This window comes from Astyanax mexicanus, chromosome 5 (genome assembly GCF_023375975.1).
Source record: "Astyanax mexicanus isolate ESR-SI-001 chromosome 5, AstMex3_surface, whole genome shotgun sequence".
Lineage (NCBI taxonomy): Eukaryota > Metazoa > Chordata > Actinopteri > Characiformes > Acestrorhamphidae > Astyanax > Astyanax mexicanus.
In genome coordinates, this window is record NC_064412.1 from 24,279,149 (window position 1) to 24,567,506 (window position 288,358).

Here is a 288,358-nt window from a genome sequence, read left to right on the forward strand (position 1 = left end):
AAAGAGCATTGGGTAGTAATGATTGTCACTACTGGTGTCTGGCTAGACAAAGACAAAAACTCTGGCAGAAATCACATTTACAGACACTGCAAAAATCTTTAGCAAATTCCTGTTCCATGACTTTGTCTATACTCAATAACAAAAAGAATCTTAAAAAAAAAAAAAGAATCATGCAGTTTTTCAGTATAACCTCAAACCATCAGCTAGATGAGTAAAACCTGCACAACTCTGTGTTCCAACAAGGCAACTGGTTGTGGAATGGATAAAGTAGGCTAAAGCTAAGCTTGTGGAATTGTGTTCCCAAAGCCCTGACCTCAAATATGTGGATGTAGCTGGAAAAACCTGGAAAAGTCATGATATAGCAATATCCAGGCCTGGATAAGTTTTGGAAAAAAAAAATACCCAGAAAGTTTTTGTACGGACAAAATCTATTTTGAGATAAGAAATATATCAGTTATCAGAAATATATTAATATCAGTTCAGAGTTAATTTAGTAATTTAGCCCTACACAATGGAGCTCTCAGGACCTGACACATATTTTAGTATTAAAGATTGTGTGTCAGCATTTTATCTGATTCATTTTAGACCTGCTATAATCAATTTTGATTATAGTTTTAGTTGTTTTTTGGTTTTATTGTCTGCACTGATGTTTTAAAAATCATATGGTCATGAGAATTTGCCTTAAAAGCATGAAAAAGTTATTAAAAAATAATGGAAATTATTATTAATATTTATTGGTTAAAACGTGTATGAACCCTGAGCTTTGAAGTTGAGATTGTGCCCGAAAACAAACTGAATTAAAACAAGTGTCCTAGATGTCCACCTAGATGTCCAGTATGTATAATTATGACCTCGGGTATATCATTTTGAAATTGTACAATAGAAATGCTCCAAAATAACTACCATTGAAAATAAAGAAGCCTTTTTTCTTCCCCTTGTAAAATTGCCATTTTGGTGATACGAGGTTCAGCACTGTTGCCCTGGAAATAACAAACTTAGCACAGAGAGACCAACGTCGACTACAGAACTACTTTAAACAACATGCTGGCGTGGTCCTGCACAGTCATATCTGAAAACCAAGACCCTGAAAATAAGAAATGGATTCTGTTCAAATCATAATAAATCACACAGCTGTTCTTAAAACAGTACAGACTGGCCCCCAGTGTGATACATTGCTTTTAATTTCTGAAGATAAAAATGATAAAATATTCAGGCTCAGCTATTCCCAGACTTACAAGGGCTTTTTTTTCAGGATATTTCAGTTTTATGCAAGATTTCAGCAAGAATACACGTCTTCTTAGATATAAGATAATAGTTGACATTCGGTAATCTCTACTGTCCTCTAGTGCCTATTGTTGTAGGCATTCAATGTCTTTCACAATGCACATCAATCACTCTTCCTCCCACAGCCCAGCATACATGTCCATTTCAGTCTGCTGCGTCCTCGTGCTGGAGGAGGAGGAGGAGCTGGGAGCACAGCGATGCCCTGCGTTCTTGAAGTATTATAGCACTGTAATAGTCTGTAAATCTGCACGCCTGCAACTGTCCACTGCAATCCAGACCACGAGGAAAGAGGAAGGAGGCACCTGTCTCTGTCTTCTGATGCCTCTCTCCCTCTTTATCACTGTTCCTCAGTGTAGATGCAAGATGTGTTCTCCATTTTTTTATTTCATTCATTTATTTATTTATTTCAAAGATTCAGCTTCATAAGCAGATCTTACCAGATCTTACCAGTCTTTTTCTTACGCAGAGACTGCACTGGAAAAGTAATGCATTGAGTTTTCTCATCATTTACACGCAAATAATATACATCAGCATAATTCTGCCATTAGCTACTTAACTCTTGGCAATGTGGAAATCTGGTAATCTTGATTAATTTGTCTTATAGGAAACGTACACAGTTCCGCAAACACTGCTGCACTGGACTGCAGATACAGATGAAACTAATGACCAATTCCCAAACACTCAAGACACTGAACAAGACACATCCTCATTATGGCTGTGTCACATTACACAAAATAAAAATTAAGAAAATTAAAAGTGAAAAAAATAAAAATAAAAACAGACACACTCAGCTCTTTAAAAAGAAAAGCAAATCAGGATCAACAGAGGAAAGTAAATCAGAACCCTTCTAGCATAGTCCCATAGACTTACAGAGTGCTCTGAATTTATGCTGTGTTCAGACTGCAGGCGAATCCGATTCGGTTCTCAAATCTGATCTGACGAGATGACTGTCCGCACTGTAATGTACAAATAATCAGATCGGATTTGTGTGTCTGAACATCACAAACATACATCGCATCTTGCATGGGTTGCTGTAATAACGAGGTTGGTGCCATTCTTGGACCCCCACACTTTGTGGATTCACGACAATGTGGATTTGATGGGGTTGTTGTTTGTTGCATTGTGAGCGACACAAAAAAAAGTTTAAAACCGATTTGATTTGATTTGAGAAGTCAATTCAGCATGACCAACCCGAGCCTGACTCGGCTCATCCCATAAACTGTCATTATGAGCCCGAGCTTGATTTAAACCCCACATTGTTTAGTGAGTAGAGCGTTAAAACTGACCTTTAACTACAATTCCGGGTTTCAGGTCACTGTACTTCCTGAATCTGAGCTGTGCAGCACAGCGATTGGCTGATGTGCGGAGCTTTTAAATCAGCCACGTGGAAGGTGGAGTGGAGATGCTTGCGTGTGCTCACTGTGCAGGCCAGTGCCAGGCCATGGTGATCATAACATTGTCACTTTTTTATTTACGATCTCAGTGTGACCTGTTACTTTGCTATATTGTGACTATCAAACCGTAGCTTTACATAAAATAAAAGTAGGCCTTAAAAAAACTAGGACTACCTCACAGACCATTTTCTTGAGCACATCCATCATGACTCAAGGAAAGTGGTGGGAGTTCAGGTCGGTCATTGTCTCGAGCTCGGACAGACAATCTAAAACAACAATCTAGTTCAGATTCAGACCTAATAAGCAGATTTCATGTAGTTTCTGGCTGTTCAGACTATTAAAAATCTGGATCCAGATACACCAAATCAGATTCGGACTGGCAGTCTGATCACAGCTTCAGACTCTCCATAAACAAGCAAGACATGTGGAGGAATATCTGTAATGAATGAATGAAGTAAATGACTGATAGTTCTCCACCTGCACACTTGCAGAGTGCAGAGGTCTATCTGCTGCCCCCTGCTGTTCATTCGAGTAACCGTTAAACCTTTTATCCTTTTAACCAGTTCAGTCATTTAACAGTTTAGTAGCTGGCTGGATGTTCCTCAGCAGCAGGATCGTTATTAAGTGTCTCTATGTGGTAAATAAGGTGAAATACAGTGGGTGAATACAAGAATATAAGAAGATGTAATGTGACTGACGATCCAAGCAGTGAAAACTTCTTCTTCTTTTTCTTCTTCTTCTTGTTTTTTGATATAGAAAAAGGTCATAGCGCTGACCTCTCGCATTGTCTCTGGTAAGGGAGGTGTAGTCTATAGCACATCACATTTCCATGGTTACATGCTGTCGCCAAGCATCTGCTGAAAGGCTGCGATCAGGCCTTTGAAGTCTATCCTTTTGTCAGGTGTGCTCTCCCAGCACTTCTTCATTAAAGCGTACACCTGACAGAACAGAGAGTGGACACACACACACACACACACACACACACATGCACACAGCCAGTCGTTAAAGGAGCACTTCAGGCAACAGCCTTGAGATAATTAAAATCAGCTGACAATTTTTGTTCTTTCTATTTCAGTAGCTTTGCATTTCATCACACTGTGTCATATTTGTTTTTTGCAATGTTGTAAATGTTTTACCTGCTCTGGGCAGCCCTCTGGCTTGGGCAACCTCTTCCCCTCTTCCAGAACTCTGACCAATCGGGTGACAGTCATCTGGCCTTGGGTCGGGCCAATCATCTTGAGGAAAACCTGGTGGGGGTGAATCAGAGTGTCATCTGCTGTCATCTACAAAACTGAGCTTCCCAGCTACTGCCAACCACTATCAACACAAGAGCAGCCCTGCCACTGAAATACTGATTTAGTGATGCACTGAAAATATATGCATATACACTGCCTAGCCAAAAAAAAAAAAAGGTCACAAAAACGAATATTTAATTGGACCGCCTTTAGCTTTGATTGTGACACACATTCGCTGTGGCATTGTGTCAACAATCGTCTGCAATATCACAAGATTTTTTTCAATCAAGTGTTACGTTCATTTTTTTTTTTTTACCAAGATCCTGCATCTGTAGTGGCCAATCCTTGTGTGAAAATGATGATCTCATGCTCCCTGAATCACTCTTTCACAATTCCAGCCCCATGAATCCTGGTATTATCATCTTGGAATATGCTCGTGTCATCAGGGAAGGAAAAAATCTATTGATGGAATAACCTGGTCTATATTCAGTATATTTAGGTAGTCAGCTGACCTTATTCTTTCAGCACATACTTTTGCTGAACCTAGACCTGACCAACTGCAGCATCACCCCCACATCCAGGTGGCGACTTTTTATGGTCAGGCACAGGCAGTGTATTATTATTTGAGTGTATATGCATACATTAGTTCTGCTGATACTCTAAGAAGGGAATTTTCAAAAAAGAAACAGACACAGCCAGATAACTCTATTAAAATAGTCTTTTCTTTTAAAGTAATGACAGATGAAGCCAGAGAGTGGTGAGTACTCTTTCCTACACATTAAAACGCCTCTTGGAAACTGGAGAAAACTGGTACAGAAAAAGTCTCAGTTTCAACAGTGAAGAGTAGAGTTAGAGGTCTGACGGGTGAAGCGCAGGTATAAAGTTATTGCTAAGATGAGAAAATCAAAGCAGCACTGTTCTAAAACTTTTGACCTTTAGTGTATTATGATACGTATTATTCTTCTGCTAGCCATATCTTCTACATTTTGCAAAATGCTAACATTGATTAATTATCTCCTAAAGCTGACACAAACTAAAAGACCAACTTGTGCTGACTGTTTTACAACAAAGGTTAACGTAACATTTAATTTAACTTCAATTCAATTCATCATCTTTTAGAGAATGTTACCCAGTCATTCAATATTCATTTGAGAAATCCCGTAATACCCTCAATAGTCCATGCAGTGGGGGCACAGAGTGTTGTGTGGGACTAGTGTACACTGATCTGGCAGCAAGTGCGCACAGCCTTTGGGCAGGGCATCTGCCACCATGGGCACAGACTGGCACCATCTGCCAGAAAGAGACTGCGCCTGTATCACCGCCCGTCTGAACAAAGAGCTCTTTCATTAGCGGAGTAAAGTACAGCTCTGTTCTACTCAATGAAAGGCCAAGTTCAATCAAATCTCTACACAACATTCACACCTAGCGTTTAATCAAAGTCGAAAACACATCATTTAGGTCTGGGCAGAGGACCTAATTCCGGAAATACGGATCTGCTTTAACCCTTGTTTACACTTAAGTCTGCCAGTGTTACAGCAAAGGAAATGTGCCAGTCCTAGTTTCTTAATAAACCGGCACGAGGCTTCATTTTAAATGCTCTTTTACACCCTTTTTAATGGTTTCATTCAAGTCAAAATATAAATCAAGTCAAAAGAAAAACAAGTAAAAGAGCAGAATGCTGGCAGTGGTGAATCATTCAGAATCATTCACTGCCAGCACAGACTGGAGTCAGCAGGGTTTTATAGGCTGCTTACCGGCATGGGGCTGCACGAGCCGTCGCAGTAGGTCAGGAGCTCGTACATGGTCACTCCAAATGACCAGACGTCCGACGCTCTGTAGAACTTACAGTGAACCAAGCATTCTGGAGCGTACCTGAACCATGCAGAGAGAGGAAGACACAATGCATTAGTGTGAAACGCACACTCATAATCAGTTCCTACTTACAGCAAATACAGCAAGAAGTAAATTGCTCTAATACTGAAGATACTGTTACTGATAGTGGTGTCAGTTGACTAAAAAAATATTAATCACAATGATAAAGCTATATTCTGTGATTAACTATGATTAATCATAAGTTTGAATGCTTAAACTGCCTTGTATTTCTGGGAGGGAGAAATCAAACTGCACTTCAAACTGTCTAGAGTATTTTTTTTTTTTTTTTGAATTTTACTATAATATCTCAGAGTAGTTTTATTTTAAGTACTATTTTTTAAGTTTTAAGTAAAAGAAGATCTCAAAAAAAATCAGGTAAAACGTCTATTGTTTAAACAAGACGTTAACAAAAAAGAAACTAGTGAATTAAAGGAGAACTCTTGTGTGAAATAGGATTATGAGTACAAACAGACCAGAGCTTTTGTAGAATTGCCCACCCCCGTTCATCCCCAGCATCCTGAAATACAGCGCTTTATTTTAAGACAATGCTCTCAAACGGCTTATAATGCTAGTAATAGGGGCATAGCATTGCCCGTGCATCACTATTTTGCACCATTAAGAAAGTAGCTTAAAGTAGCTCCACATCTCACTGGTAGAATTCTGAGGGCCCATGAAGGAACATGATGTAGTTCTCCACACATCATAATTGTACAAGCATATAATACAAGTCTGGTTACAGGTAGCTATCTTGATGGAAAGACAATTTTATTCGGTTATGCAAATAAATCTAGCTGTGAACGAGATAGAATGGTTTGGAAGTACATTCAGATATATCATTAAGAAAAGCAGATGTAGTGCAGCTGTTCAAAGGCTTATCTGTGAGAGTAGTTTATAGTTAAATTGACTTCAATACGACTGGAATAGAAATTTCCATATAAGTACAGAGCCAGAGATCAGCTCTACTAGTATTTCACATCAACCAGAGGTTCCAGAAATACAATATCTGGATAAAAGTATCCCCAATCCCCAGCTCATCCTGAACTACATGATAAAGCACCTCTATCATGCCCTTCTAGCCCATGATGCCAACAGGTACATGTTTATCACCTCCAGAATGTCATATTCTCTATTGGCAGTACTTCTCTACAGGGACTAGGCAAGCTGTGTGTGAGCAATGGAAAGCATTCATTAGAAAAGGTGACCACAGAAACATTCAGACATATAGTGTATGATTTCACCCCTGTCTTTAGCCTATTTCTGTATGTCCCCAGGTGTTCTCTGTTAGCTGCAGAAGAACTAACCAGAAGACGGGGCTGTCCAGGTCATCCTTCACTGTGTAATAGCCTTCGTTGTCTTTAATGCTTTTAGTCAGGCCGAAGTCTCCGATCTTCACCGTGCTTTCATTCTCCACCAGAACGTTCCGGGCAGCGAGGTCTCGGTGGATGTAATTCCGAGAGCCCAGGTAATCCATACCCTTTAGAAGAGAGAGGAAAATAAAGAGGCAAAGTCAGAAGCTGCAGTCAATAGCACTACATTACATGGCCTATGATTTAATCGTGGTTGCAAATGAATTAACACTAAATTCCCCAGCATTCTAAAAGGTTCTACAGCCCTAATGTGGATGACATATGCAGTATCTTACCTGGCAGATCTGTACAGCATAGTTGAGCAGGGTCTTCAGATCTGTCTGGGCTTTGTTTCTGGGCAGATATTCCTTCAGGCTGCCTGCAGGCAGGTACTCCATGATAAGTTTGATGGACCTGCCACCTGAAACAGAAACGAAGCCAGTTTTTTATCAAGTGCTTATGTTATGGAGCACTATCATCATTCCAGAGAATATCTGCTGCTCAACAGCTCAAATACAGGGCTTTATACCCCCTGAATCTGCGCACCGCCAATCCCCCAGTTCCATTTCCACACTCAGGGATGCCAGGAATAGACAACAGCACGTAAACAGTGTACAGAAGCCATGGACACGGGCGAATGTTCTGTTTATAAAAAAGTAATGTAGTTGTATTGTTTGAACATGAGGAGGTCTCAATCCCGCAAGTGCAGAGCAAAGAACCAGTGGGCGTAAGCAAAGGGCAGATAATATTGGTGGGGGGGGGGGGGGGGGGGAATGTAAAATGCAGCCAAATTGAAGTACAAAGTCACCAAAAAACGGAAAACTTAAGTAGAGATACACAGAAACCTATTCAAGCTGAGTAATTAATTATATTTCCATTGTTACTGTTACTCTAGATTGCCTAAAAAAAACAAGTGATCAATTGAGAAATAGCAGAGCACAGTAGTTTGTTTACGCTTAAAACAGTACAGGTACCATTTATTCAAGGTGCATATTTAATTGTTTATACACTAAAGAAATAAAAAGAAGAAAAAGTCTCCTTAATAAAAATGTTCCAAATATTGTGAGAAAATCAAATCGTTAATCTAGAATTAAACCAAAATATAAACAGTGTAAAGTTACATAATATATATATATATATATATATATATATATATATATATACATATTTACACATATACACACACACTGCATATGTTTGCTGCATAGACAAGTCACAAAGCGAAAATGAAATCTCAAAACACATTTTCACACCTTTCAAACAACTGCTTGCCTTTAATGCGTGCACTGTGTTTATGTTCAAGGTTTTACAAGGTTGTTTACACCAGTTCCATTCAAGGCAGGTGTGCGTGTTTGTGTGTGTGTGTGGTTTATATTTATTACCCTCCTCCTGGCAGATGCCCTTGTATTTGACGATGTTCTCATGGTAGAGCTCTCTCAGGATGTCGATTTCACACCAGAGGTTGCTGCTCTGTTCCTCTCTGCTCTCTGGTTTCAGGGACTTCACCGCCACCAGTTCCCCTGTCCGGTCACCACGCGGGTCATAGCGGCACAACTCCACCTTTCCAAAATGCCCCTGTCACAAAAAACACAGTCAAACAGTCAAACTTTACTACCTAGATAAACAAATCAAATACAAATAGTGTATATGTTTACCCAGGATCAACTTATTAGTAAGAAAGGACTTGTGAGGGTAGTATTTGGAATGTTTATGTGAATTTGCAGTAAATTTGTTTTAGTATGTGCCTATATACTTTTGAACTTTTATATATTTATTGTATTATGCATAACTGTGTTGTGATGTGTGCTGCCAATGTGTTGCACCAGTACTTACTTATCTATTTATCTATCATATTCAGATTTCCCGGAGTCATTCGCCACACTTTGACAATGTTGCATTCTGTCTGTTCTCCATAAATCTCTGAAACATGAACTCTAGACATTTTCTAATTGCTTCCACTGCTGGTGTGGATATTCATCTAAACACAGCCATTAGACATATGTGGAGGTATAATGACTTTTAAACATTAATTTATAAGTTGTCTAACCAAAGGAGGATAGGTTTTATATATTATATATTTAAATACATGCCTTGATTGTACATGTGATAGTACAAGGTACATGTTAAGCCTTGGTTCCTGCCAAAATTCTTCCTCCTCCTGCTCTGAGGGAGTTTTTCCTTTCCGTAAATAGTGCTATATAAATAAATTTGATTGGATTTGATTTGATCCAAAAAAGAAGCTGTAGTAAATAAATCACCAGCACTGCAGACATTGCTAAGACTTTACCTCTCCCAGGTCTCTGATCTTCCTCAGGAATCTCTTCTCAAACACTGTGGGGTCCACCTCCAGTGTGGGCACAGGCTGAATGGAGGGGTCTGCAGTGAAGATATACACAGGTATTATTCAATTAATTATATATGTCCCATTTATCAGTCACTCTCTAAACACACAATCTCTAAATAAAATGATAATGTGGTTAATGTTAACATTAACTCAAATCACACTTAGCACTGGAAACTCTGGAAACTACAGTACTGGTATATGGCCAAAATATTGGGATATGTATTTAATTATTCATTGCCCAGCCTGCCATTCATACAGGATGGAGCATCATCATCATCATTCCAGAGAACACAGTTCCACTGCTCTACAGAGTCTATTCCACACCAGGCATTAGGGATGGTGCCAAGAGGTTCATGTCCATCTGTTCCAGAGAATTTTATTCTATTGGCAATACTTTTACTAAAGGGACTAGGACAAACAGATGTGTGAGCATATTTGCACATATATTTCTCTGGTCTGCATGTCTTATTTTGATCCACAAGAGGTCAGTATTTAGAGCACTGATATACTGTAGACTAATAAGGGGCTCAGCATTGTATTGTACATCCTAAGCCTTTAGATATGAAATGTGAAATACATAGTTGTGAACATGATTTTAGCAGGTGTTTCTTACTTTCATATTTCATAGTATACAAATAATTACTATGAACTGAGTAATAAACTTTTTTTTTACAACTAAATAATAATAAAATGAAAGTTTAAGTTATTCAGAGCAAACACGTGAGTTTATTCCTCTTTTGCCCTGTAGCCATTTTCTTTTCTTTTTTTCTTTTTTTTTTTTGCTTTACCTACATGCATGATTACAGATTGTAAGTAAATTGCCCCCAAGGCATCCTGTTTGGGAGTCCTCATTAAGGTGGCAGTGCTTACACACAGGTTCCAGACCTCTATCAAAAAGTTTATTTCTCTAAATATGCTCTGTGCTTGTCAGGCCAGAGAGCTCAGATCAGTGTATGCAGATGTTCTGGAAATTCCTGTCTGAAACAAATATTTCTGCAGATGCTGCAGCTCTCGTTGGCAGAGTTCCTAAGGTAAGCTAGCTGCTTTTCATAACGAGTAGAACTGCTGGTCACATTTATGTAAAAGCATACTGGCAAGCCTTCACCTCTGGCAAAGTCATTCTGATTGGATGAGTAAGAGCATGTGCAATGAGTGCCACTTGTACAATTGTATGCACTAGTGGTAAACGCAGGTTTTGAATGTATATACAACTTGAATGCAACATACTTATCTCTGGTGTAAAACTGCAATTTCCTTTGGGATTAATAAGGTACTTTAATTCTATTTTAGACTTTTGAGCCATCAAATAAAAATAAAAAACAATTGCAACTTTCTCACATGCCCCTTATCTCCAATCTTTGCACCAGCACAAGCTAACTAGACTTTTTAACAAGAAAAACAAAAGTGCACTCTAAACCCAATTAGTTTGAAGTCTGTTTTATGTCAAATTAAATATTTACAAATATTAATCAACTATTTTAAGTTGGCTGAATATTTGTGTGCACATAAACATTCAAACAGAGATCTTTGAGTTTAGTCTGTTGCAAATAGCAGCTTCTTTTTCATTGGCTTCTGGCACAATATATTTGAATACTGGGTGTGTCCCCCAGGTTCTGACCATCACTCAACATCAGTGACCATCAGTCAGTGTGTAGTAATTACCCAGGGCTACCTGAGGTAAACTTGTGGATCATATATTATGATTAAATGCCTGATCTCTATGTTGTAGGATATAAAAACAAGCATCATTTTCTGAACTGTGTTCTAATTCTGTGTTGGCTGAGATCTTCTTATCTGCTGTTTTTTTTTTAATGAAACACACCTCTTCTCTGTACATAACAGCCTGTGTGTCTGATTTGGTTCTAAATAATTACATTTCTTCTGATATGACCCACTCACCCCTTCTGGGAACTCCTTAATTTTATTTTACAGTACATAGTTTTTTTTTTTGGTTCCAGCAGTAGGGCTGGAATTCCACTGATCAGTTGCTTACACTTATGACACGCTCTGCTGAAAACATTACTCATAAACCAAAGAATACATGTACCAGATACACTACTGATAGAAATACTCTTCTTTTGACTCTGCTTTAGCTTTGCTTTACCAACTCTACATGTTTCTCTTACTCTGTTTCTCCACCATGTCGATGTCTCGGACGATGGCCCTGAAGAACGGTCTCTGGTGCGGGTCGTAATTCATGCAGTGGGTCATGAGCTTGGCTAACTCCTGACAGTCCGGTGTGGCCAACTGGCACTGAGCCGCGTAAAACCTCTCTTTCTGCTCAGGGAGAGGGAGAGACATGGAAAGAAATTATATTTCCAATGAACAATGTCAGTAGGGGAATGACAATGTCTGTGTGTGCAGCTGAATTGTGTGTGTTTACCTCTGTGAGTTTCTTTTCTTTGAGAGGCGTTTCTCCATTATAGCATATCTCCCACAGAGTCGTGCCAAAACCCCACTTATCTGCCGCTACGCTCAAGTTAGCAGTGTCCTGCACGCACTCGGGAGCGATCCATGGAATCCGGTCCACACATTCTACATAATCACCCACACACACACACAAACACACACACACACACACACACACACACACACATTTTGGGAGAGAGAGAGAGAGAGAGAGCAGGTTAGCTGTCAAGTCTAAAATTCTTTATAGTTCCTTAAAATAAATAGTTTAGTTAAAATAAATTAAATAGTAGGTCTACATTATTTTGGGAGAAATGTACATTGTCTCAACTTTACATTCTGCGATATGACTAATGCACCTGTGTACATTATGATATCAATGCTAAAACGATATATTGTGCAGCCCTATTCCACAGTGTTATAATGAACTATTGAACAGTACACAGCAAATTCAGTTTTTTTGGTATAAACTCCCTGAGACTTAATATCTTAATAATAATTTTAAGTGTATATGTGTGACCATCGAATACACTCTATAACAGAGTTTGCTAGTATGTCCCCACGCCCTTGATTGAAAGAAAAGGAAAATAGAAGGGGGGCGAACTCAGATGATTGGGCAGGAGTTCGGGGCAGCTTCGCTGGAAAAGCGTGAAGCTGAAGCCCCCCCACACAAAGAGATACAGGAAGAGAAGGGGAGAAAATAAATGAAGGAGGAAGATGGGGAGGAGGTGGGTGCAAATCATTTTAAGAACTACTGTCCAAGATTTTAACAAGAGCTAGTACCAAGTATTTACAATAAAATATTAGACAGACCCTACTCTCCCTTGGAAATAATCTTTTAATAGGAAAGGGAACTGAAACATCTGGCATTGCAGACTATGTGGGATGAGATATGGCCTAATCTAACACTGATTTTATTGGTGCAATGCTGTAGTGGGATTGCTAAATTCTGGGACTTTTAACAGGAAATATTTTGCCCCTGCCGATAAATCGCTTTTTACACTGTTATCCAGGCTCAAAGTAGTTCCACACCTTATTGGTAGAGTCCGGAAAGCCATTTTAAAATGACATTTAAAATGAGGCATTAAGAACTTTAAAACTGCACAAGAAGCTTATTAAAAACCACTGTATACAACCGGTAGCATAAGCTAAATCTCCGGGCACTGACATCTTAAGTAAAGTCATGATCAGTAGAGTGACGAGCATGTAATGTTGATGGAAGTATATGCTGTACACATGAGAAGAAGGTGTTCCAGGGATGTGTGCTGTGCTCAGTCGGCATAACAGAGGAGGAGGAGAAGGAAACAGAAGACAAAAGGTTTCGTGTTTGGGTCTTTCCAGGCTGAACATTATGTGCTCGTCACCTTACTGACCCAGAGATGTAGTTAATGCACCGGGTTGTAAACAGTGTTTTTTAATAAATTTCTTGTACTTTTGTAAAGTTCTTAATGCCTTGTTTTAAATGTCAGGGCTCTTCAGATTCTTCCAATGAGGTGTGGAGCTATTTTGAGCCTGGATAACGGTGTAAAAAGCAATTTATCTGGAGGGGAAATTTATGCCCCATTAAAACCCATTCTAGCCTGTTTGGACAAACTGCAAAAAATCTTGGAAAGCTGCAGGAGAACGGCGGTGGGCTATTCAACAAAGGTTAAGAGTCTTAATCATGTGTTACTACACCCAAAGTCAGTTTCACACCGGAGTTCTCCTTTAAGGACGTGCTTCTATCTTATTAGCCAATATCAGACATTCACCTTGTACTTTTTCTACTTAATGGGATGATTTATCTTCTATATCTGTAGTATCTGTTTATGTTTTATTTATTTTTCTTTTCTGTGCCGAATTGTAAACTTTATACATTTGTACAAAATAATTTAATAATTTAATAATTACAAAATAACTGATCACAGAACATTTAAATTTAGAGCTAAAGAACTGAGAAGCAAGTTGCTGTTATTTAAAAACCCAATTGGAATCCAAGCTTTCAGTCTTTCTTAGTACAGTGTTTTTTTCAATCCTGGTCCTGGAGTAGCACTGTCTCACAGGTTTTACAGTTTAAACTAATTACAGCATGTTTAATCCAACTAATGAAGTAATTGATGAGCCCTTGCTGAGGTTAACTGGCTGTGCTTCAGCAGTGACAGCACTAAAACATGCTAGAAACTGGAAGCCCAGGACCAAGCCCAGGTTTTGAGAAAAAAATACATAAATTTGTTGGAGATCTGACTTATTAATGTCCACTGACAGTTGTTTTCTTGGTCATTTTGATGCATTTCCGGTTTGACCTTTTTCCCTAAGAAACACAGTCATGTTGTAGTATGTCTTGCCCATGCATGTTCAAACAGGACTCTATAGGACATTATGCTCTCTACCCCGGGTGCAGAAGCCCAACTGTAAAAGTGGTACCACTGCTATATCTCACAGATAGTTTTGTATTGCGGGAAGACGTAATATTTGTTCTTTTCCCGTTCTCTTTAGGGTGAAAGTCATGCTGTTAAGTAAGTAAAATGATCTCCTGGCAACAGACCAAAGTACTGCCGGTTCAAGTGTCAAGTGTCAGTTCCCATTTCCCAGTCTTTCCTTTAAGAGCCCAGGCAGACAGTAAATAAAGACGCACTGCAGGTCTTCCCAAAGATAAACTGCATGCTAGTGAGCAGAGCTGGTTGAGGGCCAACAGAATTCCTGTCAGTTACATTATCTATCCAAAAGACCTGCATTCAATCTCACTCTGCAGCTGTACATTTTCATCCACAGACGCATCCTACTGCACAGCATCCGACACTGAGTATAAGAATAAGCATTAGACTCAACACAGAAGCTGACATTATGTTGAAGCTTTACAACAAAACATGCATTCAGTTTATAATGTCTACATAAAGTTAAAGATTTGTATTGTAACCTTTCCAAGTAAACTTGATGCAGCACCATGCTTACAGACTTCCTTTTTACATGAAATGTACTTTCTGGAATAAACTACATTTAAAATACACATGCAAACTTTAAGCACTAGAGTGTTCTTATCTCTGCTGTGTTCTGATACCAATTCTGCTGGGCTGAGCAATGAACACTTGAGAGGGGTATCTGGTTAGCAGTGTTAAACATATTTGCTCTGTTTCCTCCAAAACTATAAAAAAATATTACTCTTGACTTTGAATTTATAGTGGTACAAAACAAAGTGCACAAAGCAGATTTCTATACTGGTTTTAATAAGGTTTTGCAGCTGAGATATTTGCCTATATTGCCATCTAGCAAAAGAAAAAGGAACTTCAGCATTTGTGATCTTGTACAAAACTATTCAGTATGCAACAATTTACAAAATATGGTGAAAAAAATTATCAGCATTGGATATATTATCCTATTCGCATATTTAAGTTAAAAATCAGCCAATAGTCAATTGCACCTGTCGTCAATATTTTAAGGGTAGATATAATTTGATTATGGGTCACTTTCCCAGACATGTATTATGTCTTCTCCTGAACTATATATTTTTTGAGCTAAAAATATCCATTCAAAATTCATTGTAGTCTAAGACTAGGCGTAATCCCTGTCTCGGAAATTGCCCCTTTAGGTTCCAGACACATACAGTATCAATTGCTTGTAATGCACACATTAGCTGGGTAAGGCTCTTACCCTCCCCTGTGAGGACAGTAATAGGGATGCCAGGGTCACTCAGCTTGATGAAGGGACCGCCTTCACTGTCCAAACCGTCTCGAGCCAACAGAATGTTCTTAGCACACACATAGCCATGAACGAGCTTCTTATCCTCCTACAGGAGCCAAATACAAACAGAAAAGATTCATTCAGCGAGAGAACACAAAGCCCTCTCACAGGAACATTTTAAGACATTTAAGAGGACAAATAATGTTGTATTGCTTGTACAAATAGCAGGGCTGCAGGGTAAATGTTAAATGCATCTCAAAAGGCTGTGATGAAAGCAAAATTAGGTTCTGTGCCAAACATTACAACACAGATGCTCCTGACTTTATGCAGTGAAAGTATGAGGCCTATTAACTACACAAATAGTCAAAACTATTTTCTATTTTCAAAAGAATTACCATTATCAATTCTACTAGATGAATTGTAAAATGTTTTAAATAGTATAGAAAAATGTACAGAATAGTATAGAAGATTATTCAATAAAAATGTTTACTATAAGCCAAATTATTATTATTATTTATTCTGTCACCATCATCGCTATATTTAACAACTTTACTGCAAATCACATTTTATCTCCATGTTGTTCAGCCCTAAAGGCCAACATATAAAGGGACAGATTACTAAAGCAGTACTAAAACTAACATAATATTAGGAGCAAGATCATTAATTATACTATTATTGATCAGGTAGTGTTGTATTTAGTACAATAATATGCATTAATGACATTTTGAATGCTTTATGAAGCTGCACCGCCATTAAAACAACCCAAAGATAGTAAAGATGGTAAAGTCATATTCTTTACCATGTCCTTGTGGGCAACATTTAGCAAAGAGTTTCTGTCACGTTCTCCTTCTGCATCTCTTTTGCCTATCTTGTAATCAGCAAGTACAGCCAGGTTATCTCTAGCTGTAATTTTATTTACAATACAAATTTATTCAAATTTTTGCAGCAGATTTGGTTTGCCTCAAAGGCTTGAAAGACTTTCTTCAACACGCAAAGCCCACCTAAGAACTACTGACAAAAACCACAGCAACACTGTTGGCTTAATAGTAGTGGAAAACATATATGATCACTTTCCTAAAATAATCGCCTAATTGTTTTTTTGTTGTTTTTTTTTTTTGCTGAAATCATCTCGTCATGATGCTGCTTGGCCATCTGTGGTAAAAGTTGAGTAGATCATTTGATTCTACTACTTTAGGATAAGGGTCTATGTCAAGATAGTGACTTAAGCTAGTTTATTATTTATTAATCTTTACAAAATAAAATTTTAATAGCTTTCCAAGATGGTGCTACTGTACCTTCAATGAACTGATTTCCACAATTCCAGGATTATCCCCAATTGGTAAGTGATAAGATTTTTACTTTTATAGGTTTGCATCTTTATAATAAAGGTTACAGGCTATAAAAATTGCATGGTAGTTAGTCTTATTACATAAGTCCATAAAGCTAGCTAGAAATCTACAAATTCCACAAACTGTGGCTGTTAAAATGTTAAAACATTAACTGCTTTCTGTCTTTTCAATCAATGTTTTCAATATTTTGAATTAGGATGGTTTCTAGTCTGTATTTTTTAAAGGACTCATTTAATGTTTTTTTTTTTTCATACATTTTGTGGTGCTCCCTAGTATGTATTAATGAATGCTCCATTTTTTGTGAAAAAGTGCTCTGGTTCTCTTGTTTCACGCTGTTTTAATTTAGTAAAGGAGTGGGCGGAGAAGAACGAGAGGATTTCTCCTTATACGGTGCGTGTCCACTGGCTCTTAAGCATCGACCCATCCTATTCATTTTCAACGGAGAGAGCCGCTGGGTTGCACTGTCTCGAACGCAGCCCCGCCTTCCGGCAAAAAAGTTCAGCAGAGCCAATCAGGGAACAGCAGGCTGTGACAACCACATACTACGATCCTTACGCACACAGAACAGGCGCCTTTTAACTGCAGAAGAGAAGCTGAAAATGGCAGAATACGAATTTATAGAACTATAGATTACAGTGAGATTAATTAAAAATCTTGAACTTATGATTGTCTACTTCTGTAGCTTCATTTGAACTAAAAACGTCACAGACATGCGCATATGCATTGAAGAAAAGCGCAAGTGGACACATACTGTTACTCATAAATATTAATGACATGCAATCGTACCGCCTCTGATTGGCTAACAACACTGTAACACTTCTCCCATGGCTCTGCAGTGGGCATTAACAAGCCTAGTTGGGCGAGGCCATTAATCCTAATTTACAGCTTGATGTCAGTCTGAGGGCTTTTCCTGATTTATATGTTTTTCTGTCTATTTTTTTCTATTAGCTAAAACAGGTAATAGGAGTAGAAGAACAGTTTCACATGCAGCATGTATATGCACATAACTACTGACATATTGTATTTTAAAAAGAGCAAGCCCTAAATGCTTTCTAGTGAAATTACACCTTTAAATTGCCACAACAACTGGCATATGTTTTTTGTGTTTCCTTAAAAAATGAGTTAGGTGATTATATGAGGAAGGTGTCGATATACAGCACTAAACAGACCATTCAGCGTGTGCAGTGTGGATGTATTTACCAGATAACTCAGAGCGCTTGCCAGCTGTTTGGCCACCTGGAACTTCCATGAAGTGCTGAGAGGAGTCATCTGTCTGCGCATGAACAGATCCAAAGGACCAAACTGCACAAACTCCTCCACCATGATATCTGCAGACAGAGACAGAATAACATTCATACAGTAAACCATCCTAAACTTGACTGTTTAAACATCAAAGGTTGTGTGTTGAACCACATTTCAGCTGTTCATAATGCATTTATTAGTTTCAGAAAAATTACTGTGAACTGTGTAAAGGGTCAAACACAGCAGAACACACATATGCACGCTTTTTTGTTGTTGTTGTTATGCGTCCTGCTCTCTTGTGTTTGAGGAAGTAGCCTGTATTATGTTGATTGCTCATATTCTGCCAGAGGGCTTGTGAGTGTAATCAAGTGTGTTTCCACTGGCCTCTATTCAAGGCACAATGAACGTATCTATCAGCACGTATAAAATGTAAATTAAAAACAGCTCCGTTATCAGATGTGCATTTAAATCAGCACCTATACCACCCCATAACTGATGAAAAGATGATAAGAAAATGACAAATGTTATGACTTTTTCTTTATTCTTGCATTCTATACTTCTATACCTACAAATAAAAATGTGTCAACAACTCTCACACACGAAAGGAAATGTGCATCTCACTTACTTTCCTGGTGACGCACACACACTCCATACAGCAGGGCAATGTGTTTGTGTGAAACCTGTCGCATCATGCTGGCTGTCTCAAAGAAGGCCTAAGCAAAGAGATATTAACATCATTTAATTTATAAAATATATGTCTATTATTTAACGTATACACATATCAACTTTACTTTATAATTTATTTAAAAAAAACTCTGTAATTAAGTAGTTACCCAGTATTAGATAATATGTTATCATAGGAATAAGAAAAATTCAGTTTATATAAATATCTACAAATGATCCATAAAATAAACACTAAAATATTCATAAACAATAAACATTCAATAAACATGCAATCACACTAGTCAATATCTTGTTTACTCAATAAACAACCTAAATAAACAGGCTTATAAACTTAAATGGAAAATATATTAGTCCTTACACTACCTCAATAAACAGTACTAAAAGATCCATATTCCTCCTCACTACACACTCAACACAAACTTAACATAGTGATCAGTGGAAACACTAATGCCAAGGCAAGACTAGGGAGGAAACTTTGAAGGAATAATTTCAATTTTCAGGGAAGCGGTGATCTCACCAGGGATATGTCTCTGTGTCCAGATCCCAGTACTTTCAGCACCACCTTCACTTCCTGCGAATTCCCGTAGCCTCCAAACTCATCATCGTCCTCACTCTTCATCTTCAGCACACCTGCATAGATGTTGGTCCTGGTGCCCAGACCCAGGTGCTCCCCCTAAACAGCAGCAGAGCAAAAACATTTTGTCTATTCAGTTCTGCATTAAATGCCACTGGTCGATAAACTACCACAATAATCACTATGGACTGGTTGTCCGGACAGGATTTTGTGTTAGGTAAACTTTGCTCAAAGTCTGTCCACCATACAAACAGTTGTATCTTAAAAATGATTGGGCTTCCAGATCTTGTAGGATTTTACCTGGACAATCTCTTCTTTAAGGATGCGGTGGAAACTCAGCTGGCTAACTTGAGGCTGTCTCTGAGGGACGGGCTCTCGGTCTGTGGTCATCACCAAAAGGTTGGAAATCTCTGAAAGACAGAGAAAAGCAGCTAGTGAATAAAAGAGAGAATCCAACAAAATCCCGATCAAATTACATGTTTGTTTATATATGAGTGGTGTAATATACAATAATTGTGATTAATCACACTTGGTCCACTGTGTTATATCAAATCTAAAGTCAGTGCAGTGTTTTCCCAGAAAATCTTACAGCACTTTATGCTTCCCTCTGCTGACAATTTTAATGAAGATGTGGATTTCATTTTCCAGCAGGACTTGGCACACTGCCCACACTGCCAAAAGTACCTACTTAGATGATATTCAAATTTTCGTAGACAGATTTTTGGGTTTTCATTGGCTGTGAGCCATAATCATCAACAATGAAAGAAATAAATGCTTAAAATAGATCACTCTGTGTTTCATACATTTATATAAGTATGTATGAGTTTCTCATTTTCAACTAATTACTAAAATGAAGTAACATTTCAATGATATTCCAATTTTTTTAGATGCACTAATTATATAGTATATATATATAGTATGTAAACAAGACAAGAGAGTGTATTTATATAAGGTGTGTGTTCGTGGTTGACTCTGTGCATGTGGGGTGTTTTAACTTCTCTACAAAACTTAGCATGTGCATATGTGTGTGTGTGTGTGTGTGTGTTGCACATTTGTGTGTTCTTCAGAGCTCGTCTAAGGAAGGAGGAAGTAACCCAGTGTCACACACAATGCTGTGGTAAAAACATGTTGCAAAATTGCTCTGACTGGGGCATTCTAAGGTAGTCCAGTATGTCCTGCCTGTAATTGTCTTGCAACATTATCTCGATTTCGTCTTGATTTACTTAAAAACAAGGCAAAAACACATCCACGCCCATATGTTAGCACCTGAAAGAAGGGCAACATGTTTCACAACATGACCTCCTGAGCTCCTGAAACAAACGAGATCTGAGATCTTGAGGCGAATGACAACGGAAAACCACATTTACTACACTTCCTGCTCGACTCTAATGCCTCAGCAAGAACTCAAACAGCATGTGGATGTAAACAAAACAGTGCAGCCGCCACATATGCGGGAGTGTGCACTTGTTTTCCAGGCTTCTTTGAGTTGGTGGTTACAACTAGAAATGTGATCCATATCTGTGCTCTTAAGACAGCTCTCCATATACAGTACCAGTCAAAAGTTTGGACACAACTTAAATTCAGTGTTTTTTTTATATTTTAAAATTGCATTGTAAATGAATATACTATTAAGATAAACATATGCAATTATATAGTAAAAAATATATATATTTTAGATTCTTCAAAGTAGCACCTCTGGTTTAGACAACAGTTTTGCATATCTTGGCTGGATTTTCTCAGTCAGCTTTATGAAGCAGAGTCACCTTAAATGACTTTCAGTTAACAGCTGTGCTAAAAACTTATCAAAAAATAATTATTTTAATTTCTTGCCTTTTAATGTGTTTCAGAGCATCAGTTGTAAAGTTGTAAATAGGTAAAGTTGGTATACAGTGAATAGCCCTATTTGATTAATGTTCTAACTTATAATATGGCAAGAACTACTCAACTAAGTAAAAATTAATTAAAAAAATAAATTACTTTAAAAAGTAAAGGTCAGTCAACCTATCAAACCAAGTGCATTCACAAAGACCATTAAATACAATATGATGAAACTGGCTATCATCAGGACCGCCCCAGGAAAGGAAGAACAAGCGTTACCTCTGTTACATCAAAGTTACTGGCTCCAGAATCTGCATGTTAACAGAACCCCAGGTAGGAGCCACTAAATGTTTCAAAGATTATTTTGGTTTGTTTAACACTTAAATTACTACATGATTCCTTATGTGATCTTTTATAACCTGGATGCCTTCAGGATTCATATACAATGTAGGGATAAAAAAATATTTTGATTGGACCTGTATATTCAAATTCAAACACTGTTATTTTAGAGTAACAATACAGCAAATGATGCTTCAACAACAATTACTGAAAGACATTTTGGAGGGTGAAAACTGTAAACTGGAAACGCTGTGTGCATCTATATCTTTTTATAGCCTTCCCCTGCATTATAGGCATTGATTGTCTCCATTTTTACATCGTCAGCACAAATATGAGAATTTATTTAGCTGACAATTCCTATTGACAATTCGTGAGCCACCTAAGTAATCAATAAACTCCTAAAAAAAAAGTAAATAAAAAAATTATATAACAAAAAATGAGGCTGTCCTTTTACATTTCTAAATAATCATTTATTTACTTACTTACGTTTGTTTTTTTTGTTAGTGGGATGGGAGTGTCTGCTATTTATGTTGCCACTCCCCAACCACACATATACACAAAGTACACACCCTGAATGTCAGAAATAAAACAAATTTAGGGCTGGATGTTATGGTAAACAAAAATATGTACATGCCAGTAGAGCCAGAGATTAAAAAAAAAATCTATCCAATTTAGCAGGACAAATTACACTCTTTGTAATTAAATGTGCAGTTGGTTAGTGTTTTTTTAGCATTGATAATATCAATGCTCAGAAATAAATAATATAAAATGTATCAAGATACAATAAAATATTGTTATATTGCCCAGCTCTAACTCATGGTAAAAGTGCTCATGGTAACGTATGTATCAGAGAACCTTTAATAGCATCTATAAGTCAATAATTGACATATACTAAACATCCTGAGAGCATCACAGGACAGTGTCTGAATGTTTGTTTGTTCATCTGACCTTATTTACTCAATGTAGGAGTACTGGGTTAATACTGCAGATAAAACAAGCTACGTGGGAAGAAACGCTAACTGATTGCGCCCTGGGTTACCGGAACACTCTGCAGTACTGAGTGTAGCGCTGTCACGTGGCATTTACTAGCACTAAGTGCTGCTAACCCCAATAATATACTGGAAATCTAAGTTTACTGTTAGTAAATGGAAGCACTTTACTCACCCAAATAAACAGTTTTCAGGAGAAAAATCGGTTTAGGTTAACATCCAGCACTCGTTTGACTTTTTTTTGCTGAATTAGAAGGGAAACATGGCAACACCCCTGTTCCTTACTATTGTCATTTAAAATGTGTCTTATAATCTGGTTAATAATACACTTATTCATGAAAGTAGACCAGAAAATAGACATATATTGATAGTGCACTTTATAATATGGTGCGCCTTATAGTCCGTAACATACGATAACTTGTTATGAAATTATTAATATGTATTTTAACCTTAAAATATTTACAGTCATGTGCTTCTTTTTTTCATAGTAAGAACAAAAAAAACGAGTGTGCTGCTTAATTAAAAAGCAGTAACTTTCTGTATTGTATATTCAGGGTTTTGTCTGATTCTCTGTCCTGTAAAGCTGTTTTGTGACACATAAATGTGATTGATTCAATATTTAACTGAGAGGAGTTGTACTAAAATCACTAAGAACAGTGGTACTCAATAGGTGGATTCTGGTCTGGTTTTGGACCTCAATTAATTTTCTGCAAACAAAGTATAAAATCTCAGAGTAAAAAAAAAAAAAAAAAAAACTTTTCACAATCTGTCTAAACTTCATGTGATCAATTTTTGTTACCTGCAGTCCACTCACAAAGAGAGAGAGAGAGAGAGAGAGAAAAGAAAACTTTTCTTGGTAGACTATACTTTGGGCAAACATCATTACAAATGGCCAGACTGTTGCTTTGTACTAAAACAATAGAATATACCTTTAAAAACAGAGGTAATATACCCTAGTGCACCCCAGTGAACCTTCAGCATGCAGTCACTTGCCAATCTCAGTTAGGAACAACTATCCAGACTGGCTTCAGAATATATTCCAGTCCACTTCTCCAGCAGTTTAAGGTCAATGTGAATTTTCTGTGTGTCTACACAAGTGTTTGGGAGTGTGAATGTGTATGTGCTAGCAATGTGGCGTTAAAAGATACAAAAGCCTCAAAAGGAACCATCCCTTTACAAGCACTCAAGTTCCTCATTTAACAACAGCACTTTGTGAGATAGACTCTTCAGTAAGCTAAAGCTCTTTCAGTGTGTTAGCAGACCGCTAGTAGAGAGGCTGAGGATTGAGATTTGTTGAAATAACAGAAGAACCCATATACAGGAATGTTTCAAATAAAGTTTCATATAATTTAAACAATCTATACTAAGACTACAGTTATGGAAATCTTCCATCATCCATTTAGAAAATGCTGACTTCAGGGAAACAAGACCCTTGTATGTGCTGACTGACATTTCAGAGTATTTGTGTAACGTGTGTGTGTGTGTGGGGGTGAAGAACATGTTGTGAAATGAAAGGCTTTTGTTGAACGCATCACATGAAATGTTTCATCATATAATCCTTATCTTACTGCTGTAGCAAAAAGCAACAGACCTTTGTAGTGCCACCTGAAATATTAGGCAATACACTACCTATGCTGTAAATAATACAGGTAGATTAACAGGTGTTAGCTAAGCCTGTGACAATAATTATGCTAACAACTTAATCATGCTATATACTGTAAGGACATGACCTCAATAATCTTGCTGACCTTGATATTAGACACTATGTTTTTTTAGCAAAAAGAAAGCATGGTATAATTCTTATACATTAACAGAGTATGGCTCTCTAAAAAAATGCTAGCAATATTATGCTATTATATTATTGTTAAAGCAGTGGAAATAATGATTGTCATTGAACATATACAGCTCTGGACATAATTAAGAGAGCACTTCAGTTTCTGAATCAGTTTCTCTGATTTTGCCATTTATAGGTAAAAGTTTGAGTAAAATTAACATTGTTGTTTTATTCTATAAACCACTGACAATATTTTTATTTGGAATTTGGGAGAAATATTGTCATTTAGAGCATTTATCTACAGAAAATGATGCAGAGCTTTCAGACCCTGAATAATGAAAAGAAAACAAGTTTATATTCATAAAGTTTTAAGAGTTCAGAAATTAATATTTGGTTAAATAACCCTGGATTGGCATGTTCTCTTCCACCAGTCATACACACTGCTTTTGGGTAAGTTTATGCCACTCCTGTTGCAAAGATTTAAGCAGTTCAGCTTGGTTTTGATAGCTGTGGTCATCCATTTTCCTCTTGATTATATTACAGAGGTTTTTTATTTAGTAAAAACAGGAAATTCAAATTTTAAGTGGTCTTTTATTTTTTTTCCAGAGCTGCATATAGCTTAATGATTTCTGAGACAAAATATTGCCCCACCAAATATAATTGTAGACAGGCTTTGTGTCAATTTGTTTAACCCTAGGTATATTTTTAAGCTTTAATTACTAGATCTTCTACATTATTACTCAGTATTTATTATAAACTATTTAGCAACTGCTAGAAAACTCTTTAGCATTTAAAGTGTTCAGGGACAGTTACTGCAGAGTGGAGCAGGTGCAGGCTCAGCATACCTCTGGGTTGTGGTGGACAGCAACGACGCAGCTGGAAGCGTACATTCTCTGTCCGCAGGCTCTGGCCCTGCAGGTGATCCAGCAGTTCCTTCAGACTCTCTCTGAATGTTTCTGTTCCATACAGCCTATAGCCCAGCATGCTCACCTCGATCTGAAAGTTCTTATATTGGGGAAAGGTTCTGGACTCGCAGAGGTCCAGCTAGAAACGAGAGAAAAACAGAGCACAGGCTTACACACCGTACAACAGAAGACTTCACAGATTCTTATAGGAACCTACTTAAACACAACTTACAATGGTATTAATCATTAGATATCAGTTTAGGAATATTTTACTGTTGCCATACTGTTGTTTTTTGTTTCACCACAGCACATTAGTCAATGTTAAATAAACACTGTTAGTGTTAAATTAAAACTGTGAATGTTACAATTATAACAGAGAAAACAATGTTTTATATAACACTGACAAATTCACTGTTCTTTTTACACCACATATTCCACATTATGTTTCAGTAAATCATAATCCTAATATCTAGATTTCTGCTGATCATTTTATGATAAATGGATTTTCACAAGTTTTCAGCAAAAAAGTCTTTTTTTATTTTGTTTTTTTGCGTGAAAGTAACAAAAGTAACAGATTTTTTTATTTAACTTTTTTGTCATGTTTCAGATTATTAATCAAAGTTTACCATCAGTTAGAGTCAGTGATAATGACTCAATAATAAGAAACAGACTGGGTGAAATGGTATCCATGGGAGAGTTTCAATGCAAAAACCCCTGCTGACCAAAAAGAACACAACAGTCCGTCTCACATTTGCCAAAAAACATCTTGAAGATCCCCAGGACTTTGGAAAAAAATTCTGTTGGCTGACAAGACAAAAATGAACTTTTTTGGATGGTCTTTGTACCGATGCACCTTGTGTAAACCTAACACATAATTCCAGAAGAATGACATAACACTGAAAGTCAAACATGGTGGTGGTAGTATGATGGTCTCGCTGCTTTACTTCTTTAGGACCTAGACAACTTGCTGTAATTGATGGAGCCATGTATTTGGCTCTCTATCAGAAAATTCTGAAGGAGAATGTACGTACATCAGCTCGTGACCATCAGCTTGCTGACTGATATTAAAATCTAAAAAAATGTACATATGATAAAAAAAGCATAAAAATAAGAAATATGTAGACTGCTAATTATTTTTCACAGCACTGTATGTAATAAATTTAAATTGAATTTATTTTGTCGAAAGAATTGATCAAAAACTTTTATTTATTTTACCACTTGAAGGGTTATTATCCATTCTTTAGTAACTAAATGGTGAAGTTATAAGAGTCACCAAATGAAGTATAGTTTAACATGACAACTGCCCATATGTAAATTTACCTCCATGCAGACAACAGTCATGATGATATTGTCGTAGTCTGTGCAGCTCCAGCGCAGAACGTAGGTACCCTCATCATTGCCTTCCTGCCGCAGTTTGTGAATTGCGTACTCTGTGCTGTAATCAGAACACAGGTATTACTAAAAGTTCTATTAAAGAGCTTTTCTAAATGCTTTAGGGAGATTTTGAAACATTTTTATAAGAGCATTTATCAAAAGGGGAGACAGTGCATGAAAGTAAGTGAGATTGTACTATACCAGATGGGTCCATGGCAGCCATTCTGCAGGTTCTGCACTACAGAAGAGGGTGCTACCTCTGTGCAGAGATAATGATGAGCGTCAACAGTCAGTCTGAAATAGCCGTCCACCAGAGCAGCGAAGGCCAGAGCCTCTCCACGATAAGCCAACTCCAGCTCCTACACGAAAAAGGAGATGTGGGTGTTTATGTGAGCTATTTCACAAATTACTATTTATTTAATCAATACTGGAACAAGACACATATATCTACCTTTTAATTGCATATAGAAGTTTTGTGTGTAGAGGTTAGAACAATAACACTAAAAATGTAAAAAAACAACAATAACAAAATGCATAAATAAGCATGAAGGTCGATGTACCATGGTCTTGTTGTCCTGTTTGTAAATGGTAACACTGGACTCCTTTGTGACGATGTGAGTAATTTCATAGAAATCTGAGAAGAGGATCCATCCATTGCTGGCATCTTTTATTTTGTCATTTTTCTGCTTGTTGTCCGTCTTGTTCTTCCGTGATTTGCTTTTGTCTTTGACAGCTAGGACATTCTGTTCAGGAAGAAGCAGAGAACTGTCAGTGGCAGAATAATAGGTATGGCAAATCAAACTCAGGAATGGCAAAGAAAGAACATGCAACAATGTGCGATAATGCACTGAAAAAAGCAATATCTCAATGAGCAAATGTGGCAATGTATTTTGGAGGACAGGCATTCTATTAATTATGGTATCTATTAAGCTTGCATACAACCAGAACCAACCAACACACCACTCTGCTATACTGCTCTTGCCACCACATCCATTCTCATAAGCAGATTTAATTAAAATCCATCTTAATTTATCGACTTGTCATGAATGTTTTTGTGTAGATTCTAGTATTTTTCTTTTTATTTACATTTATTTACATTGTACAAAGTGTCCAAGCATTTTTGGATCTGGGGTTGTACATGTGCAGTACTGTGCAAAAGATTTTGGCACCTGGGCTAAAGCTCAGCATTTGAATGTGTCCATTTGCTCAGTGAATCACAAACATTAATAAATATTACAAAAAATATTAATCTAAAAAGCACATTAACTGAGAAAACTGGACACAAACTATGTTCTTTAAACTAGCTAACAAAATCTACTTAATTCGAAATGAGAAATTCCTGTTACTTAAAGTGACAGTCTATACGTTTTGGGTAAGAAGTGCACTGAGCATGCTTAAATTATTTTTAAAACTTGCCCTGTGGTACAGTCTCTATTCAAAGTAATTAAATCTGGTAATTTTAGCGAGGATTAGCGAGCACTTACCAGACACCCTGTTTTTGAATGAAATAAATATGGCTTTGCAGAAATGGTAGCAGAAGCACACTGATGCCATTTATTATACCTTTTTTATTATACTTCTATCCACTCAGAATTACCACTACTTTCGATTTAAAAGAAAATATCTTATATCTAATATCTTTCCTACATCTATAGTAGGATAATCTGAGTTTTTACAAGCAAAACAACTCGTACAGTATTTCTAAAATAAATTGTGTAAAACTGGGTTAAACATTGCATGAATGGCTTCACCCACCTGCTGGGGCTTCTTTCTCCAGGATATGCCAACTGTGCCAGAAACCTGCACCTCATAGGCCAGTCCCTCTTCTCTCGTGCTGGACGTGTGGACAGGTGAGCCCTCCCCCTCCCCGGACAACCGCAGACTCTTGGTCTCCACCACCTCTCTGCCCAAACCCCACGTCAGCGTCTCCAGGGTGGAGAGGTATTTCACTTTCAGGTCATAAAGAGAAATATTGCTGTCCTTGATGGTCTTGCTGTTGAACTCGTTGAGGAAGTTCTTAAAGACATTGCTGATGCGCAGGCGGGTCAGGAAGTTGCGCTGCTTGATGGTGCGGTTGAGACTTTCAGGGATGAAGCGCTTGTAGCTGCAAGTGAATGAAAAGAACAGGAGGATGAAGAGCAGAAACAAAGAGCAGAAACTTGTATAATTAGCCCTATATATATATAATAAATTCGGGACTGTGGGACCAGCTTAATAAAACTTTTCAAAAAGATTCATTGGCCTTGGTTTATTTTCTGTGAGGAACATAATCAGTAAACATTTTCAATTTAGAGCCTGACACTGAGACACTGAGTTTGAAGAAGTACATACGCAATACACACATAGTGAAACTCTGTCCCTTATGTTTGGTATAGTCTGGTAAAAAAAAAAGGCCCAGTTCAATAAGGCTAATGTGTTGTTAAGACTGATTTTATGTGTAAACTGACCTAATTAGTTAAATAATACACAATATTATTTACAAAATAGTTTGCTTCATTTGTACATTTGCTGATTATTTTCTTGTTATGCCTGTTTTATAAGGCATTTTTATACATTTTAATAATAAAAATGGGTGGTATATTTATTCATAAATGTCATTTAACAAAGGAAAAGGAAACAAATTTAACATATATGTTGTTTCTATTACTTGCAATTGGGATAAAGTAGACATTTGCTGAGTATTTTAACAAAACAAGTTTGATTATGTTGAATTAAAAGCCCCTAAATGCAATGGGTTCACCAGACCCAGAAGGACTCCCTGTGTAACAAAAAAACCCTATAAGAAAGTAAGGTAAAGAAAGTAAATATTAATATATATATATATATATATATATATATATATATATATATATATATATATATATATATATATATATATATATTATTAAGTTAAAAAGTTACTCCTTTTCCAAAACTACAGATGTGTCTGATGTAACTTTTAAGTGAATTATTTACAAGACAAAAAAAAGTGTTAATAAAAAAATGTTTTATATTTTAGATTCTCCAAAGTTGGCACCACACGCTTAGATCACAACTCCGTCAGCTTTAAGAGCTTTAAGCTGTGATGAACTTATCAAGAGTAAATTACTTAAATTTCTTGCCTCTTAATGTGTTTGAGAGCATCAGTTGTGTTGTAAAGAGAGTTGGTATAAAGTAAATAGCTCTATTTGATTAATGTTCTAATCCATATTATGGCAAGAACTACATCAAAAACATTATGACGGAACTGGCTCTCATCAGGGCTGCCCAAGGAAAGGAAGAGCAAGAGTTGCCTCTATTGCAGAGGATAGGTTCATCAGAGTTTACAGCCTCAGAAACTGCTAGTTAACAAGTTAACAGCTCCACAGATAAGAGAACCTAAATGCTTTTAAGTTACTACATGATTCATGTAGTGTTCCCTCATAGTCTGGATGGCTTCGGTATTCATTTACAATGTAGAAAAATACATTACGGGGAAACTGAATAGAAATGTAACATAGCAATCACTCTAAAAAACATAAAAGGGCTTGTGCATTTAGTAACAAGTATAGGTGCAAAAAAATCACTAAAATTAACAACAGCTTCAGTGTGCAGAGAAGCCTTGTTCACTCACTGCAAGATGCAAATCTCACAAACATCAAAGACCATCCTCCCAAAACTATCTGACCACATTACAGTATGCCACAGAGCCTGCAATATACTATGCTTTTCTTAATACATATAACAAACTGGTTCCAGTGGGGAAAATAGCTTTAGGATGCTCTCTTTAAATAAAGACACTTTTTAAAATAAATGGGCTTCAAGTGTTTGTCATATACTTTTTATAGATCAGAGCTTAAAACAACCTTTGGACCATTAAACTTTAATTCACACTTAATGGCATCACTTTATTTTTAAGTGCAAGTGCAAGTGCACACCTTCATCTGTGATGCAAGGTAAAGATAGCACTGTGATGCAGGACAGCATGACATAACCTAGAACTGACTCATTCCTCTTTATTCATGATGTAATTAAATAAAAAAGAGCAGTGGCTACAGAAGTTTGCAGTGCATCACTGCTCAGAAAACACAAAGCCCCATACACATGGCCGAGGCAACACATATCTTGTCTTAGCTTAAGTTTTCAGATTTATATCGAACAGGCATGGATTGTGATTGCACTAAGAGAAGTGAAAGCAAAAGGATTTGGAATACTTTCATTATGAGAATGAACTGAAATTGCAGGAGCAGAAAGACTCTGCAAACGGTATTTTAGAAGAGATAGAAGGTATTATTAGAAGTCAACAAACTGTATAATTCTTTTATTTCTTCTGTAAGCTTATAACGTTATACAATAACAGAAAGAAAGAATCAAAAGAGTAATGTAAAATAAAACTGTTATTAGAGCCAAAAGAAGATATTCTATAAAACTGCTCCAGAAAACCCTTTCAGGTAACTTAAATATCTGTAACTAAAGTCACATTACGCTCTTTTTCAATCATTTTCCATTAAAAACCTTACTTTCTAAGTCATCTTTGAACTGAATGGCACTGAAAAGCAAATCTAGCAAAAATAATAATAACACATAAATAAGATATTTGTAAAAATACGTATCAAATATAATGCTTAATATTCCAAGCAACATGTTGTACAAGGACTCACCTGGTTTCAGCACCAGATCCAGACAGGGGCAGGTTGTTGCTCTTGGCGTGGTGAGTGATGGCTAGCACAGCCATTCCCAAACACTCGTTTTCAATCTCATGCAGCTCTGCCTCATTCTGGGGGCTGCGCACTGGAGCCAGACCCCTTAGGAAGTCATACTGGCCCTACAGAACACAAACACACAAACACAAATAATGTGTTTAGCAGATCCAGATTGAAATTCTATGGTATTACTACCAACACTGGCTTTTAACCCTTGTGTGGTGTTCATATTTTTGTTACTCGTTTACTTTGTTACTTGTATTTAATTCAGCAAAATTAAGCAATTTTACATTAAAATGCTTTACACATGCTTGCTTCACCTAAATTGCAAGCAATATAAACCGCTTACATGGTTAATATTTGCCCTTTACCTTTCTTATGTTACATTTCTCTTAAAAAGTGCTACTCTTTTTTTATTAGTTTTTTAATAAAATGTAAAAGAAATGAATTAAACTCAAGATATGAGAAGAAAATTTGTTTAGTTTCAAATTTACAAATGAACCAATGTTTATTAGCCCTTGGCCAAACATACTGTATGTAACATAAATGTGTGTGTGGGGGGGGTGTACAGTATGTGTTTATCGAAAATGTGTTTTGATATATGTTTTTCACAAAAAATGAGCCAATGAGTTTGAGTTAGAAAAAAAAAAAATTTTGTATCATTTGATGAAAAATGAAAACGGGTCCCACAGACCCGAACACCACACAAGGGTTAAAATACACATTACAATAACAGCTTTATAACAGACCTGACTCATTAGACAAAAAAATACATCTAAAATAAGATGTACATGAAATTAGCATGTAAATAATCATATCAGATGAAAAATTAACTGCAGATAAGGAAACAAGTGATTTGAATAACACACAATCAATATAATAATGATTTAAAATATGAAAACAGAGATAAAAATGCACAAGAATGACGTTTAAAATAAAAACGATAAAAAATGGGAAATACATTTAGTTAAATTGTACCAGAGTATTGCGGGAGAAAGTTGAATCTGCCGAGTTTTCTTTTTTGTTGTCTCTCACTTATTAACACAGCACTATTAAAGCACAGCTCTTGTTGGCATTAGTCTGACATGAGCCTCAATGCTACAAGCCAGTGAAGGAGTCTGTGGCCCTATTTTAGCAATTTAGCAATTTATTTTTAGGCAAGTTGTCGATTTACAGTGTGTCAGTGTGTCTTTGCTATCGCAACGAAAGAAAAAGTACACCTAGAAACATGCAAAAGGCATTTACTAATTTTCTAAATTAATTATGGGTGTTTTTTTGGGTACTACCTGAAACCTAAGCCAGGAGCACTCTGACTTTGGCTGATTCCATTGTCAAGATAGCAATACTTCAAAAATTTATCTGAACAATTCAATTCAATTCAATTTTATTTCTATAGCGCTTTTCACAACAAAAGTTGTCACAGAGCAGATTAACAGAAAAAAACAGGTCTAGGCCTCTTATGAGCAGCACCACAGAGATGCCAATTATTGTAGTGACACAGTGGCAAAAAAACCCTTTTAACAACTTGTAACAATTAGTCGAAATAATCGACAATGATTATTTAAATTTGTTGATTACAAATTGAATTGTCGACTAATTGTTCATTTGTAACAGTACCGCATTACACAAAGTGCTGAGGACAGAAGCACAATGGGAGATGGGTAAATGGCTTATTCGCACCTTACGTTAAGTTGCGAATAAGCCAGTTACACTTAACTTAGTCTGTGTCTCCAAAAGTGCCCAAACATAACAGAATACATATTTACTCCCTGAATATCAGTACTTTTTACATTTAAACATCCAGACATTTAAATACCTTTTAAATCTCATGTTCAGCTGTTTCTATCATGTTTTGAAGATAGAGGACATGGAAGAAATAATTGTTGACTAATCGACTAATCGAAAAAATAATCATCAAGGCTATTCAAGCTTAATTTAAAAATATGCGCTGTCTCATTATTGCACAAATACATATGACGGCCTAAGATTAGGCTGCAATTCAGAACATTAATCATATGCTTTGCCCTATTTTTTTATGACATCTTTTAAAAATATTTTCTAATGACTCTTTTTTTTACAGAGACAATCTGCAGTGTAAACGAAGCACAGGGATTTTCTAATTGCTAGATAATTATATAAGGTGAAAAAACATGGCCAAATCTGATTTGACTGACAAAATTCTGAGTCGGGTACAGTCCTAATCAGTTTCTTCTGCGCAACAGGTTACTGTTTTTTCCCCCCTGCACTCACCTGAGCAAACAGGTAGTCAAGCGAGGCAGCGTCCAGCAGAGGCGTCCCGCTGAGGCTTTTCTGAGTGCTTAAACCGCCCTTCTGTTTGCTCAAAGAATGCCGCCACACTGGAGAATCGCTTTCAGACGTGCCGTGCCAGTTTGTAAAATAGAATCTGCAGGAAGAGAAAGTTTAGATTTGTATAAACTTGTTAAATGAAGCGTGCACATACAAAAAAGGAAGCATTCAGCAGTATTCAGTAGAGTTGCACAAATGAATGACTTTGAATGACATTCTATGCACAACATGATACTGGAAATATAAAATGATATGAAAAGAATTGCAATAAACTATTAAAATACATCAAAAACCATGTGCTAGAAAACATACTTCATACAACTCCTGCACTATACATTTACATTGCACTGTAATGTAGTTTTTGGCTTCTATTTGTAAACAGCGGCACTTCTCTTGTATTGTATGTAAATAGTCAGGGTGCCTGCACCACAGAGGTGCCACATGAGCAGAGAATCATTGTAAACAGGAAGTTACACAGGTAAAAAGGAGAGCTGTGTAGCGTGTACCACAGCGGAAGAGAGTGAGTGCAAAAATTTGACCATAACCTGTTTGTGCGCACAACAGGAATACTACACTGTTCCAAGAGCAGAGTTTAATCTAAGCTTCCATGTTTAAAAAAAGAAAGGGAAGGTGGATTTCTGTACGTAATACGTTTACTTTCATTATCTTACATACAGTTTTTTTTTATTTTATTAGTCAAGGCGAGAAAATGCAGCGCAGAAGTTATTAATCGATGCAAAACAGAAATACAATACAAAAATAGAAATGACAAATAAATAAAAGAGGAATAAAACAAGATTTTAAAAGAGAAACTATAAGAGGTCATGATAATCTTCATCAAGAGTTCTCATTTTTGTTTCTAGTACACTAGTACGCTGCTTAGGCAATCCTAAGCAGTTCTCTTTTAGCTAAAGAAGAAAAAAAAATAATTAAGTGGAGGCCCAGTCTTTGTTCTGCACACAATGGGAAAGCTCTGATGAGAAGACAGGAAGGCAGTGGGCAGAAAACATACGAGACAAATTATTTTCCCAAAGTACAATTTCCACTGGAAGCCTGTGAACAAAGCACTAGTAAAACGCTAAACATTTCTAATAGCTATAATTAGAGTCTGATTCGATCTAAACTTCTGATGACGGACACATTTTTGAATAATTTTGTTTTAAGTTTTTGCATTAAAACAGTTTTTTTTACTCTAATGTTCTCATTAAAACACACATTTGTAAATCTACAAAAATACAGACTAAATATAACATACAAACTGATCAAATTTTCCAAAATAGCTTCCAATACTGTTTTTTACCACTTCACCCACAAACGCCCAAACCCATCTAAGCAGGGTTAACAGTAGGCAAACACTTCATGACTGTGTGTACATTCTTCTAGTGAGCAGAGTCCTGGCTCACATTGTTTGCAATACCACAGTATGTTGCAAAACCTCTCAGGCATGTTTGCTCCCGTTTGGCACTTTGGTTATGCCACAAGCAGCAAACTGTAAGCCCAGATAAGTTTAACTAATTTTAAAAGATTTAAAATTTAGTTAAGCTAAGATACAATTCTTTTGTCTGCCACAAACAAAACTCTGAAACCAGACAGTAAAAAAAACATCCCTACCAAAAAGAAGGTAGCCTGCGGAAGTGACTTCACACTAACTCACAGTCATTTACCGTATTTTTCGCACTATAAGGCGCACTTAAAATCCTTTAAAATCCTGCAATTTAATTTGAAATTTGATTACCTGTTAAGCACTAGCCATTTGGACTTTCTAAGGTGGGTATTATCGGCCTATAGCCTGCTGCTAATCCTGGCTAGCATTGCTGGAGCAGCACTAGCATTACCTGCTAACCACGCTAGGTCTTTCGCTGTTCAAAGCTGAGTACTATCGACCCGTAGCCAGCTGCTAACCCCGGCTAGCATTGCTGGAGCAGCATTTGCATTATCCGCTAACCGTGCTACCTCTTTCACTTTTCAGAGGTGAGTATTATCAGCCTTCAGCCTGTGTGTTTACCAGAACACTTAGCGTTCCTCAGTTTAGCGTTGTCAGGTGGCAGTTAGGCAGCATTAGCGGTTAGTGATTATCTTGCATCTTCTCCCTGTACCTCTAACATAGTCCACTCACTAAAATAAGTTTGATAAGTTGGCTTCCCTTTTTTATTGAAACTACTTCCGTTACTAAAGCGATAAACTACGAACGGTTAACATATCAAGAACAGTATTTAAAGTTGACAGACTCATAAAACTAAATGAACCCTAACTGAAAACGTTTTAAAATTATTTTAAGTGACAGAAACAAAAGAAAATGGGGTCTTAGGGACCTGATGAAGAACTGTATGAATGTAAATGAATTGCTGAAGGAGACAGGAGAGGGTGATAATAAGCATAGTCACAAATCTAAATATCACAAAAAGGTCTAGACGGTTTAACAGGTCAGAGATTAAAATGAAGGCAGTTGACAGGTAACATTAAAAGTTTAAATACAGCCTGGATTAAAACCAGATTATTCCTCTTCCCTCATGACCATAGAAATATAATCACATTAACCAAAGTCCAACCAAACGAGAATAGGTTTCTCACAAACACCGGGTTACTGGTGATACAAGTTTTTTGTTGTTGTTAAGTCTTTAAACTGATTTCTTACCTCATTCGGTAATGAAGCTTAATACTGGTGTCTTCAGTGACCTTGAATACGTGATTTGGAGCATACCAGAGGTTCTGACTCTCTTCGTACAGCGCAAACAGATTGTGGCACAGGGGTGAAATACCTGAAACAGTGACAAACATGACAGTATTATTAAGAAACAGCAATCAAATGTTTTATTTTCCACATACATGGATGTCTACAACGCAGTACTAAAACACTAAACGTCAACAAAAAACTAGGGTTAAGATTTATCTGGCTTTATAGAAGCAGATGAAAGCTATGATTGAAAGGCAAGGTGTATAAGTCAGCAATTTGTGGCTATGGGAAAAATAACAGAATAGCATCTTAAGTAAAAAAAATGTATATAAATATATAATCATTAATTTTACCATTTTTCACAGATTTTTTTTTAAATACATGGAATTAAACTAACAATAGCAAGTGGCAACTCTGAATACAATTAAACTGCTGCATTTGCATTCAGCAATGAAATTCTATGAAATTCTAATTATCTATGAATAAATCTGTAGTTTAGTTTTGTTTAGTGTTATACTACAATAATTTCACTACAGTGCATTCAGTTGGCTTCAGTGCGTAACATTTAATATGAAGAAGTGGAATAAATCCATCCATGAATGCCCACAACAATGTGCTGTTCCTCATTAAACAAACACATTTTTGGAACATTGGTACAATTACTCAAATAAAATGTTTAATGACTTAGATTAGATGCATTCTGGTGTGTTTTTAACAGATTGTTAAACATCTGATTTACCTAGAAACATGACTAATTTTAGAGTCAGGCACAGCTCCCTTGTCAGCAGCTCACTGGGCTCACCAAAAACACTGTCTGTGTTCTGTATTTGCTCAATTAAGCTAATCTAAGCAACATTTTAGCCACATTTCAACACATGCAGCTACATATCATACTTTAACCCTCCTGAGTTAGCTAGCATGGTTGTTAAGCAACCAAATACACATGTAAAGTATTATTACGTTGACCATGTATATATACATTCAACAGGAAATTTAACAGGTCTACATAATGCACAATGCAAAATGGGGAGGTCCAAACATGAAATGTGAAGGGGACACCTGAGTTTTAATGGAGGGGACATCCATGATTTAAATAATGTTTATATCTGAATCTTGCCAATTTAATCTTCTATTCCTCAATTCCGTGATTCCGTTGATGTTAACTACATTACAGAAATCATAGGGCCCTTATAGTCGGATGTATGCTGGCAATGTTTGAGTTTTTAAGTAATTCAGACAGTCTCTTCAAAAGGTTTGGACTATTTCATAAACAGCAGCTTACCAAGAAGTTTTTTTTATTATGTCATAATTTTAAATCAGATTATATCTGCATATGATTCGATATGGCACACCCCTAATAACAGCTTTATAATGTAATTACACCCTTTTAATGAACAATGACCTTAATTAACTGAATTAATAACAGTTTAGGTGATAAGCTCATTGTGTTGTGTATGAAGGCTCTGTTATTTAAATATTGTTCATTATGTGAATACATATTTTGTTCTTAAGTCAATAAAGGAACTATTGTGACAGGCCCACCAAGACCAAAATTATATTTACCAAATTACTGATGCAGAAATGAACATTACTTTCCATACATACATTCACACTATGAGCAAGTGTAAGTCATTTAATTTGTCTGTGTTATGTATAGCCATGATTACAGTCTGACATAAATGACATACACAATCAACTGTGTGTTAACACAACGGAGAAGCCCATTTATTATACATGAGCGTCGCTCCCAACACAGTGATGACCGCTGGATGAGTAAAGGCTTCACAGTGCTGTTTCCATATGAGATCATTTACTAATGACCTTTTCTCAGGACCCTGTTTTCACTAGAAAGTATGACTGTAGTGTGAGGCAGCTAATGCCTCCTGTGCATCGAAAGCATTTAGCTGAATTCTAGTCTTGCATAAACTTCCCTTTCCTCTCTCACTGCCCAGGCTAACCCGTGGTCTCGGCCACAGCACAGCTCAGAGGAAACTCTGGGCCTGGCTTCACAACACAGCAGCCATTTTATGTCTAAGAAATTGACTGGGAGCCAAAAGCTCGAGCATTCCTTTCCACTTGGAGAAGACGTGGGGGAGTCGCTGCATGCTTCTACATGTCAAACAACAAGCAGGAACACTAATACTTCTTTTACACAGCCTCATTTGCATGCAGGTATTTTTCTTTCAGCTAACCTTTGTGACTATAGCTCACTCTACAGTTTAGAGATGATGATTTGCATCCTGCCTTTCCATATGCAAAACTGCTTCTGCTATAAGACAGTGTGCTCACACAATAACATACAATAAAAGACTGGGCTTTGTTATCAAAGGGAACAAAACACATCATTATACAAACAGATCTCTGGTAACTCAGCCTTAAGCTTTCTTCAAACAATGATTAACAGCTTTGATATCGCATATTAATATCTATAGAATGAATAAACACAAACAATCTTATTAAAGTCTTAAGAGATTTTTACATCCACAAATACTACATACACCACACCATACCTTATTTTCTATTTATTTATTTGTTTGTTTATATCTAATATAATGTTGCAAGGAATATCTAGGCCCAATATATTGACATGTAAAAGTGTGTCATGAATAAATAAATAGATATGTGCAAGAATATGTGAAAAAGTATATATGTCTGTTTATATGTTTACTATATTCTTATTGTAAACTTACAAAAACAGCGTTTTTTCATTTGTTAAGAGAAACATAATGTAGAACACTCCTGCATGTTCTACATGCTTCCTTGCTCTAAAACATCTGATTCATATGATCAGTTTGTTATCAAAAGTTATATTTGATATATTCACAGGGACCACAAAGCTTTCAAAATATAATTCATGCCATAGAGGGTTAAAAAACTGAGCTATGAACCACATATATATATTGTGGTAGGCCCCTGGGGTTAGGGGCGTGACCACTGTGACCCGGAAGGAGGAAGCTCACAGAGATACACAGACACGGGGAGTAAATGAACTCAAATCATACCTTTTATTTTAACCGCCCTCCACCACACCCAAAAACAACTCAAAACATAATTCAGCCCAATGGGGCTCTAGAGTCTGTAGAATTACTTAGTTTTACTTTAAAGGCTAAATACGAGTCCGCGCAGCCTCAGCCCTCAGCTCCCCAGTCAAAGTCCTCCCAAATGATGGCGGAGGCTGAGTATATATGCCTGTCTCAACTGGCGGCTCAATCAGCCCTCATGCGGGCCAGCTGAGACAGGCATGGCTTTGCGCTCTGGCGTGGGGTGGACCCACAACTCCCCCGCCTCCTCACGCCACAATATATATATATATATATATATATATATATATATATATATATATATATATATATATATATATATATATTTTTTTTTTTTTTTTTTAAATATACATTCAATCCAATTAATTGCAGTACCTTAAGCTAACTGGGGTTTCCATCTCTCTCACAGCAAAGCATGCCAGGTTGCATAAAATCTGACACTGGTTTAAAAAATTTCAACTACAGAGGTAAAAAAACCAATACAGAGCCAGTTGCCAAAAAGCTATTTCCCCAAATCCTGACAATTATACTGGTGTAAACAGAATCAGTCTGCAGCTTTAAAAACTCAAAATTAGATTTAACCCAATTTCAAAAACTACTTCCAAAGCTGCTTTCTTTTGCAACAGAAACTACAAGGTAATTCAGTACAATTAGACAGGAAATGAGGGTTTAAAATTAGAGAATGCAGAACATATATTACTCAAACACATTACACAAACACAAAAACATTGCATTATAGTACCATTGATTCACAGCAGTGAATGAATATCTGACAGTTACTAAATAAACAAATATCTCTCAAAGACTCTTTCTGCTCTCATTTCCAAAAGCAAATAAAGCAAAGCAATAAAATGAGAAAACAACAGCATGCTGAGCATCTGTTTTAGAAGAGGGTTTTGTCTGTAACATTTGGAAATAATGCTGTATATATGTATCTGTCCTTGGTGGCTAAAAAGCCTAAAGTGTGCCAAATGATGACCTTGACCTTAAGTCTACAATAATGTTACGGCAGCATCACTCCCACGACCTCCGGGATTCTTTCACATATTAATAGCTGCCCCTTGACTTGTGCTAATCACATAAAACATCCCAGAAATGACTATGCCACTCCAAAGTCTTCATTTTGTTTTTCTTCAGCCATTCAGAGGTGGACTTGCTGGTGTGTTTTGGATCATTGTCCTGCTGCAGAACCCAAGTTCGTTTCAGCTTGAGGTCACGAACAGATGGTCGGACATTCTCCTTCAGGATCTTTTGGTAGACAGCAGAATTCGTAGTTCCATTTATCACAGCAAGTCTTCCAGGCCCTGACACAGCAAAACAGCCCCAGACAATCACACTACCACCACCATGTTTTACTGTTGGTATAATGTCCTTTTTTCTGGAATGCAGTGTTTCTTTGACGCCAGATGTACTGGGACACACACCTTTCGAAGAGTTCAACTTTTGTCTCATCGGTCCACAGAATGTTTTCCCAAAAGTTTTGGGGATCATTAAGATGTGTTCTGGAAAAATTGAGACGAGCTTTAATGTCCTTTTTACTTAGCAGTGCTTTTCATCTAGGAACTCTGCCATGTAGGCCATTTTGCCCAGTCTCTTTCTGATGGTGGAAGCATAAACACTGACCTTAACTGAGGCAAGTGAGGCCTGCAGTTCTCTGGATGTTGTCGTGGGGTCTTTTGTGACCTCTTGGATGAGTCGTCGCTGCGCTCTTGCGGTAATTTTGGGCGGCCGGCCACTCCTGGGAAAGTTCACCACTGTTCTATGTCTTCGCCATTTTTGTGGACAATGGCTCTCACTGTGGTTGGCTGGATTCCCAAAGCTTTGGAAATTACTTTATAACCCTTTCCAGACTGATAGATTTCAATTATCTTCTTTCTCAATTGTTTCTGAATGTCTTTGGATCTCGGCATGATGTGTAGCTTTTAAGGATCTTTTGGTGGACTTCACTTTGTCAGGCAGGTCCTATTTAAGTTATGTCTTGATTGAGAACAGGTGTGGAAATAATCAGGCCTGGGTGTTGCTAGAGACAGTGTACCTAGGTGTCAGAAACCACAGTGATGGTATCTTTTAACAAGAGGGCAAACACTTTTTTTTACACAGGGCCATGTAGGTTTGGACTTTTTTTTCTCCTTTAATAATAAACTCCTTCATTTAAAAATAGCATTTTGTCTTTACTGGTGTTGTCTTTGACTAATATTTAAATTGATGTGATATTCCATAACATTTAAGTGTGACAAACATGCAAAAAATCAGGAAATCAGGAAAGGGGCAAACACTTTTTCACACCACTGTAAATGCAGCATGAGAAACCTTCACAACCTGCCTGCATGTGTTTACAGTGGCAATTATAAGGTGTTTAGAGATCCCCACCTCTACTTAGGATTAAAAGTGCATGTGTATCTGTGCACGTGTGTTTGTGAGAGAGAGAGGGAGCGTGTGCATGTGTGTACATACGACATTTCTTGGCAGCCTCTACACACAGGTCCTCAGCAGTGTGGCAGTCTTTAAAGTACTCAAGCTGGTTGGTGTCGGGCAGGTAGAAGTGAATCTCCAGGCCTCTCATGACAGCAGCCACTGTCAGCTCAGCCTTCTTCTGCTTCTTCATCTTCCCACACAGTTGCCTGCCCAGCTCCATGACTGCTAGCGTTGGCATCCAGACACTGCAGAAGAGAAGGGAGAGGGAGAGCACAGTACTTACAGATGTGTCCAGTCAAAACTTTCAGATGATGATGTTTGAGGCCTGAGGCAATCTGGACTTATGAGTAATAAGGATGTAAATGTAATAACACTCACAAAAAAAATTATCCACAAATTATTTTTTGAATAATAATAAAATAATTCAGCTGGACACTCTGTCACATAGATAGTGGTAGAGATTTCCACAAAAAACAGTAGGGGAGAGCGGGGTAATGTGAGACAACCCTTGTATCTTGGCAACTGAACACAATTGTGGTCATGTGACCATTATGTTGTCAAGTCCCTCCCATTTCCCACTGCTAGGAAGAGAAAGTTGTTGCTGGTGCTGTAAAGTTTTGGGTTTTTTCACAAAAAGGTGTTTTCTGCATGTAAAAGTAAATTTTCTTGATTTGAATTTAATCAACTATTTTATCAAAGTAAATTGATTCAGGTATAAAAACTAATATCATACGTGCTTATGAACTTTCAACATATCAAACCATGTGATTGATGGTAGTTGAAGATTAGCCTGATTTGCTAGAGATTATGTTTTTTCTAAAATGGTAGCTGTGGGGTTAAGTGAGACAAATGATGTGGGGTAAAGTGAAACACCGTCCCAGCCAATTGGACTGAGAAACATTGTGCAGGTAGGCTAGAGTGTGATTGCATAGATAAGAGATTACATGACTATATGATTCTGTAGGTTAACTTTCCAAAAGCAAAATCTATACTAATGAATACTGAACTTTTTAGGAAAAGAGTGGTTTGGCAGATTCCTAGCATGTCAACATCTCTCTGTATGAACTCCTGAGGCAACATCCCTGCGAAGGGCTACAACTTTTAATAAAACAACAGTGAGGGAGTTCTTCGAAAATCTCGCTGTAGTAATGGACAGGTGACAGAATCAATTCTTTAGTTGCATAAGTTTTATGGAGACTTTACCTGTAATTTTTGGCTTTGATTTCAATAAGGTTCTTCCCCTGTAACTCATCTTTAATAGACACGCATTCCCTCCACACATGATTTACAATGGGGATGAAACAGGTGTCTTTACAGTTCAAAAACCACAGCAGGTGCGCTATACATGATATAACACACTAATAGTGAGTGGGTTGTGATAATGACCAGTGAAACTTTGAACTGCAAAATATTAATGGACTGAATCTCCATGATTCTAACACTAGTCCGATATTAGTTATGGAATGTGTGGTTGTCAATCTAGCTGTAAGGATTGTAATTGTTACAACATGTAATGTTAATGGTAGTTTAAAAGTGGAAAACATAAGTGGAACAGCACACCCCCAACTGGTTCACTTTACCCCCTTAATTTCTCTGGTCTGTCTTAGTTTACCCCTGAGTTGGGGTAAAGTGAGACACAAGACCACTTTTTTTTAAAAACAAACATATTTTCATTGTCCTTTGTCTTGAAGACATTCTGATAACTTTAATAGCTAGGAAACATCCTGAATTAATTGGAAAAAAATTAAATTTTACTTATATATCATTGTAGCTCAGCTAGCAAGGGGCAAATGTAAAAAATGGCTCACATTATCCCGCTCTCCCCTACCAGTCAAAAATGTACATTTTTTTTTCATTAAATTTATTTTCTACATTATAGATTAATGTTTAAGATATGAAAACTATTAAGGGACACATATGGAATTACGTAGTAAACAAAACAATTGTTTGGCCTCCAGAATCCCCTGACCTAAACCTGATCAACTGAGATGGTGATTTGGGATAAGCTGGAGCTTCAGAACATGAAGGAAAAAACGGCAATTATTGTTCATCACCTCTAGGAACTCCTTCAAGATGCTGAGAAAACTATTCCAGGTGACTTTACCTCATGAAGACACTGTGATTAAAATACCAAGACTGTGCAGATCTGTCATTAAATGTGGCTACTTAAACAAATCAGAATTTGTTATATACTTTAGATTCTACTAAGAATTTTTGTTTACAAAACAATTCAGCATGTGGTCCTGTACATCATTAAATTACTTAAAATGTACAATGTAAAAAAAAACAAGAAGAAAAAGAAAGATATCACACTGAAGGGTTAGAAGTGTATCTACATTTTTACTGCTACTGTACATTAAAAATGGGCTGTAAAGTCCTATTTAAATCAAAATTACACAAATAAATATCTTGAATCTGAAATGGTTTCGCCAACTGATATAAAAAAATTATATGTTTTTATATGAAACCTTTTTGAAATGGTCCTATATTGCACCAAACATAGTTTTACTCTTGTTATGAGTGCAAAGAAGAGTTTTTCAGTACCCCTTAAATGGTCTGAACCTTTTTCAGATCTTAAAAAAAGGAAATAAAATGTACAAAGTAATTTTGGTTTCTGATCGTATTTTGTGTTACTGCTCCGTTGGTATTAGTGACTTTTATTTTGACATAGACTGCTTGTTACCTAGTGTTAATAACATTTATTTCAGATAAATCTCTGTATTAAATACTTTTATTTTGACATGAATCTTTTGTTGTTGTTGTTATTTATGCTTTGCTCCTGGTTAGTTTTTTTGCATTGCAATATAAACAACCAACAAAGTATAAAAAAAAAATAAGTAGACTTATTTTGACATTATCTGTTTGTATCAGTAACTTTTATTGTACACTTTGTTTGTTTGTTTGCCTCTTGCATGCTCTGGTTTTTGTTTCTTTTATTCTATTACCATATTTTGCAGACTTCAGCCCACTTAAAATCCTTAAATTTTCCCAAAAATCAAGAGTACTCCTTATGTATGAATTCTACCCGTTAGGTATTAGAAACAGTAAAGCCACTCCACTGAGGTACAGCATTATATGCATCGACATTAGCTGCTAACCGCATGGCAACGATTAGTTGATATAATCGACAATGTCTGTTATTTAAATTTGTTGACTACAAATTTCATTGTCGACTAATTGTTATTTGTAACAGTACACAAAGTGCTGGAGACAGAAGCGCAATGGGGGATGGGTAAATGGCTCACTCACACAGTTTACACTCAACTTAATCTGTTTCTCCAGAAGTGCCCAAACACAACATTTTACATATTTACTCACTAAATATCTTTTTTTTCACATTTAAACAACATCTACACATTTAAATGCTTTTTAAATCTCATGATTAGCTGTTTCTATCACTTTTAGAGATGGAGGACATGATAAAAATAATTGTTGACTAATAAAAAAAAAAAAAATCATCAGATTAGTTGACTACCAGAATAATCATTAGTTGCAGCCCTACTCACTAGTATAACTCTACTCTCCACTAGAGTTTCAGTGATATACCATGGTATGAAACTGCACGATTATCATACCTTGGGCGTTTGCTTTTTACCAATTTTGGTGAAAAAAGGCAAGAGCAGCTTCTATCCACCTCAACCTCCCTTACTAGCGCCTCATTCAAACACAGAGTGAAGAGAAGCTGATTTTACCCACATCCTCTAAAAAACAAAACTAACATCAGCAGTGTGATGATATTCTGATACCCCTAAATTAACACTGGATTGTTCTTTAGGACAGATTTTAAAAACAGTACCGTCAAAAGCTTTGGACACACCTTTTCATTCAATGTTTTTTTGTCCTGCATTGTAAATGAATACTGAATCATCCACACTATGAACACATAAGAACTCATGTAGTACCTTAAGAGTTAAACGAACCAAAATACTGTGAAGCATTTGGGTGGATTTTATAACTGGAGTGCTGTTAACTTGTGGTTTCTGAGGCTGGTAACTCTGATGAACTTATCCTGTTCAACAGAGATAACTCTTGGTCTTCCTTCCCTGAGGTGGTCCCGATGAGAGCCAGTTTCATCATAACATTTTTGACTACCTTTGTGAATGCACTAGAGGATACTTTTTAAAGTTCTTGAAATGTTTCAGATTGAATGAACTTTAGTTACTTAGTTGAGTAGTTCTTGCAAATAATATGGATTAGAATATTACTCAAATAGGACTATTTCCTGCATACAAACTCTACCTCTTCACAACTTTACAACTGATGCTCTCAAACACATTAAGAGGCAAGAAATTCAAGTAATGAACTCCTGTTAAGTTCAGCACAGCTGTTAACTGAAAGCCATTCCAAGTGACTCTACCTCATAAACCTGACTGAAAAAAAAAACAGTCAAGATGTGCAAAGCCTACTTTGGAAGAATCTATATAAAAATATACAATATATTCTAGGTTTAACTTTTTAAACTTTTTTTTATGTTTTTTCTTGATAGTTTGGAAGACTTTGATATTAATTGATAATTCAAAACATTTAAAAATAACGGAAAACCACAAAATTTAAGGTGTGTCCAAGTTTTCGAGTGGTACTGTATATTTATATATTTAATAAACACACAAATGCGTGTAAACAGTGTGAGGCTCAGATTCTCTCCAGATATCTCCAAATAGCGATTATACACTATACAAACCTCTAGCAACCTGCGTATATATCTCTCAGCTCACACCAGTGCCTACATACATATTTAAGATCATTTCCATCTTCTACTGCCCGAAATCACCACAAGACCACCACCCAGGCACAGATGCCGAAACTGAACAACAACCGTGCTGGAACCATGTGAACAACATCTCATTATTAATCTGCAGAGTCTGCTAATTTTATAATAATACACCAGTAAAATTATCAAAGTACCGGTAAGTGTTGTATGTGATGCTTGGGCTACTATTTGAAATCCATCTTTATTTTGCGCTAAGAATATGAATATTTCATACCACTGCAACCCCACATGCCAATAAGAAGACTAGAGAACCAATTGAGGTTTGCCATCCAATACATCTCTAATGTTTAACATAAAAATCAAACAAATGGTCCCTAACTTGACAAATAATAACTGACCAAATAAAACCAACAAATTAGGGCCACTTTTACCTGCTGCCTAAATGCAGTCTACACTTTTATAGCCTACACTATAAACTTTTTCAGAAATTATCGTTTTTAAACAGTTTAACCTCTAACAGGCCAGGACTTTTTGTCAATGTCCTGCCTGACATTACACCAATAAATATTGAGGATTTCTAGTCAAGCAATACATAAAAAGGTTTCATGTTTGATAAGGAACGTTACTGAAATATAGGAAAATCTGCAACTGTCAAAATATAATCAATAAAATCTTAATATTGGCTCTTTCCTAAACTTCATTTTGAAATCAATACAAATTCTGAATACAAATCAACCATTTTTTACATCTATCAAACATGCATAATTTGGGTTGATTCCTGTTTCTGATCTAAAATTATCAAGTAGAGTAAAGAGAAAACAGGCAGCTTCTCTAAGTGTACTGTAGGAGATTTCCAAGTCCTCAAATTTTCAGAGTGTAATAAGTTATTTTACTGCAGAGAAGAAGGGTTTTATATCACCTACACCTGCAAGGCATGTTAATAGGTTAACCTATTTGTTGAAGTAACTGTCTCTACAGTCAAGAAAAGGCTTTTAACTAAATTTTGAAGCACTGTTATAACAATTTGATTGCATTCAGTGACAAGAGCTTTAGTGAGATCGAGATGCTGAGTGATCCCCACCTGACTAGAGGTGTGCCAAAAAATCGATTCACATAAGAATCTTGATTCTCATTTACTACGATTCAGAATCGATTTAAAATGTCCCAAAATCGATTCTGAGGGGCGGGTTTTGGACTGATTTTGGGCTGGGTATTTTTGTTGGACCTGGCAACCCGCTTGTCCCTTCAAACCGAGGTCTTCCAGACCCACACAGAGCGTAGTAGGTGTTTGAGAATCACCGGTAAGATGGCAGAACAAGCACTATATTACCTTAGATTAACGTGTAGTTTTAATGTTTTATGGCAGAATGCTTCATAACAAGCATAAAAAAGATCGCTAGTAGTTTCAGTAACTGTTAGCTAGCTAACAAGCTAACTTTCCAGTTCCACCTTAAATAACGCTACAGGTGGCTGCGGGCTGCAGCATTTAAGGCGGAACGGAAAAATAACAATAAGCTAATCAGAGCTCATTTCAGCTCCTCATCACAGAGGAATTAAGGAATGGACAATATGAATTAATTTCTCCACCTCCTGCCCCCTTTCTGAAGAAATACAACGACCTTAAATTAACTAGTTAATCAGCAGCTGCTCCTGAACTTTAGCGCTCCACTGCTATCATCACATCAGCCCAGCAGCGTCACCTACACACCACCGCTAGTAGCCTGGTAATAAAGCAGTGTTATTTATTATTTATTTATTGTTCATTAACGTCATTGTGATATCCCAGTGATTCCTCTGTCACTGAGGACCCACATTCCTGCACATTTTATTGTTTTTGTAACACATTACTTGCTCCAGGACCAGTGTATATTATGGAGGGTTTTTTTTTCAATAAGATTCATAAGCCAGAAGCAGAAATTTTTATAATTCAAATCGTTTTGAATCAAAAATCGATTTTGAATCGAATCGTGGCCCCCAAAATCGGAATCGAATCGAATCGTGAGATAGTAATCGATTCCCACCCCTACACCTGACCTCATCCTCAACTCCCCAATTCATCTCCAATGTTTGGATGAAGCACCGTCATTCCAGAAAACTCAGTTCCACTGCTTCCCAGATCAATGCTGGAGGCTTTTATACTCATCAACTTTACGCCTGACTTGGGAACAATAGGTTTATATTCATTTACTCCAGAGTGTCCTATTCTATTGGCAGTGGATTTGCGCATCTACATTTTGTGTAAAACTGACCACTAATGCATTACTTGGTTGGAAGGATGCATCTAAAGTCATTCCACAATTATGCAACTAAACAAGTCCTGATGGTATGTGTCCACTAGCACTTTTCTTCAACAAATTCTACCGTGCCAGATCTCTCGGCTCTCCTTGTGGGCGTGTGGCATTGCTGAATTCAAATGAAGTAGGCAATCACACATATTTTTATATATATAAATATATTTTTTAAATCAACCTCACTGTAATTTATAGTTATGTAAATCCAGATTCTGCTGGTTTCAGCTTCTCTTCTGTTTTCTGTGGTTGAAAGGCGCCCACTCTGTGTGTGAGGCTTGTATGTAAGTGATGTAGCAGCCTGGATGGGTGGCTAAATTCATTTGAAAAAGTTGAGCTCTGCTGAACTTTTTTTGCCAGACAGCAAGGATGCGCTCAACGCAACCCAGCATGCATCCCCACAGCATGTAGCAGCTCTCTTTATTAAAATTAATAGGATACATTACGACTTAAGTGCAAGTGGACATGTACCGGTGATAAGTGTCCACTAGTCAGTTTCACACAAACACATAGATGACACAAAGATCCACCACTTACAGATGAACGTCAGATAATTTACATAAAATTGACATGAATCTGTTTCTTGACTGTTTTTAACACCAATATTTGAATAGATTTTTATGTAACTACTTTTATAGATTTTTATGTAACCATTTTCCAACCTCTCTTTACACCTTAGAATTAAACAGATTTTTGTTATTGCACCTTTATTATTGATATTAATTTAAATCAGTTGTGATTTAAATAATTGGTATTCCTACATTAAGTCTCATTTAAAAAAAAAACACTCTCTAGTACTGCAATGAATAGACAGGGCTAAACTGTGAGAAATGCACAGCAGATACTCAGTATGTAAATTAGTTGTTTCTCATGACATCAGAGACACTGTGCTTTCAAAACAGGCTGTTAGCAGATTAGTTTTCATATATGGACTGTAAAAACTGTAAGGGAAAAGGTATGTTTTAAAAAGGCAAGTGTTTATATATTACTTTAAATTTCTTTATTTCAATATAGCATGGTACATGCTGTTTTTCATGATAAGGGTTGCAAAATTCAACCAATACATGTAATAAATACACATACACAAACAATTTGCACAAATTTAAGTTAAGTTTTCTCCAACATCTGCTAAATATCTTCCTTTCCTGACAGATTCTACAAGTAGACTATTTTAACTTCCTTATTAAGTTATGTCTATTTAACACCCTAAAAGTTGCTTCATAATTTCAACATCATGTTGTAGATTCATTTTCTGAATATATAATTTGGTTTCAGAAACCACTTTGAATACCTTATGCTGTTTACCTAACAATGATTAAATTAAGAATTTGGACAAATTATTTATTTTAAATTCATTCATTTTAAATGCCATATTCTATAAAATAAGACTAATGACTTATTTTTTTAAAGGAATGCTCACACATAAGACTTTTCTTCCACTTTAAAAGATATGCCTTCATATCTTAACTGTTAGTCAAAACAAAGAGTTCCATACTACTTTCCCACTGGAGTCTCTCAGGCTGCTTGAGTAGCTTTTATGTCAGTATTGTTATACACCACTTTGCTTCCCGTCTGTGTCAAAACGGAACACTCTGTGACCATCCTTTTAATGCTCTATACCCACTAACTGTTCTACTGGTTTCATCTGACTGATTCAAACAAGTGTACGTGTACGGCAAGCAACCCTAAAGGTCATCCTGTTTGCAGGGTCTTAATGATGATTATGAAACTACTTCAAATATTGATGTGTTTTACAGTTTTTCCATTGGTTTATGATCTTTAAAACAAATCACCATCATCACCAGGACAGAAAACTGTTACTCATCTGTTATTTGTCTTGTTAGGTTGTTTTTTTACAGCTATTTTTTTCTATGTTGTATGTTTATTACTACTTATGTAAAAACATATGACACAGAATCCGCATATAGCTAATAGACAAATCAGAAAGGTTATGATTCATAACCTGTCTAGTATTTAGTGTCCTCTTTTTGGAAGTTTTCGGATCAGTAGATTAACAATAGGAAAAACCAGATGAAAGGTTAATATTTACTCTCATGCCAAAACACAGCTACCATATTTACAATCTGAAGTGACTAAGCTCTAAGCAGCACGTAGAACTGACTCCCCCTTTGGCCTTCTTAAACCTACTCCATCATCTATATCTAAGAAATGATGATAACATAAAAGCTATAGAAAAAAATTGTAGGAGAGAAATAAAGGCAATCCTTGATTTGTAATTTTTCCAACTATAAAAGTACTGAATTTTTTAAGACAGGAAACACATTATTGGAACAGTGACTGTTTATTATACTGTACACAGACAGAAATAAATAAACCAAATGCTGCCACTTGGAAAGTATGGTAAGCTATGTTTCCAAAGTCAACATTTAAACCCATATAGCACATTTTAATAAGCAGAAATATTTTATTGTAAAGAAAAAAAAGCTATATGGCTCAATCTGTTAGAGGAACATTTTGTTCCCAAGACATGAGCTTCAGCTTGCTCTTAATTAATAATGCTTAATAAAGAAAAAATAAAAGCTCAAACACAGAATAAGACTGCTCTGAAGAAAAAGAAAGATGACAACATATATTTAACTTTGATTAAACATGAGTGAATTTATCTCTTTATTAATTACTTAACCCTTTCAGACCCTGCATCCATTACACTGGAAATCATGTATTTTCTTTATTGTTAAACGTTTTGTTGCAAATATACCTATTGGATCAGTGGTTTGGTCCCATCCACTGGACTGGAAAAACAGTAGTACTAGAACCATTGTGGCAACAAAACAATTTTTACTAATTTAATGTGATTTTTTTACTGTTTATAAAATTAAAAAGTCAATATAAAATAATAAATATTAATCATTTTCAATGCAATGAAAATAAAAAAAACTATTAGATTTTTAGTTAATTAGATTTATTTGCTATACAGATTTTTATAGTGTTTTTAAGTCTTCTTTTCTTTGCATTACAGACCGAAAACAGAATTCTATTTCCATTCTTTTTTTTTATTACTGGACAAAATTAGGTCTGAAAGGGATAAATAGCTTTCTCTTATTAAATAATGCTTGTTTTTTTTGACAGTAAAACAACAATAACGCTGCAGGAATACAGACAAGACTTCAGAACAATCTGCTCTGAAGAAAACAGGCAGAAAAAACTGCATATTACAAAATTGTATATACATCTAACGTTTCCTATGACTAAATAATATATTAAAGCAGATTTTTTTTATATAACTTTATTAATTACAAAGTAATTACAAAGAAATCTGCATTCGGCTTCGTTTTAGTTTAACGAGCTAGCGTTAGTTAGCACTTAACGTTACTACAGTTGGTTAACTGGTTAGTTAAAAGTTAACCTGGTTAAAGTTAAATAAAACACTGATAAAACGTTACACTCTTATAAAGAGTAATTAATTAATTTTCTTTCATTACTGTAAAAAAAACTCGCTTCGTGGCTGTTTATTTACACTTTAAAATAATCTAAAGTACTAATATAACCAAGTTATCTATAGATATTAAACTCTCGAAACTCGCGCACTCATCTCAAAACAAAAAGTAACACCTCTAGCGGGCAAAAAAACAACCCACCAGCAAAATACTTAGCTAACTAGCTTTACAAACGTAGCTAATACTGAACTACATTAGAACAATGTGGCTAACTAACTTAGCTGGTTAGCTAGTTAAATAACTGGTATAGTTGGTGCTTTAATACCGAACACTCAGTTCGTGTTCGGTTAGCTATGGGAGCTAGTTAGCTATAGCTGCGTCAGGTTGTCTAGAAACCTTCCTCTACGGAAGACAGACAGTCAGCTATGCTAAGCTATTTTAACTAAACAAGCTAAAGAGAGCCAGCGAGCAAGCGTCTAATATTCTATAGCCACAATACTAAGGCAGAACTCCCGCTGGGTACTGAAACAAAAACCATGGCCCACCACTGCACTGCTGCCATCAAAACGGCTCTGAATCAAGCGTTTCTTCTTACCTCGTCAGGCAGACTGAGTTACTTCCGTTGGTTTTCGATCATCACAGATGTTTAGAGTAAAAAAACTCCTCCTCGGCCTTTATTCATAAGTTGTTGTAATAAAGTTGGCATAAAATAAAGCGGCTTATAAAGCTAGATAATATATATGTCCTCTGCTGTATATATTTCCATAGCAGAGGTCGTCTTTAAAGCGGTTTATCGTCAGCTACTGGCTCGAAGTTCACAATCTAGCTTCGGCTAACCTTTCCTGTCAAGCGTCTAAAGATTCCCGAAAATAGGGGGTCACAGCGAGATGAAAATGCGCGGCGCCTATTAGCTGATCGGCCTGTCAATCAACTGTGATGCCAATTGAGTTAACCCTTAGGCGGGGACCGCAGAGCTTTAGCGCTCTCCACAGTCAGCGCGTTTAAAGAGATGCGAGAGCGTTAACTATAGCGGTGGGTAACCCAGGTCCAAAAGGGAAAAATCCAACCCGGGGTTTTGTACCAACAGCCTGGGCGGCTCTGTGTATAGCTGAGCTGCAGCAGAGCCGTCCAGGCAGTTGGTACAAAACCCTGGGTCGGATTTTAAAGTTACCCACTTGGCTTACCCACTTGTAGTTAAGTAGGAAGGGATGGAAAGTATGGAACTCTTTCTTTGTGGGTTTCATATCTTAAAAGATAATACATCAGTGTTACTCGTTCAGTGTGTAACTCAAAAGATAAAGGCTATTTTTATTATTTTTATAATAATACCAAAGTATTAGAACCTAACTGACTGTAGACATTCTTTCTATGTTCTGTAAATTCTCCTTTAATCGCTGTATTTTTATCACCTGTAATGAATGGGGTACTTATGTTACACGTTGTTATTAAGTCAGTGTTAACATTCATATGAACTATTTGGAACAGGTAGAGGCTGATTTATAAAGTTAATTAATGCAAGATTATTGCTTTCTTTGCATTCTTTTAAATGCAGTGCTTCATCAAAAATAGCCGACGATTTGTATGTGCTCAATAAATCCAGAATGTATTTTGTTTTGTTTGGTCTACTTTTGTTCTCAGTTATCCTTTATTAAAAGTTTTGTTTATTAAAAATGATAATAAAAAACTTTAACTGGATACAATGTAAAAATACTAAATTAGTTTAGCCTTAAAATGACTTAATATGATAGCATACATCTCAACTGTTTCTATTTTACAACGTCAAATAAATAATTTGAATTAAATAATACTATGCAAAATAAAAAGCAGGTAAAATTAACATATTTTTTCAATCTAACACTGCTCCGTCTTTTTACAGTATAATTTACAGAGAAATAAATAACACAAATATTGCTTTGTTTGCATTATTTAAATGCAGTGCTTCGTCCGAGGTGGCCAATTTATTTGTGGTCAATAAATCAGGAATTTTGTTGAATCATGAATTTAGTTTATATTGTTTGTTCTGGTCTGATTTTGTTCTCAGTTATCCTTCATTAAATGTTTTGTTTATTAGAAATAACAAGAAATCTTTAACTGTGTACAATATTAAAGTTCAGCCTTAAACTTACTTTATATGATAAACACCATCTCAATTGTTTTTATTTTACAGCATCAAATGATACAGTATAATATAAAAATTATAAAAGAGATTAGATTAACATAATATTTTATTATCAAACACTGTCCTATGTTTTTACTGTATACTTTATAGAGATATAAATAACAAAAACAAAATTACACATGCAATACAATCCGAATTGTTTTGATGTATTATTAACCAATGAATTATGATTAACTGCATCAAGCCAAAACGTACAGTATTTTTAGCCGGCAACACGCAGCAAAGCAAGGCACATCTAATATCCTACTGTGTTAAATGAAGCAGAAGGTCTTTAAGACCTGGAGGTTTTCAGTCTGCCCTAAAGGGAGGAACTTCCCGTCCTCGCAATCAGATGAGTTGTCAGAAACGTAGGCTGCAATTTCACAAGAAGGCTGGCTGGTGTGGCGGAGCACTTAGGGACCGTGGCGCAGATCAATACTGTATTGATCTGAACATGCTGAGACTGTAGCTATTCCCATCAAAAGCGGTTCAATATCAGCACTCAGAAACACTGTGGCTAACCTGAAAAAAAAAATCACACACAGCTAACTGCTGTCTCATATTAGCTCATATTATGTAATCTTGTTTCAGCATTACTGCATGAAATAAGAGAGCACATGCAGCTATGGAAAAAAAAAACAGAACACTTCCGTTTCTGAATCAGATTCTCTGATTTTGCTAATTGTAAGTATATGTTTGAGTAAAATGAAAATTGTTGTTTTATTCTATAAACTACTAAAAAGATTCCTCCCAAATTCCAAATAACACTATTGTTGATTAGAGCATTATTTGCAGAAAATGAGAAATGGCATGTATGAAATAACAAAAAGGATGCAGAGCTTTTAGACCTCAAATAATGCAAAGAAAACAAATTCATATTCTTAAAGAGTTCAGAAATCAATATTTGGTGAAATAATCCTGGTTTTTAATCACAGTTTTAATGCATCTTGGCATGTTCTCCTCCAGTCTTACACAGTGCTTTTGGACAACTTTATGCCACTTCTGGTACAAACATTCAGGCAATACAGCTTGGTTTTATAGCTTATGATCATCCATCTTTCTCTTGATTATATTCCAGAGGTTTTCAATTTGTTAAAATCAAAGAAACTCATCATTTTTGAATGGTCTCCTATCATGTAAATAATGTGCTGCTTCTGTGGTGTTAACTGCATAGCCAAGATGCAGTAGCATCACTATCACTTCACCACAAAATCACCACTATTAAAATGTTAACAGAAAAAAGATTAATGTAAAGAAAGAAAGAGTTTTTTTTCCTTGCAGTGCAAAATGTATTAAGTGCAAAAAGCCACTTTTATGAAAAAAAGGAAAATGTATTTATCTTAAAATCTAATCTACCTTAACTTTCAGTAGAAAAAAAATAGTCATACTGGAACATTTCCAAACAAAAATTCCTTAGGTTGGATGAGTCACTTTAGAGAGTGGGTGTGTGGAGAAATGCCTTCACGCTTTGGAAAGGGTAATATTGCATGATTTTCACACACAAAACTGGAAAAAAAATGTAAAAAAAAAAAAAACAACATACTGCAGCACGAGTCACACAAGTTTCGATCCCTCCAAAAAACAGCATGAACAGGAAGACAAAAAATAAGTGGAAATGAGAACAGGAAAAAAAGAACCCGGAGAAAGAGGAAGAGAAACTTTGGATAACTTTGTTTACCAAATGTGTGATCAAATGCTTCATAGTGTTGCACGGGACACGATTTGTGCCATTAACTGTCAGCAACTCCCCTTAACTCTTGTTTGCAAGCTTGATAGGAAACTCAAAAATGGAGCTGGAATGCCCAGATGAGTCAGTTTGGGGGATATCTGAGAGCGGTGGTGATTAGAGGCAGAAACACACCAGCTTCCAAAAAAAGATAGCTGTTTTTTTTAAGGCAGAAGTTGCTATTTTACGAGGTAGTAAGATAACAGTATATTAAGAAAAAAACAATTAAGTAAAATAAGGAGACAAGTGCAAATTTAATTAATTGCATTCTTTATTACAGAATACCAAAAAACACACCCTTTAAAAAAAATAAGTCTGTGTAAAACTGTGTTTATTTATTGTAAAATTAAATAAAACACAACATTATTTGTTAGAAAAAAATTATATTTTTAATTACATTCTTTTAAATTAATTAAATTTATACTTAATTTCTTATAAAAAAGTAACTCTAAACATAAGAAACATAACTATTTTTTAAATGTTACATTTTATAAAATAAGAAACCTTGTTTAGTTCACATTACATAGGATAAAGAAGACATCTACAGTTTCTTCGTTAGCACCTGGTGTCAAGATGGCTGCCATCCTTCAGTTATCACAGTACTGTACCTTTAAGACGGACAGCATCAGCACTGTGATAACTGAACCAGGGCAGCCTGTCACATCAAGCAGAGCCAGGACACTGGACTATCCATCCGTTTCCACTTGTTTAGATACCTTACCTTACCTTGAATTAAAATATGTAAAATAGAACAGAACATATGTAAAAACACATCATTACAACTTTAGAATAGAATTACAGTGATATTTAAAAGTACAAAAGTGTATTTTAAAACAAACAACTATGAAAAAACTACTGCAATACTACTGCAAAATCTACAGGTCATTTAGAACAAACTGTGAACAATGTTTAACTAAGGCTAAATTTGAATTGGACATTATAAAGCTACCTTAATTAGTTTTGTTGTTAAATGTTGGTAACAAAAAAAGTACAATGTTAATAGCACTGGACTGCATATACTTAATGCACTTAATAATAGGTAAAATTTACATGACATTATTTCTATATATTTATATGTAACTTATGGTTAACTTTTGAAACGTTGGTTTGTAAAAAAAATAATAAAATTTTGATTAAACAAAATTTGTTTTAGTTTTTTTGTGGAAATAATAAATTGTGTAATTTTAAGAAATGTATATAAGCTGTATATATATAGCTACAATAAGTCTGTATATATTAACTTTATTTAATATGCAATAATATGCACTGCACTCAGAAAGCATCTAATTTCAGGACACTCCACACCCAAGCTAATTCTAACGCTAAGTCAAACACCCAAACCCCACAACAGGCCTCTCAATAATTAATACAAACCATCCTCCTTACGTCAGACTTGTTATTATCTCACCGAACTCCGCCCACGGAGCGCGACACTCCTCCAGCCGTCCAATAGCGTGTCGCTCTCGACCGGGCTCCGCCCATGTCAGCCCCGCCCTCCCTGCAAATCTCTTCTTGTAAACAACTCGATCAGCCCCGTCGTGTTTTGCCATGGCAGGACGGCGCAAGCTCCTGCCAGAACGAGCTAACATAACATCTGCGCAATGGACAAAAAATAGAAGGCACACGAGAAAAAAACACGCATTTCACCTGAGACACAAAGCTATTACATCTTTAAAAAACTTAAAATATTATCGCTCTAAATTTTGTGCGTTAGCTTTTTTTCTCTAAATAAAGTCATGCAGAACGACGCAATGATACAGAAATCCAGAAATCATACCAACAGGTAATAATAATAAAAAATGTCTTCCTAAAGGAAAACATCACATTATTTGTTTATCTCTTAACCTCTTGTTGTAATGCGACTCGTCAGCTTGCTATGTTCATCTATCTACAAGCACGCTGGTATGTCATGCGCTGGCAGCTCCCAGTGGAATGTAGTTAATAAATTATAAATATTACACGCATGTACTTTTACACGTTACATAGCATTAGCATAGAGCAAACAGACCAACCGAAACGCACTGCAAATCAACATAAACAACATGAAATTTTGCAAAGCTTAAACAAAGTGGTAGAAAAGCAGAAAAAAATCTTCCCTCCTGCATGTTGTGAAGTGCGCGCTCCCATTTCGCACAGTGCAGTGCGCGCGTGCTAACGCCCAGCAGCAGCAGCACACACCCCTCTCTCGCGCCCAAAACAAACACACCACTTACATACAGAACAAACGTATAGCACCTTATATCACCCCTTTACCTGAATAGACGTGATGTTTTCCACAATGCAGAGTTACTCATCCGCGTTTTTCCACGTTTCCCTCTCGTGTTTACGTGAATCTATTTTAATGACGCAGCAAGCCCTCAGCGCGCAACGTGACTGTCGCCATTTTTGTGTTGTTATTGAAATCTCAAACCATGTGACAAAAATAAAATAACACGCTTCCGGCTGCTCGTCCTGAAAAGTGCACGCCAGTGTTGCTGGAGAAGACGAATAACCCGTTGTGTTGTAATAAAGCAAAAAAAGAAAAGAGGGAGAGAGAGATAGAGAGATATCATCACCTGATAGAGATGTTGTCAACAAGAGCCCATTCCATTAGGCTCTGCCGCCACCACAAGGTTCCTCATAAGTCAGTTTATTCGCAGGGTGAGTTGAGAGCAGAGCTGAGAGCAGCGTGGTCGACGCGTGTACTGTGTCATTCCAACACACAGAAAAAAAAACGTGAAAACACTGCAAACAATGGTGGCTATCTGGAAGCTTTCCGAATCCAAGCTGCTCTCTATATCAACAAGTGTGCCTCGTCCCAATGCAGCCAGAAAAAAATGGTCAAGTGATCACCTGCAGGTCCATGAAGAAATGACGACTTGTCACCTGACAAGATGTCCCCTATAAAAAAAATCTTCACTATTTGATAACCAGAACTTTCGCTGTCCTGTAGAGGCGAAGGGAGCAGCCCAAACACACAATTAAATAAAAACATAGTTATGTACTTATGAGGTCCAAAAATTCCAGAAGTATCGACTGACTTATGCAACTGCAGTCTTGGTCCACCAGAGGATCTGAAGTGCGTGTGCCTATTTTAAAATATATAAAGATTAAACGCTGTGTGTCAGACAACATGCTGAAGAACCGAACGGAACGGAATAATACTAAAAAAAAGTCAAAAACATCAACAGACAAAATTATGTGGTTGTCACACTCAGGCACAATAAAAAAAGTATTTTCACATTAAAAACCACTCTAAAATAAAAAAAAATAAATACTTATTGCCCAGCAGATCAAGCTTATTATTTTAATAGACAAACTACAACATAAAAGACGGTTTAATGAAAAATATATAAATATAAATAATATAATAAATAATAATAAAAAGACCTGATGTGATAACAACCACATAAGTCTATTTCTATAAGTATATATATATATATATATATATATATATATATATATATATATATATATATATATATATATATATATAATAAATGGTATTAAATGGCAAAGAATACAGGTTGTGCGCAAGCAAAGCAGACCACAAATTGAACAGAACTCTTGCCTCTATTTTTGCTTCATTCATACTTTCATTCTGTTCTATTGCTCCTATAACTCCTAGATTCTGGGCTTTAGCATTATAATTAAAAAGGATACCAGAATGAGAAATAACACCAGTTACTTTCTGTGCTCATATATGGATAAGTGAATGGATAGTATTCACAACAGGGGAGGAAACAGAACAGACAAACTGCTTCAATGACAGTACAGATAAAAGATACACTACCATGAATTCCATGCTGGTCTAAGAAACTGGTTTATGCTGATCTGGTGATCTTCCAGTGTTAGGTACCACTATACAAAACAGAAAAAACTGAGCATGCACTGCTTTTAGGCTGATCTATGCTGTCAGAGAAACAATGGAACTATAAGTATAAAGTTACATTTTAAGTTTAGAAGGTTTATACATTTAAACAAAATAATCCTACACAATAAGTAATATTTAATACATATTGTTTCACATTTACATCAATGTAAAATGTAAGAATTTAAAGGTTTTTGTTGCGTTTCTCCTAAAAATATATATTTTGTAATGTTATAATGCACATGTTAAGTAAATTAACTCAAACAGGCAATTACCTAGTGGGAAACTTCAAAATAGCCAGTGCTTAATCAACAGTGTTAATGTTCAAATAACACTATAACTATTACTGGCAGTATTCATAACTCACAGTCATGCGTTTCGCACAGGGAAAGTTTACACTTGAGATCACTCGACTACAGATTACATATTGGGGTCTTCTCGAGTACTACAAATCCCAGAATCCTGTGCGCGCCTGCATTTTGACTTTTTTTTCATTCGTCTTGTTTTCTCTGCGCTGTGTTGAGTGGGAGGGGTTTAGAGAAGAAGAGGGCGTCAGGGTTTCTCGTCCATTCATTTGCAGAGCCAGAAAGAGGGAGAGAGAGGAAGAGACAGAGAGAGAGAGAGAGACAACCCCCATCTCCACGCAGAAGAGGGTGGAGGAGGGCTGTTAAAATCCTTCAGCCTAACTTCAGTAAAACACGTTTCTCTGTTTCTCAGCGGAAAGGCACACTCAGCTGCAGAAGGGAATATCAGGGTGGGTTTCTTCAGCCTTTTCCTTCTTGTTTCTAAAGTTCTCTCTCTCAGAGTTTCCTATATTTAATCCTCTTTGACCCGTTTATTATCTGCCCATCCATCTGGGTTCACAGCATTATCCTCAGTTACAGATCATGCTCTCCTGCTGTCCTCACTCCCCCTTGTGGTCTGTGGTGGTGAGAGATTGATCAGATGTGTTTTAAACCCTGTTCAGGTCGTTTTGCACCAAAAACAATGTCCAGATTGTTCCGAGCCGTGATCATGGGTCCGCCGGGCTCGGGGAAGGGCACCATCTCGGAGCGGATCGCCAGAGGTTTCGGCCTCCAGCATCTGAGCAGCGGTGACTTCTTGCGGGAGAACATCGCTTCCAACACGGGTGGGTCATTTCCACAATTTAACCACCAAAATATCTTTTTTTACTCGAAACTCCCCGCTCTGCACTTACGTTCCTCGAAAACCCGCTCTAGGGTGAGTTTAGAGGAGTTCATTTGAGGTTAACGACAGTAAAAGCTGCCATGTTGGCACTGTGCCTTACTGTTGCCTTAATGTGCATTTTTGGAAGTGATTTCAGGGTCAGGGCTGGAAATGTACCAGAGTTACACACACCAGTAGTTTGTTACTGGTTTCCTTTACAACATATTGCTTTCTAATAAAACAGATTGCTGGTAGATATTTTTTTTGGCAGAATTTTTTTATCTTATCTTTAATTTTTTTTAAATCTTGCATTTTTACACTTCTTCTTTTGACCAAATCAATTTGGCCAGAATAAATTGTCACATGCAGTCCTAATTTACCACAGTAAGAATTGGTTTTCCAGGCTGGATTTAAACCTAGTCCTTGACTATACAGCACTATAAATGTTGATTCTTCATTGAAAAAGATATACAGCTATGGAAAAAAAAACACTTCAGTTTCTGAATTAGTTTCTTTGATTTTGCTACTTATAGGTATATGTTTGAGTAAAATGAACTTTGTTGTTTTGTTCTATTATTACCATTTAGAGCTCTCAGACCTCAAATAACGCAAAGACAAAGAGTTCACATTGAAGTTCAAGTTTTAGGAGTTTTAAGTTTAAATCAATATTTGGTGGAATAATCCTGTTTTTTAATCACAGTTTGTATGCATCCTGGCATGTTGTCCTCCACCAGTCTTACACACTGCGTTTGGATAACTTTATGCCACTCCTGGTGCAAAAATGTAAGCAGTTCAGCTTGGTTTATTTGGCTTGTGATCATTAATCTTCCTCTTGATTATATTTCAGAGGTTTGTAATTTGGTAAAATCAAAGAAACTCATAATTTTAAGAGGTCTCTTATTTTTTTCCAGAGCTGTATAATAGTCTAGGACTAGGCTTAATCTCTGTCTGGGAAACCAGCTGTTAAGAGTGTGGATTTAACACTGGTAAACATATTATATTTTAATTGTATTTTAAAATATAAAACAAATATTAATAACTATTTTAAAATAAAATAAAAATAATATATGTATTGTTTACTTTTTAGTTTTCAGTTCCTTTTTAAGGTAAAAATCAGCTTATTCAGCTCAGTTGGTCCAGCTAGATAGTAGGTCTGCTTAAGCTCCAGTTTTATCAATTATTCAGTACTTAAATCTAGTGTAAATGGACTTAGGGTATAGTGGAACATGATATGAGTATGAACCCATCATTCTGAAACACCGTACTTTTAGACAATGCTCCCAACGAGCATGAATAAATAAGATACAAGAACAGATTGTTAGCACAGAATTAGTTTCTGTGTCTGGGAAACTAAATCTTAGAGTGCAGATTTAACAGTGGCAAAACATACATTAAAAGTTTAGAGTATTTTAAAATATAATACTTATTTAAATGTTTTAAAAGGAAAGGAAGTAGATTGCCTTCATTTTAGTTCCATTTAGACTCTCTTGTTAGTTTCCAGTTCCTTTTTTAAGGTCAAAATGTAGTTAGTTCAGTTGGTTCAGTGGGATGGTGTGTGTACTGTAGCTCCATTTCTGTAAGTTACTCAATACTTAAGTAAAAAAGCACTAGAAAACAAAACTACTTAAGTTGTTTTGGTAGCTGCTTTCACATCTATGTGAGTCATTAAATCCACAAATAGTAATGCTTTATATAAAAGCAGTGCTATTACTCTGTGGTTTTATTATACTCACTTCTGCAAAATCCATCGAATGGCATATTTTCCTGACCTACATTTATTCCACACTCCTTGTGAAAGGTAAGGTAGAGTTATGTCGAGTGTTTCTATTTAATATTATGATAGACTTTGGAAGCAGCTCTTCAATAGTCATCCTTGGGTCTTTAGATTTGAAGTAGATAATGCAGGATGTTTTCAAGCTGACTTGTGCGCTGTCAGAGAAAACATCTTGAAGGTCACGACTCACGTCTCTAATGAGGAAACTACCGCTGATAAACAGATAAAAAACTGTGTATATTTCTCCGCTCTATTTATGGACCAAGGACACTAGTAGTGTTGGTGTTATTGCTTGTTTCAGAGGCTGGAGTCTTGGCTAAAACCTACATAGAGAAAGGCCTGCTGGTGCCAGATCATGTCATGACCCGCCTGCTGCTTCCACGCCTGGAGGAGATGACCTGTCACAGCTGGCTGTTGGACGGTACAGTAGAGCACTACTCTTCAAAATCTGTAGATGAATTTTTTACCTCTTTTAACATCACTTTGTAGCATTTTCTTAACAGGACTTGAAGACAGATACACTTTCCAGCACACTAGGTTTTTTTTTTAATCTTTATTTCTGGCTTAATTGGACTGAATTAGACAGGTTATCCAATGTCTTATCAGGGCCACCCTTTTTTCTGCATTATTATCTAGTGGCACATTGCTTAATTAGACTAATTGACATAATTATTGCCTGCAGTAACAGCAGGATGGAGTGATTTTAATATTAAAACTAAGTTATTTTGCAGCAGTAGCTCATTGAGAAAATGGATAAGTTCAGGTTTAGTAGCAGATTTTTTATTATGACTTTTTAACATTTAACTTCATGAACATTTAAGTTCTAATAAAATACCTAGTTGTCCAGCTTATAAACATTTCACCTTGATATAAAAACAAGTAGAAAAATACATGAAATGCAGGTTTGAACTGATCATTATGGAATTTAATTGTAATTCATGACCCATCCATCACTCAGCACGATGACAGCTAGTGCAGATTCTCTTTTGGCAGTTTGAAAAGAAATGGTTGGCTGGCTTCACATGTCTCAAATACAAAAGATGGATAGAAACCATAAAACAGTAAACTGGGGGAAAAATCTCCTGAGAAATATATAATTAATGACTTAAGTCTATAATTAGTATGTAATGACATCTAAACTATTTTACTGCAAAATCCCTTTAACCACTCTAGAATTCTAAGATGACCCTGAAAGATGACTTTATTATTTTCACTTTTTTTTTTCATTTATCTGTTCCTGATAAAGCCACTGAATACTGTATTGTTTTGCAGGCTGCCATGGCAATCTAGCAGAGATAGTAGTGCAGTGTTAAATGTTGCAGAAGAACTTGCTCAAGGGCATGAACAAGAATGATTAGAGGAAGGAAAAAGTCAACATTTTTGTTGCCCACCATTGAATCAGACCTTAGATCTTTCAGCTGGACCCCTAAACTTCTGAGTCACTGTGTCAGTAATTAGTACAAGGAGGTGAAACACAGCACATGTGACACTTTCGCTAACTCTCAATGTATCTATTTCTGTATCCGTGTCAAAAAAACACCTGGCAGAGTGCATTACGTTTGCATTAAAAATGCACTACAAGCAGATTTCTTTGAACAGATTATTGGGTGTTTTTTTTAAGTATTTGTTTTAATAATTTTTTATAATGTTAAAAAAAACATTCATAGTCAAATCTGATTTGAAACACATTGATATCTTGTAACTTGCTTGTCTCAAGTACACATTGTCCAGGGTCAGTACAGTGCGTGTCCCACGCGGCAATCAGCTTCAGATAAAAAAAAAATGCCCTGCAAACAGACTTCCATAAACAATTAAAATTTTCCATAAACAACATAATGATAATGCAATTCAGATTTGAAATGAAATTCATTAGATTTACTGTTGACTGTTCAGTTGTTGTACAATGTTTCTCAAACGTTTTCTATCATGCCCTCCCTTGGAGGAAGACCATTGTTCCTGTGGTTAAAATACTATCAAAATTAGAACCATTTCTTTCACTTTTACTTTATTTTATTGCCATTTTTTGTGTACAGACAAAAAAATTCACAATTTCACTTTAACTTTAATAAACTACATTTTGCTTCATCATTATGTTCCATCATTATGTGGGCTTTTTCAAATAATTAATGTGAAAACAGTGCAGGACCAACAAGTATGTTGAATCTGTGCAAAAATAAATAGGCTATAAAAATAAGCAGGTAATTCATTTATCTGCTAAATTGAAGGCATTACATGTGTGGAAGATGTAAGGAAGTATCAGAATGGCACTGCATCACAATATTTTGTTTTGTATAGATATTCAAAAACACAGTATCTTTTTTTATTATTAGTTTATATGGAAATATTGGTGTCAGACAAGGGTGATTTTCGTGTTTGGTTTAAACAGCGACTGCTAAATAGTTTTTTAGCAGTTGCAATTCCACTGTTCTGGATTAAAGGAATTTTCTTTTACTCAAATTGTATAAATATGACGATGTGTTAGTGATAATGGTAAACTGTAAAAGATCGCAATATATCACCTTGCTTACAGTATTAAAATATATCACCATATATTTAATACTAACCCCTGTGTAGTGATGTGTGACAAGTACAGTAGTATATGAAACCAGTAGCTGAGTCAAATAGACAGTGATTCCTAAACAACTTCTGTAAAATAGTGTTTCTGAACTGTAATCTATTAACTTCTATCACTGTCTGTGTGTTTTGAGGAAAGTGCTCCTCAAGACTCTAAAACACACTTCAGCTTACTTTCAAAATAGGTGTTTAGAAAAGGTGTTGAAAAGTGCAGGACCCCTCCTAAGCATGCTAAACACCCTCCACTACCAAATGAGTACATGGCTATAAACAGCCTCTCTATTTAATGCCATCACCATGAGAAAGATCAGATATCAAACACTGGCTGGGAGAGGTGGGTGGTGTCTGACTTAGGCACGAGTCCAAGCTTTTCCAGCCTGCTTTGCTCTGTGGTTTGTAAACAGTGACACTGGCTTAGCTACTCTTAAATAACAGACCTGGTCAGACCACAGTTCATTCCAGCCTGGGCTTCTGGAGGTTACACCTTTGGAGGTTACAGATTCGCAGGAAATGAACTGAGATCTTTGTAAATATGAAATAAAAGGTATTTTATGCTGTATGCTGGTCAAAATAACTGTATGTTTGTATATGATATATTTTCCTGAAACATAATTGTGATAAGAGATATTATTGTCATTTTAAGACCAGTTTCTGACACTAAAATATTAATATTATATTATAATATAATAATAAAAAAAACAATTACACCTTTTTAACAGCAATGACCTTTTTGTTAATAATTGTTCTGTGGCATGTATGTATTTTGGCAGTTTGTATTGCCAAAAGGTTGTATTGTAAAAAAGTTATAGATATGTTTTTTTCTGTAGGATTTTGTTTTTCGCACCCTTTTTCACACCAGAAGTAATACATCTGCAATCTGCTATCACTTTAGATCAGGGGTTCCCAACCTTTTGCAATTTACAGGCCCCATAGCCCACCCCAAAATTTTCCACGGACCACCAATAGAGCTTAGATCGGCCCAAACAATCTTTAGTTTTAGCACCGCAGAGCTTTAATTTTTTAATGGTGTGGAGCTTTAATTTTAGCCATGCGGAGCTTTAATTTTAGCCATCAGGCCTTTAATTTTTAACAGTGCATGGCTTTAATTTTAGCTGCGTAGAGCTTGAGTTTTAGCATCGCCGAGCTTTTATTTTAGCCATAAGGAGCTATAATTGTAGCCACACAGAGCTTTAGCAGTGCAGGCCTTTAAATTTAAATGGTGCGGGGCTTTAATTTTAGCTGCGTGGAGCTTTAATTTTAGCCGCACAGAGCTTTTACTTCTAGCGGTGCGGAACTTTAATTTTAGCTGCATGGAGCTTAAATTTTAGCCCCATAGAGCTTTAATTTTAGCTGTGAAGAACTTTAATTTTGGCTGCACAGAGCTTTAATTTTAACCATGTGGAGCTTAAATTAATTTTAGCCATGCAAAGCTTACGCAGAGCTTTAATATTTGGTGTGTAACTTTAATTTTAGCCGTGCAGAGCTTTTAATTTGAGCCACACTGCAGACAAGTGGAGGAATTCACATGTGCGCACTGCGCAGGTCAGCATTGCTTAATTATTATACCATTATGTTGCTTATATTACCATTCTAACCTGTGCAAAATCACAAAGATCACTGATTTGTTACTTTTGCTGTATTGTGATTATTACACAATAGCTTTAATACAATAATAAATAGCATTAAAAAATAGCATTATGTTGTAGACCAGTTTGTGTCAGACTCGGGGAGACAATCTAAACTTTACATGTACACATAGTGCTGTGTACTCACTGCTGTATTTTCTTCATTTAGATTTATGCTGCTTTTCTTAGTTCTTTTGGTTAGAGATACAGTGGTTGCTTCACTTGAAGCTTTAGGTCTTCGGTTGCCAGAGAATCTGTTTTTTTAAACCATTTATCCATGATGTGTAAAATGCATAACACTTCAATCAGACTCTTATTAATAACAAAACTAATGTGTGTTTATATATTTAAAATATTTATTGAATATTTGAATATTAACATATTTAAAATATATATATAAAATAAATAATATACATATATATGTGCAGCCCCCGGTTGAAAAAAAAGTTTTGCAGAATCGCATTATAGTGATATCATCACTATCATTGGCATCGTATCGTGATAATATCATATCAGGAAATAACCTGTAATTCCCACTCGTATTGTTTTGATGTTAGTACTTATGTAAAAATACATTTAAGTTTAACGTGTTCTTTCCTACCATAGGCTTCCCCCGCACTCTGGCACAGGCTGAAGCCCTGAACAGTTCATGTGAGCTGGATTTGGTCATTAGCCTTAACATCCCCCTGGAGACACTGAAGGAAAGACTGAGTCATCGCTGGATTCACCAAGCCAGCGGGAGGGTCTACAACATGTGCTTTAACCCTCCTCGCGTGCAGGTAGGCTCTTAGCTCATTTCAGGGAGGTAGCTCCTTTAACCCCCCTCTGAAGGTATATCTATAAAGTGCTGTGAAAAAGAAAACAAAAGTATTTCTTTTGTTTTTGCTTTTTTGGTCACACTTACATTTTGCAGATTATATACCAAACTTTAATATCAGACCTCAAAGGAAATACAAAGTGCAGTTTTTAAATGATAATTTTATTTTTTAAAGGAAAAAAGCTATCCAAAAAGGCCCTATGTGAAAAAAGGCCCTATGTGAAAAAATATTTGCCATTCCATGAATTTACTGTAAGTTTAATTTTACTAGTCACAACCAGGTCAAATAACTGCCAGACCTGTAGAATCAACACGAAGCAGGTTAAAGGAAGATATTCAAGAACAGATGAGAAAACAAAGTAAAAAAAAAAAAAGTCATTGACATCTATCAGTCTGGAAAAGGTTACAAAGTCATTTCTAAAGCTTTGGGACTCCAGTGAAACACAGCTATTATTTATATAAACACTCCAAAAGGGCATGGACAACTCATCCAGGAGGTCACAAGAATAACCATAAACAAAAACTAAATAAGTGCAGGCCACACTTATAATAAGAAAGAGACTAAGCAAAAATGGTATCCATGGGAGAGTTCCAAGGCAAACAACACTCCTGATCAAAAAGAACACAAAGGCCTGTCTCACATTTGCAAAACATGATGAGCAGGACAACGATCTGAGGCACACCAGCAATACCTCCTCTGAATGGCTCAAAAACATATTCAAGGGTTTGGTGTGGCCTAGTATAAGTATTATAAGTTATAAGTAAATTATAAGTATAATATTGATGCTGTGGCATTATCTTAAAAAGGCCCATCATGCTCCAAAACCCTCCGATGTTTCTGAATTACAACAATTCTCATTGCCAAAATCCAGTTATCGCAAAGGCTTGATGCTACAGTTGTTGCATGACCCAGTTTTTATGTTATTGGAAAATACTTTTTTACAAAGGGCCACATTGCTTTAAAAAAGATTTTTCTTTTAATAAATGAAATGATCATTTTTTAATTAAAAATACTTTCATATTTAACCATTTGTAAATGTATTTGTTAATCTGAAAAATGTATGATTAAAAATGGGGGGCAAATACTTTTTTACAGCACTGTATACTAGTGCATCTTAAAAATTATAATTTAGATGAAAAGTTACTTTATATAAAATGTGAAACTCATATATTATACAGATATATTACACACAGTGGACCAACACCAGCAGATGACATGTCTCTACAAACCATTATCACTGATTGTAGAAACTTCACACTAGACCTCAAGCAGTTTGGACTGTGTTAATCTCCACTCTTCCTCCAGACTCTGCTCCCTTGATTTACAAATAAAATGTAAAATTTACTGATGGTCAGTGATGGTTTGGAGAGACATGTCATCTGCTGGTGTTGGTAATCATTTTCTCTAGAATGGCAAAGGAATCACTCAGATTGAAAAAATGTTTCTAGTATCCAGTGCCCATCACATCTTTATGAATCACATTAAAGGAACCTTTAATTAACCCATTTTGTGTTCTGTGTTGTATTTTTGTGTTTTTTAGGGGGTGGATGACATTACCGGAGAGCCACTAATTCAACAGGACGATGACAAACCAGAGGCCCTGGTTGCCAGACTGAGGCACTACAAAGATGTGGCTAAGCCAGTCATAGATGTATACAAGTAAGTAGGTGGAAATCATCTGAGCACCTGATGCCTGTTAAGACAGTTACTAAAATAAACTCCATGCAGTTATTGAATTAGTTATTCACGGACAGTTCAGACTTTGTTAGCTACTGGACGAGGACTGAATCCTTCTCATATGGTTCCATGCTTGAGTCACATGCTTAGTGCTCTTCTTTGAACATGCTGAGGTGTGCAGAGCTACTGTGGGAAAGACCTTGTGTAAGCCTAAACTGGTGTGCTTATACCAGTAGTGCAGTGTAGAGTCAGATTAAAAAATAGTTTTGAGTGGGTGATGGTTTAATATAAAGAAAATAAGCTGGTATGAGACAGATCAGTTACATTTTGCTTCTAAACATAAATGCAAAGTGGTTACGTTCAGGCTTCCCCACACAAGGCCACACCCACAACTAATTCTATTGGCCACTGACAGTTTGGTATCTGTCTAGTGCATGGTGATGAATTTATATTTAGGGAGTACATTTATATTACAGTATATTTGGGGAACTTTCTACACTGCCTTCTAATTGCACCTTTTCCACTGGCATCTATTTACATACTGGGTCTGGACACAGCACTCCTCTGCTCACCTCTGATATTAAGTAAATACCATATTTTTCGCCCTATAAGGTGTACTAATTTCCCCAAAAATCAACAGTGCGCCTTATAATCCAGTGTGTGCCTTATGTATGATTTTTACCAGTCAGGTTGCAAGGAGCAGTAAAGCCACTCTGCTGAAGTACAGTGTTATAAGTACAAAGTTTCAGTTTAGTTCTCCAGTATCGAGACTCAAGACTGGAGCAGTATTAGCATTAGCTGCTAACCACGCTAAGCGCTAGCTTATTTGCCGCTCAGAGGTGAGTATTATCGGACTGTAGCCTGCTGCTAACCCCGGCTAGCTCTGCTGGAGCAGCATTAGCATTACCTGCTAACCATGCTAAGTACTAGTATAATATAAACTAATATCTCCCTGGGTTACCAGAACACTTAGGGTTTCTTAGTGTAGCACTGAAAATCTAAGCTTACTATAAATAAACAGAAGTGCTTTACTCACTCAAATAAACAGTTTTCAGGAGAGAAATCTGTTTAGATTAACATCCAGTGCTTGTTTGATATAAAAAAAATGTGCCCTAAAACACACATTCAGTATTGTCATTTGTATAATAATTAATTTGTTTACATGAATATTACTAATTTGACTATTTGAATTGGCCAAATTCAGTTATGTCTTACTTACACAAAGGGTTTTGTGTTGTTCCAAAAAGATATTGTCATGTTAATAAGACACAATTCAGTTATGTTGAACCACTGTCTGTAGTTAATTTTAGTTCATTTAAAGCATTATTTATTATTGTGTGTAGTCAGTTCTGATTTGGACCATATTTGTGTCTTAACCGTTTCGTCAGCCATGGCTGGTCCCTAGTCAGAATGGTCCCACAGAGAGATCTGATTGTTTGGGGTGTAATGTTTCACTTTAAATTTGATACAATCATCAGCTTTAAATATTTAAATAACCAGTTATAACTAGTTTTAACTAGTACATATCTAATCTTTTTGCCTCCCCCAGCAAACTGAGTGTCCCTGATATACTGTCAAAATATGGCACATTGGTAATATGTGTAAATCTACATAAGCTTGCCAGTCATGCTGAGTTAAGCTTGATGTGTTTTAAGGAAGCATACTATGATGCCTTTCCCCCTGTTTTTCACTAAAAGACATTCCACTGTGTCATGCTTCAGGTAGATTCTTCTGTACGACATTTCTGTAGTCAGATTCAGAACATGGAAACTGATGTTGTTGTAAACACTGCAGCTCTCACTAATTATTCGCCAGTACCTCACTGGAATTTTCCATTCCACTTAAAACAGAACAGAAGCTCCAGGCTCCAGAATGTAATTGTGACACTACTGTAAGGTGGAAGCATATTACTAAATTTGGAACAAAAAAGATTACAGTAACATGACGACTATAAAACCTGGTCTAATAGAATATGTTGTGGAGCAGAACTGAAAAACTGGGGTATGACGTTGAGCTCTTTTTTAAGCCATTATTTATATTTATTATATTTTAGTCTGTTCACGTCCAAAAAGAACTATAAACTACAGTATACTATAGTTTCCCTCGCTAATTAGCAATGATAAGAGAACAAAAAAGAAATAGCTTATATTTATGAGAGCTGTGAGAGTTTTTATGTGTTTTTGAGTGCACAGAAAAAAAATCATACTTGATTTTTATGTTCTAGAACTACAGCTAAAAAAAGGCAGTAATGAAACATAGTGTGTATTTATAAAGGCACCACAAAGGCACAGGCATCCATTTCAAACTGTTAGACTTTAACAACTGTCTTGTATTCAGTGAAATTGTTTTAGAAATAGAAATCGCTTTGCTGTGTGTCAGTTAAAGCAGCAGTCCTCAAGAGTTCTTCACCATAACTTACCAAAAACAGACTGTTTCTTTAAGTGGCGTAATCAGTACGGCTGTACTGTATTACTACTGAGAAAAGACTGTGTTGACCATTTAAAAGATAATAACAAAATGCAATATAAGCACGCAGTTTAAGCTATTAAACTTTATAAATGGGTTGCCAGTGTTAAATCAGCACTACAAGTATTAAATGAGCACTGCAAATTTTAAAATGTAACTCTCGCAATTTTAATACAACAACACCAAGGGCCCTATTTTAGTGATCTAAAGGTGAGATGTCAATTGTGCACTTTGATTTAGGGGTCATGTCAGTGTGTCTTTGCTATTGTAACAACATGAAAAGTATGGTTTGCACAGCTCAAAATGCACAAAGTCTACTTTGTGCACAAAGTCTACTTTTTTAATAATGAACTAATTTTACTAATGAACTAATTCTTATAATTAATCCTGGGAGTGTTTTGGACATAATGTGCAATAAACCAATCAGGGTGTCACTTTTCATTCCATTTAGGAGCCAGGTGCTTTCTGACTTTGGAGTGCATCGCTATTTTAGAGATGTTTATTGATGTTGTAAAACTTTCCACAACAAGCGAGGATGTACGCATGTTGGGCACGTGGCTGTTGACAATTCACTGCCAAGATAGCAATGAACGTCAGATGGTTGACGTCTGCCTATGTTTATTTTAGTCAGTAGCCAAGATAACAAAATGCCACAAATTTACCTGAACACACCTCATTTGCAGCGTTGCTATTTAAACAACGCAGGCCTGAAAATAGACTGTTGGCGGCGTGTAGGATAGCAATGAGCATCGCAATCTTGGCCAGGGTGTAAGATAGGGCAGTAAGTGTTGATTTAACACTGGCAAATTTACACACCACACATGCACATGCCACAACATCATTTAATTATTTATTGGTGTAGCCTGCTATACAAATAAAGAAAGCCAGATAAGGTATTCATCAGAATAAACCGGTGGTAGTAACAGCTGTGGGAGGCAAAAGGGCATGTGTACTTACGGTTGAGGTTAGGCGCCACTGGTCTAATGACACATATTTAAATAAAATAAGTAAATACATTCTCTATAGGAAACATATTAAAGAGAACAATATTCTGCATAAATAAAGCACATTTCATATTAATTTGATGAATTTCACATATTAAAATAAATAATCTGTATTGTGGCATTACTTTTGTACAAGCCACACTTAATGTTTTTTTGCAATATGTATGTTTAATTAAATAAACAAACAAAATCTTTAGAATGAGCAGAGGTGTGTTTTCTGTAAAAAAATAACTAATTGTAAAAGACATATGTGGTCTCAATTGGATTAACATTTTTATGACGGTTAAATACAATTAACATAAAAATGAATAATACAAATAATAATAAAACAATGAAAAATTTGACCAAGGGTGCTAAAACTGTAGCATAACTGTATATCTGCTTCTGCTGTTGCTACAGTCTTTTCTTAACACAAAAATAGCATTAACCATTAAATGCTATTTACAATTATTTATTGTTCACGCACATGCTACAGCATTATTATAATTATTATTATTATTATTATTGTTATTATTACTTATTTAGTTTTATTTATTTTTTTGGGGGCAAATATTTTATTGTCTGTTTTGCTTTAACATTGAACAACGTTGTGGAGCAGATTAATTATTATTATTATTATTATTATTATTATTATTATTATTATTATTACAGAATATAAAATACACACATATACTAACCAAAATAAATATAGAATTAAATGGAAATGAACGTCGCCTCGCTTTGCCAAACATTCACACAAAGCAATCATCAGACAGCATCCAACACCGTATCAATCTACAGAGAGAAATATTTTATCATTATTCTGGAATGGCAGTAAGTGAGAGCCTTTTTATAAAAGTGAAAAATAGCTGCCAGGATCTTTCAGATTTTGAAAGGGGACCGTACAGAGTGCATCAAATTCATTCCAAAATGCTATAAAGAAGCACATCTCAAATCCATTCAGAATATGAAGGTGGAACCGGAAATTTCCACTTGCAAAATAAGATGTCTTGCCAAAAGGGTCACAAAAGCTACGAAATCAGAGCGACGTTTCGGGATTTACAGAACACCGATGGCAGAACACCAAATACTAGTGTAACAGGATTAGGATCATATTATTATAATTATTGGTGTAGCAAGTTATTTAAGTGAAGGTGTGATCAAAAACAGGCAGTTCTGTGAGCTCAGTTTGAGTTTTTACTTGCTAACATTGCTACACAGTGCCAAATTCCAGTGAGTTTGCCCGGAATTTAGACTTTTGCCAGTGCTATGTGGCAGTCTGGAGGCTGACACTACAACTGTTATACTGCACAGTAAGATACTGGTGTTTTATTACCTTTTCAGTTAATTTGATTCCAGTTTAACCATGCATTGTGTGGAAATACACACAATAAGAGAACACAGTTCAACAGGTTCACTAGTCAGTTGAGCATTTATAGTTTATAGTTTTTCCAGATCAGGGTTAGGTCAGCCAGTGAGGGGGAGAAGATGTGCTAAATTCTAGAGCGAGGTGTGGCCTGGATTCATTCAGTACAGTACAGAGTGCAGTAAAGTTAGAGAGACTTTGCACAGCAGTACTAATGTTAATTCTAGGTTAAGCATGCAATGTGTAAAGCAATGCTGGCAGTGTGTGGATTACTGCTATGGTTGCAGTATTTTTTTTATAAATGATTTAACACATCACATCTTTAGCTTTGGGATAAAGTGCATGATTACAGCTGTTGTATTTATCTTTCTGAAACAACATCAGGTTTATGGATAACTGTAAAAAAAAGGCATGTCCTATAAAAATAACAACATAACTGATTATATTTAATTTTATGAGTTAACTCAGTTTTAGTTCAAAGTTGTCCACACTCACAATTGAATTTTACAGTGAGAATTTAGTTTTGTGGACAAAATAATGCGGTAAGGGGAGTGCTAACCTGCAGATGAAAACACACAGTAATTAAATAAAATAAGCGGGAAGCGATATTAAATAAATATTATACAAAATATTTGATGTTAATTTATTATTTAATCTATTATTTAATTTCATATTTATTTTCATTTTCTGGTACAGCAAAATTTTCTATGTTTGTTTTAAGTTCCATCAACGTAGGAAACATTGTTAACCAAATGAAAATGCGTAGGTACAAAATGTTTGGAGAACTTTTAACTAAACTGAGATGATTTCATTCAAAAAGTTCTTGCCAATATGTTTTGCAAACATTATAATGTTTCCTGTCACAATAAATAGGTGGACACTGCTCTCTACCATATAGGAAATGAGTGCACATGCTAGCATATAGCATAAATGCTAGAAATGCTGCCTTTACACATGGTCAAATATGTATGTTTTTAATGGTGTGACTGCTTTATTATACCTTTTTTCCCATAATTGTAACATAAAATGGTCTTAAAATGAATATAACACAAGAACTCCAGGTGGTACGGTAGACAAAGATGCTGTAACTGTGATCTGCGGATTGCCTGTTTGGCATCAGCAGCCGGAGTCCGAGAGAGCACAGTTGGTCTTTCTCTCTCAGGGGTGGGTAAATGGTGTGTGACTTCTAGTGTGACATGGGGTCAGCCTTGCCCTCCTAATGTTGGTGGCATTACTAGTGATGGTTACTAGGAAGGGGTGTGTTTTAATGGGGATTGGTTGAGTGGCCTTCCAAACTGTGGAAGATTGTTGAAATAAAAAACACATTAAAAAAAATACTAAAAATTATTTTAGAGAAACTGTTCAGAGTATTTTGCCCAAGTGAACTCCTAGAAAGAGCAGTGGTTGCTACACATTGTACTGTGATAGTCTAATAGTTGCATCAATAAACTACTGTTAATCGACTCTATTTGTTAATTGCTGTTCTAATGTCCGTTTGCAGGGCCAAAGGAATTCTGCACACATTCTCTGACACAGACACAGATCGGATCTGGCCTTACATCAGCTCGCTTCTGAGTGCCAAGATTCCAACAGATATAGCTGATGCACAGAGAGCCTCGACCCACTGAAAGAGCTGCTGCATTAAAAAAACAACAACAGTACAGCATTGCTTCATCTCACATCACTTACATCTTTACCGCATTATTCCATAATAATTCCACAGTCATTCCTCTTTCTACCATATTTAATGCAGAGCACCAAAAGTAAATCTGAACGACAAATAAGCTTTTGATCCTTCAGCTGCATACCAAAGAATTGCTTGTTAATGTATGCTTTTGTCAGTCATTAGCTAATATTTAAAATGCCCTTTGTTTTGATAATTACTGATCGAATTTGAAAGAGACATGGTTGTTAATTATGTTTTTGTATTTTTTTTCTAGGAAGCACAGCCATATAAAGTTTAGAACAAATTTAGACTCCCATTCAAAGATTTATGTGGGTCATAATATGCAAAAAATGACATATTAATCATACAGCCATAATTAATACATTGACTGCTCTAAAAGAAAATGTGTTTTAATCTATAATGGAAATAACTAGGGGTGGGAATCACAGGGCATCCCATGATATGATATTATCACAATACGTTGCCCACAATAATGATGAATCTGCGATACTCAATATTGAAAATTCTCTATGACACTTCATGGCATCTGATTTACTGAAGAGGATAAAATAATCCTCTTCATGTGTAAAATAAAATACCGCATTTTTCGCACTATAAGGCGCACTAAAAATCATCAGTGCATTTTATAATCTGGTGCGCCTTATGTATGAATTTTATCAGTCAGGTTGTAAGAAGCAATGCTGAAGCAATGCTGAAGTACAGCATTATACTGGAATTTCAGTTTAGTTCTCCAGCAACGTGGCTGGAGCAGTATTTGAATTAGCCACTCACCGTGGTAAACGCTAGCTCTTTAGCCAATCAGAGGTGAGAATTATTGGCCTGTAGCCTGCTGCTAACCTCGGCTAGCACTGCTGGAGCAGCGTTAGCATAAGGTGTTATCACGCTAAGCGCTAACTTTTTAGCCGATCAGAGGTGAATATTATCGGCCTGTAACCTCCTGCTAACCCCAGCTAGCACTGCTGGAGCAGCATTAGCCGGTAACCACGCTAGCTCTTTCTTGGTTCAGAGGGGAGTATATTAGACTGTAGCCTGCACGTTTATTATGTTAAAACAAGCTACGTGGGATGAACCACTAGCTAATATCGCCCTGGTGACAACCCCCTGCCTAATAATCCGATGCACCTTATAGAGCGAAAAATACGGTACAAATGAAAAAAATACTAGTAATTTTGGATTTATTGGTGTCAGTTTCACAAAATTTTCACAACCAGTATTTTTCACTGCAAGTCTAATTTGGGTGAATCTTACGGAGTTTAGAATACGTTACAATCAAAATAATACAATATATCGCAATATCAGTATATTGTCCCACCCCTAAAACTCAGATCAACATTCCTGTTACTTTCTGTATGTGATTTATTTGCACCTTTTTTTTCATAGTTAAGCTAAGTTGTGTATGTTACAATGAAATGTTCAAACCCAATAATGTGCCTTTATGAACCCTACAGTTCCTTAGTGCATAGACTTTAATGATGCTGCATTTGCATTTTTCACAGGAGAGTGTGACTGAGATGATGTTGTGTGAGAGATATGGTTTAAGTCAACCTTTTGGACGATTGCAATCAGACCAAAAGACTTTTGAGTATGTTACTTTTTAGTATGTAAAAATGCTTTGATGCTGTGCTGTCAAATAAGAGCTATCTACACTAGGGATGCACCAATGTGGGAATTCTAGGCCGATGTCAATATCCAAAATTATATTTGTTTATATCTGCCGAAGCCAATGCCGATATGAACATTTATAATTTACAGAGAGACTACACAGTCCAGAATAACTTTAAAATAAATAAAAATGGCCAGTGTTGGCCAATTGTAGTAGCGTGGCCATCGTTATTTGGTCCTTTTCCGGCATACAACAAATACTTCAGCAAGTATCGGTTTGAAACATTGGCCAGTACCAAAATATTTCCATTATCACCGTGCATCCCTAATATACTACTAATATACTACATATACACAGTCAAGAATGAACTCTTTGGAACTTTTTTTTTCTTTGCAGCAGTGTTATAATAATATTTTGTATTTGTCATTATGGCCAAGCCAAATGTGTATGTATGGCAATAGACATTTAATGCCAAAATAATCTTTACTAAAGATAAATGCTTTAAAGGTAAAGCTTTTCCCATTCATAGCATTACAAATTCAATTTACAGTTCATCTCTTGGCTTTTGATTGTATAATCACCTTTCACAAATAAACAATACAGAGGCAGAGAGACAAAATAATAATGTATTTGTTTTCATAAGCTCCCCATCTGTGTGTGTGTGTGTGTGTGTGTGTTCATGAAAATGAACTGTATCTACAAGCCAACGGCTGTAATAATGTTAAGGACTAAAGGAAAAGTTTTCCATGCCCCCTCCTGTTGTGAAATGCCACAAAGGATGCATCTACTTTATATAGAAAATGAATCTACAATTACCAAAACAAATAAAAATATTTTTTCAACAATCAAAAACAAAGGTTTTTCTTTTTTCCTTTTTTTCACCTATTGACAATGCATAAATATATATTAATACATTAATATAATAAATATATATTGTGCTTTAAATAGTAATATGAAGAAAACGCTGGAGCAGCATGGAAAATGCAATCAAAACTGTAAAGGGAGAAGTGCATATGCAAATCCCTTTCGTTTATGCAAACATGTCTTGTTGCAATGCTGAGCAAAGACTAAAGTGTGGTGTAAATGCATTGGTGTTGGAAACTCTTACTGAACTCTTACTTTTTCACCAAAATCTTGCACTGATGATGGTGGAGTCTGACCGCTGTGCAAAGCCTTCTCCAGCACATCCCAAAGATTCTCAATGAGGTTAAGGTCTGGACTCTGTGGTGAACAATACATGTGTGAAAATGATGATCTCATGCACCCTGAACCACTCTTTCACAACCCAGACCCATTAATCATTCCATTGTCATCTTGGAATATGGCCGTGACATCAGGGAAGAAAAAATCAATTTGATGGAAACACCTAGTCTATATTTAGTATATTCAGGTAGTCAGCTGATTCATTCTTTCAGCACATACTGTTACTGAACCTAGTCCTGACCAACTGCAGCAAACCCACATTATTTGCATAGTTAAATCCATCTGGCATTTTTATCAGGAAATAATTAAGAAACCACTTTAGTTTCTGAATTAGATCTCTGACTTTGCAATTTATAGGTATATGTTTGAGTAAAATTAACATTGTTGTTTATTCTATAAACTACAGACAACATTTCTCCCAAATCCCAAATAAAAATATTGTCATTTAGAGCATTTATTCAGCAAAAAATGAGAAATGGCTGATAAAAAATAAAAAAAAAAAAGATGCAGAGCTCTCAGATCTCAAAAAAATGCAAAGAAATCAAGTTCCTATTCATAAAATTTTAAGAGTTCAAAAATCAATATTTGGTGGAATAACCCTGGTTTTTAATCAGAGTTTTCATGCAACTTGACATGTTCTCCTCCACCAGTCTTACACACTGCTTTTGGATAACTTTATGCCACTCCTGGTGCAAAAGTTCAAGCAGTTCAGCTTGGTTTGATGGCATGTGATCATCCATCTTCCTCTTGATTATATTCCAGAGGTTTTCAATTTGGTAAAATCAAAGAAACCCATTTTTAAGTGGTCTCATATTTTTTTCAGAGCTGTATATATGTACATGATATGCAAAGTTAATTATACATTATTAGGGCTGGATGATATGGCAAAAATCTGTATCACTATATATTTCTTTGACAATTCATTTCTATCAATACAATATAATTCCAATATCAATATAAACAGAATAAAACCTTTGGTGTACATAATCACACACTGATAGAGCAGGGTGACATGGTAAAATATTATGTTGCAATATTTAAAAACGTTTTGAAATGCCTTTGACAATAAAATGTTCAGTTATAACAATACTATAAAAATCAATATATTGCCCAGCTTTATCCATTATATATAATTAATAAAAAAGGCTAGGTCGTGTGGAATCGCGGTGTGACATCAGAAAGAGAGAGAGCGCAGTGTTGGTTGAGCGGTTGAGCGGTAGGGTTCGCTCTGGGTTTATTAGGAAGATACAGATGATGTACATGATGCTGCGCGTGATGAGAAGCAGCAGCAGCAGCCCGCTGATCCGCTGATGCAGCTCAGCCTCTGTCCTTCAGCCAGCAGCTCCATCTCCCGTGCTCGCCCGAGAATCGCAGCACGCACGACTCCAGCGGGAAGGAGCGAGAGAGAGAGAGAGAGAGAGAGAGAGAGAGATCTGACCTTTGACAGGCAGCGAATGACAAACCAAAGGTCAGCGGTTCTGCAGTCAGCTGAGAATCGGCGGAGGATGCGCGCGCTGAGAGGTAGGGATGCGTTAACAAGATAACATGTTTACTTCTCCGCCGGCTCGTCTCCGCGCGCGTCCCTTCACGTCAGTCATTTCGACTGAGCGGTTTGTTACATAACGAGTCGTGTTCGCTGTTTTTATCATTCAGTGTTTTAATCAGAGGGACGCTGGATGGAGAACCACACTCTAACAACGCGCTGGTGCAGAACATCGCGTGACGCGCTGTGATGTGTTGGATCTGTTTGAATGACACATGATAACAGATAAGCTAGGCGAACTCACAGCTGATGCTAATGCAGTAAAGCCTCGCCAGTGAGCAGCTTTAACTAGTGGAGATCTGTCAGTATGGGGGGATGAGCGGTGATGATTCAGTATGTGCGATTCTGGTTGAATGGCCGGGTGTTCTGCCGAGTTATGCTACCCATCGATAAGTGCTTCCCAAAGGTACTGCGCATGCGCTGACCTACACTCTTTAATTATTTCTCCTGTTTTTTTTTTATAATAAATCTGTTTTGTTTTTTGTATGTGCTTTAACAGTTTGGACTCACTGTCATTGCACAAAAGTGGAAAATAATCGTAATTAATACAATAATACAACATTATTATTGTTAAAAAAATACAAAAGCGGTTTGTATTGAGATCTCATTGGCATAACTTTACCATAATAGTGATTTATGCTATCCAAATGTACTAGCCACATTTACTAAGATTTTTACTGGGAACATGCTCAAATATGGTGCTTCTTTTGTATTTTTATAGTCAAATATACACTAGGGTTGCACGGTTTGACAAGGTTGCAAAACTCGACAGGACACCCGTGTTCTGGCGAGTTGTTCTATGTTTTCAAACCGCGCTACCGCAGTGTAGCATGGCTAGAATATAGATTTAAAGGGAAAATACAACAATGCACCATATTCAGACATGCTCGGTCAAATGCACAGAAGTGGAGGTAGGATATTTTTGAATAACCTAAATCACGGTATGAGGGTAGCCATACTGGGTTAAGGTAGCTTATAGAGGTGTTTAGGAGTTAATTTTTGTAGCTATGATAATCGTTATTATTATTATTGCCCGTACTTATTACTACTAGTGAAGCACTAATAGCCTACTGAAACTAAGCTCAGTTTTTTTGATGCACCGGAAAAAAAAAACATTAGTTATAGCTATCGTGAAAAACACATGAAAGCATTAACGTTAAAGCTGTGTATGTATCAAGCGCATGCGCAATGCCGGTAAGAAGCACATATCGATGGGTAGCATATCTGGACGTAGCACCAGCGCTTATAATAAACCAGCAGTGGGTTTAGCTAGCTAGCGTTAGTTAGGTTATATGACTCATGCTATGTGATTAGCATTAGCGCATTTTATTTTAATGCTCAGAATGTCGCGCACAGCTCGATGGAGCAAACATAACAGTGCATTCAACAGGGAATTCCGTTTAAAATAAAAAAAGTATTCCTGTTTATTTACAGGAAAAATCCAGTTTTCCCTCTGCAGTCAGGGAACGGAAAAGAAAACGGAAGTGTAGCTTTGGGTCGCTGACGTCACCTGCTTTCAGGTTTCCAGAAAAAATAAAATAATTAATATAACAGCTCCGAGGCTCTCTTTACCAGTCCAAAACACACAGCACGAGCACTGTCAGCCCTAACACTACATCTCTTCTATATATAAACGCTAAAAATGTCTGAAAGGTTTGCAGAATTAATAAAAATAATAATCCAGGAAAACCGAGAACAGCAGGGAAATCCTGCCGTCGTCAGAGAGGGAAGCGGAAGTGCGCGTTGCCAGGCTGCAGCTCAGCTGGCTGAGCACAACCACTCCATCTTCACCATTCAGAGATTTCACACCACTGTAAACAGACACGCACACACACAGATATCTCCCCCACACACAGATTAAGCCTAAAGCCTGAACTAAGCGGAATTTGTAACGGTAGTGAAGAAACGCTGCTGAAATTGACGTTAAATCCAAGTCCTCAAAACCAACACTGTTAGCTAGTGTAAAAATACAGATTTATATCAGGTTAAAATACCACAAGAGAGTCTACAAGCCCTAGATAACTGCAACATTTAAACAAACAAAAAAGTCTACTTTAATCCTTGTCCTGGAAACCAAGAATGTTCTTTCAACATTGTTTCCACGTTAAAACACCAACATACATTACTTCAACCATATTTCAACCACATTTTACGTTGAAGGTCATTTGTGTGCCAGCTGGGTTGGTAACTAGTCAAAATTACATTAAAGAAATGTTGACTTAACAATATTACTACTATGATATAATGCTGCGTTTCATTTACCTCGGATGCTGGGAGGTCGGAGATGGGAATGAGGCCACACCTGAGTTTGCTGCGTTCCAGGTAAACAGCTAGTTTTGGTCATTGCTGAGTTTGCTGGGTTCTAGGTAAACAGCTAAGTTGGCTATGGTCATTAGCATTGCCCCAGGTTAGCCTGGCTATCAATATCAGTATATAACGCATTGCACAGTTTTTTGCATGTAAACCCCCTGGAAACATGTCCAAATATAGACGTTAGACTATATGTACTACTGATTAGATAGATAGATAAGTGCTGATAAACACTACTGCTGCTTTTATTACTCTTGATGTGGGGGCAGCCATCTTGGATTTTGAACTCTCTGTTGGTGAGGCTCTGCTCACTTTTCCTTTTCATGTAAAAAATCCAACCTGTAGGAGCATTCAAGATAAAACATCTAACTCAGAACTAGGAAATTCTGACTTCCCAGCTGGAATGGAACACAACATTAGTATAAACTTCATAGTTTATATATCTTACAATTGTTACAAGGCAATTTAGGACATTGCAGAGTTTGTAATGCAAGAGTCAGTAAAGATTTGTTACAGATTGTACTGCTGCATTTCATTGACCAAAATGGCCTGCCATGGATTCCATGTAAATCCACAATGACATATCACTAGTCAGAATTATATTAAGAATATTTTGCAGTTTTTACTACCTTGCTAAAAAAATCCAGTTAAAGACCAGGTGGTAATCCAGAAAAACATACCCAATGCTGATTGGCTAGCCTCTCATTCAGCTCTTGACAAGCTATAGCCTACCAGGGCATGTTTTTTCTTGACGATTAGTTGATCTTGAGCTCTATTTGTTAGCCAGCTAGTAAACAGAGTTGGCCTGAACGACATGCAATGAAGACAACATTTTTAATTACTGAATTTAATTAGTGATTTCCTTTAAGGAACACCCACTTTTGACACATGTTCAAATGCAAATGCAGCACATATTCATAGCCAAATATATAAATATACAATTTTTCTTTGAGCATTGTCAGTAGAATGGAATGGTTTGAACAGAGACCGCTAAAGGTCACTATTCCACTAAGCCCCAGCATTTGGAGTTTAGTTCTTTGGAATGGCAATCAGACCCTCACAGCAATGTCCCAACATCAAGTATAATTCATCCCAGAAGATTAGAGCCTGTTACATCAGAATATTTATAACCTTGATTTCAGCAGAAACCTTGGATGACCATGTAGAATTTTCATCATGTAACAGTGTTTTCAGTGTGGAATTAACACCTACAGTGTGGAAAAGTGTTCAGCTCAGTGTGTATTAACTGGGCATGTTTTTGTCAGTCCCTCATTCATGTGGAGATTTTGCAAATGAAAACTCTGAAAGGATTAAACAAGTTTAAGAGCAACAATGGGATACTGGATTAAACCAGCACATAATGAAGCTGACTGCATCTGTTTGTCCAGCAATGCTTTAAAATAAGTTGAAAATAAATTTACAATGAAATCCTCCTCATTCTTAACCTCCTAAATCTGGGAAACTACGAGTGGTTCCTGGCTTTTTCCCTCACTGGATTAACATTTGAAAAAACTCAGTCAGCTTGCGTTGATTTGTAGGTAGTTACTGGTTAGTAATATTTGGGTGCTGTAAAAGTCACAGAGCATAAAGGGTTAAAAAGCCAAAGAAAATATCCTTGTGACAGACTTAAAAAAACGGGTCTTATTCTGTATCAGATGACACTGGTGCCACACTTCATTTACTTTTCCAAGTGCGAAAATATGCCAACAGTTCTGATAGAGACAAATGCACAAAACTGGTGTGAAAAAAAAAAATCAGTGGTTCACATGCATTGGCATGTTGGCCTGTAATAGCACAAAGGACTTTGTTCAGTCAGGTAAGCTGTGTCATTCTATAATGGCTACCCAAGAGGATATGACACATTTCACAGACAAGTTAAAGACCTCTTAAAAGATCACAAGATCTGTGTTAAACAACCACTTTGCTGTAGTGTTACATTAACTTATGCGTCAGTTGTTTTCAGAAGAGGCTTGAGTGCAATGTCAAATCTCACCGCTGAACAAAGCAATATAAATGAAATATGTCACTATATTTTCAGTTATTTTTATATATATTTAATTACATTAGTTAAACTAATGTATATATTTGAAATAGATTTTATTTTATTAATTCATATTTTTACATACATTTTTGTGGATCATTGTTGCAGTGCCTAAATTGATATGGTTAAAAGTGGACAACTGGTTGCTCATGAATAAGAAACTTGTATCTTTTGTAACTTAAAGACTATACAGTTTACTTGGCAGTACCAAAGTGGAGGGGATGAAACTCCTGGTACCAAAAACACTCCAAAAGAAGAACCAAAAGATTTGGACTCTCCCAGATTCTGCCATACATAGATGGCAGGGGCAGAGCCAATCTAAAACACAAAACATTAGCATCTGAAAGTAGAGGGCTTTTAAATACAGGTGGAAGATGGTGATTGATTGTAGCAAATGGGGAGCATTTTATCGTGGAATATGAAACTATTTGTAACAGTATTTGGAAGAAATTTGTACAGAAAAGAACCATTAATACATTTAAATGGTTCATTAAATTGATACAGTTCTGTGTATGCAGCATTCAGTGCCCTTAAGTCATCAGGATTTACTATGATTACTATGATATAGTTTGTTTTATGCAGTATTTTACTCCACACCAACATGCTTTAAAAGTTAAAAGGCAGATTGTGAATGAAAAAAGCAGATAATTCAATTACACTAGACTGTTACTTGTTTCAACCAGCACTATGTAGCAGCATTAAGCATAATTTTTACATTAAAACAGTAGCTTCAAAATTATGTTAATGCTCCAATGCTATCTCTTGTTAAAATAAAAATAGTATTGCTGTTATTGATACTTGGGGTCAACATGCTGCACTGTGTAATTCTGATAAATTGTGCAAGACAATGCTTGTTTTGCAGCATGCTTCTTTCACTTTACAATGATTTTATATCTCTCAGCATGTGCAAAAATGACTCATAGCATAAAGTACACCTCCTGACTGTAGGGGGAGCCAGGAGCAAAAAATACAAATTCTCACATAAGGCTGCTTTAAAGGAACAATATGTACTAAACGAGAGCAAGTGTGTAGAATGGTTAGCATAGTGCCAAGTTGAGGACACTGAACTTACACAAACGAGCACAAGACAAGTTCAAGTACCTTAGCAGTAGCAATGTATAATTACATTTATAGCTAAATTGAGTTAATATAGAGTGAGTCTTTAAGTTTCTGTTCACTCTAAGAAAAGTAAGTACAGATTTGTACTTAAAAGAGTACAAAGCTTGTCGCTGGGGCTGTACCTTATATTGAGGTACAAAAAAGTACCTTTCAGTGAAAGTCCTTTTTTGTACCCATGGTTTTTGTGCCAGTTAAGATTATAAAGATTATAAACATTATCATCAACTAAATATGTGTCAAGAACTTAATGATGCAAAATTGACTGGCTTTCAAATAAAAAATGTGCAATTAAAATATATATTGTTTATTAGTACAGTGATACAGAATACTGAATGTACCTTTTGTTTGGTTAAATGGTACAAATTTGTACTTATTGCTGTTAGAAGTTACTTTGTACTTCAGAGGGAACAAATCTGACCCTGTAAAGACCAATATTGTACCTTTGAGGGTACAATTATGAAGAGTGTACCTTTGAGTACAAAAAAGTACTCATATCGTACCTCTGTTTTTTAGAGTGTTGTATATTTCTGTCATGCTAGTTTCTGCCAAGGTTTGGCCTGTCTGCTCCTCTGTTGTCACCAATGATTGTAAAACTGCACCAGGGTGTTCCTTACTGACAAAAGGTCCCAATGAAATGTGAACATGTGTTTGTTAGCTATTTTAAATTGCACACTGAAGTAATCCAGGACTGTAATTCACGTGCAGAGATGTTAGAGTGTGTGATTTGAAAGTAACAGCATTTTATAAACAGACTAAATGCTGTTAGGCCTTAAAGTCATTTTGTGCAATTAGGATTCCTTGGAATTTTCAAATGGCTAAAAGACTGTATGCAGAAACTGCCTAGTAATAGCTTTAGTTTGGGATATTTTTTTTCTTCTTTTATTAAGATGAACAGTTGTAGTTAACATGCTGTAGAATAGATTTTGTAGCGTATTTGGCTGCTGGCATTCTCATCACTCTATAATGTGTCATTTTGTTTAGGAAGAGATAACATATTACATTTCTGCTGTGTTTTATCTGCCAGCTTTATTTCATGGAAGTCATTTCTTGGAAATGCATGCAAAATCTCAAATAGAATAAACTCTTTCTAAAGGAGAATATCCACAGTAGAGTTGCAGCATGCAAAATGTAAATCTTTGGCCAAAACTCAGACAGTCTTAAACATTTGGCCAAACATTTGGTCAAATATTGAATACTGATTTTTTTCCAGGTCAAATTTGTCATGTTTTCACCATTTAATGAATTGTATAGTCAATAGTTTATACAGTATTAAAGTATTTAACATTTTGCATTTTATTACCCTAGCAAAATGCCAATAAAGCACAATACATTTACTACATTTACTGATTTAGCATTGCTACTCTAATCATGATTATATTTCTAAGCAGTGCTATTTTAGTCACACATTTAGCTATTGCAGAAATGCAAATTTGGTTATAAATTAACCTCAGCAGTGCCACTCAAGTCAGATGTAAGTGATATTTACACAGAGAAAGGTTGCCAGTCAAGCAAATGCTAAGGCTAAGTAAGTTAGCTCAGCTAGCCCTATACCACTTGTATCGTTCAGCAGGAAAACCTCCAGTTTATGAAGAGGTGGTAAACTCATACTAAACCACTAAACTTGATCAGTGATGTATAAAATGGCTGCAATGATTAGTCAATATAAAAATGTGTTAAATCCAAATGTTCATGGTTGACTAATCGTTAATTTGCAGCCTCACACAATACACTGGGAACATTCACAAAGTTTACACAGAGCTTGGCCTGCGTCTCCAAAAGTGCCCAAATACAACAGATCCAATTTCCTCACTAAATATCAGCACTTTCCACATTTTACTTCTACATTTATAGAGCATTTAAATCCCTTGTTAAGCTGTTTCTGTCTATTTGAAGCGAAGACAAAGGTAGAAATAATCTAGAAATGTTCTGAAGTTATGCTGATGCAACACAATTAAATGCGCAGTCACAACATGCACTAATCATGACAATTCAAGCACTATATTTTTAATTTTATTGCAGTTTTTATATTGTAATGGTAACAATAAGGCAGCATTAAGTTGGTAATTAATGGCAGACAACAACCGGAGGCTCTCTCTGTGACGCTTCCTACATGCTGGGTGCCCAGTCTTTCCTCTCCCCGTTTCCCAGGCTCAGTCGCTGTTATGGGAAAGCATGCCACCCCATGGTTGCCAAACAGTGCAGCCAAAGACGGAAGCGTTTAACAGCAAGTAGCTGACTTGGAGCTCAACCATTCTGCTGGAGAATTAGTCTTGGGTTTAAGAGCCTCTGACAAAGTGCTAAATGGTTTATTTAAGTGTAATTAATGGGTCGCTTCCTAATTCGCTTGTTTCTGTCTGTTTACAGGAAGAGAAAACCAGGTCATAAATGTGGAAGAAATCAGTTACTCTTGTAATAGTTTGAGTAGAACTAATTTAGAATATTAAGTTATAATTAATATGTGTTAGTGTGCTAATCTACACACTAAACAACACTACACTGCAAACAAACATTACTAAATTAAATTAGAAGATATTCCAAACAGCTGCATACATAGCCTACTGCTGAGTTTAGCTGTTAGCTAGCATTGAGCTGCTAGCTGTTTTCTGCTGTTCTGAATCAATAACTAAAGACTTAGGTAAACTAAAGCCATCATCCACATATCATATAAAGCCAGAGAACCTTCTAATCTAACCAGCACAAAGACATCCATCTGTTAATAAACCTCAGCCATTAATTACAAAATTTAACATCATTAGCCACTGTGGTTATTCCGCCTTTTAAGGCTTTCACGTTAATGTACTCTTATAGTTTACTCTACACTGTAAGTGCATGTTAATGTATTCTAATTGTTTACTCTACACTGTAGGTGCACAATAATGAACTGTGTACTGTAAGAGTTATCTCTAAATGTAAAATGCTATGTATTAATTGAACAGGAGAAGTGAATCCATTACTGTGGGTGTTAAAGTACTGTAAGAGTTAACTCTACTCTATAGGTGGATGTTAATGAACTGTAAGAGTTAACTCTACACTGTAGGTTAGTTGTTAAAATGCTATTTCTTCTTCTTAAGTGAATAGGAGAAGTGAATCCAGGTCTGTAGGTGTTAATGAACTGTAAGAGTTAATGAAATGTGTACTCTAAATTAACTTTACACTGTAAGTGTTAAAATGCTATGTAATAATTAAACAGAAGAAGGGAATTCAGGTCTGTATGGGATAAAATGTATAATTGAATCGAGGAAATTAATTCAGGTCTGTAGGTGTTAATGAACTAAAAGAGTTAACTCTATGCTGTAGGTGTTAAAATGCTATGTATTAGTTGAACAGGAGAAGTGAATCCAGGTCTGTAGGTGTTAAAGCGCTGTAAGTGTTCAATCTAACTGTGTACTTCAGGAGTTAACTCTACATTGTAGGTGTTAAAATGCTATGTATTAATTGCATAGGAGAAGTGAATCCAGGTCTGTAGGGGCTGCAGATTGTGCTGTGTAATTCTAGCGCAGACAGAAGCTGAGCGCGCGCGTCCCGCTCGTGTCACGTCGCTGCCGGTCACGTTACGCTGTGCGAATCAGGCGCGCCGTGGCCTCCTATTGTCGTCAACGGTGATGTGGAGGCGCTAGAGCGCGAGGACCCGCCAGTCCTCAGTTAGCGCAGCGCGGTAACGGTAACGGGGGGATTCGCCGACCAATCACACCCCCTGCGAAGGGCGCGCGGAGATGCGGAGACCGTGTTGACTCCTGCTCTACCGTCTCGACTGGAGCTCATGAGCCTGCTGGGCGGTTACAAGAAAAAGTCCGGTTACGATGGATATGAATCTTTGCAGCTGGTCGATAGCGGCGGAGACTTCAGCAGCAGCGGGGGAGGAAGAGGAGGAGGAGGAGGAGGAGGAAGAGCGGGAGGAGGAGGTGGAGGTGTTGGTGCTGGAGGAGGAGGCCTGACAGCAGCGAGTTTCGGTGCCAAAACGCGACCGGACGATTTCAGCACCATGGACAGCTCAGGTAAGCGTATCGACCGCGGCGTTTTTTTCTTTATTCACTCCACCCGCATTCCGACGAAGCCCCGCCCACTTTATCTGGGGTCGGCCGGTAGTTGCTTTTTTCCTGTGTTGGGATTGGTGGGATGGTCGTATTCTGATGTATGGGGACTGAATTTGAGTGTGAAATAGTAGCCAATGTTAGCGCATGGGGCGGGGCTAAACCGGAATACGGGCGGGGAATAAACAGGACGCTTTTTGGTATTGCCATGTCTTCTTGCATGGAGTGTGTGTGTGCTAATTTTGGCATTACAGAGTGTTGAGTGTTGTCTTTGTCTGGATGCTATAAACGTGCATTAAAAACGTTAGTTAGATAGCAGTAATCAGTAAAAATAAGTGCAGCCCATCCCTTTGTAGTGTCTTGTATTATTAGCTTGTGCTGTATGTGTGTGTGCTGCATGTGTGTGTGTGTGCTGTGTGTATTGTGGCCTGTGCTGTTTCATGATTGCTGCCCACATGCAGAATAAAATGTCAGGTCAGAATGGAGCACAAAGGGATACATACATAAAGCTGTACATAAAGACTTAAAGATGCTGTTTTTGACATTGATTAGCATAGCATGCCTGTTATGCTAGGCCTGGGTGGGTCTGCTAGTGCTGGATTAGCTAGCATGCAGGTAGCTAGCTAAGAGTTAAACACACAGCAGGATGGAGAGGACACTGAAAGAGACAGTTGGTGTGCTGTGTGTTTTGTGGGTGGGCTAGCGTGGCTGGCATATTGCAGTGGCCTGAAAGGAGTGCAGCATGAGGCGGAGAGGGCGGTTCTTCCTTAAAAAATACGCTGTCAGGTGCTCTCGTCTCAGCTGGTGTCTGCCACTGTCTGTTTCCGCAGTGTGTGTGTGTGTGTGTGTGTGTGTGCAGTTCTGTCTGTGTGTCTGTCTGACTGTGTATGTGTGTGTCTGTCTTTGTATGTGAAGAGGTGTGTGTATGTGTGTGTGATAGTGTCTGCTCTCAGACACTAGTGCACCACTCACATTCTCCTAATAAGCTGCTTTAGAGTCAACTCAACAAAAAGCCACACTTGTGATTATTAATTCAAATGTTTATATCAAACCTGAGACTGAGACACAACTCTATAGATTTGATTGTAATTGCATTTTAAACCGCCTCAAAATGTGGTTTTAACACCTGAAAAGTCCAGATCAAGGTTTATTATGTTTGGTACATTGTATAGAGTATATATTTGATCCAGATAGTTTTGGTTTCACACTGCAGCTTCCCTTTTTTCACACTGATTGGTTTGCAAAAGGTTGTCAGTTCAGCAAGATGCAATTTTAGTTATTGGACTGGGTTCTGCCTCTTTGCCACAATTTATCTCCCTTTCATGGGCATTAACATCATGCAGCAGAAGAAGTGTGACAGATTTCTCCTCTAATTCCTTTTATTTCTGTTTATAAATAAAAGGGGGATTAATCTACAGTTTAGATACAATACAATACAATAGATACAGTAGATACTTTTGAGCCTGCATGCAAAGTGGAGACCAAATTTTGGTAGGTGTGAAGACACCCTAAGGCTATGTTCACACAGCAGGTAAAGGTGACCCTCATCTAATTTTCTTATCAAATGTGATGTTTTTAATGCTGTTCAGATAATCGTTTTAATGTGAAATGTGTCACACATTTGTCTGAACAGTTTACGTACGTGAAACACGTGCAAATGAGCAATGCTTCACATGTAGGCTAGATTCGGTTTCAATCAGCATCACACGTGTTATCAATAACTTTGATGAGCTTATCACAAAGAATCTGTACAGTATTACTTTGTGCCCTTGGTTTCTTTAAGCTTCTGCTTTGGGCCTTTTTTATTTTCAGACACACCTTCTGTTTTTGTCTTAAGGAAAATTTTAAACCACATACTGTATTTTTGAGGTTCATTACCTGTTATCCGGTCCTTATCCTGCCACTGAACCCCTCATTCATTAGACATTGAATTAGACATGTATTGGATTTCAGTACCACATATTAAAATGTCCCAAATTCGGAATTACAAATGTCATTGTCATTGTGTTGTGTCATTTGCTCTGCCACACAAATGACACTTCTGTGTCACATATGACACAGAAGAATATCAGATTTATCTCATATTGAAATATGTATGTCTAGACATCACAAATAAATCTGCATGCATTGCTGTTGTAATGAAGTTGGGATCAGTAGCCCATTATCCCTGCATTTTCGTCACTCTGGATTTGATTAGGTCGTTGTTTGTTGTATTGTGGGCAATGCAAAAGGCCTGCCGAAATCCGATTTGAGCATCCAGACTGAGATACAGCTGTACAAATCTGATTGGAATGGCATTTCAAACCACCTCAAAACATGGTTCGAACCTGATTTGCTAAAATCCGATTTCATGTGGTTTCTGACTGTCCAGACCATCAAAAAACAGTCTGGATAAAATCTAGATATGGTAAAAATCTGATTTGCCCTGGCAGTGTGAACATAGACGTATACATGCTGTGTGAACTTAGCCACAGTTGGCCAGACCCAAATCCTAAAATCATGTTGCTCTGAAATGCTCAAATAAAATTCATGTTTAATTTGTTACAGAGGATGACACATGTCAAGGCACATTTCAAGGCAAAATTTCCAGTTGATCATTTTCGTCTCGTTGCAAATCCTCTTTTCTCTGAGGTTCATTTAATTCCACTCAGAACATCCAGATGCAATGATAGAACAACACAGTAGCAGGCTTCTCTTTTTAGTTTGCTGTGGCTGGATTTTGTGCTGGATCTCTAGTGACTCTTTAAATGGGTCGCTAAGTCAGCTGTGAACTAACTATCGGAAGTGAATATTAGACCTTTTCTTTACTCTCCTGTGTTGATGATGAATAAGAGACTAGCTTTGTGTCTGCCTGAACATCATCTATTATTGAAGAGCTAGAAAGGGGTCCAGTTACAGGACAGGCACACACATAAACCCACATGCACACACACAAACACAGGTACATATGTTCCATATGTTCCATTAACTTTTAATTTAAAACAATTTTATTGCAAATCTTTGGGCAAAATATTAAGGACAGCTGCCAAAATTAATGCAAAAAGTAGTGGTTTCACAGTTACAGTCACTGTACTCATTAAACATCTCCAAAGCTCTCCTCATTAGAGTGTAATGTTATTTATAGTAATCATCCAACACCTCTTAAATTTACTGTTTATCGATGTTAAATCAGGTGAGCCAGCAGTGGAACTGAACAGTCTGTGCACTGGTGGGACATCCAGTAAAAAACTAAAACAAAACTTTTTTCCTCAAACTAGCTCATAGATCTTAACCACTTCCTTCAAAATGAGAAATATTTTCTGGATTCTTGATTATGTAAATCTGTTGTAATGTAAATATGATAAGTCTCCAAGAAAAACACTCCTTTTTGCCAACATAACTTGCTTCTAATAATGGGCTGTAATGGCTGTAAGCAGTACTGTACATGTACATAAAATGTGTCGTTAAAAATGTTCCTATATTGCATCAAAATGTGCCATCGTTGTTTAGAGCTACAACAAAGGACTATTTTGATATGTTTCCAAATACTGTTTATGTAACTATCGGCATTTTGATTTGTCTTGATTAAAACAGTGCAGATTAATTAAAACAGTGCAGATTAATACCTACTTGAAAAAATCTTGAGGCCTAAGGAAAAAGAAAACAGTCACAGACATTGTGCAGAGACTTTATTCGTAGTGTCATGCACATGGAAGCTGGGCAAACTCTGCAGCTGAAGGCATTAGATCATTATGCCTGTGATTGGTTGAGAGTGTAGGCGACAGGCAAACTAAACTGCTCAAAGGATGCCAGCTCAGAAATTCACGAAGGTGCGTTTGACTTCATGAAATGCTTACAAATTTCATTTTGCAGGGAGTATGCAGAGGCCTTTAGTGAATCTACCTGCTGAGAGGAAAGATCATTAAAAGTCCAATATCTTTTCATGTCAATTTAAATTTAAGGATATGCTGATCGACATCACCCTTTGGAGTAATAAGGGGAAAGAGTGCCATCTACCCACCCAGTGAGAGCAAGGCCAATTGTGCTCTCTCAGGGCTCTGGTTGCCGATGGCAAGCTACATGAACGGGATTCGAAACATTGATGTCCTGATCATAGTGGCAGAGCTAAGCCTGATGGACCACTCAGAGCCCCAGAGATTTTTATTTAAAAAAAAAACAGTCTGTTTGTGATGTAGTGATTGAGTGGTGTGATGAAAAAAAAAATGAGTTTCCCACCAGGAAGCATTATATGAAAACCCTTTTAAGTGGGATCCTCAAGTCTGGTACATCGAAATTTCGGTAAAATCTCAAATATTAATGTCTTATCATTTTTAAATATCCATCAACAACATGTTATTTAGCATAAAATAAATTAAATATAGAACATACACAAAAAAATAATCAACTAAGCTTATTGGTTATTGCAACCATTTAGAAAAAGAAATTTGTAATTGTAACATTTCATGATCAGTACATAAAAAATACAAAAACACCAAAAAAATTTAATCTAATAAACAAACTAATAACATAATTTTAATGTCTTCTTCAAATTAAAACAGAATTCACTTACTTGGATTTACAAAGATTAGCCCTGTTGCTCTCTGCATTAGCTATAAAAAGCAAAAACAAAAAATAGGAACATGGCAACATAAACACCCTGTTGGACAAAGATAACAACAGGAGAGAGAAAGAGAGAGAGTGTGAAAGAGGTGGAGGAAACAACTAGAAAACATGTGAGAGTGATGCTTTATTATTTGATCTTTATTGATCTCCCTGGCCTTATATGAGGCAGCCCTCATGGGCATTTTCACCCCCCTTCCCCACCCACCCATCACACACAGCCTCTCGTAGGATAAAAGGGACTTTAGTGGGAGTTCAGAGGCGCTGTAGTCTATGTGTGTGTGTGCAGTCCTGGTCTTTGAAGTCAGCTGGGCCTCTGTGTCTGCCCACTCCGAATAGAGCCTTTCTGTACTTTTATGGCTGCTCTGACAGGAAGTCCACTATGTGCCCGAGTCCACCGCTCCAGCATGGCCAGCCCACCCTGTTCTTCTGTGAGTGTGAAAAGCCTCAGCAGTGAAGCAGTGTGGACAGTTAATAAAGAAAGTGCTGACTCAGTCACACTGCTCTATAGACTACACTTTTATAACATTATTCAGCGCTTTAACAGGAGAAACCCAAAATTCCAGTTTCTTTTAGGTCATGTAAGGAATGTGAGTGTTAATCATTTAAGTCATTTAATTTACCAACAATTACATACATTTAATTGGCTAAGGCGCTTTGTATATCCTCCTGAGACCTGGTAATTTATTTATTTTTTGTCCACTGTATTGGAAATTGCTCTGGGACCTATAAACCAATCACCATTTATGCAATCCGTTTGAATCCTACTTTGCTGATTTGCTAAACTCAAGTAGACAAGCAGAGCATAGGGACGTTCTTTTCTGACCATCACTGCTTTTACATTTTATGGCAAAAAAAGAGGGGCAAGTGATCTATTTTTTGCAAATATTTTGCTTTTGTTGCCATTATAATTTCTTTGTAAATACATTTTTTTACTTAAGAGACCACTTCAGTTGTCTCGACAACATTTCTCCCAAATTCCAAATAATTGTCATTTTGAGCATGTATTTGCAGAAAATGAGAAATGGCTGAAATAACAAAAAAGATGCAGAGCTTTCAGACCTCAAATAATGCAAAGATAACAAGTTCATATTCATGAGTTCAGAAATCAATATTTGGTGGAATAACTCTGGTTTTTAATCACGGTTTTCATGCATCTTGGCATGTTTTCCTCCACCAGTCTTGCACATTGCTTTTGGATAACTTTGGATAACAACATTTCAAGCAGTTCAGCTTGGGTTGATGGCTTGTGATCATACATCTTCCTCTTGATTATATTCCAGAGGTTTTTAGTTTGGAAAAATGAAAAAAAAAAAAAACATTTTTATACATAAATATACACATATATTTCCGCTTCTTCAGAAAAAAAGGTATCAAGACAGGCTGATGTTGATATTTTTTTTATTAAAGCCATAATTTCCCATTCATTTCACATGCTTGGTCTGTATTGGATATTTAACCAAATATTATGATTGCTGTGTGTATATTATGACCATATATTAGAGCTGCATAATAAAAGACACATTGTAATATTCTCACTGCTATAGTTTTTTTCCCCCTGCAATAAATACATTGCAATATAAAAAATACAAGAACATTTACCAGATCTCACCAGAAGTCAGTCATCCATGTCATGATATTAATAATATGCTCTATGTATTGAGTATGGGAGTAAAAGTAATAATATTGAACAGATATAATCTACCTCTGGTAGATATGTCTAAAAGAACAGTGTGATTTTTTTATTTTGTTATGAGCAGCATGCACAGCTTTTCTAGACGTTTATAGAAATATTGCTAATAGAATAGACTCTCTGGTGCAGATAGGTATGAGCCCACAGCCTACACTAATGGCCTTGGTAAAATAATCTTTGTTTGTCACGTTACTTGCATAAGTATGTTCATTTTCATCTATTACATTTTGTAGAAAGTTAGAATATTTAGACCTGACTAATAGGCCTGAAATTGCTGGATCATGTTGACTAATGTGTTACAGCAGCTCACCTTTTTAACAGCATTACAAATATCCTTTCAGTTTCAGAGATCAGTAGGGCGTTGAGTCACCAGCACATGCTCAATTACACAAAATGTCTAAGAGTGCATGACACAATGCAGCATTACCTCATTCTGTGTAATAAATGTGTCAGTGTTTTATTTGTACAAGCATTAACCTTAATCTGAGTGTGTTAAGTGACATAGCTTCTCTGTGACTATAAAGGTAATATAATAGTATTCACAAATGAACAAATGTAGTTTGATTTAAAACTGTTTTTTTGTGTTTTGCATGATACACAGCTAACTTGTAGCTAACTGAAATAAGGTTGAAAGCATTAACAACAGATTGACCACAGTCCTAATGCTAGCTCAGCCATAATACTATAATAAAGACACACAATTTGTTTCCTTTATAAAACATTCCTTTACACTAGGGGTGTCCCATATCGTATTGATTAATATTATCGTATTAATATTGCCAACATTTTATATATTGTGAGCGATATTATACCTAGAAATATAGTGCCATATCACCCACACCTATTTATCACATCAGGGTACAACTTTTTTGCTGTTTTTTAGCAAAAGAAAAATTCACACTGTTCTCATTTCCCATTATTTATCTACTAGAGACAGATTATATCTATCCAGTATCATTTATTTTACTTTGATCCTGGATATATGGAGATATTGGGAGTGCATTATTAGTATCATGACATTCTGGATCATTGACTTCTGTTACAAATCTGATAAAATTCTTGTATTTTTAAATATCTCAGTTAGGGGTGTGCCATATTATATTGTATGCAATAATAAAATTACATTTTCATTTTGTTGCAGTAGTGTATTCTTGAAATATATTTTTTAATTCAGTGTTTTGTCATATCGCCAAGAGTATCGTTATTGTAAATATTGTGATATTATTTTAAGGCCATATCACGCACTCCTAATTTATACTGTTCAAAATTCTTAGTTTTAACACCATTGCATCCTGATTAGTTTTATTTTGATTTAGGAAATTTAAAGTAATACAGTGTGGAGTGTCCCTGCAGGTCAGCTGCTGGTCCAAAGCCCTTCATGCTTTAGTAAAGCTGGAAATAAAGCTGTACAGAGAGCCAGCGAGCCCCTCTGGGCCTTGATGCCATGTGCAGTTACTTTCTGCTCTTTACACCACCAAGCTGGATTTAATGAGCGTTTACTAACATTTTGTGGAACTAAAAGCTTTTTTCATGTATTTTTTTCATATGTAATATGTTAGAGAGTGATGCAGCTGCACTTAAGTTCTTTGGTAACTCCATGACAGCATGCTGAATCACTGCTGTGAATGCTCTGACCTCCTCTCCAATGAGGCAATTCTTGAAAACTGTGACTGTGGTTGCACAGGGCTGGGAGATATCACTCTAACTCTACGTGCAGCTGCCGGTGTGCAATGACAGAGGCAGGTGATTGGTACAGGTACTGTGATGTAAGTACAGGCCACAGCCGCTGTATTAGAAACTCTTGCCTTATGCTTTTCTCACCAGTATAGTTATGAGCTCCGCCTACTGTATATGTCCACCATGAGAGTGTGCAATTACAGACCGTGGCCTGTAATCTGCTGTCATGCACAATTTATTAGCCACCCTCTACACCATTTATCACAGTTCACAGGGCCACAGCTGTTGGCTGGATTATAGCTATATAACTATAGTGACAGTTGACGTGACAGAGACATGGAGTGTTTCTCAATACCAAGAATGCAAAGAATGGACTTATGTTCTTGAGAAGAATGTTCTTGACAAGTTACCTTGCAAGAATGAGCTCAAAAGGACTCATGAACAGTCTAGAGGACTGTTTTATATTTTATTAGTTATATTAAATTATACTGCTGTAGACTTTATCAATGAAATCTGCCTTTCAGGTTGGTCACTATTATCCAAAGTTAACCAGCTTAGCTAAGGTTACCGCAGCAGTAAAAAATGAGCCTCTACGCATAACAGTCCAAATAATTGTTGCTTGTATCAAATGAACTAAGATTTGCAAATCTGATTACCCACATACAGCTCTGGAAAAAAAAGAGACCACTTAATGATGATGTTTTCCTTGATTTTGCCAAATTGAAAAAAATTGGAATATAATCAAGAGGAAGATGGATGATCACAGCCATTAAACCAAGCTGAAATGCTTACATTTTTGCACTAGGAGGGGCATAAAGTTATCCAGAAGCAGTGTGTAAGACTGGTGGAGGACAATAGGCCAAGATGCATTAAAACTGTGATAAAAAACAGGGTTATTCCACCAAATATTGATTTCTGAACTCTTAAAACTTTATAATTATATATACTTGTTTTCTTTACATTATTTGAGGTTCATTTCTGCGCGGGTGTGTGTGTTTGCGTGCGCGCGTGTGTATGAGCAAGAGAGAGAGAGAGAACTCTAACCGGATCTGAGCTGGAAGTCTGAACCGGAGTGTTACTGCTGGACACCGCATGAGCACGCTGTTCAGTCGTTCAGCCAGAAAATAGATTGGTGTGTTGGGCGGGGGCGGGGCAGATTACAGCGGAAGTAGGAGTCAATCTTGGTGCCTTAATTAACTTGCGTAAAAAAAATAGTAACGCCTTACTGATTCAAAATTAACAGCGTGCGTTAACGCTTTAACGTTGACACCCTTAGCTTAAATGCAACTTTGGCAGTAAAAGATGACGTCAGGCAAGAACACAAAAAGGCAATTTATTAAGAAACGACCATGGTGTTAATAGAAATAAGGTTTCTGCCCACATCTCTGATATGTTGAGAGTGCTCCATCCAAACAAGAGTGGTTCTGTGGTCAGAAACAATTTGTACAGGACTGTGTGATGCTAAAACAAATTGTACTGCAACCAGTAGGCAACAGTCTCTGATTGTACACTAACAAGAGGCAGCTATAAAGTAGGGCTTTCTGACAGTGTGGCCTTTAAGTGAATTTATGTGAATATATATGGCATGTGTTGTGCAGGAAACACTCTGCAGAACTAAGTGGGAAGGAGTCAGGCTGAGTCAGGCTAATAGTTTGGGAGTGGTCCAGTGTGGGAGGATGTACAGATACACACACACACACACTCTTGCACACGCAAAAGAAAAGCAATGGTTGCAAGATTTCTAGAATTCTGAAGGTCTCAGATCTCCAGAAATCCCAGAACTCCACACAATTCTTAATTATAAACCAACATAGGCCAACATTGCTGGTCTGCAACAAATCCACCATATCATCACTGTCAAACAAAACGTGACAGAAGTCTCTAAAATAGCAAAATTAGGTAAAAGCCATCTTCTAAAATTCTGTCACATCTAATGGGACACAGTGTAAAAAGGTTATTTTTGGGCTTTAATATTGGCCCATTCATCATTAAATTATAGTATAATTCACATTATATTAATTATACAATTATACATTATATTATCCAGGTCAACTAGCATGATTATGGGAAGCTTGATTATGCCAAACAAGGTATAACCTCCTTGTTTGGTCTGGATTGTCAAACTAAAATAGCAGGTGGTCTGGACCAACCCATTAACCCATTTGAAACATTTAAAGAGGTGGTCAAGGGATAACCAGTGCAGCATTAAAGCTTAAGTTTGGGACACCTGTATCAACTATAACTGTGGATTAACTATATTTATTAACAAAAATAGAAGTAATAATCACTTAAGTGATGATGACAGAATGTATTTTTTTTCATGTGCTTTCTAAACTGCAGTGTGAAACCAAAACTAAACCTTTTACAGTGTAACAGACAATATATATACTTTATACATTGTAAAAGACAATTAAATCTTAATTTAGACTGGTCTGAATCGTTACTGATTGAATCAGAATACACTATTATGATTGATCAGATTAATAATATTATATATTATGCTTAGCAAGGCAATTCAGAGAATTAACAATCGCTAAATTAATTTTTATATTAACTGCACCTGATTCTCTTTTGTTAACTCATTCATTTGGGCTTGTTAAAGTATTGGTGATGTTGATTGTAAGATATTTTTCTTGCTGTTCGTCTTACTTCTAACTGGCCTCCTAACTTCTTAAGCTTCTGCTAAGTATTAGTAGTTTAATTGTACTTATTTTATTGTACCTTGTTGTAGTTAGTTGTGGATGCACACATGGACAAAGTGTTATCATTGTGCAAGCATATTAGCTATAATGCAAAATAGCTCGTCTCTGCAGGCCCCTAGTGGAAATTCTACTGTTGAAACAGAAGTTGAGTGCCACCAAAAGAGTTGCTTTTGTTGGATTAGCTGTTTTTTTTTTTACTGAATAACAATTTTCAGCACTTTCATCATCGTTAGATCACATTAAATAAAAAGTAAATGCAGTACCAGTGAGTATGACCTTGTTAGTAAAGAAAAGCAGGTGAAACAGCAAAACTGGCAGCCAGCCATCTGTAGGCCTGAGGAAATAACTTAACATGAGGTGCATTTTCATGCACACTTGTTTAATTTGTTGTATCACAATAGAACTGCATCATGTTTGATTAAATTATGAATATTAACTATAAACATTCATGAAGTAAGAGGGTTGTTGCTTGATTATACTGCATCTGTGTCAAGTATGAAAGGAGAAATCTGACCCAATTTTATCCTTTAGAGAGAACCCTCATGCATGACCTTCAGTAGTATCAGTGTTACACAATGCAGACATTAAGCATGGCTTACTGCTTCTGTGTGATACATGCGTTTCTGCATGTTGCATTGTTTTTGGTTTATTGTTTCTGCATGCTGTGCATTTTTGGTGGTGTCTCGTCCTGTGTGTTGTTGTAAGACGTCAAATTCTGATCATTTAAAGGACCTCCGTCTCCAGATATGGACGGGAACTATGGGGGTGGACTGCTGGACATGGTTAAAGGAGGTGCTGGGAAGTTCTTCAGCAACTTTAAGGACAACCTAAAGGATACCATCAAAGACACATCTACCAAGGTTATGCATCAAGTGGCCACGTAAGTCTTTCACAGTGTGCTGAAGTGTGTGTGTGCGGGTATGTGTAAATGTTTGGGTAATCTGATGGTAACTGTAGTTCTACCATATGTTTAATTAAGATGGCGAATGCAACAGATCTGATTTGTTCTATATTATATTGTATTGTACTGTATTCCTTGTGCTTCCACTTACTGAATACTTTATGGGTCAATATCAATATAACGTGCCTTTTGTGTCTGCAGCAAACAGAGCACCTCTTCCCACTGTTTCACACCTGCTCAAACGAACCGCACCAAGTGTGTAAAATAACCTAGTCTATTTTAACCAGACCAAATAGTGCTATAGTGTGAAAGACTACACTTGAAGAGGATACTTAGAATATGTACGATGTAATACAGTGGCACAGCACCTTCCTTTACACCTTGTCGCTCACAGTTTTAATATATATATTTAAACATATATATCCACATATCTATATTTTACTTCTTTCGACTACTGCCCACTGCAATGACTAGTGAATGTCCTGGTCAATTAATCGATTTGTCTATGCAATCCCTACTCTATAGTTTTTATTTTTAATTTTTAAATCAGCTTTGAAAGATGAACTCTTGTACAAGCATGGTTCTTGATGGAAACAAAAAGGTTTATTTTATGCCATCACTCCTAGAACCATTTGTAGCATCTGTATTAGTGTACATAAAGACTTTTCTCTAAACTTCTCTAAACTTCAGAGCTGTTGGTGTCCCTCTTTTCACTACTAGGAGTGACTGACTGGTGTATGTGATTCGCTACCCAGGTCATCACACCAGTGGTTGTAGCATTGGGTCACCCCATATTGTCGGATCTCAAACAGAACCTGACTTTGTTGCTAAAGGTGATAAGATTCCAGTCTGTAGCAGTCTAGTTTTCTCATTAACAAACTGATTAGATGGTAGGCAGTTTGCCAAAATCCTGCTTTTTTCAGCCTGATTATGTGACCCCTGTCAAAGTCTGTCAGATAGGTGAGTTGAAGTGAGTTGTACTACGAGTTGTAGTAGCAATTAACCTTCTTTTATTAATTGGTATAATCTTGCACCAAAAGGGAAAGAGGGAAAGCACTTTTACGCCATCTTGTGGCAGGTCCCAATGTTTAATCAGAACACACATGTAAACATTTACATATATGCTTTAGCCATGCCAAGTTTTGCAGTAGCAATCTAGTATACATTTATTTGGTCAGTGAGTGTATAACTGCAGGTTTACCTGCAGAGAGTCTGCAGAGAGAGAGAGACACTCTGCTTTAGCCACTTACTTGGTTTACAGTCGAATGAGAGTGTAATTTGGGATGCAGTCTAAGTTTCAGCTACAGAAATAACATCTGTTAAATCACAGAATGGCTGCTTTCCTAAATTAATTAACTATTCATGTGTGTGTTTACTTTACAGTGAAGCCTATTTAGACACCACTCTTCAACTTGTTTCTCGATGACAGATTTCCTTTTTATAGCAGGCAGATGTGTCATATTCAAGTAAAAAATTGAATAGACGCTCATAGACTTGCTTGTACCTTTATGCTTTACCTTCTCACTTGGTGTTATATAATAAAGCTTGTTGGCTAGCTGACCCTGTGTCACTTCACACAGCTAGGTCTTGTTTTGATGCAAAGACAGCATGGGGTATTTAAGAGCAGAGTTTAGAGTGAGAAGTCTTGCTGCTAAGGTTGTAAACAGTTTTCTGAATTTTTCCCTGTATTTCTTTTTTTTTTTTTTTGAGTTTTTTACAGGATATAGTTGTAGTGACAGTCTCTGTATGTGTGTGTATTTTTCATCTGTATGTGTGTGTGGGTGTGTGTGTACGTGCATGCACTGTTCACATCTCACACAGAGGTCTAGAATAGCAGACTGTCGACATTACTCTCATCTCATTAGAAGGATTGGAGATATTAGCAGCTTACTCCAATGACTTACCTGTTGCATAATATCTGTAAGGCCAATAGTACCAGTTCAGTTTCATACATAGGCTACACACAGTACAGTGTATTGTACATATTCCTATAGATATTATTTATGTGAACAAAGCATATCAACCTTTTAGTTCTATATATATATAAGATTGTTTAAACCCCGCTGTTCAGTTCTGCTGTAGTACTACAATATATCAAGAGTGCCCAGTTTTTACTGACAGTACACTAGTAGACATTGTTGTTCTTTTGAGATGAATCAATACAGGTCATTAAAGTGTGCTATCCCAGCTGGCACAGGCACAGACAGTATTTTGAAATGTGATTGCTTAAAGATATTTTTGGTAACTTGGCCGTAGCCTTGAATTGCATCATTATCAACCAAGGACAGCTTTCTCTCTTGTGTAACTAAACGTAATGTGTATCGACCAGTTCCAGATGTGTTTATGCAAGAGATATGCAATAGTGAAGGTTACTCATTAATAAACAGCTTACACTGAAAAAAGTATTAGATTTAATGGACATTGTCTAAATAGTCACTGTTTTATTTGTTATTTTTCTTTTTATCATTTTATAGTTAATGTTATACATTTGTAAATAATTCATCTTTGGATAGATTTAGAAAATCACAAGTTTGATTCTAGACTTGTTTTCACTGTTTTCACCAGCTGCACACCTACTTTAAATTAGTGAAGCCATGATTAATCAAACAAGGTTTTGGATAAAAATTACGAATAATATGTGGCAATGGACTAGTTCTGCACAATATATCGAATTAGCACGTTGCTTGATACAAAGAAAAAGTCACAATGTATTTGAATTACTTGATGATATCTATCAGATTAACGTTTGTATCCACCCAAAAAGCATTTTTCTCCAACCATTGATCCACAGATTGTGGACAGTGGTGTATGGTGAACTGTGTTCAGTATTACTTTATTTCTTTATTTTTTTGTTTAATTAACAAAGCAAATCTGTTATTTTTGTATATTTTTTTTCTTGTAGCACTCCTAGAAACTTTGACTGTTAATATCAATAGAGTGTACACATATAAAAAAAAAAGCCAAAAACATATATTTTTCATTGAACATAGACTAAATCTTTGTTTAAAATCATATTGATGCTTCACAGATGCTGTACTCTATTGTTGTTGTTGTTGTTATTCTGGGCTCTGGATGCTGGTAAATGCTCATAATAACTTAAATGAAATCTGAAATCAATGGGTTGTGCCATACGTGTTTATCAGTTTCTGAATATGAGCTGGACAGTACCAGTCTAAAGAAAACACCTCCAACACTGTATTTGTAGTAATGCACAAGCCCCTGATTTCACTGATATTTGATAAAACATAAAAAACTTTAACTTAAATGGTGCAAACATTTTATGTTTTATTATTAACATAACAGAATTTGTACATTTTTGGGGACAAATTGTCCCCAAGTATACAGGGTGTACATTTGAGGATAAAATAAGGGGTTAAATTTCAATTCATTATGGTGCCTAAGATTGCACAGTATTGTATGCACATAATTCCCACATTAATCACATATACAATACCCTATCATTGTTGTCACGTAAAAACCTTTAATAAAATTCAAGGGAAGTCATTGTAAAAACTGAATGTTTACATTTGAAAAAAAAAAGTTTAGTGCAATTATTTTTTAACTGAATGTAGTTTTTAATGTAGTTGACTGTTTCAAAGTAAACCAGTCTGTTCTAAATAATTAATGTCCATCTGTTTCCTGTATGTGTTCCAGTTATACAAAGGGAGAGCTGGACATTGCCTACATCACCTCTCGGATTATAGGTAAGTAAACATTCCCTGTTTATACTGTATATCTAAATGGACTTGTGGCCTCTCTCAAATATTTCCCTGTTCGCTTCTAAAGTGTTATTACAGAAGACAGTGACCTTCCATGGAATAGAGGGCATGCTGGTCACTTAGTTTCTGCGTGATTGTGTTTAAACTCTGTACACGCTCTCAGGGAGTGTAAAATTTTTGACTTATGCCCTATTCTAATGCATCCAGTTATACTGCTAATAGCGCTAGCACCATAAGTTTTACTATAAGACACCTGGTGCATCGGCCACATTTCACCCTCAGGGTTGTGGTAGGTGTAGCGCAGTGGATAACACCACTACCTGCTAGTGACCTACCCCATCATGTGGGAGACTGTGGTTTGATTTCTGCTCTGGATGACTTTGCTGCGCTTCACCAATAAGGGTCCTTTAGCAAGACTCCTAACACTATGTTGGCCCACCTCTGTCGCTCTGAAAAGAGTGTGAGGTAAATCCCGTCAATAAAATAAAATTAAATGTAATTAAATTAAATAGTTAGATGTACTAAATGTGACTTGAACGTGAGAATTTGTTCCCTCCTTGCCAGTTTCATACATTTTGAATGTGTTTTAGTGCCCCTTAGAGGCGGTGCATTAAAATTGCAAATGAAAATTGATTTTTTTTTGTGCGCACAGAAGTTTTCAACTTTAAATGTATGCAACATTTTAGTAAGAAATCCACACAACTCTTAGTACATGAAGCTCTGCTTACTTATTGTTTCTGCTGCATTTTTTGACAAAAGCGAGCATTAGTGTGATCAAACAATAGGATGATAACCATTTCAATCCCCAACTCAATCCAAATATTTTTTTCCCCATTTTCTCCCAATTTGGCCATCCAATTGTCCCACCCCTTTGTGCGTCCCCATCACCGGTGGCACCTGCGACCCTTGGAGGATGCGGACGAGCACACGCCTCCTCCGACACGTGTGAAGTCAGTCACCCCTTTTTTCGAGCTGCTGCTGATGAATCATTGCCTGAGCAGCCAGCGCGCTCGGAGGAAAGCACAACGGCCGCCCAGTGCCACCTTTAAGCGTGATGGGGAGAGAGCGCCAATTTTGCTCCCTCTGAGCGCCGGCAGTTGATGGCAAAGCTGCATGAGCGGGGATTCGAACCTGCGACCTCCCGCTCATAGTGGCAGCGCTTTAGACCGCTGGACCACTCGGCGCCCCTCAATCCAAATATGATTGAGCATCACCATCATCATTCCAGAGAACACAGTTCCACTGCCCCACAGCTCAGTGCTAGACCACTAGCCCACAACTGGCATTAGACATGGTGCTGAGAGTTCATGTTTTTATTTGCTCTAGAAATGTCTTATTTTATTGGCAGTACTTCTCAGGGAGTAGACAAGCGGTGTATGTGAATTTGCACATCTGTGTCAGCAGTGAGTGCAACTTAAAGCAGCTGAATGCACTCATTAAATGGAGTTTCCACAAAGATTTGGACATAATATAAATATGTAAGCTCTGTAAATATGTAAATCTCATCAAAGTTCTTATAAAAAGATTTACATTGTTTAAGAAAATGTTGATACTGATATGAGACTGTGGGAGACAGTGAAAGTGATTGAAAATGTATTTTCTGATTATGTAATCCTGTCCTATTCTTCATTCAGTGATGTCATATCCTGCTGAGACAGTGGAGCTGGGCTATAGGAATCATGTGGAGGACATCCGCTCTTTCCTGGACTCACGTCATGCAGACCACTACACTGTTTTCAACCTGTCCCAGAGGAACTACCGTGGAGCCAAGTTCTCCAACAGGGTGAGATTATTCGTCTGACTTAATCTAGCCAAAACACATGCAGATGTCTGCAAAAATTCTGGGGAGTTTCTCATGAAACTGATAAAAAGATCATAGGCAGTTCTGCAGAATTGTAGATGACTATCATGGACCGTAATATCAAAAGAGCATAAAGCTTGGACTCAAAATGTATTTATGATAGAGGTCGGGCTGCACGCAGTGATCTTTTTCTTTTTTTTTTTGATTAATGCAACAATATTTTTTTTTCAATTAATTGAGTGAATGAGTGAAGTTTTTTTTTGTGTGTGCTCTTTGAATAATGGAATTTACTCACTTACTTACTTACTTTAAAACTCATCTTTGGACAGCAAAAGAGCTAGTGCTTAGCGCAGTTAGCGGGTAAAGCTAATACTGCTCCAGAAGTGCTAGCCGGGTTTAGCGGCAAGCTACAGGCCGATAATACTCACCTCTCTATGGCAAAATAACTAGCGCTTAGTGCGGTTAGCGGCTAAAGCTAATACTGCTTCAGCAGTTCTAGCCGGGTTTAGCAACAGGCTACAGGCTGATAATACTGACCTCTGTATGGCTAAAGAGCTAGTGCTTAGTGCGGTTAGTGGCTATTGCTAATGCTGCTCCAGCAGTGCTAGCTGAGGTTAGCAGCAGGCTACAGGCCGATAATACTCATGTCTGTATGACAAAAGAGCTAGTTATTAGTGCGGTAAGTGGCTAATGCTAAGGCTGCTCCTGCGGTGCTAGCCGTGTTTAGCAACAGGCTACGGGCTGATATAACTCACCTCTGAAGGGCAAAAGAGCTAGTGCTTAGTGCAGTTAGCAGCTAATGCTAATACTGCTCCAGCACACATAAGGCACAATGGATTATAAGGCGCACTGATTTTAGGTGCGCCTTATAGTGCATAAAACAGAGATTGTCTGTTAACATTGAGAAATGCATTGTTCTTTGTCCACAATATGCATTTTTAAGAGTAAATAATTAAAGAAAATATTCAAACAATAAGAGAATGGTTATGGTTAAATTCCAAAAGGATGAAAGCATATAAAATATGCAGAGAAGCAGAAGGACTACAGTTTGTATTTATAGAAACACAAAGGGTTCCTATATGCTCAGTGAAGCTGATAATTTGGACAGTGAGTGTAGAAACAAGAAGGTGGTCATAATATCGTGATTTGACTGTGTAACTTCTCTTTTATAGTGTGTATCTCCATAGGCATCCCCCTGACTGTCCTGTGATTATAATTATAATGGTTTTTGCAGATGGATGCTTTGTATTGGTTGTAACCTTATAGACTCTTAAAGACTCTCTTGTGGTAAAAGCTGAATAGACTCTTTCTTCTGTGCAGTGATTTAATGACTCAACATATTAAAATCGTAATGGCTCCCAAGTCTGTAACTCATGACTCATTTGATGTTATTACAGCAATAAAAGATGCTAAGATGCCTTTCCTTATCTCTTTAGCTTGATGCTTAACCTGCTTATGTAGCTATTGTGCTGCCAAAACTACTGTGTACTGTGTATTGTGCTGTACAAGTAGATAATTTTATCATATCATAACATTATCAAGAATTTTAAGTAAAATTACTTGATGTAATCTTTTTCTCTCCTTTTCTTCTCCAGGTATCTGAATGCAACTGGCCATCCAAACAAGCCCCCAGCCTTCACAACCTGTTTGCTGTGTGTAAGAACATGCACAATTGGCTCAAGCAGAACCCGAAGAACGTGTGTGTGATCACTTGTTCGGTAAGAGAAAATACACATAACCCACCTCTGTTATTATCGCTCTTTTATTTATTAGATCCATATTGTTTTTTTTTTATCTTGTCCTCTCCATCTCTGCCCTTATATTAGTATAGACCTGGCTTATATTGGGGTTTTATATTTTCTACATTTCTGCAAATAGTGTGACCTAAGACTTAATCAGATTTTCACTCAATTCCTAAGAATTGATAAGGAGAACAAAATCAAACACATGAGATAAAAATACTGGGCTTGGTCATTCATTTACTGAGAAAGACCTGTGGATCTGTGGGTGACAAATTGATGTGAACCTTTAGGATTAGCCGATAATTTGAAAGTGAAAGATTTAGGTGCTTGCTGACCTCAGAAGAAGAGTTGTTGATGCGTATCTGCCTGAAAAGGGTTACAAAGTTTGGATTCCACCAATCAACAGTCAGACAGATTGTGTTCAAATTGAGAAAATTTAAGACCAGTATTACCCTTCCCATAAGTTATTGGTCAACAAAGATCACACCAAAGACAAAGCGTGTAATAGTCACAAGGAAACTCAGGGTAACTTCTAAGCAACTAAAGGCCTTTCTCAAATTAGTTAATATTAATGTTCATCAATCCACCATCAGATGTATGAGACCAACATTTTTTTTTTGTTTAAATGAGAAGTTATGCTATGCTTATGAAGAAGAAAACCTGGAGTTAAGCATAAAAATCTTATTTCATCTGTGAAATCCGTGATCTGACTGATGCTCGCAACGCTGTGTTTTACGTTCTTTCTAATAGAAATCAGAATTTCCCTTTTTCAGACCATGTCTTTTTGCTGTGTGTGTCTTTTAGGATGGCAGAGGTCCATCAGGTGTGCTGGTGTGTGCCATGTTCTGCTTCTGCCACCTCTTCGCCAACCCTGTGCCTGCCATGCACCTGCTTAGCGCCAAGAGACCAGGCTCTGGCCTGTGGCCTTCACACAGGAGGTACAGATATCAGAATCAACCAATCTCCACAGTATTTACCATAGCACATAATTTTATCCAGTTTATGCTAGTGATGCATCATATAAAAAATTGAGTTGAAGTTATTTTTTGTTACTATTGTAGGAATTAAATAACCTAAATGTGTTTTAGTGCAATTGCAATTTAATATCACAGCAGACATAATAACAATTACAATACAGTGTTTACACTACATAGCTATATTTTGCAGTGGTGGCCCACTAACTCTGCTTTAGAATGTTGTGAAACTTTGTTCTAATGATTTGTGCAACCTGATTAAATTAAGCTGATTGTGATTATATAAACAAGTATATTTTAACAGGCTAAAACATCATATCAGAAAGGGCTGATAGAAACTGATATATATTGCGTATTAAAAATACATAAGAATAATAAGAATTTATACCAGATCTTAACAGAAGTCAGTGATCCAGCATGTCATAATATTAATAATGATCTCTGTATATTGAATATTGGAGTAAAAAAATAATGTTGGAGAGAAATAATCTGCCTTATTAGACATGGAAAAACATTTTTGTATCGAAACATTAAATTTGACATTGCATGTCATTAAATTTGTCAATTGCACTGCAATATTGATGCTGAAACAATATATATAGTGTAAGTCACAGTATCTTATGTAAATATAAGGTAATTGAGGTGATAAGAAATAATCTTTTGCTTCTTTATTTAATTTGATGTGTATACGTTTCTAAGGTTATATTCATCTTTCATATTTTTTATTAGGGATATGTGTATATAACATAAATTAGTAGATGCTTTTAATGGCGGTGTACTATTTTTCATACCAATTAGCCTGGTTGCTAATTAGCATTAGCATGTAGGGTTTTGGACACTGCCAATCTAATTCGGGATCCTAAATAATGTATCAAAGCTAAGCAGACCCCAACTTTTATGGTCTTCTCATTCATTATCCACACACTATGATTTCCAGCAGTACAAAACACATTATCTGCTTGGGGTTAAAGACTTTTTGGACTACCTGGCCACCCCATTAAACACAGGCCTTATTGCTACACTTTTTAGCTTAACAATACTATGATTAATGTCATGTAAAAACTGCTGCTAGTCTAAAATTCCTGTCTGTTTATATGTGTGTGGTCAGGTACGTAGGCTATGTGTGCAGCATGGTGTCAGAGAAACCCACAGTGCCCCACTCTAAGCCACTGGTCATCAAAGCTGTCACCATGAGCCCGATCCCTTGCTTCAACAAACAGCGCAGTGGCTGCCGGCCCTTTTGCGATGTGCTGATCGGCGAGACCAAAATCTTCTCCACAGCGCAGGAGTATGAGAGGATGAGGTAGGTCAGGCTTGTGTGTGTGTGAGATTGTGTGTGCAGAAAAAGAAACACAGGTTAAATAGTCAACATCTAGCATTTTTCAAGTTGCAGCGTGTGCCTTTATAGCAAGGCTAATGTTATGCTAATATCTCATAATAATAGACAGGTTTATTGGGCTGTCATAATACAACCTTAAATTCAAAAACGTTCGGCTGCTGTAACTGTATATACTAACAATGTAAGTATTCTTGAGCCCATGCAGTCATTTTAGTACACAATCATGCCTGTTTTTAATGCAGTGATGCCTGAGGGCCTGACAGTCTATTGATCGTCTGCCTTGTATCTCTTGTGCACAGGGATTTCTCCAGATTCATTTAATCATTTAATTATACCATGTACTGTAGATGAGTCTTTACAGTTTTTAAGAAATTGTTCCATAAGTTTTAGACACAGTTTTTTCACATATTATTGAACCTCTCATAAGAAGCAACTTTGCTTCTTATGAGACTCTGCTTATCCAAAATAGTCCTTTATACCTATGCAACTTTTTTAGTACAATTATTGTGCTCTTATTGTATTTTTTATTAGTAGAGCTGCAAAACAAAGCTATCCTATGTTCTATTCTATTTACATTTTATGCAGTGTCACAACAAAACATACAATCACACCACAAAAACCCATTTTGGACAAGATACTGTATTCTTTAGGAACTACGAATCATCTTTACATCCTCTTCTTCCTTTGCCCCAATTAGGGAGTACAGAGTGCAGGAGGGAAAGGTACAGTTTTCTCTGGGAGTGAGCGTCCAAGGAGATGTTGTGGTCTCAGTCTATCACATGCGCTCCCATGCACTACAGGCCAAGGTAGGAGTCAATTAATTAATGAAAGTGTTGGAAGATTTTTTTTGACTGATCAACTGTTCAAACAAAACAATAGCCATAACAATAGCTATAACTATCTCTCATTCGTCTCTTTTTTGCTGTTGCGTGATCTGCTCCAAACAATGAGTTTTGTGATCTTGTACACCACTAGTAATTAGGTGTGTCAAAATGCATCAGTTGACTGTGATGCATGGATTTAAAGGTGGTGATTTGAATGGCAAGATTAAAATTTATTCTGGTAAAAAATGCAAACATATTTTGGCCAAAATAAAACTATTATGCTATTTTAAATATGAAATTCAGTCAAATTCAGTTGTCACACAACGTGAATGGCTTAATCCAGACTTAAGATACTAAATACCATTTCATTTCAGTTTAGTTTCAAACAGATTAGTTCTACCCACTTTTTTGCTCATGTTGACAAAACCATTATATTAATCCTAAGGGAGCATAATGATGCTCATTGTTATCTTTCATCCTGGCAACAGTTTATTTTCACACCTTGCACCTGTGTCATCTAAATAGCAAAGGTGCTTGTGAATATATCTATGTCAATGGGAAGTGAGGTGGGTTCAGGTAAATTTCTGGCGTAATGTTATCTTGGAAACAGAAAACTCAGGTGCTCCACTGACTGATTAAAACCCTGACAACAGTCAAATTGCACACACACACACACACACATTTACATCAATAATAAACAGAATACAAAATAAAATAACATTGCTGTTCCTGTAAATTACCTGCTTGCATAAACGTGCAGGTCAGTTTCAACTGCTGAGAAGCGCAGAAGCACTGCACCATTAAGACACCAATATGCCAAAGTCAGAGTGCACCTGGATGTTAAAGGGAATGGCAAGAGACATGCTAATTGGCTTATTTTACCTTACACACAAAACACACACATGATTAATTAAAAGAATTAGTAGATGCTTTCTGTGCATTTCAAGCTGCACAAGGCATACTTTACCCATTGTTATGACAGCAAAGACACATTTACACATGATTTTCTAATCAAGCTGCTCTGTGCACGGTTGACGACTTGCCTTTAGATTGCTAAAATAGAGACCTAAAGCTATTAAAAGTTTTGGATTGATGGTTTGTTTTGTTTGCAGGTGACAAACACACAGATATTCCAGATTCAATTCCATACTGGCTTTATTGCTCCTGGCACCACATTCTTGAAGTTCGTAAGGTAAGAATTATTTGCGTTTTTTTGATTGATTAAAATTAAGCTTTTATCATTTTGTTTCATGAGTTTTTGTGTTTGTGTGTGTGTCAAGTTGTGCCTGTATTATCACTTGCATATACGTATATATTAAATACAGTTACAGTTGTGGTCAAAAGTTTACATACACTTGTAAAAAAACATAATGTTATGGCTGTCTTGAGTTTTCAATAAGTTCTACAACTCTTATTTTTCTGTGATAGAGTGATCGGAACACATACATGTTTGTCACAAAAAACAGTCATAAAATTTGGTTCTTTCATAAATTTATTATGGGTCTGCTGAAAATGTCACCAAATCTGCTGGGTCAAAAATATACATACAGCAACAAAATTTGTCAATTTTGGTGATGTAGCAAGTTGTGTCAATCAAATTAGCTTCATGTCATGGCCTCTTCACTTCTTGTAAGTGATTCTGATTGACTACAGCTGTTGACTTCTCATGAGCCCATTTAAATAGGGCTCATTTGACCCAGTGATTAGACTCAGCTACAAAAGCTACAATGGGAAAGTCAAAGGAACTCAGTGTGGATCTGAAAAAGCGAATTATTGACTTGAACAAGTCAGGGAAGTCACTTGGAGCCATTTCAAAGCAGCTACAGGTCCCAAGAGCAACTGTGCAGACAATTATACGCAAGTATAAAGTGCATGGAACAGTTGTGTCACTGCCACGATCAGGAAGAAAACGCAAGCTATCACATGCTGCCGAGAGGAGATTGGTCAGGATGGTCAAGAGTCAACCAAGAATCACCAAGAAGCAGGTCTGCAAGGATTTGGAAGCTGATGGAACACAGGTGTCAGTCTCCATAGTCAAGCGTGTTTTACATCGCCATGGACTGAGAGGCTGCCGTGCAAGAAAGAAGCCCTTGCTCCAGAAAAGGCACCTTAAGACTCGGCTGAAGTTTGCTGCTGATCACATGGACAAAGATAAAACCTTCTGGAGGAAAGTTCTCTGGTCAGACGAAACAAAAATTGAGCTGTTTGGCCACAACACCCAGCAATATGTTTGGAGGAGAAAAGGTGAGGCCTTTAATCCCAGGAACACCATGCCTACTGTCAAGCATGGTGGTGGTAGTATTATGCTCTGGGGATGTTTTGCTGCCAGTGGAACTGGTTCTTTGCAGAAAGTAAATGGGATAATGAAGAAGGAGGATTACCTCCAAATTCTGCAGGAAAACTGCATCAACCATCAGCCCGAAGGTTGGGTCTTGGGCGCAGTTGGGTGTTCCAACAAGACAATGACCCAAAACACACATCAAAAGTGGTAAAGGAATGGCTAAACCAGGCTAGAATTAAGGTTTTAGAATGGCCTTCCCAAAGTCCTGACTTAAACCCCATTGAGAACATGTGGACAGTGCTAAAGAAACGGGTTCATGCAAGAAAACCATCACATTTAGCTGAACTGCACCAATTCTGTCAAGAAGAGTGGTCAAACATTCGACCTGAAGCTTGCCAGGAGCTTGTGGATGGCTACCAAAAGCGCCTAGTTGCCGTGAAAATGGCCAAGGGACATGTAACCAAATACTAATGTTGCTGTATGTATATTTTTGACCCAGCAGATTTGGTGACATTTTCAGCAGACCCATAATAAATTTATGAAAGAACCAAATTTTATGACTGTTTTTTGTGACAAACATGTATGTGTTCCGATCACTCTATCACAGAAAAATAAGAGTTGTAGAACTTATTGAAAACTCAAGACAGCCATAACATTATGTTTTTTTACAAGTGTATGTAAACTTTTGACCACAACTGTATATACAGTGTTGTATTTATGGTTTCTTCTCATATACTGTGCTCTTAGCTAAAGTTGCACAGCATTGTCCTGTTTATAAGCATAATGTAACGCTGGTATCTAGATAGTAATGTGTTGATCTGAGGTCCTTCCTCTCTATACTTGAATAAAAGTGATTACGGTACAGCGAAAGTTCTATTGAAGTTAATTATCTTTCTCTTGATCTTCTATGTGTGCAGGTCAGACCTGGATGCTTGCGACTCTCCAGAGAAATATCCTCAGCTGTTCCACGTCCTGCTAGATATTGAGGTGGAGAACACAGAGAAGCAGAAAGATCTCACACCACCCTGGGAACAGTTCCCAACCAAAGACCTGAGCCCAAACGTGCTCTTCTCCTGCCACCAGGAACACAAGGACGCACTCGCCATCGCAGGTAACACACATATACTGACTAATACACATGCAGACTTATGCATATTCCCCACAGACTCTGACTGACTGAGAGAATAAGGATTTTATACTACTGAAGGCTCAAAAACAAACACTTTAACAGAAAACCTTTGGATCTCTCTGTATCCTCTGTATTCCACCTTTATTCTTTCCTAAGATGAAATGGAGGGATTGGACCTGGAAGGTAAGAATTAGTGTAGATGTCTAGTGAAAATGTTATATAAAGTAGATAAATAGTGAATAGTTAGTGAATAGTTGCTGAAAAGGTTAGAACATTTAATAGAAATAGATGATGTGATGTCATGTAATGTGCCTGTAAAGCTTCTGCAAAATAATACTGCAAAATAACACTGTCAGAAAAGAAAATAGAATTGTCAATAGAGAAAGTCAATTTACCGGAACACACTGTGTCACTGATGCAGAGCACCAATTTTTCAAGATTTCTGACTTTTTAAAACTTAACAAAATGTTTGAACTTAATTGTGTTAATCCACCACCATAAAGCTTTACGCTGACATGCCAAAATCTTATAAAAGGAACTGTATAAATTGGATAGGACATTCCATTTCCAAAGTAGACAGTTTAATGTAGCTTGATCCTCAGTGTCTTGTGTGTATAAGAAAAAAAGTGCCATAGAAGGCATGACTAAGCTTGTTGACCAGCATGACCTTCGCTGGTTGACCAACAGGACCGGCATGACAAGTGTCAGAATGCTGGAAGACCCAGCATGATCAAAATTAAGTGAAACATACATTATACTGGTCAGGAGTTAACCAGTATGTGGTATGTTTCTCAACCACCTTGAGCATCAAAAACCAGCTTAGAGCATTTAAAAAACCTTCCAGCAAAACCTGGACGTAAGCTTTTTTTAGAGAGATAACTCAGTAACTCAGTAACAGTAAGACAGATATCTGGCTTATGCTGCATTTTTACTTGTCCATAAACACAATTATCATACAAAAGGACATAATATTAGTGAGTTGAGCATTGGAGTAATCATATTAAACTACTATTAAGTTGAATCCCAGTAAATAGCCTCTGAAGAGTATTAGCATTATACTATAAATGCTGCCCTAAAATAATAGCACAATATTTCAGTGATTTTAATTTTGGCAATATTATTGCTTACGATACGATATGGCACACCCCTCAGTGTAGGCCGTGTTGGCATATTCAAATTACTCCTTTAAATCACATACTTTCCATTCTTGAAAACTGATTCTCTTGGTCTGTTGTTTAGATCCTGCCCAGGGACACGGGGGCCCAGGAGGGGGCCGTCTGGGGCCGAATGAAGAGAGCGAGCCCTCCGACGACGAGATGCTTTCCCTCTCCAGCCAGCAGAGCAACGCCAGCAGTGAGAAAGCCAAGGTAGCAAAGAAAGCAGAGGCTCAGGCTGCTCCTGCACCACCGCCACCAGCTGAGGACGTGGACCTGCTGGGTCTGGATGGGGGTGATGTTCAGCGGCCTGTGACTTCTTCTTCACATCCACAGACTACTACCACCACCACTGACCTGCTGGGGGATCTGTTTGGAGCTCCACCTACACAGCCTGCAAGTGGCCCTGGCTCCGCCCAGTCCACGCCCAGGAAATCTGTTGCATCTTCATCGCCCTGCCCCTCACCTCGATCTGCAGATAGTAAATATTCTTCTCTTACTATGTTAGAACACCTGTCTATGGTATTCTGACCTGACCATTTTGATTGCATGTAGGGCTGGGCAATATGACTAAAAACGCCAAAAATAATGTCTAAATATCAATTCTTTTTAATAATAAATACAGCAATACAGTTGCACTTACCATTTCCAAACACTGGATAGAGTTTTCTTCCCTTTCTCCTCCTACACAAAGCTCACGTAGGTTGCCAGATTGACACAGATTGGCAAGTGAAAAGAGACTTTAGACCAAAGGCTTACTCTGTAGCTGATCATGTAGATGAATGTATACGTTTCAGTGTCCAAAATGGCCATCTCTACTATGCTATTGGTGGTGAAATGAAAATGATCTAGCTATGTATAGCAACCTTACTGATGCTCAGTGATTACCTGTTAAGCCGGAAAATAGCTAGCCCGGGCATTTCCTTGACCGAAGCACACTGTTTGTGTGCTTTTGTTTATACCTGGCAACCTGGGGTATGGAAATAGGACTGGGGGGTGGCAGTGAACAGGTTTGGAAGCCACAACCCACACAGGTTAACGTGATGTGCTGCACAGTTCAATTAAGAACATACAGCTAACGAGAGAGAGTTTTGTAATTTTTCCGTTTTTTTTTTCTTTCAGTTTTTCTGATTCAGAAATTATGTTATATTGCCCATCCCTAGTTGCATGGTCACTTACTGGATAAGTATTTCATATGAATGTTTTTTTTCTTTCAGCATTTGACCCATTTGGGTCACAGCCTGCAGCTGCACCTGCCCCAAAACCTCAAGACTTCATGGGGGCATTCCTGGGTCCAGGTAATATGGGGCAGCCAGACCCCTTCCTGCATGCCGCACGATCTCCATCTCCCACTATGCAGAACATAGGCATGGGTAAGGCATGCACCTATGCCTGTTGCACTCTCAGCTGCCAGCGTGTGTTCGCAGTGTGTTTGTGTGGGCAGCTTGTTTCTATGACAGCCACCAAGCTGTTTTGTTGTAAGGTCTGCAGACTTTAATGTGCCACTAACTGTGCAGCCATAACTGTGCCTTTCATATACTGGCTTTTATTTACACTTTTCTGCTATGGACGGAGTGGACGTGCTACTGGTCCTTGTGGTTCCAGCTTGTCCTGGATGGTGGTGCATTTGTATTAGAGGTTTGAAAGTGTATGGATGTCGTGAATAATGAGGTTTTCGTGATGCGGACAGATATTAAAGTGTGTTTTTCTTGAAGGGCGTTATTTGCGTTTGCATGCAAAGGTCAAGTCGTGAGTGTGTTAACAAAATGGTCTCATAGCATCTGTTTAAAATGAATAATTATTATAAGGACCTTTTTTTCCCTGCAATAAATTTTGTGAAAAATCAGTGATCCAGCATGTCGTGATATTAAAGTAGAAATCTGGTGTGTAGTGAAATATGATAACGAGTATGAACTTTTGTTGAATAGCCCACCTCCACTCTCCCCCCACATTCCAAAATACAGCACTTTTAGCCAATGCTTACAACAGGCATACACTGCTAGTGATAGGGGCATAGTGTTGCCCATGGAAAGAAATCGCTATTTTTACACCAAAGTAGCTCCATACTTCATTAGTAGAAATCTGAGGACCCTGAGGGGAATTTACTAAGAGGCACCGAGAACTTTCAAAGGCTTATTAAGGTAGCTTATTAAAAACACTATTTATATACACAGTATATTGATAAGAACAAACAAATATGTAGCATAGGGGGACAGATTGCATAATTAAATGCATCAATCTTTTAGAGATATTTTCAGCAATAGCTGAAATTTATGCATTTTCACATAATTTATTTAGCAATCTGTTCTCAGCACTCTTCACTCAACTTAGCAAAAAAAATAGCAATTCCTATGCCCCTATCACTAGAACTTTTAAGCCTGCTAAAAGCAATGTATTTTGGAACAAATTTTGAATTTGTTACTCTGTCCATTTTTCACCTGATTTCTTCTTTAATAACACACTCTTTTTTATTTGAGTATAAATATTGCTGCTATCTAATCAATATAATACTTATAATAATGGGTTTGCATGACAAGAATTTATTCAGGCTCACTAATTTTGCATAATCTCATCTTAATCTTATGAACTGCATAATGCAATGTGATTTTAAAGAAACATGCCAGAGACCACTTTGTTTTCTCAGTCTAAACAATACCATAGGCCAGGCTGGTTGCTTGGCACCCTGCATTGCTGAATGAGCTAAAATTGCACTGCCAGTGATAACATGCTAATCCCCTGCCCAGGCCGCAGCTCCCCCGGGCCGCCCACTACACCCACAGTTAACATCCAGCAGCAGAACAATATGGGTGGATGGGACTGGAACAGACCTGCTCCTCCAGGCAAGTAAAACTACACACCAACAAAAACTCAACTGGGACACCTGCTGGCAGCTTTATCAATGACATTATGATATTAGACATACAACAGAAAATATTATGGACTGCCTCTAGATGCTTCTAGATTAATTGAGAGCTAGGTATGTATGTGTTTTTTTTTAGAATTTAATATATTCTAATATTATCTACAGTAGGGTAATAAAATAAGATCACTATAATAAAATAATATCACTATATTTCCAGTGTGTTTTTGCAATAATATTATTTTTGATTATATGAAAAAACATGTATTATTTGTTACTATTTATTCATAATTTATTAAGACTATTATATACAAAACATTTAAAGCATATGCTACTGCAACAAAATAAATATAAATGTTTTATTTCGTAGAAAAATAACAGTTTCATACATTCAGCAGAAAAAAAGGTCTAAAAGCATTTGTCTTTTTCTTAAACAGTAGCTTACCAAGTTTTATATAAAATCATAATAGTGTAACACAATTAAAAATTTAACACAAATATATTCATGTAACCACAAACATACAACTAAAGCATATTTAATGTCTACATGTAAACTGCAAACAATTAAAAGTTAGTAGCTATAGTAAATGGCAAAATGGTAAATACAAAATAGACTGCTTTCAGGTATTTTGCAATATCCCGATATGGAATTGTTTATACTGTAACAAAAGTATTGGCGATATTATCAGGTACGATATGATATAACACACCTCTCATCTACAGTATATGTATATAAAAATAAGTAATTACATTTATCGATTATGTAAATTAACTACATTTCTATTTTATTGTATTTTATTTTATTTCATCTTTATATTTATCTATTAACAATTGCTCTTTTGGGTGTAAACTGGACCGTGAGAATACAATTTCATTCCACCTCATGTACCCCATGTAATGCAAATGACAATTAGGACTCGACTTGAATCCTTGAAAACTTAAATAGTGCATTTCATGTACTCTTTAGGTAATTATAAAAAAAATTATAGAACAATATTGATGTTGTTTGTAACATTGTTTTAACTCAAACTGTATTAAAATATTTTTCAATACACACTAAGAAAGTGGGCATATGTTACAAGCTAAGTGTTTCTTTGTCAGCTGGTGGTGGTTTCGGCATGGGCAGCAAGTCGGCTGGGACGAGTCCTACAGGCTCTGTTCACAGTACTCCTACTCACCAGCCCAAACCAAATACTCTGGACCCCTTTGCTGACTTGGGCAATCTTGGAGCCAGTCTAGGAGGTACACTGTAAAATCTGATAAGTTGATTTTACTTATTAGAATTTGGGAAACCACCCATTGTCATTGCAATTAAAGTAAATTTAACTGTTATTTTCAAGTTATGATTACTATATCTGTACTATTTAAGTGTATTTAAAATGCACTTTACTGACAATAAATTGTACAAGCAAAAAATTACTGTAGTAACTAGGGGTGGGCGATATTGCTCTAAAATAATATCACGATATTTCAGGGTATTTTGCGATAACGATATATTTGGCGATATAGGAAAACTAAAATAATTAATTCGTTTTAGGAATACAGTATAATAGTATAACAGTATAATCATAATGTGGCAAAATAAATAATATAGTATTATAGTATAATGCAGCAGATAATATTGCAGAATATTTAGTGCATGCATATAAACTGCAAACAAAAACAATTATACAATAAATACACCCAAAGCTTCACAGTAATTAATAGGCTACTTTTAAGACAGAAGATCCCTATTATCACGAATATAATATCATGATATTTCTGTGTCACGATATATTGTATACGATATAATATTGCCCACCCCTAGTAGTAACTAGTAACTGTAAAATGTAATTTACAAAGTTAATATAGCTATTGGTTGGTTATTGGCATACTCACCCCACAGTATTTGATAATGACTTAAATATGTGCAAGGTGGTTTGGTTAAATTTTTAACTTTGACTTTGTACTGCCACCACATAGAAATCTTAATCTGCACGCATTACTATTCCCATTTCACCTTTTGTGTAGGTGGCTCAGGATTCTCCAGTAAGCCCACCACTCCTACAGGCACCGGAGGAGGCTTCCCTCCCATGGGTTCTCCCCAGAGACTGGCTCCCTCCCCCCAGAACACCAACACGACCACCGCTGGAGGCTGGCAACCCAGCACAGGCTTACCGTCATGGCAGCCGGGCGGAGGCAGCGGGTGGCAGCCCCAGTCCCAGCCTAAAGCTCCAGCACCCTCTATGCCCCACAGCTCTCCACAGAACAGGCCCAACTACAACGTCAGCTTCATGGGTGGGGCTTCACCCGGGGGCACAGGGGTTAAAGCACAATGTAACATGGGTATGTAGCAGACTACAAATCCTTTAAATGGATAGTCTAGTTGTATTACAGTCTGATGAAACAGGTACATTTGGGAAGTGGTGGCTCAGCAGTTAGAGCACTGGGTTTATTGGTGACAAATTTGTGGGTTTACTACCTGGGGTGTCAAACTGCCACTTCCCTTAACCATACCTTAACCATTCCCAGGTGCCTCAGTGATAGCATATGCTCACTGTATTTCACTGTGTGTACTTTCACTAGTGTGTGTGAGTCCATACATAACCGGTGTACTGTGCGATATGTCACAAACCATTGTCTAAATAATAAAAGAATAAAAATGACATACACTGGATAACATACATCCCAGACCACGACATGTTGCTGTTATAAGACAATCAGAGTTCATGTCCTCTATGAGTGGTTTTAATGTTTTAATGTTTTAGCAAATACAGTCAGTTATTTAAAAAGTCAATTTAACCCAAAAGAGACCATGGTAAAATAGGTGTCTCAGACCCTTTAAAAGATGTGTAAAGTTTCTTAAAGAACTCCTTCCTTCAATTCCATCCTTAACTTTAAGTTCTTTAGTGTCATATATTGAACATCCTAAGAGCATCACTACAGGACAGTATGTGAATTTGTTACATGTGAATTTACAGAAGGTAGGAGTGCTGGATTAATCCTTGAAATAAATGGAGCATCTTTTAAAAGTCTACTTTAACCATTAAACCATTCAAATTAATTAAACGTTTTACATTCCATATAAGTTCTTGTATGATTTCTAGAAAATAATGTCAAAATACAAGTTATAAAACTGTTGTGTCATGTATCTTACATCAGGATTTTGACCATAAAATTTGTGTCCACAATAAGAAAAAAAATGCTCACTAAAATTATCTGATAAAATGTTGAGTTTGGCATCATTATTCAGACATGGCTCTGGGCTCTTATGGATTAAAATAAATTACTAAGTAATATGAAGTAGAGCACACAGCAAATGACTATTCTGCTATTAAACCAGTAATATATTTGTGCCTTCATTTTCGTCCAGGAACCAAACCGAAGGCCACAGATGCTAACTTTGATGACCTGCTCTCTGGCCAAGGCTTCACAGGCAGTAAGGAAAGGAAAGGCCCAAGGACTATAGCCGAGATGAGAAAAGAGGAGATGGCAAAAGAGATGGACCCTGAGAAACTCAAGGTAACCGATAAAACAAAACACAAAACAAGCATCATTCAGTCTAGGGATGTCACAATACCAGAAATATGGCAATCAGTACCAATATTATTGAAATTCTATGATTGTTGTTTGTCACCAGTTCCTGTGACAAAAATAATTAACAAAAATAAAAGTCCACTAAAGTATTTCAGCTTTTGGTTAAAAAAACTGTGAAGGATCTGGTAGTTTTAGTACCTTAAATACCACAGAAAACTAGTCACTTAATGTTTTCATAATTTTGGTATCAACTGGGTACCAACATATTAGGTTCTTGTGACATCTCAAATTTATTCAGGCAGCACAATAGGCTATAGGACTTGTACTTCACATCAAGGTTATAAATAATAAATAAATATAAATGATCTATTACAGGATTTGGGTTTTTTCCAGAGTTGAATGTATAGTATCAACATCATTATGTATCCCTGATAAAGGGACTGCAAGTAACTTTTTTAAGTAGAATTTGAGTATGGCCATAGATTTTGTTTGTATTTGTGTGTGCTAGATCCTGGACTGGATTGAGGGCAAGGAGCGCAACATCCGTGCGCTGCTGTCCACCATGAACACGGTGCTGTGGGAAGGAGAAACACGCTGGAAGCCTGTGGGCATGGCAGACCTGGTCACTCCAGAACAGGTGAAGAAGGTCTACAGGAAGGCTGTGCTTGTAGTCCACCCTGACAAGGTGAGAGGATCTCCATTTATGTTTTAAGAGAAGTCCATTTACATTGTTAAAAAAACTGTTATGATTCTTAAGCTACTGTCTATGCTTACTATATGTAAATGTGAAAGTTCTTTAGTCTGTCCTCTACTTAGCTATCTAGCTATTATTTGTTAGCCAGTGTGGGTTGTTCAGTCCCTTTCCTGACCTGGACTACCCACCTTTGTGTAAGTAACTAGGTTTACGTAAGATCTCCTGTAGATTTTGCATTTTACAGATACTCTAAGACACACACAGTCCTTCACGGGACTACAGCAGCATTATACCGGATCACCAAAGCCCTTTTTTCACAGAAAACAGCTCACATGGCATTTATTCATAGTAGAGACCACAACTAGACATTTTAAAATGAATGTACGGTAAAATAGATGGAATGACATATTTGAATTAAATCTAAAAACTCAATTTATTTTATTCACCTGACCTGGCCCAACTTTCTTCTGAGTGACTTTTAGTTATTATGCCTACATTGTAAGTTAATTTGATTGGATTTTTTTGTTACATCAATTGCTTTGCATAATAATTCTACTTTGAATGTTATATTCAAAGTAGAATTATTATGCAAAGCAATTGATGTAACAAAAAAATCCAATCAATCAAATTAACTTACAATGTAGGCATAATAACTAAAAGCCACTGAGAGGTTTACCAATCTGTATTTAACAATTGTGGAAGAGTTTCAGAAAAGGTAATATTTGATTGTATATGTGCTAGTATATGCAATAATAGATACTATTCGTAAATGTAACAGTAAATCTGTATATCTTATTTCTTTTTTTAGGCAACTGGACAGCCCTATGAACAATATGCCAAGATGATTTTTATGGAACTAAACGATGCCTGGTCAGAATTTGAGAGCCAAGGACAGAAAGCTCTGTACTGAGACTTCCAGCAAACGGCACCATTAGAAAGCCCATCTTACAGCTGTTAACAACACAACCAGTCAGCATGTGGTACCCAACTCCATCCTCTCAACACTCCTATCTGCCCTCCTCATCTTCCTGGATCCTGCTACGTTTAATAGACACTCCACAGTCTTCGCCTGTACAGCGTGATACAGTGTCAGCAGACTGGATGACTCAGATTGTGGTTTTCCAGGACTGGGTGAATTTAGGCATGATGGTGACAGACAGGCATAACCGACATATCTTTTTTTTTTTAAGGATCAAAATGAGTATCTGCTCTGTTTTTGTAGCTGGTTCGGTTTCATTGTGGTGGAAGGAATGTGAAGTTTTTTTTTCTGAACATCTTACAGAAGAGAGAATTATGTTGCAGAAAAATGCAGATCACGTTTAGGTCCAGTATGAAACTGAAGTGTAGCCTTAGTGATACTCAGCAAGGGCCTTTCCAGGATTGGAGAGCAAGGATCAGAGGTTTGCAATAGGACATGTTAGCATCATTGTCAGCACTGTCAATACATTACAAGACAAAAGCCCAGCGAAGCTTTAAAGCACTAACTTGCGCACACTAACACAGTGCTGCAGGCTGCTGAAAGAGCGCTACGGACTTCGGATGAACGTTTATAAGCTCTGGGGACAAAAAAGCACAGTAAGAATGAAAGCCTAGTGCATCTAGAAATATCGCTTATCGGTTACATGCTCTTTGGTGTTTCAGAAAGCTGCTTATCTCCCTATTTTTGGCGATGCGTTTAACTAAATCTGTGAAATAGATGCTAGCAGTTGAGCTTTCTCCTGGTTTCTACTGACTACTGTACTGATGTATGTGTGTATGGGATGTGCTGCACTGTATTTAATGATGTTCTGTTTACAAGAGTATATTCTTAAGAGCAATGGTTTCGTCACATCATAGGAAGAAACTGGTGAACAATAATTGAGTAAAAAAAACTGTTATCTAATATTCACACAACAGAATCACTCCAACACACTCAGCTCAGTTAATTAAAAGAGTAATAAACAGCTTCCCTAATTGGATAAAGTGAGGCTAAAGTGAGGCTGTGACCAAAATTAATCCCCACCCCCTTTATTAGTATTTCTCTATATAGGGAGAGACTATTTGGTTTACTAAGTAGCAGTAAAACACGAGCCTGCACTGGTCACATATTCAAGCACATGATTGGCAGAGTAAAGTTAAAGCTAATTTTGGTGGATATGAAACATATATTTGGCTGGAAACTGATGTAAAAATTTGGCTCACTGTCAGCTCAAGTTTTTCCCCTGTTGGTTGTTTAGTAAGGACACTCAAAATTCATTTTGGTCCACATTCAGCTCATGTTGTACTTTGCTATATATTTTTATGATTGCTATGAGTTTATAGTGTCCACAAAATCATGTTAAAATGACACTTTATTCAAATATGGATAAGGAGAAAAACGGCAACCGTACTCATTTCGGTCACAGCCAAAATGTATGTCCAGCAAACCCTAAACCCAAAGTTTAGGTTAACTTTGAAGAATTGAACTCAGATTATTAAATTAAAGAAAAACAGTAAAAAAAAAAAAAAAAAAACCTTCAGCTATCAGTTCACTCAACATTTGTTTTACCTTTCTGACATTTCTTACATTTACAAATGGTCAGTTCTAACTGGTAATGTTTTATAGATTTTTGTTTTCTCAAAAGGCAATAGGAAATTGTCACAGTATGGCAGTAAAGCATTCTACTGTTCATTCATATATACATTACATTATCGTGAATAGACAGACATAGAACTCAGTAGAATGTGTATAATTTATTTAGATAGACTGATATTATTATTTCAAAATGTTTTTTTGTCTAAAATATTTATGCAATATTTCTTAAAATCGGATAAAACTGATAATTCAATATAGTATATAAGTACATACAGTATGTCTTTTTTAAACGGTGATATCATTGTAGCAGGATATTGTCCCCCTCTTAATATTCACTGACCTGACGACTAAGTGTCTAATAGCTAAAAAGTTACAGTGTCTAGTTAGGAGGTATAATAAACTTTCTGGGTCACTTAAAAGACACCTGGGTGTCATATGGAAGTGTATATATTTTAGTGTTAAATTAATTCCAAGGAAAAAAGGTAAAATAATATGTCTGCTCAGTTTCTTTGCTGGACTCTTACTGAACATTTTTGGGGGCTATAAGAGTGTGTGTGTTTAAGTGAGTGTGTGAATGTGCGTGTGTATGAATCTCAACATGACTGTAATTCTCCTTCTATAAGATTATCCATTACAAACAGGTAAAAGCTACATTTCTTCTTCAGCCACAGGTGTCCTTTATTTATTGTGACATATCATTTAAATTTTCACATTATAAGGCGCATTTTAATAGACACTATAAGGAACTTCTAATTCAGCCGGTCTCCCCGGTGGGTTCTGGTGGGGTTTAGCTAACTGAGTTAAGTAAAGCTAAGCTAAGTAAACAAAACTGTAATAAAAAAAGACTTTCTTATAAAGTCAAACAAGCACTGAATGTTAATCTACACAGATTTTTCTTCTGTAAACTGATTATTTGGGTAAGTAGAGTGCTTCTGTTTATTTACAGTAAGCTTAGATTCACGAATTTCTCCAGTACTGAAACTGGAGCATTAGCGGCTAACTACTCCAGCAGTGCTAGCCGGGGTTAGCAGCAGGCTACAGGCCGATAATACTCCCCTCTAAATGGGGAAATAGAGGTTAGCTGTTAATGCTAATGATACTCCAGCCCCGGTGCTAGAGAACTAAACTGAAACTCCTGTATAATGTTGCACTTCATCAGAGTGGCTTTACTGCTCCTTAATTCCTGACTGGTAAAATGCATACACATTGGATTAAAAGGTGCAATTTAGATATTTGGGAAAATTACAGTATTAAGTTTTAAGTGCACCTTATAGTGAGAAAAATACGGTAGGTCTAAATATACACCAGATAAGCATAGCAGTATGACCACCTCTTTGTTTAGACACACTTTTCCATTCGTTTTTATCCACATTTAACTCCACTGAGCACTTAGGATCACTTTGTAGTTCTATAATTACAGACTATAGTCCTTTTGTTGGTCTGCATAGTTGCATAGTCATTGGGGTTTTCCTCCTTTAACCATGTTCTTCAATGTTCAGCACCAGAGAGATATTAGAGATATTATGTGCTTGACACTGGCATGGGGGTGGTGTGTTAGCGTGTGTTGTGCGGGTATGAGTAGATTAGACACAGCACTGCTGCTAGAGGTTTTAAACACTGAAGTGTTACTGCTGGATTAGGAATAGTCTACCAACAGTGGCCTGTGGGCAGTGACTTCTCATCTACAAGGTGGAACAGTTAGGAAGAGGTGTCTAATAGAGTGGTCAGTAAGTGTACACAGTGTTTAAAAACTCCAGCAGAACTGCTGTGTCTGATCCAACACACACTAACACCACCACCACCAAGCAAATCAGTGTCACTGCTTTGTTTAATGAGTAGTGCACCACCCAAATGATACCTGCTTTGTGGTGGTCCTGTGGTGTAACCAAAGAACTACATTCTGTAATTATAGAACTAAATAGCTTGATCAGTGCAGTCCTTGTCACTGAAGGACACTGACGGAGTGTTAAAGCTCAACTTTACACTTCCCTGGTGGCTTGTGGAGTGTGTAGGACTGTAAGTGGTACATAGGCCAGAGGTTGTCTAGCCACAAAACTTTATCTGCCCTTTCTCTCTCAGTATATTTGCACTTGAACGACTCAATAGAAATACAGTTAACAGTAGCTATGTGCTTTAACTTACAGTACCTACATGCCCATTGCTGTTTCACATCATTTTCCTTTCAGATATATCATAGTGAACCACTGGAAGGGAGACTGTTTTTGAGATTTCTGGCCAGTTTTCCTTTTTTGTAGCCTATTCTCACTCATCTACGTCTCTCCATCCACTGGACTCTACAGTTCTACAGACTTGTTTGAATCCACGTAAAACTCTCAGTGGTTTGGTTTACTGAAGGACTATCATTAAAGGAAAGACCCCTCCATTGGGGATGGAGTGTCCACCTCCTTCTCTCCCTCTCTCGTGGACTAAACTGAACTATCTTGAATCTTAAGGATGTCATGTTCTGAAGCTAACCTCTGTGTACAGTAGTGAATGTGTGGTGTTCTAATAATCCTGTCCTCTGTGAGAAAGTGGTTTGGATACAGCTCTGTGTTTGCCTGTCTGCTGTATCAGTATTACTGAAAAAAATGTGAACTTTATTTTCTCGTGTCTTCTCTTTCTGTTCCCCGCCCTCAATCTGAAGCTGTACGTAACGTGCGCTGCACAAATAAATGGGCAAGAGAGAAAAATGTGATCAGTCAAATTCCATCTTGTTCCTTTTTGAATTATGTTGAGTATATTTCACACTTCTACTTAGTGATAAAACTCCTGCATCCGGACTGAAATAAAAAAAAAAAAACCCAGGAGGACCAGTAAGTTTTTTGGCTTTCTTAGTCACATAACGCGTTCAGTAGCTCCTCCATTTCCACCTGCTGTTGTGTTCATGTGGATCTCTGTAGAAATGCACCCAAAGTGTAAATACGGTGCATGACAGTGGACAAGTAGCCATTTTATTAAAAGCCTGTAATTTTCTCAGAAGACGTCTCCTCCAGACCTTCAGCAGTGGGCACTGAATATGACTTTCATGTGAATTATAAAAGAACAAATCTCCCCTTTATAGGGAGTAATTGTGACCCCATGTATAACCCAAATAATTATTTCACATTTATTTAGTTTTTTTCTTTGATTGCAGTATGAACAGTATGACAGTATGACCCCAAGCTATTTCATGTTTTATTTGCTTGACTTTTTTTTTTATATATATTATTTTATAAAATAATATACATCCATTCCTGCATTTCGGCCCCGCAACACATTTCAGAAAATGTTCACAAAAAAAAAAAAAAAAAAAAGGTAGTGTTTCCCACTTTTTTTATGTGGCCATTCTTCCTCACAGCACCTAGGGCCAGTTGTTCAGAGGTAATCTGATCGGATTTTGGTTATCGGATTGGATCAAATCTGGAAAACGGGTTGTTCAAAAGGGAAAGAAGCATTCTGAAATCGGATCAGATCACGTAATCCAATCCTAGTTTGTAAATGGATCAAACCTTCAGTTTCTGTTGTTCAAAACTTTTCAGTAGGATTTGGATAACTTTGATCCAAAAAAACAGGATTACCCTGATCCCAACAAGGGGTAGGATTTCAAGGGGGATTTCAGGAAGTAAATGTGGTAAAACTTTAAAATCAAAGTTTTAAAGTAAAAAAAAATACATTTGTACAATTTAGTGTATATACATTTACTTCTATTTTGCACTTGACCTGTTTAACCGTTACAGTAATAAAGTAGACATTGGCTACCAATTAAGCCTTTTACTATAGTAACGTAAAAATAAAAACAATCTTGACCCCATTAAATAAACCCCCCAAAAGATTTCAATAACAAACAAAAATAATATATTCATTTTTTCATCTACGTCACTGTCATTCATCACTGTACATTAATGTCAAAGAAACATTTATCAGATATGAAGCTGTCAAAAATAATTTCGAACAATTGAAAAGAACACCAGAGTTTGTTCTGGTTCTTCAACAGGCTCAGGTGCATCATGAACATCACAGAGAGGGACATTGCGTCTGGTAGCAACATTGGGCAGGACAATACATGCAAGTGTTATGTTGCATGCTCCCTGTGGTTCGACTCGCAAATAGTTAAGGCATGCAAAGCGTCTCTGCAGAACACTCGATTGCTCGTATTGTTTTGCAATAAGCAGTATCTTGTTACTGCAAGAAAAGGAGTCATCAACCCCTGTTGGTTCTTCTATCTGTTTTTTACATAGCTGGTAATCCGGATTAGGTAATCCTGAAAACTGTGTTTCTGGATCAGGTTGATCCAATCCAATATTGCTTTGAAAAACTGGCTTAAAAGTAAGACAGATCACCTGATCCTGGATAGCAAAAAATGTGATTACCAAATCTGGATAATTTTGATCCGGATTACATTTTTTGAACAACTGGCCCCTAGCGATTAAGTGTTTCAGGTGTTATTTTGTCTTATTTATCCTGCAATCAAGTTTTAAGACGTGTAACCATTTCAAAATTCTCCACTTGGGACAGATCAGGACTGCATGCAGGCCAGTCCAGTACCCCTTTTTCCACACCCTCTTTTACCTGCATGGACATCCCTATAAAAGATGTGGTCCTGAAGGTATGAATTGAATAAAATAAATGATTTGTTTTCTCTTTCTAGTGTATCATGATATTTAAGATATTTCCCCAGAGGCAGATTTTGTGTGTTTGGATTCAGGTCTTTTTTGAGGGGCGCGAGAGTGTGAGAGCGTTTTTATGCACACCAGCCTCCTCCCATGTCAGCGGATATTTTTAAAGGTGGGAGAAGTTGCGACTAAAAAAAAAAAAAAGAAAAACAAATGAACCCCAGCACTGTGGAAAATTATTTATTAATATAGTTAATATATATTTATATATATAAATGAATTACACATGTACACAACCACATCCATTTAATCATGTGGCCACTGCTCCCTACACAAGCATTTTCAATCATACATGAGCATAAAGTTCTTTTATAAAATTGTTTCATATACCCTGTGCAGCAAATCCACACGAGCCTTGCCTATGGAAAAATAGGCAATGGACTAGTAACACATGTAAACGTGTAATAAATTCTGCTTGGGAGAATGCGAATATAACAGAATTTGGTATACATTTACAGGTTAATAACATTGTGAAGGATAAGCAATAATGTGAATGCAATTAGAATTACAAGTGTAGTTTATCCCTTGTGCCTTATCAAGATACAAGTGTGTTATATATTAATTCAAAATATATTAGTGTAATGTCTTATTATAAAACATTAAAATTATTATTATTTTAAAAGCTGTTAATAAAAAAAAAGAAAGAAAAAAAGAAAAAGGCCCCTTGTCCACTCAATACACAAAGCCTTTTCAGGTTTTGGCCACCAGATGCCGGTAATGTCCAATGTGTTAAGAAGCTCAGAGTAATGAACCTTTTTTCAATACAGTTAGGAAAAAGGATTCAGTGCTTCAGAAAGACTCGGTTTGCCATCACTACTAAACAGAGTAGACTCCTACATGGTGTGAAATGTATAGGTGCACCTTTCTTACCTGCCTGAAACCCCAGGTGTCACAAATATATCACCATATAAAACAAAGTTAGGAACTACAGGTAAAACACCTAAAAATCAAAACAGCTCCTAGTAACAAAGAGTAACGAAAACTCAGTAAAAGAAACATGGAGACATGAGGAACATGGTAAAATATCCAACCTGAGAAGCTCCAACAGGCGAGACTTAAAACTAATCACGCAGCACACAGTATGACAACAATACTCTCCACAGCAGCCATCTTGGATACTGCATTTAAACTATTAGCTTCTCCCTCAATAATCCAGACCGGCAAAAATAGGGGAATTGTGTGCACGGTGAAAAGAATATCTCTATCGAGCTTAATTTTTCTCCTCTCGGTTGTTTTATTTTCCTCTCAAACTCACAGTTCTCCTCGCGCGCCATGCAAATTACCTGCGGCTTTTGTTTTTGCTTGAGCAAGGCTTTTGTGCTGATAAAGGTGGTTTTGACAGTTGGGGGCGGAGTCAGTGTCGCCTTCCTCAGCTAATTCTATTGGCTGATATCTCCAGGGTTTGTGACGGACGGACCTACATGAGCCGGAGGAGGGCGAAGAAAAAAGGACGGCAGGAGAGTTAGTTAGCTGGCTATGCTAACATCCAAACAGCCCGCTCTCCGGCGCTGTTAGCCCGGGACCGGCTCTCTCATTCAGAGCCTGGAGCGACCGACCCTCCGGCTCTGTCTGCCCGGAGCGACCGGTTCTCTCGTTTATAGTGATGGGTCTGACGACCCTGAAACCTCGACACATGCGCCGAGCTGTCAAGGTGAAACCCCGTGTCGGTGCGCGTATCAAGTTAAGGAAAACCACGTGACCGATACACTTCCTGTATCGTTTGGTAGCGATGGGTCTGACGACACTGAAACTTCAGCGCATGCACCGAGCAAACAAGGCGAACCCCTGTGTCAGACCGCGTATCATTTTAAGGAAAACCACGTGACCGATGCATTTCTTCGCGCAGTTGCTTGCAATGACTTTCTTAGTCCAGCAGATGTCGCCATTAAGTGATACAGCAACACAGTTTCAACACAGTGTCGTAATTCGTACAGCGCACGAGGAAAACTGTGAATTTGAGAGGAAATTAAATACCTGTGAGGAGAAAAATGAAGCTCGGATATTTTGTCCAGTGCTCACACAATCCCCTTTTTTTGCTCGTGAGCTTCAGATTTCGCTCGCAAGAAGTTAATTTACACACGCAAAATATTAAAACACACTGGTTAATTTTTTTTTACCTGGTATTTTTGCGCTCCTGATGTGACGCCATACGTAGCACTTTCAGTTCAGGATGAGCCAGAAAGAGAGAGAGACACTGTCCTATTTGTTTTTGACATCCAAAAACACATGCAGTTTGACCAGAAGCACAAATGTATAAATACAATCACCATTAATGGTCATTTTTAATACAATTAAAAATATATACATATATGACATGAATATATGTATACTGATATTTTGTTATCTCCTTGGGCCAGTTGTTCAAAAAATGTAATCCGGATCAAAATTATCCAGATTTGGTAATCACATTTTTTGCTATCCAGGATCAGGTGATCTGTCTTACTTTTAAGCCAGTTTTTCAAAGCAATATTGGATTGGATCAACCTGATCCAGAAACACAGTTTTCAGGATTACCTAATCCGGATTACCAGCTATGTAAAAAACAGATAGAAGAACCAACAGGGGTTGATGACTCCTTTTCTTGCAGTAACAAGATACTGCTTATTGCAAAACAATACGAGCAATCGAGTGTTCTGCAGAGACGCTTTGCATGCCTTAACTATTTGCGAGTCGAACCACAGGGAGCATGCAACATAACACTTGCATGTATTGTCCTGCCCAATGTTGCTACCAGACGCAATGTCCCTCTCTGTGATGTTCATGATGCACCTGAGCCTGTTGAAGAACCAGAACAAACTCTGGTGTTCTTTTCAATTGTTCGAAATTATTTTTGACAGCTTCATATCTGATAAATGTTTCTTTGACATTAATGTACAGTGATGAATGACAGTGACGTAGATGAAAAAATGAATATATTATTTTTGTTTGTTATTGAAATCTTTTGGGGGGTTTATTTAATGGGGTCAAGATTGTTTTTATTTTTACGTTACTATAGTAAAAGGCTTAATTGGTAGCCAATGTCTACTTTATTACTGTAACGGTTAAACAGGTCAAGTGCAAAATAGAAGTAAATGTATATACACTAAATTGTACAAATGTATTTTTTTTTACTTTAAAACTTTGATTTTAAAGTTTTACCACATTTACTTCCTGAAATCCCCCTTGAAATCCTACCCCTTGTTGGGATCAGGGTAATCCTGTTTTTTTGGATCAAAGTTATCCAAATCCTACTGAAAAGTTTTGAACAACAGAAACTGAAGGTTTGATCCATTTACAAACTAGGATTGGATTACGTGATCTGATCCGATTTCAGAATGCTTCTTTCCCTTTTGAACAACCCGTTTTCCAGATTTGATCCAATCCGATAACCAAAATCCGATCAGATTACCTTTGAACAACTGGCCCCTTAGGTTTGTCTCTGTATTGTCTGTAATGCAGAATGATTTTGGGTGTTTGTGTGTGTGTGTACCAGAAGAGGGAGCCTTACCGCTGCACTGTAACCTCTCATCTGCTCCACCACTGCAGGCTCAGGATCCATGGCATGGCATCCATGCAATCAGTCTTTGGCACTGCTGAGAGGTGTTTCTCATCTTCCTATACTGACAATACCTCTTAGATTTTCTGTTGGATTTAGCTCTGAAGAGTTGGCTAACCAATCAAGAACAGACATGTCATGGTCTGCATTTGGTAGTTAGTTTTAGCACTGTGGGCAGGTCCTAGGTCCTGCTGGAAAATGAAAACTAGTCACCTCAGTAGTGACACAACTGGCACTTTTTGGCAGGATTATGCTCACCTACACACGGCAAGTATTTTCTAGGAATGTCTAAACCATGCCCAACCAAATGTCATTTTGTATTCAGGCTAGAGACTTTGCCCAACAGGGTAACAGATAGTTTAATTATATACATTTGTGCTAATATTGTAATCACTTCCGTATATATACAGTGTAGCATTCACACATTTAAATATGTATTGTTAGTGTGTTATTTTATGCATCTGCTGATGTCTTGGTGATTTGGATCACATCAGTTTACATGCAAATTTTTGCCTTTCCACCAGGTTTCAGCTTAAAGACTGTTTACCTGTTAGCAGTAGATGTGTTTTACACCCACACAGTGCAGTTATTTTTTTCAGAAGCTATGCTTCACTCCCAAATCACACACAGTCAAGCCGACAAAGCTCTAGCTTTCTCTGTCTCAGCTTTGTTTCAGTCAAACATTGGCATTGTGGTTTTCCCGCCTTTTTTACTCACCTTCAGGCAGAGCTGCAAGCTCAGCTTCTAGGAGAAGAGACACAGAAAAAGCACAGGAAATACAGGCACAGCCATACCATTATCTAATAGAAATAATATTATATTAACAATATTTACACTAATATGACCTAGGTTATGCAATGTTATAAGCATTTGTCTGCCCATTCACCACACACACAGGGGCTATTTGGCATGGCCAATAAACCTATTTCAGGAAGTCGAAGGAACATTGAGTATCCAAATAAAATATGGCAGTCGCTGTGGGGGACACAACATACACTTCACAGACAGGAGAAGACCAGATCCAGAACTCCAGAGATGTACCACACACTATACCTTCAGTGTCACTGTTTTTGCCCACTGGTCTCCTCCTCTGTGCAACTCCTACCTTGCTTTTCTACATACAAAGTAAAAGGTGTGCCAAGTGAATAATTTCCACATAAGCAAAACCTGAATAAAATATATATTAAAACAGTATTACTGCTGTCAATTCAGTGCATCTTGAACTTGGATGTCATTGTGCCATCTGGATCTTCCCTGACGCTTCCCTGATGTGTCCAGGCTTTTGAACTGCTACTCAGACTTATGGTACAACACTAGCTCTCTCTGTTCTTATAGAACCCGCCTGTGTGTGTGTGTGTGTCTGTCTGTCACTAGTTATATCATTAATGGAAGCCCTGTTGATACAAAAGTGATGAAAGGTGTTGAGGTTTGCACACAGAGAGCTGTACAAATCCTGCTGTGAGTTAGAAGGGCTCAATTGTCCTCCAATTTCCACAGTTTGTTGTAATAGATGTTCCTGCACTGAGGACATGCATAGATACAGCAGTTTGTATTTCAGACTGATAGATGCGCTGCTATCAATTCACAGTTCATTTGCAGTTTTTGTCTTTGTTTCAGTTTTTTTTTTCCAAGTACTTCACCACACTGGCAGAAAAACGAACAAAAAAAAAACCCAGACAACATGCTCTACTGGCTGCCCTTCTTGTGGGAAAAAGTGATCGAGTTCCCACAAGGTAAAACAGCAAGTTTTTGTACTCATCAGATATTAAGGGAAGTATAAGCTCTGTCATATCTTCTTAGCAGAGCTTCTTTCCGTATTTTCTTACTAAAACTGTGTGCTACATCACAGAAATCTGTGTGGGTGTGGCCTTTGACTCATCTTGCTGCTTATTCACCAACACCAATTCCACAATGAGGTTAATTGCCAGGTTTAAAAACACAACAGCGGTGCTGCAGCCTTAAAAGCCTCAGCATTTGTCGACAAAGCTTAATGACCAAAGATGAAATAAAACAAATTAATATTGGCAGTGAGTTTGACCAGTGGTGAAAACTTTGAGCTCAGAAGGACAACAAGACAGATGACAAACAGGTTAATTTCTTTAGCCAGGTCATTTATCGCAACTGGTAATTTATCACAACCACTAGGGTAGCTTACTAGGGACAAACATTTAAATTCATTTTAAAAATTGACTGTTCGCATTTATATCAGTGTTCTGTGTGTAGCTGGGATAACAAGCCAGAGGATATTGAGATATCTAGCAAGCTAGCTAGTTAGCAAGGTTAGCTAGAGTGATCTGGACTATGCTGGCTAACGCAGTCATGCTATACATTAGCCTCAATGGCTAATATAACGCTCTATAAAATAACACATTTTACAAAAAAATACTTTGTGACGCATTTATTATTATCTTAATTGGAAGCTGAGCATTGAAAACATTTCAACATTTCAGCCTTGGGTCTTACAAACAGAGGCAACTGTACCAGCGGTTATGTTTTTATACAAAGCTTTTTCGAAGCATTAACACATTTAAACCGATTTTATCAGGAAAAGATTCAGTAAAGCTTTTGACACCTGTCTCTATGTTTTTATTTAGTGTTTTCAGTTTAAGTTCGACACTTATCTGACTTCCAACCCAACACCAGAATGGTAAATAATGCTCCACCAGTGGAACCACCACAACTGAATCTAAATTATATACAAACACATAACACACACACACACTTTTTCCAGAAGAAAATTCAGCTGTTTATCTCTCTCAAAACTTCTAGCACTCTGATGTAACTACTGCGGTAAAAAAAAAAACATGCCTGCTTTGAATTCTTAACAGACCTGATTCATTCTATGTACAATCACCATACACCTTATTAGAAACACCTACATTGCCTACCAGTCTATGGTCACCATAATGTATAATGTCCACCCACCATACGGGTCAGTTTTAACCTGTAGGTGTACAATTAGACACTGTAACACAATGTGTTTTACACCATTTCTCAGCCCCCTTCTACCCCCACTTACTGATGGTCATTTCTATGTCAGCAGTGTTTGCTGTTGACCATGATTTATTTGAGTACTGGACCGTTCCCAACATAAGCAGGAGTGTATCAGACAACATGGTGTTGTCAGGGTTAACACTTGCGTCAATGCACCTGATTGGCTGAGAGCGGTTCACAACCTAAAAATATGCAGCCAACAGCAGCAGCTCATTGGACAGAAACTGACCCCTGGTGAAGGGCAAAAGCACAGCTGACCAGGTCAGACCAGTGATTCCCTGTTAACTATGGCAGTTATTCAGCTGTTTATGTGCTAGAGCAGGAGAATCTTTAAACATCCACCATTTTCAACAGTTCAACAGTTCTGATTGTTAGCCTGTTAGCAGGTCTTTATACTGTATTTTATGACCTATAAGGTGCTTCATATTGTAAGGCGCACTTTCAATAAATCTCTATTTTCTGGTTTATTTTCATAAATAAGGGGCATCAGATTATAAGGCGCATTTTAAAAGCAACAATAGTAAGGAACAGGGGTGTCGCACAGTAATCTACACAGATATCTCTCCTGGAAACTGTTTATTTGGGTGAGTAAAGCACTTCTGTTTATTTACAGTAAGCCTAGATTTCCAATATTTTCAATAGCGCAGTTAGCAGCAGCTTTAGCCACGGTTAGCGGCAACAGCTAGTAAATGCCACCCAACAGAGCTATACTGAGGAACCCTGAGTGTTTCCGGTAAGCCAGGGTGTTATTCGCTAGTGGTTTGTCCCACATAGTATGTTTTAACATGGTAAACATGCAGGCTTAAGATAATTAACACTGTTAACAAGTAACACTAACACTGTGGTTAGAGGCTAATGCTAATACTGCTCCAGCCTTGGTGCTTGAGAAATGTGTACATAAAGCGCACTGGATTATAAGGCACACTGTTGATTTTTGGGACAATTGAAGGGTTTTAAGTGCGCCTTATAGTGCGAAAAATATGGTACATACCATACACCAGCACACTGGATCAACAAGGTGTTTTCTAATAAAGTGGCAGTTATATGTATATGCCCACATTGCTGTTTTCCTCAGTTAAAAAAGGTAAAATATCTGTTTTGCACTTTTTACGAGGTCACATATGAGTCACATTTGAAAACTTAAGAACATTACACAAAGAATTCACTTGAACAAAAGAGCTAAGGAAGAGATGGGTTTATTCTGAAGTTCAAATTAATGTTGTGTCAAGAAAGAATAAGGTCTCTTTCTCTATCTGTCTGAGTTTGTCTCAGTTTCTCTCTGTCTCTTGCAGCTTGGCTGGTTTCCAGGACCACTGCCAGTAGGTACTTAAGACCTGACCACAACAAACTGGACTGCTATTTCTGCTACCTTTAGGCTTTTAGGGTTTCTTGGATGTTACAGATATTATCTTAAGTACAGCATGAGTGTAAGTCTTATGAAACCCACAATTTTGTTTCAATTTCTGCTGAAAGATCAAAAAAACATAGTCAAACTGTCCTAATAGTACTGTAATTAAAGAAACATGTGCTTATAAGCTTTAGTCATATTATATTTTTTTCTCCAATTAAGCCAAGAGTTTACTAATATTAAACACAATGACTGTAAAAAACAACAAAAATCTAGAATCCTAAAATCTAGACTGCATGACTGTTGTTGTTCTGCTGTTGTAAGAAGGCGTGGTTATCCATTTTGGCTGCCCTGCCTGGGTATCTGTGGGCTAGTGAAACGACCACTGTTTGGTCAGTAAAAGAGTCTCAGACCAGTGCTGCTTTCCACTCTGTTTATTCTGAAACAGATTAAATCAAATAATCCTTCACGTCTTGCAATGAACGGCTGCAGGTATAGCACACATCCATCTCAGAGCTCTCACTCGTCTGAGTGTTCTTTTTTTTTAAAACAGTATTTTAACATAACATGTACGTGATCGTATAGCTTGTTTTTCTCATAAAAACATATTCAAAAATTTACAGAGGAAAGCATTTTTTTATCTTATAGCACAACAGCATTAGAAAAATTAATTAATTAATAACATATTTAGAAATATTTAAAGAACATCTTTGGAGGGAAAGTCTAGGGAGCAACATACCTGAAACAGATTAAATCAAATAATCCTTCACGTCTTGCAATGAACGGCTGCAGGTATAGCACACTGAGGTTGTAAAAAGTAAAATAAGATAAAAAGGGATTAGCTTAATTCACATTTTACTTTAGAGACATGAATTATATAATGCGGCCCGCACGTGCGGAGCACATGTCTAGACTAAACTCGATAAAGTTAACATTTCTTATCAAAACTTTATAATAAATAGAGCACTAGATATTTTTATAAAGTTATAGAACAGTGTTTTTAAAGTTTTTAACTAGATAAAGATTAGAAAATATATATTTTAGAGAGAAACTGCAGCAGCTACGAACCATCCATCTCAGAGCTCTCACTCGTCTGATGGAGGTACGGCAGCAGCAGAGGGACACAGCCTGCAGGGACGTCAAAGCAAGAAATGAAAAGCTCCCAAAAATATATTTAACCTTTTTTTTTACAAAAATATAAACTTTCACAAAAAAATGAACTTTTTAGACTTTTTTTTACCCATTTTTATAATAGTAGAGCAATTTTGGTGAAACTCACTAATTATATTATCTGGTAATTCTAACTCTGTTACACCCTCCCCCACTGAATTTCACCAAAATGAACACACATATTGCTTGGGCACTCAGATACAAAAATCACACACTAAATTTTCATTTTCCTTGGACACAGGTAATTCACAATTCTCCAACTTAAAAGAGTATCCCAACCAGGGATGAAAAGGGAAAGAGAATGGCGCCAATTCTCCACCATTTTCTGGAAGCAGGATGCAGCCGACATCCCACAGTAACCCTGTTCCACAATAAGTTACACTCTATCACTGAGCCAAAACAAAAAAAAAAGAAAGAGAAAAAAAGAAAAAAAAAAAAGTTGAGCTAACCCAGAATAGTTTGCAATGTTATTAGAACAGAATAAAATAAAAAAACTTTTTTTTAAGGTGTCTTCTTGACCTTCCTAGAACTGTAAAACATTAGAACTGACTCATTTGAATACTTGAAAAACTGACTTAGCAAACTTATCAATGGCTTTATAACTTTTTCTGTCAGTTACCTGCTTCGACATAGTGTAAATCAAGCGATCAACTGGCTTAACTATGCGACCCACACGTGACCTAACCTCATGTACAGAACTTGAACTAACAGTTTGTGTTGGAGGTTCACTAGTGCGTGCATGTACATGGTTTTCAGATGTGGCTAAATCAGATCTGGTGTCATCACTGAGCTGGTCTACATTTTCTGAGTGAAAAGTCTGTCCTGTGTGTGCCTGACTTGGGACTGGGGACTGTACAGTTTGTGGGGCTTCAACATTTTCAATGCTGCTCACATTATCCTCACTACAAGGCAAACTAGATACCCAGTCTTGAATTCTTGTGCACGTTTCTTCAGAAATGTCTGTTCTGGGCAGACTTTCATCCACGTCAGAGATGTCATGTGACACACTTGATTGGGATTCAGCAAAGGAGGCATCTGACACTGCATCCATGTCCAAGGGAAGAAAATTTGCAAGCATCAGCAAGTTACGATGAACAACTCTGTCCTGACCTGTTACAGGATTATGGATTCTGTATGTGTGAGTTGACTCGTTCACACCGACAACAGTGTAGACTGTGGACTCCCATCTGTCTGCAGTTTTTCGCTTTCCTCTCTCTCTCTTATTTGCGACCAAAACTCTGTCACCAACTGTGATTTGTGAACCCTTCACACGACGGTTGTAGATCTGCTCTTGACGACGCTGTTCTTTGTCAGCATGTTGTTGAGCTACCAGCATTGCGTCTTTAAGGTCTTTTGTCAGAGACTTGACGTAAGGATCATAACTGCCAATCTCAGGGTCTTTCAAGATGTTTTTGAACATCAAATCAATGGGAAGGCGTGGAACCCTACCGAACATCAAGAAGAAAGGAGGGTAGCCTGTTGTCTCGTGCACTGTGCAGTTGTACATGAACGTCAAAGTTTGCAGCTGTTGTGGCCAATTTCTCTTAGCGTCAGGGGTAAGAGCGCGAATCATATTTCCCAAGGTTCTATTAAACCGTTCAACACTGCCATTACCCATTGGGTGGTAAGGAGTTGTGTGGGACTTTCTGACTCCAGCGATCTTAAGCAACTCACTGATCAACTGACTCTCAAATGAAGCTCCTTGGTCAGAATGAATTCTCTCTGGGAATCCATATATACAGAAATACTTGTCCCATAACTGCTTAGCTACCTGCTTTGCAGATTGGTCTTTACATGGAAATGAGTGCGATAACCTGGTAAAATGGTCTGTGACCACAAGTACATCAACAGACCTATTGTTGCGGTCTTCCGCACACCAGAAATCAATGCATACGATCTCAAGAGGTGACGTAGTTTTGATACTCTCTAATGGGGCTCTACCCTCAGGATCAGCAGATTTACCAATGACGCATCTAGGACAGTGTCTGACATATTCACGCACATCCCTGTCAATATGGGGCCAAAAGAATCTCTGACGAGCTATTGCCAAGGTCCTAAATTGCCCTTGATGCCCTGCACAGTCATGGACGCCTTTTAAGACTTCTTGTTTGAAAGAGTCAGGGACAATAAATTGGTGTCTTTTCTTCTTTGAGATTTGATCTTTGCATACTCGATACAGAATGCCACTGCAAGTGACCAATTTATCCCAGTGTTTTAAGTACCTTAGAACCATTAAAGACTCTCTGGCCTTTTCTCGTCTTGATGGTCTCCGTCCTCTGACCACATAGTTCAGCACTCTCGACAACACAGGATCTGTCATTTGGGCCTCACGCAGCTCTCTCTCTGAATAAGGGATGATATCAGCATCAGATGAAATCATCTGGGGTAAGTGATCCAACACGTCTGTAGCACGCACTCTAGCTCCAGAGTCCCATACACTGTGTGTCTCTAGAATAGCCGACACTTCCTCTCTAGAAAGAGAATGATTCTTGTGGCACACTGGTGCACACGTTTTCTGTCCCAAACTTGTGAAATGATCTGTAGGGCAGCTTGAACACCTGAAAGCATTCTGAACTGAATCGTTAGAGACAGGAACAGTTTCTCTAAGCAGTTCATCATAGGAGTCTTTCAAGATCCGCTTGCCGATGGTCTGTTTAACAAATGGCTTGCGACTGAGTGCATCTGCAACAATGTTTCTAGGGCCAGGAATGTACTTGATATCAAACTCATATGAAGCCAACTTTGCAACCCATCTCTGTTCACATGAATCAAGTTTAGGTTTGGTCATGATATGGGTAAGCGGGTTGTTGTCCGTCCACACTGTGAATACATGACCTTTCAACCAGTGGCTAAATTTGTCGCACACAGCCCACTTTAGCGCAAGAAACTCGAGACGATGTGCAGGATATTTCTTCTGAGCACGTGTGAGTGATTTGCTCGCAAAAGCAATGGGTCTGGCTCTACTTTGGCCTTCTTGAACTTGTGAGAGAACAGCACCTAAACCATCTAGCGAAGCGTCTGTGGACAGAATAAAGGGTCTAGTAAAATCAGGATGCGCTAACACGACACAGGTCAGCAAAGAGGACTTAAGTGCATCGAATGCTTGTTGATGAGCTGATGTCCAGTCACTTGGAGACAACTTTCGGTGCTGGGTGCGAACTTTTGCACAGGGTCTACCCCTACGCTTTTGCTTCTGGCCTGCTACCAACTCAAACAGAGGCTTTGCAGTGGCTGAATAACTTGGTATGAAGTGTTGATAGAAGTTAACCATGCCCAGAAATGATCTAATACGAGATGGAGAGGGAGTGACACCGTCTTGCTCCATTAAGTCTTTGGTGCACATCTGGCTGATAGCATCTACCTTGCTGGAGTCTGTAGACACTCCTGATTCATCCACAATATGGCCAAGAAACTTAACTGACCGCCTGAAGAACCAACACTTTTTAGGTGCTAACTTCAGGTTGTGCAAACGCAAGCGACTGAAAACTAGCTCTAAGCGTTCTAAAGCCAGTGCTTCTGTTGGTGCGTACACCAAAAGATCATCAAGGTAGCACAAGAGACTTAGGAAATTCTGGTCACCGAATATGCTAGTCATCATTCTCATGAAGCTGCCAGGACTATTAGAAAGACCTTGCGGAAGTCTGTTATATTCATATAGCCCTATCGGTGTCGTGAATGCAGAGTACTTTCGGTCATCCTCATGGAGAGGCATGTTGTAAAAACCAGATGTCAGATCCATTGTACTGAACAGTGCATTTCCTCCAAGAGCGGCCAGGCAATCAGCCTGATGAGGCAGTGGATGTGCATCTTTCAGTGTCCGCTTGTTTAGCCATCTGAAGTCAGTGCACACTCTTAAGTCGCCATTCTTTTTCCAGACAAGAACAAGTGGCGAGGCATACTCACTGGTAGACTTTCTGATTATTTCCCTCTCTTCCATCTCATCCAAGACACGTTTTAGCTTCTGATACTCAGCAGGAGGCACCCTGCGAAATGGTAGCCGAAATGGCTTGTCGTCAACAAGGTGGATTCTGTGGACAAACCCTTTGGCTTCACCACAGTCAAGATGATGACGAGAGAAAATGTCCTCATACTTGAGAACTAAGTCTGCTAGTTTGTCTTTCCATGTTTCAGAAACATCACACGACTCTAAATCAAGATCGCTCAGGCCCGCAAGCTTCAGTTTTTCTTTCACATCTGCTGTGTTACTCTCATGGGATCTGGAAATGTCAGAGCCTTTGGGAACATTCTGACCATGGCTAGTAATCTGGACTTTGCTACACAGTGATTCTGGACGTTTCATGTCTTCAAGAGCTAAACATGTGAAAACATCTGCAAGTTTGGCATTTCTCCTTATAGTAATAGGATTGGAAGATGCATTCAGCACTTTTAATGGGATCCATTTATCTCCCCATAAAGGTGTCACAACCCGGGCAACCATCAAACCTCTGGGAGCAGCACGTGAGGAGGTGGGTTCCACGATAACAGTACTGCCAGGCGATACTACAGTTTTTCCAGGTAGCTTAGCCCACAACAGATATTCAGTACCAGCATCTAAAGTGACAGCTGTGTTGCATTTTGCTGTACCAACTTTGTCAGGAGCGTCACCACTGGTCCAGCGACTAAGACCAGCAAGAAGAGACAAGAACTGCTCAGATTCATGACAGTCTGAGGTGGGAGTAGAAATCACCTTCCAGTAGTGACTGTTTTGTTTCAGATGACTAAGAACATGCTTAATAACATTAGTGCCAATAATTAGATCATCTGATTGATTTTGGACTACAAGAGCAGGAACAGAAATATTGCAGCCATAAATCTCCATGGTGAGCTCTATTGTAGACTTTGGCTTCACACGGCTACCTCCACATCCAATGAGTATTACATCAGTGTCTGACCGACTTGTTTCAGTCACGGCTCCAGCTTCAACAAGCTTCAGTTCTGCTGCTTCACTGAGCGTACACGCCATGGATCCGCTGTCTAGCATAGCTTTGAGTGGCACTTTGTTTTCGACCATTACTGAAGTATAAAACAGACTGTCACTGCTCCTAATCTTTTGTGTGTTCTGAAAAACAGTTTGTTCTGATCCATCTTGAGCTTTAAATTCATATTGGGAGTGTTCCATCTGACCTGGGCATCCTCCCTCCATACACAGGTCTGTTAGTTTTCCTGCACATTGCTCTGCTGGGACAGTTTGGCTGTACATGAGCTTTTAGTGTGGCCTGGAGAGAAACAGCGGAAACATAACTTCGCTGAGAAACAGTGCGATTTAGTACTATGACCGTTCTCACCGCACACGCTGCAAGTTGTGATGTTGCGCCAGCTCCTTCTTCTACCCTCATGATGGTTAGATGTCACTGCATTCTTTTTCTGGACTTTTTCCAAGACCTGTTCAAGCATTGTCATCATGCGACTTAACATGGCATCACTCTGACTGGCATGTTGTTGGGACATCACAATTGTTTCGCTAGTGTTAGGGACATTATTGCTGCATTTGGACACTGTCTGTCCATTTACAGTCACATCACTGTCTTTCACATGAGCAGCAGTTGCATTGTGTCGTAAATGTACAGCACCTGATGCACTAGTCATAGATCTCTTTTCACGCTGGTATTCATCAATTCTTTCTTGAATCTGTTTTGCACTCCACTCGTGAATCGGCTTGCATTTGAACACATAAGCTAACTCAGGGTCTGGACAGTGCTTAACAAACATTCTGGTTACCTCCTCTGTCATGTTTTCCATGTGTCTGCCTTGACGACGAAGGCCCTCATCAGCGAGGTCTGCTGCTTTGTTGACACGTATCCAGTAATCAACAGGATTTTCTTTGTGTCTTGGAAGTGTAGAATAAAAGTCTGCAAGTGGCAGGCATGACGATGTCTTACTAAAATACTGCAGCAGTATGTTGTAGATTGCATCTGGATTTTCTCTGGCATTAAGTGTGGGATCGCTTCTCAAGCCTATTCGAACTACATCTCTAGCCCTACCCATCAACCTACAGAGTACTTCATCTGACTGTTCAGCTATTGTGTAATTCTGTTTTCTGACATAGGACTTCATCATGTCAATCCACTCTGTAACTGAGCATTTGTCTGAATCATCACCCCGGAAAATGACTGGTTCCCTATTAGGACTGACACTCACATTTATAAATGGCGTTTCACCACCACTAGGTCTGTCTTGCTGTACAGTGCATTGGTTCGTATTGCAATTTACTGAACCCTGTGAAGCTAGTTTTTCAATGATAGCATCACCAATCTGTGAACCCATTTGACTAATCATTTCACTCAGCTGTTGTACTGGATTTACATGAGCAAAAGGTGTAGAGTGACTTGGCCCACCCTGTGCAAACTGCCCCACAGTAGATTCAACTGAATCCTGACCCAACCCTGAATCACCATTACTCTCAGTTAGCACAGAAGTACCTAAATATTTCTCATTAAATTTAGGTGTCACAGGCACAGACATAAAACCTCTACCCCTTCCAAAACTCAAATTGTGATCCATATCAACAGAATACATAGACTTACTTGCAATTTTAGCTCTGAATTCAGTAAACGTTAAAACTTACACAAATCAGGTGAAAGAGAGAAAAAAAACAAAAAAAATGCACACTTTAATAACGATTCAGCAGTCCCCTGTACCTGACTAATGCTTTAAAAGCATTGCAAAGAGCTCCGCAGCGCTGAAAGGGTGCGATCTCACTGTCCGCGCGCTGAAGGAGTTTCGGAAACACACCAGCACACCCGCGCTGATTTCGGCAGCACACCCGCGCAGAGTCTCCGCAGCACAACAGCACTTTCGTGCTGAATTCGGTAGCACAGCCGCGCTGAATCTCCGCAGCACTCCCGCGCTGAATCTTCGCAGCACAACAGCACTTTCGCGCTGAATCTCCGCAGCACACCCACGGCGATCTGCATCAAGCTGACCAGGAATCACGGAGTCGACGGCACCACTGAAACGACCACTGTTTGGTCAGTAAAAGAGTCTCAGACCAGTGCTGCTTTCCACTCTGTTTATTCTGAAACAGATTAAATCAAATAATCCTTCACGTCTTGCAATGAACGGCTGCAGGTATAGCACACATCCATCTCAGAGCTCTCACTCGTCTGAGTGTTCTTTTTTTTTAAAACAGTATTTTAACATAACATGTACGTGATCGTATTAGGGCTGGGGCGACGCGTCGACATAATCGACGTCATCGATTACGAAAATACATCGATTTGCATAACGTGCGTCGGCGCGTCGTAAATATGTTAATTAACACGGTAACATAGAAGCATAGAACTATTATTTAATTAAAATGATTTTTAAGAACAGCTAAACACAGTTCTGCAAGTCAAACGCGGAGGAGTTCACGTGCGAGAGAGAGAGAGAGAGAGAGAGAGACACACACAGAGAGAGAGAGAGAGAGAGAGAGAGAGAGAGAGAGAGAGAGAGAGAGAGAGAGACAGAGAGAGAGACAGAGAGAGAGAGAGACTCTCTGCTGAATCTGACTCCCGCTTCGCGGACAGAATCGGCACAACACCCCCGCTGTAGAACTGCGGTAGTGAAAACAGCTACAAAAAAACGCCAGCGGGCATCTAAAGTTTGGGAGCATTTCACGCAAAAGGGCAACAATGTGGTCCTCTGCCATACGTGCAAAAGGAGCACTTGAAGCGCAAACATCCAGGAGCACTATGTCAACAGGGTCACACAGTAAGTTACCGTTTACATCAGGGTCTCCGCGGGTGTCCTTAAAAAGACTTAAGGCTGTCTACCAAAGGTTTTAAACCTGCCACAGGCAGAAATTATACATTTTTGGTTTATATTTGTGCATGGCATTTCACAGTTTCCAGAAACAGTAGCATTATTCATAAGTTCAGGTGTTTAGCTAAGCTAGCTAGCTGCCTTAAGTTATTTTAGCGCTGCGGTGTTACACCGTTTTCTGTCACCGTCGGAATTTTGTGACCAGTGCTCACGGTTATGAGCGTTCATTGGCAAAACGGAAGCTTTCTATACCTACACCTTACCCTCAGCCCTAAACTGAACCGTTTTGGCCAGTCGGGGTAAACATTAGAAACGAACACGTTTCGAATCGGCCAGTGCACCGGTCTGCTGAGAACTACTTGCCCGTGGTCACAAAATCTAGCGGTCACAGAAAACAGTGCAACACACGGTTGTGGTGTATGGGAGCTTATCCATTTTTAGCGTTATAGATCTAAACGTGTTGTACATGTAAGTGATTATAAGTGTGGGGTTTGGTTTAGTAGGCTTGTGTTGCTGTTGTTGTTATTATATATAAATATAGTATTTTATCGTTTGCTTTAAAACGTAAAATAATAATTATTTAAATATGTTTCTCAATAAATAGATTAGTCGACTAATCGAAAAAAATAATCGTTAGAATAATCGTTTAAAAAATAATCGTTAGGGACAGCCCTAGATCGTATAGCTTGTTTTTCTCATAAAAACATATTCAAAAATTTACAGAGGAAAGCATTTTTTTATCTTATAGCACAACAGCATTAGAAAAATTAATTAATTAATAACATATTTAGAAATATTTAAAGAACATCTTTGGAGGGAAAGTCTAGGGAGCAACATACCTGAAACAGATTAAATCAAATAATCCTTCACGTCTTGCAATGAACGGCTGCAGGTATAGCACACTGAGGTTGTAAAAAGTAAAATAAGATAAAAAGGGATTAGCTTAATTCACATTTTACTTTAGAGACATGAATTATATAATGCGGCCCGCACGTGCGGAGCACATGTCTAGACTAAACTCGATAAAGTTAACATTTCTTATCAAAACTTTATAATAAATAGAGCACTAGATATTTTTATAAAGTTATAGAACAGTGTTTTTAAAGTTTTTAACTAGATAAAGATTAGAAAATATATATTTTAGAGAGAAACTGCAGCAGCTACGAACCATCCATCTCAGAGCTCTCACTCGTCTGATGGAGGTACGGCAGCAGCAGAGGGACACAGCCTGCAGGGACGTCAAAGCAAGAAATGAAAAGCTCCCAAAAATATATTTAACCTTTTTTTTTACAAAAATATAAACTTTCACAAAAAAATGAACTTTTTAGACTTTTTTTACCCATTTTTATAATAGTAGAGCAATTTTGGTGAAACTCACTAATTATATTATCTGGTAATTCTAACTCTGTTACACCAGCCGGGCTAATCCTAAACAACATATGGAGTGCCCTATATCTCCCTGTATAACTAACTATGGTCATGGTCAGCCTGAAACCTTCTATTTTCTTCGTCAAATGCTGAACTGTGGCCCTATATCTAGTTCCAATTGTCCAGAATTTGCATTTTATGCTTGTAGGCAACACCGGCAGCCTGTTAGCTAGCACTTTTTTTTCAGGTAACTCTAATATTACTAGTCAGAAGTGGTCCTAAACCAGTTTCTTAAACTACATTTATAAATAAACTCTCAAAATTATGCTAATATGTTAGTGTATATATCAAAAATGTTATTAAATGTTTCAACATTAGTTATATAAGTTATTTAGCAGTAGCCTTCAAGCTAAACAGCACCAATAACCACAAAAACTCTTTCTTGTAAAGCTGTAGCCATTTCATTTGTCAGATAATGGTAACTAAACACACAAAAGTGTTAAATGATTTACAAAATGATTGTTCACTGTTAAGCTCCATGTAATATTCAAAATATTTTCTTTTAATGATTTTTTGAAAATAGTAGGTAATAATAGCTAACACTGTGCTGGAGGTAATCAAAATCAAATCAAAAGTTTTCCATCCCTGCTTTATTTATTTTTTTCTTTTCTGTATACATATCTCTCTATCTTTCCATTTTTCCTTTTTTATTTAATAATCTATTTCTCTTTTTGCAGGGAAAAGTAAAATTTGTGGAAAAGAAGTTCAGCAGCTCCCTGGATTCCAGTTTTATGATTTGGCTAAGCAAGTGGAAATGTACATGAACATTCCAGTATTAACAACAAACAGAAACTTAATGGTGTGTTTCTTCTCATATTCACAGTCAGTAGCATATCTAGGATTTCCAGAATGCCCAGAGGGAGGTTTTTCTTCAGAAATGGTCCCAAATTGGTTGATTTAGTAGCAGATCTGATGCATTAGATCCAGTTTCTGAAGACTTATTTTACTGTTGTCTAGTGGGACAGCTCACTTACCTGCATCTGCACATAAAATACGGAGAAATAAAACCTGATTTGATTATTTTCTTTTTTAGCATTTTAAGAACTTTTGTTGAAATAAACTACCACCGTAATATATGCAGAGTTTAAATATAATTAAAATTAACTTTTGTATTAGCCTAGTCCCAAAGCCCTGTTGGAATGTGGTGGCAGTACCTGAAATACAGTTTATGCTGAAAGGCCTATAAATGTAACTGAGCTGAAACAGTTCTGCCAGGAGGAGTGGTCCAAAATTACTCCACAGCTGAACAGAGGCTGGATTGGATGTTAAATATTTTATCTTAATATACAGCTCTGAAAAATTAAGAGCCCACTTCAGTTTCTGAATCAGATTCTCTGATTTTGCTATTTATATGTATATGTTTGGATGAAATGAACATTGTTGTCATATAAAAATATTGTCATTTAGAGCATGTATTTGCAGAAAATGAGAAATGGCATTAAACCTCAAATAATGCAAAGAAAACAAGTTCATATTCATAAAGTTTTAAAAGTTCACAAATCAGGATTTGGTGGAATAACCCTGGATTTTAATTACAGTTTTCATGCATCTTGGCATGTTCTCCTCCACTAGTCGTACACACTGCTTTTGGTTAACTTTATGCCCCCCCGGTATATAAATTCAAGCAGTTCAGCTTGGTTTGATGGCTTGTGATCATCTATCTTCCTCTTGATTTTATTCCAGAGATTTTCAATTTGGTAAAATCAAAGAAACTCTTTTTTTTTTCAGAGCTGTATATGATCTTATATTTTGATACCAGCAGTGTCCTGGTGCACCTTTAATACATATTGGTTTGTGTCATTCAAGTTTTCCTAGTAAGCATTTTTTTTATTGCACTGTATAATATAGTTCTCAGAAATTCTCAGCTTTCTCTGAAGGCCTTGAACGCCCTAAAGGTTCTTTACTGAAGTGAGGACATAAAGAGCTGCTGAATGTGAGTGGCAGTACATATGCTGCTGAATGTTTTTCCAGCTCCACTGAAGGCTGTAAAAAAACATCCCCCAACTCCTAATGTATTTCCATTGTGCTTATACTGTGCTGCTGGCACTGGGTGAAGCCTTTACTGATTTAATGAAGCTTGACTAGTGTGTTTCTACAGAGAGAAGAAATTAGATGAGACTTTATTTATTGTGTTCTCCACAAGTGGGGAAGTGCATTAGTGGGGATACCTTCAGAACAGACCCTGCTGGGTCTGGTGGCTCTGTGCTTTGGGGTAAAGTACCTTTACTTAGAGGATTCACTTTAAATAAGTACAAGCTTGTTCTGATACTTCTTTATCTTATGTTGGTATGTCCTCAGGATGACAATGCCCCTCATCCACAGGGCATCACTGAATGAGTTTTAGAAATGTACATAGGTACTGTAAATATGGACATACGGCCTATGAGATGTCTACACATGCCTATGGATTATTATGCAATAGAGCATGCAATTGCATATATCATTGCAGTGCCAATTGATGGTATATAAAAGAATGGTGCAGAATTAAAAGTATGCAGAATATGTACTGGGGTCTCATAAAAAGGGTCTCATAGCTGGCACATGACCCAACTTTAAGATGATTTCAGTTCTGGTTGTAACTGTCACGCCCTTGCTCTGTTTCCCTGTGTTACTGCGTTTCCCAGTGTGTTCCCCAGTTATTTTCCATTTACCTGTGTGTAATTTGTAGCTCCGCCCCCTAGCCCCAGGTGTTTCTACTTCCCGTGTGTGTTCCTGTCTATTTATAGCCCTGTGTTTCAGTCTGTATTCGTCATGCTTTGCACCTTCCCATGTTGTTTGTTTACCCACGGTTTTCTATAGTTATTTCCTCGTTCCTTAGTTCTTTGTTAAATATATATTCTCTGTTTATCCTTGTTTATTTCTAGTTTGATTCCTTGTTTGTTTCTTTGTTCATTTATTATTTAATAAATCCAGTTTGTCTTACCCGCTTTGACGTCCGCCTCCCGTCTGCATCTCGTGACAGTAACATTGAACCTTAAACCTTAAATGGTTGTGAAAAAATTAAAGAAACACTTTTACATACATACATCATTTTATAAGTTTGATCATTATTAGGATTATATTTGCATTTTGTTATATTTTGATCCACTGCAAGACCACTGCAAATATCTAATTTTGCATTTTTAATACCATTTTTAAGAGTGAACAATGTAGAATGAAAAGGGAGCATAATCTATAGGTTTACACTGAAACAGTGTGATATCAGCTTTGATTCATCTTTTCAAAATTTCAATTTAATTCAGTGCTAATTTAATCATTAATACACACTGAAATACTGGATGGGAAGACACTTTTTGTTGCTTTTCTATTGATTGATGACCTGTCACCTGTAAAATGTAAAATTATGTGTGAATTAATTTAGACAAGACAGCTGTATGATACGAGTGATACTTAAAAAAATCCCAGTGCATGGACAATTACACTAACATTGCCTGTCCTTGACTCTAGTATTTACTCCAAAGACTCCACTTCTCAAAATGCACCTGCGCTTAACCCTACGGCTTTCCGGATCACGTGACACATCCCGTTCCGGCTCGCTGTGCTAATGAGGTTGCACACACCTGGACTGTGGACTATTACTAAATAGTTCCCACTCTTACTCCTTCCTTGCCCGGCACTGAACCTATTTCATAATTCTTCTACCTAGCATTTCTTTTGTGTTTTGTTTCTTTTATTGCTGACCCTTTTTGCCTTTTGACCACTTTTTGGCTTAGCCCTTTGTTTATTGCTTCTTTTGGTTCTGACCTAGTTTTGTTTATTGTTTATCTCTTTGCCTTGCCCTATTGCTCTGTTTTGGACCTCTTGTTAATGACCTCCTGCCTGTATGTTGTTTATTTATGCTGCCATTTTGCTCCTTGCTCTGCCTGCCTTTGACTATGCTTACATCCAAATCCAAAGCAGGAGGCCCTCCACAGATCAGTGTACCATTCTTTAACTTCCATGGACGTGTGCCAAAAGTCATGGAATATGATGCTAGTTCTTGCCTAATGACTTGACGTGTCACTGTACAGTGCTTTCCAGTATTAAAAACAGGATCTCAGATTTTAAAGACCTAAATAAAGTTTGCTGCATTTCAGGGCCTAGGGTGAGGGACTTTCATGCTTGGCCTCTCCTCCACCCCAGTGACTCTACACATTTTGTGCCTGACCTGGCAGGAGAGATACATTCCACCGTGCTCATAATGTTACACAACATGCTTTGGGGCTATAAAGTTGCACAGGACAGTAAATGTTATAAAAAATTATATTAAAATGCACCTTGTAGCAAGTACAACATCGTTTCTGATAGAGTTTACAAAGCATTCCTTGTAAATATTTGGACTTAGCAGTCTTGGGGTGCAAATGCCGGGCCCATACTTTTCATTTTATAGAGCTGCTCTATGGAACCACCTTCAAAGATCTTCCTGGTAGTCTAAAGATAGACATGTCTAAATCCACTTTTACTGTCATGGAAGGAAGAGTCCTGCAGCTGCCCTGGTAGAAAACAGTAATTATAGCTGATATAATAAATATATTTTGAGAAGGAAATGTTGTGTCTTCTTTCTCTTTAATAAGTGAGCCGTGATGAACAGGTGTTGGCATCGTTTTTTTTTTTTTTTCTAACGCTGATCTGAATTGCATGTGTAAATTCTGTAACTGGAGATTAGTCAACAGTACACAGATCTGTTTCTAGATGTTCTGGGAATTGATTTGCATTTAAAAATGATCTTAGATATTGCAATAAATAGCTGGTGGAAAGTTTTAAAGATTTTGCACCCACTGACTCTGTGAAAAAGCACCCATGGAGCTTATCACCAAAGCCTGACTGAGACCTGAGCCCAGGGCTCAGTTGGAGGGAGTACAAAGGGATGCCATTCCCCTCAGTACAAAAAATGATCCCTTATGAAACCATAAAACCATCCAGCTCGTCCTTGCAACATTTTATTTTAAACCATATTTTAGATTTACACACAAAGTTGCCATGATTGTATTGAGAGTAACCCTTGTCTGTGCAACCTTGATGAGTACAACTCTTTTTTAAAATATTCTCAATGGGTTTTTTTCATGCCAACACTGAGCACCAGCCCATAATACATAATGGCCATGCAAATCTGTAATAAGCAAGAGTTTAAAGCTCCAAAAGGCATTATTCTCTATAGATAAGGAAAACTCACCATGTACAGATCTTTAGGGCCATGATTTACCCATCTTTTGATGGCTGTTTCAAACATTATAATGCAGCATGTGATGAAGTAAACATCTCTTAAACTGGTTTCATGAACAATGTTGAGTGATCTTTTGTGGCCTTCCCAGTAACTGGCAGTGTTGTGCGTGAATGAGTTCAAAAGAAAGCGTTCATTGAACACGCTCATTTTTTCGTGAGTGTTGAACTGAACGCAACACATTTTTTAATAAAGAACTTGAACGTGAATTAATTCACATTATGTGGCTTGAACGGCAGACATCCCTGTAAATGAACGTTGGCTACAGAGCGCGAAGCGCGAGGGTGAGAGAGAAAGACAGAGAGAGAGAGAGAGAGAGAGACTGAAGACGAGAGCGCAGAACACGAGGGCAAGAGAGAGAGATACAGAGAGATACAGAGAGAGAGAGAGAGCGAGAGAGAGAGAGAGAGAGAGAGAGAGACCAATGACGGGAGTGAGAGAAAGCGCTGCAATTAAAAAAAAATGGCTAGAGGAAGTGATGGCACGGAGACAGACACCGATTCTCCTTGTGAACATTTTCATCACCTGGTAAGAAACTCACAATTGCAGTGTCATGAGCAAATGTCTACAATGAGCAGTTTCAAAGAACGTATAGTGATTTCTAGCTTGTAGTGTGAAAAAAAGTATTTATTTGAATGTCTCACGAAAAAAGTAAAGTGAACTGAACTTTGAACTAGTTCAGAATTAAAATTGTGAACTTTGAACGTGAACTGTTCACTTTGAGCATGTATGAACTGAACTTGAACTAGTTCAGAATAGCTGTGAACTGGCACAACACTGGTAACTGGATATAATTCAAGTAGGACACTTTTGGATGTGGCAGGATATTTGCTGCAAGAAAAATCTGCGTCAACTGTGGTGCAATTATGTCAACATGGACCAAAATAATAAAAAAAAATATTTCAATCATCTTGTGGCAACTATCATGAACAATTTAGACTGACCTCATAAAAAAACAGACTGGCCAGCTCAGGCTAGTCAATCTGTTTAAGCTGGCTGACCAGAATACAGATTGTTTGTTTTGAGGGTTTAGAAAGATCAAGCTGGCCAATCATTATGACCAGCATAACCATAATCAAATTCAACATACACCATGTTCTTAAATAGCTGGTTGAACAGATGAGTATGTATGTCTTTATCTGGACAGATGACCAGTTTTCAACCACCTTGACCATCAAAGACCAGCCTAAATCATTAAACCAGAGTTTAGAGTTTAGCAGGATGAGGTCTGGAATCTGGACTGGATCTACAAGAGCTGGGTGAGAGTAGATGTGTAAGAGATACAGCAGGTTTCTAACAAGATGAAACACACCTATATATAGCTGTCGTTTACGCTCTTTGAAGGCACACTTTTTATGTTAGCAATAATCACTCAAAACACCTGATCAGAGTACAGGCTTTAGAGTGTGTTATTTACTTCATCCTAACACAAGAGAGAATAACACCCTGGAAGAAGAATCTAAAAATCAAAACAGATGTTGGACAGTGTCACTCTGACTCACTCCTGGAACTGGATTTGCTGCTCTCCAGTTTCAGCATAACACAGGCCAGCATTCTGCTCATGTATAAAGGCACATTGTGGTTTTAAATATATGCAAAAACACAATATCACACGCCTTCTCATGTTGAAGAAAGTAGATGAGCCAGGTCCATCAATAGCTCACCTGATCTTTAACAGCATTAAGCACTGATTAATGTTATGATAAGTATAAATAATGCTAGAAAACTTATGAGAAGAGCTTTGGAGATGCTTTAATCATCACAGTTATTTGCGATAACTATTAATTATTGGCTTTTCTACAATTATAGATACATTCCAAGTTAAAATATTTTCTTTCTGTGCTGTAACCCTTTGTGCTAATTTCATATAATTTTATGGATTTTCAACACTTTATCATCAATTAAAATTTGAATGGGAGATCTACTCAATATCACAATAGAAAATATGACATATTATTATTAAAAAGATTGTTGGTGTATCCTCCACATTTTATATAAATAAAATATTGAACATGACATATTGTCATATCCTTGCCCTGTTCCCTGGTGTTTCCCTTCTGTGCCTATGTTTCTCTGTGTGTTTACATTTTCCCATGTGGTCCTGTGTGTACCTCCGTGTCTCCTCCCCAGTCCTGTGTTCCATTACATTTGGCAGACGCTTTTGTCCAAAGCGACTTACAATAGAGGTGCTAAGAGAGCTCTGCCCCTTCATTACCTGTCCCCGGATGTTTCCTGTTTTCTGTTCTGTTTGTGTATTTAGGCCCCTGTGTCTTCAGTGTTAGTTTGTCGGTTCTTGTACATTGTCATGTCAGTTCAGGTTGTGTTTAATTTTCTATGTATTCCCAGAGTTTCTGTTTTTTTGTTTATTATTTGTTTTTTTGTTCATGAATACATTTACTTGCATTTACGTGCAGCTGACTTGTTTTTTATTAGTACTGTTCGCAGATTTTATTCATTTTCCTAATATTGGTCACAGACTTGACAGGACCATACATAAAATTATTTTTTAAATACTTGAATTTACAAATTCTACAGTAAATACATTCTGTGAAATTGAATTTACAGCTGGTATTATAGTAAACACAGAAAAAAAAAAGAAAATTAGTTGTATAAGTTGTATGTACAAATTATGAGGTGGAGACAGTCAATACACACACACACACACACACACACACACACACACACACACACACACACATTCCACTTATTGGTGTGTAAAATCTGGTGTGTGTTGCCAGGTCAACAAACATGGCATATTGCCCAGAATAGACACCAGATATCTCTCTGCCATTTACACACATGCAGACTCAAGCTCTGGTCTTGATTGAGGATTGGTGTGTATTTCTAGAGGCCACTCTCAGTTTGCCTGGAGACCAGAGGGAAGGATAGTTGGGGGTCTACATATTGGCCGGGCCAGAACCAGTTCTATTAACCTTCCACAACACTCACCATGACCACTCACACATCAGCTATTCATCAGCCCCTCTGTTCACCACCAGAAAAACTAACTGAAAAAAGGTGAGTTCCTCTGTTTACTTCTACAAGCAGCGCTGGAACCTTTATTAATCCTCTTAGAGCTCTGTGTTTTTCTCCTGTGGGATTGAAAATAAAGTTTATAGCCATTTTCTTGCCAAATGTTGAGGATTCTTCTTGAAAGAGATGGAACACATACTCAAGCCACTTGAAGTAGAGTGTTTCATTTAAATAAACTGAAATGAGCAGATATTCATCTGAAATTCATTAAAGTATAACTGGGTAAAGACAAATGTGTAATGTATAATTAAACTTGTGGAGTATTGACAGTGGTTCAGCCCATGATAGCCCAGGATACCAGATTGAGGGTTGGTTTCCTGGACAGGGAACAGAGCCAACAGTTTTGGAACAAAAACAAAAGGACTCTATTCTGTAATACGAAATCGAAGCAAAAGGCTAGAAAAGAGAGATATACAGCTCTGAAAAAAATAAGAGTTTCTAAATCAGTTTTTCTGATTTTGCTGTTTATATATATATATGTTTGAGTAAAATGATCATTGTGGTTTTATTCTAAAAACTACGGACAACATTTCTCCCAAATTCCATAAAGAAGTATTGTCATTTAGAGCACTTATTTGCAGAAAATGAGAAATGACTAAAATAATAAAAACAATGCAGAGAGTTCAGCTTTCAAACAAGTTCATATTCATAAAGTTTTAAGAGTTCAAAAATCTATATCTGTTGGAATAACTAAAAAAATCTAAATGTTTTTTAATCACAGTTTTCATGCATCTTTGCATATTCTCCTCCACCAATTTTACACACTGCTTTTGGATAATTTTACGCCACTCCTGCGTAAAAATTGAAGCAGTTCAGTTTGGTTTGATGGCTTGTGATCATCCATCGTCCTCTTGATTATATTCCAGAGGTTTTCAAATAATGAAAGAAACTCATCATTTTAAGGTGTCTCTTATTTTTTTCCAGAGCTGTATTTTAAATAAAGAAACTGTATAATTCAAATTTACTAAATTTATTCACAATAAGTTTAGTCACAATGTAATGTCCACCTCCTAATTTCTACACTCATTGACTCACCCACCAGAACAAACCTCGAATTCACTAGAAGATCCCTAACACAAACTGTGCAGAAACAGATGATTTTGTGTCTATGATTTTATTTACATCTACAAAAGGAACCAGCAATGTAAGAGTGTCTGTTTAAATTGACACAGTGTTCAAAAACTCCAGCAGCACTGCTGTGTCTGATCCACTCATACCAGCACAAAATGTTATAAAACACACTAAAACCATGTGAGTGTCACTTTAGTGCTGAGATGAATGGTCATGTGGGGTCCTGACCAGAAACGGATGAACTGCAGTGATCATAAACCAACAACAAGCTCCTATTTGGCCAGTGGAGCTGATAAGATGGAAAATGAGTGCAGAAAAAGGAGATGTTCATACAAATTTTGACTTGATTGTGTATACATTTTGGAATATATTATATTTATTTGTTTAGCCTACAGTAATTTAGTATTATGAAAATATTATAAGTCTGGGTTAAAAACCAACCAAGGAGTAAAGAGAGGTTAAAAAATATGCTTTCTTGTTTGCTTTGTCTGGTAGATGAACCCACACATATTATATCTGGTGCCAAATATTAAAATATTGCCCAAATAAATTTTTTGTATTCATAGAAAGCTCCGGAGGCAGAAATGTTCTGTGTTGTTTACTTTATCAATAGTTGCTAACAAACTAGCACAAGGAATATATATTTTTTAAAACATAAATTTTACAGGGGAGAGAAAAAACTTCTAAACTTTCAATGGAAGTCAATGTTAAAAGAGATTATGTCAGGTAATTTTGAAGTATATATATATATATATATTTATATATACCGTATTTTTCGGACTATAAGGCGCACTTAAAAACTTTTAATTTTCACAAAAATTGACAGTGCGTCTTATAATACGGTGCGCCTTTTGTATGGATTTTACTCGTCAGGTTGTAAGGAGCAGTAAACACACACTCCGTGCAGCGTTATAGAGAGTTTCAGTGCTATACAGAGTCCAGAGCCGTGCAGCTCCGAGGCTGAGCAGCAATAGCATTAGCTAGATGCTAACCGCTAAGCTAGCTAGCTTATTCACTGAGATCAGTATTATCTAAATTTTACTCGTCAGGTTGTAAGGAGCAGTAAACACACACTCCGTGCAGCGTTATACAGAGTTTCAGTGCTATACAGAGTCCAGAGCCGTGCAGCTCCGAGGCTGGAGCAGCAAATAGCATTAGCTAGCTTATTCACTGTTCAGAGATCAGTATTATCTAAATATTACCCGTCAGGTGTAAGGAGCAGTAAACACACACTCCGTGCAGAGCAGCAATAGCATTAGCTAGATGCTAACCGCTTAGCTAGCTAGCTTTTTCACTGTTCAGAGATCAGTATTTTCTAAATTTAGCACTTTTAATACTGCTGGAGCAGTATTATTAGAGTTAGATGCTAATCGCTAAGCGTTCACCGTTCAGAGGTGAGTTATCGGCCTGTAAGTCTGTGCTGCTTTGCCTGGCTAGCATTAGCTAGATGCTAAGCGCTAACTCTCTCAGAGGTGAGTTTTATCAGCCTGTAATCTGCTTGTTTACAGTGTTAAAACAAGCTACGGGGGACGAATCGCTAGCTAATATCTCACTGTCTTACCAGAACACGCAGGATTACTCAGTGTAACGCTGTCGTTTAAGTTTGGGTTAACTTTACTAGTTTAGGTGACTAGCTAGCGTGCTAGCGGATAGCTATGCTAACGCTGGTGCAGCAAGCCTTAGTGGACATCTGGAAATCTAAGCTTACTGTAAATAAACTGAAGCACGTTACTCACCCAAATAAACAGTTTTCAGGAGAGGAATCTGTGTAGATTAATATCCAGCACTCGTTTGACTTTGAAAGAGCTAGATTTATATATACTGAGACGCTCCACCGGCAAGCGACCACCCCCGGTGGGGGAAGGGAAACATGGCGCCACCCCTGTTCACTTTGATATAGGCACCCTTTCTAGTGTCACTTAACGCGCCTTATAATGCGATGCGCCCTATGTATGGAAAAATAGCAGAAAATAGGCGTTCTTTGATAGTGCGTCTTATAATACGGTGCACCTTATAGTCCGAAAAATACGGTATATAAATTCTGGCACAGTGTAAGGGACAGTTAGTTGTTCAAATTATGTAGACAAATTATGTAAACTAAAATTCTACAAAAATGGAGATACTTGTTTTTCATTGAACAGCGAAGATATGCAAGAGTATCTGCTGTCAGCTTTTATAGTTCTAAATATCGTACAGAGTCGAACAGTGCCAGGAATACCAGGATGTTCCACTCTCTTTTCCACAGTCCATGATTGTGTAAAAGGATATTCTGAACATTTGGCGTGTGTTATTGCTGTAGCTAAAAGGTCAACAGGTTCCTGCCCTCAAGCTCTGGAGTTTTATAGTTTGTGGGGGAGTTGAGAAGGAGAAAAAACATTTTCCTATTTTTATAGTAGAATAATGGAACAAGATTTTATTTTTAGACTGCTTGTGTTGGTCCATTTATCCTGAAATATGAAAGAACCTAAAAAGAATGCTACAAGGTTTTAACCTCTATAAGTTTGTTTAAACCTTGTAAAAACACATTAAAATGTGTTTTATGTTCTGATCATATTTGAATTTACTTTAACTGGATTCCATTTACACCTAAAATGGTCATGGTAATGTTGTATGTAAGTTGATCTTGTAGTGTTACTTCAAGGAATAGCTTGAGACTGTCCATACTTGTGTATGTTGTGAGGCGTTATCTTGTGAGGGAGGTTAAGTTTCTGAGCTCTGAACATTTCTCAATCCACAGTGTCAATGGTGTTCCAGTAATATGTCATAAAAGTTATCACAGCCCATAGTGGACAGCTCAGTGGATGGTGGTATAGATTGTGACAGGTGGCATGTGGCTAGAACTGTCCATGTGAACAGACAAGCAAGTCTAGCATACAGTATATCACATCCACATTCAATGCAGAAGGATCCACACACATATCCCACAGCCCAGTGCAGCAGTTTTTTGGCCTTCTTAAGTTTTGTCAAAAGGCATGGGGTTATGGGGTTCACACAATGTCAGTGTATTTTCCAGTAACCTACTGTTGATACCAGTGAAGAAACCATCTAAAACAGGACATGAATCATCAGCACAGGTGGAAGAGAGAGGCCTTTGTCTTGCAGCAGCTGGGATTTCTGCAGCACCAGTTCTGTCCAAAGGACTTTTAGACATTTGTGAGAGTCATAACAGGTGAACAATAAGGTGTTTGATTTTACTAATACAGAATACTCATCATTATTTTGCAAAAACACTAGTTATTTAAATTAATCTAAAAAAATATGCTTATTTTACTGTTAGCTGAAAATATGGCACTGTCCTTGTTTTACTTCATTTAAATGTATACATCGCTTCCACAAAAACATCAACACGCACACACATATGGGCAGCTGCCACAGCAAAAGGGACATGATCAGGGACATGCCGCCTGCTGGTAGAGGGGATCAAACCTGTGACCTACCCCTTTTTTAAATATTAGGCCAAAGTTTTCCCTGTGGCTATGTTGATTTTTAAGACGCATTCTGTTTACATGTCCGTCTCTTACCACCAGTACCAATGGCCACTTTCTAATTTTTTTTTTCAGTTCTGAGCAGAGTGGCTAATCATTCTAATGGCTTTTCAACGCATACATTGAATGACACAGAACATTTTAAACTGGGCTGTACCTGTTTTTTTTCAGCAAAGTGAACTTACCATAATTGGAGCAACAAAACCTTTTAATGAGTGTCACAGTGGCTTAGTGGTACCTCCCAGAACTGGGGTCTTGGGTTCAAGTCCCTGTCTGGGTGGAGTTTCATGTTCTTCCTATGTCTGTGTGGGTTTCCTCTTGGGACCTCCCACAGTCCAAAACCATGGTGATCAGGTAAACTGGATACTCTTAATTGCCTAGAAAAAATTGGATACTTTAGACCGCCCTGGTGTGTTTGTGTGTAGATGTAAGTGTGTGACTGTATGCCCAGATATGGATTGGCCGGATGCAGTCTTCCAGGTTGGCGGTGGTTTCTGGTTGAGGGTAACATGATTGTAAAGTGTCTTTGGGTTTCTAGAAAAGCGCAATATGAGTGTAACTTCATTCACACACACACAAACACACACACATTAAAGACTTAGGGATCTGCCTATTGGCTATCTGGGCTGTTGGATGCTAATGGTGTGTTAGTAACACTGGATGAACCCAGTCACTGGTATGCTAATGCTGCATTAGCAATTTTAAATGAGACCAGTTGCTGCCGTGCTAACCCGAAATTAGTGATGTTGGATGAACCTGATTCACTGGAACGCTTATGGGTCTGCACCGGCACAAAAAGGTACGCCAGAGCCAATAGGCTCTGCAGTGGAAAAGCGGCAGGCGATGGCTTGGTTGTGTTTACGTGTGTGTTCTAGCTTAAAACTCCAGCCCACATCTTACTGCATCTGGACCTCTGCAGATCCTGCCATATATAGACGACAAAGGACAACCCCCCTAGCAACAGGACAAGAGCAACCTGGTGGTGATGATTCCTCCCAAGGTTTTTTCCTCTTAGTATGCAAATGTTTTCCACCACCGCCTAACCACTGTTCGCAACATCATTGTTTGCTTACTCATAAGAGGCTTGGAACCATCTCTCTGTAAAGCTGCATCGTAACAACATTCATTTTAAAAATATAGATCACTACATAGATCAAATTTAAGTGAATTGGTGGTGGTGGGACGAACATGGATAGATATAAATTGTCAGCATCCAAAAAGAGGTGTGAGTATAGATCTTTTAAAGACCTTTAAAGAAAGTGAAAGAAGGTAAAAGCAGATGATGGGTCAAGCCAAAATGGCGTAGCATTAGCGTTTTCTGCAGCTTTTATTGAAATTGGCATGATGATACAAAGTAAATGTGATCTGATCTGGTGTGTTGCAAACAGATAGGGCAGTATGTCAAAATGTTCCTGTCAGGACACAAGGACTTTTAATTTACCTCACACTCCTTACCCCATGTTTCTCTCTCTCACACTGGTTCTCTCTCTATCTTTGTTATCCCTAATTGGCCTTATTAGACTCAACTCAGGCCAAGATTCGCTGAGGTCAGGGGCAAGTCATTTGTTTGTTGGCAGTTTGGCCGTGTTTAGCTAGAGAACATTCATTTGGGATGCTGTAATGAGTTACTCAGGCAATGGCACAGGATGTTTCAAGTGTTCTTCTTTCAGCTACCAATCCTGAACTTCAGATAGCTAGAGCAGGAATTTAATTGGCTGCTATTCAAAGATATTAAAAAGTCCATCCAGCTCTTTGCCTGGGCCTGATGGCAGACATGTGCTTGAGCTCTATGAGAAGAGACAGATTTCATCAAACGGGAAGAATTTTCAACAAACAAAATTGGCTGCAGGTTTTAATTCCAGACAAGTAGAAGCACATGTGTTCAGATGTTTAGGACTGACTAACTGATTAAACAAGTGAAATCAGGTGTGCTGCTGGTTGTTTATGCTGCCTTCTACCTCACAAGTTCTTGTATACAAGTACAGCATTATTTCTGATCAAGGGTTTTGATCGGAAACAAAGTGAACACCCTGTTTATTTTTGCTTATTTACTTAATGTTCTTTCTGATCTAACAATGATCAAATATATTTAAAATAACTGCAAACAAATACATTCGAATAGAGTTAAATTAGACAATGTTGATTAGATAGGCTTGCTGAATATATATGTTTAAAATGACATTTAAATTAATGAATCTCTAAGATATAAATATGTGAAAGAATTAAAATTTTGGTTAGAGCGGATAATAATTTCTCTCTAAGTTCTTTCTAATATACAATATACAGGTGGACACATGCTTGTTCATGTTTGTTTTTTCAAGAGAATTAAAAAGGAATTCATTTATTTTTGTTCGTGTAACGGTTCTATCTTTACTGTCCAGGCAAATTAATTGTTGTAAGGATTCGATTGCATTGTGTGACAAGAGCATTAGCGAAGTCAGGATGTTGGATAATCACCAACTCAACTCATCCTCAACTCCTCAGCTCATTAAAAAAGTATTGATTGGAGGACCATCATGATTCCAGAGAACACCAATAGATACAAGAGTTTCTGTTGTATTCTAATAATAATACAGGGACTAGACAAGTTGGTTATACCCACATCTGTGGCAGCAATAGGTGCAACTTAAATTAGCAAAATACATACATTAAAAAGGCTGCCCACACGTATAGTGCATTTAAACACCTAATCACATCCAGGCTGAGGTGAGGATGGTCATATGTTTGCTTCTCCTCACTGTGCTAATGCTAATGACAGCAGGACAATAGGTGTGGTTGAACTGGATGTCCGTTAGCTGGGAATACAGAGCGGTTCTGTTGACCAGAGAGTAGCAGTTGTTCAGCATTTCCAGGAATATGCATGCTGATTTATTCTAATGGCCAATTAGTGTTAGTGAATCATACAACGTGCTTCTAAGCCAGCTTTGCTCCATTCAAGTGGCACTCAACTGCTGCTCTGCCATTAGGACCAAACCGTTAGGACAGGTGGGGCAAGGAACAAAAGAGAAGGTTTTAGTGGTATCTTGCTTACTGGTCAGATTACCTTGGCCACATTATTTTAGGGCTGTCTGTTGTCTTCATAGATCCTGAAGATGGTTTGCCAAATCAGCTATTTGAAATAACCTGTCCAGACAGGCCAGTCACAATAATTTGGCCATTATTGTGTTGTACAATATACAGACATAACCTGAGGTCAGTAAGAATGATAAAAAAATCCACCATTGTGTTTACAGAAGAATTAATAAGAATAATACCAGTATTTTAGCCAGATTTTTAATGACCAATGCATGAATAAACACAAGAGCAAAGTGCAACGGGTGAAGACCTTTTTGGGAGCAGTATAAACTTCTCCCAAAAAAACAAAGTTGATCGCTCTACATACTTAACAGGGTGTAATAGCATCATTATTCCACTTTTATCCATTTAGAAGTGGCAAAAAATCTACTTAAAATGTCAATATTAATGTTTATCTCAGCATATGTCAATATATTGTTCACAAAACGAGTTATCATGGCAGGTTTACATCCAATCCAACTGCATTTAAATATTTTTTTTGCACTGGAACTACAGGAGCAATGCTGGATAAACCTGACTTTTGGCCAAAATAAGTAAAATTGTAAGCATATGACATTTATGAAGAACATTAGCCTGTGTGTCCAATAATCCAGTTCTTTCATAAATGCATCTGGCTAATAGCCCAAATCAGCAAAAGAGTGAAAGAGCTTAGCACAGTTAGCGGATAATGCTAATGCAGCTCCAGCAGTGCTAGCCGAGATTAGCAGCAGTATACAGGCCAATAATGCTCACCTCTGGACAGCAAAAGAGCTAGCACTAATGCTAATACTACTCCAGCCTCGTTAGGTTTGGAATGTTCCTACAGGTTGGATCCAAGATGGCTGCTCTGCACATTAAAAGTAATAAGAACAGTTGTATTAAAAAGTTGAGTATTACTTACTTAATATTTAGAATGATAGTCAACGTTATTGATGCTCTGACAGCTTCAACATCCAACATTGGAATTCAACATCATATAATCATATACCGTATCAACTATTTCTCTCTTTAGGAGAAATCAGTTATTTTCTTTACTATTATCCATTATTTTATTTAAGTGCCTTCAGCAAATATTGCCTTCAGTCTAAATATATTATCACAGTTTAGATTTGAATGTACAAAAGCTGTCCCATTAAAAAGAAGAAGAAGAAGAAGAAGAAGAATGATTTCTCTCAAAAAGGAGAAACGGTTGATATATGGATATTCATTGGAGGAGCTCAATTGTGAACACTAACCAAATATCAGTTATAGCCAAGCTTAGAATGAGAATCCTGCCCACGCTCATTAACCTCACCGTCTAAACAGAACAAACACCAATAATGATTAATTCAGGAAAAACAGAGTAAAGCACTGGTTCTAAACCAAGCCCTGCTAGGCACTTATTTACCCAATCACACTTTCCTTCATGTGCAGGCGGCTGAAGCTGTAATTACCACGTTCAGGTGCTGTGCTGATTCAGAGGTGTAAACAAGAGAGATGCTTTTGGTTTGAGGCCTATAAGCAAACATAAAGACGTAAAGCTGTTTATATTTGGGAAAACAGGTAGAAAATGATCATAAGAAATTCACTATTCTATAGAGCAGCATGCAAATGTTTGGGTACTTCTAGTCAAATTACACGTGCCGTTTATTTTGTATGTGTATAGGAGTACACAGTTTCACCAGTAATAATAACACGTTTACACATACTGCAGCATAATTATAGCTTGATACCTCATTTGAACATTTGGCCAAAAGAATAAAACATTAAATTGCTTACTTTAAATTCCTGTGGATTAATTGTTCACTTATTTTTAGTTATTTTGACCAAGTAAGGGCACCATTCATCTGGCACTCATCTGGCATCAGGCTTTGATAATTCACGTCCTCCTTGCCATGAGCACACTGGCCAGTATTCAGCCTCACTCACAAGATAACACCTCACAACCTATACAGGTGTAGCTATTCCCAAGCCATTTCCTGGGACAACACTTAATGATCAGTTTAGATCCAGCTATATAAAAACATTATTAAACGGGTCCTTCTGAGGTCTGTGTTTCTTCCCATTTATTATTTTTGAGTATAAGACTCAAAATTGGTCTGAAGAAGATTCTCATTTTCCTTTTTCTGTATTTAAGTTCGCCTTTTTCTTTCTCTAAACTGTCTCTTTTCTAAACTGCAGCGGTGCTGCAGCCATCTTGTTTCTCCTCAAATAAATTCCCTCACTGTGAAAAGCACACCACAACCCCAAAGAGTAGTTTGCACACAAGCATTTCACAGTGTGAAATTCAACTCCAACCCCAGTCTTTACACCACTTTTTACACCACGCTTCTGTTTATCAAGTTTTTTTGTATTTATATGGTCCTGTTGTAACCAGGTCTACACTTGAGTCCATCCTAGTGGAAATATCCATTAGGGAGTTAGAAATAAATGTAGCAGCAATCCAAAGTTAATTCTTACACTCTATTTGGATTGCTGTCCCATTACAGATCTTCCCTGAATGAATGCTTAGTTTAGTTAGTATGTCAGTGTATATAACTTTATACTTTGTTAATTAGTCAAAAAGGTAAGGAACATTGTTGTCTCTGCCATGTTTATTCCATTTAACTTTTTGTTGCTTATTACCAGCTCAAAGGCTACAGTACCAATTCTTCTTTAAAACCCAAAAGACGAGGAACATTAAAAAAGGCCTTTTTTCCTGGTTCCACTTGAGTTATTCTTGTTTTCATTCCCTGAATTAATTCTTAGTTTGAGGTCTTGTTAGTTCCCTTGCCTGTTATTAATTTTAAGCTTATCTTTTGAAGATACAAAGAGCGAAAAGCATTGAAGACACCAGAGCTTGACTTTATCAGAGCTTCACAAACTACACTTCACCGCGTCCTTGTAATTAAATATCCACCCACTAGCAGAGCTCGCTGTCTTTGTGTGTCTGTTTGTGTGTGGGTATAGTTGACACATGAGGACCGCCAACCCTGCGCGAGTGTTCGTTATCACATTATACTGCCCTATGGCTGTGAATGACAGAAGGACTAGTGAGTCAGGCTTGTGTTTTTGTGTCTTTGCCAAGAGTCTGTGTCCTTTGTTGTCATTACCTTAATGTGACTCGATGCCTTATTGGCGCAACAATAAAATGGAATGACGCAGAAAGCAGTGTGTGTGTGTGCCTGTGTTTTTGTGTGAGTGTGTGTGTGTGTGTGTGTAACAATGAGTGTCTGGAGGGGGCAGTGAGTTCGTACTGAAGTTGCTAGAAAGAAATCGGGGAGATGACTCAAATCAGAAGAGCTTAGTGCGCATCACGTTGTGCATGGCTCATTGGTCAACAAATCATTCCAGACCACATCTATGGGTGTTTTCATCATCTTATGTCAAATATCATGCCTACATCATCAATTTCACCCAACCCTCGCTCATTTACAGAGCAAACAGAGTGATTACATGGTGCATATGCATAACGTACGCTATTTTTCGGGACTATTTTTCAGGGAGGACGTAAGTATGAACGTCAATGCCCCTCTCTTCCACCTAACTTCTGAAACTTTTCTGGACCTACTGGTTTTTGGGGTCTTCACTGCCAGTAAGCAGCACATGATCTTAATGAGAGTAAGTCATGTGCTTGTGTGCACTTTTTTTCTCCAAATTTGCCAAAACCCTTGTCTAACAGGTCCTGTTAAATCCATTAGTAACGGCTCTGCACAGATCTGGAGCAGATTTACTATTGCTCAACCTCAATGTGCGACACACTCCACATCCCTGGAGACAGTTGTGTAATAAGAGAAAAGGGCACTCTGCCTAGAGAGAAGGGCCGGCTCTTCATTCTTATCACTGTGCAAATTCTGTCTTTCACAAATCACTTGAACAGCTGCTTTTACCCCTTGAACTTTTCCAGCTTTCCTTATTTTAAGATTTGACTCTATCAGTCGTTGGCAGATTGTGTAAAGCTGAAGTTTTTTGGGGTTAAGTGCCCGATGGTTTACTAATATTGACTTTATATCCATAAGTTGTTTGGTTTTAAACAGTCATTTAGTAAATGAACTGCCAAGCAGGTTAACGTCATCATGCTTTCCAGTTTACTTTAGGGCTATGTCAGATGTTGGTTTGTTTCATGATGATGATGATGATGATAATGATGATATATGCTCTAGTTATTTAAATGGTTTGAACAGTGTTTCTTCTTTAGATTAGGGTTATACTTATGTATCATAAAGTTGTAATATATTTGCAATATACAGTAAACGAAGGCTGTGCTAAGTACAAATAGTAAATTGAACTGATTACAGTGAGCTTACCTTTGTACTAGGCATGTGTTGTTATTGGTTTTGCATCCATAACATATACGTTAGTTTATGTCCTATTTTTAAAAATGTTCATATACATAGGCTAGGTGCTTACTCTGTAAACAAGTTAGTTGTTGACAAACACTATAGTGCCTAAAGTATTCGCTCACCAATCCAAATAATTGAACTCAATTTCGATTACTTCCATGGTCACAGGTGAATAAAAGCAAGTACTTATGCATACAGATTGCTTTTACAAACAATAGTGAAAGAATGGTCACTCTCAGGAGCTCAGTGAATTTCAGTGTGGTACCGTGATAGGATGCACCACCTGTGCAGTCGTGAAACTTCACCTTTCTCACTTTTAAATATTCCACAGTCAACTGTCAGTGATATTATAACAATGCGGAAAGCAACTGGGAATGAAAGCAACTCAGCCATGAAGTGGTAGACCACATAAAATGAGTGAGTGGGGCCAGTGGATGATGATCTCTATAGACGTCCAAACTTGATGTGGCCTTCCGATTAGTTTAAGAACAGTAGTATGTAGAGAATTATTGGAATGGGTTTCCATGGCCGAACAGCTCCATCCAAGCCTCACATCACCGAACGCAATGCAGGTGAATGGATGCTTTTGGCAATATAGTTAATGTACAAGGTTTGAGGCTACAATGTGAAACCAGCGTTCCAACATTTTGCAGTCAAGTCATTTTGATTAGTTCGTTAGTAGATGAATACAACAGTGAATTTGTTTTTTTTCTCACAGCTTAGTTTCAGAAGTGTGCTTCTCTGATGTGTTAACACAGTGAACACACACAACTGGCAAAAACTACACCCTTAATATCTTACCATACAACCAGAGCTGTACTACAACTAGAGTTGTAAAAGGATGCAGTCTAAATAACTGCTGAAGTGACTCAAATCAGATGTTATACCATAATATGATACAAAAATGATTTTCTCAAGCCTGTGTGTACATGCCAAATCAGATTTTTACAAATCAGACTGGAGTTACTGGTGTTTAGTTTGTGTGTATACAGAAGAAAGTCACACTCATGAGGCCATACAGTGTCTGTGTATCAAATTTAATATTATCAGTCAGAAGATTTTAGTTGGTGAAAGTTTTTGCCTGCTGCCATTATAGTCACTACAGGCCATGTTTAAATATGAGAAGCAGGCTTCTAAATTTAGAGTAGATTTCCTCTAGTTATTTATTTTAGCAATTCCCCTGGTGTATATATCACAAGACACCACTTCACTGTGTGCCATGCTGCTAAAAAACAGAACTTATGCAAGGCAAGGGTGACTTCATGTAGTCATGTGACATTTCCAAAAGTTTACAAACATTTTATTTGAACTGTTCTCCTGAAGAACCACTTTTGTACACTGCAAAATATATATTTTTGAAGTATCCATATAATGTTATTGTTGTAAGGCATTGCTTTTAATTAGGACAGAACCGTGACTTAAGCCTTTAACATCCTCATGAATATAAAATATTCCTCATCCTCATGTATATATATATATATATACAGCTCTGGAAAAAAAATAAACACCACTTAAAAATGATGTGTTTTTTTATTTTACCAAATTGAAAACCTCTAGAATATTTAAGAGGAAGCTGCTTGAATTTTTGCAAGTTATTCAAAAGCAGTGTGTAAGACTGGTGGAGGAGAACATGCCAAGATGCATGAAAACTGTGAGAAAAACACAGCGTTAATATACATTATGAATATTATATTGGTTTTTTTGCATTGTTTGAGATCTGAAAGCTCTGCATCTTTTTTGTTATTTCAGTCATTTCTCATTTTCTGCAAATAAATGCTCTAAATGACAATATTTTTATTATGAATTTGGGTGAAATGTTGTCCGTAGTTTAGAATAAAACAATAATGTTCATTTTACTTAAACTTATACCTATGAATAGCAAAATCAGAGAAACTGATTCAGAAACTGAAGGGGTCTCTTAATTTTGTCCACAGCTGTATATAAACTACTGTTTTTTCTTCTGAAATATGCAGCTCTTTGAAACGTTGGTAGATTTAGTACAATCAAGCTGAGTTACTTTAAGTTTAACACCTACTTTATTATGATTTAATAACTTAAATGTTGAGGAGTCAAAGGGATAACTCATCTAATCAACTGAAAGGTTCTTCTATGGCACTGGTGCAAAGAGCCATTTAGTCTTATGTGTTCTAGGAGATGTATGCAAGTAAAATCCTATTAATCCATTTATAGACAGAAAAAGCCCTCTGTGTGTGCGTGTGTGTGTGTGTGTGTGTGTGTGTGTGTGTGTGTGTGTGTGTGTGTGTGTGCGCACATGTGTGTGTCTGTTGGTTCCCTTTGATTTCCCCTTGATTATTTATTTAACATTAGAGGAAAGAAAAAAGCTGCTGGTGAATTACATTTCCAGTAACATTAAATCTACTTTCAGAATAATTATCCCAATTTACATTTCTATTTCCTCACAAACGTTTTTCTGTCCTGGTGCATTGGTAAGTATGTCAGTTAAGTCAATAACTATCCAAGGTCTTCAGACACGGGTTCATTCATGCAGAGAGGCAGATACAGGAGAACGCCAGTGGAAAAGGGGTATGGAAAGTGAACATGAAGTCGTTCCATAAACACTGAGAGAAATGCCAGCACTCATGCTGCTTTCTGCAGGATTTCTGGAAAGATTCTGCAGTGTGTAATTGGTATATCAGCTGCTCTGAAAGACATTTATTAATAATGACATTAATAATAACGGTGATCTCATGGCTGGGAGGAACATTGCTCCCAGGTGTCCTATTTGACAGCATTTTCACTGTCTTGGCACAAATACTACATTAATATCAATATTTATTGTGTTTTCCCTTTCTTTATATATATTTTTTTAATTAGTGTGCCTATTAGTCCCATATATCATAAACACGCTGTCTTGAATCTGTGAAAAGTTGTATTTTTTTTAACATAGCAGTCATTATCATCATTATCATTTTCATAACCCTACTAACCACGGAGATGTTAAGAACATACGTATAATCAATAAAATTATATCACTGTCTTGCAAAAGCCTTGTGTCTATTTTTGCAGTTTTTCACTTTTTAACATTGTTTATCATAATGTCTGGGCTATAAGCTGCCACTTTTTTTTACGTGCTTTGAACACTGCAGCTTATTTAACGGTGGGGCACATATATCATCTTTTTTGGTTTACAAGCTAATAAGCTTCATGCCACCAAAACACGCCAGTTGAATAAAAACATTTAAAATCTGTGTTTATTAGTCCAGGGCTCGTCAGAATCACATAGGTAGATACGGCCTATATATGTACAAATTCTTTTTTCTTTTTAAAATTAGTGGGTGCGGCTTACATTCAGGTGTGCTTAATAAAAATGACTGTAAATCTGTCAGTTAATTTTACTTTGTGTCTAAATGTTATGATGAATGAAACAATTAAAATGATTCAAAGTGACTTGAAATAAAGTATTTTCACATCAATGTTTATTAAAAGTTAAGGGGTTTTTATTCTTCTGTAGAGGATGAGATTAAATGAATTAATTATTGTGTTTTTTGAGTGCTGTACTGAGAATGATAAACCAACCAGGAATATCCAGCCAACAGAGTCCTGTGGGCAGCTTCTCGTGGGCATTGTCTTGTGACCATTGTTGAAGGGCTTAAAGATGACCGACACAAAATTTACTTCTACATGGCATCTAATAGCGTGAACAGTGAGTGGAAATAGTGTTTAAAAACTCCAGCAGCACAGCTGTATCTGACCTATGCGTAGCAGAAATCACCATAAGAACTGCTTTGAGATTTAAAAATGTTCTGTTCTCATAAAACTCACTCAGATCTCTAGATTTGCCTAATTTTGCTGCTTCAAACACATCAACTTTAAGAACTGACTAGTCTTTTGCTGCTTAACATATCAATCCCCTTAACTGCTGACCTTAGAATGAAGGCATTTTTCTTTGGGAAGATCACTCTGTGAGAGAGCAAGATTCTACTGTTCACAAACTGCCTGTACAGCCATAACAAAGAGTCATCGTTAGATCACAACATGTAAGTCTACAGATGTTACTGATTTTAGCTCATTCAATGACCCTGCTGACCATTCTCTGCTACATGGGCGTGGGCCACGGAAAGATGGACACGATGTTGCCCCCAGTCTGAATAGCTGTGGGGGTTAATTGGAAAGTTGTCTAAGTTAAAGCTTCGAGTGTCAGATTGCTGCCTGCGAGCGATGGCGTCATTCCGAAAATTAAGGGACTAAATCTATTTCCTGACCTTTTCAAAGCTTGCACATTGGTGGTAGGAGGGAGCTGCATGGTTTAAATTAGATGTTGAGATGTAATCAAGTGATCGGTAAAGTCCACATAGCAGAAAACACTATAATGTATTTAAACAGGTTAATGTGCGGACCCAGTTTAAGTGGAGCTGGTGTCTGGGTGTGTTATGAGACAGTCTGGCTTTTTACTATTTCATACCATACATTCTTTCCTAGTTACTCTTCCATGCTCTGCGGTCTACCACTACTACACCCTTTCAGTAAAATGAATAGGTTTGCTATCTTGCTATCCTCCTCATTATTATCATTAAAGCAACATTATGTTGCATTTTACCTTTAAAAAAAAGCTTAGAAGTCATTGTGATGCTCTACAAACATTGCTGTCCTGGTTTGGAATTGTTCTAATTGTTCTAATGTAACTTTAGTGAGGCAGGAAGGAAAGTGCTTGCAAAAACTGTGTAACAATGCTTGACATAGGGACGCCGAGTGGCCCAGCAGTCTAAAAAGCTGCCACTATGATTGGGAGGTTGCAGGTTCGAACCCCTTCTCATACAGCTCTCCAGAGGGAGTGCTCAGAGGGACCTCCGGGTGGGTAGATGGCGTGCTCTCTCCCCACATCACTAAAAGGATGATGTCCGCAGCACAGGGCATCTGTGAGCTGATGTATCGGAACCGAGTCGCTGCGCTTTCCTCCGAGAGCACTGTGATGCTCAGTAGCAGCTCGAAAAGGCTGACATGTGAAGTCAGCCACCGCATGTGTTAGTCTTTTCCCTCCTGGTGTGTTGGGGCATCACTTGTGATAGGTGGAGTCCTAATGAGTGGGTTGGGTAATTGGCTGAGCAAAATTGTGGAGAAAATGGGGAAAATTTAGAAAATAAAAGACAAGGCTTAACACAAGCCCTATTTGTATAAAATCTGTGCTATCCGTACCCTTCAGACAGTTAACCTCCTCTGGCTCCTCCAAAGCAACAGATGCTAGTGTAGCGCCTCCTAGCTAATAAACTCACAGTGAGCAGAAAGCCTGTTCCACCCAGGGCTTTTAGTCTCTTCATTCCTGTAAACCTGCCTTTTTATGATATAGCAGAATAATAAACAAAAGATGCAAATACAAATATGCCACTATTTGCACAGGGAATCCAAAGAACTGTTTTGTCCTCAAAAAACATATGGAGATGGGTGAAGCTTCACATCCTACTGCAGCCAGCCAGTGGAGGTGCTAGAGCAACAAATGCCATTTATCACACAATGCTGCCTTAATACGCTTAAATATCAAAAGTATAATTATTTTGTTTTTTTCTAATAACAAGAATATTTTGAATCATATGATCCAATATGCTGCATTGTCAGCCTCTGCTGTTTTCTTCGAAAGCTTTAAACGACTTGTTAGAGCATTGCTGTGAGCGCTTGGATAAACTCAGCCACAAGAGTATTAGTGTGATGAGGTACTGATATTGGTTGCTCGGGGCTTTATATACCCCTCTAGCCAATGTTTGGCATTGGGCATGTTGACGTCAGTCTGATCCAGAGAGTCTCATTCTGTCGGCAGTGCTTTTCAATTGAGATTATACAGGCTGTGTGTGTGTGTGCTATCTGTCAACAATGGGTTCACCTTTAAGTTACATGAATTCTTGAAGTATTAACCCTCGGAAATAGTGTGGGTCCTCTACAGATTTTATGGAGTATAAAGTATTTTTCAATTATGAGCCAGTAAATTCTGCTAAGACTGTGGTGCATCTGAACCGTCTCTGAATGCAAAGGCAGAATGTATGTGTGTGTGTGTGTGTGCGTGTGTGTTATTGGCCATGAATCTCCTCTTGTCCTCAGTGTGCTGTAAAAGCTTCCCTCAGCCTCTTCTTGGTTGTGATTTTCCCTAGAAATAATCAGCCACTGATTAGGTTTATGTTTATTTGTCATCGACAAGAAGAACCTCTCTTTGGCTGCTAACATGTATACGTCACTGTTATATACGTACATGTCTTTAAAAGAGCATTTTTTCCCATGAAAAACTCCCTTTTGACTAATACACTGTACAGTAGAGCACTGCTGCCTATGGGGAGTGCTGGAGAAGGCATTCAATATTTCAGCAGTGCAGCACACGTGCACTCCCTCCAGCGCGTGACATACTCACTGAATGATGTCATATCTTTAACCTGGTGTGATTATTGGGAGGCGATGTCATCTGTCAGCTGGAGAATGGAGCGTTTTGGAGCATTGCCTTCTGGTGCCTTCAGAATCCTCTCACTCTGTCTCTCTCTCAGTTCAGACCATTTCAAAGCTAGAAATTGCATTATTTTTGGAATTAATATCCTAAATATAAAAAGTGAGCCGCCATTATATTATTTTATCTTTTTCATTCTCCTTCTCAAGCTTATCTTTAAGCATTCTTTAAACTCAATCCCCTTTTGAGAATTAAAAAAATACTAATTGAATTTTTTTATTGATGTATTCTTCACAAAGTAAATAGATTTCAGGTGAATCACTCTATTCACTCTGTACGCAGACTGACAAAGAACACATTGATATATGAGTGTTCAGCTTTGCAGCAGAACTGAAGCCTTAGCTGGCATATATAAAGAAACGTGTCTAGTTACACTAATTTCAAAGTTGCCCTAAAAACTTTGCCTGTGCCAGCACAACCAGACAGGAAACAAGCAAGGCAAGAAAGCAAGCTCTACTAGTATGAATGCAAACATCCCACTCTGTAATAACTCCTTTCAGGGAGAGAGTACCAAGCCACACTACTCACTCCCACTATCCCACACCCCCCATAAAGTGACCTCATCCGCATCCATATATTTATTTATTTATTCAGCAGCCTTCGCTCTGCTTACCTAATATGATGCAGGATATGAATGCTGGCGTCACAGGAGCAGCAGTGTGTGTGTGTGTGTGTGTGTGTGAGAGAGAGAGAGAGAGAGAGAGAGAGAGAACCAGATTTACGAGATTAAATCCATATTTCAGTCATAAATCAATCTACCTTCTGAACTTAACAGTAGCAAGGCTGTGGTTTTATTACTAAATTACAGGATTTGTAAACAGCAAATTATAGGTGTAACCTGGGAATACTTGTAATGTGATTAATTACGTTTTTTATTTATTTATTTATTTATTTATTATATTATATATATTTTATTTTTTTTTTACTTTTTTTGGAATGTTCTCTAAATTTACCTTAAATTTCGGCTTACAGTCTTTTGCCCACCATGGGCAATACAGGTAGGGTAAGGCCTTCTATATTGCCTGTGGAATTTAATCTTATCAAATTATTCACGACCACCCACCAAAGGAAATTCTAAGGATAAATCACAGGGTTGTAAATGGGCACGTAAAACCACATCTAGGCAATCTACCAAAGACACATATGTGCTTTTAAAATGTCAAAGGACAATTTTACATAATGAATAAACATGTAGTGTGATATGTGATATTTATAGTCGTATTTGCGTCATATCAGATTTACTCAAGTTATTTACAGCAGCCAGTCTCCTAAATCATGTTTAACTGTGCTTAATATGCTTCTATACATAAACATGAAGCAAAAAATGCAAAATCTAAAACAAACACAGGCTGTTTTGAAGTCTTTGTATTTGTGACAGATTTATACTGGTCTAGAGCCTGTCCAAACATGATAAAGGTATAATGAGAGAACTGCTTTTGCCAGTGTCACGTGAAAAAACATAAAACCCAGCTATAATAAATGAGGAACGGACCACCTGGGGTTAATAACACAACATTAAGAAACTGCTGCTTGTCTGACTAAATTTCAGCATTCAGTTTTGATAACATTTTTGAATATCTTGAACGATATTATACCCTGAAATATCGTGCCATATCACCCACCCCTAATAATCACAACAGGGTACTATTTTTTGCTGTTTTTAGCAAAACACTGTTCTAATTTCCTATTACATATCTACGACAGACAGATTTTATCTGTGCAGTATCATTTATTTTACTTTAATCCTGGATATATGGAGATATTTGGAGTGCATTATTAATATCATGACATTCTGGATCATTGACTTCTGTTACAAATCTGCTAAAATTCTTGAATTTTTGTAATATCTCAGTTAGGGGTGTCATATCCAAATGTATGCCATAATAAAATGTATTTTTTATTTTGTTGAAGTAGTGTATTCTTAAAATATGTTTTTTTAATTCAGTGTTTTGTCATATTGCCAAGAGTATCATTATCGTGAAAATACAGTGAAATATTGTGATATTGTTGTTATTATTACCATATCGCCCACCTTTATCATGGTATACAGGATCAAAAAGTGAAGCCCTTGAAATTAAATGTTGCTACATAATATACATATTATATATTGCCTGATTTTCTTATGGCACATACACTGTTCGAGAATAGTTTTGAAGTGGAGTAAGGGACCGTTATAAATTGTTCATTCAGGTTATTATTGTATACTTAAAGATGCCTGGTTTGTTATATGTCAGGAAATAAATATGTGGAATTTATGCCAGTTATTTATCCATTTGGTTTAGCTCTGCTAAAAATTCATTCAAATTGTACAAATTAAAAATACTTTTATAGCTAAAAAGTGAAAATGCGATACATTTAGATTAATTAGTCACAGAGCATGTAATTAATTTAATATATTTTTTATTTTAATTTTGCAGATTGCAAAAATTGCACTATTGTAAAAAAAACATTGCAAAGCACTTTGTTTCTTTTTCAAATTGATTAAAAAGTCAACAAATAAATAAAAAGTAAAAAGAATCTTGACACCATGGGTTTGTGCTCTGGTTCTAGGAACTGGTTTTATAGCATGATTAGGGTAATGCCCACCTTTGCAGTGCGATGACTCATCTGACATCTCCATCCCACATACCGACCACATGCACGCTAGAAAGGTGGAGCTGGGCTGTGAGGATTCACCCGTAATTTATGATATGCATGAGCAGTCTCATTAATTTAGGGCAGGCTAGGGCAGAGAGAGACAGCAATAGACAAAGAGATGGGGGATGGGAAGGGAGGCAGGAGTCAGCCTACAGCGGGACTCACCTCAGAGTCCAGCCCCAGCACTGCGTGACTCTCCAGGAGTGAAGAATTGATCTGAGAGGTGGGTGGCTGGGGACAGGTGCCTACACACTGACATTTATGGGTAAGACTAGGATAAGAAGAAGTAGCACATTCTTGGAAAACAGATAATGTGTTATATATTTGTAGTAAAATAAAAGCAAAAAAGCTAGAACATAATTTTTTTCACATTTTATACAAATACCAGTCAAACATAAAATAAGGTTCACCTTGTTTCTACAATTATTGTCCTTTTTTTTAGATCCGTAATTCATACTTATATTCACCATGTTCTTTAATGGTCAGGACCTCACAATCCAGAAATTACAGTATCTGGGTTGTTAGTAATTCACAGCACTGCAATGACATTGGCAATGTTTGTTAGTATGTATTGTGCTAGTGTGTACGAGCTGTGTTGCTGGAGTTTTTAAACACTATTTACTTACTATATCTTCTTACTGTTTTTTTCACACTGTAAGGCGTACTTAAAATCGTTTAATTATTCCAAAAATCGTCAGTGCGTCTTATGTATGAATTCTACCAGTCAGGTTGTAAAGAGCAGTAAAGACACTCTGCCAATCAGCAGTGTTATTCAGGAGTTTAGTTTAGTTTCTCCAGCACTGAGGCTGAAGTAGCATTAGCATTAGCCGCTAACCACTATTTTCTTCCGTTCAGAGATGAGTATTATCTGCCTGTAGCCTGCTGCTAACCCTGGCTAGCACTGCTGGAGCAGTTAGCCCTTTAATGCTAATGCTCCAGCCCTAGTGCTGGAAAAATTCAGGAATCTAAGCTTACTGTACATAAACAAAAGTGCTTTACTCTTCCAATTAAACATTTTTTTAGGAGAGAAATCTGTGTAGATTCACATCCAACACTCTAAAAGAAAGTCTTTTATTTATTACAGTTTTGTTTACTTAGCTTAGTGTTACTTAACTCAGTTAGCAACACCCCCTCCAACCACCACCACCCAGCGGTGAGACCTGCTAAATTAGAAGTTCCTTGCAATGTCTCTTAAAATGCACCTTATAATACAGTGCACCTTATGTATGAAAATAGACCAGAAAATAGACATTCATTCATATATATATATATTCATACTCATCTTATAATACGGTGCGCCTTATAGTGCGAAGAAAATGGTACTGTGCGCTCTATTAGACACTCCTATCTACCCTCATCCACCATGTAGATATAAAAGTCAGATATAGCTCATCTGTTGCTGCACATTGTTGGATTACCATCCTCTAGTTCCTTATCAATGATTACATGATGCTGTACACAGAAGTAGAAATATCCTATATGTTCAGTGGAGTTGGAAAAATAAGTTATTGGTGTCGAAACAACAAGGAAGTAGCTGTAATGTTTTGTTTGTTGAGTGTGCACACGTTTATCAGCTAGTGGGATTTTTTTCCTCACTGATGACTAAAAGTCTGCATGTTTCTGCAAATATAAAGCTAAATATCCTGAAAAAGCTCTATCCTAGTCAGGGTTGTAGTGCGTCTGGAACCTATGCAGAATCACTGGGTAAGGCAGGAATATTCCCTGAACAGAGCACATGTCCCTTGCAGGCTAGCACTCACACACATTTACATCTAGGTGCAATTGAGCATGTTTATTTATTTTACCTTGAGTAACCTTGTGTATTTTTGAGTAGTGTGAGGAAACCAAAGTATCCAGAGGAAACCCATGCAAACACTGTGAGAACATAACAATTTCAGAGGCCAGTGTGAGGAACACACCCACAACTCTAGGCCTGCACTGGCACACACTATCTACTGAGCCACTGAGCATTCCCCAGAAGTAGCTATATTAATATAATCAGCATTAAATGTAAATATAGTGTTAACATTTGATTTCTTCCTTGCATGAGACAACTTTAACTTGCATCTGTGGATTGCATGGTGTTCCTAAGCCAATGCAATGATTTCCAGTACAAAATGATGCCTGTTTTAATGGATGAGAGTCTGAAGATCACCAGCATCTAGTACATGAAGTTGTTATGCAGAACAGTGCCATATTTAAGTTTTTGCAGAGAATTTTTTAAAAGTTAATTTTACTCACAACTCCAACAGCACATTCTTTAGACACACACACACACACACAAACAAACCTTTCTTGTGAATTCCGGTCCAGGCCCTATCCTGGCTTTGTTGATCAGTTCTTTACTGCCGCATGAAAGAGGTTATGGCGTCACTGTTGCTAAATCTTTGCCAGACAGGAAAATGTTTAGCCCAACTTGCCTCATCAACAACTCTGATAGCTACTGGATTATTACTTGTTCATTTCTACACAGTCTACATTAATAATTCATAAATCTCTCTTTTCCTCTCTCTTTCTCTATTTCTCTTTTTAGCTGCCTGTTTTCTGTATATGTAGAGAGAGGGGAAGGACAAGACTGCCCATTCTTCAGTCTCAGCCAAGCGATTCTGACCTGTTTCTATGGTGATAGAATTTAAGGGCTTTGATGAGCACAGGGTCCATCCCGATCTGTCCCGCTGGACAGAGTTCTGCAGGCTTTGATCTGTTTAGGAGACACACTGTGTTCTAGAATCTAGATGACTGTGTGAGATAGACTCTTTTGAACATGCCATGCATTTAAATGTGGCCTGTGTGCTTTGGCAACACAGCAGCTGCTGGACTGCCAGCTTGGAAAAGTCTAATAAACATTTAGACTGCTGCTAGAGATTTCTACAGTAGCACCTGTGGGCATTTCAAATGCAACTATTCTAACTACTACTTCTACAATCAGTTTATGGTCATTCTTTGTACACTGAAAACTTTTTGTTAGGTCAAATTAACTTAGTCTTGTTGTCATTTTGAGTTGTAAATACAAGTTTTGTTCACTTAAGTATCTTTTAATTGACTTAGTTGGATATTTAAAATATTGTGGGTTTAAAGAATTTGAGCTTTGATTACTTGGATAGAAATTACTACGGCTTATTTTTTGTTTTTACAACTTTGAGGAAAGTTTAAGTTCATGGCTCATTTAATAACACCTGTCCAATATGCACATATGCAAATATGCAATATGTGTGTGCAATATGCAAATATATGGTGCTAGGAGCTAATGGGAAATTATTTTTAAAGCAATATTAGGGAAAGAGCCCAAGTGCATTCATTTGCCTGACCCTTTAGTCGAGCACTATTTATGCAATCTGTTTATGTGCAACAAAAGGACATCCTGGGTTTTCCATTAAGGCTTCGATTGGGGGGGTGTGGCAACAGAATACAATGACTTTCTTTCCAAACTGGTAGAGAACAAGGGGTTCACATTGTATGAGGGGCAAATGATAACTCTTTTGAGACTCTTTAACTCATTTTTGTAAGGTTTCATAAATTTACAGTAATTTTAACCCTTTCAAAACACAGCTTTTATTCAGTGTCAGTGTAGTGGACAACAGCCTCCAATATTTACTAGGGTTGGTACAGGGATTATGAAAAAATGTATTGTGTCATATTGCAATATGATAAACAAGATGATATAGTGCAATTTTTATAAGAAAAAAAAAGAAAATGCTTATCCTTTTTTTCAATTAAACTTTTTATGCAATCAGATCAATCTATGTCTATATGTCTATAATCAGTCTTCACCATGTAAATTATTCATTTAAAAATTAAGAAAATCATTTTGATACTGTGTTTTTGGAAATCAATACAGTATTTGAAAACAAAATAATATTGCAAATTATTTATATATCAGTATATTCTAGCACTCATTCTAACACATATTTTATCCAGTTTTAATACTTTTCTAAACAGAGGGCTGAGTTTGATCAAAATTATTTTACCTGTGTTCAGATTGAAGACAGAGCAACCCGTTATTTCTTTTGAGAGAGTTTGTTCAGACCCTGCAATGTGATTGGCTGAAAGGCATTCTATGAGTGCCATTATCAGCCAGTAATGCACTATAACTGAAGCTCTCCATATATTACTCCGCCACATACAGGTAACCTAGCAACGATGTAGCGCTTAAAAGCCAAACAGCACAGCTACAAACAGAGCAGCAATGGAACTATTTTAACTCATGGGAGTTTTATAACCAAACAGATTATATTTTCTTGTCCTGTTTAATTCGAAATCTTTCAATAAACAGCGATAATAGAACTGTTGTATAATTGCAATAATACACTCAAGCTTCATGCTATAACGTGAAATATTGGCACTGCTGTGCTGACCTATAGCACTTCCTCTCGTGTATTATTGCTTAACTAAGACGATGACAGGGTATCAAATTGAGTTCAGATTTTCTCAATTTCATGCAAATAAATTTAGATGCGGTAAGGTGACATTTTAAACCAATTGACCAATCACAGACTAATCACAGGGCCTGAGGTCCCCACCTTTCTGCTTTGGAAACTTTTGATTCTCACTGTACTTTGCTTACATTCCCAGCACTGTGGTTGTGAACATAACAGAGGGGCTTATAGCCATTGATTCTTTCTTTTTTTGTTTTATATTGTACAACATGGAAGACAGTAACAGGCAAGCATACTAACTGAAACACACTGATAAGCAGCCTCAAATACACCCACAATAGATAAACTTGGGGTGAAGCAAGCGATTTGTCAAGAGATGAAAGAGAGGAGGACCAGACACTAGAGCAAGAAAGTAAAGTTTCTATCTGTTTCTTAAGATGATAAGATTTTGGTTAGTTTTATTAGGATATCATTATTAATTTCATTTTGCTTTATTATTTGATGCTCTTCAGGATTTTACTTTAGTATACAATTTATACTTTTTGTTTGAGCACACTGTTAGTTTTCACCTCAGTTTTATTTGCATAAATCAGTACAACTCTACAGTAAACACCAGCCTCAATGACAGATTTCATAGATCTTCTATTGCTTTAGTGCTGCAGAAAAGAACTAGCATGCAGCCGTGGGTTATCGCCTGACCTTGTCACCATGTGTTCTGAAAGTGCTGTACAGAGTGTGGGTGGATTAAGAAAAAGATATTTCACTGAGGACTCTATAAAAATACGATTGATTACAAAAGAGTAAACTTTATGTAATTGCTCCAAATCACAGGTAGCCATGAACCCTAGCTCATTTTAATGATGTGAATCCAATTGCTATGGGCTCAAATACAGAGTAACAACAATATTAGCAATATTATGTTAGACCACCCTGGATGTTCATAAGTACCCAGACATCCATTCTTATTGTTTAGTTGTTCAGACACCACTAATATAATATCCATTGTAAAGCAATGTGTGTAGAATCGGACTCAGATCTAATACACATCATTTAGAAAATCAGAACTGTCTGAATCGTAATCAATTAGTATAAAGCCTTCCTTTAGGGGTAAAAGTATGCAGATTTCTTCATCATTACCATAGGGACAATACAAACATTTTCCAAAGTCTAAAGAACTATTAAATAAGTTTAATGACTTTTACACATATGGGACCACTATCAATAATGGGACATATTAATACAGAATGCAATACTGGGCGTTAGAAAGCCTGTATGTCCATTTTTTAGCATTTGTCACATTTTTCTTTCTGTAATTTATCCTGGATAGAGGGGATGTGCAATAACCAAAAACAGGTGATTAAAGCAGCAGAAACAGACAGATTGCTCTCAAAAGAGTTTAAGTCTCTAAGAGACTTGACTTGGCACAGAGCCACGGGGAGCATCCCCACAATCAGGTCATGGGATGACATCATCATGGTGAGATCATGTGGATGATGCAATCTAACACTGTTAGACTCTGCTGCACTGTGATGATTCAAAGACGCAAAGATCAGTTTACGCTTTCCTATAGCCTAGGCGGTTTCTGATATGATTTCAGTGTCTGATGTTGTGATACAGATTCAAAATAATAACATTTATAATCAGATTACTGCATTGGAATTCACATTCACATACTACCTTATAATCTAAAGTATTAAATGTGTCACATAATTTTTATGACATTTTTCGTTTCACTTTTGACTTATGAAAAAAGATAATTTCTACTTTATTGGCTGCAATTGCTCAGCATTATAATTTCCCACAGTCTAGCATTGAAAGAACTGAAAATCAGGACCCCTTGTTCTGTTTTTGTGTGGGTCAGGTTCTTTTAGAAATGCTAGGCTAGGGGAATGTGCCAGGATATCTAAGGGAATTGGTTTGGGCCCTGTGGGCAGAGGGGTCTGTTGGACTTTGAAGGGGAAAAGAGAAATGAGACTAGAAACTTTTGGGGACTCCTGGGTTTTACAGGAATGTTTAGGAGTTTTCAGGGAGCCCACAGCATGCTTGGCATCTGCTGTCTTTCTGCTGTTGGAATTATTTGAGGCTGTGAGGTAATACAGTATGTGTGTTATGATTGTTAATATGTGTATTTGGGTTTGTTATATTAGTTGTGGAAGTTTCACTGGCAAAGCTTTGATCGCCCTCCTAGTACAAGTGTGGAATGTGAACAAGGGTCTCCATTAATGGGCAGCCAATTGAAGTGAGACCTGCTAGTTTCTTTCTCCTTGTTGAAATAATATTTCCAAATGGGTCTATGGCTTGTCATCAGTAACAATTTATAATACATTAATTCAATGAATTTATTTAGAACAAGTGTAGGCTGCAATCGGGGTAGGAATGATTGGTACTTTGTATTGTAAGTGTTAGTTGCAGATTTTGAGGCCTTAGAGCACATGTGTCAAACACAAGGCCCGCGGGCCAAATGTGGCCCGCCACGTCCTTTTATGTGGCCCGCGAGAGCTTGTAAGATCTTAGTGTCTATAATAAATGGGTCAGAAGCGTGCTTTGACCAAAAACTACATTTCCCACAATGCTTGTCGATTGTGTTACCCGCGAAGTTACGGCTTACTGCCACTACACGGCAGTGTAGTCATTGATGTGGAAACCCTGCCGGAGGGAAGGCGTAACTTCGTGGGTGGACTTGAGACATACAAATGTTTATCCCATAATGTCCAGAAAAAGAAAAGTTGATGCAGACGGACGGCTGTGCTTCAAGGCGAGAGACCGGTATGCCTTTTGTGTTACGAAGAGTGTTACTGAGCAAAATAAACGCTTTTTAGGAGAGATATAAGTTATGTGTAAATATTTATAAGACAATACCTGACAAAATCTGTTTTAATGAGGTTAATAAACATCACTGTGACAGCGCTAGTCACAGTTTCACCGCAGCAAAGGACGAGGAGGTGAATCACTTATCTAACCAGCCAGTACTGATTTCTGCCCCCAATAACCCTTTCAGTAACCTCCAATAGCCTTTATTTGTCTTCAGGAGCCTTCAACAGTCTAACCTTGCAGCCGTGGTGTGTTTATAATGTAATCCCAGCAGTGACTTTAAAGAACTTTAAAAACTGTAAAAACGCTCCAGACTGGCTCAGCTGAGCCCTGTAGCCCGTGGCTGGGCTGTAGCTCTGACTCAGTAAAGACTCCGGGCTTGTGCTGCTGCTGCTGCTGCAGCTCCGACTAGTGGTTGGATGAGGAACTGCTAAATCTGAGGAAATGCTAAATCTGTCACATGCTCTTAACAGCTAACAATTTTTAATTTTATATTTATTAAGCCTCTTTTCAGTATCAAACGTTTTGATCAAAGTTAATATAACTTGTATTTGATGTCATTTCTATTCACTTGAATAGTTTGGTTCTTGATTGATGGAGTTTTTGGATTTCATAAAATGACAAATTAAAAGGATTTATGTTAATAAAGCAACAAGCAAACATATTTTCCATTGAGAGTTATTTAACATTAAGGAGTAATTACATTCATTTTATATTACATTTGGTTACATTTGATTACATTTATAAGTTACATCTGGCCCTCAGAGGACAGCCAATATCCCATGTGGCCCTCGGCCAAAATGAGTTTGACACCCCTGCCTTAGAGGGATCCCACTTTATTACTGTACATCCCACTGACTTTATCAGCTTGGCAAGTATCCATTAAAGGAAATGTCACACTGGGTTTTCATTCAAGTGTGCAACACTAGGACTAAAAAAGCTGGATGCCTCCTCTATATCCATATAAAAAAATAGCAATTCACCGTGGTAGGCGTTGTACTAGTAATTTCGTGCGTGTGGTATGTGAGTGTGTAAACTGCTCGAAATGTCTTAAGCCCAATGCATGAGTCTTGAGACCCTCACAGCTTTTACTGGGTCAACTGTAGCACAAGACATTTTACCATACGTGTACTGGCATTTTGGCCCAATCCCAGTTCACTCCTTGGCCCTACTACTTAGCCCTACCCCTCTTTTTTGCATGTACATGCCTAGAGGTAGGGTGTCCTGATTCTTGTAAGGCAGGAGGTGTGGGGGGAGTGTTAGGGCTACAGGGACCTTCAAGCTGAGACACACTCAAAACAGAGGCTTGAGAATCACTGTGGTTTATATGTTGCTGCAGTAACTGAGCAGGGCTTAAGTTTATCCTTGTTTGCCTTTTTTTATTTGAGCGAAAATAAGGGGGTTTAGTGCCCTTTTAATGTGATCCCTACTTCAGGACTATAATCAGATAATCATACCTTTCATGTTTTTTACACTGATCACAATGAATAAAATTAAATTAAATTAATTAAAGTTTAATTCTAGGACTGATCAGTAGATCATATAAAATGAATAAACCCTTGGTTAAATAGGAGCGAAGCTGCAAATAAAAACGTGTATTTAAAGGTCTTTTTTAATATTCTATTTTAACATTTAAAGTTTCAGGTTAATACAAGAAACAACAATAGAAGACAGCATGAACATATACAAAAGGGAGAAAAGTAAAGAAAGAAAGAGGGGGTAAAAATATATTAATAATATATTAACCAGAGGCCAGTGGGAGTTTATCACACAGTTTTTTACATTTCTCATTTTTAGCCATTCTAAATTATTTTAAAAGTGAGCTAAAGCCTAGTCAAAAAATATCAAATGTTGGTATTGCGAACAAATGTTTACATCAGTGAATGTAGTATTTGCTAAATAAAATAAACATTTTAAAGCTCATTTTAATGCACTGTGTCGCTCAGACGGTGACGACATGGTCTGAGCAGCGCTAAAGCCCCGCCCCCTTTCTGAGAGCGAGCGAGAGAAGCTGAGAGCCCGGCGGCGCTCCGGCAGCGCGAGAGCAGAGCAGAGCAGAGCTGAGAGAGAGAAGGGATGTCGTGGGAGGAGCGGGCTTCTACACTAAAACTGCGGTATCTGTTAACCACACTCTCACACGGAGTTTCCACGCGGTAATTTCCTCAGACTGAGTGTCTGTAGGTCTGAACGGAACCGGAGTCCGGTCGCGGCGGGTCTGTTTGGTCTTGTTTGAACTTGACTTCAGAAGAAGTGAGAGAAGAGAGAGAGAGAGAGACTGAACCCGGCGAAGAGGAGAGGAGAGGAGAAGAGAGGAGAAGAGAAGAGGTAGGTGTGTTCAAAGTTCAGCAGCCTTCATCCTCCCGGGAGGCTTATTCATACTTTCCAGACTCGCTGTTTATTTCAGCTACTTCTGTTTCTCTTAGGCTGTCTATACACTACTCTGACCGTTAGCTTTAATCTAGCTAACGCTAACTTGCTAATTAAAAGAGCTAACGTTAACTAGCGTAGCTTTAACACTTCTCTTTAGCTGCGTTATTTGGTTTATTTTTCTCATATTTCAGGCTTTTCTGTTTTCTTTAGCTTTATTTACAGACTGAGCCTCTCCAGCACTAGCTGTTTTCTTCCTGCTTCTCCTTCTCTCAGTCTGACAGAAGCAGCACTGTTCTGTAGTTAACTTTCCCTCTGCTCTCTCAGGTTTAAAGTGCTGGGAAGAGTCAGGTTTTCCTTCTTTCTCCATGATGCAAATAAGTAGAGTTTGGTGACTGATGAGTCACCCCTGCACAGCATTTCCCCCTGGAGCGTTTAATCAAAGGGTCAGAGGGAAATATCATATCACTGCAGCACTGCCTCATGACCTGCCTTCATCTTTATATACTCCCTTTGCCTGTGTTTGGAGAGCTCTGGTGAGCTAGCTTAAACAAAGAATTGCTTTAAAAGTAAGGAGATCTTTCTCTTTTTTTCTCCTGATATTGATTTCAGGGCTGGGCGATACTGTTAAAAAAAAAAGAGAATCTCTATATTCTTTATATACAGCTATGGAAAAAAAATTAAGAGACCACGTCAGTTTCTGAATCAGTTTCTCTGATTTAGCTATTTATCGGTATATGTTTGAGTAAAATGAGCATTGTTGTTTTATTCTATAAACTATAAACTACATTTCTCCCCAATTCCAAATACAAGTATTGCCATTTAGAGCATTTATTTGCAGAAAATGAGAAATGGCTGAAATAACAAAAAAGATGCAGAGCTTTCAGACCTCAAATAATGCAAAGAAAAAAAGGTCATATTTATATAGTTTTAGAGTTCAGAAATCAATAATTTGGTGGAACAACCCTGGTTTTTAATCACATTTTTTATGCATCTTGGCACTGCTTTTGAATAACTTTATGCCACTCCTGATGAGAAAATTCAAGCAGTTCAGCTTGGTTTGATGGTTTGTGATCACGCATCTTCCTCTCGATTATATTCCAGATGTTTTTAATTTGATGAAAACAACAACTTCAGTTTTTTTATGTAATACAAATAGTAAGCAGCCCTCTTCAACCTTACATGCAGCCTTTATATTAAACACTGTGTAAAAATATCCTTTTTGTTTTTAAGTTTAAAAAAATAATCAAGTATGAAAATCTGAGCCACTTTTTCGCTACTGAGATTATATTTGTAAATCTCGATTATCCCATTTTGAAAATTACATTATTACATTACCCTTATGTTTCATGTAAGTATAGAGTAAAAATTGGCTTATTTTCTATGGAAATGATGAACATGCTCTGCTACAGCCTTAACCTTTCTCGTTAAAGCGACAGTCCTTAAGATTTTTTTTCTTTAAAATTGAAAGCAGTAGCTATTTCTGAGTAGTTATGAGACAAACTATTGTAAGTAATTGTATGAGTATGTGAAACCAAATATATTAATTCTCAAAACAGGGTGTCTGCTAGGTCCTTCTTTGAGTTTTTTTGGCCTTGACAGATTTAATGGTTACCTGAGCAACTGCTACCCTGCTAATGATGATAAACACTGCTTGCTAATACAAAAGCTACTGGGAACATGGAGATATCAGAATGGCTTTCTCAATTTTCACTGGCTTATTCATGCCTTGGTAAACTAAAGAAACCCATAATTAGAACTCAGGGGAGCTGGCAAACTAAAAGACATTGAGACACCAGATTCATCTGCTCTGAAAGGATACATGCTTTGATAGCTGTCACAAGTTAGTTCCTTACAGAAGTTGGTTGCTATAAGGACTGTTTCTGAAGAAATTGGCGGTACAATAGTATAATGATACAGGGGTTATGATACAATGTGTCAGAATATATCACAATACTGTAAGCAAACTGATGTATTGAAATTGTTTAAATTGCACTTTATTATATTTATAAAATCTGAGTAACAGAAAAGTTACGTTGTTTATGCAGTCCTAATGGATTGCCAGTATGGTCTCCAGGTAGACATTATTTGGTGGAATAACTCTGGTTTTTAATCACAGCTTTCATGCATCTTACACATTGCTTTTGGACTTTATGCCACTCCTGGTGCAAAAATTCAAGCAGTTCAGCTTGGTTTGATGGCTTGTAGTCACCCACCGTCCTCTTGATTATATTCCAGAGGTTTTCAATTTGGTAAAATTTCCTGAAATGTCTAGGTCATATTGGGGAGATCTAATCTTTCTTTGGTAGGTATAGATTTGTATTTTTGGTCAAGATGTAAAATCAAATTAAACTTGCAGTACATGACATTGGATATCATATGCTGTGACATGCCCATGTAGTAATGACTATGCTGAAAAAATATATTGCTGTCATAGTCGAAACATTGTAACAGTAGTAAAATACATTTATTTTGTTAAACATTGTGCAGACATTCCTTTTTTGGTTTGTTTTGTTTTACTGAAATCGGTAACCTGTTGTTGGAACCCATGGCTTTCCTCTTAGTGACACAAGCTTTGTTACTGGTGGCACTGGTGATTTATAAGTACTGTTACTAGAAAAATATTACCTCAGTACCTCAGTTAAATAGGTACCATTCATGCGAGTTTGTCTGTCATCATGATCACAAAAAAACCTTGTAATTGCTCAGTTGCTTCAGTTTATGGCATAAACTTGCAGGGGCAACGCATTGACATGACACAGAGGTATACACTATAGACATTTACTGTATATGAAAAATCATACATAATATAAGAGTCTGTGTGTGTGTATATATATATATATATATATATATATATATAAGAGTAAAAATTTATTGACCTCCATTACAAGATGATTACTTACAACATATTTAAAAATTTATCTGCGGTTTTGCACTGTGTGAGTTTTTATTTTGAAATGGAAAAAAAAGTATAAACAGCTCTTTAATATAATCAAGAGGAAGATGGATGATCACAAGCCATCAAACCAAGCTGAACTGCTTGAATTTTTGCACCAGGAGTGGCATAAAGTTATCCAAAAGCAGTGTGTAAGACTGGTGGAGGAAAACATGACAAAATGCATAAAAACTGTAATTAAAGACCAGGGTTATTCCACCAAATATTGATTTCTGAACTCTTAAAACTTTATGAATAATAACTTGTTTTCTTTGCATTACTTAAGACCTGAAAGCTCGGCATCTTTTTTTGTTATTTCAGCCATTTCTCATTTTCTGCAGAAAAATGCTCTGAATGACAATATTTTTATTTGGAATTTAGGAGAAAAATTTTCCGTGGTTTAAAGAATCAAAACGACAATGTTCATTTTACTCAAATATATACCTATAAATAGCAAAATCAGAGAAGCTGATTCAGAAACTGAAGGGATCTCTTAACTTTTTCCAGACCTGTATATTGTTAAAATCTCGCCAACCCAACACGTGTTTTGTCCCCTACTTGGCAGTCTTGCCACAAACCTATGACCAGTAACCAAATGCTGTAATCACAGAGCTACCATCTTGAAATTCAAAAAATTGGTATGTTAGGTGTCTGAGTTTATGTATTTTTTTAATATGTTTTGTTTTACCACGTTTGCTTCTACAGAAATATTATATCTCTTTGTAATGCTAATCCAATTGGAGCATGGGCAGAGATGTACATAATAAAGACAGAAATAGGTTTACACTTGCAGATAACACAAACTACCTCTGTGTTGTGTATTCCTGAATAACATTGTGGGTCCTAAAATGTGCCTCTGCACACCTTGTATCTTGTAAGCCTGAATAATGTATTCAGATTCATAAAAGAACAAAGGGTGTTGTATTATTTTTTCACTAAAACAGAACATCACAGTTGTTTTGGTGTGGTCTGCATGAATATGGACGTGGCGTATGTTGTTGTGCTGAAAAGGGCCTATCTGGTAAAATGCTCTAATGGAGTGTATGGCCACTTGCTTGTCCTGCTTACTATTCATTTTCTAATCTACATTTTGTATCACACACAACCACACGTTCGTCTCTGTGACCGGTCACTTTGCTCCTGAAATGGCCTGACAGATGGAGAGGGAAGAGTCGCACTGAAGTGAGAAGTGAGTGACCAGGTTGTTTATAACGATGGGATCCGTGTTTTTCAGGTTGCATTTTATCTCAGGTACATCCTTACAAGTCATGGTTTAGAACAAAAAAGGCTTTATTCAGGGACACTACTGAGGAATTTAACCCGCTTGAGAATTTGAATTACCATAAAGTCTTGTCTTGCTTCAGGGCTTTTCAGAACGTCATGCACAGGTTGTTGCGTTGTGCTGGAACAGGTTTTAAATTGCACAACACTTCATGTACAATAAAAAGACAGGAAGTGGCAACGATGGAAAACTGGCATTCATTGCTTTGGGTAGGGCACTTTTGCCTCAGGGCTCTGGAGCCAACAGCACAGTGCACTGTGAATGTGAATTAAATTGATGCGGAATTCTGTGGCTTTTGAGAATACAAAAAAATGAAAAGAAATAGATTCCATTCAAGTATATCACACATTCACAACTGCAGTCAATGTGATCACTGGCTTGAGTCTGAGGAAAGAGAATTTGTCTCTTCCAACAGATGAGGGCAGTAGTTTGGAACAATACAAATGACTTTTTTATTAGTGCAGATATAAACCTAAATTGAGGGGATGGTTAAGTGCCCGAAACCACTGTTTTTGTTTTAGCTTTAATGCTAAATTACTCCATGCTGAAATTCACCAGTGCTTCTGTTCTCCCTCTGAAACTAGCTTCTGCCTTCTCAGAATGAATAAACTTGCTCCCTCCTTCATCTTGCAGTGAAGTAGAAGGTTTTGCAGAGATAGTTTTGAGTTTAATCGACTTGGCTGTGTCCTGGAAGGGAGTCCTCTACTTAAGCTGTTTTTTTTCTGTCCTCTGTCTGCAGGTAGGCAGCAGCCACTTTGTCAAGAAGAGAAATGATGCTGCTGTAAGAGTCACATAATGTGAGTATGCTGTATAATTCAGCACGTTTGATGCCTAGATTCCAATCAGGCTGTTAGAGAAGGCAATGTCAGGAAAAGCAGCACTGCTGTGACAAATGTGACAATATGTTTTCCATTATTTAAATATCCTTAATCTGCCTGATAAACATTAATCATGGTTGACGCAGTACAGGTCTGTGTTTACTAAGGATTTTATAGCTTAAAAGCGACATGATACATTTACCATAACAAACAGCAATCTGTCAGGTGTTACTCTATCCTTTTTCTGTTATACTACTGGTCAAAAGTTTTAAAACACCTATTTTAGTTGTCCAGTAGCAGTGCTGTATGGCCCAGGCAAGGTACTATTATTTTTTCATCTTAGCAGTGACTTTATTACTGCACTTCACCTGTTAGATCTCTAAGTCTTTTCTTCACTGCTGATACTGAGACTTAGTCCAATGTTAAGCCGAACTAAAGGGGTTGCCATGTGGGTCAGCCAGACCTCCTCCGCCCCGGCAAAATGACATGTTTGGCTGCTTAAAGATTCCCAGAAATTGTTATTTTATGCAGTAGGTATCTGCACTGGCTATTGTTACTCCATTTCACTTAAAAAATCAAGAATGCTCAAACTTTTGCACACTGTGCCATCTAAATGACTTAGACTCATAGTTCTTGTAACCCTTGAGCAAGACTTTGATGTACTAAATATATTTTGCGCAGAATGTTCTGTTCTTATGCTGGTCATTACCAAAGATTGGACATTAATAATTAGTGTTTTTTTAGCTGAACACATGGAGTTTGACAGACATGCGGGAAGAACAGCCTTTTGCCCTGATCTTATTCTCTAGTTGTTTTACTAGGCATGTGTATAAGGACTCACCACTGTGGAGTTTTTGATGCATTAGACAGGTTGAACATCAAAAGACATTACATTAGGCATTACATTCCCCACAATATAGCAATTTGGTATACTGTAGTATTCAACAGGCATCACATGTTTTCATTGTTGAATTTTCATATGTTGGAGAGCACATATGTCCATGTGTAGATTAGAGCTGGAGAAAATGCACCAATGTTATTATTGGCTTTTAAAGAAAGACAGCTGACATGTATGGCTAAATCATTTTAGCTAAGAGGCCTCAGTTTAGATGTAGTTTATGCTGGTGAAATACAGGTATGTTTTAGCACCACACACATTAAGAACAAACCAACAAAATGAATCAAAGAAGCCCTGAAATTTTATACTCTATATCCTTTAATTCTGTCAATTCCTGCTTCCAGAAAGTAATTCCACACAAAATTGTTATTGCTATAACTTGAGAGAGCTTTTTTAGTGGAAATATGTTTGGTAGTCCAAGATGATGTCCTGGTTGAGGCCTGAACAGCTTGTGGGAAGAAACTGCTCCTCATCCTCTGCAGTCTGTGGATTTTAAAACCCATTTCCAAAGCAGAGTTTATTTCCATTGCTATTTCCTGCTGTGACCTGGTAACCAGTAAATTGTTTGCTAAAAATCACTCCCTCTTTTTTTAAACAATATATATATGAAAATTTTATGTTTTAGTTCAAGTTTACTTAAAGACCCTAACAGTTTACTGCTTAATTTTATACACTGGATTTTGTACCATTTCCGGTTGTTGACTTCACATAAAGAGCTAAAGGGGTGTTTTTAAAGGGGTGTTTTAAAGAACTAAATGTATGACCAGTAGTGTATGTCTATATTGAGGTCAGTAATCTGTTTATTGGACACATTAACTCTTCAGTTTGTTTCTGTTTAGAGAACTGTTTTTTTTTTCTGTAGGTCTCATTTTCAAGGCCATACAACGTTATTTGTTTCATAGAGCCTAGAGATCAGACTATTAGAACCCTTATCTTGTCTCTGCAGTGGTAAACAGCCTTCAGAGGCACATGCCTACATTAGCATGCTAATGGGTTTCATCTGTGCATCTGGAAGGGTCGAGTCTGACATTGCAGTAGGTTTTGGCTTATGGACCTGAAGACTATAGCTGTGAGGATTAATGGACCGTTAAAACTCTGCAGCTCCAGGAGTGAGTAAAGGAGTGACAACACAGTCATAGTGTGTGGACCCCAGCGCTTTACCGCCCCACTGTGAGCGAAGAGACTGAGTCACGCCTCTAGTTGTTTAACAGATGCTTTCCTTCCTCTGCAGGTTTCTCTGCATGATGCTGCCGCTTCTTGTGAATATCCTTATTGCTGTACATGGTGAGTATTTGGCCTGCTTCCAGCCCCTATTGAAATTTTGCAAGCCTTTTGTCTATAGACATTCTGTTTACCACACAAACATGAACGTCATGCTGCTCTATCTCTTCTCCCACATGTTGTGATGTTGCAGGCAATAAAACATTAGGGCTGTTAGCAATACCTCTACCCACCTTAAACACTTGTTTATTTAGAGAGGGATGAAAGCCTGAGGCTGATGAAGAGAGAGAGAGAAAGAGATGATTACACCAACATGCTTATAGTTAGAGGCAAGCAGTGGGTGTGCTACAGTGATGAACTATTAGAGCAGTCCGTTCATTAAGCACTTGATTTAAGTAATAAAAATCATGAAACATTGTACTAGGACTGGGAAATATATGTGTGTGTATATGTATGTATTAAGCAATTCTGGATTATTTTTTTCAGTTGGTTTATTAGGAATAGACAACATTATTTAAAATGATGTCCAAGCCATTGTTTTCTTTACTTTTACTATCTTTTCTTTTTTTAAGGATAGTAAGCAGTCCACTTTAACCTTACATGCAGCTTTTATATTAAACACAGTACAAACATAACCTGCTTGTATTTCAGTTAAAGAAAAGTGTAAAATATGAAAATCACTGCCACATAAAAAAGTTCTTTACAGGTTTCTGACCGAAGCAAATGTCTTATCTGATGAGATTCCCTCAGCTTATACAATTATCCTATTTTGAAAATCGCATTAAAACAGTAGTTTGATTAATCAGATTAATGTGATTAACCTCCCAGCCCTGTGTGTATTAAGGATGGACAATATGGGCAAAAAAGTCTCAACATATTTCTTTATTCAGTCCATATAATATACTTCTGATATTAATATGAACTATATAAAATAAATAATATGATATAATGTATGTCTGTACCTATAAACGTCTGAAAAATAAATAGAGCAGTATTTGTATTGCATTCTGGAATTTGATGCATAATTGATATAATGTATACTGAAATATATGAGCATATCACTTTTAGTTAAATATTTAAAATTGCGCTATATATATAGAGACATTGATACATTGTGCAGCCGTAAGTTGCACACTTTTTTAAATCTTTTTCAAATAGCATGTTAGACAATGTTAATCTGAGTATCTTTTTTTAATGTGTATTTAAACGTTTACAAAAAGATGGGAGGTGTACTCACTTTTGTGAGAGAGTGTAGGAATAACAATTTGAAAGTGTTTCCTTTTAAATGATTCAGTATTTTTACTTTTACAATTGTTACAATTTACTACAGTTAAATCCTTACACTCTTACAGGTGTGTCTGCTTTGAGTCCTGTAAGTAGTTGGCCCGGTCGGTACCAGGACTTTCAGTGGAGGGCTCAGCTGTGCTGTGAGTGGCCTTCAGTTGGGCCTAGTGCCAACACCAATGATGCCAGTGCCAGCAGCAGTGTCAAGACTACCAACACATCAGTCACTCAGATCAGAGGCCTTCCTGAGTCGGCTTCGTATCAGTGCAGCATACAGAACTTCACAAATGGCATGGACACCTCCACTGAATCACAGGGCTTCTCTGGTAAATTTAACTGACTGCATATTTGTGTAGTTTTGACTGTAGTCTTTTATAATATATAATGGTAAAAAAAAAAAAATTGAGATGACTGACAGGTGTCACATGTATTAAAATGATAGTACCACAGACTTAATGTAAAAAAGCCTTTGAGAGTATTCTTAGCTGTTTTGTTGAATCCAGTTGCCTGTATGCCTATTTCGTTTCCTTTATTTATCGTTTTTGTACCAATTCTCTTCTTAATTTTAGACTCATGGTTCATTTAACAGTTGGAATACCAGCTTTGTCTGTATTGCTGTAGATGTTCGTGGGGGATTAATATCAGTCTCTATAAAGTGAATATATTTTCTTACACCAGAGATATTTGTTTGTTTTAAGACACTGTGTTTCAGTGCATTATCTGTTTCACTGCCAAATGTGCAGCAGATGTTGTTAGCTAACTGGTAGTTCAGGCCATAATGAAGAAAATAACCCACTTTAAAAATAGAAAAACTGAAGGCTTTTGTATAGCTTTCCGGTTCATGTGTTCGAAGAAACCTGCGTCTGAGAGAGTTCTCTATGAAATAATATGAACGGTGTCACTAGGTTTAGTCATGGAGAATTAAAAAAAGGGTCTGTGCTCCTTTTCACATTATGTTTGCAATTTTGGAACAAAGCAGTATGTGCTAGAAATCACATGTCCAAAACAGCCTGTTATCTGTAGTTCTTATGTCATCATCTCTTTGGATTCTTCCGCTATTAGCAGAATCTCTTTAAGGATGTTGTTTTTTTTGGGCTGGTGTGATGTCAAGCTGGACATGGTGACTGCTGGGAGTGAAGATTTAATCATCCAATCAATATTCAGGGCTCATTATGCATGTCGATCAATTCTCATTACTTACCCTTTCAGTTTTACCCTTCAGGACAATGATTAAATTAGAAGCAAGTAAATTGATAGCACACAGATTAATAAGGCTGGGGATTCTTAGCCCATTTATTTTTTAAGAGCAAACTCTTTTACATTAATTAGTTATGTTTTGCAATATGTATTGCAGTAGTAATAATACTGAGTCAGTGATCCAACATATTCATAATATTAGTAATTAGTGCACTTTTTTATAAAAATATATTATATTAATCATATATTATGTGAATATGTCATGGAAAATAAGAACAGGACAGCAAAAAAGAATGATGTTTCATTGAATTTAGCTTGTGTGACATATTGGCCTATTAATATTGTACAACATTGAAACGACTGTAGAAGTGTACTGTAGAAGAAACTAACTAGATCTAAAAATAAAAAAGGGATATCTTGGGCTACTTTCACATAGTGTACACACTGATGGGAGTGGTGGTCTGGAAGTGATAAACGTGGCTACATTCTGAACTGATTCATAGCTCTTTAGATGCTGACGAGGATTACAGTAAAAGTGGAGCAGTGCTCGTTTGGGTGTGTGTGTGTACCATTCAGACAGATGTAAGATACAGGGAAGATTTTGTACAAAAAATTGATTTGGGCTACTTTTCCTTGCTTTGTGAACATAGCCTTAGATTGATATTCATTAGCAGAACTGCAAGTCCACTTGCCAGGCTGTGAGCAGAATATTAAATCACTTTTATACATGCAGGTTTTTTGTTTTAAAACTTAAATATGTTTTTCCGGCATGCTCACTTTGGCACAAATTGCTTTAGGCTATCTTTTGCTTTTGGGCTGACTGACAATGCTTAATGAAACCGATGTGCTAACCAGGTCTGTCTCTTTACAGCAGAGTGTTTTGACATCCTGTGCCACCTTGAAGATGAACAGGCAAACTTAATTTGTTTTCTAAAGTACCGGAGAGCACCAGACACAATCACAACCAGTACGTTCACTGTTAACCTGCAGCAAGTTGGGTAAGTCTCTTTTGTCTATGTACTGTATGATATATAAGCTGCTTGTTGAACTTCCAAGTAGGGTTGAACAATAATTTAACATGTGGGTGTTCTTGGTAGTTGGTAGTATAAGTAGTATAATTATAAACAGGGTTTACATATAAAGTATACAAGTAAAAGTTTGTATGTAGTAGTTTGTCTATCATAATAAAAAATATACAATATACAGTTTAGGAAAAAGTTTATTACATACATTTACCTTGTTGTTTGTAGGCTCCATCATAATCAATAACCTCTTTACTTTAGAGCTTTCTTTTGTTTCTTTGTTTTTTTGCATATTATTATTATTATACTGTTCAAAACATCCTGTCTCCCTTTCTCGTGTCGTATTTTGTTTCTTTGTTTTTTAGTTCTACTGTTTTGGTTGTCACTGTTATTTTGTGTGGTCGGTCTTCTGTACACCACGTGACAGACAGCCCATCCTGTGTGAACCTAAAATCATCAAGAAAGGATGTGAACAAATATCAAAGGTCATAATTGTGGTAAAAAGAATCAAAATAAGAAATGAAATGTAGCTTCTTTTTTTCACACTGTAATGTGTGATTCAGATTGTCCACATGGTTTAAGGGTTAGAAACTCTATAGGTAATACTATCAATAGGTGATATGAAGATTGCACTTATATGACTCTTGCTTAACACATGGCGATGCTACTTTCTATTTCAGAAAGGACCTGACTTTACATACAGATGCACCGATCCACACTAATCAGACACAGTGTTCTGGGGAGGATGCCGTCACATGTTCTATAGCTGTTCATGCAGCAAAGGGCTCAGTTTCCCTGCTAATTAGTGGATTCATCAATGGTCGTTCACTTCAGTCACCAGAGATGCACATCAGCACTGATTACTTACGTAAGTGCCACCCTCACCTTTAATGCTCATTATAGTTGAATTGGGTAAAGAAACCTTAAAGCATATTCAACAGTTAAGACAAAATAAGTTTTTTTTTCTTTTTTCACTAAACCAAATTACCTAAAAAATTAATTTACTTTACATTAAATTACTACATTATTTAATTTTGAAGAAATCAACATTTCCTTTTTTCTCTTTGTTTTTTGTTAATTAAATGTTAATTTCATGAATAATTTATCAAATATCAAATGTAAAGACTTATTTATATAACTTTTATTTGTGTTGAGAGTTAAGTATGTATACTTTCTACCATTATACCAAGTATTTATTATTTTATAAGTCATTGTGGTGTTTCTGTTTTAGTATTGCTAATATATAATAATAATATAATATAATATAATATAATATAATAATATCAAACAATTGGTTGTGACCAATTTCTGCACAGTTTTGAATGGTGTAACTGCTGAAAACCAATGGAACAGAACACAGTTCTGAACATAATGGTGAATTCTACATGTCTGCTGTTTTGAGAGTAAAACCTAAGCTTTTTTATTTCCGCTAACCTTATCAGCAGGAAATGGATGTTCATGTTCATACAGAGGCATTTCCTTTTCTTTTTTTCTGTAGGACACTGTAGCTAAACTTACAGTAAGTTTAGATTGTATCAACTGAAGTTATTGTGAAAATTAATCACTCTCAAAATAAACTGCTGGCATTTGGTAAAAAATGTGGATATCTGATTAGTTAAAGTGTGAATGAAAAATGGATAATCTTCAGGCCATTCAGGATGGCAATAATGTTCTATAATTCTATTCTTTCCAATTTAAATATAAAGATTAACATCATTATAGCATTAAATGTTCTAACAAGAAAGTATACTAAATCACTTTGGTTTAAAATCAGAAAAATAATAAAAAAGAAAAAATATGAATGAACGTAAAACTTGCTGTATGAATGTCTGGATAATTAAATCAGCTGTCCCATAAACAGCAATGCAGCACTCGTTCCTTCCCTGCACCCTGTTTTAGAAATTAGAATGGTAAATGACTGAACACATCATTTTCCAGTAAAGTGATCTCAAACATCAAGTGCACTAGGCAGAGAGGTGTATGTTTGCTCTGTCCCCAAAACCATGGTGACCAGGCACATATTTCTGCTGGTAGGGAAACCTCTAAGTTTGTTTGCTAAATCATCACTTTTTCACCTGCAGGCTGGTGACACAGTTTGTTGCCAGAGTCCATTTTTTTCAGTATTTATTGAAATAGAGTATACTGTAAAAACAATTACTTAAATAAGCAGTCACTAAGATTATAATTTTGAACTGAAAGCAGTAGTATTCTTATTGGAAGGGGACACAATATTCTAAATAATGATTTCAGTGTCCTGGCACAACCATCTCTGCAATGTCTAATTTATTCATTCTAGAAACAAGTGTGGTTTCAGTGATTTATTCTTTTGTGTGCAATTACACATTTTTACCAGAGAGATGTCTAAAGCCCCAAATCCCCAAAGCGTATTTACTGTAGTTTTAGTTGTCGTTCTAGTTTAATGAAAATTCACTGTCTCTATAATCTGTAATGGGTCAACTGGCAAAATTGTAGAGCCATAGGGAAGTATGAAATGAGCCCAAACAGTTATGTAGCAGTTTGTCTAGTAATAGTAGTAGTATTTTTTTTAAATAATGGGGTGTGCCATTTTGTATTGTACATAATAATATCGCCAATATTTTTGAAAATAATGCCATATCACCCACCCATAACTATCACATAATAAAAAATCAAATCACACGGTTCTCATTTTCTATTATATATCTACTAGAGACAGATTATATCTGTCCAGTATTATATATTTTATTTCAGTCCTGGGTATATGGAGATATTTGGAGTGCATTATCAATATCATGATATTCTTATCTAGCGCTCCATCATTTTGAAAATTTTTTTTTTAATGGTTTTGTGTGGTTAGCAGTGTTTAGGCTGAAAGATCAGCTGTGCTCCACCTCCGGAAGTTCCATATTGAGGTTGAATGAGGAACTGCAGCTACCTGTGGCCTGTGAAACATATACTGCTGTTGTACACCTTAACTTAAACCTGAACTGATCGGCTCTCGAGATCGGCTAATTAGAGAAATATCTACCTATACAGAAAGATAGATGATAAATCTTTATATCTCTTTCCAATTCACATAGATTTTAATGTAAAACCTATGCAGTATTACATTAACCCAAAATTGAATTATTGGTGCAGTTACATAGATGATATGAGGAAAAGTGTAAATTAAATCTATTATGTGTCAAATAGATTTGTTATGTACTGATGTTTTGAGTGTCTCCCTGCTGCACGTACTTCTGATCTGTTTCATCCCAACATACAGAAAAAGAGTTAAAACGTTTTAGTCAGGGGACATCCATTTAGGTTTAATAATAAAGAAGCAGTGATGGCCGTGTCACGGCTTCTATTGGTAGAAATGGAGTGAATGATTTTGAAGGACAATAGTGTTACAGCCTGTTAACAAAGCTCTGCCATTTTTGAAGGAAATGATATTGGTATTGTGTGAGCTATCAAATTTGTTCTTGCCGCTAATGGTCACACCATAATTATTGCTGAAAGCGCCTTGTTCTAGACAGCCGTGAATACAGCTTCTGCGCAAAGTATAGAGAGTGATTATAGCTTGGAGTCTGGAAGATTACACATAATTGTTTAAGGAGGAATGATGCACTACCTTCAGCTGAACCTTTATTTTCATATGCTTAGGATAAGGCTTCGCTCGTTACAGTTTCGAAAAAGGATGCACTGATACCACTTTTTTCTACAAAATACAGTTTACCAAAACCCAATACTAATGCACTGACTTCACTACTGAATAAGTGCCTATAAATCCTGATATTTACAGTGTTTCATTTTTCATAGGATTTATTTTGGTAAAATCAGTAAATAAAATAGAATAAGCTTTAAGAAAAGCATTTACTGGTTGAGTAACTGCACATTTAAAAAGTTTCAGAGTTATGGGGGAAAAAACAACACCACAGATATACTGCTGGCTTCAGTCAATGTATAGTAGCATGCTTTTGTTTCAGTATCTGCTTCAAGATAATGGTGCTCTCTATTGCTCAAACTGATCTACTATGCATAGGTGCAACACTGGTTTCTGTCAGGTAAATAAAGTACAGGTTTATTTTATAGCATGGAAATAAACTCTCCTATAACACAAATCTAAGGTGAAGTTAATAGTTTGGTTAAAAGTTAATGATTATAGAGCAGATATTGTGTGATGTCAGGCATTTTACTCTATTATAGCAGCTGCAACTCAATTTAGTCAGAAGCTGTAATACCATCAGTCCAGGAGTACTTTAAACCTATTACTAACTCTGCTTAAATTACCTCCTTTCACAGGTAAGCCAGAGCCACCATTTAATCTGCATTATAATGTGACCATTGAGGGTGAGGTGGTGTTCACATGGAGTGACTCACAGTCTAGTAGATACCCACTTAACTACGAGATCCGATACTCATCCAACACTTCGCTCCAACACTGGGAGGTGAGGAAAACATTAACACTCAGTTGAGGTGGGTGTACCAAAAAACACTTGATCTGGCTCTCAAATTAAAGTAAATTACGTAATTAAGTAAAAACAAGTGTTTTCCACTGTTCTGTTCTTCTGTTCTAAATCTATGGGTGGATGCAGTTTTTTGTGCATGTAAAGAAAACTAAATATGTGTGTTTGTTTTGCAAGGTGGTGAATACACATCATCCCTGGGTGTCCCTGAAGGAGCTTAGTTCTGGAATTATTTACACAGTGCAGGTACGCAGTCAGAGCCCTCAACACCTGCAGTACTGGAGTAACTGGAGCCAACCTTTCTACCTCACACTCAATGGTAAGGGAGCTACAAAATAGTAACCTGATAGACCATTGTGAGATTTATTAGATAGATAGAACTTTGTTTACTTGATTTACAAATCAAAACTTTCATATCACTCGTACTAAGGTGTCAGACCCTTGTTCATACACTTACATGCAAAAAGTCATGGGATAGCAGTGTATATATAGGGACGACTTGAAAACATCCACACCTCTGTATTTTGTGAGGTGTTCTCTTGTGAGTGAGGTTGAACACTGTTCTTGGCAGATTGATGTGAATTATCAGGGTTTAATCTGGAGTTTTTTTTTGTAATCTCTGCGTTCCAATGGAATATATATCAATGTTTACAAAGCTTTATCATAATTTATGGCATCAGTCCAAAGATGAATCGTTGTTGCTTTGGCATTGTAGAATCTAGCTGTTGCCTGCTGCAAGATGATAATTGGAAAATTTCATGTCTGAAGTTGTGCAGGAATTTAGCATTCCTAAATCTACAGTGTTATGTGCATTCCAGTGTACATAATAGGCATTTCCGTCCACAGTCAAGCAATCACATCTACATTTAACGCAAGAGGCCCCACACTCCTTTTCTGCAGGTAATTGCAGCATTGTTTAGCTTCCATGGCACATGATAAACCATGGGACACAATATTCTTATTCTTATTCTATACTGTTTTACCTGTAAACCTTTTGTTGTGTAGTAGTTACTTATGTGACAATGTAGGGCTACTGTGTGTGCCATGTTTTTGAAAATCATTTTTGTGATTTTTGTTGAGCTTTTTCACTTCATTATATAACTAATGGCAAGCTTTTAAAAATGCCAGAATGTAACTAATGGCAAGCTTTATGTGAATGCCAGAATGCTTTTAATGAATAATTCACTGTACTAACCATATGGTAGCTAGGCATCGTATTTTTTTTCACTTTTAAACGGAAAATATTGTTAAGTGGTTCATTATGTTAGAGACTATACTGACTTACTGTACTGGCAGGAAGTTATTACTTATGCAGATGGCCTCTTATGGTAATTTTTAGCAGGACAATCCCATTTAACGTATCATTTTGCATTAGAAGCATTCTGAACTAAATCAAACACACACGCTGGTCAGAATCTTTAGAAGGCTGCTTATGTATAATGACTAATGCCTAACAAGTGGGATTAAGTGATGACACTGAATCAGCCGTGTGTGTGTGTTGTGGAGTGTCTTGATGATTGCTCTCATGGGCCGTTGAGAGCTAAAAGAAAAGTCTGTTGCAAGGTTTGCAGCAGTTGAATTGGATACATTTGTGGAGAAACATGTTTTAAAGTCTTCATAAGAATTGGTTATGAAGAATATTAAAAATAATTACTCTCAGATGCAGAGGAAGGACTGACTCACTATATGATCATATGACAGATTTTTTCATTATGAGGGAATGTAGCAGATTTCTGTCTGTGAATAAAAAGATGTGCAAATAGAGTGAGCAAAATTAGACACTTTAATTTACTACCTAGACCAAGCAACATAAGCCACCACTAAATACAATTGACAATGTTTATAGTGGTAATAAAAAAAAAGTTGCCATGTACACAGATGCCGTCTTAGTCTCCATGTGACATCAGAGGAATCTGGTTTAGGACAGTGCTTCCATCAAACATGTTACTATTACTGCTAAGAGTATCATATTTCACTGAAACTTACTTTGAATAAAAGCAAAAGTTATCCCTGTCACAAAAATGTGTTATCAACTTATTGTACAATATATAAACATGACCTTGATTTTTGTTTTTTTGGCTGATCTGGATATTGGCTATTAGGGGTGCAAAATATATATGGGCCAAAAAACTTGGCTTGGCTGCACTTATTTTTTCCAGGCTAAGAAGTAGTTTGGTGGGTGGGTGCATTCACTGTGGACATCTACCTTGCTTTGTCTTTCTGTATCTTACTCAAATACACTCGATCTTATCCAAAAAGCTGAAAAGCCGTACCTTACTCAGCCTTGCTCCTCCTCCAGCTTAGTAATGTCACATGAGCACATAAGTACAGTCTGCAGCCTGAAGAACTCCCTCTATTGCTTTACACAATAATTACAGTAATGTAATTTGAGCTTGCTGTTATCGAATGCAATATTGCAACTTTTGATGTGTTTATAGTTTTAAACTCATAATGCAATAGAGATTAAAAGTACAATTTATCATACCGACTTATTGGGCATAGGCATTGATTAACCTCATAAACGAGAGTCCATCATTTCGAAGAGACATCACTCTGACCTGTAAGTGGAAAGCAAAATGTGTCTCTGCTGTTATAATACCATTGACAAATTATCTAAAATTGTCCTAAAATGACAATAGTATTGTTTTTTTTTTTTTTTTTTTTCAGTTTATCACACAATAAAAATATTTATAATTACAGGCCTAACCTGTAGTGTAAAAGTTACACCTATACACTAAACTGTCAATCTGAATGGTTCCTCTGTTCTCTGTTTAGCTTTTTTCTGTTGGAGGTAGGATTACATCTCTTTTGTCCAACATTTGTTGGGTTTATTTACCATGGCAACCTGAACGGAGAATTAGTTTGTGTACTCAGAGGAAGATGAGGGAAGATAAGGACCACTGCACACAGATGCTGCCAGGAGGCTTGAGAGAAAACTAACTAAGCAGCCTAAATAGGAGCTTGCTCCAGACTGAAAATGCAGCCTGGTTTGTGCGCCTTATTAAGCTTTCTCATTCATCATTCTTACCCCCTTTACCTACTTTCATTGATGTTTTTGGTGTGTTTTTCTAAACACACTGGCTATGGGAAAGTTACTTTCTCCCTGTAACTTTGGTCAACATCGACATTTAATTGATTAGAAAGTAATGACTAGATGCCAATTGTGTCGTCTTTGCTGCGGTACAATCAGAACGCTGAAAAGAGCAATGCATTTGGCTCAGATAAAGATGATGGGGGTTTTGGATGATGTTGATCTAGCTTCTTTAGCTTTAACCTGCATTTATGAATTTCACAGTGAACTTTGTTCACAGACAGGATCATTCCCGATTTTAATTAAATGCTACTTGAGGGTAAGAAGATCTGCAGCATCCAGTTTTGTGGTTGGTCTATTTCCTTGTGCACAGGGATTTCTTATGATGGGGAGTCTGCACAGAAAGTCTTATGATAACATTATTTACTGTAGACACTGGTATATTTCAGTGTTATCATTTTTTAAATGTTTAATTGGTTTGTTAAACCTCTTCTTATTTTGCATATGTTTTTGTATTAGTACAACTTACTTTTCTAGCCTCTCTCCTTTTTGCCCCTGTCCCAATATATAAATGAGGTGAAATGCTAAAATGTTGCATTTTCAACATCTGATCTATGTTCGATTATGAATCAGCTTTTGGTCTATGAGGTACATTTTTTATTTCAGTTTTGCACAGCGTCATTTTCTGGGAATTGGAGATGTTCAATAAGCATAGAAACTGTTTTAATACATAAAATGAGAGAACTAAATAACCTTCTAATTGAAAAGAGTTGGTAGATACAACAGCAGTTATGCAGGAAAATAACAAAATATCTGAGAAACAAAATTCGACCAAAAACTCTATAGCTGTGGCAGGAACTTTGGACATGCACTTGCTGTCCAAATGTTTATGAGACTTATTTTATGAATGCATTCAGCTAATAATGTGTAATTATAATAATTACTTACACCTATTGCTTTATCAAAAGTGAAAATGCACCTATACAATTTGTCTAGTCCTGGTAAATAACTGTTGTCAATATAATAGGACTGTCTGGAGCAGATAAACTTATACCCTATTGGCACCATGAATTAAATGCTCTTAAACTCTATGCAATGAAAACCTCAAATCTTACATCAAAATAAAGCAAAAGCAGAATAAACTCTTTTTAGTACTCTTAAATTCAGAAGAAAGGATGAATTAACAAGTGTCTCTGCACTTTTGTTCATATGGTGTATGGAGAGTTTTAATTAGTTATTCCATAGACTGTACATAAAAGATGGACGCCGTGTCGCCGTTCCCATTCATTCAATGAAAATGAAGCCAAAATCGCCATTTTGGCGATTCAGAGACCAGAGTCTGCGCAGTAGAGACCAGAGGAGGGAGAAAGGCTGTGGAGAGACGCCTACTCATTTAAATAACCCCGCCCCTGAGGGCTGCCTCGCGGTCACAGACTGCGGAGCGGAGCTGACGGTCTGTTATTGGTCCCGCCCATAAGCAGCCCTTTTACCATAACCACACCTTTTTTGAATAGAGCCGAATAAAGTTTTAAAAACCGAATTCTGTGGGGATATAAAAATTTGACAATATAAGCAGAGGTTACACTAACTGTTGCATTTAAATAATGGAGGTAGAATTACAGTATATTAGAAAAAAACGTGATTGAAAGTTGTCTGTTTTGCCATTGAAACTATGGGGATGGGTGGAGTTACACAGCTTTCTGCAGCCGAACAGCAGGGGGCGCCCGACCTGTGGTGGCTTCACTTTAAAGAGACAATGCTCTGTCCAGCTATATACAGTCTATGAGTTATTCCTACATTACACATCCAGTATCTCTAAACAACAGGTTCCTATGCTAAAAATCTACCCAGAATTGTAAAGTTATTTGGTAAAATGCAGTGTAGTAAACAACTCTCTCATTCTTTTTCTGTTTCTGCTCCTCAACAGTGAGCTACATCCCTGCTGAAGTCTTCACCCGACCAGATGCAGAAGTGACTGTATACGGTGTATTTCACAACCACAGCTGGTCTGCCAGAAGGGCTGTGTGGATGCTGAATGGCCAGGTGATCCCAGAAAGCCAGTATAGAGTGGTCAATGAGCGGGTCAGTGCGGTCACCATTAGGTCAAAGGAGCCTGGGTTTGATACTCTGCTGTGCTGCCACCCATGGGGGGAGAGATATAAATGCAACATTGCTTATGCCAAGGTTTACACAGAAGGTGAGAGACTTTTTGGCACATTCTTTACAGATTACTAAGTTGGCTCATCATGATATCTTGATATCACCATAATTTGCTTTTTGTTTGTTGGATAAGTGACATATATAAGAATTTTCAACAGGCCAATTAAAAAAACAAAAAACATTTAGTCTTGTTACATTTACCTTCTTAACAGTACTCACAGATTTTAAAATACCATAATCTTAAGTAGATTCTATTAGCTATGTAAATTAGATTTCTTTTTTTTATTATTTATTACAGTCACTGCTATTATAGGTTACACCACATGATATTGTGATATTTTAAGTAAGTACTATCATAAATGGTGCAGGCATCTGATGAAAGTGAACAGAAGTGTGACCTTTCATACATCCCAATGCTTATTTTTTATGACTATGGAAATGCAAAATGTTGTTTTTCTCTGCTTACTTTCAGGACTTTTTGATGCAAATATAACCTGTCAGACTGATCAGAGGTCAAGAACTGATTCCATGACCTGCAAATGGAATAAGAGTGCATGGGCAGTGGTCAGATTTCTATACAAGTATGCATATTCATTCAATTTTCAGATTATTTCTCTGGTGATTATCATTGGACAAATGACTAATTCTAGTGTTCTTTGTATTAATGTGTTATTTCTTTTAGAACATATAATGGAATGTGTGAGGTGATACCTCCTGATGAAGGTGTGATGACTGCAGTGCAGGAGGATTCAATGGTTGGGGTGAAGGAGTGCCCAGATGGAGTAGGAGACTTTCGTGAATGCACCTTGCAAGGCTTGAGCCTGTTCTCCTGTTACAAGCTATGGCTAGTGGTGGAAGGAGGACATGGCAAAGTGAGGTCACGTCCCATCTTTGTTGCTCCTGTGGATTATGGTGAGTATGTGTCTGGATCATGCTGCTTGTTATCAGCAGCCAGAATCTGAGAGATAGCAAAATGTGCACTCCTCTTTCTCTGATAGATAGATGGCGTTTACTTCCCTTATCACTGCTAGGGAGATAGGGGGAGATTATACAAATGTGGATTGGGATATGGCCTTCCAAACTGGGGAAAAAGTAGGATAAAATAGAAAGTACGTATTTAATATAAATATAGATCTATATATATATTTTATACAGAATTCCATTAGCATCTCAATGAGAAAATCTTCAATTACATCATTCTTTTATACTTTGTTAATCTAAAAATCCTCACTCTTTCCTTCAGTGAGACCGTCTCCACCCTCTGACCTGGAAGGAGACACGTTTCCCAACCAAACCCTGAGTGCGAGTTGGCGGCGTCCACACTTGCCTGCATATGAGTTGCAATATGAACTGCGCTATGTTCCTTCACGCAGAATGGCAGATTTGCAGTGGAAGGTAGGGAGAACCTTCTCAAAACCTGAAGCCTCAGCTGAGTGCAAATGCTGATTGTCTTGATAGAAGCTGGAATGAGGTTCTTTTTGCTCAGATTAAAAATTCACCCAAGATTTTCTTTGTGATTTACTAAACAGTTACGTAAACAGTTGATGTGGTTCTTTATCTTTAAGTAAGGGAATGCTTTGAAGTCTTTTATTTAATGTTTCAGTGTTTGGTCTGCAGTTTTTTATTACAATTACACATTATAATAGATAATTAAGATTTCTTTTTTCAGGTTGTCGGGCCTTTAATTGACACATCGGTCGAAGTTCTGGTAGAGGATCCATGCGTTCAGTACGAGGTTCAAGTGCGCTGCAAGAGATTGCATGGCTCAGGCTACTGGAGTGACTGGAGCAAGCCTCATATGTCTACAGTTTACAGTACTGAAGGTAAATTTCCCATATAAATTAACTTGTTTCTTAGGGAACGTACTGTATGATGTTTTGTTGCTGCAGTGATTTTGTAGAAAAAAATATTTGAGGAGTGAAATGAAGTTTATAGAATTTACAGAAAGTGTGCAATAATTATTTAAACAAAACTAAAACACAAAAATAGTTTGGTAAGCTCATTGACCCTTGACCTACATACACAGGTGAATCCAATTATAAGAAAGGGTTAATGTGGCCGATTGCAAGTTTTTGTTTTCTTTGCATCTTCTCTGAAGACTGGAAACATGGGAGCCTTTTTTTGTTGGGGTGCCCACATTTATGCACCTGCCCAATTTTGCTTAAATAATTATTGTACACTTTCTGTAAATCCGATAAACTTAATTTTACTTCTCAAATATCACTGTGTTCATCTGCTATATGATGTATTTAACTGAAATTGCTGATCTTAACAACCAATGACTTATAAAGAAAAATCATGAAAATTATAAGGGGTGCCCAAACTTTTTCATACCACTGTTAATCTGATCTGTAGTTCTGTTATGAAAGTTAATGTAATGCCATGTCATTTCAGCACCTGGGAGGGGGCCTGATTTCTGGCGAGTTATACAAGAGGACACTGAAAAGAATCACTCTAATGTAACTCTGCTTTTCAAGGTAATTTAGCCTTGGGTTCTTATTTTAGAATTAAGGTCATTTAATCTCATGATCCTCACTGCATAACATAAATGGAAACATTATCATGGAAATAATCTTTTGCCTTAAAGTTTGCCAAATTTTCCTCTAACACCAAATAAAGTTGATGTTTTATAGTGTTTTTTAGTTTTGCACTATGCTTTCTTTGCTTCTTATCCACATTAGCCTATGATCAACAGTTGCTCTTACATACGAATGTACATACGAATATATAGGTGTATATTTTTTTATACCACAGTCACCGACACACTCTCCATCATTCTGAGTTGCAGAATTCTTGCTGATTTCTCCAGCTATCACTAAGAAAATAGTTATCCAGGGCTGGAAATCAAGGAATTCATGTCACCACTCTCTGGATTAACCTCATTTTAGAATACATCTTAATAGAAAAATTCACGCTCACCAAAAGAAGCATATGCCAGCCTTTGAAGATATCTGAAATCTATTGATAACCTTTTTTCAAACCCAGCTGAACATGACTAGCCTCAATCTCTTCTTCTTTCTTCTTTCATTCATAGCTAAAATATTTTCCTCTTTTTTCCTCTTGTCTTCCAGCCAATCCCAGCAGAGGGTCCATCCATCTGTGTGCAGGGTCTTGTTGTTGAGCATCAGGCCTCAGGGGGTATCCTGTGGTCAGATGATATGACTCTTGGCTCATTTTACACATTTCAGTGGAAAGAGGAAGTCCATACCATTACAGTCATGTCTTATAATTCTTTGGGCTCCTCAGTCAAGAATAGCAACATGACTCTGGTGCGTCAGCCTAAACGTGAGTGAACATGCACATAGCATTCCTGGTGTAACATTACACTAATATCGCTGATAAGGGTGGATGTAGTAACATAATGAACTGCAGAGTAAATTACCTTCTGTAATTCATATCACAATTTTTTAAACACACTTTCAGTGTATTAGTGTCTATAGCTGTGTTGCTGGTACTGCAGCTTCTCGCTGTGTTCTGTTGCTCTGGTTCTCTATTTTATTTTTAGGTCCCTCAGTACCTATTGTTAATTAGTGGATAATTGTTTTGATGGAAGCTGTTGGTTGTTTTGATACAGAGGCTGGTCTATTAGCTCATGGAACAGAGTAATGGGCTTTTGTTGCAGTTATTAGACATAGCCCCGCTAAATGCACTTTCACAGTATCAAAGAATAGGATGCTCCAATAGTTCAATCCCGGTTGTTATGGTAACAGACCCATGTCTTGAGTGTTTGTGTCAGGTGATTATTGCAAGGTCTGTGCTGTAAATAAATTGCTCACAATGCTTTTTCCCATCTTTAGGACGATGTGTGCGTTCGTTCCGTGCTGCAGCCAATGCTACCTGTGTGTCTCTGTCCTGGACCTTACTGTCTGACCAGCCTCCACCTGCTTCTTTCGTCATTGAGTGGCTCGAGCTGAATGGAGACTCTGAACAAGGCACTGGGAGAGTTGAGTGGCTCAGAGTCCCATCCACCAGTAGGGATGTTCACATTTGCCGTATGTTCATCATATGTCTTTGTTCTCTTCTTATTTTAACCACTATTACCAGTGGTGTCCAGCTCTAGTAATCTGTGACCAAGTCATAAAATATAGAAAACGTCTATGTACGATAAAGCTAGGAATTACTAGTGCACCTGAAGAAATTAGAAAATATCATTTCAGTTCAAAATAGTGTGAAGTTTCCAGTTAGTAATGGTTTGGAAAGCCATGTCATCTGGTGGTGTTGGTCCACTGTGTTATATCAAGTCCAAAGTGCAGCGTTCTCCCGGAAAATCTTACAGCACTTCATGCTTCCCTCTGCTGACAACTTTTATGGAGATGCAGATTTCATTTTCCAGCAGGATTTGGCACACTGCCCACACTGCCAACAGTATCTATTGGTCTTATATAATATTTAAATTTTCTGAGACACTGATTTTTGTGTTTTCATTGGTTGTAAGCCACAATCATAAACAAAACAAAAAGGCTTTAAATAGATCACTTTGTGTGTAACAATATATGAGTATATATAATATATGAGTATATAATATGTATGTGTATATAATAAATAAATAAAGTAACTTTTCATTGATATTCAATTTTTTAAGATGCACTAGTATGCCATAAATATTAATATATGTAAAACTGTCTTATATAAGATAATATATATATATATTTCTTGTAGCACCTGCTTCACAAGGTCATCATATTCCATTGCAATTTATGTATGTTTATCACAATATTTTTATATCATTTAGGTACAGATATTTACATATGCATCATGTTGTGTTTTTGGTTTTACAAATAAAAATAATTTTACATTATACCTTATTAAGGTTTTCACCTTATCATATTGTACTATATATCATTTTTCTTAACCCCAGACCTATTTACAATACAATAAAAACATGACTTGGCTCTCTTGGTTTAAACTAGACTCAAAGGCCAGTATTGCATACACTGGATAGCATAAAATATTTTACCAATTTAAATAATGTCTGAATGTGTGAATCATGTTTTATACAGGGCATTTCTATGGTACAGAGGTGTTCAGACTGTACCCTGTGTTTGTGGATGGTGAGGGAGAGCCAGTAAGGTGCAGTGGTAAGTATTATAATATGAATATTTTAATATTTGCACACACCTTAAGATTTTGTGATAAATATTCCTTTAAACTTCTTTTAGTGTACCTCAATAGTTAAAAAAAAAACAACAATATTTAATTTGATATTAAATAATTCATGATTTATATTTTAGAGAATGTTGTAGATTTAACATATCTGATTAAAAACACTGTTTTGTTCTGCAACACGACCAATGATTGATTGATAGCTTAAAAGTGGGGCTGCACAATATTTAATTTTAGTATAGTCATCTCTGTGTGGGCATGCACATGCATTAGTCTCATTGCGAGACATGCAATGTCACCTAAGGCAGTTTTAAGTATGTGGTACTTTTTTGCTGCCTGATGTTTTCATTTTTCATTATCTTCCATAGTAAGGTATATTATATCTTTCCAATCTACTTTATTTAACTACAGTCTTCTTTAATATCATGATATGTTGGACTTCTAGAGAAAGTTTATAAAAATAATATATATAAAGTTGCAATATACAGCTCTGGGGGGGAAAAAAAGAGACCACTTAAACATTTGGAGTTTCTTTGATTTTACACAAATGCTCTAAATGACAATAGTTTTATTTGGAATTTGGCAGAAATGATGTCCGTAGTTTATAGAATAAGTCAATGTTCATTTTACTCAAACATATACCTATAAATAGCAAAATCAGAGAAACTGATTCAGAAACTGAAGTGGTCTCTTAATTTATTCCAGAGCTGTATGTAATGAAATGCAATGTCTGTTTTTTTTAACAGTATTGTACACCTCTGCTTAAAAGTGTGTGTGGAAATTTGAACACACTGAACTCCTTAACCTGGGCTTTGTTTGTTTTTTGCAGCTGCTCGGAGTGACCCTGCAGCCTACATGCTCCTCATGATTATTGCCTTCCTCTCTGTCGTGCTGTTTGTCACGTTAATAATCTCACAAAACCAGTAAGAGAGCTTTTTTTTTTTTTTTAACATGTATTTAACCAAAACAGGTAGTGTGATATACACACATTATATTGTGTTGACAAACACTTAAAACCAACTATCTGTGTAAATGGATGAAATGAAGTGCCTTGGGATTTCATTACTGTATTCTGTCAGTTATTATTGTCATATGTGAAGCTCAGCTTGAGTGTGAGCATTAGATTGCTTTTAGTATTGACATTAACATGAACATAAACATTACATGAACAGGGTTATCAGTCAAAAAACTGATTTAGTGGCAATGGTTGACGGTATGAGGAGTCATTAGATAATTGTTATTGATTCTGTCCACACACGTTTATTGACTGATAGAGTGAAATATTAAAACCAACAGAGGGTTCACTGACCAGCAGAGGAAATGATCACGAGAACAGGGCAAGATAGAGAGAGCATGCAGGCTACTGAGCTCTATGCTCTAAGTCAAGCCTGTTGTGAAAACTACCCATAATTTGCAAATGCATCAATGCATCCATCACCTGGTCTAATGTAGAATTACAAATTACCATCATCCTGTTTACTGAGTCACACAAAGCCCACTAATACACACTGGATTTGAGAGAGAATTTGTCCATTAATGAAAAGAGAAATGAATGCAGACTCTGCTATTGTATATCCGTCAAATAAATGTATTTTTTTTCTCCATGTGTGATTCTGCTTCTCCAGACTGGCTTGTTTGTTTATTTATGTGCGAGTACACTAGCTGATTTACATAATTCATGTTACTGTGTTCGACCAAGAGCACGGAAAGCACAATTAGTTTCTCAGGTTGAAGCTGCAGAGTGAATCCACCTGGCTCTTTAGGAAATTTTCTCTGCACTCTGTATTTCCTGAGATTAAATTGATTTAATAGGAGTAGAGCAATAAAATAATCAGAATATAAAATGTTTTAAAAATTCATACGGACATACTAACTCATTAATGTCAATGGGCTTTTCTTGCTTAATAAACGGAATAGGCGACATTAAAGCCATTGTATGTCCTTCTATTGTATGGTGAGTCAGTAATGTAATTATTGTGATTGATGTGAAAATTGAGCTTTCATTTATTTTTATCATGTAAGATTTACAAATGTCTCTTTCCTTTTCAGAATAAAGAGACTGATGTGGAAAGATGTCCCGAATCCAAACAACTGCTCCTGGGCTAAAGGGATGAATTTTAAAACGGTCAGTGCATTGTTATTGAGAGGGAAATGTGATGGTCTTGAATATGTAGTTAAATTTTTAAATACTATATACTATATACTGATACTATATTTACAACAGACAGAGTATCATTCCATTAATAGTTTTTATGTTGTGTATATTACATGTACAGTTGCCTTTATAAGGTTGATACTCATCTTGGACCCATGATTGTAATGGCTATATTAGTCTTTCAGTGGGTTCTTTAAAATATTTCTAGTACAGTTTACATTTTTCCAAAAAAAAATTTTCAAAGGTTTATGATACAGAAAATTTGAGGGAGGGAAGAATTTGATCATTTCCGTCTATGGAGGGCAACCAGGCTCTTGTAAAATGTTTTGTCATCTCAAGACTTGACCACTACAACACATTCCTGGCTGGTTTTCCTATACAAGCCATCAGGCCACAGAAACTGATCAAGAATGCAGCAGCTCGACTTGTATACATCCTGCTAAAGTGTTCTCAGGATTAAATTCTGTCCTTGGACCAAGGTTTTCCACAAACATTAAGCTTAAGGAATGATCTCAAATACCTAGGCTGTGTGCTGTAAAGTTGGGTTTGTGCCAGAATGCAAACACATTTAATGGACCATTTAAGGATTACATTTTCTGTAGTACTCATAACATGATCAATATGTATCATCAGATATTAAGGAAACATGTTGAGCCTAAGCACTGGGGAGGTTGTGACCTTATGACATTTGTTATCTATGCTGATAAGAGATTTTCTATATTTTCCTTTTAGATGGAGGGCACAGACAACCTGTTTGGGCATCGAGAAGGCCTCACTGCTTGCCCACTCCTGCTGGTGTCTGAAAGTGTCTGTGAAGCGAAGATCGTTGTTAAACCAAGTGTCTTCGCCGTGGACAAAGACCAAGAGAAAGAATCCCTTCTCCACTGTTCTGTAGATGGAGAAGGCAAAAACACCAATCTCTCAACAGTAGAAGGCTCCTTAGAGCCCCTGTCTATGGACATCTCCACTGTATCTACAACTCCAGAAACATCTGGCCAGTCATCAGTAACCTACTCCACTGTTTTGGTCTTTGACCAGCCCATGCTCCTCAGAAAGCAGCAGGAGAGTTTGAGCAATTCCAGCGATGAGGGAAACTTCTCAGCTAATAACTCTGATATCTCTGGTTCCTTCCCTGGAGGCCTGTGGGAGCTTGAGAACCAGTCATGCTCTGACGGCACCAACCCTCGAAACTCCTCCTCCTATAACTCTGTGGAGGAGTTTTCTGAAACATCGGAGCAGGAGGATGAAACTCTGGAAAGCAGGCGAATGGCCAAAGAACTCTATTATTTGGGAATGAATGAAGAGGAAGAAGAGGATTTTCATGGAGATGAAGCAGATGCAGATGAAACTGTTTTGTGTGTAGATTCCAGTCCAGAGTTAGAGCGCAAGTGTTCTGGTGCCAGTGATTCCAGCTCAATGTCCCAGATAAGCATTCCTTTATACCTGCCTCAGTTCCGAACGGGAGCCACCGAACTGCTCCGAGAACAAGTGGAGAACAGTGCCCTCCATCTGTGATATAGTATAGTGTCACTGTTCTCTGGAAAGAGAATAATACACTCTGTTATTTTCTGCGAACTTCTGCTAAATGCTGCTGATGGAGTGGATACAGGTTCTGATGTCCTTATTTCCGTTCATCTTTAAGCTCATTCCTTTGGAGAAAACCAGCTAAACTGGCCATGGATAAGCTGGATTAACAGAGGACCTTCTGCATTAAACTTGTGATCACTTTTTTTCTCAAGCTATAAGAGGAACGGCCAAACTTTCTATGAATTAAACTGTGCCTGGAGCAAACTGTGCATGGATCAGACATCAGACTATTGTCATGCCATGTAATGCAGACGGACTTAATGTTGATTTTTGTGATGAATTTCAACCAGTTATTACTGGAATGCTTTCCTGCTTTTCATCCTTGCCATACTGGACGTATCTCATGTTCATTGAAGGCTGAAGTCAAACTTTGAATTACAGACTGATGTACAGTGTTGAGATGGGAGTAATCAAAGTACCTGAAAGGACTTTAGTTTCTCAGACATTGAACACACAGGACAGAGCAGCGTTCTTCATTTTTGTAATTGATGCAAAATAGCTAAAGAGGTGAAAAGGAATTCACTGAATCTGTGACTGACGATTTAAATAGTTATATTTACATTTGAATATGAATGTATTTTGTCATTGATGTTTACATTCTAGAAAAGGTCAAAGCATTGAAACGTCCCATCTATTTTCACTGTCTGAAAATTTTGTATTGCAATCTGTTTATGATGACCATTTGAATGTTTCTGACAGTGATTGAATCTGTTTAAAATGTTATAATGTATCTAAAGAATGCCTGTACAGTGTATAAATAGTTCCTGTCTATTTTTCTGGTCAGAATAAACTATTTATTGCCAGCACTTACAACCATTACACCTCGATTCTGGAAGTAACTGTGTGTAACTTTCTGCAGAAGGAAGGAAAGTAATGGCCACACTTTGTTTATTTTTGTTTGAAACTGATGGTCATCCAGGCCTGCAGAGGTGCGTGCTGTAGGGTTAGTTATGGAAAAGTTCTCAGAAAGCTTTTAGCAGTGACTCATTTCTTTCAGGTCTGCAAGTCCTTGGAATGACAAAAGAAGTGCAGAACAGACACCACCTCCACTGCGGCAAGAAAGAAAATCTTTAGAAAAGGCTGAATGCACAAACTTTCAAGGGTTCTTCTGAATAGGGATCACTGTGAGGATTTGATAGCAGCCATGTGAGCATTATAGTGAGGTCATGCACTGGTGCTAGATGACTAACCTCGGTTCTGAATCACAAACTCCACTTCAGCCCATCCCTGAGGCACCGAATGAAGCTCCAACACTTGAGAGAACATAGTTAGTTATACTGCTCCACAGCCCTCCATCTGTGATATTGTATAGTGTCTCTGTTCTCTGGAAAGAGAATAATACACTGTTTTTTTTTTCTGCGAACTTCCGCTAAATGCTGCTGATGGAGTGGATACAGGACCTGCTGTCCTTATTTCCATTAATCTTTAAGCTCATTCCTTTGGAAAAAAACAGCTAAACTGGCCCAACCCTCACAAAAAGACGTGTAGTTTCAAATGGCAAGTGGAAAACCACAGGCGATTACAAAAATGCTTTTATTTCATATGTGAAATATGTGATGTGTTTTACACACAGCCACCCTTTTCTCATGCGTGGTCACACTTTTTATGTTAAATTGGTAAAAACTTAATGTGATTTACATGTGGAATGTGTTTTTCTGTAAAGAGAAAAAAAAAAGCTGTATTTCCCTCTAGTTACATTAGACTTGTTTTGGCAAATGTCTCTATGAAGAATTTTACAAGTTGTTGAGAGAAATATTTAAATGGGTTATTGGATCCGTAGCCAGCAAGTGCAATTAGTAAGAAATCTTCTCATCAGACTGTCACAATACACTTTTCTGAGTATTCTTATTACATTGCATAAAAGTTACGATTGGCCTGGGTTTGATGGAGCTCATCATAGTGTGATTCAAGAGATCAAGCTGACGTTGTAAGATCTGGAGTGCATGTTCCTGTTCTGCCTTTCTCTGAGAACATTCCACTGCTTTCTGTAATAACTACATAACACAGTAATGTACTTTTACTTTCAGTACTACTTGCTTAAATACTTAAGTACAAGATATGTTGAATTCTTTAGCACTTCTACTTAAATGTGGAGCTTAAAAACACTTCAACTTCTACTCAAACCATTTTTTTTTGATAAAGCACTTGTACTTGTACTCAAGTCTGGGTATAGAGGACTTGTGGTTTTAAACATGCATGGTTTTTGGAGAAACATCAATCTTTACTGTGTAAAGTAGCATAAACATCACGCACAGAACAAGACTCAAAGTTCAGAATCTGGAGAACAGCTATGTTATTTTACAACGGCAGCAGTATTAGTAACTTTAGTTTGTGAATTAGGACCACAGGGACAGGGAGGCACACTTAGAAGTAGTTTGTGAAGAAGTTGAGTGGTGTCAAGGTGGTAGAAGAAGCCTTGTCCCCTGTGGTTTAAGATAAGAATCCTTTATTAAGCCCACAATAGGGAAATTTACAAGTTTAAGTAAATATACTAGAGAGTCTTAAAAACCTTGAGTATCAGTGAAAAGTTGTTTTATTTTAGTAATTCAGTTCAAAATGTGAAACTCATAGATATATTACACAGAGGAATCTATTTTAAGTGGGGTTTTTTGTTGATTATGGCTTACGGCTAATGAAAACCCCAAAACCAGCATCTCAAAGTTACAATATTATATAAGACCAACTGCTACTTTTGGCACTGTCTCAAGTCCTGCTGGAAAATGAAATCCACATCTGTATAAAAGGTGTCAGCAGAGGGAAAAATGAAGAGCTGTAAGATTTTCTGGGAAAACACTGCACTGACTTTGGACTTGATATAACAGTGGATCAACACCAGCAGATAACAAGTCTTTCCAAACAATCACTGATAATCAGTAAATGTTTAATTTCATTAAAAAAAAATGAAAGGGACCAGAGTCTAGATGAAGAGTGGAGAGACAGTTCAATCTGTTTGAGGTCTAGTGTGAAGTTTTCACAATCAGTGATTTGGAGAGCCAGGTCATTTAAAGCACATTTAAAGGCAGCTCAGCTCCACACTGGGTGAGAGGACTTCACTGGAGTAGGACGCTGAGGCGACCGGGACTGTTTAAATTGAAGACGCTAAAGAGCTTTCTGCTCCTGCAAGTTTGTTTTAGTGTGGTGGAGAGCATCCTGGTTAAATAAAGGTGTGTGAGTTTACTGATTCCCTGTGTTTGTCTCTTTGCGGTTTCGTGCCAGGTCAGTGGTCATGCCTGTATCCCCAGTGACGAGTCACATTAATGTAATGATATCATACAAACCTTTTTTTTTATTTCTGTGCTGTAAAATTGGTGATGACTAAAGTGGGCTTTTGGAAACTCGAATCAAATGGAAAAATACTTTCAAAACATTTGCCACAGTGACCTCTGGTGGGCAGTGAGGCACTTTACCCGTTTGTCTTTATAGGTAAAATTTATCCCAGCAGACTAAAGTCTTTCTAATATCATTCCATTTCACAAATAATAATGGCTTGACATGAGAAACACAAAAGCAATGCAACTTGTGACACTGAAGACTAATCCATGTTTACCATATAGAAATGTTACTGTGGTATAACCCAGAACTAAATTACACTTGTGTAGAGTTGTCTGAATTCAATCATACAATCTTTAAATCTTTTTAAGGGGACTAGTGAGCAAATGTGTTCAGATTTGGACTAATAATTGATTCCTTTCAGTAATTTTGATCCAAAGTTAACTATAATTTGGAGTGTCAGAAAAACGGAATAAATAGCATTATCCAAAGCTACAAGTGGTGGCTTCTATTCTTTAGCCATTTTATCAAATCAAATCAAATCAAATTTATTTGTATAGCGCTTTTTACAACAGGTGTTGGCACAAAGCAGCTTTACAGAAACATGATTACAGGACAAAGAATCAGGCAAAACATTAAACATAGAATATACATAATACAGAACCCCCAGTGAGCGCGGAGGCAAGGAAAAACTCCCTCAGAGCTGCGGGAGGAGGAAGAAACCTTGGGAGGACCAAGACTCACATTAAAGGGGGGACCATCCTACCACTGGTCAAACAGCTTTTAAATTAAAATTTAAAAAGTCTTTTATACATCCATATAGGTTTTATGTACTCAGGAGTGTAATAGCGCCACTAATGGCTTGGATGTAATCTGTAGTGGAGAGTAAGATGGTCGATGAGCAGCTGATCTGTGGTGGTGGTGGAGAAGAGCTGACTTCAGAAACTTCCATCAGTCTAGCTGGACAGGAGACGCGAGAGCCTGAGGGTCCAACATCGGTATCGGGTCAGACAGGTGGGCAGTCAGTAACTCGGAGGAAAGCAGAGAGATGGAATTAGTTTTTACTGGATTTATGCAAAACTGAGAATATTAAAACATTATCAGAGTGTGGCAAATGACTCCGGCAGAACTGAATAAAACAGCCTAACTAAAGGCAGAGAGCCAGAAGGTAACATAGACATGGAGGCACCCTGAAACACCAGCATCCACCCACTCCACCGTCCACAAACCTGAGTGACCGTGTGCAGTGGGAGAACAACAGCACCAGCATCTCAGTTTACCACAATTTCCTCTGTCCATGAACCCCTGAATCTGCAGCCTTATCTAGAGGGAAAAACATTAATTACCAAAAGCTAAACTAAACAAGTAAGTTTTCAGTCTAGACTTAAAGATTGAGACTGTGTCTGAGTCCCGAACATATTCGGGGAGATTATTCCAGAGTTGAGGCGCTTTATAAGAGAAAGCTCTTCCTCCTGCAGAGCTCCTCTGAATTTTAGGCACTACTAATAAACCAGCACCCTGAGATCTGAGTAATCGCGGTGGTTCATAACAGGAGATGAGGTCTTGTAAATACTCAGGAGCGAGTCCGTGTAGGGCTTTATACGTTAACAGGAGAATTTTATAGTCTATGCGGAATTTGACTGGAAGCCAGTGCAGTGCTGATAGTACTGGACTAATATGGTCAAATTTTCTAGTTTTAGTAAGGACCCTGGCTGCAGCATTTTGAACTAGCTGAAGTTTATTTAAGTTACTGCCGGAACATCCAGACAGTAGCGCATTACAATAATCTAGCCTTGAGGTAATAAAGGCATGTACTAATTTTTCTGCGTCATGCAGTGATAGGGCATTTCTTAGCTTGGCAATATTACGGAGGTGTAGAAAAGCTGTTCTAGTAACATTAGATATGTGTTTATCGAATGCTAGATCTGAATCTATGATAACTCCAAGGTTTTTAGCTGCTGAACCAGGGGTGGCTGAGAAGTCAGCCAGATTTAGCATTAAGTCTGATAATTTATTTCTAGCAGCTTTGGGGCCTAATAGGAGAACTTCTGTTTTATCACTATTTAATAGGAGGAAGTTGTGCGACATCCATGATTTTACATCTTCTACACAATCCTCGATTTTCTTTAATCTCACTCTGTCATCAGGTTTGGCTGATATGAAGAGCTGCGTGTCATCCGCATAACAATGAAAATTCACATTGTGTTTTCTAATAACTTTGCCCAGTGGGAGCATATATAATGTAAATAATAACGGTCCTAATATAGAGCCTTGTGGAATTCCATATCTTACCTTGGTATAACTGGAAGACATATCATTTATCCTCACAAACTGATAGCGATCGGTTAAGTACGATTTAAACCATGCTAAGGCAGTTCCGGTTACACCGACCATGTTCTCTAGTCTTTCTAAAAGGATAGTATGATCTATTGTATCAAAGGCTGCGCTCAGATCGAGAAGTACGAGTAAGGAAACACAGCCTTGGTCGGCGGCTATAAGTAGATCGTTTGTTATTCTAACTAAAGCTGTCTCAGTGCTATGATAAGGCCTAAATCCAGATTGAAATTTTTCATAGATCTGGTTTCTTTGCAGGTAAGAGCAAAGTTGTTGGGCTACAGCTTTTTCTAAAATCTTAGAAATAAAGGGTAAGTTTGAAATAGGTCTATAGTTAGACAGTACACTAGGATCAAGATTTGGTTTCTTGATCAGAGGTTTAATTACAGCAGTTTTAAAGGCTTTGGGTACATGGCCCAGGGCGAGCGATGAGTTTACTATCATTAACAGAGGTTTAATTATATCTGGCAGTACCTGTTTTAATAATTTTGTGGGAACAGCATCAAGTGTGCAGGTTGTGCTGTTTGAAGAGGAGATAATTTTCTCTAGTTCTAGCTGTGGAAGTGGGTTAAAGACTTCCAACCTAACTTCAGTAACAGGGTTTTGTTCTAGATCAGCCAGACCAGATGACAGAGAGGATGTAATATTTATCTGTTTAATTTTATCCCGAATGTTTTCAATTTTACTATTGAAGAAGTCCATAAAATCGTTGCTGGTGTAAATGGCTGGAATCTGAGGTTCAGTACCTGCCTGGTTTTTAGTTAATTTGGAAATAACACTAAAGAGAACTCTAGGATTATTTTTATTTATCTCGATCTGTGAGGCCAGATAAGCTGAGCGGGCTTTATTAAGTTCTTTTCTATATTTAACAAGACTGTCTTTCCACGCAGAGTGAAACACTTCCAGTTTAGTTGATCGATATTTACGCTCTAAATTTCGTACTAACTGCTTTAAGGTACGAGTTTGATCATTGTACCACGGTGCGAGCTTTTTCTGTCTTTCTATTTTGTGTTTAAGGGGTGCTACAACATCTAAGGTAGAGCGAAAGGTATTTTCTAAACCTTCGGTTAGTTTGTCTAGTTCTGCTGGGTCTACAGGAGAGTACATTAGAGTTGAGAAATCTGGAAGCTTATGTGTAAATTGTTGGGCTGTAAAAGGCGTAATTGAACGTTTTACAGAGTAGCTAGGGGATGTACGTATATTATGACTAAGATTTAATTTAAATGAAATAAGGTAATGATCTGAAATTGCGGAGGTTTGAGAACGAATATTCGGGTTATCTATGCTCACACCCAGGGTCAAAACTAAATCCAGAGTATGATTACAGTAATGAGTAGGTCCTGTTATATTTTGAATAATACCAACTGAGTCTAAAATCGATGTGAATGCTTTTTTTAATGGATCATCCAATTTTTCGAAATGAATGTTGAAGTCTCCAACTATAATCACTTTATCATTACTTACTGCTAAGTCTGTGACAAGATCACTAAATTCTTTTAAAAATTCTAAATAGGGCCCTGGTGGTCTGTAGATGTTAATTAAAGAAAATGCATTCTTTTTTGTAACTGGATTAATTATACTGGTGTAAAGAAGCTCAAAAGAAGTAAAATTTTCATAGTGTTTCTGATTGCTAACTAAGGTACTTTGGAAAAGTATGCAGACCCCACCTCCTCTACCGGACAGTCTCGGATTGTGTATATAATTATAGCCTGCAGGGGTGGCTTCATTTAATGCTACATATTCATTTGGCTTAATCCAGGTTTCTGTCAGACACAGAACATCGAATTTCTGATCAGTTATCATTTCATTCACTAGAACTGCTTTTGAATTCAGAGATCTAATATTAAGTAAACCAATCTTTAGGCTTGAAATGTTATTTTATTACCCATGTACTACACCAATAATTAAAGGACACCACTCCCATTTTAAAAAGGCGGGAGAACCAAAATGTGAAGCCTTGCCTCCATCCCCACCACAGATTCCGATTGTAATGAAAACAAGCTGAGGCAGAGATTGAGGTCAAATACACTTTTATTGACACACACACAAAAAAAAAAATCCTTTGGCAAATGTCTGTACTCTAAATTGCTTGCTTAACCAATTCCAGATTTATTACAACTAAACAAATATGGATCTACAATCCTTATTAATCCTTACAAGTTTAGCAACACTACACACAAACATGAAACAGTAGGGAGGACTAGCTTAAAGTTAAAAACAAAGTTTTACAATCTCACAGCATGTGAAATTTCTGGCACGAGGTGTGGTAAAACAAGAGCTTTTAATTATAAACTAATGAATATCCACAACAACAACCAACATATCATTCTTTTACCACCTTATGGTGTTAATTTAGTGAAACAGCTCCGGCAGCACCCATCCTAAACTGCTACAAAGAACTACATTTAAAAACTATTACCTACTTCTGTTTCTGCTGCCGTCCAAGCTGGTAATGACGCCCAGATACTCTCCACACTAATGAGCTCAGCTGTGAGCGCCTCTCAGACCGTCCTTTTATTCTTAAAGGGGCAGGTAGCCCATTAGCTCTCGACCCTCCCAGGTCCTAATGTCCACCGTATACACATGTTAATATACTGTTTTGCAAATGTTAACTCTCTATGGAATAGTGTTGCCCTCAGGCAACAAAGCAGTTATTTTTTGGTTTATTACACCAAAGCATGTAATACCTTTTTATGTATTAATTATTTGTTTATGTATTTTAATGTAATTAATGTATAGGCAAACGTTATTTGGGTAGACCACTCCTGCACGACTGCAGTTTGTAATCAAAAGTCAAAATATAATTATATTTGAAATATCCACATGGACTACAAAGCTTTCAGAAAGTATATGTTTCCTCACATAAAATATTATTCATGCCCTAGAGGGTTAAAAGATTGAACCACTAGGGAAACATCTCTAGGCCATGTTCATAGTAGAAGCTAGTAATGAATGTTTTTAACAGTTTGTGGTCTGTTAAAAGCAGTGATTTGTTTTTTATTTGTTTTTGAGTTGTTCTTATTTTTTTTTATTAAGACATTTTTTGCATGCTTTGTTTGTTTGTCAATCTGGTAAATGAAAAAAAAAACACATTTGTAAAGGTTGCTTAAAAAATTTAATAATTAAACAAATTCGGCTGAGCCCTCTTTTTTACATACTCAAGCCGACGAGCAGAACAGCGGAAAGCAACACGACTTTTCCTGGCCTCAGGGTTGCCAGGTCCAACAAAAAATTCTGTCTATCACACATTTAAAGCAAATGGCAAAACAACTGAGTGTATGACTTAGTATTTTGTTTATAATGGATTTAGTATTAGTATTGCTATTTATCTCATGAATTAAAGTCATTAATAATATTACATTAGTGTTTCATTAGTTCTTTTATAAAAGTTTTATCCAAGTCAAGAATATTTAATAGTAACATAATTAGCAGAAAAAAAAGAGAAAAATTAAGAAAAAAGAATTGACTTGCAGAACTCTTCTCTCTTAACGCTTTGTGATTTCTGGTTACATTGTTGCTTTCTCTGTCTGCTTTTGTTTTCAAAGGAAGGTTAATTGTAGTCTTAGAGTTGTAGGCGTTTGCCCCCTGTGCTGATGTAACATCCAAGGCAACACCCATTTTTTTGTGGCCGCGGTAAAAATAAATCTTACCCCGCCACCCCTGAGTTTTCACCCGTGACTGGATTTTCCAAAAAGGCCCAATTTTGCGGGAAAACCACGAACCTGGCAACTCTCTTTCCGGGGCCTCGGCCAGGTTCTCTAACGACGACAGAGCTTTCTCCTCATTGGCTAGAAGCTCCTCTCATGCGCGTGTAGTACTTTCTATTTAGTCTAAAATGTAAATCTCTATTCTTTCTTTACCTAATGTACCAAAAAATCATCTGATAAATAACTTGTGATGTTTTTTATTATTTCTGATTGCATTGATTGTTTCTACTACTAAATCTTGTTCTTTTGTTTTATTTTTATTTTGTCTTATTTCTGTTTGAAGAAAAAGGGGCTTATTTTAGTATCATTATTCATAATTATATTGGGTATTAAACTATATAGCTATAGCATCACTAAAACAAATCTAACCATGTCCATGACCTAAAACAAATAAAAACAGTTGCCTGTGACTGGAGAACCATAAACTCTACCAGCAGAGGGAGCCATTGGACAACACACTGCAGACACCAATGCCAAATTCTGTCACTCATCATATTATTTTAATATTATATGCCTCTGTAATGGAGGTATACTAAAGAGCTTCTGGGCTTGAAAAAAAGCTTTTAATTGATCTTATTAATTATAGGTTCTGTGATTAATTATTTTAAATTCACATTTAATCAGATTCGTCATTAAAATATTTTAAACTGTACAATTCAATTGAATTTTACCTGAAGATCAAATGAATGAATTAATATCTGGCATTGACTTAAAAGCTCTTTGTAATAAACATCAGTCAGTAACAGATGCTGTAAATACTGTATATGTCTTACAACTCTAGACCAAGTTATTATAGCTACACCTTTATTCACCTAAACATTACAACACAAATATAGAAGACGGTCACACACATTTCAAGAGTTTCAAGGCTGCTCAAATATGTTGTTAAAAGTAATTACACTCTAAGACATTTTTCACATTAATAGCTGAAATATACCAGCCCAGCTTAACATGCTTAAAAAATACAAATCTTAACACAATCGAGATATTTCACCATATTTTGATCAAAAGTTAGCTTAGTAAAGTCCAAATAAAATAAAATATCCAAATAAATTAAATAAAAAAAGATGTAATTGCTAATGACTAACTGGCAATGCTAACTATTTTCGAGGTGAATTAATCAGCTGTATTTTGCATTATTTATTTTGTAATTAATAATCAAAATTCGTGTGATGGCTTTAATTCCTGTTTGTAGGTATATATTAATGCATTACAGAGTTACAGCACAAGTACAGGTCTCTAACTACACTCCAAATTTGTAAAAAAAAAATTGTTAAATTGTGCCCAAAGTGTTAATATGTTTTGTGGCCATTATTTTCCAGCACTGCCTTAACTGTCTTGGATATTGAGGTCACTAGAGCTTAACAGGTTTCCAATGGAATCCTCTTACGTGATGACATCACATTGTTGGTGGATTTTAGAGACCTTGCACTTCTCCCCCTTTTATTTGAGGATGCCCCACAGACGCTCAATATCTTTAGGTCTGTAGACAAGCTTGGCCAGTTTCCTCTGGAAGGCAGTTGTCATCTTGGAGGTGTGTTTGTTGTTTGTTATTTGTGGCACTGGTGGAACTTCTTGTAGCAAAAAAAAGAAAAGTGTTTGCTAGGGTGCAGTTATAAATGAATAAATAAATAAATAAATAAATAAATAAATAAATAAATATGTCATTTAGAGCATTTATTTGCAGAAAATGAGAAATGGCTGAAATAACAAAAAAGATGCAGAGCTTTCAGACCTCAAATAATGCAAAGAAAACAAGTTCATATTCATAAAGTTTTAATAGTTCAGAAATCAATATTTGGTGCAGTAACCCTTGTTTTTAATTACAGTTTTCATGCATCTTTGCATGTTCTCCTCCACCAGTCTTACACACTGCTTTTGGATAACTTTATGCACTTCCTGGTGCAAAACTTCAAGCAGTTCAGCTTGGTTTGATGGCTTGTGATCATCCAAATTTCTCTTGATTACGTTCCAGAGGTTTTCAATTTGGTCTCATCATTTTTAAATGGTCTCTTATTTTTTTCCAGAGCAGTATGTTTTAGCCACACCCCCCTCGAGAATGTACAGAGTCTATATCATGCAGTAGTAGGTGCCCTTTTTATATAGTCGTCCCTGCCCTTCAAACAGCCTGGGTCTGCCACTGAGAAGTAATGTGGATGTCCTTGTCATTTTCTCTCCTGTGCCCTCAAAAGGGCTTTTATCAGCATCTACAACTCACTGAAACAGCTCCAGGACCGTGGAAGCAATTTCATACATCTTTATATTCCCCCTCTTCTTTCTCTCTCTCCCTCTCTTTCTCTCTCAGGCTGTGCTGTTTGGTATTCATTTGCAATAGCCCTTGTGGAGAAATTACCATCTCTCTAGACAGATAGTCACACATTTTATTCGCCTCTTACGCAAGTCCGTCCTGCTCTTTAGATTCTGCTTTTCTTCTACCACAATTAGTCTGTAATTGTTCATCCACATTTTTGTAATTATGGCCAAAATGTACATAATGCCACATTTCTGCTTCTACTTTTCTAGTCAACCTAGTTCAATTGAATTTTTTGTCAATGTCCTCGTTGTGTCCCAAGGTGTACTTAATGAAGCGGCCGGTTTGTGTATTCAGTAGATTATATAGTATATTATATAGATACATTAAAAATGAACAATCTTTCTAATACCCTTATCTCATCTGTCTTCATTTCAGAAGGACAAATTGGCTCATCAATATCTGCAGAATACTTTATTACTTAACCTCCTAAGACCCGAACTTATGTATGGCATGCATTTTTTTTTATTTCGCTTTACTATTTGGGCTAATTGGCACCTGATTAGTATAAAAACGATCAATTATTTGTTTTATTATTTTTTCATTATTTTTACATGATGTAGTTGCTGAGAAAAATGATGCCCACATATGAGGACTTTAGTTTTATATTTTGACAGAACACAATAGTTGTGGTTATTAATGATGTGCAAAACATTTATTTTGTGCCTGAACACAGTAGCATTTTTTTGCAAAACAAAGGCAAAAACAACAACCTGAAAAACCTGATAAAATGATCAATGACTGTAGCTACTAGATAACTGTCTCTAATAAAAACCAGCTGTATTATTCAACATGAGTCAGGCAGTGAGAGACAGGACTCTGTCCCAGAATAGAGCTGTTATTAAAGAGGGGGATGAGGAGAGGAAGAGTGCAAATGGAAAAAAAAACACAGACAGAGGAGAGCTTACTAATGGATCAAATCAGCTATAAAAGCAATGTAATATTTATAATGTATACACAGGATGCACATTAACAGATCAGTGCTAGGACTGAAGCTTCCTACATGCTTTCATACACATTATCTAACATTACAAAAATACACATAACTTTTATGTTACATTTTTTAATCTTTATATACAGTACCAGTCAAAAGTTCAACTTCTCATTCAATGTTTTTCTTTTGTTCCTTTTCCCCCTACATTCCTACGTAAATTAATACTGAAGTTATCCAGACTATGAAGGAATACACAAGGAATCATGTAGTAACTTAAAAGAGTTAAAACAAACCAAAACCCAAATATTTGCGATTTCTGAGGCTGGTAACTCTAATTAACTTATCCTGTGCAACAGAGGTAACTCTTGTTTTTCCTTTACTAAGGCGGTCCTGATGAGAGCCAGTTTCATCTTAATGTTATTGATGGTCTTTGCAACTGCACTTAAGGATACTTTCAAAGTTCTTGAAATTGTTTAGGATTGACTGCCCTTCATTTTCTTAAAGTAATTTTATTTTTTGACTTAGTTGAGTAGTTTTTTCCATAATATGAATTAGAACTTTACTCAAATAGAACTATTTACTGTATACCAACTCTACCCCTTCACAACGTTACAACTGATGCTCTCAAACAGCAAGATATTTAAATTTATTTTAATCAAATAATTGATATTAATGATTAAAAAAAATCACTCCTGTTACTGGCACTCATTCCTGTTACTGAACCTCACTCCTGTTAACTGGCACTCACTCCTGTTACATTTTATGCTTTGATTTTATATATATATATATTTAATGCTTTGATTTTATATATATTATGCTTTGATTTTATATATATATATTATGCTTTGATTTTATACATATATTTAGAATTAGCAAAAACTTGAAAAATAGCTAAATGGCGGACACTGAGCGCATTCTAGTGATTTTCCAAAAATGTGTAGTTAAAAAAATGAACAAATAAGATCTAAGAATTAATTTAGGTAACAGGACAGAACATTGAGATCGACCTCCTTAGTCATAGTTACAATAAATTTTAATTAAAAAAAAATAATTTTGGTCTTTCTATGATTTTCAGAAGAACTAGCTGATGTAATTTCCTGTTGTAGATGTGACTTGTAGAATGTTCCAGATCTTTCAGATGGGCTAATGTTTTTTGGCAATAGGAATAAATAAAACCACACAATTAAAATGTGTATTTTAACTTAAATGTTATAGACATAGATGGGATTTGGAGTCACACAACAATGCAAAAAGGTACCTCTGAAAGATTTTAACAATTATATTTCATGGTAAAGTTTGTAGGACACGTAACAAATGCTAATTTTTGTATTATTTTTTAATTACATATCTTTTCTTTTTGCAAATAGGTCAATGTACAATACACTATGCTTAATAATAAAAATGTATTTTAAAGTTATTTTGTGTGCACATTCATACATGTAATTTACTGGGGACTTTATTATTTTATTAAGCCTTTCATTTGATGTCTTTTTGGTTTGAGTTTTGATACACAGCCCTATTTGTGCTGAAGATGTAATGATCTGGATTTTAATTCTCACTACCTTTATTTGTTTTACTGTAAACGACTCTGAATGACTTTATATCTGAATTATTATTCATGTACAACATTGTTGAACCCAACAAATTAGAGTGATGAATAGAGATAGGGAATAGAGGTGGGGTCATGCCCTTGGATTTGTTGAACAGGAATAATATCTACAAAGAAAAATAAAACATAAAATAGAGCCAAAAAAGGTCAGAAATAAACATGACGTGAGAATTCGAGGGAACAATATACTGTGTAAAGATACAAAGAAGTTATGGAGGATGAAAAAAATAGGGAAGATGGGGAGAGAGTCAGAATTTACTGGAAAGTCTCATTCTTGCTTTCTGAGAAAGCGGCAGGCTATTGTATAAGCTTTTGTGTAGCACACTGGAGGCCAGAGAGGGGTGGAGAAGGAGCTTGTTAGCTGGTAAATGTAATTGTGAAATTGTCTCTTGTCTGTGCTGAGTCAGTCTGACCCTTACCAATTTACCTCACACACACAAGAGAAAAGCTGGAGAGAGTAACATTCACTTTGCCTGACCTCCTGTTGACTCCTCTTTCTCCTCATCCACTCCCCTCTTACTAATCACACGCTTGTAAGAAACTTATAAAGACATATGGAAGAGACAAGAGCCTTGAAGTGAAAGACGCTATGCCACAGTCAGCTACACTGGCAGATCTGTCCCCAGTTGAATATATGTTTGATGCTGTTGGGGGTGCAATAAAAACTATCCAGAATGATCCAGAACGCAGCAGCACGTCTGGTCTTCAACCAGCCAAAATGGGCTCATGTCACCCCGCTGCTCATTGAGCTCCATTGGCTACCAGTTGATGCTCGCATCAAATTCAAAGCTCTTACAATCGCCTACAAGGTGATGACAGAACAGCTCCTTCCTACCTGCACTGATCACTCCTGAAGGCTTACGCTACCTCCCGGCCGCTGCGCTCCTCCAATGAACGTCGCCTCGCTTTACCAAACATTCACACAAAGCACAAATCCAGACTGTTCTCATACAGAGTTCCCCAATGGTGGAACAAACTACCTTCCACTACCAGATCAGGAGAATCTCTCGCTATCTTTAAGAAACTCCTGAAGACAGAGCTCTTCAAAGAGCACTTACTCTCCTAACACCTCTAACACACTAACTACTTCTAACCTCATTTCCTTTTTCCCCTCCTTCACTCCTCTATCCCATTATTTCCCTTCGACCTCCTTTAAGCCCTATCTAATAAATGTTTTACCTTTAACTTCTATTACTTTTGTACTTGACTATTGTAAGTCGCTTTGGACAAAAGCGTCTGCCAAATGTAATGTAATGTAATGTAAAAAAAAACTACACCCCTATGCATACTATAATTAGCACAGGCCACCATTATGAACCTCTACAACTCCAGGCTGAGATGTTTGGAATATTCATCTGGCTGGAATTGTGAAAGAGTGGTTCAGGGAGCATGAGATCATGCAGAAACCAGACCTTAACCTCATTGAGAATCTTTGGGATGTGCTGGAGAAGGCTTTGTACAGCGGTCAGACTCTACCATCATCAATGCTGCAAGATCTTGGTGAAAAATTAATGCAACACTGGATTAAAATAAATCTTGTGACATTGCAGAAGCTTATTGAAACAAAGATGCAGTCAAAGCTAAAGACAGTCCAACCAAATATGAGATATGAATTTTTTTGGCAACTATTTTTTTTTGTCCAGGCAGTGTAATACTCACAATGGAAAAAACAAATGTCAGATTATATAAGTATAAAAATGGAAATTTATTGTTTCTGCAGGAAATATGTTGTTGCTGTCATGCAAAAAAATGTGCCTTCAATGTTTACATATTTTTTTAACTTTTTGACAGAATAAGTATTTAACAGTTATTTTTTGTTTTATGTCAAAATGTTATTATAGACAAACAGACAAGATTCTAAATGACTTATTTTTACATTGACTTTCAAGTTAAGAAGGTTTTGTTTCTCCTATTAAGTTACCATTTGTGGCCTTTTTGAGAATGTTTTTTTCTGTGTGACAGTAATGATGTAATAGCATATGCTTCTATAACTCATTATCAGAAATCTAGAAAAGTACTAAAAACCCTAATTTGAATAAAAGTACAAGCGCTCTTTTAAAGAAAAGTGACTTGAGCAGAAATAAAAGTGTTATTTAAGCTCCATATTTAAGTGGAAGCAGTAAAGCCTTCAATATGTTTTGTATTTAAGTTTGTACTATTCAGTAGCATTTACTTCTCAAGTACTGAAAGTAAAAGTACAGTACTATGTTATGTAGTTATTACAGAAAGCAGTGGATAGTATCAAACTAATTGAAAATATGTAGTGAAGTAGAAGTGGAAGTTGGAGAACAAATAATATTCCAGTAGATGCAGATACAGCATTCAGTTCTTAAGTACATTAGGGATGTAGTTCTATTTAGTTACTATACATCTCTGCTTATTATCCACATTTGATTTGATTTATAACTCAGAAGAAGAAGCAAAGTTTGAAACGACCATAATATACTGATATACAAAACACAGCAATCTGTTCTCTAATGCGTGATGCCATAAAATCTCTATACCATCCCGTCTTGTTGTTAATGTTATAGTGATTCTAAAGGAAGCCTGGATATCTTGAGCAGAAGGAACAGATGGACTCTATAATCTTTCTTGATTACCGAATTAAGCGTCTTTACTCTTCTCTGCAGAGTTTTAAGACACAATTTGGCAAAAGCTTTAACTTGGGAATGTGGGAGAAACTTAGGACTCAAGCCCAACACAGAACAATAAATCTGCCTTACAGTGAAGGACTGGCTAATTCTCTCTCATTCAGGCTGCTCACACAGGAGAGATTATGAAAATGAATCGATTATAAAGTAATATATAATAGTAATACTGTTAGGGCTGTGTGATTCATTTGCTTCATTATGCAGTATTATATAGATACAGAAATATTGGAAATCATTAGTCAATCCAAAAATCCACAATCTCCTGTTTATATGAACAAATGATCCTAAAACAGTGTGGCTTTGCTAGTTCAGAACATGCCATCAGCTTGTGATTATTAAGGAGGAGGAGACTAAGAGAGGGGATGGAACTCAAAGAACTCCAGCCCCGCCCTGTCATTACATCTCGTTTGTAACCCCGCCCCCTCATTACCTTCTCCAGGTGTTCCCAGTCTCCCTGTGTATATAGAGACCCTTTGACTCAATTTTCCTTGTCTGGTCTTTTGTATGTCTTGTGTGCTCTTGGCAGGTCTGTTGGGTTTTCATGCTGCTTGTTCTTTGTTGCTTGTGTTCGTAGAGATTTTAAATCTGTTAAGTCTTAGTTTTGTATTTTTAGTCTAGTTAGTCTAGTGGAAACTTCACACTAGACCTCAAGCAGTTTGGACTGTGTGTCTCTTCACTCTTCCTCCAGACTCTGGTCTCTTGATTTCTAAATTAAATGTAAAATTTACCGATGGTCAGTGATGGTTTAGAGAGTCATGTCATCTGCTGGTGTTGGTCCACTGTGTTATATTAAGTCTAAAGCCAGTGCAGTGTTTTCCCAGAAAACCTTACAGCACTTTATGCTTCCCTCTGTTGACAACTTTTATAGAGATGCGGATTTCATTTTCCAGCAGGACTTGGCACTTTGCCCACACTGTCAAAAGTACAAATGGGTATTATAAAATATTTAAATTTTCTGAGATTCTAATTTTTAGGTTTCTATTGGCTGTAAGCCATAATCGTCAACAATAAAAGAAATAAATGCTTAAAATAGATCACAAAATTTTAGTTTTTGAACTGAATTACTGAAATAAAGTAACTTTTCAATTACATTAAACTTTTTTGAGATGCACTAGTATATGTTACATTCTTTCTCAAGTCTATATTGTCACATATATGGAAATATTCTGTGTGACTGTTTTAATTTAAAATGATGATAAACACTTGCATGAGAATGCTAGCTCTATATGGAGTGATAGTAAAAAAATATCCTGCTACATGGGGAAAAGGCCCTAGTCTAATGGCCAATACTGGTAAACATGTGACAAACAAATCTCAGAGAAAGATAGCCGTTCATTTATAGAGCTACAAACCCACCCCCACCCTGTTACTCACCACTATTCAGTTACCCATAAGGCTGTTCTTATGCCAAGCACATCTCTTCTGGTAAACATCATGCAACATGACCGCACGCTGGACTTCACGTCTTTAGAATAGAGACGCTGTTGACTGGGCAGCTGCTGCTGCTGAGGTGACTAATGCGCCTGTGCTTTCACAAAACAGCTCAGTTCAGACAGCAAAATGAGTCAGTGATGACAACCACACTGTCAACGATTAGCCTGAGAGCAGGAATGAATGATGGCCTAAGTGGTGGAGGAGGAGGAAGAAGTGGAGAGAAGAGTGGTGGAAAGATAGAGTGAGAATGGGGAAAGCGAGTGGGATGAGAGGGGGAGGATGGAAGTGTCTCATTTGAAACAGAAGAAAGGGAGATGGTGCGTAAGGAAAAAAGGGGGCTTATGGATAGGAGGATGGATAGATGGATGATGAGAGGATGAATGAATAAATGAATAAATGGGATGATGATGGAGAGATGGATGAAATAGAAAAGTATTGTATAGAGAAGATGTTTTTTGAGAATGCTTGCAGGAGATGGTAAGATGAATGAACTAAGATGTACACGATGATGATTTAAACATATGGGCAAAATTATAACTATAAATCTAATAGAAGTTCTAATGGCAACCAGCTCAGATTTGAAAGTTTGTGAACCCTGTAGAATGTTCTATATTTCTGTATAAATAAAAACATCTAATTAATCTAAAACCTAAAACATCATTAATCTAAAAGTAGATTAAGAGAACCATGAGAACTACGGCCACCATGTTTCACAAATGAGAAAAGTTACTCTGGGGTCCTTTGTGTCATTACAGACTATTATATCATTTTCTGAAATTGTTACACAAATTTAAATGTGATTTTTACAGATTTGTTCTTTATTTCTAAGAGGCACATTTAAATGCATTTTTGACTTATCTCAGCTATTTGTATTACTTATATTTTAAGCTTTTTTTGTCCCATCCCAACGTTTTTGAGATGTGTTGCCGCCATCAGTTCTAAATGAGTTCTAAATGAGTCAACATCATGCTGTGTGTTCTATGTTCTATTGTGAAGAAAATATGTATATATAAGATCATTGCAAAACATTGCATTCTGTTTTTATGTAATTTATTTACATTTTACACAGCCGCTAAACTTGTTTGAAATCTGGCACAGAATGAAAAAGATTTAGTCCCAATTATATTATGTTCTTTCCCAGGCACAGTTACAAAAATTTCACAAAAAAGTTTTTTTTTTTGGAAGCAGAGCCACAGAATATTCACCTTTCATTGCTTTGAAAAATCATTCAGGGTCTGATTTATTGAAGAACTATTTTTATAAATGTGATGCGCAGACCTTTTAAACATCTATAAAAAATATTTATTCCTAGAGTGTTTCCTACACACACACACACACACACACACACACACACACACACACACACACACCTTGTTTTCTGCAGATTAAATTGAGTGCTTGAAAAATTATAGTGCGGATTATAGCGCAGATATCTAAATTTGATTGTGCTCTCACTGCACGCCTGTTGTCTTCTGTTATAGAGAACTGACTGTGGTTTCACACACACACACACACACACACACACACACACACACGCACACACACACACACGCACACACACTTGCACACTGGTAAGTGATTATGGCCTGAGGCCTGGGGAGCACTGTTACTGAGGTGCAACCCGCGTTAATAGAAAATTCTGTTTACCAAACAGTGTTAATTACATTTGTCTTTACATGAGGTCTGCTGTTTTTTTTGCCATTAATTAAATGAAGCACTGAGCTGAGACCCAGCACCTCCAGCGTCAACACAGAGAAAACAAGATGCACAATGTTGCTGCGGTCTCTAAACGAGCTTCCAGATCATCCAGTGGAGCAGTATCTAAATGTGTATTGCATAATTGTTTTTTTTTTCAAGAGTTTTTGAACAAATGCCTGCCTATAATCACCACAGCTGTGTAGCTTTGTAGAGGGCTCATGTCGTGGCAGGCCCAATTTTTGACCTAGTGCTATTATTTTGTGATTTAAAAAAACAGCACATTCATGAGAAGTGCATTTGTACATTCAGCATACAGTCCTGCCTTTAAATATTAAAGATATTTGAAATATTTTAGCCTAGTGTGACAATACAGGCTAGATGATAAGAAAGTTGTAAATATTGTTTGATTTGTAAAGACTAATTGATTTTACATTGATACATGTATAGAAATGATCAAAAATAACTTTCCACAATGACTACAAATAGTAATTTGAACCCTTTAAGACCCTGCATCCATTACAATGCACATCATGTATTTTCTTTTTTTGCACATAACAGTAATTGAGACCATGTTGTCCATCAGAATAAATCAGCCAGCCAGTAAACAAATGAATAACAGTAGCTTAGCCCCGCTTATTGCACAAAAAAAGAGTCTACCTTTTTGTGCATTACAGACAGAAAACAATTTTGGAATTGTTCATCAGTGTAACATAATTCAGGTCTGAAGGGGTTAAACAGTCTGATTTATTTGAATTTAATACTTTTAAATATGTATTTCCTAAAGGAAGCAGTGCTGCAAAGCATAAAAATATAAAATTATATATATATATATATATATATATATATATATATATATATATATATATATATATATATATATATATATATATACATATATACATAATATATAGATAGATAGATTACATCTACAATATTGTATAGACTAGATTTGAATCGACAGTATTGTGTTATTACTGTTCTATTATCATTATCATTCTATTTTCTCATTCATTCATTAAAATGATGGTTTTACAGTATTATTACCATGTCATAGCTATTATGTAATTACTGTGTTCATACTATTTTATCACTATTATGTAATTACTATGTTATTACTAGGCTATTACAATAGCATGATGGTGTTTGTCATCACTGTCTTTACCGTACTATGACTGTTTTGTTATTACTGTGTTATCACAATGTTATAATTACTGTGCATTACTATAATTACTGTGTTATTACGACTGTGTTAGTACCGTGTTATACAGACAGACAGACAGACAGACAGACAGACAGATAGATAGATAGATAGATAGATAGATAGATAGATAGAATATTAGCACAGTACGATAAAATATAGGATACACATAAAAAATTCTAAAGCATGTGGATCTATTTTCATGGATGAGCTTTGGGAAGAACATGATCTCTATATGTCAGTTCTGGCATGCAAAGATTTGGGAACCATTGATATAAAAATAAATGATGACTGATTTGGTGTAGAAACAACCTTAGAATCAAAAGTTGGCATATAAAAACATTATTTTTTTACTTCCATTTAAAAACACAACAAATCTACAGTATTTCCACACATCTCCCTGCTTTATAGCAATAAGCATATCAGATGAGCTCATTTTCACACTCAAATTAGTAACAATGCACGGGAGAAGTGAGAGGCTTCTTCTCGGCACAGACGCCGATCAGAATTCTCCCACATTGGCAGCTGTGGCTGAAGCCTGATGGCGATTCGCTGAGCTGCTTTGCATCTTTGGCAGGTTTTCATGCATTATAGTATGCATTCAGCTCTTATATTTAGCAGCATGGAGACAGGGCTTGTGTATGGAAATGTGTGTGTAGACGGTGTACGGTTCTGTACGATGGCTGTATGCAGAATGTTTATCATCTAGCCATGCTGGTAGCTTACGAAGGCTCACAGATGGTTTGTAGTCTGAAGGTGGTTTAGGTAATATTAATAAGGCTCTGTTTAGTGTGCCTTCTGTATCTTTTAAACAGAAATACATTTAAATAGATGTTGGGTGAAAATAGCAAAAATCTAAAAATTGTTATTTATTACTTGCTGTGAAGCTGACAGTTGTTGTGTTTAAATGGCTTAATAATATATTCTTTTTGATTGTGTGTCAACAAAACAGTTTGTTTTCCTTGCATAATTTTTGTGATGTCATAAAAAATGACATTCGTGAACAGTGCTTCTACCTAATAATTATTGTGCCTTACTGTATTATTATCACTGTATTAGTTTCTTATTAATACTGTTGTTAATAAAATCTTGTTACATTGTTAGACAGATAGCTAGCTTGCTAGCTAGCATGATAGATAGACAAAAATAGCACAGCTCCGTTCTCCCACAGTGTTCCGAGATCCAGAAATTGTAATAGTTTGCCCAAACACCCCTCAGACTGGATGACACAGGGCATAATTTTCCCTGATAAATCACTTTTTCCACTGTTATCCAGTCTCAAAGTAGCTCCACGCCTCCTTGCTAGAATCTGAAGAGCACTGACATTTAAAATGAGGCATTAATAACTTGCACAGGAAGTTTATTAAAAACCTCTGTTTTCATCTCAAAAAGCGAGCTTCAGCGCCGTGCGCCACCATCTTTGTACTGATAATGACATAGACATATATACAGTGGCGCAAACAGGGGGTATGCAGTAGAGGGGGCTAGAGGGGGCACCAAATCAAAGCCCCAAATAAATTTGCGGAGCGCGGTGGGAAAGTAATGACAGGACGCTGACGATTTTAAAACGCATGTATATATATATATACATAGACTCCGCATAGTCTGTCTCCTGGCACCGGCTGCTACGCTATGCAGAGTCCATGTTTATATATGTCCATGACATTATCAGTACAAAGATGGCAGCGGATGGAGCTGAGGCTAGCGTAATGGGATGTAAACAGTGGTGTCAGGGCTCTCCAGATTCTATCATGGAAAAAACAAAATTAAGTTCCCTCATTTGTTTTTCTGTATATTTGATCTTATTGTAACTACGACTGAGGAGATCAATGTCAACACTCTTTCCTGTTACCTAAATTAATTTTTAGATCTTATTTGTTTATTTAAAAAAAATATTTTTTTGGGGAAAATCACTAGAATGTGCTCAGTGTCCTAATGCTATTAGCATAGCCACCATTTAGCAAAGTTTTTGCTGATTTTATGCTTAAAACTAATTCTTGTTATTTTTATTCCTGCTACTCAAAATATAAAAGTAACAGGAGTGAGTTCCAGTAACAGGAATGAGTGCGATTAATAGGAGTAATTTTTTTTTTGTCATAAACACCAATTATTTGAACATACAGTCAACCATTTCTTTAAAATAAAGACTTTCTTGAGAGGAAATCAAAAGAATTAGTGGACCTGCTTTTAAACACGCTTTGTAAATGTCACATGAGTTTTGTAACTGCCTGAATTTGACCAGTACTTGTTTTGAATAATTAAATACATGTGCTATTTGATTCAGAGTTGAAAAAAAAGATTAAAAAAAAGTTTTATTTTCATTACAACAAGCAAAGATAAAATGGCCCAGATACACTTGTTTGTGAACAATGTTTATGGAATATATATTTTTCGCATTTATTTATTTATTTTTTACATTTGAATCAGGTAAATGCAATCCAGCACAAATATGTAAATGAGCATACAACTAAATGTGACTGCATGCGGTGCTGCTCTGTGAGACTGGTGAATCATGTGTGAGGGTTGAGTGAGCAGTTGTTGTGATGATGACCCCTGAATCAGGTGGGTGGATGCAAGCCTCTTACATTTAGATGAGTAACTTGCTCCTGCTCAGTGTGAATCTCACTGCTGCTGACCATACGCTCTTCGGCAGGTCGGATACACCACCTTATAGACCCTAAGCAAAGGGTTCTTTAAAGGTTTTAGTGAAGGTGGTGGTAGTAGTGAAGGTATATAGCACCAAAAAGGGCTCCACTGTCATTGTTACTATTTAAAAGACCCACAATGTCTGTAGTGTATTAAATCATCTTGCCTTGTCAAAAATTAACTGGTTAGCCTGGGGTTATATAGCATCTGGAAGACTTTTTTCTTAGTTAGCCTTCTTTTTTAAAGTGCTTTTTTAGTTATTAGACTAAAGAAGTCAATGTTGACATACTGCAAATAGTATATTGAATAGGCCAAATTATTTAGACTTTTTATCCAGCTCAACAGAAATAGATGTATTCAGTTAATTATCCTAATCTTTACAAAACATACATTTTAACATCTTCACAAATCATGACGATGGCACTATCCTGTATTAGTGTATGAGTGGCCTGAGTCCTCAGCAGCAGAGAAAGTGGTAGAGCCTTCTTTTTCAGACTTCAACACTAAGGCCAGGCAAACACAATTTATTATACATTTCAAGTATTGCAGAAAGGAGGCCTGAGGGGAAAGACTACACAGCAATGGTAAGCGAGACATGAGGTTGAGCTTGCACTGTAGAGCAAATTATTTGCAGATAGTGAGAAATGGCTGAACTGCTTGAATTTTTTGTACCAGGAGAGGCATAAAGTTGTCCAAAAGCAGTGTGTAAGACTGGTGAAGGAGAACATGCCAAGATGCATGAAAACCAGGGTTATTCCATCAAATATTGATGTCTGAATTTAATAATATGAACTTGTTTTCTTTGCATTATTTGAGGTCTGAAAGCTCTGCATATTTTTTGTTATTTCAGGAAGCAAACTTAAGGTTACGCAAAATAAATTGGAAAGGCTCTTTTATTATCACAAGTACACAATGCAACGAAATTACGTTCCACTGGAACCATGGTGCAACATGGAAAACACAGTACAATTTAGACAACAGTATAGACAACAATATAGAAAAGTACGGATGTTTGCAACATAGAACTATGACACTACAAAAAACACAATACATACAGCAGATAAAAAACATTTTAACCCACAGGACAGTCCGGTACCGACACGGTGCAATCTAATCTGCACGGTGAGGCAGTTTTAGCTGGGTGTGATGGTCTTGCATGATTACAAGATCAGGTCCAGTTTTAGCAACAATTGCAAACAAAAAGCACTGCACCAATTGTTGTGGGCGTGGCCATGCCAGATCATACCTTGTTTGTAGAGGTTTAAATGCATGCAAATGAGGCTGTATTGAGAAAAGCTCATTTATTTGAGTCTAAGAGGCACTTTGCATTCATGTTTAGAAGTAAAACATAATAGCCAATTCAGCGTACACAGAAAACAAGTTATATAAGACCTTCAACAATGTGTGAAATATCTCCATATCTCCATAGCTGATATGCAGCTCTGGAAAAAAATAAGAGACCACATGAGATTTTATCAAATTAAAAATTTCTGCACCATGAGTGGCATAAAGTTATCCAAAAGCAGTGTGTAAGACTGGTGGAGGAGAACATACCGAGATGCATTAAAACTGTGATTAAAAACCAGGTTTATTTCACCAAATTGATTTCTGAACTCCTAAAACTTTATGAATATAAACTTCAGCCATTTCTCCTTTTTCTGCAAATAAATGCTCTAAATAACGATATTTTTATTTGGAATTTGGGGGAAAAAACTGTGTAATCAGCTATAGATAAATATGTATTTAAACCAGGTTGCTCTAAGATGGAAGATAGTTGGCAGAGAAACAGCAGAGTCATTCTTTTCATGTCTGAGGATTTATGTGTATGTGTGTGTGTGTGTGTGTGTGTGCGTGTGTATGTGTGTGTATTAGCATTGTATATTGGAAGACACACTGCATTAATGTTTATGAGCTCTAAATGATCAAGCTTTAATGCTGTTCATATTTAAATGTAGAGGCGGTTGCTAGGCAACACCTCCTAAACTCTTGTTGTCTTTGTATGTCTATTATTTTTTATTTTTCATCTAAATGACAACCCAGTGGTTGACTTATTTGTGTGTGTGTGTGTGTGTGTGTTTGTGAGAGCATAGCTGGTGTGTGTGTGTGTGTGTGTGTTTGTGAGAGCATAGCTGGTGTGTGTGTGTGTGTGTGTGTGTGTGAAGATGTTTAATGCTAGCATGTAGGCTTACAGTGACTTAAGCATTTCTCTCCCTGCTATTCTGAGTATGAGGTAGGATATGGCTCAGTGCAACATGACTCAATAGAATAGAAATCAGTTTGGCAGCAGCTCTGTGCTGGACGACAAATAAGAGTCTGTTTGGTGGTGTGTATGAGTGTGAATGTGTGTGTGTGTGTGTGTGTTCAGAGTAAAACGTTCAGCAAAAACAGGGCTGAGACAGTGATTCTAATTTCATGAACATTCCCGTAGCTTGCCTTCTACTTTCTTCCACAAAACATTGTGATGAACCTTAAGATATTTCATGTTTTATCTGCTCAAACTACATTTCATTTGTTTTTATTTTTTCATACATTGTAAATAAATTCTGAAGTCATCCAGACTATGAAGGAAAATCACATAAAAAATCATATAGTAAACTTAAAAGTGTACACCAAACTAAAATCTGATGTATATAAAACATTTAGCTGTCTCTTATCTGGCATGCTGCTAACTTGTGGTTTCGGATTCTAGTAACTCTGATGAACTTATCCTGTGCAACAGAGTTAACTCTTGGTCTTTTTTTCCTGGAGCAAGGTGAGAGCCAGTTCCATCATATCATTTGATGGTCTGTTGCAACTTTACAACTGATTGTCTCAAACACATTAGGAGGGAAAGAACTCTTGACAAGTTCAGCGCAGCTGTTAGCTGAAAGATGATCATTCCAGGTGAATCTACATCATAAAGCTGTCTAAGAAAATCCAGCAAAGATGTGTGAAGCTGTCATCTAAGCAAGAGGCGCCTACTTTGAAGAATCTAAAACATTCTGGTTCTGGTTTGTTTAACACTGTATTTGTTCCCAATACCTGCGTTAGCTCTCTCTTGTTTTTGACCTCGTTTTGTGTTTATTTAATCTTGATTGTTGCTTGCTCTTTGATATTGCCTTGTTGTGTATGACCCTTGGACTAATTCTCATATTTTTACGAGTGTTGACCTTCCTCATTTCCTTCTTCATTGACCTTCCCCAACTCTCTGTGCCCAAATTTTGTTTAAAAATATTCAGCCATGACACATAAAGGCCTCTAGTGGAAAATCTTCAGCCTGCTAAATGTGAGGGAGTAAATCAATGTGTGGATAAGTGAGTATGTGGTTACAATCCATTAGGCCACAAGAATTTGTGGTAACTATAACCACAGTCTCCTATTGTACACATTGTATCGAAAGAGAGATCACTACTGTGCTAAAACAATGATGGTTCACCATTCAGTCAGTGATTGTCCTATATATAGTCATGGTAGGGTGGGGGTTGATTAATTGTGTGTCAAAAGATGGAATACAGTCATTACTTGTGACTGTAAACCTATTAAGTGCACCCATATGGTAGCTTTACCTGATAAAATGGCTAGTGATTGTTTTGTGGGTGTTGTGTGGTGTTGGTTTGTACACCCTCTATGTATGTGTATGTGTCGTGTGTGTGTGACAAAAAGGAGAGAGAGTATTGCTTGTAAGAGAGTCTGTGTTCTTTCAAATAGGATGTCTTGCTGTATCAGGCAGATGAACTGTACACATTCTAATTGACTCTCTATGTCAGCCTGTAGCAGAGCAGAGTTAAAGCAGTGCAAATGCTATTATTGTGTTATTTTCCAGACTCAAACCCAGAACTCATGTGTATGTTACAGAGAAAGGTTCTAACAACCAATCATTGGACCTTTATTCAAAGCAGAAGACAAAGTTTGTTGGGCTACACATGCAGAAGTAGTGTGTAATACAACACTCCAATGTGTCTTGGCAGGGAGTTTCGAGACTCATAATGTTGGCCTTGTCACGTACTCATCCAGTTCTGGCTACCTCCTATCTGTCGCTGTATTTTTTCATCTCTCCTGTGTGTTCTTTCCCCATGTGCTCCCTACACGTGGCCCTGTGTGTTTTCACCTGTGTTCTGGTAACTCTGACCCCTCGTTACCTATCCCCAGGTGTTTCCTGTTTCCCACATGTTTTTATAGCCCCTTTGTTTCAGTGTCCCTTGTCAGTTCTTGTACGTATGACACATCTGTGAGTTGGCTCAGTTTTTCCCCTGTCCTAGTTTCTTCCCGTGTTTAGTCTTTGTAACCCTGTCTGTTTGTTTTGTCTAGTGTAGTGTATATTTATCTTGTTTTTGTGTTTTATTTTGGTTTCCTTTCTCTTTCATTAAATTTACTTGCATTTGCTTCTTCCTCCCCATTTTCCTGCTATGCAACCCTGACAGTCCTGCTATAAATTATCCCGTGCTGCTTGAGTATTAAAGATTCAAAGATTCAAAATTCAAAGATTCAAGACTCAAAGATTCAAGATTCAAAGGTTCAACATTAAAGATTCAAAGATTTAAGATACAAAATTCAAGATTCAAACTTCAAAATTCATCTGCACAGCAATAGAACAAGTTTCCTTGTACAATTAAATTCTTTCTTTATTGCTCGGCAAGTATGCCACATTAAAAGAGAAAACTAGAAAAATAAAATAAAGCAAGAGCAAATAAACTAACAATATAAACATTAAATTGATGTTAACTTACATTGAGAGTTTGCAAAATCTACATGATAACAGTACTATGTGATATGGATATTATTTACAAGTAAGAACATGATCATTATCTACAGCAATGAGATGTGACAAAAGTGCAAAGGTTCAGCAGTTCAATTGTAAACAATGTTGCAGTAAAGTGAACATGTTGTCTATATTGTAAACCTGTAGACAGTAAAGTGCAGTGTTATTTCTGAGGTAGGTTCAGGAGTCTGATGGCAGTGGGGAAGAAGGAGTTCTTTAACCTGGTGGTAATCCTGCAGATTTTGCAATAGTATTCCACATTTTCAGTTGGGAACTGATAATGTAATAGCTGTCTATCTGTGTATACGTAGCAGCAGTATGCAGACTAGCATTGTCCTGTTGAAATAGTGCACCAGAATGTGCATTCAGAAAAAGTAGGGCCACTGGTTGTATAGGCTCTTATTAAGTGAGGCAGTAAAAGTGCCTGGAATGCTGATCAAATTGCACAAAATTGCACCCCATATCCTGAAAACAGGCCTTCTGGACATCTGCCATGTGACAACAAACCAGCGCCACCACACATGGATTTATTGGCAATGAATAATGGATGGCAGCAGGTGACAAATCTTGCTGTTGTCTTGGTGGAGACTGCTGCCATCTCAAAAGCATATCTTTAAATGGCTCTAACTGCAGCGAAACATTTTTTCGATGGAGAAATTTTAACCCATTCCTCCACACAGAACAGCTTTAGCTCTGTTATGTTGGTGGGTTTGACTTGGGCATTCCAGAACATTAACAGTATTCTTCTGTAAAACATTCATTGGTCATTGTCTTGCTGCATGACCCAAGTTCTTTAACTCTAACAGCTGGTTTCGCAGCCCTTGAGTCCAGAATTCAGTAACTCCAATCTGTACCTTTATTCTTTTTTACTCATTGACTTGTGTGCTTATGGTCATTGTCTTGCTGCGTGACCCACATTTTTTATTTGAGATTCAGCTCTCTCAGTTCATTGTCTTTTGCAATTTGCTGGTTATAACAACCCATTCTAAACTTGCTGGCATTAATATGGAGTTAACCATCTCCACCACCCACACACACCTTGAAATTCTTAACAGCTGGTTTGAAACTTACAGTTCTTGAGTTAAAATTCGGTGACCTCAATCTGTACCTCTATTTTTCATTACTCATTCTTTGGCATAATGACTTGTATGCTTATAGTCATTGTCCTGCTGCATGACCCACATTTTTATTTGAGATTCAGCTCTCTCAGTTCATTTTCTTTTACAATTTGCTGCTATGACATTGCATTCTACACCTGTTTGCAACTGTAACAATTAGATTTGAACTTGGCAACCCCACTATACAAATGTACATAGTCTGAGTTGCTGTTGATGGTGGAATAGACTTTTTGCAGGGGTGGCAACCTGTCACAATATCATTCTGGAATTCAATGAGCTTTTTAAAGCTACCCATTCTTTAACAAATGCAGCAATGCGACTAAATAAAACCAATCCATGTTTTCATATAGTGTACAGTGAGAGAGCTAGAGGGAGTATATTTAAGAGAGACAGGCAGGGTGTGTGTGTGTGTTTGTGTGTACAAGCATCTGTGTGTATGAATGCAGGGGGCGTCTCCATTCTCCCTTCCCACAGACTAACAGATGGCCCTGGTTCCTAATCACCGCCATGATGCTTAAGCACCAAATCCTGACTGGAACAATACAGTGAAGGAGGGGCTTTAGCCTGCCTCCCCTCAGACTGCACAAATTGCCCCCCGTCCCACTTCACTCAGCTCTCAGTCCTCATCCTCATCAGGCATTATTATGCTGTGAAAGCGTGGAGATGAGGAGGGGAACAGGTGCAGAGCAGAACTTTCTCTTCAGTATGATTTCACTCTTGCTTAAGTACTGTAAACAACAGATTAACATAGAAATCCAACAGACTCATGAAACCGGTTTTAAATACTCTCACTCTATGAGCATTTGGAGGACCAGACACTCCCAGACTTAATAATGAACTGACACAAAAACATTTTCTCTTTTTAAATCACCTTATTTTTCATTTCGACTTGCCCATTTAGAAGATGTGATAGATAACCTTTATTACATGATATTAGATTAGTGTCGGTCCTGATGCTGTCAGTCTGCCTGCTCTGGACTCTGCTACTGCTAATGAACTTCCCAGCATGTACTCACACCGGACTTCCCTGACTCTGCTGATCACGTGACACTACAGCGTTCCTGCTCCCCAGTTACTGATTGTTTTCACCTGGCCTGTCTAATATAAACACTCCTCACTCTGTTCTGTTCCCTGCGGAATAATGAATCTAGTTATCCAGCTCTTCTACAACGTGTTTCCTTTGTTTATTACCTTTGATACCGACTTGTTTTTGTTTCTGGCTATCAATTTTTGCTCTGCTTCTCTAAGAAAGCCCAACTCTGGAATAACCTTTCAGAAAATCTTCGGACCTCAATCTATAAGTCTGAAAACATACCTGTTTAGTTTAGTTTTTAGTAATTAATATTTCTCCTTAGATAAAAGCATGCTGCAGATCCAGGGGTTCATGAACCTAGGAAATTGTGGTAAACTAGAATACTGGTGTTGTTGTCCCTCTCGCTGGCTGCACACAATCACTCAGGATTGTTGACGATGGAAAGGGTGGATGCCAGTGTTTTAGGGTGCCTCCCAGTCTGTGTGACATTCTTTTTCTCCCTTAAGTTTGACTGTTCCATGCTGTTCTCCATGAATTCAGTCCAATTTCATCTCTTTGCTTTCCTCCAAATGAAAGTCTGAAAAGTCTAAAAAAAGCAGACCTGTTTAGTTTAGTGTTTGGTCATTAATATTTTCCCTTTTAATGAGGAACCCCATGTCTATGTTCCCTTCGGGTTCTCTTTAGTTTGGCTGTTATAGTCAGTTCTGCCACACTCTTCCATGCTGTTCTCTTGAGATCTGTCTTTCTAGCAATTTTCAAATTGTGCCCATTGCTGTCTAGTCACCTAAATATATCAGGCCTATGTGGATGTACAATGATTCATGATCATTCATGTATAAGTATTCTGACCATTTAGGGGTTTTTCAAACTCCAGCAAAGGTCAGGAATCAGGCAGCCAGATACAACATAGGAAAATCTATTATCCAGGTCAAAAACAATAAGCAGTACCACACAAGGTATTTGTAATACATGTATCACCATGTGGAAATGGCTTTCATTTTATTATACTATCTCATAATAAGGTTAGATGTGTTTCTTTTTGCTTTCTCCTTCACATACACAACAGGGTAAAGATAAGAAAATCAGCAGCCTGGTGGATCTCTACACATCTTATTGGTAAGGGAGCGCTGTAGATATTAAAGTTTAATATTCATGAAAGAAATCGTCAAATGTTAAACTAGCCTCCTTTATTAGAAACCATCGCACGATAACAGGCCGTCTGCTGTGCACTGACCTTATCACAAGATAAACCAGGTTTTCAATCAGGATCCAGCAGAGTGTCATACTCAATCAGCGGGGGTCCAGCCCCCTACTACCACCAGCACCCGCGAGAGGGCTGTAATCAGTGATCACAGCCTGCAGCACCCCTTGAGCCTCGGTTCTTTTCTAACTCTGTACTGCAAGCTTCTCAAAGTGATATTTTGGAAGAAACACAGAAAGTCTCTTCTATAACCTACATACTGTACATTTAATCAGCAATAAAATGTATACAGTTACAGTTTGAGTGTGTGCTACGTGCTATTGTGCAGCTTGTTTTTTTAAGCTGTATTTTTTTATTATTAAAATAGTATAGAAATTTCTACCACAATATAAAAAGTTTTTTTTTTTAAATTGTGTTCTGCTTTTTGGAGATTCAGGTTAGAAAATATATCAAAACTACATTGCATTAATGTCTTTTTCATGCTGGAGTCATGCTCTAGACCTCCACTTACAGGTGTTCTGGCCTAGGAGGTGAATAAAACACCAGTTCTACAATCCTGGTTTAAATTACCTGAATTACCTAAATTACTGTACTTAACTAACCAGCTCATTAGCAACCCCTTTTAGAATTGCAGTGGGTGTGTTAAAGCAAGCACGCCTCAAAAAAGTGTTAGGCAGGGGGCACCAGGACCAGGTTTAAAGAACACTGTTTAGCAAATATATGCTATATTAAACTTTTCTGAAGACTGGTGCTAATTCTTTGGTCTCTACTGTCCTTTTTAGGTGCAGAAGAAAGGTCTACAATACTGACATGAAAGTGCTGTTGCTTCACTGACATAAAGACTCAAGTAGAAGCCAAAAGTGGCTTATAGAGCTATAGAAGAACTCCACATCCCGCATCTATTACCACATAAACTGAAGTTTGTTAGCTGATTTCCTTCTTGTTTTGGAATACTTTGGGTGTAAATTAAAAAGCTAAATTAAGAGGTGTAAATAATCTTGGTCTAATTGCCATCAGCACCCCTATACAGAGTTTTCACATGACACAACATCTCCCTTCTAGAACAAGCAGAACACAAGTAACAAGGAGCAAAATTATCATACATAACCTTTATTATTCTTTTGAGTCTCTGCACGGATCATCTTTTTACTACATACTTCTGCTATGTTCTTGCTGGAGTGTGGGCATGATGTGTGCAGATGTGATGGATCATGAATAAACCAATAGGGTGTTGGAATTGTATATGTTTATATATTTATGTTTATCCAACCACAATCAAACTCACTCTGCCTGGATGAAAAGATTTATCTGGATACGTATTTTTTTGAATGATGAGAAGCCGCAATGAAAACAAGCCAAAATGAAAGTAATACGTTTTTTTATTTAAGTTTTTTATTTAAGGAGTAGAAGTAAACAAACAGACAATGCTTATTCCAATTGTTATATTTAACCCTTTCAGACCCTGCACCCATTACAATGGACATCATGTATTCTCCTTATTTTTAAATGTTTTCTTACACAGAACACTATCAGAATAGACCATGAACCAGCCAATGAACGAGTTTATAAACCAATGAAACCTTAACTTGGTCCCATTTGATTTATTTGCTATATACAGGGGTTGGACAATGAAGCTGAAACACCTATCACTTTAGTGTGGGAGGTTTCATGGCTCAATTGGACCACACTGGTGGCCAATCTTCATTAATTGGTTTTGTGCACATTGCACAAAAGCAGAGTGTGAAGTTTCAATAAGCAGGGTAAGAGCACAGTTTTGATCAAAATACTGCAATGCACACAACATTATGGGTGACATACCAGAGTTCAAAAGAGGACAAATTGTTGGTGCACGTCTTGCTGGCGCATCTGTGATCAAGACAGCAAGTCTTTGTGATGTATCAAGAGCCACGGTATGCAGGGTAATGTCAGCATATCAACAAGAAGGACCAACCACATCCAACAGGATTAACTGTGGACGCAAGAGGAAGCTGTCTGAAAGGGATGTTCGGGTGCTAACATAAAAAAAACATAAAACCACACCAGAATTCAATGTGCACCTCAACTCTCCTGTTTCAACCGGAACTGTCTGTCGGGACAATAAATTATTGTGGTCTAAAACCAGGTATTTCAATGTCATTGCCCAACCCCTATAGATTTTATAGTAGAATATTACAGTCTTCTTTTCTGTGCATTACAGACATAAAATATTATTCTTATTTTTTTCTATCGCTGTAGATAATTCAGGTCTAAGAGGGTTAAGGCAATTGGTTTGCATGCTTTTTTTTTTATAAGTGTATGGAATTTAAAAATGTTAAGGATAATAGGAAGGTTAAACTAAGTCCTTCTTAACTAACATCAAGCATTTTCACTCAGCACTTCTACTAGCATCACTCACTCCTTTCACTCTTTCTATCCAAAACCGAGCCCTGTAGTGATGTGAGGAGAGGAGGGGATGACGGGAGGAGGAGGAGGAGAGGGAGAGGGAGGGCTGAGGGGAGTGTGAGGAAACCCTCGACTCCGGGACAGAGCGGCTGACAGGCGGTGAAAGCCCTCCACCACTGGCTGCTGCTGCTGCTGCTGCTTTCTGTGATTGGCTCAGTGCGGTGAGTCTCGGGCTCGTGGGGAGAGACGGGATCACCAAGAACGCATCGTGGTTTGAGGACTCTCAGCAGCTCACAGGCTCGCGCCCTCCCGCCGCCGCCGCCGCCGCTGTGTTTCAGCGCTCTATTGTCTCCAAACACCGAGAGAAAAGTGGATCCTTATTCCAGGTAAGAGCCTCTCCAGACCCGCTCCCTCAGCGGACTCGCCGCTCGCGCTGCTGCTATTGTTTAAAGCGCGTGCGGGCTGCGGTGACGCGCTGCTGCTTCTGCTGTCTGGGGGTCTGTTCTGAGGGGGTTCCTCAGGGTTCTGCTGCTGCTGGGGGTTCGCGTGAGGACTCTGTGTAGTGGAGCAGTGTGGAGCGGTGTGGAGTGGTGTGGAATAGCGTGGTTTTGGGTCACGCGCTGCTTCATGTTAGTCACATGCCTGATCAAACAATGTTTTACTATATATGTAAAGAATATATTGTGATTATTGGTTAATCTTCTATATAAATGGGTGTAAAATACACTGTGAGTAATAAAAATGATCAAATACAATGTGAGTATTGGTTAATGCATATAGAATACAAGGTTTCACACAATGATTATGTAATTATAGATACTAAGATAAGTAATCATAACTGAAAGATATTTGTCAATACACCCAAGGTAAAATAAACAGTTACTCTTCAGTATGTACATGCTGTACAGTGTTTATACTGTGCATTATGTGTATATAAGTGTAGTGTATATAGTATATATAGTTTGTGTGTGCACAGTGTGTATATATAGTGTGTGTCTATAGTGTGTATGTATAGCGTGCTTATAGTGTCTATAGTGTGTTGCTGATTGTGTGTGTGTGTGTGTGTGTGTGTGTAGTGTGTATTGTGTGTGTATGTATAGGGTGTAAAGTGCATGTACAGTGTGTAGTGTGTGTATGTGTGTATAGTGTGTGTTTAGATTGTATAGTGTTTGTATAGTGTATGTATAATGTGTGTGTGTGTGTGTGTAGTGTGTGTTCAGTGCTGTCTTTGGTTTGCAGGCTGCCCTACAGCCCATCTGCTTTTAGCTGAACTGCTGGTGGGTGTGTGGGTGTGTGTGTGTGTTCAGCAGTGTGATCTTTATCTGGGTTAGTGTTACTGCATGGTGTGTAGTTGAGGATGGAGTAACACATGGAAGCTGGAGCAGAAGAGCAGATTAAATACTGAAAGAAATTATGAAGGAAAACTCAGATTAATTGCTGAATGAAGAATGAAGGTGTCTGAATGAAGCACCACACTGTTGAATTTTCATTTCATTCATCTATACAGTTATGTTATTAGTATACAAAATCATAATACAATTACAAAAACAACAATAATAATCACAGGTTATAGTCCTCGCTGCTCTTATTCTATCCCTGAATAATACATACAATATTATAATATATTTTAGGGATGGATGATATCCAATTCACATATATAACTTATGGAACGATTAGACACCCCAGTAAAACTTTATAACTTTAAAAATAATTGTAAAAAAAATACTTAAATTACCATTCTACCAATTGTGGTAGCCCACCCAGCGTTGTTTGGTTTTAATTTTTTTCAGCAGACAACTACATTGTAGAGTAATATTAAAGAGATCAAAACAATTAAGGAACACATATGGAATTATGTAGTAAACAAAAAAAGTTCCCTGACCCAAACCCATCTGAGATGGGTGATTTGGTATGAGCTGAGCCTATAGATAGAGATCCACATTAGTCTTTTTTAAGTCTCTTTTAACACATAAAAATGAAGCCATACTGGCTGGTACAGAACACAGTAGCATTTAATCTTCTTCAGTCTTCAGAGTTCAGTCATGTGCTGCTCTGTTAGTGTGTTCTCTTTCCTGGCTTCCTGTAGCTGCCCAATCAGATTTAAAACCCAACGCTGGCCTATAAAACCAAAAAAGTGGACCAGCCCCAGCCTACCCGAGTGAAATGGCCCAAAGCTGTTCTGCATCAAGAGCCCTTCAAGCTTCAAGTATGGCTTAGCTTGAGACATCATTCTTTAAGACATGTGGAACACCAACTTTTCAGGAGCATTTAATTCGGCACTAATCTTGCAGTTATTAAAGGCTTGGGACTGCACTTGAGTGTCTTGCTTGGATTTTGTAAGTGTAATGTAGTGTAGTGTAGTGTAATGCCTGTAGATGTACTCTCTGAAAATCACAATCTCAAAAAACAAAATTAATTAAACATTCACTACTGAATTGTTTTTTCCTTAACATGAACATCTTTTATGATTTACACAAAACCATTTTGTGATTAAAATACAACAAATGTTTTGCAAACTTTACATAACTTAGATAAATGACATCTTTACAAAGGATATTAGGATAATTCTGTGTTCAAGTGCACAAGTGGTCAGTGTAGCATTTAGCTAACAGAAGTTGTAGAAGATAGATAGAACTCTTACCACCTACAACACTGAAGGATGGAAAAAACAATTTAATACACGTAAATTACCAGGGGAAAATAGCCTGGAGGAAAGACTACACAGTGATGGTTAGTGAGGTGGGAAGACACGTCCAGTATGCAAATGGATAGGTGTGAGATTTACTTGTCAAGGTTTTACTGACCACACAAGGCATGTAAATGTATTGCTACTCCAAAGAAAGGTACTTTCAAGCCCCAAATAAAATTAAGTGTGGGTGTGGTCATGCCAGATCATACCATGTGTGCGGAAATTTAAACGTAAATTAAACAGATGGTGTCTACAATAAATATAAAATTAATGCTAAAAGCCCATTTATTTGAGGTGAAAAACATGATGCACTAAATGTGTAAATGCTAAAAGTAATTGATCTGTGTAAAGAATGCATGCGTGCGTCTTGTATGTCTAGTTATACATACTGACTTTTGTTTTTGGAAGCATCTAAAATTTGCAGTATCTAAGCTTTGCAGTGCAGCTTTTTTTATATCCATTCTCCTGTCCATTCTCATTATCTAGAGTTATTTTAGTTAATTAAGTTCAGACCTAAGCACATCTGTACATGACCATTTAAAAGCCAGCAAAACAGCAAGTATAACACAAAACGCAGTAAATGTTCCATTTTTCCTTTTATGTGTCAATTGTACATACAGTTCTACTGTCTTTCACTGTAAGCTAAGGTAGAGCCTTTAGCATTCAGTCAGAGTTCCATATGACAGCAGGCTTGTACTGTAATATATAGGACTGCTGATTGACAAGCAGGCTGTTTCTTCCAATGCCATGTGTCCATACTATACGTGGGACGTGCTGTGAAACCAAATGAGATCTGTGTGAAGTGGAATACAAATCTGCTTTTATTATTCCTGCATGTGAAAATGACCATCTATAAGCCGAGCCAACCACCAGATTGGGAAACTGATAGAGGTCTACAGTATTTGAGACATTTATTTACTTATTTACTGCCTGTTTGACCTGTTTTCTGGTGTTCTCTGCTGAATGCTTGCCATCCCCAGTACTGGCCAGGGCGATGTCTTGAGAGCGCCTTATTTGATTCCTTTGATAATGGACTGGCAAGCTGGTGAGCCCTGGGAAATACTGCATACTTTCTCTTGATGTCTCCATTCTTGCTGTAGTAGAAATGCAGCCTTTCCTGATGGATCTATAAGCCTGCACATAATGTTTGAGATGCATTATTTTACTGTAGAGATATATTTTATAGGTTGTTGTAACTCTAAAATGCAAACAGATTGTTATACAATACATGTGTCCAAATGTTTGTGGACACCTTTTCTAAAAAATGCATTTAGCGACTCTAAGTATCACTCATTGCTGACACAGATGAGCAAATGCACACTAGGGCTGCATGATATAACGTTTAAGCATCGTCATTGCAATGTGCATATGCGCAATAGTGACGTTACAGGACGTGCAATGTCACTTAAGGCAATTAAATCAAACACATAATGTTGCAGTGTTTTGATTCCTGACACAAGAAGTAGATACACAGCGCTGTCTCTGTGTAAGTGACAGGCTCCTGCTGCCTGCGTGAGAAGCGCGAGGGGGAGGGGAAGCGCAAAGGAGGGCCAGGAGATAACCGCGTGGCTTCCATACACATGGTTGGGCACGCGCTTGTAAACTCACATGTCGAAAGCTGTGCACCTCAGTCCAGCACAGTTTTAAAATGCAGATATTTCCAGTTACAGCTGAATTCATGCTTATAATCCAATAAAAAAACGCTCTTATTTATCTAATTTTAAAAAAACATTTAAACGCCTGATTAAAGGGCCAATTATTGTTGTTTTGCTGTTTTCCTCGTGTTTTGAGTGCTCGACGCTGACTGGGTGGTCCCGGGGCTGGTGACATCATAAGCCCTGAATTGTTTAATATTGCGATATATATAGTCGAAAAAAGAACATTTGCAATGTCAAATTTTTCTAATATCATGCAGCTCCAATGCACACTCGCAAGCTTGTCCAGTCACTGTGAAGAAGCAATGCCAATAGAACAGAACCCTTAGGAGCAGGTGAACATGAATCTTTTGACACCATGATTAATGCCAGGCTCGGGCTGGGGGGGTTTAAAGCCCCCCTACAATAAGATGTACAGCAATGAAAATGTGTTTATAAGAATGAAATACTTAAATACTTTTAAAAAGTAGTGACGTCCAACATCCTGACCTCTCTAAAGCTCAATCAAATCCTCACAGCAATGCTTCAAAAATGAAATAGCCTTTTTAATATCCTTAATTTCAGATAAACCAAGGATTGAGTATATGTCCCAATAAGTTTGTCCATATAGTGCAAGTATAGACTCTACAGCAAACAGAAAACATGTGATTCTTCGCAGATTATTAGGTGTTAAGGCTGCATGTTGCAATTGTCTGACTTGTTGTGCATCTCCAGTTGTACTCAGTTCCATAACAGGATTGTTTGAGAACAGGAAGCCTATACACATCCTCTAAGACGTGTATTTGGTTATGCATCACATAGCAAAAACCCAGAATGGATAAATACCAAGTTTTTAATAATAATGCTCATTTAAATATTCATTATTGTAGTTGAAAAACCCATCTTCTGCTTCTCTCTGGGTCAGTTAACTGGAAAAGGATTGGGTCTAATTTTCCGTTCAATGGAAAATGTCCATTCAAAATGCAGCACAGCCGAAGACTAGTCTTAATCAGTGCTTGGGAAACTGGCCCCTTGTGTTTAACCTGTGGATTTGTGTGTCTGTCTATGTATTGTGTGACCGTTGTGTGGACATTCAGTGGACACAATCACCAAGGACTTACTTCATTGTATGACTGTGGAATAGCTTTAAATGCAGCCTCAGCAAAGCAAAGAATCAGGCAGGAATGGGCACAATATCTTCTTTGTAACAACATGATCTTTTGATAAGAAGCAGGCAATGCATACATTGTAACCAATTGCTGTACTAATTTACAGTAAAAACTTACTGTATTACTGTATTAAACACGTGCATCTTGGGATGCCGTAAGAAAACAGCTGCCACCTTTATATTTAAGTGAAACATTTGAGGAAAAATCAAATATAAGTAACATAATAGAATCTATTCTATAAATATGAAGCATAGGTTTGCACTCACTTTGTTTGGATAGATGTCAACCCATATTTTGAGTAAATATTACCTAAATTAAACAGATAACTTTCACAAAAAAAATAACATTTTTAGTATGTTATACAAATTTTACATCTTTTCTTACTGGACCCTGACTTCCTTTATTTGCACAAGGTTTGCATGCCCCCATCCTTAACTCAAAAGTTTGGACTCTTGCTTACTCGTTGCTTACGGGAGCTACCTCAGTTGTAGGCCATAAGAGGAAGTTACAGTGAAACTCTTTACAGTGTATGGCTAGCTATAATTTTACAGTAATATATTAGTAACAGATTTCTAGTAAGTTATTGTCTAAACTGAAAACTGAGAACCCAAACAATTAAAGTGCATATGAGTATTGTATAGAATAATAATAACATTTTGTAACATATTTATTTATATTAAAAACATACTCTTAAAAGCTGTAATACTCTGTAAATCTCTGTAAGTTACTGTTGTCAGGTATATGCAGCAGGGAGGACATAAGATGTACGTAAACACAGGTAATTTATTTACAAGTAAACAAAGTATAAATCAAAACTGAACTCAAAACAAGATACATGGACAGAAGGGACTCTTAGAATAAACAATGAATAAACTAACAAAACAGAAAAGAAACGAACGGCAACCTGACTGACGTGAAACACGCACAAGACCAGACCAACCTAACACTGAAAACACAGGCTTAAATACACAGGGAGGGAACAGGAAACACCTGGGGACAGATAATGAGGGGGCGGGGCTACAAATGAACACAGGTGGGAGCACTGAAGACATGGGTGAGCACATGGCTGGGGGAACAAACAAATGAGGGGAAAAAACATGGATGCTGACAAGGGACAGAACTAGGACGTGACATCTATTCTCATTATACCCTATTATACCATAATCGTCTTATTTTGGTAACTTTATTTGCTGTAACTCACTGTAAATTGTAGAGAACGTGTTTTACAGTGTAAGCTGTATTTCTGTGTTGTAATATCACAAATTATTAGAAACATTTCACTGTATTTAATGCCCTGACAAGTTTGTGAACCCAAGTTGGTTAAAAAAAACCCTCATATGACAGTTAGTTCGTTTTTTTTCTAGGGGAATCAATCTTGGTTCCTTTTGGCACTTCTTCAAAGAAGCCTTTTTGGTAATTCAAATGCATTTGGACAGAATATGACATAATTAGGACTAACGTTTTCACACTGTGTTCCTTCAGGAGCAGCATTTCCTCAGCATGCCTCAGTCTTTTACAGGAGCTACTGATAGAACATAATGAAGGTAAAAGCACAGAGAAATACACTGGAAATGCGTAATGTGCCTCAGATTGAGGCTGAGTGCATGTTGTGAATGAGCATGTGGATTTTAATATTCTCTCACGCTGAGAGCCTGTGAGTAAGAGGAGGGTGTTCTCTCATTATTGATTGACAGTACAGGGCGGCATGACTGTTACTCTCATCGCTCTGATCATCAATCAGAGGCTGCTTTATAGCCAGACTCTCACACTGTGGAGGCCAAGGAGAATTCAGACCTGACAAGTCCCTGATGGATTTCATTCCAGGATAACGTGTATACAATACACTGCATTGCCATTGAATGTGTGGATTTAATTCACAAGTGGCATACTCTGCGTGTCTGTGTGTTAAATTTTACATTTTTGGACAAATTTCTTATCTATCTATTCATTCATCTATCCATCCATTCATCCATCTGTCTATACAATCTACTCATCCATTCATTCAGATGGCCTGTCAGTCACACAGCTATCCATCCATCCATCTATCTATCTCTGCTTAGATCACCACTCTTCTGGTGGCCACAAAAGCTCAGATTGAACATCACATTTAACTCTTAAGGATGTTGGGTTCCACATCTGTCAATCAAGAACAGAGAGCTGAGGCTACAAAGTGCACAGGCTTCACAAGCAGGGCCGGTGCTAGCCAATTGGGTGGCCTAAACACATATGCTTTTTGGTACGTCCCCCCTCCCCAAACTATACCCCTCTCCAGGAATGTAATGGTGCTATTTCATTTTTTTTTCATTTATTTTTCGAATCCAATATCTGATTCATGCAAAACTGAATAGATATTTTTTTTAGGTTTGGCACCCTATTAATCCAAAATGCTACAGTAATATGATTTTATACTTATATGATTAATAGTATGGAAAGGGTTGGTCAAGGATTTAATGTTGTCATTTGATAAACATTTGATTAACTGGTTTTATAGTACTTCAAATTGTAGTTTATGCAAAACCAAATGAACACTTTTTCTAAATTTGGCATCCCATTACTCCAAAATGCTATAGTAATATGACTTGATATTACTTATATCATCAATAGTATGGAAAGGGATATTCAATGACTTAATGGTGTCATTTGATAAACATTTTATTGACTGGTTTCCAAACTCTTTCCAAAACACCAAATTCCAACAGTAATCACTTTAAACTTACACAATTATTACAAATATTTTTTTTAAGACAGTGGTTTAGTTTTAGTTTTAGTGGTTTAATTTCATAACAACTTGATTTTCTTCTTTAATAAGGATTTAACCTGAAAACCTGAAAAAATTATTTTATTTTTAATAAGGCAAAAATCTGCATTTCTAGAATGCTACACTGTTTCTAATGTATATTTGTTGATCAGACCTTTTATGGAGTTGCGGATTTAATTTTTCAGCAGGACTTGGCAAACACTGCAGAAAGTACTAATTGGTCTAATATTAAAATTTTCTGAGACACTGATTTTTGTGTTTTCATTGGCTGTAAGCCATAGTTATCAACAATAAAATAAATAAATGCTTAAATTAGATCACTCTGTCTGTAATACAGAGTTTCACATTTTGAACTGAATTACTGAAATAAAGTAACTTTTCAAAGATATTCAATTTTTTTGAGATGGCGCTGTATAGGATGTACATGTTATGTGTTTAAATTAATTGTCTACAATCTAAAATTTAAACTCAACTCAGTCTGTGTGTGTGAGAGATGTGATGACTGCGTTTCCTTAAAGAAGACTTCCACAATTAACATTTTCGAGCACTTAGTCTATTTGAGTGGGCAAAACCCCAAGGACATTTGCGTCCTGCATGCATGCATAATCAGTTTTGACTACAAGCAGTTTAGAATCAACATTGCCCTTCGAATGATTCATTTAACTCTCCGCCACTCATTCACCCAAACCATTTCACGTCTGTGGTCGTTCTCTAGGCTTTCTTTGAATCTGGAAACACAGAGCGTGAAGAGGTTTTGGCCAGTGTGACATTTAACAGACCTGCATGCTCCCGGCACTGTTGCTTTTTGAGTGGGGCGCTAAAAGGCCATACCACATTAATTAAATCTTATGCATCAGCGGCTTGCTCGAAAAGATTTCGCAACATGAATAGTGAATTGTTAGTTATGAGTTAAAGGTCTACAAATCTGTGTAATGCTTTGACTGACCTTTACATCTATGGAGCAATTATGCAGTGGCTTATGCTGCATTTCCTGACCTGATATCAGGTGGGTTCAGATGATTTAGGCAGTGTTTTGTTTTTTTCTTACTATATTTGCATAAATCAAAATCCCCAGGAGCTTTACATGCCTACATACCTATGATTTATTTCAGCCTTTGTCCAATGTAACTGTCACTTATAGGGCTTTTCTGCTACCTCTTCTTGTATTTAACTAGCGTCCCTGAAGTTCACGCATAAAATAAGTGCAGGCATGTGGACCAAAACATGTAATATGTCATTTTCACATAACTGTTGGCAACCTCTGTTTGTCACAAGGTTTTTGGCAGGATGTCTTTTTTTTTACTCTACCTGTAAGGCTGGTATATGTAAATGACTTCTGCTTTGATTGGCTGCTCTGTAATGGATCTCAACGTTCATTTATCTAGTTTATTTGCATCCTTGGAGTAGTTTGTTTCAGCAGGTGAGAAAACAGTAATTGTGCTCAGGTACAGGCAAAAATAACCGCCTCGGCCTGGTTCCAAATAAACTCCAGAGCAGTTTGTTTGTGGTGAGAAAGGGATCTAACCTCGATCTGACACAGCTATCAGATATTCTCTGCAGCTGTTCAGCTGTTCAGTTGCAGTTTAACCTGCTTTATTACCTAGATAATGATAATTCAGCTATAAACAAATTCTGCCAGTGCTGCTTCTGCTCCATCCTAAGCTGGTTTTTACACTAACCCGGTATGTGCAGTGTTCACTGCTCATGTCCGCACTACTCCGCTTACCGCTTGCAAATTTTCTGCATTCATTGTTTAAGCAGCTTCACACTGCACAGATGTATGTGCTAGTTTGGAACACAGAACCTTCTTTTTGTGTTTATTTTCTGTAAGCAAAGACAGCATGCTCACATGCATTTTTTTCTTGTGTAAAACTTCAGAATAAAAACAGAACTATGTAAATATATGTTTTTTTAAAAATTCCATATATTTTCAAATGTGGATTGTATGGATGGTACTACTTTAAAAAGGGTTTAAAAAGTACCTCCTTCATAAAGGGTTCATACTGTAAATAGTTTATAAAGTAGTTTATTAATGGTTATAAAATAAGTTAAGTTAGTAAATACTTTAAAACACATAAATAGAAAGAACAACAGTGATTTACGTTTTTAACATATCTAATAAAATAATATAGAAAGGCAGTTTAGTCATTTATTATGTTGTTATAGTTAAACGAATAAAGTTATTTCCAGAAATGTTCATTCTGACTGATGGAAATATTTTGTTGCATTTTGTTGTACTGATGCATATTGTAGTTGTATTTTATTGGATATGATAAAAAAAAACCTCGATGTCACTGTTGTTCTCCCTGTTTATGTATTGTAACTGTTTATTAATGTTTTTAAAAGTATTCACAACTTACAACCATTAATAATTAAAAACTCCTTTATTACCTATTCATAAACCCTTTAAATATGAGTTTTATTTTAAAGTGGTACCGTGTGGATTTATTAGATTTTATTGATTTCCTCCCACCTCCAAAAACACACATGGCAAGTGAATTGGCTAGGCCCCAAAAGCCTATATATAGAGATGTGTCTAAAACAACAGCACAACAACACAAAAAATATAAAACCTTCAGTAAGCAAGCCAGAGGTGACAGTGGCATGAAGAAACTCCCTATGGCTGGAGGAAGAAATCTTGGAAGGAATAAAGTAGGAACCCATCCTCCTTTGGTCAAAAACTGCTTATAAATTATTGATAAGAAATCACCCCCACATAAGGTGTAGTGATATAGTGATAGTAGCGATGGTAAGAATATTAAAAAAAGGCTTAGCACTCATCGTCAAAAAAAAAAAAAACTGTTGCACTCAAAGGAGATGTTGGTGGGTAGGTTTGTATCATGAGGCATTCAAATAATTTGAGTTTCATGCTCTGCCATGCATGTGACATAAACAAGGCCAGACCTTATCACTGTATCTTACTGACTCTATACGGTCATCTTGTTGTGCATTTTCTTCATTCGGACTCAGGCTGATTTGTTGGTAGCATCCTTTATAAGCAAAGAACTGTATGCCTTAGAAAGAGTTCGACAGCAGGTCTGGAATCAGTCTAGAATGTTTGAGAGAGACCACATCACTATTTGTAGCTTACAAATGTATTGCTTATACGAGTCTAAATTTTCATTTTCATAATTTATTGTTCTTCTAACCTTCATCTTCCTTCCGAATAGCATTGTAATTATAATAATATTAATAGTCTGTAATGGAAGGAGTGAATTAGTTTGAAGCAAGTAGCAGTTGCTGGGATTTGGGCGTCTGGTGTAAGGGATGTAGCAGAAGACCCTGATGGTCCAAACTTTCATCAATTTAAGGCCAGGCAGGTGGGAAGTCAGATTTTGACTTGATTTCTTTTTTTAATAAATCATTTTATTTCTATTTTTATCACATTTTCTTCCCAATTTGCAAGACCAAATACCCAACCCACCCATCAGCGCTCCCCCATCACTAGTGATGCCCAAACAACAGGAGGGTGAAGACTAACACATGCTTCTTCCGATACATGAGAAGTCAGCCACCGCCTCTTTTCGAACTGCTGCTGATGAAGCACTGCTGAGTAACATCACGTTGCACTCAGAGGAAACCACAGCGACTCGGTTTCCGATACATCAGCTCACAGACGCCTTGTGCTGAGTGACAGCACCTTTTGGAGTGATTTGTGGTGAGAGCGCCATCTACCCCCCCAGAAAGAGCAAGGCCAATTGTACTCTCTCAGACCTCCGGTAGCTGATGGCAAGCTACATGAACAGGATTCGAACCGGCGATCTCCCGATCAAATTGGCAGCGCTTTGGGCCACTGGCACACTCACTCTAAGGTGTATAAGTAAATAATAATATGTTAAAGTATTGTTATGTTTTGTTTTGCAATACTTTTTACATTTTCAAAAATACAGTATCACTTTTTAGTTATTAGTTTTCATGTAAAGATAGGTATCAGACTCTGGTTCATTTAGTGATTCACTTTTAGGGTGATTTTAGGGGATTTTTTTTACACCTGTAGTTTGTTTCTCTGGTCTGAATGAGTTGATACGAGTGTTTTTTTTCTGTTTGGTTTGGTTTGTTTTCACACAGGTGCCTAAAACGTGCCCCAACAAACAGTGCAAGCCTGTTATCTCCTCTGATTGGTCAGAGCTGTCTTGTGTTGGAGCAAGAAAGTAAATACAACAAGAAGCTTCTGTATATTTGGTCAAACCAAACCAAGGGTTCAAATTGGACCAAAAAGTGCTGGTGTGAAAACGGCATTACTTAGATTTTAGAAAGAATTCAGAGCATTATAAAATAAGTGTGTTTTTTGTGCTATGACAGTTTTTTTCCCCTAAAATTTGATGTAAATAATCACGATATATCGTCTTGCTTACAGTATTGCAAAGTATTGCTTAATATTGAATCGTAACTATATCATGATGTGTGTCATCTTGCCAAGTTCTTACCAATGCACAGCCTTACTGACAAAATTTATTGTAAGCAATTACAAGGTTCTGTATGAAACCCAGACTGGTCCTTCTACAGCATGGTATCACTCAAAGAGCTCTTTAAAGCATGTTTACTTTAAATATTGTAGGTGTGTTTGTGTGTTTGTGTGTGTGTGAATGGGTGCTACCATGTGCTATCATGCAATAGATTGTTTGTCTGTCCAGAGAGTATTCCTGCCTTGTGTTTAGTGGAGAGGCTCTGAACCTTCTAGGAAGCATCAGATAAATGGATAAAATCAGATAGATGGATGAATGAATGGATGACTTTCGTAATATAGGCTCGGTAAATATGTTGTGCATTGCAGGTTGAGATCCGGGATCCACATTAGTGTACAAGAAAGCCTGAATGAATGACTAAATGGGCTATTCTTTCATTCCAAGCACAGTATAGCTTTAATAGTGGAAAAGCCATCCCGTGTGTGTTTAGCCTGCTGTCCTGCCAGTGCTGATCCATATGTTGCTCTCATTATGTATAGGGCCATTAGAGTGGGAAGTGACTTTCATCGATTAGCCTTTGCCCAAGTTCACTCACACTTATTATGCTATGCTGACTGAGGAGGTGACAGTGTAATAAATCTTTGAATGCAGCAAAAAATACTTTTTTTTTCTTTAGATGAGACGTGCCGATGCTTTCTGGCAGCAATTGTAGTTTTGTCCCATTTTGAGTGACATTTTCATTAGAGGCAGAATGGAGCCACATATTGAAGATGAATCAATTTAATATACCTTGGGTATAGCAGTTTTGTTTTGTGTTGTTTTGTTTCTGCATTTCCCGTCTTATATTGAACCATTTACCACAGGTTTTCCATCAGTCCAAATAACCACTTAACCAGGCAAAAATCATTTAGGCTTTTTAAGGATTTAAGGATTCTTGAATCTGACAGTATGATATTATCTCGAAACGTCGTCAATGATAACAATGATATACCTGATGGAATTAGGTCCAATTTAATTCTTTAATTTTCTATGATTTTGAGTTGGAAGAGAGTTACAAGAGAATTAAAAGAGAAAGGGGTGCAAAGAATTGGGACAACCCTTTGAAAACCTGATATACATACAGCTCTGGGAAAAAATAAGAGACCAACTTAAAAATGATGAGTTTCTTTGATGTTACCAAATTAAAATCCTCTGTAATATAATCAAGAGGAAGATGAATGAACGCAAGCCAATAAACCAAGCTGAACTGCTTGGATTTTTGCACCAAGAGTGGCAAAAGCAGTGTGTAAGACTGGTGGAAGAGAACATGCCAAGATGCATGAAAACTGTGTGTAAAAAGCAGGGTTATTCCACTAAATATTGATTTTCTAAAACGTTATGAATATAAACTTGTTTTCTTTGCATTATTTGAGGTCTGAAAGCTCTGCATCTTTTTTGTTATTTCAGCCAATTCTCATTTTTAATTATGAATTTATTGGTGTCAGTTTCACAGAATTTGCTGGCCAGTATTCTTCACTGCAGGTTTACCCTATTCATTTGATTAGGGCCACCACGTGGAGTAATGAAGCAGTAACTTTAGTAAGGCTTAGGGAGTTAAAACTTTTTTAGTAAAAACACACATATTACACTGTCTCAACACATGGATGGCGTGTAATACATTCTTTTTAATATAATTATAGACTTATAGACTTGGTCTGTTTACAAAATAAATCTTCAAGATTTTGTAAATATTTGAATGTGTTTTTACCTCGAATTAGGTAATGTTTTGTGCAGAAATTAAGTAAAGGTTACTGAAAAGAAAGGATTGATTCAGCAAAAATAAATTAAGTAAAGTTTACTAAAAGAAAGGATTGACTGAAGTTTAGTTTTCTTATGTAACATTTAAGTCTTGAAACCGAGTTAAAGTTACTTTAATTTATCTGAAATTAATTTTAAAAAAGCAAATGCAGAAAGTTATTAAGTAAGCAAAAAAAAATTTAAGTAAATTTTACGCATTATTTTGTTCAGTGTATTAAAGGGGGAGGCAGGCTTCCAATGTCAGGCAGAAACTCCAGCCCAAAGTTCTTCTCCCAAATAATCACAAGCTGACAGCATGTTGTAAACTAGAAAAGACACAATAAATGTCATTGTCTCATAAAAAAATACCTGTAGGATCTCTGTCTCATGCTGGAGTCAGGGTTACATTAGACCATGTTTTATTTACCATCAAATACAGTACATGATGCGCGCTCTGGAGTACAAAAAAAATCAATGTTTTCCTTGACTTGATTTGCCTCAGTGCTTACAGTGACTGTAAATTGAAAGGCAGGGGTTGAGAGGCTTGGCGATGGCTCATTAGATAAGCCAGTGTAGGCAGTCAAATCAGAATGAGATCATCTCTTCTTTTCTTTTTCTCTGCTGGATTTTTATGCACGTCTGCATTTGGATTGCCATGTCAGACCAGCTCTGTTCATGCAAGTGTTACAGATGTCATGTTTACTGAGCAATTATTCAGTCAGCTCATTACAATAAAGACTTGCCATCTCAGTGTAAAAAGGATTTGTTTGGAAAATAACAACTATTGAATGCAGACTAGCATGACATAGACAAAGTAGTAGTTGTAGTACTAAAATCATAAATACACATCAGACATTTATTGTTATTTTCCCTCTATTTTTTAAGTAATGCTTCTGTAGCATGCATCATATAGCATCACTGGGTAGCCAGTGCACTCGGAGGAAAGTGCCGGATCCCCAGCTCTCATACATCAACTAACAGATGCCTGTGCTGATTAACATCATATTAGGATTGATGGGGGAGAGAGCACCATCGACTTAGTCAGAGAGAGCAAGGCCAATTGTACTCTCTCGGGCTTTGGCTGCTGAAGGCAAGCATCATGATCTAGGACTCAAACTTGCAACTAGGGCTGCACAATATATCGTTTCAGCATTGCAATGTGGAAATTCACAAGTCACAGGATATGCAGTGTCATATAAACAAATATTATATTATATTATATTATAAGTGTTACAACTTTTTTGCTGTTTAATACAAAATCAAAATTCACATTGTTCTCATTATATCTGCCTGTTATCATTTATTTTATGCAAATGTTGGACATAGAAAGCATTATTAATTTCATGACATTTTTACAATTTTACAATTTTTATTGACTTTTTATGACTTATTGTGCGTTTAAATATTGCTATATTTTAAAGGGTAAAAAAACTATTGCAGTCTTAGTTTTTCCAATATCATGCAGCCATACTTGGGAATCTATAAATAAAAAAAAAATCCTGTAATATTACCTCACCTTGACAGTGCTTCTTTCACTTCTGTATATCTCAGCTTGTCCTGAAATGCATGTAAAAACATGACCTTTCTGAATGTTGGGGAAATCCAGTAGTAACTTATTAATAAAACGGAACTTCAGAATCTGTGTACGGCATATGGCACTGCTCTGTATAACGTTACAACCGTCCCAAATTTGATTTTATGAAAAAAAAAAAAAAAAACACAACATATTGTTTAGCTTAAAATAGTGAACTATATTGCATTTATATTGAAATGAATTGTAACTTCAGTATGATGAAATTTACAGTACGCACAATCTTACTCAAAAGTGTGATATATCTTTGTATACTGTTAGCATGCACTTTTAGAACTGCACAGCATCTCCACAACCTTGAACTATACAGCATAAAAGTGAATAGTGAACACATATATCTGCTACTTACTTAAGCTCCCTCATATACACAAAGAGACTCTAAAAGTTCCTTAATATTTTATTCCTCCTTAAAAAGTGATGCTTGGAAGCAGTTCCTTCCTCCAAGTTCTAATGTGATTTCTTTTGAAGTTTCAGCTGCCACTATACACAGTCACAATTAACAGTGAAACAAGAAGTTAGATACAGTACCTGGATGAAACTGCATTTAATTTGGAGAATAAACGAAATAAAGTAATAGCTAGAGAATTAGTCTTTGTCAACTGCTTATTTGATTTTTCTGTTCTACTTTAAATAGTGCAGGAGCTAAATTGAACTGCTACAACTTGGTTTCTTAAGTTTTTCCACCTGAAATGCCTAATCTGATCTGCTTTGTTAAATGCGTTCATATTTGCTTGAATCACGAACATGGAATGAAAGACTTTACTGCACTTCTATGCAGTAACTCTGTGAGGAGCAGTCTAGAGACAGCATATGGATATGATGGGTAAAAATTACACTCATTCTGTATCATTTAAACAAGGCATGGGGTTAACTAGTATCTCAAGCTTTAGTTGTATCCTAATTTAGTTAAATCTGGACTAGGGGTGGGCGATATGGCCCTAAAATAATATCACAATATTTCATGGTATTTTTGTGATAACGATACTCTTGGCGATATGACAAAACACTGAGTTCTTTTTTTTTCTGATTTTTTTTATTTTTATTTTTTAGGAATACACTACTGCACAATACTAATAATGCACTCCATATATCTCCATATATCCAGTACTGCAGTAAAATCAATGACATTGGACAGATATAATCTGATGCTAGTAGATATATTATGGGAAATAAGAACAGTGTAAATTTTTCTTTTGGTAAAAACATACAAAATGTTGTACCCTGATGTGTTAATTAGGGGTGGGTGATATGGCACGATATTTCAGGGTTTAATATCGTTCACCATATTTAAAAATGTTGGCGATACTATCGTGTATGATATGATATGGCGCACCCCTAATCTGGACTATGTTTTTACAAAGATGTCGCATCAAAAAAAGTAAAATTTTACATTCAGGAGTTCCGGTATTTCTTTTTAGGAATTTTGCTTAGAGCCTCAGCAAAGTCTGGACCAGCTGTGTGTGTATGCGTGCGTGTGTGTTTGTGTGTGAACAGAAAATCTGTTTGCTACTCAGGGCAGCTGGAAGGAGCTAATGCATGGTGATCTGACTGGTCATTCTGCTGCGTTCTAGGTTTTTGCTGTCAGTTGTCAGCCAGTGATGCAAATTTATCCTAAAAATGCAGTGCTCATTTTTATTTCTCCCTGGAAACGGGAGAGATTTTGCTTCTTCTGCCTGAAATATCTATCTGATAACAAGTCCAGGCCAGGGCAGAGTAAAATATGAGGTATTTACAAATTCGATAGACCCGGCAAGATCTGGATAGAGTCTGACAGCAGCTCACTTTATTTATTTATTTTTTATTCTGTTTATTAAAGCCATATGGCCTCCTGCCACATGTGCTAGCTTGATTTAGTAATTCTAACCTTGGAATTGACATTGAAATTGTGCAGTCTCAGGGCAAGCGTTGCATGCTTTCTGTTAAAGTCAGTTCAATGGGCAAGAACACATTTTTGTTTATTAATAAGCTATTTTAATAAGGCAGATTATGATAAATCTTTCATAAGATGCACAGGCGGGGTGGACCAGAAGCAGCTCTGAGCTGAGTGTTTTTGATTTTTTATTATTTATTTGTCATTAGAAAACTCCCTGTGTCTTCTAGCAGAGTTTGTCCGTGACTTGGCTGACCAGCCGACTCTGTGCCATATGTTGCAGTCAGACTGTCCTCAGAAGAGCGGCAGCTAAAAATGCTGCTCACACCGCCGACACTCTGCAGGAACAGATGTTGTGCTGTGCTTCCAGCTATCTTGGTGCAGCAGAATGTCACAGGTTAGCAGAGGAAGCTGAGGTTATAGACAGTTTCCATGGTACGGCTGACAGGAGATACCTGTACAGGATCCATATGAAATCATTCTACTCGTGAATCGATGCATGCATTCGAGTGGGTGGTTTGCATGATTAAACAGATGCAAGCATGGAGACATTAAAGGTAAAACTTGTGTAAAAGTTATTTAGTTCATTTGAAACTGTACCTTTTACTCCTCTGTTTATACAGTTCAGTATTGGAAGCTAAGTTGCGAAAACAGTTATTTTGCACGTTATCTCCTATGTGGATGTATAATGACTTTTAAACATTAATTTAAAAGTTGTCTGACCAGAGGAGGATGGGTCCCTCCTTACATGTTACCCTTGATAGTACATGTATATTAGGCCTGTCGCGATAACTATGTTATCGACTTGACGTACGATAATTTTTTAAACTGCGATACTTTTTGCTGACGTCGATAACAGCCATTGGGCGTGTGTTGGGGTTTATGAGTGTAGCTCAGGTGGAGCTTATGCATCAGTGACGATGCAACATCATGCAACATTAGCTTGCGAACGTATTAGAGGCTAATTGGACTTTCTCTAAACTAAACCGCTTTAGAGAAAGTTTAGAAGGTTTTTTTTAGAAGTCTAGATGAACTTGTGGCTCTGGTGAGCGAGGATAATCATCAATGCGAATGAGCCGGTATGTTTACTTTGTTTCAAAACAGTGGAAACGAAGCTGAGATCTTATTTAAAGCACAGATATCCAGCCCTATTTTTCGAGCTGAATATTGAATATAAAAATTGTTACCTCAGAGAGATCCTGCCTCAAGCCCCAAACGCTAAACATGTTGGTGTTTCTTGCTCAGAATTTGTCTGACAGTTACATTAAAAAATACATTTATAGCAAGAACTCTGGTCTGCTTAACCATCTGGGTCTTTGATCATAGGGATTTACATTCATTCAAAAAGTTGATTGATGTAAAAATTTCTTTAATGTTGTTTTCTAAGAATCCCAGGGTGGTTGTACTTTATTTGTTTCTAGTTTATATTGGAATCCCAATCTCTGCTCTTAATAATAAAAAAGTTAGTTTTACTGTAAAATGGTGTGATAGTATTGTCTTAAGGCCCAGAAGCAGGAAAAAAGCATTTTTTATAGTGATGCTTTAAAATGACAATATTATCATGTATCACAATAATTTCTGGGACAATATATCGTCCTGAAAATGTTGTTATCGTGACAGGCCTACATGTGATTGCACAAGGTTCATGTGAGCCTTTATCCTCTCAAGGTTTCTCCTCCTTCAGCCCTGATGAAGTTTTTCATCTCCTCTGTTGCTCACTAATGGTTCTGTATTGTATGTTCAATATTTTGCCTGATTCTCTGTTCTGTAATCTAATTTCTGTAAAGTTGCTTTGTGACAACATCAGTTGTAAAAAGCACTATATAAATAAGTTTGATTTGATTTAATGTCACAACCATGAGCGTGTGCAATTGTATATAACCTCCCACTTCATCTAGATGTTAGATAATATCTCAATTTAATCTAATTCGTCAGAGACTCACCACATAAGATGATCCACTGAAATTCTGTTATTTTCTCTTGGTGGAGATAACCAGCAAATCCACTGTGCTCAACGCCAAGATGAGCGGTTTCTTTTCATGCATCACATGTCTAGAAGGCCTGGTATCTGTGCGTTTTGGAAAAATCCAAAATGGCCGTCCGGTCTACGGCTGTCGGCCCTGTTCAATAGCCAAATCTTAAAGTCTAACAACTAACAACATCAACAAGATGAAGCTGATGAGCAACCAATTGCTGGTGATGATGAAGAAACAGGGGGATTTTTATCAGAGGAAGAGGTAACATTAAGTGAGAAAGGCATAAAACAGCAGATTACTTTTAGACTATTAATTGACCCCTCACAGTCAGCTTCTATTAACTGGATTTGCATCATGATGATGAGAAATATGTATTTTTTGCTGTAAAAATAACAACTAACCACCAAAATAATCTGACAACAGCTTAATATAAAATATATAAGCAGGCACGCTAAATGACCAAAAGATTCAGTAGGGGGTATTTTTTACATTTGAGCATTGAGCTGTTTATATTTGTTTTCCCTTTTTATATTTGCATGTTGGAATATGTGGCATGTTGCCTACCTACAGACGTCAGGGTTGTTTGAAGGTTGTTATTATATTATACAGGTAGATTGGTGTCACATTTAATCACAGCAGTGTTGCATTGTATCATTTGTTAATAGTCAAGTTTTAGGCCTGTTTAAATGTACATTAAAACTTGAAAATGTGTCAAGCAGGCTTATTCTTACTCATAATAGACCTAACAGGCCTTTTTAAATCTCTTTTTATTCTTCTTGTGTGTATCAAATGCTGTAATTCAAAGACTATTTATCAGTTGGGGTTTTTTAAATATAATTTTGAAGTATAATAATTTCAAATAGAATCACACCAATTAACAAATAAAAAAATCAATTTTTCTTTTAAGTCTTTCATCGTGATTTATTACATGGAAAAACAGTTAAAAATGGAGATATAAGTTTTTCAGTGTGTGACAGTGTTGATATATTGCTCATACACGCAAAGTAACAACTGTGAATATGCAAAAATCAATGCCGACTGTTTTTAATACATAAAACCACACAAATTGCCTTTACTGCCAAAGATCAATGGTAGAAAATGAAGAAAAATGTGGACTGTGGCCTTTAATCTGACCCTGGGGAGCAGCTGGAGTAGAGGACAGAGCTTTCCTTCCGTACTTGATAGTGTAGCGTGACCAGATGTGCTTACAGCTACAAATAACTGTGGTTGTGGTGCAACCGGGCATCAGGCTTAGGTCCCAGCGGTAGGACCAGACCTTTCTAACGGGTTCCACCCTAAAAACATAATTAACTTTCAACTGGAGGACAAAGCAAGTACCTTTTTTAAATGCCTGTTGTTGGACTAAAGTAATTAGATAGGTAGACCTATTAGGCCAAGTGAGTGGAATTTTAATGATTAGCTGTTTTTTTTCATTCTGTCATTTTTGTTCTGCTCTGTAGGACTGGATACTATTGACCACAAACTTCTCGTAGACTCTCAGGATCTGTCCTACAATAGTTCATTTTAAACCTGCGAGGAGGGAATTATTTTGTTAAAATAGAAAATAATGTTTCTGATACTGTCAGTATCCTGTCGTGTCCCCCTGAGCTCAATTATTGGGCCACTTTTATTTAATTTATATGCTTATTTTTTTGGCAAAATCCTGCATGAATTTAAGATGTCAACACTACACCTACACCTATCTATCAAATCAATAACACAAAAGTAATAACATTGCAATAACATGGTAATAATAGTGTAATAACACAAAGTAAAAGTATATATCTGTTTATTTTAAATATGTATCTAGTCTGTTAAATTTCTTTCTAATGTTGAACTTTTTAATCTAACATTGCAATAAATTAATCTAACATTGCAAAAATTATGCTACCATATTAATAACATTGTTATAACACTATAGCAATAACACTGTAATACACAGAGTAACAACAATGTGATAACACATTAATAATACAACTGTATTATTAATACACTGTAATACACTAAGTAATAATTTGGGAATAATGTAATAACATCATAGTTGTATGATTTTTATAATATTGTAATAACACGACAGTAATAACATTGTAAGAACACTGCATAGATAGCTATCTATCTAACACAAAAGGTAATAACAGAGTAATGACACCATAGTAATAGTGTTTTAACAACACTAGTAATACCATAGTAATAAAATTGTAATACACCTATTTTTATCTTTTTTCTTTTTTTTTTACTATTATTTTTTGCTTTGCAGACACTAACATTTCCCTTCAGAAAACCAATCTAGTTTTAATATTTATCCAAAAGAGAACCCAAAAAACTAACAATTAGCAAAAAATGACCCTTAAATAACCTTAAAATTGATTTGTAAGAAAGCAGTTTATAATTTTAATATATAGGATAGAGTGAGTAGATGTGAACGTCTGCTGTTGGACGGTAATAATTAGATAGGTAGACAGGTTGAGCCGAGGGAAAAACAACATGAATGGGCGTTTGTTATGAGAGATAAATTGGAACTGAAACTTTGAGTACTGTTAAAGAAAGAGAGCTGTTTTAAAGGAAGGCTGAGTTTAATAGAAAGCGTTCTCTCACTCAGGCCTGTGTTAGCTGAAGAACAAACTTTCCTCTTTTCTACTCTTATCTCTCTTTTACCTCCAGGGAGAGGAGGAAGCTGGAACAGCCTCGTCTGTAGAGATGTGGGACTGTTTTTTGTTGAGCCAGTACTGCTCTGCAGACCTGCTGTTCTCCATCTTTCTCACGTCTCAGAAGCTCCACATCTCCACCAATAATGAGCTGGGGATTTGATGTGAAGAGCGAGAGAGAGAGAGGGAATAGAGTAGAGGAGGCTCTACTGTATAACAGGTGTTTTTCCATGTTCTCATTTTGTCTTTTGATATTTGCCTAAAAATCTGCACCTTGGAAAAAAAAACTTCTTAAAACTCCTAAAATGGGTTTTATTGCAAAGTAATTTAGACTTAAAGTAAAATAAAAATGAAGATCTGTTTACATGCAGTTATCTCCTTCAGACTAGTCTGTTGGCGACTAGTCTTTCACCAGCCTTCCTATTGTTTTGTAGTGATGCACCAACATATCTCTATTTTAATCATGCATTTACTTCAGCAGTGCTGTTCCAGTCATAAATGTACCTCAGCAGTGCTGTCCTAATCATATATGAACCTAAGTTATATGTACCTAATATGTACCTAATCAAGTCCCCTTTTTTTAAAAGAACAATTTAACTTTATTAAATAACATTGCGCATACAATAAATAGATAATATAAACAAAATAACAAACCAAAAGGGTGGAGAGAATGAAAAAAGAAGAAAAATGACAAAACAGAACAAAAAATAGACAAATATTAAAGAACAAAACCAAAGACAAATCAAAACAGCTACAAAACAGAATAAATAATTAAGTAAGCAAATAAGTTAATTTGAATGTGAGAAAAAAAATCATAATAATAAATCTCAGTTAATTTATTTAAAGTAGAGACTAAAAATGAACTTAAACCTGCCATTTTTCAGCCCTACCAGCTTCGTTCCACACATCCTGCTCTGCTTTTTTATCAGTGTTGGGTATAAATGATTTTTATTGATTGTTTCAGGCAGATTTTCTTCAGATTATTTTGATCGGACAGTTTGTGCTTGTGGTGCTTGTGAACAGATTCACAGAATGGACTGAAATCTGCACTCAGGCTTTCGGAGAAAATTCACCTTTTTGCTGTTCAGCATTCCTGTGTTGTTTGGCCTTGGTTTTTGGAATCACTGTCCTGCTGAAAAGAGTCTTTAACAGACTGAGGCAGATTGTCTTGCAGTTTCCCCTGTATTTTTTGCACAATCCATTTTTTTTATTTTAACCGGACGTCCAGCCCAAACTGAGGAAAGGCCTTTCCACAGCAAGATGCTGAGACTCCCATACCTCCACTGTCTCTAATTTCCGTAGAATGATCTTTGCTCTTCATTTTCACAGCTTTCCTTCAAATTCACACTCTGACCACTGGGACTGGAATTACTGTGTTTTCCTTTCTCAGAAAAGGTCAGCTTTTTAATAATTCACAGGCAAAGGCCAATTGTAAGCCAATTATGTTCTCATTCTGGCAATATCTTTATTACCCCTGAGCTTCCACAGCACAAGGGCCAAATATTACATAACGATTTTTCACACTTGCATACACTTACATAAAATTAATAGTACCTGACTAATATTGTGCAATCTTAGTAATAATATTGAGTTATCATAGCAATGATTTTTATTTCTGCACTTCACCTGTCAGACCTCTAATCCTTCTCTTACACTTAGTTTAATGTTAAGCTGAGCTGAAGGTGTTGCCATGTGGGTCAGCCAGACCTCTTCCTGCACCCATTTTCTCCAGTTTCTATAAGAGTCTTTTGAAGGAGTAGAAAACAGTACTCACCACCAGGGCTGAACAATTTATCGTTTTTTTTTTTTTTTATGGAAATTGCGATTTGAACAGACGCAATTTGTAGTCCGTAGAGTGCTGGGGATTGTAGTCTTTGGGCTCATAGTCACTCCCGTGCTTGGCATGGCAACATCTCAATATTTATGTTCTCTGTGTTTCTTTGTCTTTTTCTAGTTATTATGATGAAAGTGTGAATTCCAGCACTGCTTTACTATAGACAAAGGCTTTGAGAATTGATATTTTTTAAAATCCATTTCCAAAGCTTTGTTTATTTCTATTGCTACCTACCATTTAAAAGATGTTAAAAATGTTGCTAAAAAACGGCCACTTAAGGAGATAACCAGCTCCCCATATTTTTTTACAATAAACTTTTACCATATGCATTTTTTTTATATTTTAACTTTTTTAAATGACTTTTTTCAGTTTTTAAATGCCAAAAATAAAGGCAAAAAAGTTGTGTTCTAAAAAGTTTGACTGGTAGTGTATGTGTATATATCATTTTTTTGTTTCTGTGATGTTCATCACTCAACCCCAGCTGTAATTACTGTTTTACAGACACTGGCTATTTGTCAGGCAATATCTGACTTCATTCACTAGTGTTTCATCATTGGCTATCTTAACATCGGCTGTTATATATTGACTTAGCACTCCATCACTGATGAAAAGAGAAGCTTCATGCTGTGGCCACTAATTATCCAGCCCTAGTCAGTGTGTGTTTTTTTAAGCAAAGAGATGAATAATGGGTAGAGCCATGAATCTGATGGATTCTGATTGGCTATTTCTGTAGAAGAAGCTTTAATATATAAAATATTAAATAACAGAGTAAGAAACTGTAAACTGCACCCTTTTTTGGATTACATATTTAAATGCAAGTTATCTTCCATTCGTTGTATTGTCACTAGTAGGTACCTAGTATGAAATTATTTATGATATGACAAAACACTGAAAAAATGTATATTCATTTTAAAAATATACTGCTGTAACTAAATAAATGTTACATTTTTATTTCATATGTGAACTTTTGTCTATTTTATAAATAGTATTCATTTACCAAGACTCTACTTTTTTATGAAATAATAACAATATAACAAAACAAATAATGTAATGCAACTAAAGAATCTATCACAGTATTAAAGTACAGCATATTTGGTGGATGCAAATTAACTACAAACATATACAATTGTACGTTAAAATAACCTTAAAGCTTCACAGCAAATAACAAATGAAAAAACATTTGTCAAAAATTGACTGCTGTCAAGTCAGAACACTGCTGTTACCACAATATGTTTTTATATCATTTTAAATTCTGGTGATGTATTGTGTACAATATATCATTATGGCACACCTGGGTCTCTAGTATCTTCCACTGCATTACCATTGTAACAACAGGTAGCACTGATCTGATACCAGTAGATACCAATGTTGGGATAAAATTGGCAGAAAGTGCTGGTTTAGACGTCAAAGTGGATAAAAGGAATGTAATTCAATCTCTAGCAAGTCAAGCCTGGAATAGCGCAGCTCCTCTGTGGTGTGTTATCTGTGTGATTCTTTCAGATTCTCATCTTAAACAAAGTGTTTCAATTTAAAGTAGCTTAACTTTAAGTTCAGCAGTTAATGAAGAAGTGAAATGAAATGGTGATAAAGTATTGGCAGAAAAAGTGGCATCATTGTTTGAAACATTGGAACCAACAGGTTAGAAACAGGGTAGAATTGCTTGCTTGTGGTTTTAGGTTTACTACAGAACATCTGTGAAGGGACTGATCTAGTTCTGGGTAGATAAGAATATATGAGGGATTCTCGATATTTAGTTCTTATATAAGAACTTTAGTTTTTTTTATTCACAACTGGGGCGGCACGGTGGCGCGGTGGGTAGCACTTCCGCCTCACAGCAAGACGGCCTGGGTTCGATTCCCGGCTGGGGCGACCCGGGTCTTTCTGTGTGGAGTTTGCACGTTCTCCCCGTGTCTGCGTGGGTTTCCTCCGGGTTCTCCGGTTTCCTCCCACAGTCCAAAGACGGCACGTTCAGGCTAATTGGAACTTGATTGAAATTGCCCCTTAGGTGTGAGTGTGTGAGTGAATGTGTCTGTGTGTCTGTCTGTGTCTGTCTGCCTTGCGATGGCTTAGATCGTAGAACCTTGTGATTAGACGGTACCTTTCCTGCCGCGAAATAGCCGACGAGCTGATGTGGCGTTAAACTCGACTACCCAACCCATTCACAACTGTTGTTTCCTATACATGTAATTTAACATTTTAGACATTTTTTAGGAATAGTAAGCAGCCTCCTTCAACCTTTTATGCAGCTTTTATATTAAACACAGAGCAGACACTCTTGTATTTCAGTATTATGGATAAGGAAAAGTGTAAAATATAAAAGTCACTAAAACATAAAAGAGTTTCTGTTTCTGACATCTACTGAGATTCCCTCTGGGAGCTTTTATATGTAAATGTACAATCTTGATTATCCCATTTAAAAAATTGCATTAAAACAGTAATTCATTTGATTAACCTCCCAGCCCTAGCTCTGGATTAATCAAATTAATTGCAATAATCACAAGTGTACATTTTAATTTTAGGGCTGTCAACTTTAAAGCATTAACACACATGATTAATTTGTGATCAGTAACATGTTATTTTTTTTAAAGAGCCACTAAACCCTAAACCATTTTTTTCCATTAATAGCTGACATGTGTTTCTTTGAAGTAATGAAATATACCAGTCCTCCTTAAAATGTTTTAAAACATTTCCTAAACTTTAAAAAATGTCTCTGCAGCACCCTTTCAGGTTCAAGTGTGCTATAGGCGTGGATGATGTGTTCGTGTACTCTGCTGACATCCAACCATATCAGAATCAGAATCAGGCTTTATTGGCCAAGTATGCTCACACACATCGCCAATCAGCTCTCCCTCCTGCCCCGCCTCTAAACCCATACATCACCCAGTGCCCGTTCCAAACTTTTTTTGCCTTTTTCAAATTTGAGCTACGGTGGGGTCAGCAAAAATCAGAGGGTTTAGTGCTACACAAATTAATTATGCCACCAAGTTTGACCCCAACTTCTTCCATAATCTGCCCTGTCCCTGCCAAACACACATATTTCTTTCTGCCTGAGTGACTGAGAAGCTCAACACGGACAACACAGTGGCAGAGGGGACATCCTCCAGTGTGAGGTGTCCAGCTGAACTCAGATTCCAGCTCTGACCCAGATAGTGAGCTTTGAGGCAGGTGAAACACAAAGCACATGGAGCAGATAAGAAACTTGGCTCGCTTTGGCGGTATTCCACTTATTTATTAGTTCACACATGAGCTAATGCAGCACCAAAGCACCATTTATGGTGTTTTTACAGACATAAATTTGCCCCTCCCAAACTTCCCCTTCCATTTATTTATTCTTTTTAGCTTTTTTCAAATTTGAGTGGAGTCAGCAAAAATCAGGGTGTTAAGTGTTCCTTTAATGCAGATTAATTACGCCACCAAGTTTGATCCCACATTCTGCCGTCTCAGCAGTAAAATAATAGTTGCATATTTAATAGCTCTTAATAATAGTGTTTGTTACAGTTTTGTCCCATCTGCAAATAGAAAAACAGAATTAAACTATCTATTTTTAGTTATTATGTAAGAACTAAAAAACTAAATCACGATCAAGAATATTCGAAGAATATTTGGATTTTATTTCTTTGCAATATCGCACAACCCTAGACTGAACAAACAAGGAATTAAAAAAATCTTACAAGCATCAGATTACTTCTATATAGAGCATTGTTAATGTACTGTATGTACTCTGGTGTATGCACGCTGTTAAAACTCTAAGCCATATACTTTAAAGGTTATGGGAAATTGTTCAATGTCATCGCAGTAATCAGTGTTTTTATGGCGTTGGGGTCTTTGAATAGTCTGATCTTTAAGCGTTCACTGAATGCTCCTTCTACTTAATTAACATTCTTTGCTGGTTTGAGAAGAACAAGGTATGGGGTTGAGAAGAATAAGGAATGTAATGAGCTTGCGGATGACAGCAGCCGCAATTTTCCATTCAACTCAGCAGCTCTGTTCCGTTTCATTTCGCACTCGAGGAGATAACCAGCTCGCCATCCTTTGAAAAAGGTGCCCAGTTGCATGTAAACCAGGACCAATTTGAATGAAAATGAATGCATTGAAAACAGAGTTATTTTCCCCCTAGTTTCCTGTAATTTGATTTCTGCTGGCAGAAAGCGGGGCGTAAGAGCAGAAAGCTCTAATTCCTCCTCGCTGTCCGTCGGTACATCCACTCAGCAGATAACTCCTATTTCCCACATTCTGAATTTAACAGAGTGCAGTCATTAGCTGCAGCCCAACTATAGGAGTCTTATTCAGTGGCTATTCTGAAGTCATTCAAAGCAGCTGGCATGATCTGCTCATTGATATTTGGTAACTTGATGTTGTAGTTATATAGTTGTACAAATTAATTGATACATTAATTAATTGTAAATGCATACTGAAATCATTCATACTATAAAAAACACATATACTCTATGAAGCATTTAGGTGGCTTTTACTTATGGTACTGTTAACTTGCTGGTTCTGAGTCTGGTAACCTTGATGAACTTATCCCGTGTAACAGAGGTAACTCTTGGTATTTGTTTCCTGGTGCGGTCCTGATGAGAGCCAGTTTCCTCATAATGTCTTTGACTGTCTTTCAACTGCACTTGAGGATATTGTTTTTTACAATTTTAGATTTTTTTTACTGACTGACCTTCAATTCTTACAGTATTTTATAAATATCTGAAGCAGTGGTGGCAATAATCTTGCAGCTGCAGGCCAGCACTGAAAAATATATGTAGTAGAAACACTGTATTGTGCTTTGTTGGTCAGTCTGCTGGTATGATTAAAAATGTTCTGTGCTCAAAAAAATGTTTAATTAAAAAAAAACATTTTACTATTTCTTTGAAATGAAAGACAAATACATTTAGGCTATTTAATTAATGTAATTAATGTAATTAAAATGATTTAAAATAATTAATAACCTCCAAAATAGGGTTGTACAAAATTCAGAAATGAATTAAGAATAAGCCCAAAAGTCTTGTATATTTTTTATTTTTTTTAATTTAAATTGAGATTAAAACAGGAAGCAGAATTGCAATTTAAATTCAAAAGGAAGTAGAATTGGAATTCTATTAAATTCATAGAACTCCTTTAGATAATATAAGATATAAGATACATTATATCTTATAATTACAGTATATATTACATATATTAGAACATGAAATTTAATCCAGCTATTATTGTATGGACCACAACTTAACAATACCAACATACTCTATGAAACAGATCATTAAAATTTTTATAACTTTCACATTGTGGACAATAATAGGACAGCACTTCATTTCCAAGAATACCTTGCTTATCCAAGTCTTAATTGCATTTCAAATTTCTCTGAATTGCAATAAATTAAATTCCATTTTTGTGCTTCCAGACCACACCCAAGTATATTGGATTCAATTCAAATACAAATGCATTTATTGAATTAAATAAAAAATATTTTAATGCTATTATTTTCTCTTTTTTAAAGGGATTTGATATTGGCTGAAATAATTATTTGTAAGTACACACCAAAAATATATGAAACGGATGAATCCTCACTAAATGAGGCAACCAGAATTAATAACCACATTACTAATGATAAGGAAAAAGAGTGGATTAATACGTAGAATTTGACACTTAGAATTAATTGGACCAACCATATATATGAAAGAATCTGCGCAGAATCAGTCGAGCGTGTCATATTTCTTCACCAGCATTTGGATCACATCAAAGGTTACTGTATGATTTCATGTTCCCTAGAGCTGTGTCACCCATGCGTGACCATGTCTCGGAGGCACAGTGCAGACATGCAGTCCGGATGACAGGCCTGCAGCCCCAGATGTCCTTGTTGTAGCAGCAGGGAGGCCATGTTAAATATTGACAGAGGCGAGATATGAACAGACCCACGTGCAGGATGTCCACAAGCCTCTCCAACCAGAAACCAGCAATAAATCCTTCATATGTGTCATGCAGTGCAGCAGGGAGGATGCGGAGTGCGGACGTAGGTGCGAGTGTTTATTGAAAAATAATAAAGAAACAAAACAAGAAACCAAAGAATAAACACAAAACTAGCAAAACTAACAAGCTGAAAAACAAACTAGGAACAGCAGGACTAACTAGAAATGAGAAACAAAACTAGCAACCATGACAGATGTGAATATATAAAAGAACCGATAAAGAAAACAGGAAACACAGGGCTATAAATACACACACAAGGTGGGAAAAGAAACAGGGAACGCCTGGGGAAAGGTAACGAGGGGGTGGAGCTACAGATAAATCACTTGAGGAACACAGGGCTAGGGCAGAGACACGGAGGTACACACAGGCCACGTGCAAACAGGAGGGCACACTGAAAAAAATGATCAGTTAAATTTACTTTTAAAGAGTTTCGCAACTTTCTTCAATTTAATTTCAGATAAATTTAAGTAACTTCAACTTGGTTTCAAGACTTACATGTTACAGTCAATCCTTTCTTTTAGTAAACTTTACTTCATTTATTTTTGCTGAATCAATCCTTTCTTTTAGTAACTGTCACGTCTTGGCCTCATCTCGTGTCTCTGTGTGTCTTCCCCACGTGTCCTGTGCTCCCTGTCTCCTGTGTCTCCTGTCTCAGTACTTTTCCACCTGTTTTTCATTTGTAGCTCCGCCCCTTCCCCAGGTGTTTCCTATTCTTGTGTGTTACATGTTACTATAAATAGCACTCCTCTGCCACTTTGTCTCCGTCGGTCTTTGCACCTTCCCCTGTCGTTTGTCTCTCTCTGTGTTAATAGCCTCTGTTCCTCACGCCTTAGTTTCTGTATCTCTTGTTTATATTTCTAGTTTCTTGTTTATTTCTGTGTTCCCTAGTTCCTTGTAAATACCCCTGCTTTGTGTTGATTCCTAGTTTAGCCCCTTGTATATATTTCCTGTTTGTTTATCATTATTATTATCTCAAGTTTGTTTGTTTTAGTTCTCTGGTTCCTCTCGTTTGTTTTCTGGTTATTTTCAGACATTTAGTTTATTCCCTAGTTCATTGTATATATCTCCCTGTTCCGTGTTTGTGTTTACTTGTTTCTTGTTTCTTTGTTACTTGTTATTTATTTATTAAATTATTATTTATTGATTCACCCTACCTGCACTTGTGTCCGCCTCCTCGTCTCCCTGCCTGGGTCATTTCCTGACAGAAAGACCGACCTTAACATGGACACAGCAGGTTCTGCCTGGACTGGCACCAGGATGGCGACTCGCCGTACTCCAGGCGGGATCCCGGCGCAGGAAAACTCGAGGCCTCATGGACGCCGCAGGCCTCGGGGTAAGCGTTCTAAGGGGTCCCGCCAGCTGGAAGAAGACCCCTTTTCCGGGGAGGATTTTCTTGGGGGGGCGATGAGGGTTGGTGCTATGAGCCTCGGTGCCCCGTGATTTCCGCGGTAGCAGCCGAGCCGCGCTACAGGACCTCCTACCCAGCGAGCCAGCCGCGGCCAGAGACTTTCTCCAAGCTTGACTCAGCCGGAGAAAGTAAAGATCCAGTCCGGGTTTTTACGGCAACCGCAGCCTTGAACCCCACAGCTGCAGCGCCAGCCCCTCAGGCTGAGGAGCTGGCTTTCATGGCGGCTGCAGAGCTGGATTCCGCCGCGGCAACCCAGCCGTGCTTTGGGACTATCTCCGCGGCCACTCAGCCGCGCTCTGGAACTCTCTCCGCGCCGGACTTTACCGGCGGCCCCGCGCTGTCTGCCTCTACAGACTTTGCCAGCAAAGCTGCAGATCCAGTCCGGGTTTTAGATCTTCCCGCGGTCTCAAGCCAAGCTGCTGCTACGCTGGATCTCTACGCGCCCAGCTCTGAAATTCTCTCAGCTGCTGAGCCACGCCCCCGGACTCCTGCCGTGTCTGCAGAAGCTGCTCAAGCCTCCGTGTCTGCAGAAGCTGCTCAAGCCTCCATGTCTGCAGAAGCTGCACAAGCCTCCGTATCTGCAGAAGCTGCTCAAGCCTCCGTGTCTGCTGAAGCTGCTCCAGCCTCCGTGTCTGCAGAAGCTGCACAAGCCTCCGTATCTGCAGAAGCTGCTCAAGCCTCCGTGTCTGCAGAAGCTGCTCAAGCCTCCGTGTCTGCTGAAGCTGCTCCAGCCTCCGTGTCTGCTGAAGCATTTCAAGCCTTCAAGTCTGCTCCAGCTGTTCAAGCCTCCGTGTCAGCTCCCGCTGCCAGAGTCGCCGCGCCGCCAGCACCAGCTCCCGCTGCCAGAGTCGCCGCACCGCCAGCACCAGCTCCCGCTGCCAGAGTCGCCGCACCGCCAGCACCTGCTCCCGGAACTGTGTTTCGTCCCAGGTCCCATGTACCCAGGCAGGCACCGAGGTCCCCTGACTTTGTCCCCAGTACTGTGCCCAGGCTGGCTCCTTGGACTTCCCCTCAGACATTTGCCAGTCCTGGGCACCCACCCATGTTTTTGGTCCCTGTGTCTCTCCCTGTTTTGGTCCCTGTCTCTGTTTATGTCCCCGTTCCCGTTTCTGTCTCTGTTCCTGTCCCAGTTACGGTTTTAGTTTCTGTCCCTGTTAATGTTGTCGTCCCTGTTCCCATGTCTAGTCCCGTCCAGTCTCCGTCTCCTGTCCAGTTCCCCGTCCAGTCTCCGTCTCCTGTCCAGTTCCCCGTCCAGTCTCCGTCTCCTGTCCAGTTCTCCGTCCAGTCTCCGTCTCCTGTCCAGTTCCCCATCCAGTCTCCCGTTCTGTCTCCGTCTCCTGTCCAGTCTCCGTCCACCGTCCAGTTCCCTGTCCAGCCTCCATCCCCTGTCCAGTTCCCTGTTCAGTCTCCTAGCCCTGTCAAGTCTCTGTCCTCTGTCCTGTTTCCGTTTCAGTCCCTGGTCTCGTCTCCTGTTGTTCCCGGCCTCTCGCCGCCTCCAGCCCCCGGGGTTCGTTTTTACGCGCCTCGGGAGCTGCCTCTGTCGTTTGTCTCTCTCTGTGTTTAATAGCCTCTGTTCCTCATGCCTTAGTTTCTGTATCAGTTTCTGTTTATATTTCTAGTTTCTTGTTTATTTCTGTGTTCCCTAGTTCCTTGTAAATACCCCTGCTTTGTGTTGATTCCTAGTTTAGCCCCTTGTATATATTCCCTGTTTGTTTATCATTATTATTATCTCTAGTTTGTTTGTTTTAGTTCTCTGGTTCCTCTCGTTTGTTTTCTGGTTATTTTCAGACATTTAGTTTATTCCCTAGTTAATTGTATATATCTCCCTGTTCCATGTTTTAGTGTTTACTTGTTTCTTTGTTACTTGTTATTTATTTATTAAATTATTATTTATTGATTTCACCCTACCTGCACTTGTGTCCGCCTCCTCGTCTCCCTGCCTGGGTCATTCCATGACAGTAACCTTTACTTACTTTCTGCATACAATATTACCTAATGACAATGACTTGATTTATACAATATTACTCAAATCATTTATAATACATAATATATTATAATTCCTAAAATGTAAATATTTTTAGTTAAAACAAACATATTACACTGTCTCAACATATGGATTGCATGTAGTCATGTATAATACTGTATAACTTAAGTAATTGTAATTAGGTAATATTTTTTGCAGAAAATAGGGAAAAGTTACTAAAAGAAAGGATTGATTCAGCAAAAATAAATTAAGTAAAGTTTACTAAAAGAAAGGATTGACTGAAGTTCAGTTCACTTATTTACTCTATGTAACAATTAAGTCTTAAAACCGAGTTGAAGTTACTTAAATTTATCTGAAATTACATTTGCTTAAAAAAAGCAAATGCAGAAAGTTGTTTTAAGTAAATTTTACTTATCATTTTTTTCATTGCAGTAAGAATCAGACAAAAATAGAACAGGACAGACACAGAACAGGGCCAGGACGTGACAATATAGCTGTTATTTGAATGCCGGTATTTCATTTTTATTATGATATAAAGATATATAAATGCACTATTGTGATGTATGGCAGCTCTAAATGAGTGGAACTGAAATTAACAGAATTCAACTGTGTTGGAAGAGGCAAAAAATACACTGACGACAGTAAATAGATTTTTTAGTGTAGCAGAAAATGATCTGTAATATCTTCAAGTAATAATCTGTGCCAGCGTGGATTTCGTGACTTGTTCGTGAATGCTCATGAGGACAGTTTTTGTGATGATGCATGATGTCCTTGCTGTTTGTTTTCTGTTTTTTTATTTTTATCTACCCATGCTGGCCGTGCCTTCAGGGCCCAATTTACAAACCCAATATGAGATTTTGAGACATAATTTCTCCATCGTTGAACAAAACAATAATAAAGTGGAGGTTTATTGCAGTCTCAAAATTTATCTAAAGACAAATACATGATTGCGCAGTTGGAAGTTTCTGTTCCCTGCCTCTATCCATTTATTTTTTAGGACTTTTGAGGATAACTTTACTAAACAAACAGTGTTGGATAATTTACTGCATGAGGTAACTGCACTATATGTTTCACTAGAGGTGTCAAGTAATGAAATACAAATTATCTATCTTTAAAGGAAAAATAATTTTCAGCTGGCTTTTTACTTCTACTTCTTACAATTTTACACAATTATCTGAACTTTCTACTCTTTACATTTTAAGAAAAATAGCCTCATAATTCCTATTTCATTTCAGCTTGTTTTCATTCCGGCTTTTCATAAAAAAAAAAAAAAAAAACCTATCCAGATAAATCTCTCCATCCAGACAGAGTGAATTTGATTGTGGTTGTTTGAGAAGTATAAACATATACCATTATGACTCCCTATTGGTTTATACGTGATCCATCACACCTGCACCTCACATCACATCACACTCCAGCAAGAACAGAGCAGACATATGGAGCCTATTATGAAGATGATCCATGCAGAGACTCAACAGAACTCAAAATGTTCCAACTAAGTTCATTAATATATTTACATTGAACTAAAATACATACAGTCATGTGAAAAAATTAGGACACCCTATGAAAACCTGTATATTCTTTAACATATTTGGACATGTGGATATTTACTATCAAATTTAACAGTACTGAGATATCCAAGTAATATGACTAAACAATAAAAAAATAAGAAACACCTTTTTACAACTTTATGTAAAATGTAATTCAAAAAGAATGCAATTTCTGGTGAGGCATAAATTAGGACACCCCTATATATTGGGCCACTTAAAATAGTTAAGATCACACACAGGTGTGTCATATCAGGTGCACATGATCAGAACATCGTTACCCAGCATGTTGAATGAGGCTTACCCTATTTAAACCTCAGAAATGTAGTTTGGTGTGTCCCTGACTGTTGAAGTAAGAGTGAGCACCATGGTGAGATCCAAAGAGCTGCCTGACGCCCTCAGAAAGAAGATTGTGGCTGCTTATGAGTCTGGAAAGGGATTTAAAAAGATCTCCAAAGATTTTAACATCAGTCATTCCACCATCCGGAAAATTGTTTACAAGTGGAGGACATTCAAAACAACTGTGACCATGCCCAGGTCTGGCCGTCCAAGCAAGTTCACCCACAGAGCAGACCGTAAGATGCTAAAAGAAGTCATGAAAAATCCTAAAATTTCATCACAGAACCTACAGCAGGCTTTAGCTACTGTCGATGTGAAAGTGCATGACTCAACTATCAGAAAGAGACTACACAAGTTTAATTTTCATGGGAGGTGTGCAAGGAGGAAACCTTTGCTCTCTAAGAAAAACGTTAAGGCCAGACTGAAGTTTGCCAGAGATAATGCAGACAAAGACCAGGACTTCTGGAATAATGTTCTTTGGACAGATGAGTCTAAAGTTGAATTATTTGGACACCAGAAAACAAGACATGTCTGGCGTAAACCAAATACAGCATTTCAAGAAAAGAACCTCATACCAACTGTGAAGCACGGAGGTGGAAGTGTCATGGTTTGGGGATGCTTTGCTGCAGCAGGACCTGGCCAGCTCACCATCATAGAATCCACCATGAATTCTGCTGTGTATCAGAGGGTGCTTGAGGAACATGTGAAACCATCTGTAAAAAAAATTAAAGCTGAAGCGGAACTGGACCTTGCAACATGACAATGACCCAAAACATACCAGTAAATCCACCAAGGACTGGCTAAAAACTAAGAAGTGGAGAGTCCTGGAATGGCCAAGTCAAAGTCCAGATCTTAATCCAATTGAAATGCTGTGGAGTGATTTAAAACGAGCTGTACATGCAAGACGCCCCTCAAACATCTCACAGCTGAAAGAATTCTGCATTGAGGAGTGGGGCAAACTTTCTTCAGATCGATGTCAGAGATTGGTGGGTGGCTACAAGAAGTGTCTCATTGAAGTTATTTCAGCCAAAGGGGGCAACACTAGTTATTAGAGGGTGCGGTGTCCTAACTTTTTTCTCCGTTTTAATATGCCTTTTTGTTCATAACTTTTGTTTTATGAGTAAAACGATGTTAATTTTGGTTGTTCAGTTGCAATTAAATTACTTTCTTTTCGAGAAATAAATAAAAATGATTTTGGACATTGATATGTGAACATTTCTCAATAAAGAGCGGACTCTTTAATGGGGTGTCCTAATTTTTTTACATGACTGTACATTTCCATTCCCTAAAACAGGGGTCCTAGTGAATCCCACATTTATCAACATTAACATTTTAATATAATATTATAGTCATAAATTACAAAATGTCCTTAATGACTTTTTGTCCCTTACATTACCTTTACTTTTATACTTTAAGAAGTTTGCAATCAGTACTTGAATGGGAATACTTTTCACACTCTTTTTTTGAGTGTCACTAGCTCAATATAGGACTAGTAGAAATCAGGCATTTATTTAGGTTAATATTGAATGTGCATAGATGTGAACAATGAAGTTTAACACTGAAGTTCGAGGGCATTAAAAGTCAATATGTCTATTCATTCCAAGTAAAATTTTGTGGCAATTTCTCATTTCAATTCAATATTCTTGATTCATTTTATCTACTCAGAATCAGACAAGGCTGCAAATTCAAAAATATTTCGCGTGGACTTAAAAATCTAATTTGTCAACCCATCAAATTACTTAAAATAAGGGAAACTAATAGTGATGCACTTTAATGACAATTTTT

At 37.2% G+C, this 288,358-nt stretch overlaps 5 protein-coding genes and 1 long non-coding RNA gene across 9 annotated transcripts in view; 5 read left to right on the forward strand and 1 right to left on the reverse strand.

Moving 5' to 3' along the window:
• Nucleotides 1–1,163: 1,163 nt before the first annotated feature.
• Nucleotides 1,164–52,949, reverse strand: jak1 (Janus kinase 1). The gene is made up of 24 exons (XM_022675867.2): nt 52,677–52,949; nt 41,724–41,929; nt 36,190–36,313; nt 33,498–33,651; nt 31,206–31,369; nt 28,342–28,690; nt 27,147–27,329; nt 26,788–26,945; nt 26,533–26,647; nt 25,153–25,351; nt 19,688–19,797; nt 19,331–19,486; nt 18,755–18,842; nt 18,088–18,215; nt 15,509–15,644; nt 11,859–12,010; nt 11,602–11,752; nt 9,419–9,507; nt 8,514–8,706; nt 7,428–7,552; nt 7,087–7,259; nt 5,668–5,785; nt 3,815–3,925; nt 1,164–3,616 (listed from the first exon to the last, which is right to left on the reverse strand). The coding sequence occupies exons 2-24, from the start codon at nt 41,920–41,922 to the stop codon at nt 3,512–3,514; spliced, it is 3,480 nt and encodes a 1,159-aa protein (XP_022531588.2). The 5' UTR covers nt 41,923–41,929; nt 52,677–52,949; the 3' UTR covers nt 1,164–3,511.
• A 7,463-nt stretch (nt 52,950–60,412) lies between these two features.
• On the forward strand, nt 60,413–78,394 carry ak4 (adenylate kinase 4). Its single transcript, XM_007248214.4, has 6 exons — nt 60,413–60,569; nt 60,783–60,944; nt 63,058–63,177; nt 67,562–67,734; nt 69,314–69,432; nt 75,767–78,394. Exons 2-6 carry the CDS (start codon nt 60,803–60,805, stop codon nt 75,891–75,893), a joined length of 681 nt encoding a protein of 226 aa, XP_007248276.2. The 5' UTR covers nt 60,413–60,569; nt 60,783–60,802; the 3' UTR covers nt 75,894–78,394.
• A 9,969-nt stretch (nt 78,395–88,363) lies between these two features.
• dnajc6 (DnaJ (Hsp40) homolog, subfamily C, member 6) lies at nt 88,364–128,656 on the forward strand. Its single transcript, XM_049479531.1, has 19 exons — nt 88,364–89,766; nt 101,203–101,353; nt 105,029–105,078; nt 106,728–106,876; nt 108,490–108,612; nt 109,441–109,574; nt 110,719–110,913; nt 111,647–111,755; nt 112,886–112,965; nt 114,972–115,165; nt 115,340–115,366; nt 116,423–116,818; nt 117,555–117,710; nt 119,082–119,181; nt 120,285–120,439; nt 121,208–121,522; nt 122,550–122,698; nt 123,222–123,398; nt 124,216–128,656. The coding sequence occupies exons 1-19, from the start codon at nt 89,532–89,534 to the stop codon at nt 124,315–124,317; spliced, it is 2,997 nt and encodes a 998-aa protein (XP_049335488.1). The 5' UTR covers nt 88,364–89,531; the 3' UTR covers nt 124,318–128,656.
• Nucleotides 128,657–135,809: 7,153 nt separating this feature from the next.
• On the forward strand, nt 135,810–151,753 carry LOC111193696 (uncharacterized). 2 transcript variants are annotated; one of them, XR_002650633.2, is made up of 3 exons: nt 135,810–135,881; nt 138,435–138,569; nt 149,509–151,753. It is a non-coding gene; the product is annotated as an uncharacterized LOC111193696 (long non-coding RNA). The 2 variants fall into 2 exon arrangements; XR_007439238.1 differs by lacking the exon at nt 135,810–135,881 and adding an exon at nt 137,459–137,726.
• Nucleotides 151,754–156,908: 5,155 nt separating this feature from the next.
• Nucleotides 156,909–217,547, forward strand: lepr (leptin receptor). Of its 3 annotated transcripts, none has more exons than XM_007248223.4 (20): nt 156,909–157,049; nt 192,565–192,622; nt 194,773–194,825; nt 196,115–196,372; nt 198,115–198,241; nt 198,946–199,133; nt 202,529–202,674; nt 202,870–203,011; nt 207,651–207,920; nt 208,356–208,464; nt 208,566–208,795; nt 209,127–209,278; nt 209,553–209,706; nt 210,278–210,360; nt 210,955–211,168; nt 211,681–211,875; nt 212,884–212,961; nt 213,816–213,909; nt 215,036–215,111; nt 215,874–217,547. In XM_007248223.4, coding segments are annotated over exons 2-20 (3,354 nt in total). In that variant the 5' UTR covers nt 156,909–157,049; nt 192,565–192,620; the 3' UTR covers nt 216,657–217,547. The 3 variants fall into 3 exon arrangements, with proteins under 3 accessions (XP_007248285.3, XP_022531591.2, XP_049335564.1); XM_022675870.2 differs by lacking the exon at nt 156,909–157,049 and adding an exon at nt 187,259–187,566; XM_049479607.1 differs by lacking the exons at nt 156,909–157,049; nt 192,565–192,622 and adding an exon at nt 194,563–194,650.
• Nucleotides 217,548–251,118: 33,571 nt separating this feature from the next.
• Nucleotides 251,119–288,358, forward strand: part of pde4ba (phosphodiesterase 4B, cAMP-specific a) — a 343,053-nt gene continuing 305,813 nt past the window's right edge. Inside the window, exon 1 of the mRNA XM_022675871.2 lies at nt 251,119–251,378. The gene's annotated coding sequence lies outside the window, so the exon portion shown is untranslated. The remainder of the gene's footprint in view (nt 251,379–288,358) is intronic.

Coding starts and splice junctions, on each gene's coding strand:
- jak1 (XM_022675867.2), bottom strand. CDS start 41,922: ATGCCAACGCTAGCAGTCATGGAGCTGGGCAGGCAACTGTGTGGGAAG. Junction 15,645..18,087: donor CAAGCGCTCTGAGTTATCTG/GTAAATACATCC, acceptor TGGCTCCTGTAG/GAGGATAAGAAGCTCGTTCA. Junction 11,753..11,858: donor AAGAAAAGAAACTCACAGAG/GTAAACACACAC, acceptor CTCCCTGAGCAG/AAAGAGAGGTTTTACGCGGC.
- dnajc6 (XM_049479531.1), top strand. CDS start 89,532: ATGAGCCTGCTGGGCGGTTACAAGAAAAAGTCCGGTTACGATGGATAT. Junction 116,819..117,554: donor CTCACCTCGATCTGCAGATA/GTAAATATTCTT, acceptor TTTTTCTTTCAG/CATTTGACCCATTTGGGTCA. Junction 120,440..121,207: donor TCTTGGAGCCAGTCTAGGAG/GTACACTGTAAA, acceptor CCTTTTGTGTAG/GTGGCTCAGGATTCTCCAGT.
- lepr (XM_007248223.4), top strand. Junction 196,373..198,114: donor TGAATCACAGGGCTTCTCTG/GTAAATTTAACT, acceptor GTCTCTTTACAG/CAGAGTGTTTTGACATCCTG. Junction 202,675..202,869: donor CTTCGCTCCAACACTGGGAG/GTGAGGAAAACA, acceptor TTGTTTTGCAAG/GTGGTGAATACACATCATCC.
- ak4 (XM_007248214.4), top strand. CDS start 60,803: ATGTCCAGATTGTTCCGAGCCGTGATCATGGGTCCGCCGGGCTCGGGG. Junction 60,945..63,057: donor GAACATCGCTTCCAACACGG/GTGGGTCATTTC, acceptor TGCTTGTTTCAG/AGGCTGGAGTCTTGGCTAAA. Junction 63,178..67,561: donor TCACAGCTGGCTGTTGGACG/GTACAGTAGAGC, acceptor TTCCTACCATAG/GCTTCCCCCGCACTCTGGCA.